General features: G+C 40.9%; 1 protein-coding gene and 1 long non-coding RNA gene across 7 annotated transcripts; one reads left to right on the forward strand and one right to left on the reverse strand.

Moving 5' to 3' along the window:
• Positions 1 to 9,048: 9,048 nt before the first annotated feature.
• LOC136005700 (uncharacterized) lies at positions 9,049 to 135,310 on the reverse strand. 2 transcript variants are annotated; one of them, XR_010608842.1, is made up of 4 exons: positions 135,135 to 135,310; positions 125,482 to 125,542; positions 11,899 to 11,969; positions 9,049 to 9,782 (listed from the first exon to the last, which is right to left on the reverse strand). It is a non-coding gene; the product is annotated as an uncharacterized LOC136005700 (long non-coding RNA). The 2 variants fall into 2 exon arrangements; XR_010608843.1 differs by lacking the exons at positions 9,049 to 9,782; positions 11,899 to 11,969 and adding an exon at positions 102,439 to 105,768.
• Positions 135,283 to 215,432, forward strand: PIK3C3 (phosphatidylinositol 3-kinase catalytic subunit type 3). 5 transcript variants are annotated; one of them, XM_065663412.1, is made up of 25 exons: positions 135,283 to 135,428; positions 137,275 to 137,463; positions 137,909 to 138,052; positions 139,954 to 140,083; positions 145,866 to 145,952; positions 147,238 to 147,333; positions 153,648 to 153,719; positions 154,781 to 154,885; positions 155,363 to 155,455; positions 156,098 to 156,283; positions 157,412 to 157,566; positions 158,791 to 158,878; positions 159,931 to 159,998; positions 163,014 to 163,119; positions 163,960 to 164,076; positions 165,709 to 165,840; positions 167,053 to 167,181; positions 167,531 to 167,600; positions 168,301 to 168,365; positions 170,075 to 170,159; positions 171,074 to 171,148; positions 181,804 to 181,972; positions 187,566 to 187,656; positions 210,245 to 210,370; positions 210,758 to 214,658. In XM_065663412.1, exons 1-25 carry the CDS (start codon positions 135,295 to 135,297, stop codon positions 211,202 to 211,204), a joined length of 3,159 nt encoding a protein of 1,052 aa, XP_065519484.1. In that variant the 5' UTR covers positions 135,283 to 135,294; the 3' UTR covers positions 211,205 to 214,658. The 5 variants fall into 5 exon arrangements, with proteins under 5 accessions (XP_065519484.1, XP_065519486.1, XP_065519488.1 ...); XM_065663413.1 differs by lacking the exon at positions 210,758 to 214,658 and adding an exon at positions 214,678 to 215,432 and having other exon boundaries at positions 135,287 to 135,428; XM_065663414.1 differs by lacking the exons at positions 210,245 to 210,370; positions 210,758 to 214,658 and adding an exon at positions 198,418 to 198,560 and having other exon boundaries at positions 135,286 to 135,428.
• Positions 215,433 to 288,358: the final 72,926 nt, after the last annotated feature.

A 288,358-nucleotide genomic window follows, 5' to 3' on the forward strand; every position in this document is an offset into this window, starting at 1 on the left:
GCCAGTCTGCAGACTGTTTTGTAGGAATATATAGCAGGTTTCTATTATGAGGTATTTACTTCTCAATTTTGAGCTTGCTTTGAAGGTATGTTTGAATTGCATACTACTTTGCTAGAGAGGGATATTTCACTGAAACTAGTGGAGTTAGGCTTGCTAGAAAACAGACTGAGCTTGATAATTTTCTCCTATCATGGTGGTACTATTCATTTGGAATTTTGCAGATGGGGAAATTGAGTCATTGCTATGCAGAGTGGGGCTTTTTCAAACTCTTTTTCTTCACCCTTTCAACATCCCTTATTTTATATCAAAATAGGAAATTGCACGTTTAGAGCACTCTGTCTTGTCTTTGACAAGTAATAGTCTTTCTAGCAAGCCCTACTGAATCTGAGTCAAGACCAGTAAACACATCACTTCCTAAAGACAGAAGCACCCTGGCTCCTACAACAGTAGATTCAAATCAGATTTAAAACTTTGATGCTATGTCAGGGGATACTAGATGTTTCCCAAGTGCAAATAAAAGGTATTAAGTGTTCCTTTCTATTAGAAACATAGCTCCTCATGAAAATGGGCTTTGCTAGATGACTCCAACATTTATTTAGTTATCTTTACGTGCTGCCTATTGGGGTATATTCTTTGCTTCTTTACAGAAGCTCGATTCCTTCTAAAATCAGTTGCCAAATGCTGAAAATACCTCCACAACAGAAACAGTGCAGCTGCTCTGAATGCAACCTTGCTGCCTCAGGGCAAGGTTGTCATCTCCCATTTGTCGGACCTGCTCAGGTAGGTCTGTCGTGCTGACCAGAGGGTAAAACACAGCTCTGCATCAGTAAGAGTGTCTGGCAATGTCCTCTGTAACCAGTCCTGAGTGCACAGAGATTGCCAGTGTGCTGCTGCTCCGCTTTCAACTCAAGCTCAGCCAGAAATCTTCACTGGTTCGGATTTGCAAAGATCTCCCAGATTTTTCCAGGCGCACTCACAGAAAATTGTCTTTTCAGTTTTCCTGGGTTGTTGCAATGTCAGCTTGAGCCCAGTTCCATCCAGCTGCATCAGTCAAGCTGAGCTCCACAACATGACATAACCTGACACAGCTGACACAGCCAGGTGTTACAAACCAGTGGACACCATGGTTCACAAACTATTCAAATTACTTTCGGATACATATCCTACCTTTCTGCTCAAATCCTTCCCAGCTGTCTCTTTTTTCAGCTCCATATGAATCAGGGTTGGAGGAAAGAGAAAAGCAGCAGGGGGAGATATGGGAGGAAAGAAGGAGGCGGGAGAGAAAACATCCTGCCTGGCAAAAATAATAACAAAAAATAAACCGACTTCTTGCAAACCATATTGCCTGCAAAATTAACTGTTTGAAGGAGGCTCATCACAGCCTTCGAGCTTCTTTCAAGCTTACTAGGGGAGACTTGAAAATATCTCAGCTGTAAATGCACATCTATTAGATTAAACAGTCATGGTCTGGAGTACTGGATGCTTAAATAACTGTAATAATGAAAAAAATCTCTCATGTTTATAAAGTGCTATGCAATTAAAGGCTTGGAACAACTTGGAAATAACCAAGCCTAGCAGAACCAGGCAGCCAGGCTGGACATCTACCCATGCTTGGGCACATGATGTGGCTGCAGTGAGTTGTGTCCCACTGAAGCCGGTGAGATGATCAGTAGGAACTATTGCTTGTCAGCACTGGTGTGGGGTTGATGCTGGCTCATAGTGAGACAGGCCTGGCAACCTTCATTTGCAGCAGAGAAAATGTAGGTTGCATGGGTGAAGTGACTTGCTGAAGGTCACACAACAAGTCTGTGACAGAGTCAGAAACTTAGGCTTGAATTTCCTTATCCATCTAGCTATCAATAACCTTGCAGGAAGGGAGAGGTTCAAATGGAGAAAGAATAGCTAGATACCCAACTTCCAGCGAAGGTCAGTGAGCACTGAATGCCTCATGTCTCCCATTACTGCAGGAAATCTCCCCCTCAGAATATAAGTGCTAAAAAATGCCACCTCCCTTCTGAATATAAATCTCTATATGCTTTTAATTATAATGGTTGGAAACAGGAGAAATAGGTTGGAAGTCACTGGATTTACACCTCCTTAGCAAAGAACAGAATTCACCCTACAACCTTCATGTCTTTACTTTCATGTTTTGGCAAAAGTAAATAAAAATACAGTGGGACCAGCACCACAGGACATTAAGCAGCATTTTTGACTGGTCTTTAATGCAGCATGTATAAGAAAGCCCACAGTCCTCCCTCAAGGTTTGTGCTCCTTTTATCTGCTACAGAGGGTCTCTGTGGGATGCATCTCTCTGTTCTGATTTATTTGTAAGCAGAAAGGAAGAAAGAAAGAGGGAGACGTGGAGAGAGAAAGAAAGAGGAAAGGGGAGAAATAATGAAAGAAAAGGAAGAAAAGGCAGAAAAGAAAAAAAACCCCACCAAGTTTCTGAAATGTCAGATGCTCTGATATTTGTGTGTGTATCTCTTAAAGAAACACAAAGAAGAAAAGCAAGCAAACAAAAAAACCCCAACAACAACATTGTTCCTGGAGCAGCTGAACTAGCCGAGTACAGCGAGCAGTATACAGGTGTCTTGTGCTGCTTTTATTCGTTGTATAATAGGTGCCTACTGGAACGGGAGAAAGGGCATGAGAAGCTGTCCTTGTCTTTGCAGAGCATGAATAGCATTTATCTCAGTGCAGTGGGCATCGCCAAGTTGGGTTTTTGTCAACCTGTCAATTCTTTTTTTTTTCCTTTTTAAAAAAAAAAAAAAAAACCCAGAAAGCAGAGTTCAGTAAATAAAGATAAATGATTGTGCTCCTTGTCTGCAGACCCTGGAGCTAAACTGAACAGGCCTCTTATGGTTTGGACCTGCTTCATTGACTGTTCAGACAGCCCAGTAATACGACAGATGTACCCAGCCGTTCCCTCTTCCCCGCTGTCCATTAGATTATGTTCATTTTGTCTGAGATGCCATTATAAGTCTCAAGGTCAAATAAGTCACAGAGAAGAAAGAGGAGGACTAATTTTTTTCTCTGCCACCCTCCCTGCATAAGGGCTCATTCGCATCTTGCAAAGCACATCGTCTGTTAAGGAACACATACGGCTCAGCACAATTTATTGAAATAAAATGCAGGTGTAACATTCACCCGGAGGCCATTCTGGCACAACAGCAGAGGAGACTTCTCGACAATGATTTGGGCTGCTTTCCTAAATTTCTAATGAATTATTTGCAAGTAAAATTCATTAAGGAGGAGCTTTCAAGAAAAAATAATTAAAAAAAAAAAACAAACAAATGTACAAGAAAGGAGATTGCAAGGTCTAAAGGTTGCTTATCGAGGAACATTGAGCAAGTTAGCAGGTACTGAGTAGAGTAGTTGAAGTATGGAGCAGAAAAGGAGGAAGGAACAGCAGCTCTGGGTTAAGGGTAATAACTATGCTTCAACAAAAACCTTACTAAAAATGTGGGGATGCATTTTATTCTTGGTTACAGCAGGGTGTGTGTAGTCCCGTTGGATTCTTGGGTAGTGGCTAGAGATGGGCATCATGCCCAAGAACAGAGTTTCCACTCCCGAGCCTGTAAGGACAGAACTAAACAATTAGAAAGCAAGGAGTGAATTTTTCTTCTTTATGTAAATCTTCCTGTTCTTTAAAGAAAATTAAAGAATGGCTACTAATGAACAACAGTTAGTACTGATCATGTAATTAGCATGATTGTTGTTTTCACAGAGCTTGATTCTGAACCTGCGGGAAGATGTCCATTAATTTCTGTGAGTTTTGGGCTATACTTCTGCATAGAGATTGAGTAATTATGAAATTTTGGGTTAGGAAAGAGTTTGGGGTTTTCTTAAAAGAAATTACATTTGCCTTTTTTAGTCACTTTCACTATCAGTAAGTTGTTATATATTGGGAAAAAAAAAACAACCAAAAACTGACTGCTTAAGGCAAAATATCCAATAATCTGATACCTCACCCCCACTAAAAAAAACCTCCAAACCAAATCAAATAAAACCCAAAACAAAATAAAACAAACAAAAAACACCCCCCCCAAAAAAAAAAACAACCCCAAAATAAAACCAAACAAAAAACAAAACAGCAAGTATTTAAAGTTCTGCAGAATTTCAAGAGTTTCAGAATTTCTTTGACTTAATCACTAACTCTGTGAGGAAGAAAAACATTATTATTTAGATTTTGCTGATCAGAGTTCAGGCACAGAGGGTTTAAGGGATGCAGCAAACCTGAAGCTGGTTGATTATAGCAGAACCTGGAACTGATTCTGCTTCTCCTGTGTCTCAAATTTGAATCCTGAATGTTGGACAGTCCTGCCTCTGCAGCCTGAGGGTGGACAAGCTGCATTCAAGACAGCCACAGGTAACTTTATTTCAACAAATGAAAATAATAGACATGTTTTAAAAGGATGCTCACAGATTAATATGTAAGGGCACATTCCAACACCCAACTCATGTTCGTGGAAGTCCAACTTGACAAGAAATCCTATGTTCAACTCAAAACACCTGACTCTCCAAAGCCATCCCTTTAGAAAACTGGAATAAGAAACAGGCTAAAATAAAGGAGAGCAATATAAATGAGTGCATTTAGATCAAATTTAAGTAACTTTTGAAGTCTACTATGGCTTAATTTTACTTAAAAGGGGGGGAAAAAAAAAGTAAAACAATCAGACACTGAACTGGTAGTGTTCCCAGAGAGAGAATTCATGCTCGCAGCATATGAAGCTGTTCATTCCTGACTGTGCTTTCCACAGCATTGGGGTAGAGCTGTGCTGGCACACAGGGAGGTTCAGCCTGCCTTGCTCCTGCTTCGAGTCTGCCCAATGTAAACCAGCTTTTGCCAAAGCCCCATAACGCACTCCTCTGTAGTCTGAGCTAATAAGTCTTCCTCTGTTAGGACTGTACAGGCAAAGAAGCCTGAGGGAAGCACAAGAAAATGCTGAGCCACTGAGACACTCCTTGAGGTCAACCTCACGCTGCACAACTGCAAACAGTAAAAGTAGCTGCTCTGTTCTTGCATAGGTTACCACATTCACAACCCCCTGTGCTCTGGTCAGATTTACTCTTCCCTATTTTAGCTCCCCATGGTAAGACTTAACATTCATTTCTTTGCAAGGCTATTTTGGTCTTTGCAGTTACATGCTACAATGATGAGTGCAGATTATTCCTTAGGGGTGTGAGGAAGGACCGCTTTATAGACACTTTCCTCACCCTCTGCATGCAAGATTAAACACAAGTCGATATGAAGTATGCAGGGTTAGAAAGAATAGAGCCATAAGATTTTTAAAAATATGAATCCACTCGAGTGAAACATAGACTAAAGTCTTGCAAATGCATTTTTGAGTGTGCTGCATTACTTCCCCATCGAGAGTTCTCCACATGATCCCTTGAGATATGCAGTCCTCTGAAGCCTGTAAAATTATTCTAATCAGCATTTGCTTAGCACTTCAGAAGTTCTGGCAAACACAAGCTAATTAATTCTCACAGTCCCCCCAGAGAAGGAAGATCTCATTTTGTTGATGGTAGCACAGAGGCAAGGATAGTTTAAGTAACATGCCTAGGGCTGTATTTTGGGTTAGTGTCTGGCATAAAACTAAAAGTTTGAGACTAGCTACCAAATCAGGCCACCGCATCGGATGCAGCCCAAGGTATCTGACAGAGTCAAGTAACTTTCCGCTACCTCGTGGTTAGATTTAAGCGCTAAATACGTCTGACAGCACTTCTGCCTGTAGGTATTTGAAGGAAGATGTTTCTTCGTTGACTGCACAGTGAAGTTGTGCACAAATATGAGGATCTTAAAATGTAGAGGCATGTTAGCTGAGAGAACTGTATCTGTTACCTTTACTTTTGTGGGGAATTATGTGATACAGCATTTGGGAGGAAAAAAGTGGAAGGGAAGGTTGTGCATCAGACTTTCTTAACGGCTCTACATTTTATAGTCTACCTTAAGAATAAATTATGTGGTCTTCATGTTTCTCCTCTTTGTATGTGACATAAGCTACTGGGCCATGCAGCAAAACTTAGGGAAGAGAAAAAATAATCAACATTCAAGTTCTGATGGGATGGGTCTTTCAGTCCCCTGATCTAGCAGAAGATGTTTCTGCTCATGGCAGGAGACTTGGACTAGACAGCCTTTAAATTGTCTTTCTAATACAAAGCATCCTGTGAGTCCATGAAGTGAAGAGCTGTACAGAGGATTGGTGCTGTGAGAATGTGTGATGGGTCATGTTGCGTAATGTGTATGACTATCTATCTATATAATCATATTATACCTGGGTCAGGATCATAAATTCCTAATCTTCAGAAATACAGAAATATTAGGAAAGCAAACACAAAGTAAAACTTCCATCATGATGATAACAAGTAAGGGCTATTTATGAACTGTTTGGCTATTATAAATTTGTTCTGAAAAGACTGGAATAGACTGTTTAAATTTTGTCAAGGAAATGGATTTCCTGACCTCCTCCAACCCTTAGCCGTTTTTCAAATAACTTTCACAAGTTTGACTAAACAGGCATTGAGGGATGCCCTTTGTGAGTTGATAGTTGAGCAAAGATTATCCCCAGTGTAATATGTGTTAATAATATCTGCTTCTGATGGTTCAATGTGATAAGGACAGAAGTGACTTCCTAAAGGAATCTCTCTAAGAACTGCAAAAAAGAGGCAATGAGAGGGTTAAGTAGGCACCAAAATTTCAGGGTAGGTAAAAATATATTCTTTCTGTGAAAAAGTATAATAAAATAAAAGTAAAATAAAATAAGAAAAAAGAAAGAAAAGGAGAGGAGAGGGGAGGGAAGGGGAGGGGAGGAAAGGGGAGAGGAGAGGAGAGGAGAGGAGAGGAGAGGAGAGGAGAGGAGAGGAGAGGAGAGGAGAGGAGAGGAGAGGAGAGGAGAGGAGAGGAGAGGAGAGGAGAGGAGAGGAGAGGAGAGGAGAGGAGAGGAGAGGAGAGGAGAGGAGAGGAGGGGCGGAAACAAGGGCAAGGAAAGAGCAAGGAAAGGGCAAGGAAAGGAAAGGAAAGGGAAGTGAAAGGAAAGGAAAGGAAAGGAAAGGAAAGGAAAGGAAAGGAAAGGAAAGGAAAGGAAAGGAAAGGAAAGGAAAGGAAAGGAAAGGAAAGGAAAGGAAAGGAAAGGAAAGGAAAGGAAAGGAAAGGAAAGGAAAGGAAAGGAAAGGAAAGGAGAGGAGAGGAAAGGAAAGGAAAGGAAAGGAAAGGAAAGGAAAGGAAAGGAAAGGAAAGGAAAGGAAAGGAAAGGAAAGGAAAGGAAAGGAAAGGAAAGGAAAGGAAAGGAAAGGAAAGGAAAGGAAAGGAAAGGAAAGGAAAGGAAAGGAAAAAATATAATTAAATAACATAAAATTAAATTAAATTGGATTACTCCCTTTTCAATTTGAGCTTGAAGTTAGAATTCTGAAAGGCATAATATAATAATCTAAGTTAAAAATCTAAGTATTTCTAAGTATTGTTTCAAAGTTTTCCTTCAGTGTAAAGCTTTCTCTTTTGAAAATCTTTATCCAAAAAAAGGTAAACAATGTACTTTTTAGGCAATAATTTTTCAAAGAAGCAAATAAATAAAATCAGGCCCTTTCTATTAATAGGTATGCATGAAAAACCTTTAAGGGGACAGGTTCAAAGCTATTCCTCATGTCTTTATGTCTTGAAACTTATGTCTTTAAACCTCCGTTGGTAGGGCTTGTTGTGATATCACTGAAATGAAAGACTGGTTTCAATCTGCAGAAAATCTTATGTGCATCGACTCACTTGCTTAGTACTTTTATGTACTTAGAAAAGCCCTGCAATCAAGCTGGATTGGAAAGAGAAGGAATATGAAAGGAAATGGAAGTGCATAAAAGGAAAATTATTTTTCTACGGCAGGTTATATTAAAGATTGGATCAGAAAAGCATCTAGATTTTCTACAGCTTAGTGCCATTTCCTTTGGATAGCACTTTGGTGTTTTCCTCTTTATTTGTGTTTTTTCTTCTTCTTTTTTTTTTTTTTTCCTCCTGAATACACTGGGGAAATGGCAAAGTTGCATCTTTACTCATTTCTTCTACATTATAACAGCAGTCAGATATTGCTGAAAAATACTGTCATGTGGCTGTTGCTGTATTATTGCATTTTTGGAGCCAAGAATTATTGTAATGCATCTTCAATATCTTCAATATACTGGAGAATATGAGAGGAACTAGAAATGGAAACCTTTATTAGTTTGTATTGCCCAATACCTACCAGTACAGTCATCTCCATCTATTTGAATATTCAGTTTAAAATTACATATGAATACAATCCTCGCATCTAACAGAGATAAAGAATTTTTCTCTCTGATATTGTCTCTTTCTCAAGTTTTTATTCTCATCCCTACATATGACTCTAAAGAATTCCTCTGCCTCACCTTTGTGATTCTTGCAGCTAATTACCACAACTGGCTTATGATGAAGTTGTTTTCTGTAGGGATGATATTTTTCTGTAGGTGGCTGCAAGGATAAAAGTCCGTCCAAATCAGGCAAATGAACAAAACTTTTTTCCTACAACAGAGATGAACAGCATTCTATGGAAACAAAACTTCAGCAGATTCATGTTAGGAACTGAAATATTATCTATGACTCAAACTTCTGAGCAAAAATTAACATCAATGAATGCTCAGTGTATAATAACTACACTGTGTTTTCTTCATTATACTAGCAGTTTATGAATCCAAAGAGCTCCACTTGGATCATGTAATTTTTTTTCCTAAGACGACTCGAAGAAGAAAAATGTCAAGTAATTATATACTTGTTACTCTCAAGAATGTTCATTCCAACCTCAAGATGAAGACTAATACAAGAATTTGGGAAATAGTCTGTAATTTCTGTTCACTTATTTGATGTAGTTTGCCTTTATTGCTGTGGGGTTTTAATTGATAATTCAATAGAATATCTATATCCTGTCTGTGGCTGCTACACTAATTCTATTAATTCCTGGAGTGGCTACATGACATTCTGTTAGAATCATTATTTTCTTTTTCACAGAATATAGTAACAGACAGCAAGTCACTCGGCATACGGTAGATTGTTCCATTTATTGAAAATCAAGATACTGTATTTGCTCTATTACAATAATGAAGCTGATGATTTCCAATCTGTTTAATAAACTGTTTCTGCATTTTAATATTTATATTAAATCAACCAGCTGGTGAGATCACATAATTGTTTTTACTCAGAAATATATACCGATTATTAACAATAAACATGCTATTTGATTTTTGCTTCAGACAGTATCACAGGAATTCTTATGCCCATCCCCTGCAAAGCAGACACTTGGAGTTCAGCCTTAAATTTTTAATTTCAAAAAGTTCCAGATACAAACAACCCTGGGGAAACAGAGGCATACCATAATCATAGAACAGATGTCAGAATGGACCTCACTCCTCTCTAACCTCCAATACCAGTATGCATTTCCCTTTAAACATTTAAGTGATTGCTCTCAATTATGCAGCAGTAAGAATAGCTTAATAAAAGATGGTAAGATGTCGTCTGGTCCTTTCGCCTGTGTCACTGTTGTCCATTATAATGCTTAATGAATGTAGGCTGTAAGTAACTTGCAACCAGCTCTTTGTGATAAAATGTGTTAAAACTTTTGGCTCTTCACTTCTTCACATTGTTGGGGATCTAATCCTTTCATTGCTGACCTTCACCTTGACTCCATTCCGATTCAACTTGATGTATTCTTGTGAGCCATGAGTTTAGGTATGGGCACGCTCCCATGGTGAAGCCTGGAACCTGGGACTCCAGATGTATGCTGCCACTAAAAACAAATGCCGAGGGATCAAAACTTTGCTGATAGATCTCTATAATTTGGTGGATCTGTGGTGACTCCCACCACTGCAGGATGGATGAGCTGGGTGTGGAAGGAGGAGACATGATTTGTTTAAAGCAAGCTTCTAAATAAAAGAGCTTCTAGGAGAGCAAAGGTGAGTTTTCAATAAGCTGTTGGGGGATTGGAGGCAGCAGGAAAATCTTATTTTATAAATCCATAGAGATAAATGGCAGAACAGGCTTTTGGCCCTATTTCTGTGCCCTTTTCAGAGGAGTCTATGGACATGCATAGGGCTGGAACCAACAAAGCACTAAAGAAACTTACTAGGGTTATAGAAATTACTCAAAAGACCTTCAGGATTTATTAAAGAGTTATTTCTTCTCCACAGGTTTTCTTTGAACCATCTCATAGAAGTATATTTCATTGTATGTTTGATTTTACAAGGTGGTTTAAAAAATTATATGAGAAAGTTTGTAATTTTCTATGAAGCCCTATAGGATTTTTCCATAAGGGAAATATCTCTGTGTATCTAATACATGCAGGATATTACACTGCACAAGAATTGCTGATGAAAAATTTAACTCTTGGTACTTCTTTAAGTGCTAATGAAGGAAACACTGCTCAGGAATATATGCAAGGTATCCAGTAAAGCACTATCCTGGAAAACACTGTGACTTGGAGAGAGAAACAAAACAAAACAGAGAAGCAGCCTGTGAATATTTATGAGTTGATCTTATGACTTATCTCTGTATTGACATTTTCAAGTTAAAAAACATTTGACTAAAGGAAAATGGCTAGTTCTCAGCAGCAACAGCAGCAGCGTTCTGCAGATTTCCTAGCCTAGAGGCAGCATGCAGAAAGAAGTAAGAGCAAATGATGTATACTTTGATGTAAGGTGTAACCTGGGGGAACTGCCAGCCAAAATGAGGGGGGAAGGAGGGAAGGATATGAAAAATTAAAATGAAACAGGAGAGTAGGTCGCTGCCTGTAGAATGAAGTTTAATCTCTCAGTACCATTAGAGATAAGAATGGAAGGATAATGGAGAGAGGGCACCAGCAAAACAAATGACTCTTTGTTCTGTTGGTTTAAAATTGTTTATTTTAGGGAGTTTCGAGTAATTAAAGGAAATTGCAGTCTCTAACTATAAGAGAGATCGTTAAAGAAAGTTTGGAAGGGAAAAAAGATAAAGTTCATTGTCCCGATTAGATGAGAAGTGTTTTCCTGGTGGAAGCCACCCAAGAAAACCTGAAGGGAAAACCGAGGGAGCAGGCATAATCACAGTTACAGCCCAAAGAATCAGACTGAAGATCAGTCTGGGAAAAAAATACACATTGATTTATAGCTTAGCAGACAAAAGCAAATGATAGGTTGTGTAAATCACATCAGACAGAAACTTACCATCATTGTTATGCAAAACTAGGAAACTACACTGCCAGGAAGTTAGGCTGCTAGTGTCAGCTAATCACATGAAAACTAACCAACACGCTGAAGTACTTAAATAGCTCCATTGTCTCCAAAAAGGCCTCACAGGTTTAAAGTTAAGCACATGCTTAAGTATTTGCAAGATGATAGCTCCAGTAAAATATAAAAGCGATGTTCTGTTTTCCTAACTAGGCAAATTAACAGTCTCCATTTTGTGTGATATAGTTATCATCAGGGATTTGGGTTTTGTTTGTTTGCTTGTTTTCCTCCCACTGAAATAGTATATTATCATAAAAATGAATAAGCTTGGAAAATCAGAGGATGGATACTAACAATTTCTTAAACTTGCCACTCATTTAGCACTGGTTCCTGTTATGGTACACCCAACAGCCCATTTTAGAGGCTTGGAATCAGTTTCTTCTGCATGCAGGAAGCATATAAACTGCATGTGAGTAATGCAGTGTGTCAAATCCAAGAGAAAAGAAGTCTGCTAGAGCCCCTAATAACCTGTGCTTTAGCACAGCTGGAGAACCACATTTCAACCTCTTGCTGTAGCCTGAAATGCTGCTTTACAAAGACATTGTGTTTGTTCCCACTTGCATGTGTCCTGGGGAGAGAGGAAGCTGGTCTGGTTTGGCTTTTGAAGTCAATGGGAGCTACCAGATATAGTAATATGCTCACCCAGAGGTTTCTTGTATGATTTCTGTTGAGGTTTTTTTAATGCTTCAGGATGGACTAGCAGCCAGGAACATCTGTAATGATGAGAGGAGGAGTTAAGACATGGTTATGTGGGTTTCAATATATCTTGCTATGAATTCTTGCAAGCTGTGAAGAGTAAAGGTTTTCACTCAGTCTAGTAACTTCAGATTAGATATAAGGAAGTTCTTTACTCTGAGGGTGGTGAGGCACTGGAATGGGTTGCTCAAAGAAGTGGTAAATGATCCACCCCTGGCAGTGTTCAAGGCCAGGTTGGACAGAGCCTTGGGCAACATCATCTTAGTGTGAAGCATCCCTGCCCTGCAGGGCTGTTGGAACTAGGTCATCTTAAGGTCCTTTCCAACCCTAAATATTCTGTGATTCTATGATTCTATATAACACACTCTGAGGATACTTCAGAATAAAAATAAAGAACCAGCATTTTCACTTGCTACTGTTAGTCCAATAAATCAGGCCTACACTCAGCTCTAGCTTTTGCACATAACAATAAAAGCATGTTATGAAGAAAGGAACATCACTAGCTAAGAGAAATGCTTTAATTATCTTATATTCAGTGTTACAGTGGCCTTGGAGCATCAGAGAATTTGGGAAGGTTGCTGCCCTAGAGGGAGGGTATTAGTGACACACTGGGTAACAGTAACTGGATGAAAGGGCAGAAAATATTTCTCCATCTGTCTATTTGCTGCTGACCCCATTCAGATCTGATTTATTGTATACAATTAGTTTGCATTTGGTCTCTCTCCAAGCTGCGAGGCCAGGCAACAATATTCCTTGCTGCTGCACATACTGGAAAAGAGCCCTTGCTTTCGAAGACCACACAGCTCTCCCAGTGTGGTTAGTATTATTAAGGTTGTAAAGATCAAGGTAAAGGAGGTGGCAGTCTCTTTCCTGTGTTGTCTGTAAAATTTCACTGTGCAAAGTTTTAATTGCCTTTCAGAGCCGACTCTTCAAGCAGCATTACTCTCAGCTTGTACATTTAACAAAGGAATTAACCCTTGCATTGCAATCTCAGCTGTAGTAAGGGGTGCTCAGTCTGAGCTGCCAAAGAAAGTGATGGTGCTTCCTACTGCTCTGGATTTGTCCCGATGTATGAATATCAAAATTACTCTGTGCCTATCCAACAAAGTCCTTTGTAAACTTACTCTCCCAGATGTCCTTGTAGTGCCCTGTGATTATCAGCAATGAAAATGAGATAGTGTATGATTTATGCCACAGCAGCATTTCTTGGAACATGGGCAGCAAGATCAAGGAACTCTACTGTTATTGCTATTAACATCACTTGTGTTGCCGTAGCATATGTGGGCCATGGTCAAGCACCACAATCTTACTGTGTAGTTGCAAACCCAGAACAAAAAAAAGTGACTGCTGCCACAGACAATTTACAACCTAACTCTTAGGTTTATCTAAATCTTTAGACTTACCTGACTGTAAGAGGAGAGACAACAGATGGAGGCTGGAAACAGATGGAGAAGCACAAAGTAACACTGAGACAATCATGATAATTGTAATAGGCAACATGCACAGCACACTAGGTACCTTGCCATTGCCATTACCCTGCTTTATCGCCAGGGAAACAGAGGCATGGGAAAACAGACTGTGCAGAACTGCAAAGGGCAGGTTCACAATGCTTCATTTTACATTCCTAGTCTTGTCTGTAGATATCTAATAATGTAAGAGATACGCGGGCTAAAATAAAATATAAAATCGGTAGAAAGAGACAGGCAATACCAAAGACACATAGATTTTTAACCCATCCTAGGGGTAGGACAAAAGTGCATTCCAGAGGTGCCTGTCTAGTCTGCAGGTGTCACTGAGTAGTCAAAGTAGGCAAGGATCCAGTTCTTTGTGTCTAGATGTCTATTTTAAGGGCTAAATTGTAGCAAAACAAAGCCAGTCAAGTGAGAAAATTAAGACCATCAGCCACTAGTATCTGGTCCTCTTTATAACACTATGAACAAGCACCTGAAAATCTACTGAAGCAATTTGGAGTAAACCCTTCATAACAGGGAGAATAAAGCTAACGAAAGAAATGTCACTTCTTCGGATATTCCATGGGCAAATCAGATTGCTTGGAATTGAGGTACACTCGCACACACACATACATATCTTTCCAATTAAGAAGGAAAAATATAGAATCTGCTGGGTTGAACAGGAGCACTGGTGAATTATCTAGTCCATCCTTTTGCCTGAGGCAAGACTGATTTAATTATCTCTAACACTTCTCTGATGGATGAGTGTCAAACCTTCCCTTGACTATCTCCAATGAAGGTGATCTGACTGCTTCCCTTGGGTGACTTGCTTCATTGCCTTAAATATACTAATAGTTACGAAGTTTTCCATAACAGTCAACCTAAATATTCAGTGCTTCATCCAGAACCTATCACTCCTTTTTTTTTTTTTTTTTTTTTTTTTGTTCTCACCGACTAATGAGGATAATTGGTTCCTCTCCTTTTTCAGGGACATGCCTTTATGTGTTTATGGACATTCATCATGACTCCCTTTAGTCTTTTTCTCTCCAGACAGGACGTGCCTGGTTCTCTGAAACTTCCGTAGAAGAAGCCCGAGGCAGAAAGATGAATGTGTTGCGAAAGGCAGAAATATGGGCATTTTTTAAGGTAACAGGGAAGACTGGGCATTTTGCATTGCCAGGGATTCAAGAAATCACTTTCATATACCTGAGGGGTGGGAAGCTAAACCAGGATATCAAACTGGTAAAATTAAAATGAGCTATGAATGCAAAGTATCATTCATCAGTTTGGGATACCACTTAAAGGGACCTTCCAGAATATAGCCCAAACAGGAGTTCTGCCATCACCCACACCCATATGTATAAAGACTAGGCTTTGTCGCTCAACCTTATAAGCAGTGAGCTGAAGAGCAAAAGTGAATTCCCAAGTGTGGGTTCCCAATGCAAATAAAGTTTGCATAGCTAAGACTGGTTCCTTTGTGACCCTTCCACCTGCTAGAATTTACACTGGTCTCTCCTCATCTCCGATTCAATTTTGAAAAGCAGACAATGGGTTCTTCACACAGCGGCATTTAAAAGGTTAAAGGGGGAGAGGAACACTAATAAAGCCTTCTTTGTATTTTATTCTGTCATGTGGGTTAGCTGTCCCCCAGCCTATTCAGTCTGAAATGGCATCAGCGCTCCATAGAGACCAATTCATCCTCTTGTTCCTGAAGTGCAAACAATTCATAGAATAAAACAGCACCAGAAAGCAAGAGGAAAAATCTCTGTGGGGCTGCCAAGAGTCTAGCTTCATGCAGTGAAATCGCCAGACTTCAAAACAGGAAGGAAGGGTGGTTAACTCAGGCCTTGATTGATGGTTAAGGCACTGGATGTGGAATTCTCTCAGTGGTATTTAGGGGGTCTCTAGTTCTACAGCACTGAGCGTGTCACAGTCTTTACTATGTTTATTTTCTCAGCATCATTATTCTTGCTTTATGGAGGGTGAATTTAGGCAAAGTGAGAGTGTGACCCAAATTTTCAGTTTTCACAAAGATTTGGGTAATCAGTGGTACTTGGGCTGCCAAATACTTAAGAAGCCATGCTAACCAAAAAAGCTCTGGGAAATCTTTCACTATAACTTGAATTATTTGTACTATCTGCAATTCTCCTTTTGTCAAGCTACCTTGACATCATCACCAGCTGAAAGAAAACATTCTTACACCTCAGACATTCCCACAAAAAACTCTACAGTTTAACTGAAACTAACAGCAAAGATTGGGATGGAAGTGAAACACTGTGAAAGGTGAAACGTATCAGCTGATGTGTGGCCGCATGCCCCTTCTGGCAATGGCTTCACCAGGGGTGGATGGCCACCTCTGACAAAGCTGAGCTCTAAAACTCTCCTGTTTAGCCTGGTAAAACCCCTTCCTCAGGTCAGTATCTCTTCCTAAATCTGATAATCTGAGTTTCTACTGACACAGGGCTAATTCAGACATATATCACATGCTGGCTAAGCATTTGTGTGAATACATTTTCAGTTGCCATAAATAGTATATCACAGGATTGACAATTAAAGCAAGGTGCTCCTAATCCCTTATTGGTATCCCAGTCTCTGTACCTACCTTGCTACGAAATCTGCGATTGATGTCTCCGCATACTTACGCTTCTACGAAATAAAACTGCTGTTTTGAAGGAGAGGTTGGGACAAGCTAACAAAATGAATCCTCTACCTTATCAGAAAGCTATAAATGCCTTATGGGAAGTCTTGAGAGACTTCCCACTGGCTGGATATCACAGCTTCATACTGAAGAAGCAGCACTTGACTGTTGACATTTGTTATTAATGCTGAAGAGCAAAATGCCTGTGGTATTTTTATTTGGTATTTGTGTATCCCTAATGTCTCGTCTGCTGCATCCTGGGCTCTATCATGCTCCTACTGACGTCAGTGAGGGTCTTACCAATAGACAGGAGGCTCCCCATTGGCTATTACTGCAAACTCTGTATGAATCTACTCTTATTTCTCGGGGCTTATCTGATTATGATTGGGAAAATAATTTTCTTGAGTTGACACTTGTGATGACCTGTCTTTATTGCGAATGAATCATGAACAAAGTGTTGTTCCAGGTTTTGTCCTGCCTTATAATGAAGGACATTCAGAAGTGCTAATACCTTATTTTCTAACTCTTTTCTTAATATATATTAGAGTGCATGTAAATTTTTTTGATGGTGCAGTATTACACAGACTCTAATGTCTCTCCTAGCTAGGTCTTCTACCGAGGTGTCTTCCTACGCTTCCCCTGAAGAGGAAGGGAGGATGTTTCATTAAAGGAAGTCATACAGAATTTTTATTAAAAACGCTTTCCACTGCTGTGATATTTGCAATCTTGAGCAAGAACTTCAGCTAAAACATGAGACCTGAATGAGCCAATGCCAAGAGAAAAAATAATGACTTGAAAATAAGAGAGAAATTTTGAGACTCCAAAAACTTGTAAAATGTGTTTTTCTTTATGAAAAATTGAGCTAAATGATTGGAAAAGATGATAGACAAACAGCTCTGCAGGCAGATGTTCCCCTGCTCATCCCCAAGAATGAGTAGAAGGGGAAGCAACTGTCTATTTTTTGTAGAATCATAGAGTTGTAGAATCAGCCATAGACTCGTTTGTGTTGGAAGGGACCTTAAAACTCATCCAGTTCCAGCTCTGTGCCATGGGCAGGGACACTTTCCACTGGAGCAGGTTGCTCCAAGCGGCGTGCAACCTGGCCTTGAACACTGCCAGGGATGGGGTAGACACAGCTTCTCTGGGCAACCTGTGCCAATGCCTCATCAACCCTTTTTCATAAGGCTACTTGACCTGAGGGCTTTCATCTTGTTGAGAAATATCGGTGTCTGACAAGTGGCTTACCTTCAGATGTGAGCTCAAGTTTTGACTTCTTCCAGAGATTGTCCTCTAGCATTTCAATTAGGACCAAATGGTAGAAGCTTAGACAAAGCAGAGACCACAAAAGCCACCGAGTGCTTGTTAGGAGTTTCAATGAAATCTCATATTCAATTGTGTTAGCCCTCTTGAGATCTTCCTCACAATGGCATAAACAGCAGTCAGATTTTACAAGACGCTCAGTGGTTTTTCATTGAAGGATTTATTCAGTTATGAATAAGCATTCCCTTTCAGAGGGGAGGAAGTGGTAGTTTAGACTTATAGTCGGATCATAGAAATAAAAGCTGAAGGAAAATATGTATTATCCTGTTAAGCTCAACTCCCTTCTGAGTCATGAACCCCCCCATTTGCATTTTCTCTGGTGCTTTGCTCATCCTAGAGCTGAATCGCCAATACTTTGAGGGAGGAGGGATGAGTGTTGTTTTTCCACTGCTAACTTAATTCCATCAGTCTAATATCATTGGCATGGTTTCTGTCTCACTTGGTATTTACATCATCCTGGATTTCAGAGTAAGTTAAAATGTATCCAGCTCAGCAACTTTCCCATTTTGGGAAGAAGGTCAAATACTCCCTGTTCTTAACTTTAAATATATCAAATACATTTCCTTTCATGTGCATGAGTCCAGCTGGGATCCAAAGTCATGGCCAAGAACAGATAGGTACTCTGGTTGGTTGGTTGGGTTTTTCCTAGTTTGTAAATTAGCAAGATTTTTACATGATATACCACAATACTGGCTTAATTTCTAACAATTAAGAATGGAGATTGTGCTTTATAAATAACGTTAAAAGGAAAGTCTGGTCCCTTCCAACCCAAACCATTTTATGATTCTGTAAGTCTGTTTAAACAGGGGACAGAACTGTTGAGACAATCATTTTCCTTTTGAAACCCAACATGGCAGGATGCTCTTACAAGAACACTGCAAAATGCAAAGAAGATAAATAAAGTGGAGAACAATGCTTTTGTTCTTCTCTAGAGTGTTTCTAAAATTTCACTGGAAGACTGGAAAAAGGGAAATATAACCCCCATTTTCAAGAAAGGGAAAATGGATGACCCAGAAAAATACAGACCAGTCAGTCTCACCTCTGTGCCTGGTAAAATCTTGGAGCACATTCTCCTGGAAGGCATGCTAAGGCACATGAAAAACAACAAGGTGTTTGGGGACAGCCAGCATGGCTTCACTAAGGGGAAGTCCTGCCTGACCAATCTGGTGGCCTTCTATGATGGGGCTACGGAAATGATGGACAGGGTTAGAGCAGCTGACGTCATCTACCTGGACTTGGGCAAAGCTTATAAGGATCCTTAGGAGGGATTCTTCATTAGGGACTGTAGTGATAGGACAGGGGGTAATGGGTTAAAACTTAAATAGGGGAATTTTAGACTGGATATAAGGAAGAAGTTCTTTACTGTGAGGATGGTGAGGCACTGGAATAGGTTGCCCAGGGAAGTTGTGAATGCTCCATCCCTGGCAGTGTTCAAGGCCAGGTTGGATGAAGCCTTGGGTGGGATGGTTTAGTGTGAGGTGTCCCTGTCCATGGCAGGGGGGCTGGACCTAGATGATCTTGAGGTCCTTTCCAACCCTAACTATTCTATGATACAGAATACAATAACAAAGTGAGGAAAGAAATTATCTAACTATGAAAACATGGGTCTCAACCCCAAATTATGCAAGTTCAGTTCTCAGATTAGTTCAGATTCTTCCTGTGATCTTGTTTCTTTTCTTGCTCATCACTTCATACAATGAGGATTATAGCTCCTCTGATACAATGTGAATTTGGACTGTAATAAAGTAATATCTAAAATGGCAACGATATATACCACATTGAGCATTTCTTCTTGAACTTATCACACCTGAATTACTCTGGCATCTCCTTGTACTTCCATTAAACATGGTATTTCATTTGATCAGTGAACAAACCAGCCTTCATTTTACCCTCATATTTTCCACAGATTTTCTCAAACTCTATTAAAATCCAGCCATTTAATGTTTGGGGATATTTTGCATGAGATCAGAACAGTGTCATTCATTCTCAGGCCAGCTCAAAGGTCTTCCATACCTGCAACCCCCTTAGTTTATGACTGTATATTAATGGAATACATTGAGTACTTTCAAAAATGCATTTGGAGTGTCTCAGATTCATGTACCCACAGATGAGGAGGACTTCTGAACTTTCCTTTTTCCTTCTAGAAATATGGAAATAAACCAAGTGCCAAAGATCCCAGCTCAATCTGATCTTAATTGCCAACATTAATGCAACACCTGAGCACCTTCACCTTGTAGAGAAGTTTATTTCTGATGCCAGCCCAACACCAGGATGCAGGTCTACCCTAACAGTCTGTTCGGATGTTCAGCTTCTCTGTCATTCTTGCAGCTACTGGGAAGCTCTTTGATCTCTACGGCAATTCTGAATTTGTCATTTTCCTACTTGCTCAGATGCTTTCCCATAATCTCTCTTCCAGATGCGTCAATCAACGAGACAGCCAACATGAAGTTTTTTACCCTCCAACCTATTTTAGTCTCTCTCTCATGCTTACTTATACTTGTATATACAAATTAATTTAACATATCTAGGGGATTTCTTCTCATAGATACAACAACATATTTTTCTTTTTTTTTCACTATCCAGCTTGCCCTTGTTTTTCCCCTTTGATATGTAATAATGAGGTGGCACAGGGGAAATGTCTTTAATCAACTGAAGAAACTTATAGCACTATCAGGATTGCATGTTCCTCGAAACACTTTATCACTGTCTTTTTCCAGCGTTCATAATTCTGATGTATCTGCTGTACCAGTGTCATATCATTCTATTACATTAAACAATCTAACATAACAACTGAACATCATGAAATGATGAAATGCTGGCCTGCTTCAGGAAATATAAAAGGATAATACACTTGTTTCCATCTGCTAAAGCTGCTATTAGTTCATTCTGTGGTTTTACATGGTTAGAGGGAGAGCTAGAAAGGCAGGTAGACTGACCAAACACGAGCACACCATACTGAGGCTAAGGCATCTCAGGTTTCTCAGCTTAGGTTGCCCACTTGCAAGCATAAATAGAAGCAGAAAGTTCTCTTGTCTTTTTTTAATTACAAAAAAAGATTGGAGATCAGAAAAACTCAGTTTAGGTCTGTGTTTCTTGGTTGGTTTGTATATTGGTTTTTATATTTGCATATTCATATGTTTTATATTCATTCTAGCAATAGTTGCTCCTTAAAGTCTTCAAGCCTAACTTTCACTCAGACCAAATGCTTTTATTCACATTGCTTCCCACCTTACTTTAGATATGTTCCCAATGAAAACGCTTTTACTGCAGTCAAAAGTCTGATGATAACTCGTCTAGCCACCTTGAGTTAGTTTTGATTTAGCTGCTCATGTAGCTCTGCATGTCAGAGCTGAGATGCACTAATGTCACAGTATTTATTTCCCTCCTTTTCCCTTCTCCAGCAAGGTTTACAGCCCGCACCAAACTTTAAACTGACATGGCTACATGGCTATGTTATCTAATGGCCACTTTCAAGCTAGCCCAAAGTCACACAGCTACCAACCATGTCTGTGTGCAGCAGAGACTCGTAAAAATGGCTTATGTGTAATTTAACATTCAGCAGCCTCAACACTGTGTATGGGCAGATTCTAAATATGGGTTTATATACAGTCATTCATATGCATAGTTGGCAGCGGTGAAGATTTTAGCAATACCATCAGGCAAGGAAAACAACTGGTTGTTGAGTCAAAAATCTTGTTTGGTCATGCTTATTCATACACTCACACACCTTCCTGCTATGCTCTAGCCACCTTAATCCAACAGGCTTTTCCTCTTGTATGTTCCATAGTTATTTTCCTGTTATCCTGTATTTCCTCACTGCGACTTGGTACCTGGTACTGAGACTGGGGGGGGGGGGGGGGCATTTCCTAAGGCATTTCCTAAGTCCTTCAAATAGAGAATGAGATAAATTTGGTTTAGTTAATTAAAGAATTATCATGTATGAAATTAATAATCAGTTATGGGTTAACAACACTAACTGAAATCATAATTTTTGTCTTTTATCTCTGGGTTGATAGATACAAATATTTGCAGTAATTGATGCTTGGTTGTCAATTGTTTTCTTTATCATGAACTCCATTATGGGGTAAATAAGGTCAAGCAGACCAAGTGTCATATACCCAAAATGTGAGTGACTAATGAAAGAACAGAATTATTGGTTCACATTGGGCAGAAGTAACTTTTGTGTTAAAACCTTGGCATCCCTGTTCCTCGAAAAGCTAGTTGCACTGAGTGTCATCCAAGATTGTCCAATCTGCCCCTGAGAACATGCCAGATGCCAGTCACTCAGGGGACTAAATCTTTCCAAAAGAATATTTAATGATTTTATGTATTTAGTAATATATATATAAAAATATATAGCCCGTATAACAGATTTTCTGCATTAACAGCAGCAACTGATTTCTAGCAATCTGCTCTCTAGGCCTTCTTTCATGTATATGTACATACAATACCAATTACAGTCCGTAACACTTGAAATAGAACCAGTAAATGGATACGAAATTCATCAATGAAATGACACAGATTTTTCTAGTGATTCTTGACCTTATATTTTTCTCTCCTCCTTCTGTTTCTATTGTGTTCATTCATCATTTTATAGATCCATTCAAATCATAAACTCTTGAGAGTAAGATCTGTGCCCTTAATTTGTTTCTTAAGAACCTTGCATACTATTATATGCATAATAAAGAACAGCACTTTTCCCCAAACCTGTGTAATCCTCAATACAACCAAAATTAAGGTCATTCACTTGGCTGAAACTGTGTCATTGAAGCACAGTGGCCAAGCTAAGAAGACTAAACTGACAAGCAGACTCGAAGACTCCATGTTAGGGTGAATGATACAGAACAAAAGCTCTGTAAGCGATGCAGTATTTTAATCACTTGTGCTTAGACACTAAACAAGTCGGTAATATAATTCAACAGTAAATGTCTCAGACCTATAAAAATATCAAAGAGCTTAAGCCCCACTGATTTCAGGGGCTGTAAGAATACAAAATACCTTGTGTCTGGAGATGTACACCTGAAGGCCGAAAGCTTAGGACTCTAAATATGTTAAACTAATGGGCATTTGGTATAACAATCTGGTACACTTCAGTGGAAAAATCCCAAGTTGATTGTGATTTAATATCTTTGTGAGTGAGAACATAACTAACATTGTTCATTTTGACCAGTGATGGATCAAAGAGGAAAGAAAAGGTACCCATGCAAAGCTTTAGTACTTTCGTACACATAACTCCCCTGTCTGCACACCTGGTACAATTCCCCCAGCTTGCCACCCAAGGACCGTTTAGACTGAATTTTTCCTAAGCAAGACCGGTGGCAAAGGATGGAAAGATGAGACTCGAGAAAGCACATGGATGAGGACAACCTTCCCCATGCCTTTTTAAGACACCCGTCCCCCAGGGTTTCTTAACTTCATGATAAGGAATACATCTCCTCCCACTTTGAGAAATCCTTCTCAGTAGTCTGGTTAGCCATATTTAAATCAGCTTTCACTTGTGAAACTGATAATAGGTTTCCACCCTGCCACAAAATCTCTTCCCTTGTAGCTGTGATAAAGTGAGGTGACTGTGAGATATGAATATCAGATAACTCCTGAAAGATTTTATATGAAAAATCTTGAAGTCAAGGTCGTACACCCAGGTCAGAGCAATTCCAGGCACAGCTATAGGTTGGGCAGAGAAGAGACTCAGAGCAGCCCTGCGGAGAAGGACTTGGGGGTGCTGGTCAATAAGAAAATGAACATGAGTCGGCTTCAGTGTGCGCTTGCAGCCCAGAAAGCCAACCGTATCCTGGGCTACATCAAAAGGAGCGTGACCAGCAGCTCAAAGGAGGTGATCCTGCCCCTCTACTCTGCTCTTGTGAGACCTCACCTGGAGTATTGTGTGCAGTTCTGGTGTCCTCAACATAAAAAGGACATGGGGCTGTTGGAACAAGTCCAGAGGAGGGCCACGAGGATGATCAGGGCACTGGAGCACCTCCTGTATGAAGGTAGGCTGAGAAAGTTCAGGCTGCTTAGCACGGGGAAGAGAAGGCTGCATGGAGACCTTCTAGCAGCCTTCCAGTATCTGAAGGGGGCCTATAAGGATGTTGGAGAAAGACTCTTCATTAGGGAGGGACTTTACTGGTAGGACAAGGGGTGATGGGTTAAAACTTAAACAGGGGAAGTTTAGATTGCATATAAGGAAGAAGTTCTTTACTGTGAGGGTGGTGAGGCACTGGCATGGGTTCCCCAAGGAAGTGATAAATGCTCCATCCCTGGCGGTATCCAAAGCCAGCTTGGACAGAGGTGACATGGTTTAGTGTGAGGTGTCCCTGCCCATGGCAGGGGGTTGGACCTAGATGATCTTAAGGTCCTTTCCAACCCTAACTATTCTATGATTCTATGAAGCACTACAGCAGGAGACTTCTCCTCTATGGCCTGCTCACACCTTCCTTAAGTAACTGGGACCTGGGGCAGAGATAAAACAGTTGGGACAGAACAGCAAAGCAAGTGGCTGAAGTTTGTTTCCCAACACCCCCAAGTTTTTAGAAGCTACTAATTAATTTCTTTCAGCATTTGTCAGGCTTAGACAGAATTGGCAACCTGCAGTGAAATGGTATCCTGTATCTTGTTAAACCATTCTTGCCATATATATCTTGTCACACCACTGATTCTCCACATGGTATAAAGTAGTAAACAAATAGACAAATATTAAAAAAATAAATAAATAAAGTGTGAGCTGAAAGTAGATTCCATTACGGCAATTTTACTTGCTTTATGGTATTAAAATTCAATGACAGCTACTGAGATTCTTTAGGCCAACACCCTTGTCTTTTCCATCCCATGAAAGAAAGAACAGTAAAGACAAACAGACAGTTGAACCAATAGGAGACAGTAAAGATATTGTGTGCATCTCTATGTATGAGGCAGCACAAATGCAATAATAAACACACCCAAAAGCTTCAGGGTGAATATTGAAAAAAAAACTAACCTTGTCCACAACAAAAACAGAAAAGTTATTCATCAGCTTTTCAGAATGGTCACAATGGCAATTAAAAGTTCTCATTCACACAGATATCTGTCTGGGATGACTTTGTGGTCAGTGGTTTTTTGCTATTAGCTGGTGTCCAATGTGATGAACTACCTACGAGCATTTTGTTCAGCATCTAAGCTAAGAGAACATGGATATGACTTCGTAATGAACAGTATAGGGTGGTGGGCTTCCCCCCCTCCTCTTTTTGTGACTCCTTATCAGGATGACCTTGTTGGGCAAATTTTACAACTTCACCATGGAGGGTTGCAAGACATCAGGGCTTCTAATTCCAAGTGCAGTGTTTCCTCACCCCACCAAACTTAGCTGGCAGTTCCAAGAAATAAATGACTTTTGCTGGGCTCTTAAATAATATGATTTGCATGCTTGAAATGAGATCACCAAAGTAATTGTAGAATATTGCTTGCCATTACAGTCATTAAAAACAGGCAGATGTAGGATCATTCTCATGGAAAACTTTCCTGCTGGGTTTTCATGGAGATAAGTGCACAAAATCCACTTCTGAAAAGATGTTGAATAGAATGAATTTGCCATTCACTGACTGTCTGATGATGATTTGCTTGTTAATTGGGAGTTTAGGCTTTAGAGAAACCTTAACAAATGTGATTGCTAAATTCTGGAAGTTGCCTCCCTCTTCACAAGCCATGTTTACAGCTATAAATTCTTCTTTCATTGTGTAGCATTTCAGTAGAGATTTGTCTGTGGGGAAATACAGTGTTACTCATTTTTATAGGGGGATGTTCAAAGGTATTTTCAACCTCATTGCATGGCAAGAACGTGTTAATTCATAAAGGTGTTTAGCTCTATGTTTAATTTTAAGCACGTGCTTAAATCGCAGTGATTTCAGCAAGTGATTAAATGTAAGCAGTGTTTTCCCATCCACAATGTCCTAAAAAGCTACAAAACAAGTAGCTAATTATTTACGTTGGTGGGGGAGACTCAGACAAATAAGAATGCACCTAAATAACTAAGCTCAGCCATAGAGTATTTAACCAAATGCCTGCTCAGTGTTTTACCTGGGAACCAATTATTTGCCTGGCATAATCTCTGCCACAGTCATTACTGCTACAGCGGTGTGATACTGTCCTGTATGACAATATGTCAGAAATATTGTACACCAGTGGTCACTGGAGCACACATGTAGTAGTAAAACCACCCAGAATATCTCCTTAAAACACCCGGGGGGGGGGGGGGGGGGAGAAAAAGAAATGTGTATTGTTATGGGCAAAATTGCAATCAGAGTGAATTGTGTTAGAGGTTCATCCCTGGTGCCATGCAGGTCAGGGTGTGAATCTCAGTGTTGCCTCTGAGGCATCCTTGGTGCCTTCACCTCAGAGTCCCTCTTCCAGGCACAGGGGTGGGAAACAGCAAAATCAATGGCTTGGAGCCAAAAAATAACTGTTTAAAGCTGGAAAACCTGATATTTACTGGAGAGCACCTCTGAAAAGAGCATTTCCAAAGCAGAAGGAGAAGGAGCCATGCAGTGGCTGTGAAACTGTTTTGTGAAACTCTTAAAACTGTGGCACCTCATGTCATCTGCCTTCCCACTGCATTCAGGTAGCGCGGCCGGATCCTGACTGTGAGCTCAACAACAGGCTCATGAGTGCTTGCAGCTCCCTCCCATGGCCTCAGAAACTCTTTCAGCTCCAGAAAAGGGATGTAAGGCTTGGGAAATATGCTCATAAGGGACCACATGTGCCAACACATCAGAGATGAAAGAATCAGTCAGAAGGTTAACAGAGGCAAAACTGACGGACTTCTTGTAAGACTGATCTTTGCATCCATCTCCCTTTGGGAGGGGGAAACTAATTTCTGAGCTGCAGCACCATGTTCCATGGCACAGTCTTCACTGCAGAGTCCCTCTTCACCACTGTCTGCAGGACAAGCCAAGCCCCTGGATTTTCTCCATGGATTCCAGGCACAATGAATAGTTTTGCCTCACAGCCACTGACTGCTCCCCCCTGTTTTGGAGATGGAGAAACTGAGTCTCAGGGAGCTGAAACAGCTCACCCAAGGTCAGTAGAAAAGACAGAAGCAGAACCCAGGAGTGCTACTTGGCCTCTTCCCTCTGCTGTAACCACTAAATCCCCCAATCAATAATGAATCTGTTATGGCAGACTCATATTATATCTAATGTCAGGTGGAGAAAAAAAAGAAGAAGAAGGGAAGAGAAGAAGTTGTAATAAAAACACATAGGATAGAGATACACATTTCTCTTTAGAGCAATAAATCTTTCCAAAAGGAAGTTGGTTAAAATTCTTTACATTAAAAAAATGAGGTCCACTGGGACTCCAAATTTCAGTTCGATTTTTAGCTGAGGCATTTTTTTTCTTTATCAAACACTTGGTGCTGTAATGTGATAAGGGCCCCATGCAGACCATAAAACTAATTTATCATCTGTAAGGTGTACAAAGAAAATGGTAACTGCCTGCTTGTCTGCTTGACATATGAGGTCATTTTTGCCGCTAGCTTTCTAATACTGAGCAATTTTATCAGCTATTTATATACATTAATTGTAGGCACCCATATGTTCACCGTTGTATTTAATAATGCATTGCATTGAATATGCATTCCTTAAGTTTTAGCATGCCGTGTGCATCTTTTATTTAACTGTTTGGTTTGCCTATTAAAGCCCATTATTCAGCTCTGCTATGTAGCCCTCCCTCTCTCAAGCGGATTTATGTTTCTTTAAATCTTGCTCACCATGTTGAAAAGCAGTGGCGTGAGCAAGGCCACCTCTCTCGTCCCCAAGGAATCACAGCAAAACAAGCAAAATAAGGTCCATGGTCCAGTTAATAATACTAAACAAAAAGGATCATTCAATGAGTCTCTTTCCTCAAGGGACAGCAATGCATTCATGCTCTACGGTGTGCACACAGACATTGCTCTCTATCAATACAGGAAGGGAATTAAAGGAGGGGCCTGATTCTGATGCCAGCTCAACCAGCACCAGAGTTTCTGTTGGAGACGAGAGCAGGATCTTGGCAGAGCACGTAAAACACTGTAGATTAACATCTGAAGTTTCCTCCTCTGAAAGGTGGCTGTGGGACAAGAAAGCCTTTAGCCTCTGCCATGAAAAGCTGCTCGAACCTACAGCCATTTCACATACCTGTACACACTGACCCTGCACTGCCTTACTTTCCAGTGCTTCACTGATGAAAAATGCACCCATAAGTGGAATTCCAGGAAAAAAATAGCATATGTAGACAGCAGCTCTGAGAGGCCTTGCTCCTTCTCAAAGTCCCTGGTGCAGCTGCTTGCTTTCCTCTTTCAAATTCCTATACAGTCCTGGTGTCTGACCTACAGCAGCACCAATTACGGCCCTTTGCCAACTCAATAGGGGTGGATGGAGCACCCAGAAGGGAAGATTTGTCCATTCTCTCTCATCAAGTCTGGGAAAATGGGAGCTGCTCTCACATGTCTGAGAAAAACTACATTCTCTTGAGAAAGCCCTCAGTAAAATCAGTTGCCTCTCTGTAAGAATTACAAACCTGCCTCACAAATTCAAAGTCATCCACCAGCTCAAGATACCCTTCTGAGTTATCAAAAGGGTGCTCTGAACATCACACCCTAAATTGGGTAACATATATCTGCCTTTTCAGGACAGGATGAGAAGTCCTCAACCATGTATTCTATGCACTGTGCTGACCCCAGATAAAAGGGAGCTGTAGCTAACCTCGGGGATGTACTCCAATGCTTTCTGGAGATCTGAATTTTAATCTCTTGCTCATGTTTCCAAGGAGCAAAGGAAGACTATATATCGACAAACAGGCAACACAGATTTCCTACAGCAGTCAAAAACATGTTGAGAAGCATACTTGGGGCAGGGGGAAGTTTTCTTTCTTTGATTTCTTTTTTGTTGCTTTCGTCAAAGACCCCTTAAAGCTGAAAATCCAAAGTTGCTCTTTAAAAACTTCGCAAGTTACATCTCAATAGAAAGCAAATTTCCCAAAGGCTAAAATTCCAGGTTGCGCTTTTGAAAAGAAGATTTCTCTAGCAATTGCGGCTGTCTTTGTAAGAGGCTTTTATTGTCTTACACCTGGTAATGGAAAGCCTAAGTGGAGTTTGTGGCCAACAGGTTTGAAACAACAGTGATGCTTTTTGACAGCTGAATACATCGGTGATCCTTTCCAGAGAGCACGGTAAGAGCTTGCGAGTGCCTCAGTGCTCCATGAGCCTTCAGCCTCGTATGTCAAACTAAAACAAACTTCTGGCTTAGGTCTGCATTATATGATGAAGAGAAACATTCTCCTCCAGGCATTCTGTTTAGTGTATTAAACAGCTTTTCATCTAAATATTTTTTGTTTCATTTAGTGTCCATGAAAGGTGCTGACAGACAGCCTCTGCTTCCCTACAGAATAGCTGCCCAGCAATGTCTGGAGAAGCTTCCAGCTTGTACTGGCTCATCCACACGTCTCAGCATGACACATAGGTATCTCCTCTACAGATGAAAATATATTTTGGACGCTATACAAGCACAACATTCAACCTCAGGTAATTGTACTGAGCCATTATGTGGCATATTTCATACCAAGAACTCAAAGCATGTTAAGAATAAGCATTGTAATTCACTTACAGAAGAAAGTGAGGGATGAGAAGGGAAATACTTTGCTCAGTGCAATCACAGCTGTCCAGCAACATCTTGCTCCGGCTTTGCTCTGGACCAGATAAAGAATTTTAAGCCTTCGTGAATTTTAACCCTGCATCAACTTTACACTGGCCCCAGCAAGGATTTAGCTTGATTTTTCCTTCCCTTTATTTTTATTAAATACAGCCTTCACCCACATTTGTGAAGTGGGGTGTGTGATTCATGACTTACTCTATATTTCCTACCACATAGCTCATAAGATCTCACTAACTTAGAGCTCTCCTCGCTCCTCACCTCTCCTGGCTCACCCATGCCTATGAAGGTGCAAGTTGAGCACGCAGCCCTCTTCACTTCTCTGTTCCCACACCCACAGTCAGCAGGGCTGGAGTTAAGGAGTAAGGCAGTTCTGACTCTCCTGCATGGGCGTAAAGCCTGAATTGAAATCTTTGCTATAACCTCGCTATGTCCCAGAAAGCAGTCTACAAGATGCGCATAATAAATAACCGTTAAAAGGATTCTGCAGTGGTTTTAGGTAGCGAGTAATGAGAAGTAAGCATTGGGTGTTTATAAGTATGATGAATCTTTAACAATGGCTAGGTTAAAAATTGTTAGGAGAAATAAGGAGAAAAGAGGAAAAAAAGGCCTGTTTGTCTCTCACAAGCTGACAACACCAATAACAGCAACCAGTCTGAATGGAAATGTTCAGGAGATGTTGCGTTTCAGTGCAATCCCCTAAAAGAAAGAAGTACCCTTAGAGTTTATTCTTGCAGTTCAATTACAGGAGACCTAGCAATTTTCTGGTCCCAATAAGGCATATTCTAAATGCAAAAGCAATCATTTTTATTCATTTTATTCTTTTTATCCTCCTTCTCCTGACTCCTGTCATATATCATTTTCTAGATGATGTGTATGTATAACCAACAGCAGCTATCTAATTGTATCGATGCTTTGACCCCTGTCCCTGAATGGTCAATTAAAGCCCCCAAAGGGACAGGGCACAAGATTAAAGGGAAGGGCAAGGCCTAAAAAGCTCCTCTCTCCACTCTAAGGCAGAAGGGCAGCTTCTTTATCGTTAGATCTAGTTGTTGCTCCAGCCCTATTACCTCTCCCCACCCTCAGCAGTAAGGTCTTCTGTAGAAGTATTGATCATGCCTCAAATCCTGCTTCACCTACAGAACTGAGCTAGTGAGAAAACTGTGATGAATGCCCAGTGTTTTAAATCAAACTTATAGAATCTGTCTGCACCCTTCAGTTTGATCCTGCCTTTGCTGTGACACTACGGCCAGGGATATTGCTGGGGATTTAACGCTTTGGCCATACTAGACGTCTTCTGTTACGAAAGGTGAGGATTTGATTGGTGTCAATCATTTCCCAACCTGTCACACAGAGTTTTCAGCCAGCATCACATTTTAAGGACTGTCTTAATGAACTGGCTCTGCTCCTTTTGTCACCTGTCACTTCCAGCTCACTGCCAGCTCACTGCCACTCAGGTCCCCTTCTTCCATGGGTTTTCTTACCTTCTCCTGACCCTGTTTCAATCCCAGTATATGCTACATCCTTCCCCACTTCCCAATCGCCTCCTCAGACATCTTGATTCTTAACTGTCCAACCCCATGTTGGTAAATGAGGAGGTCACCCCCACACCTTGGAACACCACATGTCCTCCACCAAGGGCTTTCCTCTTGTTCTCCAGCATTTTGGCAGAAGTGTCCCAGTTTATGGGTCTTTTCATTTTAGGTTAAAGCTAGCATGGAGAAGGAAGCACATCCAGGAAGCTTTCCATTATCTTAATTCAGCATTAGCTATCATGTTGGGTGATGAGTGACTGATGAGAAGCCAATTTCCAAAGATGAAAGCTACCAAGCAAATGATCTCAACATCTACACTAGCAAGCCCATCTCTGAAAACAACTGTATTCCATAAACAGCTGCACATCAAAAGCAACCAAAATACAGCTACAAGAGTGAGCTGAATCCACGTCAAAGGACATATGAGATTAGCATAAATTAGGGCAAATCTCCAGACCTTCTTTCAGTAGCTAAAGGGAGCTGCTATAGGTATTTAAGTATATAAGCAAGCTATATGATATGGTAGCAACAGCTTATGCATGTATATAGAGAAGATACAAACAATGCAGGAAAATGAAATTGAAACTAGAAATAAGAAATCCAAATCAGAGCTGCTCTTAGGCACAGTCCAAATCCAATTTGAACATCAGCTTTTGTGCCACTTGCTCATGTTCTGCTGAGCACTGCTGTTTTATCCTAGCACGTGTTTAACTTTGGACTTGACACTTCTGTCAGGGACATTGGTGGCTATTGGTAGGTGAGGCTGAATTGTGACTCTTGTGGTATGTGAGGAGACACAGGTTGCCTACAGAGCTGTAGGAATAAGCACCAGCAAGATTAAGCTGAGGGGTGGCATTTGTCTTCTTCTTCCTCTACTTCATGCTTGACTTTTAGGAGTATTAAAAGGGATTCCCATCTGGTGCAAATGGAACCAATGGATTTGCGTGAGTGGAGGATTTGGGAAGCCGAGCTATGACTTCCTTTCTGTGGATAGGAATCAAGGTCAATTCCACAGGATAAAATGACAAGAAATGGCTGAGAAATCACCTCCACCACTTTATGCCCTTCCTTGTGTCAAGGCAATGCATGAAGTATATATCAGTATTACACCTGCTATGTCATCTGGCTAGCGGGTGCAGAAGCAGCATCACTGATCAGTCGCTGGAGCATTTGTGTTCCAGTGTTTCATTTTCAGCATTGCAGGTAAAAAATGAAATGTATCAATGTGCGTAAACTCCCATTAATGGGATGTACTTCTCCAATTTACAGCCAGGCCTTGGAAGTGTAAATATTTTCCTACTCCACATTTAGAGTTTTCTATGATTTGCTCAACTGTATAAATTGCTGGCTTCTCCATGCAAAAAGTTGCACAAGCTAGTTTTAAAGTCAGCTTTTTATGACAATGTGCTGTTTAGAACAGGGATTTGGGAGGCAGGACTCCTGGAGCCCAAACTCATCCTCATTCACAGCAATTTTACAGTTGCAAAACTCCATCCGTTCCAGGTAAATCAGTCTCTGTTTCCAAGGTAAGAGAAAGCAAGTCCTGCTGATCCCAGGTGCATGATGGTGGATAGCACATTTTACTTGTCTATGCCTCAGTTTCCTCAGCTGTAAAAAAGGGATTAGGAGGTGAGGCTCTCCTGGATGTGACAAGATGATTTCTATGAGCATTCCTCAGCACTCATAGAGAAAATACTTTCCAGCACAAAAGAACTTTTTTAGACGCAGACAGGTAATGAGTTGTTCTTGTGCCACATTTAATCTTTTCCTGCTGGTATGCAGGGCTTGACTGGAGGAAAAATAAATGAAGAAAAGAAGAAAACAAAAGAGGAGTTGTTAATTACCTTTTATCTCCCTTCCCCATGCTGGTGCTTCAGTGTCAGTAGCCACTGGCTTAACTTAGGGAGTTACAGACCAACCTGTGTATTTCAGGAGACCAGACATCACCCACATCCCAAAGCAGGATTTTTTTTTGTGGCTGGGCTTTGGGTAAGCAAACATCAGACATTGTCTGCTGCCTGTAGGGTAAAAGTCTGCTGCTTCCGAAATCAGTGGCCAAGCTCCCTTTATCTCCGACAGTACCCAGAAAACACAGAAAGAAAAATAAAATAAAGCATTTCTATATCACATGTGAGAGTCAGCATAGAGGCTGACAGAGCTTTTTAACGTCTCCAAAGCCCTATAAAAATACCATTTACAGACATAATGTGGCCACTGCACAGATTGCGGGGTGCACAGGACTGTGTCGCATGATGGAGATGCACCCACTGAGAAACAGTGCAGGAATGTGGGGTGGGTCCATCCCCTGATGGGCTACAGCAGGAAAAAGCATGAGATTTCTCAATTTTAGGGAAACAGACTGATAAGAGCGCACAAGTGCGCACATAACAGCCTGTACACACAGATGTGAAAACAGAGGATGTTGCTCTCCCTTCCTCACAGTGGCAGCTATAGCACTGTGTGGCCAGGAGGGAAGGTAAAGAAAAGATGTGTTTATTCTTCTTAATGCATCCCCATTAGGTGAGAATATAACCAAATCCCTCATCTCATCAGGCTGAAACCACCCTGTCTGCCTCTTGGAAGTACTTGGGAGAGGACGTGCAGCCACAAGGGAGTCAGCAACAGAAGAGCATTGCCCTCCTCTGAAAAATGAGAGGCACATGCCCAGCGCAGTGGCCTGTCTGGGAGACTGCAAGGAGACAGAGGACTTAAGTCAGAAGAGGTGGTAGATAAATAAGGTACTCCCGTTGGAATCCATTACTGGCTGATTAGAGGAGCAATTCGAGTTATCAATATCCAGATAAAGCACAGGCTGTGAGGGGGAACTCAACCATGAAGGTGGCCTCCTGCTGCCTTGCCTCCGGAGCTGGGAGGACGCAGCTCCAACGGCCTTCCCTGGAAGCACCCTTTGCTCAGCTCCAACCCACACAGGGATGAAGGTTTCTGTGCATACTGGATCTTTGATGGAGAGGGGCAGGGATCAGTTGAGGGAGGGGAGCATGTTATGCTAACAAAGGAGCAGTGCGGGGCAGGACAAGAACATAGCTTCCCCAGTGTCCCACCATCAGCTGGGTGAGTCTGAAGGAGCACAGTGTGAAAGACCAGAGCCTGATGAGCTCTCACAAAAGCCAAGAGCTGCATTAATTAAAAGAATACGACTTTCAAAGGGGAAAAACCCACCCTGCTTGGTCCAGGCACTGACCTGTCTGCAGCGGTTGATTTAAGGACACACAGAACAAAATCGAATCAGGATTACTTTACATCAGGTAGCTCTAACCGGCAGTGCAGCAGCCATCCACCAGCACACCACTGCCTAGCAGTGCTTGCTCAATTTGCTCTTTTCCACAAGCTTTGGAAAGTTAGGATTTAGCAGTAACAGCACCAAATGCATGGAAAGCTCAAAAGATGGGAGGGGGGGATGGAGATTGAGGTCATCAGTGGAGGTTTGCTCAGTCTGGGGGGGCCAGCTGGTCCTTCCATAGGCACTGCTGCCCTACAACAGGCATGGGGGACAACCTGATGTCCCTGACCCCTGATGGTGGGGAGTCTGCAACAATACCCAAAGGTGTGGTGGGTTCAAGAAGCCTGTGAGACACCTCTGCAATGGCTGGTTTTGGCCACAGCTAGTGATGGACAACCCAGAGCTGGTTGGCAGTGGCATCTCTGCTTTGAGCTTGCCTGGGGAGAATGCCCACCTCACCAGGGATGACTGAGATTTGCCAGTACCATCCGTATTCCTGCCTATGGATTTTGCTTTAGTTTGGCTCTCTCAGGACCTTTGTGCCTGCTGGAAGCAGTTTCTCTCAGCTCCCCTTCCCCACTCTTTGCACTGCGTGTTCAACTCTCCATGCCTGGCTGCTTGCATCCCTGACTGGCTTCTGTCTCACTTCACTCTCCAGCTAAGAAAGGCAGAGAGAGCTGCTTTCATCCACCTGATTCTGCCTCTTTTGCCCCTCTCCAGCTCCCAGCCTCCAGCCTTATGTCCTGCATGGAGTGGAGCAGTCAGACTCTGCCTCCCCATACCAGCCCATCTCCAGCATCACAGGGAGCCTTCCTCCCCTCCTCACGCCCTGTCCCTGTGGCACGAGATGAATCGTCTGCTGATAAGCCCCGTAAGTCCCGTCCTCCAGCAGCAGCTACTAAGATGCTTCCTGCCTGTATCCCAGGCTGAGAGCCCCAACAGCAAGAGCAGCAGCATTTTGGAGAGTCTAACAATATACAAAGAGCAGAGACTGTGTGCAACAAAGACTGCAGCATGGGGAAGTAAAGTTCAATACATCTTTATTTTGGGGCTCTACTGCTCAGCCTTCCCACCAGTCCTTCCTCACTAAAGCCTTTTCCACACCCTTTGTGCTCTCTGTTTATGTTCACCTGCTACCCAATTAACTCCCCGTTTAGCTGTGCACCTGCAGTGGCTTTATCCTCAGACCATTGCACTGGAGCCATTAACCCTTTAGGTTGCACTCAGCTCTGAAAAATATCCATCTGAACGGTGGGAGCATTCATCTGTGAATAGGAAATATGCTACAGTAGTTCATGGCTGGTAAATATGTGACGGGGGAAAGAGAGATTATGCTTTATTATCAATTGACTTGTGTTGCCAATGGGCTTTCTGTCATAATTGACTAATGCCACCTAGAGTGATATGTACTTCTGCTGATAGCTGCATTACAACTTAACACTCTAGCACAGTGTATGTTTTCATTCAATCCCTATAGGAGAAACTCATATATGGCAGCTGGCAATACCCCGAGGGGGTGTATCAGCTGTCTTGGGACCGAGTGGAAGGCACTCAGCTACAAACAACAGGAGACGAGAGAAGAATTGGGAAAGTCAAGGCAGAATTAGTCAGAGGAGCTTTGGCATGTTGCAGCATCTCTTGCCTGATGCACAGAACTTTTCAGAAGCAGCCAAAGAGCTGGAGCTGCCCTGAAGCTGCAGAGATGTTGTTGGGGTTTGGTGGCTGGATTTGGGGTTTTTTGGAGGAGGAGGAGGAGGTAAGGCCAATGAAACTGTGACAATCTGTTAGCTGAGAAAATGCTGCAGAGGGTGCTGCATAGGATGGGAGATAAAGGGCTAGTGTTGGCAATGCAGCAGCAGCAGGTCTACAGAAAGGGGGAGAAACTTCAGTGTGGCCAGGGCAGGGCTGGTAGGAGAAGAAGCTGGGGATGACACCAGCTCAGAAGAAAAATTGCTGGTTGCAACCCGATTGTCGGAGAAGGGAAAATTGACCTTCCTGATCTCCCATAGCAGAGGAAAAGAAAATACCCCATACCGATGACACTTTTGTGTACCTCCTTTTCCCTCAAGAGAACCTCCTAAGTGTTGTCTTGTCTTCCTCCTTAAGGCTGTGGAAATAGAGACCTCGCCACCTCGGTCTGCTGCAATGCCCTTCATGCAGTGGTGATTAAAACAAGAGAGTAGGACTGTGCCCTGTTTCTGCCACAAGACTTTTGTATATCTCTGGGCAATGCACTGACCCATGCCTCAGTTTCCCTCTATGCAAGGTGAAGATCATTCTTACCATTAAAAATCTGCAGAGCTGAAATTTCTGCAGAAATTACTATTATTTAGGACTGGGAAGGCAGTCTGGGCAGAAGGGGAAACGTGAATTTAAAGTGCTTTAAAATGGCCTGTTGGAAAGCAGTGAGATTTCTGTATCAGTCTTGAGGCTTCTCTTCACCAGCGCTGCCTGGCCAGAAGTGAGGTGAAGCATGGGGACAGCATCTTTGTGGAATCCCAACCTTTAGGACACTTGACTCCACTGTTGTGACACTGGCCTTCCTCAGGCTAATGCACATGGCAGGGCATCATGCAGGCTTGGTCCTCCCCATCTTACCCATGTATTTCTCTCGCCCACCCCACCCATGCCTTCATGGGGGCACAAACCCATGCTCAAACATGCACAGGCTCAAGGAGCTGAGCCTGCCCCCCATCCCTGCTGCAAACCCCTCCAGGAAAACTTCTCAGCACCTTGCCCCCCTGCCCACATCCACTCACAAACACACACACACATGCTCTTATCTCTCCCATTTCACGTGCGGTGCCAATGCCAGCTTAAAATATCAAGCAGGCCAGCTCCGCAGCAGATGGAGGACTGATACAAAACCATTCCGGTCAAAACATTCACCCCCCACACACACTTCTCCCCTTTCCTCTCCCATTCCTCCCCAGTAAGTGAGCAACAAAGAGGGGGAGAAGGAGGGGAGAAATGGCCCATTTTCCAGCTTGTGAGATGATTAGCACTGAAAAAGGATTTGTTGCACCAAAACATGCCTGGAGGATGTGCAAGCACCAGCTGCCATCTAGTGGAATGCTGGTCTGATTTGTCACTAGCAGACACTGCCTCATTTACCTCCGCAGCAGGAGGCTAGGGAAGTGTATTCTCCTAAATGTGTTAGCTTAGCAGTGTTATACACTAGAAACAAATTAATATATAATTCTTCTGTGTCTTAAGGTCATTACTGCCGAGGCATAAATTAATAGAGCTATTCCAGTTAATTCATTTTGGCGTTTGCTTCTGCACGTCTGAGCACATATGTGATTGGGGCCTTCGTCTCGTTTCCGCTGGTGGAAATGATGAAGTCCTGAAAGAAGCTTTGCCATATTAATGTCATTTTTAACCTAAAAGTCAGGGAGACGTGGGCTTTGCTGCTTTTTCCCATCCGCACTCCTGCAAGGCAGGCTGCAAGCGTGGAGTTACTTTCCAAACAAATCCAAGATGAAACCAAAGGACACAGTACTTTTCCTCACAGATGTGTGTGTCCTATGTATAAACAGGGCATTAGAGCACTCTTCTGAGAATAGCAAAGAAGGCAGTAATGCACATTATCTGATCACAGATGCATTAAGCTGTCCTACAGAAATACAGATGTTTTCCTTTCAGCTCAGAGAGAGAACAGACTTAATCAGTGGAGAACGAGAAAGCAGCTTTAGCATCCTTTTCCACTTCTTTCATTTCCCTGCTTTTCTTCTCAGGGACACATCCTGCAGGGTACTATGTACACAAGGCTACTTCCTTGGCTGTGGCTGCATCCTCTGCTCTCAGCAAGAAAAGATGGGGCTCAGGTCCTTGTAGGGCTGCGCCATCACCCAGGGACCTCTCTTCTTCCTAACCCATGCCAGGATTATTTCAAAGGAACATGTTTTGTTCCAATATGGGATTTTCAATGAAAATATGGGGAGAAAGGTGCTTTTTATTTATTTATTTATTTTTATTATTTCTCTTATTTTTTTGTTAAGGGTAGAATTTCTCACCAGACTCATAGGAAGGAAAATGGGTCTGGCACTAGCTGTACCCAGCAGTACAGCCAGAGCACTCTCGTGTGAATGGGACACACAGCATCAAGATTCTATATTTCTCAGACAGAGAAGAAACTCAAACCCATCTTCCAAAAGACACAAGACCAGAAAACTCTTTTTTTATCTTTCTTTCTTTTTGTTTTAATTTAAAAACAAAGTGGGAGACAAAAAAATCTGTGTAGTAAAAACATCACTGAGCTCTGTGCTTGAAAGATGCCTTCAGTAACCAGAGTGTTTCCTGGATCAAGCGAAGGGACACAAATCCTGTAGAAAAGATGTAAGTTTGTTTTTTGTTATGGTTTATTGAATCAAAAAGGCTCTCAATAATGCATTTCTGTGTTTCCTTTCCTGTGCTTTGGAGAAAGGGGAGGATTGCCATACCAAAGGTGCAAGAGGTGGTTTGCAGCAACATACATGGTGCATAACCAGTATGAACTTTACTGCTATTTCAACTACAAGCTTCACACAGATTTGAGTTTTTGGGGCAGGGACAAACCATACAAGGAGATGGAAATAAGCGTCCCAGGTGCAGCAGATACTGGTGCAAAGATCAAGGGTAGGAGATTGTCCCTTTCCTCCTCCTGTCCACCTAATAATGTAAACCAGACTAGGTCCATGGACTTAGGTTGGGACCCCAAAGCAATGCCCAGACCAGCCAGCCACCATGTCTTCCATCACTGCTCTTCCCTTCCTCGCAGAGACCACCCGCTGCCCTCCCTTCACACAGATCTGAATTACCAAAAAAGGCTTCTTTCACCCCAGAACAACCCTCTCAATGAGGAGACACAGCCAGGAGCCTCAGCTGGTACAGAGCAGGGCATTACCATCCCAGTCCATGGGTTTATACTGATTTACATCTCGTGCGGTTCTGCCCCAGTGCTTCTGGAGGTGTTTTGGGGTGAATTCTCAACCTCAGCCAGTTCTTCCAAGCTAATTTCTGAAAGCAGCAATAAGGAAACTGATCTCATAATACCCTTATGAGGAGATCTGTGCTGTTTTCTGCAGCATTGCAGTCAAGTGCTGAATTTTGTACAGTGAAGCTAGAATGGGTCTGCTGAATTCAAGGAAGAAAAGTTTTGTTTGCTACAATGCTTATGTATATGTGTGCTTGTGTGTGTGTGCATCTATATACATACAGGCGCATACATATATGTGAATGTGTGTGCTTTATCTCCCGTTTGCTTGAGCCTGTGGGGGTACTTTTGCAGGGCTTTTTTCTACTCTCACGCACTGAACAGTAGTAAATTTCTTGGGCAACCTGAGATCAAACTGCTGCTTGTTAAGGAAAAGCAGAACACAAGTTAGATTCATGGCATCGCTTTTGCATCTGGGTCCCAATCCACGCAGAGGAAGAAAAACCCTCCAATGTGGGGATGGCTTGGGATGGGCGAGCAACAGGACTGCAGGGCTTTGCAAATCCTGGGAAGGAGCTCCAGCCACGCAACAAAAGCCATCAAAATCAAAGCTTAAAGTTCCTTTCTTCGGCTGATATCTCTTAATCTTGTGCTCTCCATGGGGCAGCTACTATTTGGGATTAAGGTTGGAACCTGAAGGATAGAAGGAGTGAAATTAATACCTTAAAATAAAGGACTTGGAGACAAAAAGAGACAGGGAAGAGAATAAAGGACAGTGCTACATGTCACAGTGGCACGCTGTCATTCAAAGGGCCAAATGTCTTCATTTCTTCTTTCTCATGTGAGAAGAAGACAGGAACCCAATCCTGCATCACTCCTTTCTTTAATAAAAAATATGTTTTGTCCCAGTGGAAAGATGTGTTTCTTCCTGTCAATAAGTGTCAGCAGCTAATCTGAACCTTTCAATAAAACAATGCCATTAAATAATTTAACCTGGGAAGAAACACTGATGTCTGTGAAATAATTTATGGATTTCAGATGTGTCAAACTTTAAAGTACTGAAGGGATGAAAAGTGAGAAATGGACCAATGTGAGATTCCCCAGCAGAAAGACAAAGGATTTTGTGAGATTTACCCACTAAAAAGAAAAAACAGTGAAGATGAAGAGTAATCTTGAACATATCTCAAGTATGAACTATATAGCACATCAAATGTGCTATATAAAACTTTATAAAAGTAACATGTATAAAGACACAAGATAGGCTTTCTACAGCAATGTCTAGGATGGCTAAACAAAGCATTATGATAACTTAAGGCAAAGAGATGGAAGTCTGTTACTTGCCTAATGCCTGCATACAAATGCTAGTTTTGTTACTAGACATTAAATAAACATGTCAAATAGAAAGCAGAGAGACTTCATCAGAACAGTGAGTTTCGATAGCAAGTTAAAGGTGACATTGCAAGAGAAAGTGACAGATGATAAAAAAAAAACCAGCTATCAAGCATACTTTTTAAAAAGAGAAAGCAGAAAGAATCTGCTTAAATAGAGCTGGGATTGTATAGTCTGTTAGCCCTATTAAGTAAACATGCTATTTAAACCCCTTTGGAAATTAGGAAATTGAAGGAAAAACAACAGACTGGATATATATAAGCATGTGGATCTGATACTCTTAGGCATTTCCTTTTTCTCTCCCTCCCCCCCTCCTTTGCTATTTATTTTATTTTATTTTCATTTTCATTTGGCAACTTCTGCATTCAAAGCCCAGAGCTTGGAATTTCATACCTATTTAACACCTGGTTAAGCAACACTTAACCATTGGCACCAGCTGACTGCATCCCCATTAAGCAGAATTACTCTCATCATAGACATTGGAAATGGAAAAGACCTACCCGGTCATGTAGACCGTTATACCACAACCAATGCAGGATTGTTCCATTTAGTAGGAAAAGAAGAAGGATGGCCTTGTCAGGGGATGATGACTCAGAAGAGCTTGGTTCTCTTCCCAGCTCCATGTTAGACTTCCTGAGCGACCTCCAGAAAGCCACTTAACCTTGTTGCGCCTCAATTCCCTATCTCAGCAGCTGCTTCCTTTCTTCTACCTCTTGTCCATTACCTTTATAAGTTCTTCAAGGCAACATCTATTTGTACTTATGTGTGTTTGCAGTTGGTATTAGAAAGACTCCCTGATTTCAGATGAAGATGCAAAATACAGCTGGTGCATCTGTAATAGCCTGTGTTCCCTTAAAGGCTTTACATCTGAGTAATAATATGGGTTTTATTCCTTTCCTGAACAAAGGGAATAACAAGAAAGCAGGGAGAAGGAGACAGATCAAAGATGACCTTTAATTTAAATTATGAGCTAATTCTTTCTTAAAACTGATTTAACAACAGAAATTAAGAGCTTTAAATCCTAACTTATTTCTCTACACAAGAGCCCTTTTCTCTTAAGGTCTCCCTGCTTTTATGCTGAACCTGCCTTTTTTGGGCCAGCAGAAGGTACAATCTAAGATTGGAAAATGCATCTGTCACAGAGGAATATAAACTGTCAGCTAAAGAAATCTCCGCAGAAGTCAGACAGTCAGAAGACTTACTAAAGTCCCTGAGTTTATATTAAATAATTCATATGCTAACACTTTCCACTGGTAGCAGTCACAGGGAAATCCCAAGCTGAATTTAACAAACAAAAAATCTTTCCACTCATTCCTCCTCCCTTCAAATGGCCCATAGCCAGACACACTTGCCTGTGATCCTGGTGCTGAGATGCCAGAGTGCTGAGTAGGGTCTGTGACCCGACCAGCATCACCTGCTGGTGCCATGGAGGAGCTGGTGCTGGTGACCAAGTGTGATGCCTCCGCATCGCTCTGTCCCAGGGCAATGGCAAGTTAATGGAAATATCTGGCCAACAGAAATATTTGCTCCACTGAAGTCACCTACTATTTCACATAGATGTGCAAATCCACAACAGTTCTGTCCCAGCCTCTGCGGTAAGTGGCTGCAGGGTCATTAGCTGGGTTGTTGTTAGCTGGGATCCAGTAGTGTCTGCATCTGAAGATTGTCTTTAAATCACTGTTGCGGGCCATGCTACCAGGTGATATCACATCAGAAAGGCTCCTAGGTCCTTTTTCTTGACATGTGAGTAAGCTTAGACTTCTAAGAAAATCGGCAAAGGCACTGCTGGCTTTGTCTTTTGTAAGGAGATTTTTATATTTATTTTATACTGAGGCACCCAGTAGTTTTAGGAACTAATGCTCTTTTGGGGCTGTTTCCTACATGACAGGATTGTTCTGCATGCTGCCTGACCATTGTATGACTAGACATGTCTGTAGGTGGAAAGAAAAAAGCTATTCTAAGAATAAACCCCACTCCTTTGGTGTTTTTCCTCTTCTGCATAGCTAACCAAGTCTGATCCATCAGTTATTGTTTGGTAGAGGGCAAGAGGCTAATGGTAGAGGAAGAGGGAACTTTTTAAAATGTTAATTAAATTTAAAAGGATATTGTTGTTAACACTGCAAGGGCATAAAGGATTAGTACTCTACATCTTGGAAATGTTAAAATACAGATGAAAATTTATGGGAATATATATGTGTATATAAATAAGGATAAATCTAACAGCTGCTCATTAACTTCTGTGCCTTTATATCAAGCCCAGAAAGAGATCATAAACTAATATTGGATCTTCTAGTAAAGTGTAGGATTAACCTACCAAATTCTTTGCCTGCTAACTTAACATGTCAAGCTGAGGAGACTAGAAGCATAATAGTGCCCTTCACAATGCAGTGTCCTTTATTGACATTTTTCTTTATTTTCACCCTTCTTTTGACTAGGTTAAAGCCTTACAGCCTTTTTCCCCATCCCACATAAAATGATATCAGGCCCACTGCACGCAATGATATATGCTTCTGCCTTCAGTCAAGAGAAAGTACATCACTATTTTATTGCATGCAGGTCTCAAGAGCTCATGAACTCAACAAACACCCCTATAAATTACTGGAAAGCCACACCAAAGTGTAACAACAATAAACTAGAAATGGCCTAAGTGGCCAGACCTTCAAATACCACTCTGTAGGAGATTCCCATGCTGCTTCCTTACTCCTTGCAGCTATTACTACCAGCTATACAACCAGATGTGTTAGGCCACATGCAACAAACAACTCATGCCTTCCCTGTCAAGAAACAGTTTAAAAATGTGAACTTAAACAATAATAGAATCTGAAAAACAAACAAACAAAACCAACAACAAAAAAACTTTCTGTAATGTAACTTTTCTCTAATTGCAGATGTTTTAGTAAATACGCTAAATGTTTTGATTTGCAAACTAGCATCCTGTACAGGAGTTAGGTGATGTGATGGTAGAGACAAGGTTCAGAGCCTATAAGGTAAAGTTTACCTTGCTAATGACTTCACGCCGAAGGTGAACATGCAGTTCATTACTGGTGTCCATCCCCTTCTGGATTTCTTTGGCAAGACTGTCAGCGTAGATGTTAATTTAATGCTGATCCTGCTGTTCAAAGCATTTCTAATGTGAGTACATGTCGGATATCCAGTAGAAATTCATCTGAGTGCATTAACTCACATCTTCTACCAAGCAGTCATTATCTGGTGTTGATTTCCAGTCACTCCAGACTGGAAGCAGATTTAAACAAACTATCTCAACCAGAAAACTATTTGTTGAGGTGTATGCTAGCGACCAGATTGCCAAAGCTGCACTTTTGGGGGTTTCCAATGTGCTCACTTCACCCACTAAACTGAAGGTAAGAGCCTTCTCTGCTTCCTACCTGACATGGTTTTAAACAACAAGAAAATTATCACTGGTTATCTGGAAACCATGCTTTTTAAATTGCTTCTCACACCTGCCTTCTTCTGAAAGCTCTGATACCTGTTGCTTAGAAATACTCAGTTTCTAAAGGTAATTGCTGCTGATGTTTGTATCTGCAGAGTCTCTAGGAAGGAATTTATAGCTTGTTTGGTTCGGACTTCTACGTCTTCCCATATTAGATTATTACACAGTCTTTCCACTGAGAAGTTATTTTGATGTTTATCCTCTTTCTCTTAATTTCAACCCATTATCTTAGCTATTTCCCCCTTGGGTAATTCTGTTCCTCCCTGGGTGTTTTCACTGTTCAGACGTCTGCAACAGGCTCTCTTCCCCCTCAAATGCTGCTCAGCCCTGCTGTGCATATTGACGGCTGTTCTTGTAAAACTTTTCTTGTAAATCAACCCCTCCAGCTCTCTAATCATTTTTGTTGCACTTCTCTGAACTCCCTCCAGTTTGTCTTCATCTTGCTGGTAATAACTTTGCCTATGTGTCATTTGGCATTTTCTCCTTATCACATTCCAGCAGAGCATCAAACCTTTTGCCCTGTTGCTGCGTGCTGTTGTCAGGTAGACTGGACTTGAGTGATTGACGTAATCCTTTAATTTGCCGGAGGGGCAGTTTTAGATTTTTTGTAAACGAGTAAATTGGTGATTTGAGCCAAATATGATGCTGAGGAGGGGGGTTATTCACTCATATTGTCTAAACAAAACTGGAGCTGATTTTGTGGATTTAAATCCAGGGAGCTCCTGGGTATTTTTTCCTGCTGTTTCTGATGTTGAAATAAAACATCAGTGCTAATTTGATGTCTTTCCAAGCAGAATTCAAAATTCAGAGGAACAAATCCTCCTTGTTGCCAGGCCTGGGCAGCTTCATGTTTGTCAGTGGCGGCAGAAGGAGGGAGAGCCAGAGTTTCAGGTGAGAAGAAACAACCCCCGAACAATCACAACTCTCCAGTCCTGCCCCAGCCATTCCCCAAAAGAACAGCCCAAGAGGGAATGGTCCTTCCTGGCAGACAAACCCTTGTTCATTCTCTGCCTTAGACTAACAGGCCCCTGTTGGCTTCCACCTGTTCTCATCCCAGTTTTACATTCTGCCATCTTTATGCTCTGTTGTTTTTTTTTCAATGTTGCCTTGTTTAATTCACAGAAAACAATCCCACTCCTGAGTAGATCCTGTCCCAAGGGTCAGGGAGCAAGAGAAGTTTACTGCCTACCCAGCAAACCTCCTGTTGTATCATCAAGCATGTTTTAATGTGCAGCAGAGTTGATTCAGTTCCACTGTCATTTCTCAGCAACGTGCCTGTCTGAAGATGTCCTATAGCTTGGATATCCCTTCCATGTTGAGAGCTTGCAGGCTCCCTTCTAAGGTTTTAAAAGGCTGAATTCTCCAAGAGAAAGGTCCCTATGACAAAAGATTGCCTACCTTTCTCATGATTACATTCCCAAAGGTGAATGCAAATGTGTCAGCAGAAGGAAATATTTCTCCTGCTTTCTTCAATAATTTATTGGCGTTCACAGCTTTCCCCTTCATGATGACTGCTCCTGCAGCTCTAAGAATATCAGCTCCGCTGAGAGATTGAAATTCACTTGTCACTGCTCTCCCAGGCAGTTATGAACGGTGTGGTGCAGGCAGGCTCCTGATTAACAAAATTAGAGAGAGGACAGGGAGGGAGCAAGCATGCAGCCAACAGAGCTCGGAAAACTTTAAAGGCCAACCTAAATTCAGATGTGCAATTTTACAGCTAAACAATTTTATTAGAAAAATAAGAAAATAAAGAAATAAAAATCGGGCTGAACCTGCTGTTAGATCCAACTGCCTCCCAGCACTGAGATGTAGGAGGTACGGACTCATCATCTTCATGAAGCCCTGTGTGGGATGAATTGCTCATTTCAGGGAGAGCAGCATCTGTCTCAACCCATTCATCTCCCGGCCTTTGAATGAAGAAGTACCCCAATAGGGCTCAGCTTGTCAGAGTTAGTGAATCCCGATGGGTCGCACTCAGTTTTGTGACCCAGATCCCAAATTAGCAATCATGGAGGAGAGAGTGAGCCACTTACTGAAATGCATAATTCATTACTGGAAGATTCTTGGCTAGATTCTCAAAAATGGTTGTAAAAGTGGCTGATTACAGTAAATAAACAGGATTAACTCAAATTACCTTTTTCCTTTTTCAACATCAAGTCACAACATAAACCTTGAGCTCAGAAGCCTTGTACTTATGCCAGCACTGTACCTGGGTTAACATGTCCTGCCTTTCACAATAAGAGCTCATTGCCATTAGCTAAGTATCTCACAGCTGGGCAGGCAGAAGCAAGAGCAGAAGAGCCCAGGTCAGCCTATGCCCATCTGCATTGACCAGCCAAAGCTGCAATCCAGCCACAGCAGCACTAATGAAAGGGTCGTAGCTAGCACTCACTGCAAATGAATGTTGCTGTGGCACATCAGAAATGAAATCAATGAGCTCTAAGTTAACATTACAGCAGGTCAATTGCATTTATCAGTTTGGCTCATGTATTTTTGTCTAAACATGTTTTCCCAAGAAAAAGATGGAGTTTTTAGTTAAAAATGCATTTGCAGATTTTTTTGTTGCACTGAAAGAGTGTGTTTTGAGTCTAATTTTAGAGGAGAATAGAGGTTGCTTGCTTGTTCTGTGTTGTAGTTTTGTTTTGTTCTGTCTTGTTTTATGAATAGTTTCTTAAAAAGGCCTGCATTCAGTTTAAACAGATGAAACCAGGAATTGATTTATACATATTTATATCACTGTAAACAGAGTTCTCCAAAAAGTCAATCACAAATAGTTTTGTAAAACCTTTATTTTGATGAAAACCAAACTAAAGCAACTTTGTTAAAACATTTTCTTTCCTAAAAGGAAACATTTCCCTGTTACCATGACCTGACCATCCTTAACACCCTATCAGTCTCCTCTATGCTTCCCACACTCCTCACCACCCCCTTTCATTCCAGGCTCCACCTGTCAAAGTGCCGAATAATTTAAATTAGCATTACATGAGAACCAGATGTCCCCTTCTATTAAACACATTGCAAGTCTGCCACAGTTGTTTTTCTGCTCTGAACTGCAGCTAGCCCATCTCCAATCCTGAAAAAAAAAAGGATGCTTTTTCTAGAAAAACATACTTTAAAATTAATGCAAAACAAAAGTTTTGGTCAATAAAAACATTTAATGACAATAAATAAAAATATTTCAGTTTGGTTTTAAAACATTTGTGCATTTTAAAAGCTGCCCCTTAACAGTGAGCGTCCTTGTGAAAAGTTACTTTGAAAGAATAAAAAAATGCCTCCTGTTCTGAAAATTTGAGACTAAACTGCCTGCATATTATTGAAAAATTGTATTTCACTTTTAACTGCTACATCAACATGTCGAACTGACCTCAAGTTTTCTGATGAAAAACAGCATTTTGATCTAATCATCAGCTCTACAAACCACATCTAGGACTGAAATATCTTCCATACAGTGTTCTGACCCAGGATACTATGGGGGTAGGAGAGATGCTATGCATAGCTCATTCTTAATGGTATGATGAACTCTGAACAGGGACAGATTGTCCTTGCTTGTGGTACAGTACCGCCTCAACAACTTTGCCATGGTCAGTTACCTGGTGATATAGAGCACTTCATAAGTAATGAAACCTTGATGACCAGCCAGATACCCATTTTCACTGAATCACAGAATCATAGAATGGTTTGTGTTGGAAGGGACCTTAAAGCCCATCCACTTCCAACCCCTGCCACAGGCAGGGACACCTTCCACTAGAGCAGCTTGCTCCAAGCCCCTGTGCCTTGAACACTGCCAGGGATGGGGCAGCCACAGCTTCTCCGGGCACCCTGTGCCAGCGCCTCAGCACCCTCACAGGGAAGAGCTTCTGCCTAAGAGCTCATCTCAGTCTCCCCTCTGGCAGGTTAAAGCCATTCCCCTTGGCCTGTCCCTACAGGCCCTTGTCCCAAGCCCCTCTCCAGGCTTCCTGCAGCCCCTTTAGCCACTGGAGCTGCTCTAAGGTCTCCTCTTCAGGAGCCTTCTCTTCTCCAGGCTGACCCAGCCCAGCTCTCTCAGCCTGGTTCCAGAGCAGAGCTGCTCCACCCCCCACAGCATCTCCATGGCCTCCTCTGGACTAACTCCAGCAGCTCCACATCCCTCTTGGGCTGGGAGCCCCAGAGCTGGACCAGGACTGTGGGAAGGGTGGGGTCTCATGAGAACAGAGTAGAGGGGGAGAATCGCCTCTCTCAGGTATTTTCTGTATCCCGGAGTGGCCAGCCACGGATGGGAGCTGTCACAACCCCTTCTGCAGAGCCATTAACAGTGGAGACCTGAGAAAAGGCCCAGGCTGTGCCCCTGGAAGGGCTGAACTGCTTTGGAGAAGTGCGTATGGTCCAGAGGACTCGACCTTGCGGGGAGGAGAAGCAATCCTTCTGACAGGGAACAGATTTTCAAAGACATTTCTTGCCACATCCTGACCCAGACAGAGACCAGCAGCTCTTACTCATCACTGCTTAGTCCTGGGATATAAACTTTCATCCTCCAAGGCTTTATCTAGCCTCTAATTAAAGAAGTTGGAGAAGAAACTTCCCTGTAGGCCAGTTATTCCATATCTGCCTTCTGCAAGGTTTCTTGCACCTGCCTCTGAAGCAGCTACCAGCGGTCACTCCAGGGGAAACACCAGGCAGTGGCTCATAACCCTTTCCTGGTTGAATATGAAGCTCTGGAACCTACAATCCCTACACATCTCCTGTAGTTGAAGCCCCATCAATTCGTATTACTACATCCACTTCACACCTCCTGCAGAGGTAACAAATCATTACCTGCTTTTATTCTTCTGGTTTGCTTTGTGGCTTCTTTCTTTCTTTTTTTTTCTTTTTTTCCCCCTTTCATAGGAAAAACCTGGCACATTAAGTTGGACACAGACAAGTAAACCAGTTTGTAATGATATGTCGGACTTCCCGTAGCAAGAGTAGGTAATTTGGCTCCATTCTGAATTTAGATTTTTAATTTTCCTCTGTCACAGAAAGGATTTTTCAGCAGAGACTTTGGATGCACAATAGCTGCAGGCGTTTAATCTGCAGAGGTGCTCCTGAGGATACACACTGTAGCATCTACTGTCTTTGGTTTGCATCCAGAGAGAGAAGGCGGAGGTGATGTTGGAAGGGATCCAAAGACAGAAAGAAAAGAATGTGGTTTTGCTAATTTCACACATTTGTATAGCTGGAGCCTGTGTCTTGCAGGCAGCAGGATGCCATTAATGTCCTCATGGCCTAGGGAGGTCCCTTGATATTTAACCTCAGCTATCCCTTTTATTCCATAAACACAGGACTTCAATTTCCAAAAGGTCTGGTTATAAATGAATTCTTCAAAGAGCTACAGGGTAAGGAAACGTTTCAATAAATATGTAACATCCACCTTCTTCGTCTGTTTTATTATTTAGATACAGAGAAACATCTTATAGTGTTTGAGCCTTCTATTTCCCTTGGTTTAAAATGAGAATGAATTGCTTATCTCCCACTTTTCCTACTTAGGAACCTGCAAGTGAAGTGCTACTTCCTAAAAGCAAAGCAAACATTTCCATGAACAGACCCAAGATGAGACAGAAATTGGTTTAGCCTCACTTCTAGGCTGAATGGTTCAAGGCCACTTTAGGGGACACAAACTCACAGGACCAACGCTGTAAACTCAGGAGTCCCCTAAGCTCTACATTGATTGCATAGAGCCTTTGTACAAGTCTTGTAGTGTTGACACGTCAAAATCAGAAGAGGTGTGTGGACAGCAGCCTGACAAAGGGGACGCTATTCTCAACTCATTTTTGGCGATGGGAATTTGAAGTCCAGCCAAGTCTTGTGAAGATTATCCAACTCAGGATAGTAGATCACAGAACAGTTTGGGCTGCAAGGGACCTTAAAGCTTACTCAGTTCCAACCCCCTGCCACGGGCAGGGACACCTTCCACTAGAGCAGGTTGCTCCAAGCCCCTCCAACGTGTACTTGAACACTGCCAGGGGATGAGGCAGCCACAGCTTCTCTGGGCAACATGTACCCTCTTGGCCCTCAGATAGCCTTTACATTAGATATTATTCCTCTTACAGCAGAGTCAGTTGAATAGGTTAGCATTGCAATACAAACCAGGCTTGTGAGGGATTTAGCTGAGATGCTGGGGCGTGAGCAAGTGTTTGTCTAGACCACCTCTGTCAAAGCTGGAAATAACAAGCAGATTAAGCAGCTTGCCCAAGGCCATGGAGGAAAGCTGTGTCAACACTGAACCAAAACCACATTGCAGCCCAGAGATTCAACCACAAGGCTCAACCTGCAGAGGCACCCGGAGCTCCACAGAGCCTTCACTGTTCCCACTATTACAAACCACACAGAAACACCGAGGCAAAAGAAGGGAAGTTATTTACGCAGGGTCTCACAGAGAAAAGGACCCTGACTCCAGAGCTCCTGCTCCAAAATATTTGATTGTGCCCCTTTAAGCCTTGTAATGGGCCTGTCTTTCTTTCTGCCTTTTGCTACTGCTTACAAAAAAAAGTGTGCTCACTTTTCTCTTGAAACTTATTTCTGTTCAATAGCAGTGGTCTCAAAATTACTGTTAATTTCCTGCAAGAAATTTGCTCTTTGAAACATACTGTATGGTACTTTCCATTTTAGTCTCTTTTCTTCCTTCCCCCCTTGCTCCCCCACCCTTCTATCTGGGACTGGCACTGAGTCTGTTGAGAACACGTAAGTGTAGTTGCTTTTGAATGCTGCTAGGTAAATGCTGAAAATGACAGCTTAAATGGAATCATTAAAGCAGATGTAAGTATTATCTGAATGCTTCTGAAGTCTCCTATGCATGGCAATAGCGTCTTTATTTTCTCTCCTGATGCATGCACCTTTTCAAAGCGAGCTGACAACCTATTATTTCTTACTTTCTTCCCATTTAGAAGCCTGAACTTAGGGACTATGTTCGTATCTTAAAGCTATAACCTGTTTACCAGGAAATGTCTGAAAATCTGACCAAAATAGAGGCATGGTGTAACAGTGACTATGATCTGTAACTACTCATTTTATGTGACTGAGCAAAAGGAAGTGCATGGCAAAATGTTAACCACTCGCTTAAAGGGAATAAGGCAGTGTGCTCCTGATTATAATCAGACAAAGCATGCAGATTTGGAGGCTGCCATGGACTCCCCCAGTTTTAACATTTGATTCCTAGTCTAAGGTGGGATTCATCTCGTTTTGCTATGCACTGTGAAATAGGTCAACTAATTACAGCTAACTTAGCTCTTCGTATAAGCAAGGAGAGAGAGTCATTTCTACAAGATGGTTTAAACAAGATCACCTTCCTCAGGGTGGGATAAGCCACTGGAAGGTTCCTCTGTCCTTTAAGAAAGGGAGAAGGAACCCACAGAAAGCTCAGATGATCATCCTAGACTAGATGCCAATCCTTCAAATGGTTAAGGCTAGGTGACATGAATCACACAATGCTGATATTTTAGTTGCTACAAGCCCAGGAGCTGGCACCATTGCCAGCTCAGCTAATCTAGTCTGAGCATTGAACTAACCACTGGCACTGCAACCCTGCTAAAGAATGACCACCCGGGGTGTACTGCAGCAGTCAGCTGCTCTGCACTGGAACAGCACCAAGTCACAGGCTCAGAAAGCTCAGGCAAGATGATAGATAGGCTACTTTGGCTTCAGACATAGTGCCATCTCTTCCTCCCTCGAGTCTGAGCTCATGCCTGTACATTGGCCAGATGGGAGCTCCTCTGATGAGCTTTTAGCCCATCCGTTTGCTCATGCTTGAGAAGCCCAACAGCAAGCTGGAAACACAGGCTATCTCCTTTTCCAAGTGGTCCAGGTCACCCCAGGGAGACATAGTCTCTTGTCTGCATCTGGATGAGGTAAATGCCATTTTATGGTATTTAATCTAAACAGTGACACTGAACACCAATCTGGAAAACCTATCACAGTGCCAGTAAGGCATCAAGACTCAGCCCTCTCACACAGGCAATAGTCTTAATTCAGGGTACATGTTGTAAGGATATGTGGAGTAAAGCATGTCTGGTTTTTGCAGGAATCTGATTGATGCCATTCAGTATTACAGACTAGGACAACAAACAGGAGTAACAAATTAAACACCCAGATTCACAAACTCAAAGGAACAGCAAATAACATCAACACCTATGACCCAGGCTCTCAGATCACTGAATGATGGCCATTGAAGGGACTACTCAAAGCTTGAGGACAGTCAGTCAGAACTTTGTAACTAGTAAGAAGACATGGGTCTCATGGGACAGAACAAACTTACTGTAGGATCCTTGAGGGGACTCGTGGGACATTATAACACCTTCCATGTAGTGTTTGAAGGTGCCCCCACAGCTGTCTGTGTCACTTGTGGGTTGGCACTGAATCTTTAGCTCTGGGATCTCTAGTCCTTTTTCCCATTAGCTTCTGAGAAGCCCTGAGCAAGTTCTTTGTTGTGATCAGACACAGATACTTTATGGTTGCTGTTCTTTCTTGGGACTTACTAGATTCACACTCCTCTCCTTAGCCTTCCAGAAAGCCCTTGCATACCTTTGTTACTGCACAAATTGGGTAAAATATGTCCCCAGGTGTTCTGCTAATGGGTGCCAAGCTATAAAACTATACTGTTAACTGAGCTAATATTTTTGGCACTCGTACAGCCTGAAACCTGAGGTTACAGCAATGTTTACAAGTTTCATTTACATCATGCTTGGAAAGGATTTTGTTTGCTTGCAAAACAAAAAAAGAGGAGTTTCAAAAGAAAGCTGAACTTCTGCCAATTATGGATTATGTGGAGACACATGCAGGCACATGTTTGACATCTTATATACGCTGCATAAGCACTCGATCTGCACCTAAGGAACTGGCCAGACTGAGAGGCTACATCTATATTTACTGAAGCCAGCTGGTCCTAGAAGCAGACCTGCCTTGGTCCTGGCCCTGCACATTTATATTGTCCTTGTAGAGTCATGTATAAATATATATAGATATCTGATTCATAACCTATCTTGCGCCTCACTGGAGGCATTGGTTTAGGACCTGGGTGGCCTTGATTTTATTATTAGTGCTTCCACCGGCCTGCTGCTCAGCAGTAGGTAAATGAGGTCATTGCTTTGTGACTCTGTTCCCTTTTGCAAAATGTAGATAAAAACTCTTTTAATCCTGCTGATGAAAGGTGGTATGATGAATAGCATTCTTACCAGTCTTGCCTTCTTTATAGTAGGGGTCTTTGTGAATCCATTCTATTAACAGCTCTAAGGACCATAGAAATCCCTATATAAATTAAACACAAAACCTTGGCAGTGCCATGAAACTGCAATTAGGAAATGAAAAAGCTATAGTTTTCAGAGTAACAATAGATTTGCCCACATTGCATATCGTGCGTAGATTTAAGTATGCATTTAATAGTATGACTGGTAATAAAAATATTATATAGATACAATATGTTTGAATTATTATTGCTATGCTGGAAGAACCTCACTGTTTCTGTAACCTGGCTCTTGTGTGTTTAAATTTGTAACTTCACTGATACACTCCCAGACTTGTTTGCATTCAATTTCTTTGAGCTTTCTAAATTAGATATGTACGTGATGCTCTGTGTTAAAACTAAATCGATTCTTAATAGTCATATGGTGTTAATATTCAGCCAATTAGGCTCAAATTAACACACACATTTATTTAAGCAAGGCCCTGATCTCGTAAAGGACTTAAACGTGTATCTTGAACTCTGGCTTAGCAAAGTTCCCAAGTACATTAGCAATATAAACCCCTTCAGACATATTTCATATACTTAATTCAATTTCTGAAGCAAACTTGAAGTGTCACCACAGAGAAGCTATATGAATAAATGCCATCTCAGCGGGGGTAAAGAAATAAAGAGGGAAAGAAAGATTTCACAAACTCCAGACCACCAGATGCACACATCTATGAAATAGGTGTCTACCCTAGGGTTTCTTCTCAGAAATCTAGTAGGTAGAGGCACACCAAGAGTGATTCAGGTCATCAGGAAGTGGATGTTTACCAGCTGATCAGAGAAACATCTCTGGTTTTCACTGCTTGAATCTCCACTGACTTCAGTGGGAACTCAGACATGAAATTCACTTTGATATTGCTACCTGCAGACAGAGGTAGACTCATTTAGGTATCCAGACTGGGAGCTGAGCCATGCCTGTCCTGAAGAAGGATTTAACGGAAATTCCCTTCAAGGAACCTGAGACATTTCCACACATGCAAATCTTAAGTATTCAGTTGGAAGCAGGTGAAGAGGCTATGCTTATTCTTGAAACTACACATGTGCTTATATGTGCTATTAAATTTGGGCTCAGTGGTTTTCATTATATTGTGACTAACATTTTTTGATTATAAGTATTTATACATCTTTCTCCTACCCATTTTCCAAAGTATTGTCTCCTTCTTTGGCTAGATACTGCCAAAACTTTCACTATTGAGATATACACTATTAATTTTCTTCTTTACATTTTTGCATGCACAGATTTAGATATACAATCAAGTTACGTTGGCTTTGCAAATTGCTACCCATCTGCCAGCATGGCTGTTCACAAACTAACAGCTTCCTATCCACACACATGCTCTTAGCATTCTCCAGTCATGAGCTTATGTGAGACGGCTTAAACTGCACAACACTGCCTTAAGAGGGGTACTGGAATGCAATACATCTTTAATTCCCTCAAATACAATCAGTTTTCTAAGCCTAGATGATAGCCATGAAAGTTTTGCATGGAGTGCCTCTGTGAGTGCACAAGCAGCAGTACATGGAGACACAAACCTGGGAGGTGAAGAAAAATTAAGTGGAGGGGCAGATGTGCCCATGGTCGCAGAGGCAGAGCTTGTCTTCATAGTGACTATGTGCACAGCAATACACAGTTGCAGACAGCTACAAGCAGGGCAGCAAGATATCCTGCAACCTGTGGTTTTTGTCTTTTCTGGCTATGGAAGTCTTCAGGGAAGTAATAAGGCCATATACTGTCCTAACTGCTTGTGGTCAAGAATTCATGCCCTCAAAAAGAAGCAGTGCATAGCCCTGTTTTATGATCAATAGGATGAATGGTGTAATTCATCCAAATTCATTCCCAAAGTAATTCTGCTGCAGCCTGTGGAGAACTATTATGGATGCATTTAGCCCATAATCTTCCTCCATCAAGGTATGACTATGCCCTCCAGTGGGCAATAAAGTGCTTTGGGGCATCTAATTGAAAGTGTGACAGTTTTACACTGTTGGGAAGCAGCAGTTGTGGGTGGCACGTTCTCTGCTAGTATCTGAGGGTAAATACAGCAGGATATGTGGCAGTCTACAACTAGGAGCTACATTATGCATGTGCTGGGAACAGCAAGCCAGTGCCACAATGCAATTATAGCTTTAAACCGTGCCCAGTGTGTCTGTTAGGCAGCAGCAGACAGACAGCTCCAAATCATTATTTTTTTTCTGCTTACTTAGCTTCTGGTGATTAGGTTCCTGTTTTGCAATTGTGGTGACTAAACCAATTAAGGTGCAATTTAAAGAAGGAACTCATAAATACTGTACAAAGGTATTGACATATCTAAACTTTATATAAAAAAAAAAGGGGGGGGTGGGGGTGTTGAAAGAGAGGAGGCTAGGTTTCCAAACTGAGCAATCCATCTTCGAAGACTCTGCTACATGCAGTAACTTCTGCAGTATGAATAAATATGCATAATCAAAAAGGGAGCACAGCTCGCTTCTCTCTATTGCTCATTTGATATACCTCTTCATGTCATATCCACTTTCACATAAACAACACAATAATAAAACATCTGCATTGCTAAATAACACTACTGTGTTCTAATTCCTCTGGAATGACATGAATAAGAACATCCTACTCCTGTTTATTAGAATTTATTGATGACATGAGTGTGTAAAGCAGCAGAAGGCATAATTAATTCTGGTACAACCCCCTAGTTGCATGTCCAAACTTGACAAGGTTCACTCTTGACTTGCATTACTTACCCTTGTTGCATGGTAATATCGGGGACTTTGACAAAATACAGATGTCCTGCTAAAGGGTTGGCAGGAAGGCAGCTTGCTCCTTGGTTCCAGCTTTTGCAGATGTGAAGGCTGGGTTATGGCTCAGCGAGGAAGGATGGGGGAAAATTGGATCACTTGGTAAAAAAGAAAATAAGCAGCCCTTGCTGGAGACAGCAAACAGCATGCTAATGAAGCTTACAGATGATGTTCAGCTGGGACGAGTAGTGAGTCCCGTCAGGGTAGAGCAATAATATCATCAGATTTAGAGAAATTAGAAATAAGAGAAGAAAATAACAAAATTAGATCAATCTTTGGGAAGACAATTTGAAACTCAAAGGCAGCTGGAAGAAAAAGCTGAAAGCAAGCTGTAATGTTGAGAAAAGTCTAGAGGGGATAATGGATGAGGAAATAAACATTGTTTGCAATGTGATGTGTCTATGAAAACAGTGGCTTATGTAGAAGTCTAGCCATCAGTTCAGTTCACCTTACCTACCCCTCTCCCAAGCCACAGAATACGTGAATGTCTTACAGCTCCAAAGTACATAGTTTGGGATTTGAAGTACCAAAAACACCAGCCTACTTATGCATATCTTTAGGTGCTGAACCTGTGGTTTTGGATCATCAGGACTCCTTTCCTGGTCTTCAAGGCACTGCAGGCCACCAGAACTCAAAGGATACAGACCTCAGGACCCCGACCAAACATGCTGCTCTCCAAGAGCCCACACTCTCTCTAATTTTATACACCACACTTTCCACTGTGCCCATGGGGACAGAGTTGAGAGGTGTACGCCTGATGGATGGAAGGATGAACAAAGCACAACTGCATGTGTACCGCCCAGAGTGATGGCTACAGTGCTCACTAAGGAGGAGAAGGACAGATTTCAGTTAGAATCACAGAATCATAGAATAGTTAGGGTTGGAAAGGACCTTAAGACCATCTAGTTCCAACCCCCCTACCATGGGCACGGACACCTCACACTAAACCATGTCACCCAAGGCTCGGTCCAACCTGGCCTTGAACACAACCAGGGATGGAGCATTCACAACTTCCCCGGGCAACCCATTCCAGTGCCTCACCACCCTAACAGGAAAGAACTTCTTCCTTGTATCCAATCTAAACTTCCCCTGTTTAAATTTGAACCCATTACCCCTTGTCCTATCACTAGAGTCCCTAATGAATAGCCCATCCCCAGCATCCCTATAGCCCCCCTTCAGATACTGGAAGGCTGCTATTAGGTTTCCACACAGCCTTCTCTTCTCCAGGCTCAATGGACACAACTTTCTCAGTCTGTCTTCATACAAGAGGTGCTCCAGTCCCCTGATCATCCTCGTGGCCCTCCTCTGGACTTGTTCCAACAATTCCATGTCCTTTTTATGTTGAGGACACCAAAACTGCACACAATACTCCAGGTGAGGTCTCACAAGAGCAGAGTAGAGGGGCAGGATCACCTCCTTTGACGTGCAGGTCACGCTCCTTTTGATGCAGCCCAGGATACGGTTGGCTTTCTGGGCTGCGAGCACACACTGAAGCCAGCTCACATCAAGTTTCTTACCAACCAACACCCCTAAGCCCTTCTCCGCAGGGCTGCTCTGACATTATTTCTTTACCTGATGGGTTTGGACCCACGATTCTGACAAAGCTAGTCTGGAAGGGAAAATTTACAATTCTCTTACATCGTTTTTTGTATTGAATCCACCAAACTCTGAACACTGATATATTACAAAGAACCTGACCCACAGCCAACTCATGCAGCTTCCTTTCACCCTGCCTCCACCTTATTCTCTAAAACTTTCCTTCTCCATTCCTGACTTGGAAAAACCAACCCAAGACTGCTCCTATAGCCCAATAACCACAGCAATTTCCTCCTTGAGAAACCTGGAAACTTCTTCCAAGTGTAATGAATTATAGAATTATATAATCATAGAACCGCTATGATTGGAAAGAACCTTAAAGCTAATCCAGTTTCAAACCCTTGCCATGGGCAGGGACACCTTTCACTAGAGCAGGTTGCTCCAAGCCCCGTCCAACCTGGCCCTGAACACTGTCAGGGATGAGGCAGCCACAGCTTCTCTGGGTACCCTGTGCCAGCACCTCAGCACCCTCACAGGGAAGAATATCTTCCTTGTATCTAACCTGAACTTCCTCTGTTTAAGTCTGAACCCATCATCCCTTGCCCCATCACTGCAGTTACCTGATGAAGAGTCCCCACTGTCGTTCTTGTAGGCCCCCTTCAAATACCAGAAGGCTACTACGAGATCTCCACACACTCCTAAGCTATTGAACAATTGAAGTCACTCCTTGTTGTTGTGTTCTACTGGCAAAGACTGGCTTGCATTGGCTGTCTATGCCCAGGTCTGGGTGTGTTTATTTCCCTTCTCTTGCATCAGCGTTTCCTTGACAGTGCTTTTCCCTTTGCTTTGTACACGAAGTTGAGACTCCAGAGTACTGTGGACTCAGTATCTTTTTCAGATGCTGCAAAGCTGAATATTGTGGTACTGAACCATTTTATGGTGCAAGTTGTAAAATCTTATGTTACTGGTCCTAAGAGCTCCTGGCTTAAGCCTTTGTCATAACCTAAATAGCAACAGCTGCACAATCACAAAGTATTTATCTATACTTTCTGTATGCATATATACAAGCTGGGGGGACAGCCGTAGCTAAGACTGTAGAGACTCTTGGGCACGACCTACCAAAGGATTTTGGAAAACTAGAGGGAATTCAGACAAAAGAAGAGAGGAGGAGTTAAATTATGAGTGAAAACAAAGCAGATCTTAAAGCATATACCTTCTCTACACTGTATTTTAAGAATAAGGAAAAATCCCCTGTGTACACCCCAGGAAATTTGTCCAAACAGGTGTGGGGTTTTTTTTTATTTTGCTTTGCTTTTTTTAATTATTTTTTTTAATAAATCTGTGTATCTTCTTTTCCCCTGCTTCTGCAAAGAAGTGCGGAGAACAACTTTGAGCACCTTTGGTCATAAATGCATTTATTTCAAAGGCTTGTGTGCTGATTAATACTTGCAAGCCCACAAGCCACTTTATTCATATGGGATTCATATGAGAGATTTCATAAATTTAACAATTTCTCAGATTCTTCCTGTCTCTTATGAAACATTATTTTAATATTTTTGTTTCCAGGAAGTCATCTGCTAAAACTGCAGCACCTATCTTCCTGCCCTGGGAAAAAGGTTCGCAAGAGTTTGAAGCAAAATTAGAAATGTGAGGATATATTCCTTATCAGAGAGAGAGACTGGGCAGTGGGGTAGCCCTATGTGTTTGGGAGTGTTTTGATTGTATAGAGCTTAATGATAGAGCTGATAGGCTTGGGTGTTTATGGGTAAGAATCAGGGCAAAGGAGAACAAGGCAAGTGCCATGGTGGGAGTCTTGTTACAGACCACCCAGTCAGGGTGAAGAGGCAAATGAAGTATTCCTTAATGTTCAGCTGGGACAAGTCTTACCATCTTTAGCCATTGCTCTCAAGGGGGATTTCAATTTACCATGTCTGCTGGAAATACAACACACTAAAGAGGAAACAGTCTGGGAGGCTCCTGTACTTTGTGGAAGAGAACTTCCTGACTCAGAAAATTACCCAGATAGGGAAGACACCTGCTGGATGCATTGTTTGTGAACAGAGAAGCCACATTCAACCATGTATCATCAGTCCTGGCTAACTGGGGAGGTTCCAGTTGACTGGGGGATAGCAAATGTGATGCCTATTTACATGAAGGGCTGGAAGGAAGATCCAGGGAACTACAGGCCTGTCAGTGTGACCTCAGTGCCAGGGAAGGTTATGGAGCAGATCATTTTGAGTGCCATCACACAGCATGACACATTGTCTACCCAGACTTCAGTTAAGCCTGTGACGCCATTTCCCACAGCATTCTCCTGGAGAAACTGGCTGCTTGTGGCTTGGATGTGTATAAACCTGGACCAAGCCCAGAGAGAGTGGTGGTGAATGGAATTAAATCCAGTTGGCAGCTGGTCACAAGTGCTGTTCCCAAGGCCTCAGTGCTGAGGCCAGTTCTGTTTAAGATCTGGATGCAGGGATCGAGTGCACCCTCAGTAACTTTGCATACAGCAGCGAATTGGGCAGTGGGAGCGTTGATCTGCTTGAGGACAGGAAGGCTCTGCAGAGGGATCTCGACAGGCTGGGTCAATGTGGTATGGCCAGAGGCATGAGTGGCCAAGACTGAATGACTGATGGCCAAGCATGCCACCAGCATCCTGGCCTATATCAGCAGCAGTGTGACAGCAGGGCCAGGGCAGAGATTATCTGTCTGCACTGGGCACTGGTGAGGCTGCACCTTGAATCCTGTGTTCAGTGCTGGGCCCCTCACTACAAGAAAGACATTGAGGTGCTGCAGCAGGGGCAGAGAAGGGCAGTGGAGCTGGTGCAGGGCCTGGAGCACAAGAGTGATGGGGAATGGCTGAGGGACCTGGAGTGTTTAGTCTGGAGAAGAGAAGGCTCAGGGGGGACCACTCTCTACAACTGCCTGACAGGAGGTTGTAGTGAGGTGCAGTCAGTCTGTTCTCCCAAGTAACAAGCGATAGGACAAGAGGAAACAGCCTCAAGCTGTGCCAGCTGAGGTTTAGATTGAAGATTAGGAAAAAATTCTTTACCAAAAGGGTGATCCAGCATTGGAACAGGATGCCCAGGGCAGTGGTGGAGTTGTCATACCTTAAGGTATTTAAAACACGTGTAAATGTGGCACTTGTGGACAGGGTTTAGTGGTAGCCTTGGCAGAGCTGCTTTAACAGTTGGACTCAGTGACATTGAAGGTCTTTTCCAACCGAAACAATGCTATGATTCTATGTTTAATCCCCTCTATGTGTTTGGAAAAGTTTAATGCTTCCTGGTATTTGTTTACTTCTGAAATGGTGATACTAAGGCTTGCAGACTCGGAAATCCAGAATAATAGTTTCTGTTTTGATTAAGTATTTGAAGATCTTTGCCTAGAAACATCAGCAGATACTTAGCAGTGTTGCTATTTGTCAAAGAAACTCACCTTGCAAGTAATATCAAATTTGGAAAAAGACAAGATAATAATTGGTACACAAGGTCACTTTAGGATACATATGCTATGGTCACAGAAGCATCATGCAGTAGAGAGTGTATTTTCTTCTTGTGTGCATTCAAACTAAAGCCAAAATTGCATCTGAGTACTTGCTTTAACTCTTCTCATGATCAGTGCACTGATTAAGGATCTGCCTAGAAATAGTTATCAGTTTATAAATAAGTACAAACGTCTTTATGTTTACATGTGCCACAAAATGCCAGACAGTCTTTATTATTTCATTAGCATTTGCTTCAATGCAGATAGAATTATAGACTAGAAAAGCCTAATGGAGAGAAAACTGGTTGGACGTATAGCAGCATTTGTCTTTGCTTGGAAAGTCTTACATGGGGATAGCACGACAGGACAGGGCAGGACATTTAGTCTCACAGTTTCAGTGCAGCCCCTGGTGCTGTCATTAGCAAACTCTTTTACTGGCAAATTTCACTGGTAAGAGCCTTAATTTTCCCAAATTAATTGTGTAGTACCCATTGTTAGAGTAAAACCTCTTGTGTGCTCTACCACTGCAATGTTCATAAAGTCTTTGGGGATCCTCCCAGTTAACTGGAAACATAGATGCAAGGTGCCTTAATACATCCTGGAGCATCTCAAATCTACCAGAAAGTGTACTAGAGTCCACACTGTCTGGACTGCTTAAAGTTCATGAGGATTTTGGCATTTTGAGGCTTTCCAATCCCTCCTAAGTGGAGACAGTTTCTGAAGGCGAGGATGAAGCAGTGGACTTACATCCTTCTACAACTGTGACTCCTCAAGCTCTACTTTGTTCTTCTCTATATTTTGTTTTCAGCTCTAATTTATAACTGTGCATTAGCCCCAGCATGAGACTTTCATAGTCTTGTTCAGGATCTGGAACATTTGATCACCCTTGTCTTTTGGCAGTAAAGAGATATCATGTTGCAGAAAATCAACCAACCAACTAACTGTATCATATACTAACAGCAGGCAAACATGCAGTGGCACAGACAATAGCCTGTTTCTGTTTGAACTGTACTTGTGGACATTACGTCCAGTTTTCCAACATGGGCTTTTAGCAGCTGATGTTTGAGCATGAAAGTCAGTCTCAGAGCCCTCTTTCTAGTCTGCCATGTGAAATTGCTAGGTGGCAAGGAGAAACACTCTCCTACTCATAACCAGAGTTGCTTCTGCTTCTGTTTTGGGGGGTTTGTTACATTGAACAAATAGCTGTTGGAAGTTGTGAGTTCAGTTCCCAGTCCCTGTATAGATTTCTGCAAGAAAAGTGAGGCCTGATCCAGGAAAAGAATTGAACAAATTACGGATTGAACAAATTACCAGGCAGCTCCTGCAGAATTCAGGTTCCTGTCTCTGACACTGATGTAAAAGCATTTTTCTTACAGCTCAGATGTCTGAAAACATGCAAGCAGCTTTATTTCAAAACATTCAAACTTAGACAGGGGAGGCTGCGATGAGCTCTTAGGCAGAAGCTCTTCCCTGTGAGGGTGCAGAGGTGCTGGCACAGGGTGCCTAGAGAAGCTGTGGCTGCCCCATCCCTGGCAGTGTTCAGGGCCAGGTTGGACAAAGGGGCTTGGAGCAAGCTGCTCCAGTGGAAGGTGTCCTTGCCCATGGTAGGGGGTTGGAACTGGACAAACTTTAAGGCCCCTTCCAATGCAAACCATTCTGTGATTCCATGATTCTAATTTCTCCAGTGAAGTACCAAGGAAACTGGGAAGATGACACTTGAGACTCAATATCCAAGAGCAACAGCCTAAGACTTTGCATTTTCTAACCTGTATTATTTGCATTGTACCTATGCAGTAGTTCAGCCTCAACTGCAAAGTCCAGCTTCAAAATGAAGAAAGAGATGGACATAGATGATGGTAACTACCTGGTTTATGTTGGTGCAGTGGCCAGCCTTTTAGAAGTGCTTTGATCAGAAGACATATAATTTAAGTCTCCCCCATAACTCCATGGTTGTCTAATGGCTTCTTTAAACTTTTCTCTGCTTATCAAGTCATCTGCTGTAAAACCATTTCATTGTAAGTGCAGCTGAGATTTACCTAATTAAGATTCTTGATGGCTTTTCTGGATTTTTCTGGGTCAATTGCTGAGGTGAGTAGCTCCAGAGAGGACGCCTTCAACACCTGAGCAGGGGGGAGATCAGCGTCCCGGAACCTCAACTCAGAGCGGCGAGAGCCACCGAGGTAGCCTCAAGGCCTCGATAGCACTTACCCGGGGGCCGACAGCTCCGCTGAGGCGAGCGGGGACTCACAGGGGGCGGAGCCAGGAGGGGCGGCACCAGCCCTGAGGGCTTAAAAACCTGCCTCAGGGAGAGCGAGCGACCAGGGCGGACAAACGGGGCGGGCCGAGGCAGTTTCTGCGTGCAGGGAGGCGGGATGGTGGGCCCCCGCGTAATGACCAGGGCCCGGTCTGGGAGCTCTGCTCTGGCTGCCCCGGCGGTGCCAGCGTAGGCACCCAGACAGAGCCGATGAGAGGGGAGGCTGCAGTGCAGAGCTCGGAGTGTACAGAGTGCCTGCACAGGGAAAGGTGCACGATGGGCAGGGCTGCGCTAGGTGCTCCCTGGTGGAGGTCCTCCTGCAGCAGGGGCTGAGCTGCGGAATGCTATTAGCGGGCTTCAAGATGTCAGGGAAGCTGAGAGGAAGCAGGGCTGCTTGCTCCAGGCCCAAACTGTGCAGGGGCCTCAAGCGTCCATTGTAGCTCATGGAGGAAAGAAGGAGGCCGTTAACGCGGGAAGCTGGGAAACAGAAGCAAACAAAACAAACAAAAAAAGAACCCCCAAAAACCAAACCAAACCAACAAAAAAAAAAAAAAAAGCAACAAAAAAACCCGTCACCAAACCGCAAACAAGCAAACAACAAAAAAAGGAGGAAGAGGACAATTAAAAGCAAGGGGCTACCTCCTAAATCTGTTGTCCCCACCCAGAACTGCTTTGCTGTCCTACAGGGGGCTAACGAGGAAACACACTCGCACCATGAACAACCGGAGGGGACTCTACTTTGAAAGGAACAGAGGCACTCATCTGTCAGCCTGACCCAGTCTCCAAGGAAGTGTGTTGCTTATGTGGGGCACGGGCCAGGGATGCTGCAGAGAGGCTGCCTGCTCTAGTAAGTCCCACTCTTACCCACTTCTAGTGATCCATGTGGGTGCTAGGGATATAGATAGTAGTAGCCCAGAGAACATAAAGAAGTACTACAGAGCCCTGGGAGAAGTGGTTAGGGGCTTTGTAGCTGAGGCAGTCTTTTTGTCAATTCTCCAGGGTACAGGGGAGGACCCTAAAAGGCTAGGAGGATTGGCCAGGTTAGTAAATGGTTAGAAGGGTGGTGCCATAGTCAGGGGTTTGGATATATAGAACACGGGACCCAAGTTAGTAGGCCAGGTCCACTGGGGGCTGGGGGAGCTGGTCTGACAAAGAAGGGGAAGAGTGGTTTTGGTAGGACGCTTGCCAGACTGTTCAAGAAAGCTTTAAACTAGATGTGTTGGGGGAGGAGGGCATCATTCCATGCCAAAACACTTAAGTCAATTGCCAACACCTCTGATAAATGCTCAAAGCAATGTAGAGACGTTCCAGCCTCTCCAGCCAATGAGCCGGCTTCATTTGGAGCTTGGCTCAGATGTCTCTATAAAACGCCTGTCGCATGGGGAACAAACAAGAGGAAGGAAAGATGTGTGCACATCTACGGGGGTATGATATAATAGGTATCACAGAAACATGGTGGGATGGCTCCTGTGACTGAAGTGTTAAAATGGAAGGTTACAGGCTCTTTAGAAAAGACAGACCTGGCAGACCGGGAGGGAGAGTTGCTATTTATGTTAGGGATGGGCTAGAGAGTATGGAACTCTGTCTGGGGACAGGTGAGCAGTCAACAGAGAGTTTGTGGGTCAGTGTTAAAGGCAGAACAGCTATGGGAGACATTACTGTGGGGATCTGTTACAGACCACCTGACTGAGAGGAATCTGTGGATGAAGCACTTTACAGACAGATAGGAACAGCTTCATGCTCGCAGGCCCTTGTTCTCAAGGGAGATTTCAACCACCCTGATATCTGTTGGAGTGACAGTACAGCCCAGCACAAGCAATCCAGGAGGTTCCTTGATCGTGTGGAAAACAACTTCCTTCTGTAAGTAATAGAGGAGCTGACAAGGAGAGGTGCCATGCTTGACCTTGTGCTCACCAACAGGGAAGGGCTGGTTGGAAATGTGACACTTCAGGGCAGCCTTAGTCGCAGAGATCATGAGATGGTTGAGTTCGAAATCCTCAGGCCAGTGAGAAGAGCATGCAGAAAGTTCACTCACTGCTTTGGACTTCAAGAGAGCAGACTTTGGCCTCTTCAGGAGCTTGCTTAGTAAGGTTCCATGGGATATAGCCCTGGCGGGCAGGGAGGCACAAAACGGTTGATATTCAAGGATCACCTACTACAAGCTCAGGAGTGTTGCATCGCAGCTAGAAGGAAGTGCAGCAGGAGGGCCAGGAGACCTCCTTGGACTGGTAAGGAGCTGCTGAGGAAACTTTGAGGGAAAAAGGAGGCTTATAAAAGGTGGAAGCAAGGACAGGTGGCCTGGGAAGAATACAGGGATGTTGTTTGGGAAGCTAGGAACCACATTAGGAAAGCTAAGGCCCAGTTAGAATTAAACTTGGTTAGGTATGTTAAGGATAACAGGAAGAGATTCTATAGGTACGTAGCGAATAAAAGACAGACTAGAGACAATTTAGGTCCTGTCCAGAAGTTATCAGGAGAATGTCTGCCCTGGGTTTGGAGAAGGCTGAGGTTCTCAATGACTTCTTTGCCTCAGTCTTCACTGGCAAAGGCTCTGACCACACCACCCAAGTCTTGGAAGGCAGATGCAGGGACTGTGAGAATGAAGACCTTGGGCCCACTGTAAGAGAGAATCTGGTTCAAGACCATCTTAAAAATCTGAACGTGCACAAGTCCGTGGGACCTGATGAAATCCATCTGCGGGTCCTGAAGGAGCTGGCAAATTAAGTTGCTAAGCCACTGGCCATCATATTTGAAAAATCATGGCAGTCAGGTGATGTTCCCTATGACTGGAAAAAGGGAAATATAACCCCCATTTTCCAGAAGGAGAAAATGGATGAACCAGGGGATTACAGACCAGTCAGTCTCACCTCTGTGCCTGGCAATATCTTGGAGCACACTCTCCTGGAAGGCATGCTAAGGCACATGAATAACAACAAGGTGCTTGGTGACAGCCAGCATGGCTTCACTAAGGGGGGAAATCCTGCCTGACCAATTGGTGGCCTTTTATGATGGGGCTACAGAACTGATGGACAGGAGTAGAGCATTTGATGTCATCTACCTGGACTTGTGTAAAGCATTCAACACTGTCCCGCATGACATCCTTGTCTCTAAATTGGAGAGATATCAATTTGATAGGTGGACCACTCAGTGGATAAAGAACTGGCTGGGTGGCCGCAAGCAAAGAGTCGTGGTCAATGGCTCAATATCTGGCTGGAGACCAGTAACAAGAGAGGTACGTCAGGGGTCGGTGTTGGGACCGGTCATGTTTAACAAGTCCGGTGACATGGACAATGGGATTGAATGCACCCTCAGCAAGTTAGAATCATAGAATCATAGAATAGTTAGGGTTGGAAAGGACATCAAGATCATCTAGTTCCAATGCCCCTGCCATAGGCAGGGACACCTCACACTAAACCATCCCACACAAGGCTTCATCCAACCTGGCCTTGAACACTGACAGGGATGGAGCACTCACAACCCCCCTGGGCAACCCATTCCAGTGCCTCACCACCCTAACAGGAAAGAATTTCCTCCTTATATCCAGTCTAAACTTACCCTGTTTAAGTTTTAACCCGTTACCCCTTGTCTTGTCACTACAGTCCCTGACGAAGAGACCCTCCCCAGCATCCCTATAGGCCCCCTTCAGATACTGGAAAGCTGCTATGAGGTCTCCATGCAGCCTTCTCTTCTCCAGGCTCAACGGACACAGCTTTCTCAGCCTGTCTTCATACGAGAGGTGCTCCAGTCCCCTGATCATCCTCGTGGCCCTCCTCTGCACTTGTTCCAACAATTCCATGTCCTTTTTATGTTGAGGACACCAGAACTGCACACAATACTCCAGGTGAGGTCTCACAAGAGCAGAGTAGAGGGGCAGGATCACGTTTTTCGACCTGCTGGTCAAGCTCGTTTTGATGCAGCCCAGGATACGGTTGGCTTTCTGGGCTGTGAGCGCACACTGCCGGCTCATGTTCATTTTCTCATCGACCAGCACCCCCAAGTCCTTCTCTGCAGGGCCGCTCTGCATCTCTTCTTTGCCCAGTCTGTAGCTGTGCCTGGGATTGCTCCAACCCAGGTATAGGACCTTGCACTTGTCATGGTTGAACTTCATAAGGTTGGCATCAGCCCACCTTACAAGCGTGTCAAGGTCCCTCTGGATGCCATCCCTTCCCTCCAGCGTATCAACCGGACCACACAGCATGGTGTCATCGGCAAACTTGCTGAGGGCGCACTCAATCCCACTGTCCATGTCAGCGATGAAGATGTTAAACAAGACTGGTCCCAACACCGATCCCTGAGGGACACCACTCGTTACAGGTCTCCAGCCGGACATCGAGCCATTGACCACAACACTTTGTGTGCGGCCATCCAACCAGTTCTTTATCCACTGAGTGGTCCATCTATCAAATTGATATCTCTCCAATTTAGAGACAAGGATATCGTGTGGGACAGTGTCAAATGCTTTGCACAAGTCCAGGTAGATGACGTCAACTGCTTTACCCTTATCCATCAATTCTGTAGCCCCATCATAAAAGGCCACCAATTGGTCAGGCAGGATTTCCCCTTAGTGAAGCCATGCTGGCTGTCACCAAGCACCTTGTTGTTATTCATGTGCCTTAGCATGCCTTCCAGGAGAGTGTGCTCTAAGATTTTGCCAGGCACAGAGGTGAGACTGACTGGTCTGTAATCCCCTGGTTCATCCATTTTCTCCTTCTGGAAAATGAGGGTTATATTTCCCTTTTTCCAGTCATAGGGAACATCACCTGACTGCCATGATTTTTCGAATACGATGGCCAGTGGCTTAGCAACTTAATTTGCCAGCTCCTTCAGGACCCGCAGATGGATTTCACCAGGTCCCACGGACTTGTGCATGTTCAGATTTTTAAGATGGTCTTGAACCAGATTCTCTCTTACAGTGGGCCCAAGGTCTTCATTCTCACAGTCCCTGCATCTGCCTTCTAAGACCCGGGTGGTGCAGTCAGAGCCTTTGCCAGTGAAGACTGAGGCAAAGAAGTCATTGACAACCTCAGCCTTCTCCAAATCCAGAGTAGCTAAGTCTCCCGAGAGCTTCTGGAGAGGGCCCACATTGTTCCTAATCTGTCTTTTATTTGCAATGGAATTATAGAATTCCCTCCTGTTATCTTTCACTTCCCTAGCCAAGTTTAATTTTAACTGGGCCTTAGCTTTCCTAATGTGGTTCCTAGCTTCCCAAACAACATCCTTGTGTTCTTCCCAGGCCACCTGTCTTTGCTTCCACCTTTTATAAGCCTCTTTTTTCCCTCGCAGTTTTCTCAGCAACTCCTTATCCATCCAAGGAGGTCTCCTGGCCCTCCTGCTGCACTTCCTTCTAGTTGGGATGCAGCACTCCTGAGCTTGTAGCAGGTGATCCTTGAATATCAACCAAGAGTCTTGGGTCCCCCTGCCCTCCAGGGCTATATCCCATGGAATCTTACTAAGCAGGCTCCTGAAGAGGCCAAAGTCTGCTCTTTTGAAGTCCAGGGCAGTGAGCTTGCTATACGCTCTTGTCACTGTCCTGGGGATTTCAAATTCCACCATCTCGTGATCACTGCATCCAAGGCTGCTCTGGAGTACCACATTCTCAAGAAGCCCTTCCCTGTTGGTGAGCACAAGGTCAAGCATGGCACCTCTCCTTGTCGGCTCCTTTGTTACTTACAGAAGGAAGTTGTTTTCCACACAATCAAGAAACCTCCTGGATTGCTTGTGCCGGGCAGTGCCATCGTTCCAACAGATGTAAGGGTGGTTGAAATCCCCCATGAGAACAAGGGCCTGCGAGCGTGAGGTTTTTCTATCTGTCTGTAGAGTGCTTCATCCACAGGTTCTCCTTGATCAGGCAGCCTGTAACAGATCCCCGCAATAATGTCTCCCACGGCTTGCCGATAACACCAAGCTGTGTGGTTTGGTTGATACCCTGGAGGGAAGGAATGCTATCCAGAGGGACCTCGACCCACTTGTGAAGTGGGCTGATGTCAACCTCATGAAGTTTACCCATGACAAGTGCAAGGTCCTATACCTGGGTCGGAGCAATCCCAGGCACAGCTACATGTTGGGCAGAGAAGAGATTCAGAGCAGCCCTGCAGAGAAGGACTTGGGGGTGTTGGTTGATGAGAAAATTAACATGAGCCAGCAGTGTGCACTCGCAGCCCAGAAAGCCAACTGTATCCTGGGCTGCATCAAAAGGAGCGTGACCAGTAGGTCGAAGAAGCATGACCAGCAGGTCTAGGAAGGTGATCCTGCCCCTCTACTCTGCTCTTGTGAGACCTCACCTGGATTATTGTGTGCAGTTCTGGTGTCCTCAACATAAAAAGGACATGGAATTGTTGGAACAAGTGCAGAGGAGGGCCACGAGGATGATCAGGGGACTGGAGCACTTCTCGTATGAAGAGAGGCTGAGAAAGTTGTGTCCGTTGAGCCTGGAGAAGAGAAGGCTGCATGGAGACCTCATAGCAGCCTTCCAGTATCTGAAGGGGGGCTATAGGGATGCTGGGGATGGACTGTTCATTAGGGACTCTAGTGATAGGACGAGGGGTGATGGGTTCAAACTTCAACAGGGGAAGTTTAGATTGGATATAAGGAGGAAATTCTTTCCTGTTAGGGAGGTGAGGCACTGGAATGGGTTGCCCAGGGAAGCTGTGAATGCTCCATCCGTGGTGGTGTTCAAGGCTAGGTTGAATGGAGCCTTGGGTGAGATGGTTTAGTGTGAGGTGTCCCTGCTCATGGCAGGGAGTTGAAACTAGATGATAAGGTCCTTTCCAACCCTAACTGTTCTATGATTTTATGATTCTATGATTTGACCAGATAAAGATCTCTTGGCACCTGTCACTACATCAGAAATTCTTCTGCTTCCATGGTCCCATTGTTACCTTATTCATTTAAAATATGAGGTTTCATGGGAACGGACTGTTTTTATTTTGTGTTTGTTTTAGTGTCTATGAAATCTCATCTTTTGAGTCTCTGGCTCTAGTCTTTGGTGATACTAAAGACTGATGAGAAATAGAAAGGCAAATGTCTTTTTAAAACTAATTTTCCTGCTCCTCCCTATACTAAAATCCATAGATCTCACTTTGCATAGCATTTTCATAAACAGAGAAAACTCCCTATAGCAATGAAATAAAATTATGATAGAGTAGTGCCCCACAGAACACCCATCATACTTTCAAAATAGACCATTCACTTACTGTAAAGGTTATTTCAAGCCAAGAATCCTTTTATTTGAATGTATTTCCATTTTAATCAATATCCTTTAGAGATGGCCTCTTTCTTAGTCACATAAGGTGAATTGATATAATTTTAACTACACGTATTTCTTTTCTAAATGTTCTTATATGGCAAGGACGTATATGAAATTGGATTTTCACCCCTGGTAGATAGGAGTCAACAGCACCTTCTTTATGTTAGTGCCACAAGAAGATGAGTGCCAGGGGCAAGACTATCAGAAGAGGAGATGTTTCTACAGCACCTGAGCACTGTGGTGACAATCCCTCATTTATAATCCCAAGAGATCTCGTAGCAGCCCTGGGAAACCTTACTTTCCTTCTATAAGCCTGAGCCACATTCCACCAAAACCAACTGAAAGACTTCCATTAACTCCAACAGATTTTCCAATCACGGCTTTATCCAAGCTGAGTGCTTTCTTTTAATGTGTGAATAGGATATAATTACCTTTCATTACATCAAATGTAGCAGAAGATGGGCAAGTAGTTTTTTCTGCTTGGGCTTGTGCATTTTTGTAACATTTGCAAAATGCTGACTTATGCACACAGTTACTCTTGAAACACAATTACTCATATATAAATCTGCATTTGTGTTTAAATGTCACTGGTAACAAGAACGCTTCTGGTAACAAATTCGTTTATCAAATATACATCAGAAAATGGCACATTAAATAACAAAATGTTCAATAAAAGATATGCTCAGCATTTTTACGGACAGCCTGGGCCTCGTCCAAGAAACCCTGATGTAAAAAGAAACACTATCATTAATGTCTAAGGATCCGGATTAAACCCGTAATGGGGAAGTCTCAGATTTTTGCTTTCTTTACATTTTTAAAGTGCACTTTTTTACTCCAGGACCAGATCTATGCCTGTATATACTGAGCTCATAGACTGAAGTCAAGGGAAGGAGTCCTGTGGGTTTCAGGAGAGTCTGAAGAGTCTTCCTTCAAAAAGTGATAATACTGCTTATTCTTTTTCTTATTTTTTTTAAATCTGAGAGACATCTGAAATTCATTATTGTGCTTAAATTTCAGGGGGATTAATAATTTGATAACAAGTCATGCTTTAGGATGACAAGGACAATGAAAGTTAGGAAACAACTCTTGTGCCAAAATGACTGAGTCTTACCCCAGGAAAAAAAAAAAAAAAAGTGGGATGATGACATGGCAAAGGTAAACAGAGAAAAACTTCATTTTTCTTTCTAACACTAGAATTGAGAAGTAGCAAGTAAGGCTACCAGATGGCAGGCACAAAGTAAATAATAGCAGGGGAGGTTAAGCCAGCCTCGGAGTTGCCTATGTCTCTTCCCTGACTGCAAAGCAAACCAAAGGTCTGAGTGTGGTTGTATAAACAAAGGAGGCTCATGACGTTTGGGATGCACTAAGGTATCTGGTATCCATATGGAACCATCCATTCATGCATACATACATACGTACATACAAGTCCTGTAGGAGAGCAGTATCTCTCTGGATGGGCGCTGGAGGGTGGGGGAATATTGATTTCCAGTGGTGCTGGTGTTGGGCCCAAAGCACTATACTTTGAAATTAAACATGTTGTGCTGTAGTTTCTCAAGATTCTGGGTCTGGTGGAAAAAAATCGCTGTGTGAATTCCCGCGATGGACACTTTCCTGTTTCTGGGGGGCAAATCACTGCCCTTCAGGTGCATTGGGGTATCCATGAAACCACTCTATAGTATGGGTAACAAAAAATAAGAAACAAGTGGGTGCAGAGAATTTGGCAGCATGCAAAATCATCATGAAGAGAAGTGATTTTTACCTCTGTTTACAGCATTGGTGAGATTGATATCAGTACACATTTGAAAAGATACTGAGGAATTGTCAAGGATGCAGTGAAGAGCCACAAAAAAAATATTAGAGAGTTTAGAGAAATGCCTTGTAAGAGATTTAAGCAGCTCATTCTGCCTAGCATATCAAAGATGTATTTTAGTATAACCTGAAAGTCAAAACTGAATGATGCAAAATGGTAAAGTCAAAAAGCAATGGCTTTGTTAAGAGGCCTAACCCTCTGTCTTGATGTGACAATGCATTTTAACACAATTACAATGATTTATGTGAAGGCTGAGACAAAGTTACATGGCCCCTTCCTAAATTTGAAGAAATGTTTATAAATACATTTATATATGTGATGCTTAAGGAATAATAAATATTTAGTTCTAGGTTTAGAAGAATTGCTATTATGTTATTAAGTGTTCTATTGAATGAGAGGTTGGGGTTATTACAGAAATTCACAGGCAATTTCTGTTTCCTCACAGAAAGATGAAAAGAAAAAAAAAATCTCATTTTTGTTAAGGAATGTTATTAAATTATTTTTCCTAGTATCTCATGGACATAAAATGTATAGAATCTGGTTTCCAAGGCCACAGGAACTGAATTTTCTGTCTTGCATCTCTCCTCATGAAATTCACAAGAAAAAACAATTGTAAAATTTCTTGAAAAGCTCTATCAATGTTTCTAAAAGGGATTCAAGACATTCAAATGCTTTCCTATAAGCGTAAGGAAAACACGGATAATTGCTGTTCTCCATTACCCTCTGAGCCTTGTTTATCCAAAACAGTAATATGGCATCTCACTGCATCCCCACCATCATATGTTCATTAGCCATCAACCAACTGCATCTCCACAGGTGGGAACCAGCAGAAAAAGCAATTCCCTGGTACAAATGGCTCCCTCAAAATGTGCCTCCATCTCTCCTTGCTGTAAGAAAACCCTAATGGCAGAGGGAGCATCAAGTCACTTTATCTTCATGTATTATTTCCCATTAGCATTGCAGGTTTTTACTTTCTTGTAGACAGAAAGAAATGAAGTCCACTGGCACACTTAAGTGGCCGGAAGGAAGCCAAGTCAGATACACAAGCTGCATAGCCATGCTAGGACACAGTCTTTCACAAGCCATGAGCTTATACCAGATGACAGAGCCCAGTGCCATGTGAACCACCATCTCCCCAGCTTAGTGGATGTGTGAAATGAGTTTGTGTCTGCTTGCACCTGGATACATAAATATATTTGCTTATTTTGAAATGTGTTGTATTTAAATGAAAGTTTCAAATAGCAGACACATGATGCAATTGCTATATAAATAGGAAGGTGGTTTATATACAAATATAGCAGTGTTATTAGAGGTGATCATTAGTTACTAATATAGGAAGTTATGTGAACATTAGCATATTGTTATTCATAGCAGAATTCATTACACATTTGGTATGTAAGTCATAGCTTCCTTAATAAACTTAGGAGAATAAAGAGTCTCTGTTCTGTAGATTGCTATAGATAGACAATAACATTAGTGATTATTAAGGTCTGAAATTTTCTAACAATTATCCATATTTAGAAAGACTATTTGAAAATAAAAAAAAAGGACATGAGAGTATTTTGACCTAATTCAAATAGAATTTCCACTCATATTAATAACTGATGAAATTAAATAGACGGAAAAGAAAATGGAAAGAATAGAAAAAAGTGTTAAAACTCTAAAGATATGCTGAATGTGTCCTCCCAAAGAGCAAAAGCAATTAATTCCCTATTACATGTGCCTTAAAGGATTATATATTCATAAACTGACAACTCGCAAAGAACTATTCCATCAAGATGCCAAACCAACCAACTATGACAGAAGCTCATATTTAAATCCACCCTTATCCAAAAAGAGGTATGCCACTCCACCAATGCAATTGTACAAGGGGAGACTACAAACCTTTCTGGATCCAGCCAGCAACAAACTCTGCTCTAATCTTTTCCATGTAATGACATCTTTTATCTCAATAGTTTCTGATCTCACCTTTTCTCTGATTTTCCCAAAATTTTAAAGAAAGCAAGGACAAGAAGCAGGCTTGTCAAAGCCCCAGGAAAGATGTACTTCCTTGTGTGAGGTTGCTTTCAGGACAAGATCAAGGCCAGTTTTGCCCTGGAGTCACAGCTCCATGTGATTCATGTCATCATGCTTAAACTAGGGTTAAACTCACTGGCTTAGACGCTTCCAGGGGTACAACTGTGGCAGCACTCAATGAAATATGGATCACTAAAGCCATATGAGATGCCGAATTAAGCCCAGGTCAAACTGTGCACTCTTCAGGTGTGAGTAAGCTTCTTTAGAAGTAACTTGGAGATACATATGTACACATGACGTGTGCAACCATAGTCATATCCCAAGCCACTGACTTCATGGATATTAGGAAACTTACCAAACACTGTTGCAAAGTTTATTTGAAACTTTTTTATTTTTCTTTTCCTTCCCTGATGATGCAATAAATGCAATATTGTACTTTAATTTATTTTCAGTGTTTCCGAATAGATCCTAAATTATTTAAAGTATGGCAGCTAAAAAGAAAACAAGCTTGTTTGGGTTAATGCTGACAAATAATAGAATTTAATTGTGATTTAAGATTCCTAATGTTCATTGATTTCTCCATTCAGAACAATCCTTGAATAACCTCTTTTAAATTACAGGGTTTAAGTACTTCCATTCCTTTTTCCAGGACTGTGCTTAGGTCACTTACCTCCATTAATTTCTAATGGGTTAGGTTTTTCTTTACCTAATCTTATAAGACTCTTGATCACCTATAAATTACTGTGGTTACACCTAATACCTTGAACTTTGCTGATCTGGGGAGCAACATACACTGATGGCAGATAGGAACATCTGTAGGTATCCACACAATGTCAAGCTTCCTGAAACATATTGGCAGAGAGGATGGCCAATGTTTGTGCAGGAAAATGAACTCAGAACGAGGTAAAACATGAAGTGGAAGGTTGATGGCTATTTCTGAGTAGCTCTCTATCTTCTAAAATAATTGGATCTGTTTGGGTTTATTTCCTTTCAAAGCAAGGTTCATTAAGCAATAAAAGAAGCATGTGGGCATAGAGAGAAATCCTTGCAAAGTGAAAACAATGCTAATTGCCTGTTATCTGTTGTACTTGGTTTTTTATTGCTTTTTTTTCCAATTAAAAATTAATAATTTTTGAAATTCCAGTCATTCTGCATTCATTCATTCTAGCTTTCTCATGAGCTATCGAAAGACCCCATCAACCTAATACAGGGACAGTCATATCTGAATTGGCTTCAGAGAAACAGGTTTGGGTCCTGCCATCTTTTGTTTCTTTAAACTCTCTGCTTTACAAATCCTGAGGACAAGATTACTTGGAGCTGCACAGCTCTTTCCTACTGCATTGCTAAAATGAAATGTTTCAATATTCTTGAAATGAAACATTCTGACATTATCAAAATGCAAGGAGAAGATTGAAATGATTCATTTGGATTTACTCCCATAAAAATGTCACTGAAATCAGCACATTTTCACAACATGTTTTGATTTGGGCAAAGCTGCATTTTTTTTCCCCCACCCCTGGAAAATGATTTCATTAAAAACAAATGACCAGCCCTAATTACAACTCACCAAGCCGCTGTTCCAAAAGTCAAAGCCATTAAAACTGCATTTGTTCTGTATGCACTGGGAGACAAGATTTTCCCCTACAGGTTGCTATGAAAAACATCTTTCTCCCTTGCAGAAGAGCTGGTATTTGATGTCCCTGGGACAGCAAGCTAAATTCACGTCATGCCTTTAAGTAGTGCACACAATTTGTAACAGAAAAAAGATTCAAGAATTTAACAAACAGGACAGAAGCAAAAGGTGAGGGGCATATCCCAGCCCTTTGAAGAAAATCGTCATTGACTTCTGAGTTTAGTTCTGGAAATGGAAAGCAGGAGTTATAAAGCCATGTCTGCATGGCACTGGAGTCTGAGTAAAGATCTGAGACAGGACCAATTGAGCTATCTTCTGAACCAGAGTCAATACAGCCATGCTGGAGCAGTCCTCTGTCCAAACCTATTAGGCTGTTGAAAAGCCCTATTGTGTGACTTCTTTGTCAATGCTATTAAATTAAATGTGCCTATCCCACAGTGTTACACCGAGGCCAGCTGGCATGTAACGGGTCACATCAGTATTGAAACCTCCAACCCTCCGTGTGGCCGCATCCTGACTGCCTCTTTTGAATGACCCCAAAAAGTGTACGAACACAGTTTGTGGGAGTGCATGCTTGCCTGAGATGAAAATGCACTGTCAGTTTATTGGTGTAGACAGTAAAGCTCCAGCACCCAACACTGCTTAATTAAGTAATACAAATATGGCCAATTAATCTGCCTGTGTGACTGATTGAAGTGCTCATATCTCTTAATGAGTGAATGTGTCATGGGTCGTGGGACACGTGGCCTCATCGCGGTGCCCATGGCACAGAAGAGACCTGCCCAGGGCTGATCTGAGCCCTGGTCTTGTTATGGGGCTTCAGCACGAGACCTTGTTCAGAGCTGTCCTGGTTTAAGCCCAGTCAGCAGCTAAGCACTATACAGACACTTACTTCCTCGCTCCCCCTGTAGCCACACAGTGGGATGGGGAGGAGAATAGGAAAAATGTTAAAACCTGGGGTTTGAGATAAGAACAGTTTAACAACTGAAATAGTGTATAATATCATACTAATGCTACTACTACTAATAACAATGACAAAAGAAATGGCAAAAAAGAAAAAAGAGATTAAAAAAAAAACCAAAACCCAACAACAACAAAAACCAAAACCAAACAAATGGTGATGCACAACACAATCGCTCACCACCCGCTGATTGATGCCCACCCCAACCCGAGCAGCAATGGGACTCTTGGAGGTGACTTCCCCCAGTTTCTATACTGGCCATGACATGCTGTGGTGTGGAATATCCCTTTGACTAGTTTGGGTCAGGTGTCCTGTCTCTGCTTGCTCCCTGCTTCTTGTGCTCCTCCTCACTGGCAGAGCATGAGACTGAAAAGTCCTCGATCAGGGTAACTGCTACTGAGCAACAACTAAAACATCGGTGTGTTATCAGCATTGTTCTCAGACTGAAGCCAAAGCACAGCACTGCACCAGCTGCTAGGGGGAAAATTAACTCTATCCCAGCCAAAACCAGGACAAGAGCATGGTCAGCTCCGTTGTCCCACTGCAGCTGCAAGGGCTGATGCTGACATACATCCCTCTCTCAGGCTGGTATGGGATGGTTTGGCACTGCTTTTAAATGAGCTTTTCACCATAGTCACAAGTCTGTTATTTTGTGTTTGACCCTTCAGAGAACATCCTTTTGCTGGCAAGCTTAGGTTGTGGCCTTGGTTGACAAACACCATCAAGATAAACCCAAGTCTGGAACGGAGCCCTCAAGGAAAACAGTACCCACTTTATAGTCCCTCCTCAGCATGTGTTTCTGTCAGTACAAATCTTGCCTCTCAAAACCAAAGTAAAACCTCCCAGTTTGGGACCGTCTCTGTCTGTGAGTCAGAGATGAGCAGGAGAACCACGGCTGGGGAGGAGGTTTAGACTTTAACTGGTCTCTGTTTGGCTTATGCCTCTCTTCCCCATATCCTTCCCAATGTGGCAGGTGCAGTACGAGGCGTGCAGACACCAGTCACCTCCTTGATCTCCAGGGACACACACTTGTAAATCAGTAATATTGTGTCACAGAGCAAAGCTGTGAATAAGGCCCTAATTGTAGCATTTCTGGGGAAGAATAAGTGTGTAGCTGGGATGTCAAATAAGGAGGGGGTGATGAGCATCAGGAAGTTCCTGTGGAGAGGTGGGGAGAGAAGCAGGGCTGGGTGGGTGAAAGGGAAAGAGCTGGGAAAGCACCTGATAAAAGGAACATTTTTATGGCATTAAGGAAAATTCTGTAAGAGATTAAAACATGCAAAAGATTAAAGAGCTCCAGACACTCAGCAATGCTCCAGCTCAGTGTCTGGAGTCTTTGACAGAAGATGTGATTCATCAGCCCCCATACACACCTTTTTTTATGTTAAATGTGCGTGCTCATTTAAAAAAATGTGAGATTTCCAGGCAAAGCCAGAACACAGCACAGTCACTCAGCCCAGAACAGCCTGGCGTGGGTATGCAGCCACTGTGCCAGGCAGCAAAAGAGGGAGATCTTCCCTCTCCTTCCCCTCCTCTCCACTGTTTCACTTGGGAAAGCTTTGGGTTCACTCTGCTGCGGATTGGGTGACTCATCTCTTGCACACATATGTGAAAAAAATTATGCATATATATATATATATATATACTGCTGGAACAGCTGAGCTCTGAGGAGACAAAGGTTTGATGAACAGACCTGAGTGTATGGGCTTCCATGAGGCCTTTGAATACCTATGCAGAGAGTGCTGAAACAGTTGTCTGCTGCTCTCCGAAGTTTGGTTCTACAGAGAAAAGATTTCAAAGCTCATACCCATGGGGGAAGAAAAAGTCACACAAAAACCTGCTATGAAAGATGAGTGGGATCTGATGTAGTAACACCTGCCTGAATCTTCAGCAGTGTCATACATCAGCTTCAGTAAGTGGGAAATGGTCACATCCATGATAACAGATAGTTCCAAAACCTAAGGACATCAGATATGTAGCCTGTATTAAAGTATTTCTGTTCAATGATGCAGTAGTCAAACACCAATACTGATGTGATCCTTGAACTCCAGTCAGAGCACCAGCCCACCACTGAAAGTGCCACGACCCCTTAGAGAAAGGCAGCTTCTCGTAATTGTAGTCCAAAACACATGACCAGTTATCATTAAATAAAATAAATAAAATATGCAAACAAGCCTTCTTTTAGTTAAATGGTCAAATAAATGTAGTTCAATACTCAGCTGCTTTTCTACTGCCTTATTCATGCTTCTATACATAACTTAATAAAAAAAAAATCCATCAAAAATAATTGAAGCTGCTCTGGACTTTCTAGCTTCTTGAAACTCGTACAGCAAAATTTAGGGATCTTTGATTTGGAATTTATGTCTGACTTGCTGCTGAGCACTATCACCTCTGCTGGTGAGAACAGCCTGAATTACCACTTTGGCTATGAACTGGACTAGATGACCTCATAGGTCTTTTCCAGCTGTGCTTTCTGAAAGTCTGTTAAAGGCTGCTGTCAATACCCCACCTCTGGGTACACTGCCAAGAGGGAAGGAGGCATTTGGGTTTGCAGTCAAGGCACAAAAACTGGGATATGTAAGATTAAATGTGTATCCTCATCCTATCCCAGCTGATACGGGTATGGATACTGATCAGAAAAAGTGTTATTCTTTAAAATGCTCATGTTAATTTGGTCACTTAGACCTATTCTCCAAAGAATATGAAATATTGAGGAAACAGAGAGATTCACATCACCTGACTGATCACCAGATCATTATTTGGGACACAAATTATTTCATTAAGAAAAAAAGATAAATTAGAAAATATAATTAGTTTGAGCATCTGTATCACAAACTCACAATATATTCACTGTGTCCAAGTTGTGCTGAGTGTGGGTGGCATTTTGAAAGCTATGGATGCAAGCCAGTCCTCACTAATTGCCTCCTCCTAGCATGGGGCACAAAGTCAATACTGACTTCTTATAAATCTTAGACAATTAAATTCCCAAAATACTTACAGTGGGTCCAATACAAGCAGCTACATACTTGCTGCAACAAATACACTTCATGTTACTGGGCCTGACTTTCTCTCTCATACATTTATGGATAAATTTGAAGACAAGAAAGTTGTGAATGTCCCATCCCTGGCACTGTTCAAGGCCAGGTTGGATGGGGCCTTGAGCACCCTGGTCTAGTGGAAGGTGTCCCTGCCTGTGGCAGGTGGCTGGAACTAGATGATCTTTAGGTCCTTTCCAACCCAAACCATTCTCTGATTCTATGATTCTGTGATTACTGACCAGGGCAGCCAGGACATCCAGGTCCCAGAGTGGGCCATTCTATAGACAAAGCCAACCCCAGGTAGACACCAAAGCAGGACACTACTTTTTGCTGCAGAAGCCAAAGGCAATTCTGTTTGAATGATGGGATTGTGTAGGTCCTGAAGTTCAGCAGGCTGGGACACCCAAGTATCTCAGAATGGGACCTGTGGATGGGTGAAAAATAGAAATCTGGGAAAAAAGGACTCCTGCTTTTGGGTGTCAAATACAGACAGGTTTAAGCAGAAGAGTTCAACTGCCTTTAGATCACAGCAGGGGTTTGCTGGGATGTCCACTTTCCCTAGCCAGGGAGTTGGAGGAGTGCTCTCATTTAGACATTTTGGGTACAACTCAGTTAGATTCATAGAACTGCATACCACTCACAGACATCTAAATTCAGGTGCAGACACAGACACCTAAATTCTCATTCAGGCTGTATCCCATCCTTAGGGACCTCAAAGGGAACCTGGTGGTGGAGAAAGGACGGAGTTCTGGATTTGGCCCTCATGGTACTAAAGTTTCCCACAAATTGCACTTCATCTTCTACTTAGAATCTGATCATACATTACATTTGGAAATCGGGCAGGTGTTCCTTCACACCTTGTTTACACCTGATGATTTACCTTTGGAGACTTAACAGCACGGCAGTGGCAAATATGCGCCTATATTTCTGAGGACTGTCACAGTCAGTGCTCAACAAGAGTTAAATATTGCCATGTATTATTTTTAGCCTCAAGAAATGTACAGGAAAGATAACAAAATATAGGACAATGTGTTGCAAAAATAAACACTTAAAAAGGACCTAAATGAAACTGAAAAACAACCCCATGCATATCATTACCATTTCAAACAAGGAAAGCCTGACCCATTGGATACTCCTGAGAATGCTCCCCCACGGATAGGTATTCATATATATCATCATTTGTAAGATCCAGAACAACACTGGGGTCATTTTGTTTAAAATATACTGTGAACTCAGCAGGATACATCTGCTTTATATTAGTCTTGTGGAAATACTGTAAAGGGCTTTTGGGGGCTTTGGGTTTATTTTTTTTGTTTTTACTTAGTGGATAATTGAGATGAAACTAAACTTCTGTGAAAAATAAAACAACACATGGTAGAAATATCTTACAATCCTAAGATATCAAAAAGGAAACAGAAGTCTGAAAATTAAATATGTGCTTTTGAGGAACTCTTTATTAAAGTGTGTAATGATATTTCAATATTCCCTTTAGCATTATATTACAGCACTGGGTTTTTGTTTCAATTCTAGCGAGATGAAAAATTGTATTTTAATATTTAATACAACTGTAGCTCGGACTTCAGATCAACTGATCGCTTTTTGGGATTGAGTCAACTCTGTTCACCTTGTACTGTCATTAAGGCACGTGCAAAGCCAGCAGCTGGTTTAAACTGATCAGATTTGGTATCATTTTAGCTTCAATTTGTCATTCTCCTTGCACAGATGCAAATGACAGAGGAAGGGAGAATCAGGCCCTCTGTGCTGACAAAGGGCTCTTATCTTCTCAATGTTTTGCTAGCTGATCATACTGTTTCCTTGTCCTTTCATTTAAGGGTCATCAAGATAAAAGTGTTTATTTGAATTCTTTGTTCTCTTTCTTGCTCCCAAGCCCCATTATGCATAACGCTCCTGCTAAGGATGCACTGTGGTCTTCTAACTATGTCTCTGGGTGTCTTCATGGTCTGCTCTGCTTTTATGGTTTTGCTTAATTGTTTAAAGAAATCACGATAGGTCTTAATATAGAAAACACAATGAAGATGAGGGAGATGTTATACACCATTCTCTCACAAATTCCCCTTCAAACCAATGTAATTTTGGGGGATGCCACCCTCTTGTATTCACCGTTCTTGGGTCCTCAGCCCCAGCTCTGCTTTGAGACAGAGCCAAGCAGAAGGATTCCCCTGAATAGGGTCTAAACATCGGTTCTCATACAATGGGAGATCAGGAGCTGCTACAGTCTGTTTGTTTACTTTCTTTCTCAACTTAAATAAAACAAGGGGGGGGGGGGGGGGGGGATGTTCTAAAGAGATAGTTCCTGCTTATGGGAGAAATTCACAGGGAATAAAAATAAAAATCTATTTACCTTCAACCACTTGCAATGAATTATGAATACAGAGGTGTCACCAATTTGCATAGAGCATGTACATGCAGCTGATTCTTGCTTAATCCTTCTGCTTGAGCTTTTTATTATTTCTTATTATTATAAATGCAAGTACAGAAGGCAATTTCAGCACCTGAAATATTTAGAGAGGAGACTGATAATATTATTATGGAGAAAACTGGTTTTTATCAATTGATTTGGCAAATTCAGGCTTAGACAGTATCCAGTTCCATGATCTCCCATCTTGATAACTGTGACATCCTGCTCACCTTACTTTGATTCATATTTCCATGCTATCAAATATTCAGAGCACAAACAGCAAAGCACAAAAATGATTGTCCATTAGTTTACTGGTGACATTTCAGTTTCTGGTCTGGCCTCTTTTATTTTGTCTACTACATCTTTTCTAAGGGCACAGTTTCAGCTTCTTAAACCTGCTTCAGTTTACAGCGAGGACAGCTTTGATGCTGAGGAAAAGCTGGGTTTGATGGCATGAAAGGCAAAGTATCATTCTTCTTCTGAGGTTAGAGATTATTTTCAAGGGTTTTTCAAGTTAAGGATGTAGGCAAAAAAAGTATTACTGCGTCCCAAGGGCTTGTCTGTAGAGCAATGGTAAGGTCGTACCTTTGCACAGTTTGAGAGGTGGCTGCAAAGTGCAGTGTGTAGAGACCTCTCTGATTACCCCAGGTTCACTGGATCCACAGCCTGAACCTTGGCTGCATGTTGTTGCCTTTGAATGCAGTGAATATTACACACCCTGTAACACAAAGGTACAGAAAAGAGCAAAGAAAATAATAATAAAGAAGGGGTTAAGAACAAATGAGGAAAAAAATGGGAGCAGATGGGGAGAGGTCTGAGAGGAAGGGGGGCTGCATCTGGGGGAAGGTAAAGGCAGAATCAGTGGGACCCATCACGTGGCTGTAACTGTGGAGTTGAATGAGGCCAAAAGGAGGGATGAGGGTGTGAAAAAAGAGCATCTCGCAAAACCCTGCAAGATGGCAATCTATAAGCAGGAATTAGGTGCAAGGAGCCATGGAAAGGTATCCATTGATCTACAATGATAGTCATCCACATCAGTAGAGTGGAAGCAGAGGAGGGGGAAGTAGGTGAAGAGAGCAATATGGATCAAGAAAATTGAGACCAGAAAAATCATTTTTTGGTTTAGCTCAGGACAGGAGGTCACTAATGGCCTTACCCAGGTGGCTTTCAGCAGAACGGAGGAGTTGAGAGCAAGCAGAGAGCAGAGCAAACTGGAAAGCAGGAGTAGCAGAGTTTAAAGTGAAATGAGGCACGCTCTGGCATTTTGGAGACCAGGGAGGGAATGGAGGGAGGCTGTGGAGTTTGAGAGGCAACTGCAATGCGTAGGGCATTAGGGGACTTCTCTGTCACAGTGCTACCTCAGGGCATCACTTGGTCAGAAGACCCCTCTGTTCCTTTGTTTCTTTTCTCATCCACAAGCATCCCCACCCCCCCAGGAAAGAAAGAGAAAAAAAGACCCAAACAAACAAAAAAAGGAGAAATTATGATTATCAAAGCAGGAAAACAGTCAATGGCATCAAGCAGAGCAAAGCGCTGTCACAGCCCACAGTTCTGTCCCATAACAAGTAAATGGCCAGATGTCAAAAGGGTTAGGGCATTCCCTGCCTACACACATGGGCTCCCAAAGGGGAAAAACGTTTTGTCCTCATTTACAGTATGGTAGGTGAGAGGGATGGCAGAGGGGGAGAAGGGAAGGAGGTGGAAGATAACTGAGGAGTAAATTGATTTACATTTAAATGTTATGTTTTTATTACTTTTTTTTTTCCTTTCACTCAGTGTGAAATCTCATCTTTTAAACTAGACAAACCAGAGTAAACTATTTTTTTTTTCTTATAGCGTGAAAAAAAAAAAAAAAATGATTGACACACTAAGGTAATACTTTTTAAATTCCTCCAATTAAACAAAGCGAATTTAATTTTAAGTTTAATTAAAAGGAAATTTAATTAGAAAGAAGATTAAATTTTAATTAAATTTCTCCAAAATCCTTATCCTTGCCTTTACTGCTAATATTTCTTTCGGAACCAAATCCCTTTTTAATATTCTTAAATTCTGTTCTAGTAAACTTCCCCTTTATATTAAAATTATATCTGCCTGGATGTACTCACTACCAGCAAAAAAAAATCATTACCCCTTTTAAAACACTTGAAGAGTACACCTGAGACACAGAATAACTCAAGAGCGACCAGTGGAACGTTCGGATATGCTCTGAGTGCGACATTGCTAAATTAACCCGCCTGCTGCTGAATGCTCCACAGGCAGGCAGGAGAGCATCTTTGTGTTGCAAGACATTCCTTCCCTGCACGCAGCTATCTGCTGCATCCATGATGCTTGTATGGGCTGTACTGCTCAGCATCCCCAATGCTCAGCTTGTGCATCTGTTTTTATTTTCTTCTGCACAGGGTTTTGGGGTGGCTTTTGGTTGTTTGGGGTTTTGTTTTATTTATTTTTATCTGCTCTAGATTTGTGGAGAGGTTTGTGATGACCCCAAGATAGACTTGGTCAAATCTGTCTTTTGCTTACTCTGTATTCTTCCGACGTTTAACTCCATATGTCCACAAAACTGATAACTAGAAGTCTCTTCCTATAGGGTATTATAATGCTTGTGTAAGGCTTTGTAAAGCTCTGCTTGGTGGGTCCTGCAGCAGGAGACAGTTGGAGCATGTAGGCACCCACTCTGTCACTGGAATCTCGTAGGGTGCATCTCCTGTGTACAAAGCAATGCCATGTCAGTGACAAGGAGCTGACACCCACACAGCAAACACAGTATCAGAGGCAACCATAGCAGGACAGTGCTTGTGCTAACGAACCACACGCTTGCCCTTTCAATTCTGTTATTTTTCCAGCAAAGGCAATCACGTCTCATAGCAATGACCAGGTGAAAACAGAGTTTGCAGTGCTGGGAAGTGGACAAGCAGGACGGAACTTTGTGGGACTTTTCCAGGGTTCAGAGCATCCCTGGCAGATGAGATACCTCATCTCCTGACACTGAAGTGAAGCATGCTGTCACACCCTCTGTCCACCACCATGACCCTGCAGCCCACCGTGGTCTGGTGAGTCTAGCACAGAGTCACAGGGCAGCAAAGATGTGCTGCAGCCTGCAGTTTGAGCTGGGGCCTTGCACCAGGGATGGGAGGAGGATGCCAGCCAGCACTGGCCTTTGGCTGTGGTCAGGGTCTCTCTTGCCATACTTGTAATAAGCTACTATATGACCTGTCACCCCACATTCAGAACAACCCATGTTTATGTTAAAGAGTTGTCATGGTGACCACTAGTCTTGCCAATGGATACTGGCTTGTAAAGCATCATTATTTATGTAGCTACTCGTATACGTAAAGCCTCATCTGCCAAAATCATATATTGCTGGACCTGACAGCCATCTATCTGCTCTTTAGAAGTATCCAGGACCAGACACTTGAGAATCTCTATAACATGCCATTTGCAAAAACCTGGCCACAGATGATGTTTTGTATACCAACCTGTCAACTAGAAAAGTCATGCACCCACCCTGAGATAAACTTGCAAAAATTTGTGCCTGTGAAACTCAATTTTTCGTAGTTTTTTTTTTGCAGACACCAAGCTCCACAGCGTGCCGAATGGTGCTGAAGAGTATTCACTCCACTTCTAAAGGACCAGTCACAGGAAACACTTCGCAGGATTCATAAAGCTCCATTTACTTTGCAAGTGAATCCAAATAAGACTCAACTTCCCTGCTGGAATTAGAGCAGAGTCCTCAGCAGATGCCATGTGTGCAAGGTCAGTCTCAACAGCCTCACCACTAACAGACCTATCATAGTACTTACATACTCTGCATCTTGAGAAATCCTTTGACAACTACCTGCTTACTTTGGTGACTCGTCTCCTATTTGCTGACATTTCTGAGGTCACTCAGGCTGCTCCCAAACTGCAGTCTTGGGGTATTTTGTGGATTTTTTGTTTGTTTATTTGTTTGGGTGGTTTTTAAGTAATCTTTCTATGTTCCCTCACCCTAAAGTCGTCTATTTTGTCCCTGTCCGTACCACACTCACCTGCTGATCTTCGTGCTCTCCATGCCTCTCTCCCACCACTGCAAAAGTCAGCAAGAGCTGACCTTTCTCCTCACCAGCTGTCAGACCTGGCTGGGATTCCTGAACAATGGAATACTGCCTTGTGGGGCTGACCTTTTTTCTTCCCCCCCCATCTCTTTTAAAAATAAACACGGACAAAGTGATGAAATTCCTATTCTAGGAGTCTGTGCTGCAGCCAGTGATCGGAAAACACGCAGAGCAAGGATTGATTAAAATACAGCAAGCTAATGGTATTATGCATCTTATTTCTTTCACAGATGTAGTCCTAAAAGTATTCTAGAAGAGGCCTGAGGACATGGTGATAATCTTTTATTTATAGGGATTAAGTTGTTAACACGATGGAGATTTATATTCTTGCTATTGTACACCACTGCTCATTTCCAAAATCTCTCTTTTGGGTGGTAGGTAGTTTTATTACTAGCTTCCCTTATAATAGGATCAGCACAGATGAAGTCTAACAGGTAACACTAAATTTTCAATTGAAACGGAAATAAGGGATAGGAAATAATAATATCCCTTAAAAATATAGATACATATGAGAAACTGAGGCACAGAGAAATAAGCTATGGGTACCAACTACCTGGAAGTCCTCTTTGCAGTGCTCTAATTTGAAGAATTCCACAAATTTCACCCAGAAAATCTGTTGCAAAACAAAGACTTTAATCCTGGTTTCCAGAACTGCTACTTCAAGGAAAAAAGAAAACACAAAAACCCAAAACAACTCATTATTTTATATAGAAAACAAAATTAAGAGAGAACACAAGACATAACATTCGGATTGCTGGTGGAAATGCTTCGCTAAATGTGACATCATGGAGATGATGAAATATACCACCACCTGGATACCTTGAGGAAAATCTTGACACTATGTAGGTATGTCATTTAAATGGTGAACAATTTGGATTCATCTTTTGTATGAGGACTCAGTCTATTCAGATGACTCTTGTGAGAGAAAAATTGCCCTGGCAGGGCAGTTATAAACCATCCACTTCTGTCAGCATTATGTGCTGTTTCAATGTGCAGAAGACATGTGCTATACGTACCTACACCAAGGAATCTGGCGTTGTCATGTCCATTCAAAAACACAGCAGAGAGAGATAGTGGATGCTTATGTTCCTCATTGTGTTAGAAGATGATCCTTCTGAGGATAAGGTCTGGGCCACATTCTTAACCAACGGGTGTTGTGACACTGAGCTGGAAACTCTTCAGCACGTTGTGTTATGGTAAGCTGCGTGTCTTGTAATGTCATTCTATTCAAGAAGGTAAGACTCTAAAATAATAATCACAACAATGCAAATGAAATGGAAAGAAAAAAAGCCCAAGAGCTTTGAATCCATTTCTGTGGATTTACACCTATCCAGGTGATATGCCCTACCTGTAGACCTAAATTTGCAGAAGAGAGGGGATACAGGCAGTGCTGCCAATGGTTGATGTGATTCCATATGCCGTCTGGCAAGAACCAAGGAAGCATCAGAAGAGGGTTCAAGAAATTTCTCCCACAAGGTAACTTTATTCCTTTCCCACAGCAGGTTGAGGTCTTCTCAAGCCTGGAAGTATAAGGATTTATCTCCTTTCTCTTTCTCATGTTGAAAGAAAATGGGTCTTTACCACTAAGTGTATTCTGCAGACTATCAGGAGATTAAGGAGCTTTCATCATGTAGACACAAAAATAGAGAGAGTTTTATGGGGTGTGTTTCATTCCCGTTGGGTGCCCACCAGCCATGACTACTGCCCTTTGGGCCACACAATCAACCTCCTCACTCATGAAGATAAATGTCATATCAGCCCTGCAGTAAGCCATCATCTATTCCTGAGAAACAAAGAAAGTATATAGCATGACCTTCCTTGAAATATTGGATCTATTTACACGAGTTTGCGTGGACCACATTACTTATGAGTCACCAAGGGGAAACTGAGCTCCTTGTAGATAAAGCGATCAGTGCAAACCACTGTAAATAAATCTGAAATTTCTATGAAGGTCGCACTATGTCTGATTTATACTTCAGCACCCTATGAAATAATGTTGACCAGGTAAGTGGTTTTCAATTATTTTTTTTCTTTTATACTCACATAAGGAAGGAAAAAAAACAAAACAACCCAACAACTTTTTTTGTAGTTTAAGGGACTACTCTATTTTAAAGTGCATCTGGTTAGAGATGACACATGCCCAGGAAGTAAATTATTACTGCCTGGCAAAGGGCTAAATGTTCCTAGAGCTGACTCTGCCACCCTAACTAACCAGGATGACTTGTATGGTCATAGATGGCAGAATCAAGCCCAGCAACAGCAATTGATGACCCTTAAAAAGTTTGAAGCTCTGTTTTGCTGATTAATCTGTACCTTTGTTTTCATTAATAGCCCCAGTATAGGTCAAGCCTCAGTGAAACCTTGGTATCATGAAGTAGGAGGTGACATGAGCATAGGCATTTGGTCTTGGAAGATAAGTAATGCTTCACTGACCAAGTTACAGGAGTAGAAGTCAGGAATCTTGTTTCTGTCATTAATTTGCTTTGTAGCCTATTTCACTTCACCTACCTGCTTTCATCTGATCCATCTGTTAAAGCAAATGAGCCCCTGATATTGGAGGAGACTTCTCCATTCAATTATGAGTAATCACCATTAGAACTCCATTTTACGTTCAGAGAAGTCTTTTGGTTGAATGCCTATCTAGTTGCTTCAGTTTGCAAAATCAGACCAGAAATCTATGAGCAGATTCTCTAAGAAATATTGACAGGACTTCTACTTGCTGTCCAAAATGTCATTGGAGGGTAAAAATGGTATCCAGTAAGTGAACTTGATGACCTCATATGTCATTCAGAGCCCAAAACCTGATGTTTTTGTGTCCTAAATGGACAAAATAAAACTAGTTTTGGAGATCCTAAGAAGCTGAGTGCAGGAAAAACAATCTTTTGAGAATTACAGCCAGAATGCTTAAGCTTGCCTGAACTGTCATTCTTTCTCACAGAAGAGAGTTCTACTTAACATCATAGCAAGTCGAGATTCAGGAAGACTGAGAGGGTCTTCAGAGACATGAAGCAGCCTAGGTGATGACAGCACATGAAATTCAGACCTGGCAAAGAGAATGATGTTCACTGGCACAAGAGAACAGTTTGAGCTACTTCATGAGTCTTCCCCCATCTCATCTGTCAAATTACCTGTAAACGAGGCCATCCCTGAGTAAGCAGCAAGTAAGTAAGGCTGCAGATTACTGGTGGTCCAGAAAATGACCAAAATCGTGGCATTTTATTCCTCTATCTCTGAAAACCTGGTCTAGTTGCTGCAAAAGCAAGAGTTGTATGGGTCAGCAGTTAACACTCAAAGGAGCCAGTCCCTCTCAGCAGAGCTAATTATCAAAGTTTTGTACTACATCTGCTATAAATGTCCTCCACCATCACCTAAACCAGCAGATGCTCAGCTATTCCTCTTGTCCCTGCCCATGCACTGGGCTAGTCCTGGTTCCCATCTGTGCTGCCTGTAGCAGTGAAACTCAGATCATTTTCCACCACAACACTCAGGAAATAGGTGTGGCTACCTACAGGGCTGTATTTACAACATGCAAGTATGCATAATTAAATAGATAAGAAAAAGCAGACTTGTTTTAATGTTTAAGGCAATCCTGTGCCATCACTTGAAGCATTAAAGTTGATTCTGCTCACATTATGTTCATAAAGGTGAAAATAAAGTGATGGGATGGGTTAGTTACTGTTGACTTTCCGCTGCCCTGCTGTTCCGTTGCTGCTGTCATTTACCTGGGCATTCACAATGGGTGTAAACAATTTGATTAGATGCATTTTGCACCTCCTTTTCACTGTGTGGGGCAACAATTAATTATCCCAGCTGATTTGTACAGCTAAAAGTATACGCCTAAGAAAGGCTGACCCTAGTTAATCTTGGGCTTGGTGGCAGCCACTCTGCCTGTTATAAAGCATCTTGTTCATAAAAAAGCTTAACAGCTTCATGAAAACTAACTAATTTTTGTCAAAAGGAGATTAAGGTTCTTTCCATTTCTCTTTTTGCTTCTGTTTTCAAACAAAAAGTGGCCCAGGGTTTCTTTGGATGCTGCAGGAAAACATGCCTTTAAAATTGCCTGGAAAATGAGCACAGCACTCAGTCTTCAGCCCAGTTTTACAATTTCTTAATAAAATGGGGTGAGTTAGAAGCTGATCTGAGGCACAGACTCGCGGGGAGTCTCACCAGAATAATTATTTTCTTTAAACCAGTTTGAGGTTTAAAAACCAGATTGGTTAATTTAAGCCAGGCTGGGACCAGCTTTTGTGAGCCTCAGCAGTTCTGCCACACCTCAGGACCTTTTATCAAATCCATGCCTCGGCAAATTTAAATGCTAGTTTAACTGCAGTTGTTAGTTAAATGACAGTTAATTACATTCTTGTAGCTCAGATTAATCGCTGTAGCATATGAGTACCTTACACATTGGACAGGATGTATTTGAAATGGCTCTGGAAAAGCTGAGTCAGAGCAGCAGGTTTTCTCTTCAATGTGAAGCCGCCTTTCTGTCCTGACAAAGGGCAAATCTGGGCACCCATCGGCTCTCCTGTGCCATCCTCAATCATGGATGTAGCTTAGCTCGGCTGCTCATTGCCTTCCATAAGGAAGGACCACAAACTGCCTCATGACACACAGGAGTAGAGGCCAAAACGTCACTAAAAACAGCATCACATTAAACAGGCACGGGTTTTTTACACCACAGGTGGGTGGTTTTACCACTATTACTAACATTGTCAGGATTGTCCCAGTTCTTCCCACATGTACCAGACAGGAAGAAACCCCACATTGCCCTAGACCCTGTGTAAACTCCAGTCCACATCTCAGAAAACTGCAACTTCAGAAAGCTTACAGTTGAATTACGTCAAGTGATTGCTATTTAATTTAAAATTACTGCAACAGCTTTAGAGTAATGGCACTGGAAAACCATCTATGCAAAGCGTTAATTCATATTTTAATATATTTCATCTGGCAGTTTGTTTTGCTGCCTCCTCTTCACCTGGATTTATCACTTAGTCTGGCGACCCTCAGAGACCATTTGAGACATGGAGCAGTTTTGGCAAGGGCTAAATCCTAGCAGAAGACTCTCTGAAACTCACTGTGAAGCTCTCTGTTCTGTTGCTCCACAGACCCTGCTTCACCATCTGCCTTGTGGATTGCATTTTTGTTGTGGCGTTCCACAAGTTTTAAAAATACGGTTATTACGACCCATAAACCAGCTTTCACAGAGATTATTAATTAAGTCCAAAATATTGTACCGATGTGCTCGGTGAAATATGGCTCAAATGTCACAGCACTGTTGCCATTATAACCCATCTGCATAATATTACATTGGAGCACTTGAAAGCCACAAGTTTTTTGCTTATTAGAGGTGGGGGAAGGTTAGCTTTGGGTTTTTTTTCTCTTGTAGCAGTCCAAGAAGTAAAACCTAGAGCCTTAAAGTCAGGTGGATGAGACAAATTGAAACGGATCTTATTGCTCCCAAACACTCTCCTGGAAACAATGGCATCCTGACATTTTATCAGTCACTCATGCGGTCATTCTCAGCAGTATCAGCCAGAGCTTGAAGGATAGAGCCGTAAAGAAAGGATTGTCAGCCATAAACATTCCTCAAAACCATGAAAGCCACAAATGAAAGCTTAAGTAATGGAGGACAGAATACCCTTGATATTTCAACAATTACCTGCAACAACAGGCTTTGTTCAGAGCCCTGGCCATTTTTTCAAAAGCCTTTAGTTGTCATGGCCAGAATAGAATGGGGCGGGGGGGGAAGGGGGGGGGGGAAGGGGAGATGGAAAAGGGGGGTAAAAAAAGAGAAAGAGAAAAAGGGAAGGATCAGAACCTCTGATGTGCAAAGATAAACTTGAGTGGTTGCATATATGAGGAAGTTTATGGAAATTTTTCTTTTTTTAAATCAAGATTTATTGCTGGATATTAGAATTATTAGGCTTGTAGTGAGATACCTTTTTTCTCCTTTTTTTCTCCAAGAGATCATTAGAAAGACATTCATGCTGCTGAGCTGTTACCTCTGTGGCCATTTCTGATGTCAAATTATGGAGGAAAAAAATGATACTTCCAAGCACATGGCAATTGAGGGAGCTTCAGTAACAGACTGAAGCTAGCAAGTGGGAAAGAAAAAGTGAATTCAACTTCATTACGCTTGGGAAAAATATCATATTTTTGTCAAGAGAAAAAAAAAATCTAGTTTTAAATACTCTTTGTGCCATTATTTTAGCAATTTAAAGCTTATAGAAACTAAGTTAAATGTAGTGCTTGGTATCCAATTCCATCCAAACTCTGGAGGCAGCAAACATGAAAGGTTAAATGCTCTAGAAATTGCATTTGTACTGTTTCTCAACTTAGGAGATTAATAGTTACTCACAGTAATGGATAAATATTAGCAAAGGACCATTAGCAGAGAAAAGCACATCAGTGAACCAGAGCTCCCCAGCTTATCAGATCAATTTTAAACAGGTTTATCTTGGACTTTTCTAGCACCTTAATGAGGAACAAATTGGTTTTTTACCCCTTTTTGTTTCCTGAGCCTTTGTTGACTTTTAGATGTTACCTACATAAAACCATTAATAAAAATGGGTCAGTGGCATAAGAGTGTTAATTCCCTCTCCCCTGCAGGTTCCTGAATACAGTAATTTTATAAAAGTTCCCTTTTATTACTCTGCTCGTGGTCACCTAAATTTTAAGAACAAATGAGTTACTGTTGTTTAGTGATTCCCACTAAGGGAGAAGAGACCAAGTAATGGATGGAAACAAAGCCAGAAGCAGGAGGCCAGCTTTTTTTCTTCCTTTTATATATATGTGTAGACAACAGAGTGAACAGCTAAATTAGAGATTGTACGCTGCCATGAGTGAGCCTGTGGCTACAGAGAAAAGAATCACACCCTGTATGTGCAGGCAAATATTGAACTCAAGTGGTTGAATAGGAAAGCTCCATTTTACCTTTTAAACTCCCAGGAGATTAATAATAATAAAAAAAAAAAAAATAAAAGAGAGGGAGAATGATATTTGAAATACAGTCCTTGTTAATGCAACAGAACATGCTCATTGTACTTTAGGAATGGTAGAGAAGAGACCAAAGCAAGCGCACCCTTTCTTAGCTGAATGAGTAGAAATCTGAGTCCATTTGAAATGTCCCAAAAGATGCCCCTGTCTCTCACTGCTACCTCAAAAAACTACAGGTCCCCATCAATACTGGACCATTTGTGTCACTGATGTGGATCTTGTAAACACCCAAAATCGTCCCAGATGATTCAAAGCACACAGGGAAAAGAAACCGGAATGAGCTTGGGAAGCTAAATCTTCCAAGACATATAGAGACACCTACCTCTGGGCCAGGCATCTCATTAACTATTGACTTCTGTAGGCTTCAAATGACACTTGGCACCTACATGGAGCTCACTATAAGACCCGTTTCCCTGGGGTATCTGTGCCTGGAGTTCATAACATTGCTCTGCAACCCTGGGGCTGGGTTTGGCTCCTGACCAGCTGTGTAAATCATGACAATCCAGTACCCACCTTTGTTTTCATATGGCATTGTATGAGTTTGGTATGTTTGAAATGCTGCCTGTAAGACTAAATTGCTCTATGCCAGTGTTAACAGAGCCTTGCTCGGTCTTCTTTGGACACTACCAAATGCTGAGGTAACAAAGTAATTCTTCTGCTTTTGAATGTTGAGATCCAAGTGGTCATTTTACTGTTTATGTACTATGTTCATTATAGCTGATGGAAACTGTTTATGCCCTGAGGTGTCTGTGACAGGGAAAACAGTAATGGAACATGCCGCCACCTCCATCAACACTTGTCTGTCTGTTAAATTAAAACATTACCCAATCCCCTTCCACGCATAGACCTCAGAGACCTGGGACATCTGCTCATTCTCCTCCCTTGATCCACCAGCCACATAAACCTGGTAGGTTCCTACAAACCTTCATATGAAGCAGAACTTTTTACCAGAAATTCCTAACAGGTTTTGAAATCAGTAGCTGGTTTTAAACATGATTTGGATGCACAAGGTCCAACAGGATAATATAGGAATCTCTTTTTATATCAATTGCAGTTGCTGAGTCAATGCAGCTGCCCCTATACTTTTTTCTTATAATTGGAATTGTCTGAGTTCTGCAAATAATGATGCTGGCAAGTTTAGAAAACTTCTTTTGGATTCATATATTCATCACATTTTCATGACAAAACAAGTGCTTTTTGTGCAAATACTTCATGCTTTTACAGAAGGAAGAACACAGAATCACGAGGTTAAATGTTGCAGTGTAGGTCTGAGCAAGTTGAAATACAGCATAACATTTCTACTTCTTCCAATGAAATATGCATTTCATCATCTGTGAAGACTTGTTTCTTGCTAGTCTCTGTCAGCAGGAGCCATCAACATAATAGTGTTTTGCTGACCTGTGAAAGAGCTTCTGGTAACCACTGCTCAAGGCTCCATTAAGACAGAATCATTTAAGCTGATTTCATAACAATGTGAAACTTTTGTAAAATGAGGTTAGGAGGTTGATGCATTTTATATAACCAAATGCAACCATTTTGGGCCTGAACTTGTGAGCTGCTGAATAGTCTCTACTTCCATTAACATTATAGTTATGCTCAGCATTTTATGAGAACATAACACTGAAATCTAAAAACTTAAGATAGAGTTTTAGTTGGAGTAATAACAGTGAAAGTGCACAGAAATTTGAAGACATTTCCAAAACAGAAGAAACAAAACTCATGGCATGTTGGTGAGGTGCTGGCACAGGGTGCCCAGAGAAGCTGTGGCTGCCCCATCCCTAGCAGTGTTCAAGGCCAGGTTGAACACAGGGTCTTGGAGCAACCTGCTCTAGTGGAAGCTGCCCATGGCAGGGGCTTGCAAGTATTTAAAGTCCCTTTCAATCCAGACAATCTGTGATTCTGTGTTTACTTGTTACTGATGACAGTTTTACTTAAATCTTTCTTTGTCTTGCCTTGCCTTGCCTTGTCTTTCTTCCTCCTCTTTAGTCTGAAACAGCGATTAGAGAACCTCGTAAAGTTAATCTGATTCATAACACATTTTTGACACTGTTCCTCAACAATCACCAAATACATTATGTGCTAATAATTAGTTGGACAGCTGCAGTTTTTATTGAGTACAACGTAACAGAGCCAGCCCATTAAACGTGAGAGCCAGTATCCAAATTAGGTGCATCAGATCAGAAGACTAGCCTGGAAAGAATCCAGTCCAGTTCCCCATTTTCTCAGGAAAGCTTATGATTTAGTCCCACATAAAAATGTACTGAACATTGTTTAAAGCCTTGTTGAGTCTAGTTGACCCCAACAGGAGGCAAGTTCCAAAGCCATATTCCTCTAATAGATACAATTTTTATCACTTTTCCAGGCTAAATATAGTAATTTCTAGTTTATCCCCATAAAAAAGTTCTTGGTAATACCAGTAATGCCAATGACATCTGAACCCACAGAGGTTTAGACATCTTCTAGATATTCTGAATCTTCTGTTCCTGCTGACTGCAGCAGACCTGGATGGACTCTAAAGGCCAGATCAGAGCTAGGATGACTTCAAAGTTAAATTCCAGTGGTGTAAGTAGAAACATCACTGCTAAGAAGCAGGTTTGTGGGAAGTTACAGTTTCCCAAACAACTTCTTCCTTCTTGAAACTCCTAGGACTTGAATACACAAATCCTTCCTTTTTCTCAGGCTATTTATCATTTTTAGAGGCTATAAATTATACACACCAAGCACCAATTTTATACACCAACAACCACAATGCAGTTGCAGAACAGAACACTCTGAAGGGTACATTCCCTTTTCAAAAAGGAAAAGAAAGAATAATAATGGAATGCCTAGGCCTGCAGTAACATTTTCCATTCAAAGATCTCAAACTGGTTATAAAGGGCCCATTAACCTCATTAAACACCTGGGAGACAGGAATCTAGCCATTGCTTTCATTGCTTTCCATGCAAGGGGGAGGGGGGAGAGTATTCTGAGTTTGTGTACCTAAGGGGAAATTTTGCAATTGTTTTCCACGCTTGCTGTGACTGGTTCAACTCCAACAGTTTTAAGCAAATTCGAGAGCAATGTATTGATTGTTCCAAGCCAATATAGATTACATGATACATAACATGCTGACAGCAATACTGCATAGATCAGGCTCCTAACACTGACCATCTGACTTGTTAGTATTGCCATTAAGTTAATTCATAGGTTGGAGAGGCTGCCCCACAGAAATTAGAAGTGTAGGTCACCAGCTTCCCTAAAGCCAAGGATTCACTTGTGGAGTTCAGGGTCTTCCACCGGCTGGAAAAGAGTATACTTGTCTCTTGGGAGAGCTTCACACCAATTAGAAGTGTGAAGTCACCCTCAACTCCCTGCTAAAGGGGACATTCTGAGTAAAGAGGCGCAACTCGCAAACCCAAGGCCAGCAGTATGAAACTTTGTAGGCACACCCTGCACCTCTGCCTTCCTTCGGGCTAGCTCCTGATGATTGCCACATAGCTGACTTCTGGATCACAGATGAGAGGTTGGTCCCTCTAGTTACTGAGAAGTTACTATGACCTTGGTTACATGTCAGATTTGGGCTTTCATGCTTGGAGTCTATCAGGAAATGCCTACAGCTGAGCCTAGCAGCCTGACTTTTCATTATATGCAGTGGTGATTCAGTCAGCAGCATATGGAGTGCTATTGAACCCACCCTGGCATTTGCCTAGCAGTAGCTCATCACCAACAGTATCAGTTAGTTAAAAGAATATCTCTTAAGACTATTGACTGTACTGTGCTGATTACAGCAGACCTACAGCACATATGGAAACATTTACATCTAAGGGTCTGAAGCTGGAGCTGAATTGGATTGCACTGCTGCTATCAGGCTTCTACTTTTACAGATACTGAGATACTGAAGTTAGCTGTCTTAGCCTTTCCCTGTGTGTTTATAGGCTGCATGACATGTTGTCTCCTGCTTTTCCTTTATTAGCTGTATTCACTACAAATCTTCCTGGACAAACAGGCCTAGACTGGCTCAGCTGCTCACTCAAGACCACCAGCACAAAAACAGAATCCAAACTTCTGCATCTGTCCCCAGATCACTAGGGAACTACAGATCAGTCATTCTCACCTCTGTGTTTTGCAAGATCATGGAGCAGATCCTCCTGGAAACTACAGTAAGGCACATGGAAGATAAGGAAGTGACTGATGACAGCCAACATGGCTTCACTAAGGGCAAATTGTGTTGACAGAATTACAGCATTGGTGGATAAAAAAAGAGCAACTGATGTCACCTACCTGGAACTGTGCAAGGCATTTGACACTGTCTCACAAGACATCCCTCTCTCTAAACCAGAGAGGCACGGATTTGACATATGGACCACCAGTGGGTGGAGAATTGACTGGATGGTTGCATTCAAAGAGTTGTGATTAATGGCTTAATCTCTAAGCACAGACCAGTGACAAGTAATGTTCCTCAGGGGCTGGAGTGGGGACCAACACTGTTCAATTACTTTGTCAAGACTAAGTGAGATCGAGTGTGCCCTCAGCAAGTTTGCAATGACACCAAGCTGTGTGGTGTGGTCAATGTGCTGGAGAGAATGGATGCGATCCAGAGGGACCTCGGCAGGCTGAAGAGGTTGGGACCATGTGAACCTCATGAATTTCAACCAAGCCAAGTGCAAGATGCTGCACCTGGATCAGGGCAATCCCAAGCACAAACACAGGCTGGGTGGAGCATGGATGGGGCAGCCCTGAGGAGAAGGCCTTGGGGGTGCTGGTCATTGAGAAGCTCTCCATGACCAGGCGTCAGTGTGTGCTTGAGCTCAGACCCCCTGCTGTGTGCTGGGCTGCACCCCCACAGTGTGAGCAGCAGCTCAGGGAGGGGATTCTCCCCCTCTCCTGCACTCTGCGGAGGCCCCCCCCCAGTCCTGTGTCCAACTCAGGAAGACAAGAAATCTGGAAAGGGGTTTTTGACAAGAGGGAGAGCGGGGTTTAGAACTGGATGATCTTTAAGGTCCCTTCCAACCCAAAGCATTCTGTCATTCCATGATTCTATTATTTATTCATCTACCTTTTCAACTAGATGAGATTCTCCTACCCTTTGTCCAGGATAATGATACAGTTTTGAAGTTCCTGAGGTTTCTTCTGGCCTTTCAGAAGTCAGAATGAAATGGAAAACAAAATGAACCAGGAGAAGGAAAATCCATTTGCTTCGCACTTACTGCAGAAATGTTCACAGATGACGTATGTGTCATCTGCTGATTCTCCCCAGGGAAGGCTACCTCTTCTTTTAGCACTGTGATTTTAGACAAAAAATGAACCTGCAGCCTACACTCTCTGCTTTTCTCCCTCCCTCCTCCCCAGTGCGTGTAAAACCATGAAGTGTGTGGTCTTTCCTCTCTGTACATACGCTTAGCTGGGATATGATTTCCAGTCTGAGCTGTGCTTTGCTTGATCTGGAACTCACTTTGCCAAGAGGATGCAAACAAGAACATATAAGTGCTGACAGTTCTCCAATGCCATTTCCACAAATCCTCCTCCAGGGACAGATAAATAATGAAACAACTCAATGGGAAATAGCACTAAGGCATCTCAGCCCACGGAACCACAGGATATGCACACAAGGGTGAATGCAGAAATGCTGAGAACATTCAGTAACACAGGTAGAACTTTGGGAATCCTCATGCTTGCCTATGCTAACTGAAGCATAAACCTGGAATAAACGGAGCAACAATGATGCAAACTGTCATAACAGATTGAGAATCAGACTCAGAACTCCTACCATCTACCTCCATGATAGGAAAAATCTTCATCATCTCTGTATCAAGGCAGATTTATCAATACTTCTCTTTTGAATGCCAACTCTGCCGTTTTTATGGTGCCAAAAGACAAAATATGCATCTTACATATTCTACACCTCACCCCCATTCTGCTATTTTAGTTGTGCCAGACTTGACCCAAATGATTCCCGTCTCGACTGTTTTTTACTACCTTGCCAACATTCATAGGCAGTCTTTATGTCCAAGACTGTCAGCGAACTGAGTCTGATCAGGCAGATTTTTACTCGTGAAACTGTGCTGCTGAACTGGAATGGTAGAGTGAGCTCTCTGCTAAGTGCATTAAGTAAAACAGCATAACAGCATGCAGCATTTTAGACTCGTAGCCTACCGTTTTCCCTCCTGCCCAGAATTTATCAGGGAGATCTATTAACATCCTGCAAGCACAGGATTTTTCCATTCAGTTACCATTTCCTCTCCTATTCATTACTAACATGTTATTAACTATTTCAACTACTGCTGAGTGCTGGGCCAATGTTTTCAGAGAAGTATCTACAATGATTTGAAGGCTGCCTTCCTGATTGTGAAGAATTTCCTTAACAATCTTTATACATACTATAAAAACACTGTTTTTTCCCTTATTTAGTATGTAGCTTGGATCCCTCTAATTGTAAGGGGACCATATATATCACCATAGACCCAGATATGATCTCTGGGACTTCTCAGGCACATTCGAGTCTCCAAAATTGATGATTTAATGCTTGTTATTGACAGGATTGACTTCAGTTTTCTTTAAGCAAGAGGCAAATGGAGGACCCACAGTCTTGTGCTGCAGTCATCAAGCTGTGTGTCACCCTCCTCTCCCCATTCAAGACCTATCTATCTGTTGACTCCCCTCTTCTCAGCCAGGGAGATGGCTCTGATTTGAGACAGTGTCACTGGTGGCCCCATTTTCTACCACTGACTTTAGCTGTAACACATTTCTTTTAGTTATCCAGTTTGTGGTGTGAGAATGGCTATGGAGCAAGCTGTAGGATTCTTTCTAATGATACCTGTTGTTTTCTGGGATGTTTTCTGATTCTTACGCAAAGCTGCAGTGTTCTACTCAGATCTACCTTTAACAACAAGAGGCAGGAGAGGGTCTTAAACTTCTTAAAACCACCTCTTAAAACCAACTTAAAAGGGAAATGCTTTTCATATAACAGCTCTTCAGTTCTCATATGGCACTTGCTCATTGTACTTTGATCCTATTGACGCCGAATGCTCTCTTGCTATACCTCAGTGTGATATAATGGAAGGAACACCATGTGGTAGTCTGCAGAAAAGTCGATTAAACTAGCAGACATAAAACTGCAAACAGCTTTAACACGTCACTAATGGACTGGGACCGCTTGGCTTTTATGATAGCTCAGAAAACCTTACACACCTGAGGTGCTGTAAAAATGAGTAACAGTTAAAACCAGGAAGAAATGTAAAGGACAAGGTGCAAAGCTAGATGGCTTTTGGCATTAGCTGTTCAACAATGTCAGACTGTGGTCTGTTTACAGGTACAAACAAAATGAGCTCTCCTTCTCATGGGAGAGCTGCCTTTATCCCAGGTGTACCCTGGAAACTTGGTGATCAAAAATTTTATTGTTAACAGAGTCCCTTTCCATCTGTTAAAAAGAAGGAATGGTCAACTGGGACATGTAAATTGTAGGTCCAGTGTTTGGTCAACTAATGATGTGATTTGGCACTTTCCTCCGAGTTAGCAGAAATACTGGTCATTAAATATCTCCCCACATTGTGTTTAGCTCTGGTTAATGCTGTCTGCCCTTTGTTTTCACACCCTCAAGGCTCTTTTGCCTTATCACCATGCTGCCACATGTGAGTTCTGCATTGGTACTGTTCTCCCTTTTAGAGTCCAGGACTCAGAAGGACAAAAGTTCTGTAAAATCTTTTTCTCCCATCCTCATCTGGCAGACACCTGGACTAATTTGTCCAAGACAAGCTTAACAAAGCAGTATCAGAGAAATGACAAATTTCTGTAAATAATGCTGACTACTGCAAATGATATGCCTGAAAAATCACTTGATCATTAAACAATAGGAGATGCCTTCTGTAAAATAAATAAGCCGTGAAAGGAGAAGGCAAATCTGCAATTTAAGATTAATATTGTCTGAACAGTTTAGGAAGATGTTGGCCAAATGTGGAAATACTCTGTCACACACCTTTGAAAGATACTGTCCCCAAAGCAGAGCTTAAGTCAAGTCTGACACCTGACTCATTCTAACCAGGGAGACGGAGAAATCTCCAATGCTGGCTCAACAAGGCAGGAGACAGCAGGGTTTTTTATGGCAAAATCTTTTGACCATCATAAATTTTCATGCTCTGTAGCTGGATACCACGGTGAATGGCGATAGATTAGATCCATTTGTCATTATTAATATTCCTGCACATAGCTGTACAGAAAAAAAGTTAACTTGCAGATAGTATAGCTCAATTAAGTGGAAAACACACATTCTAAAGAAAACCCAACCCTAAATGAGTAGCTTTGACTAAAACTGAATCAGGTCAGATATTAACCGGCTGGGCACAAGAATATATATACTATTATATTTTGTCTTGCTGTGGCAATTAATATACATAATGTTTCATGCCAGGTTAGCTTTGCCTGTATTGTCCTCAGATTAAAGGAAAATGGAAATAGCATCTCTGTCAGAGTGGTTGCACAGTGTTCTCATCCCCTGAAGGAAACCCAAGCTCTGCTGACTAAGAAGACTTCAGGTTTTGTTCAGGAGTTATTGAATATCGACCCGTCATTCAGTCAGGGTTGCAGACTGACTGTCCTGAACTGAAAGGGTTGGAATCAGATCACATCCAGGGGGAACAGCTCCCCCAGCAAAACTTCCTTCCCTTCTAAATCAAGCCTACAAATAGCAACTCACGTTTGTCAGACATTCATCAAATGTGACACGCTTCATGGAGCCAGGCCACAAAAACACAGGAACCTGTCATAATAACCTCATGCAAGACAGTAGACAATCCTGATACTGTATGACATGCTGGGTAGCAGTTTCGTGCTTCCCAAACAGGTGAATGTAAAACTCGATCTCGTAGAAAGAGAAATTGTCACTCATAAATGGAAAAAAAAGGACGACTATCTGATCCAATTAAAATGTACATTGATTACTGTCAGGCTGTGGAAACGCTGACATGCAGGGATTGGTCCTGCTTGGGGATGCTGCATAAAGTAGCGAGACCCAAAACTGGAGGTTATTGGTCTTACCAAACCCACAAGGAGTAGCTGCTAAACCCAAGCAAAAAAGTTCTCCAAAACTAAATATCTCAGCCTATCACTCAAAAGCACTGCTGTTTGGATAGTGATATTCACTATTTTTGGTTAGTTTTCAGCACAGAATGCTGCGATTTAAACACTTTGGTACAGTATCAGCCACAGTCACTGAACCTCAAGTAGTAAAGAACAGTTTGCAAGACCTGGGGCTATGCAACCACCAACTCAATAAAAACACAGAAGACAAGATATCGTGAGCAAGGGTAGTCAGTGTGCATCCAAGCCCAGCTTCCACAATACAGCAGGTAACACAAGGGGAAGGTTTTGAGATGTAGCCGAAATCAACAGCGGAAGAAAAGTAAAATAAGACAGAAGTTTTCAAACAACAAGATGCTTTTAATAAAACTGTCTCCTTTTCAAAACTAGGAAAGGGCTTTGGAGAAAACTATTTTGCCTCATAATGATTTGTCTCTCCTCAAATTTTTCCCTTTTTCAAGTGGACATTTCATCCCTCCACCCATTTTTTTATATCCTTCTTTCCTTTCATCTGCCCCATGCCCCATTTTTCAATGGGGAAAAGGAGAAATAAAATGAGGAAAATGAAATTACAGCTGAACATTTTTAATAAACTTCCATGACAGAAATTTCAAGTAAACAAAAAATAATCTGATTTGGGGGGGGGGGCAGAAATTTAAATGAAAATATATTTTTTTTCTTCAATAGATTTATTGGAAAACTCCAATGTCCAATAACACATTCATTTATTTTCTTGTCCTCAAAGAAAAGAAAGATGGATAGTTGTTGGCTGGGTTTTAAAACTTGTTTTCCTATATGCCCATGTGCCAACCTGATTATGGGTTGGGAGGAAAAGACAAATAAGAATCTAAGTATAGATAAATCCATAGTATACATACTGCTGAGGTGAAAATAGAAGAGGTGAGGGCTCCCAATGAGTGGTTCAGGTTCTGGTTATATGCGTATTTTTCAATTTCAAAGTATAAAATGATACCTACAGGTACCTGAGTGGTCTCACTGGGTACTGCTCAGACTGTATCCCCTGGGTAAAATTATATTGATTTTCCTTGTATCAGTTCATTCACCTTCAAAAAAACCAAAACTGATATCTGTTGTGCATCACTTGGAAAAATCCACTCATTCCATTGACGAAATTATAGACACTAAATATTAAAATACATTGACCTATTTATCTAATGTATTGATACATTTTAGATCAGTAGATGAAGTGATGGTATATGCCAGGAAAAATATTCCAATTGACTGGCCAGAAAGATCATAAAAGTTTTCCCCTGGAAGAAATCATGACTGCTTGACTTTGTCTTGTGTCCTTCAGCAAAACAGATAATTGGTATAGTGGGTAATAGCTTATAGTTGTTTTTTCAGATAAAACTATAGATGCCAGTTGTTTGCTGATAGAAATTTTTGCCCTTTTGTTGGTCAAGTTCTAAATTACTGTAACAGACATTTCATTGACAGCCTGTGACAGGACTGCATGCTCAGAGATGTGTCACAGCACCCATCCAGTTTATGTACACCAAAACCATCTGTGAGCTACAACTTACAAACCTCACACAACAGCAAGTCACCTTGGAAAAAAGCTCTGCATAGAACCTCACAGAAGGCACATCCTTCTTAACACAAGACATAAGAGATCGCTTATAGCGTGACAAAAAATGAGCAAAAAACCCCATGGATTATTGACAATTTGCAGCTGGAATGAGGTTCCTTATGATTAATGCTCTGTGAGGAGGATGCTGTAAACAAAACATTATTTTGTATTGCAAATAAATGGGTCTGCTAAGTACTCTGTAAATCCCCCCAGGTACCAATGGTCCATAGCTCTGACAAAAATGCATTGGCAGAGCACTTAGTGTCAAGAAATCCCATCTCTTGGTGCCAAAGGGTTAAGAGTCTCTCCAAATCAGAGGATAAACTCACTAAAATGGGCCATTACTGGAGGAAGAAGAAGCCCCAAGACTCCTTCCCCATTTCTTTGCCAGGTTAGCAGGAGGAACCAAAGAGCATAATACAGGTTTGAGTGCACATAAAACAATAGCAAGCTCCATAAGGAGTGAGGAATCCAGAGTAAATAGAATACTGAAAGTCAGCAGAGGCAAAAGTTAACTTAATATAAAATACTTGACCCTCAGGTAAGGCATTAAGATGCTGTTTTGGCAGCTAGAATTGATAGCAGACTTGCTGAAAGGGTATTGGCTTCAGAAAGAAGACAAATACAATCCTAATCCCTTTTTCCTGCCACACGCTGGAGATGAGTGAAACCCAAGGGGGAAATTCTTATTACAGCAAATAGGTGCAAGTCCGGAGGAAAAATCAAGTCAACTTGACAATTTACGAATTTCCTTTCAACCATGAAAGGTGGATGGAAACAGAAGGTTATTTTTAATCTAAACTACAGTATTCTGTATCTGTTAATATCACTGCCAAAGAGTAAGGGACACAGGAAAAGAGCTCATAATGAACCCAAGCTTCACCTCACTGGAACGGAGCCAGGACAAAATAACTTTTATGAGACAAGCAATATTAGATAATCTAACACAAGGAAGAGACATTTTTCCTTCTTCCCATTTGGGCAGTGAGACCTGGCACTTTATCTACAGCTTTCCGGGTGAAGATGCAAACCAAGGTAATACCTGCTTATCCCTAACTTTGCTGGGGTAAGGAATATACAGCACAATGTTCCTCAGAAAAGGAAAAAAAAAAAGTTACTCCTTTGCTGTTTGCTTCTTCCTGATTTATTCCCCTGCAGACAAAAGAGGATTAGGTATAATCAAAGTTTGCCATCAGCATACCTGTACTGTTCCACAAATGGAAGACCTTGAGCTTTGCAGAAAATACCCATCCTGTTAGGAGGGCATCTGCTCAACTCTTATGGACCTTTAACACATGTTTTGAAATGCTCAGGCATACTGGGACCTAGCAGTATTAAATCTTGCTTTTGTAGGTGGAAAAAAATTGCAATCCATGCTATGTTACAGTGAATCAACCATACAGATCAAATTATATCCTACCCACGACATACAGCCAGATACTCTCTGATCCTGCATCCTGGGTTTAAGTGCTTCTACCTCCACTCTGAAATCCAGCAAACTACACTTCCACTGTTCATTTTGGGGGTGGAATATACACCCTTCCCTGTAAATGTACTCTGGTTTTGGTTTACAGCAACACAATCATGACAGTCAAGATGTTGCCTGGGGTCAAAATAGCTAGTTAAGGGATGAAACACAAACTGCTGATATCACATCTTTCCTTGATGTTCCCCAAAAGTGGTTTCTTGACTTTCCCCACCCCCGGCTTGTAAAGCCAGGTGTCTCTTCCTGTTGAGTGTAGAAATCAAAGCAGACCACTCAGTTCAAGGAGCCGCATCAGCTGCACACATGGCTGCCATGAAAGCACGCTCTGCAGTAAGAAAAGATCTGATGCTGAGGAGCAGACAAATGCTGAAGGAAAAGAAACTGCACCTCAGGGACTGGGAGAAGGAGTTCTGCCTTTCCTTTGTAGATCATAGAGGAGATGAAGTGAGGTGGCATGTGAGACGATAGAACTGGCTCAGAAATCTGCTGTGTTGCTTCTCTCAGAGGTTGCCCAGGTGGAGAAACACAGCCATTCCTAGGGGCAGTCTGTGAACTTAAGGCTGAAGTTGTAGAGATTTTTGCAGATAACTGCCTGGAGAAAAGAACATCAATTAAAATTCTGGAATGGAAAACATCACGGAGGCTCATAAATAGACAACGTTTAAATGTCTCTGTCAGCAGATACACTGGATTATCATTTGCTGCCTCAGACAGCTAAAGGATGACCAGCCAATAAGTGCAACAAAAATATCATGCCAACCACAACAAAATGCTGCTGGAAATTTCCACACCAAGAGAGGAGTCCATCTAGTGGTATTTGTTACGATTTTCCTCAATATGACTTTGAGTTGACTTATAGCTGAATATGATATAGATGTACCTTAGTACCATGATGAGTCTAGTGTTATATAGATAAAGTTAATCACATAATTGCTACCATGAGTTGCATTCTATTGCTATTAATGCAAAGATTTTTTTTGCAAGATTGGGACCTAAAGTTCAACCTCATGCAAACTTTCCCAAATCCCAAATTATTCTTTTAGAAATACTTCCCTTTGACAGCACGTAATTAGAGAATGGCTTAGTGGAGAGATCTATATGACTATCTACACAAGTATATAAATATACATATAAGTAAGCATATAAATATCTACAGATTAATATATAAATATCTTTACATAAAGAGATGTGAATAAGCATTAAAATATGTCTTAGTTCCAGCAATATCAACAAAATTACAACTAGAATGCACAACAAATTTCAGTTGGTTTGGTTTTCAAGATTTGTCAGCACAGATTCATCCTCTCTAATCTTATATATTTAGTTAATGGCTGTACATTAGGACTTGGTCACCCTTGAATTTCTCTACAATTGAGAAAGAGAAGAAGATATACTCTGAGAAGGTTACTGATCTTCTGGGGGTTGAATCACATATGGGTTCAACCCTGTTTTATCCCCTGCCTAAGCAACAGGACTCCTTATCACAGAATGGTTTGTGTTGGAAGGGACCTTAAAGCTCGTCCAGTTGCAACTCTGTGCCATGGGCAGGGACACCTTCCACTAGAGCAGGTTGCTCCAAGCCCCTGTGCCCAGCCTGGCCTTGAACACTGCCAGGATGGGGCAGCCACAGCTTCTAGCATGCAGGCTAAAAAAGCCAGAAGCCAAATTTGGTCCCCAGGTCAAATTCCTTCATCAGCCAAAAAAAAACAGTGCTTCTCCTTATCTGGTGCAGATCAGTAGAAAGGTGTTTGGAGACAGTGAATTTAGCCTGATTTGCACAGTGGTTGACCTCATCTTGGTACAGGCATCTGAGTCTGGTCACATCAATTCTAGAGGTGTCAGCCTGAAACAACTAGTCTCAGATGTTAATGTTATAACACCTGAAGTTACATGAGATCCTTGTCTCCCTCTTCTTTTTATCATATGCATGTTTCTACTCATCTGGGCGAGCCTCAGATTTCCTTTCAAAATCATCTCTTAAAATTCAAGCACAGCCAGGATGACACACAGCAGGTTTTTATCAGGTGCTAACAACACTGTACCTACAACTCAGGACGGAAAATGATTTAAGTGGGAGCTAGACACCTAGGCTCAAGAGGGCAAATAATCTGCAGGTTCAGTCTTGCTTTTGGTAAAGCAAAAGTCGTTTTGGAGTGGATATGAAATGTAGGACTGTCTTGCAACAGTGATAAATATAAGGAAAGGGGTTATGAGACAAGAGTGAAGATAACAGTGCAGCTACTAAACACCTGAGCTAAGACTGTACAAGCTGGAATTTACCTCATCCAACTTCATGCACTTAAAAGATCCTCACCAAGTCCATGTTAGTCACCTAGGTTCCTTTACAGTTGATGGAGAGAGACAGCATGACCAGAGGGTCCATCTACCTGATATCCACTATTGGCAGGCTGAAACGTCCATGGCACATGACAGCATCTGCCATCAACTTTAGTCAAAAACTTCATAACTAATTACTAGATGCCTTCTTTTTAGTCAGCCTGAGTGAGATGAGACTTACTCCATAATAGATATTTCCTGTGGAAGGATATTTGCTTAATTTAATTGTTGAGTTGGGAATTGACCACTGTCCTTCAAAAATTCTTCTATGATACAGGCTCAAGGAGTATAAAGCCTGGAAAAAGAGTATTAGCTCACCTAGTCTAACCACTTGGATGCCATCAGCTATATACCACCACATAATTACAGCTGTATTAAACCCAGGCACTTGGTTTTGCTTAAACATACTCTGTATTTGGCTACATTTACTTTTCAGTCTTGAACTGAAGACATCAAAAGAAAAAAGAATGACCCTTATCTCAGTAGTATGCGCTGAGAGTTAATTCCCTTCTCCACTCTAAACATGAACCTTTCTCCCTATTTGAATTTGCCTGGTGCCTGGCCACTGGCTCTTGTTAAGACTTTATCTTCAGGATTCAAGATCCTTTTACAACCCAGCATATTTCCCTTAGGAGGCAACTTGCACATGGTCACAAAGGAAATATATAACAGAGCAAGGAACCAAACCTTACATTCTGAAGTCTCAGGATATTGCCCAGATCATCAGCCCATCCACACTGTTGACAGCACTTTGGAGAACAGGGATGGATAACGGTTATTAATGCAGCATGCACAAAAGGTTTTACAGGTGAGACTGTGAGAAAGGACAGTGTTACCTCTGCTTCTTTCAGTCATGCATAGACCACTATGTGGCAGCTGGGGCACAACAGAAGAGACTTGGTTATACAGGACAGAAATTGATCAGCAGCTAAGCAATGTATGGCTCTGGCCTCTTGCGAGGCAGACTTTCCCACAAATCTATTTCAACCTGTTGCTAATGTAAAAGCAAATCTGTCTTGACTGTCCTCAGACTTTCATGGACTAGATGATGCCATCTGCAACACTCTATCACCCCAGCATCCCTCCTCATCCTCCAGTTTCTGCTCCTGGCACCCAGAGGTTATCGTGGGAAAGACCCATGAAGGGGTATGCAACTTCCATAAAAAGTGGCAGGTTTCTTATATGAGAAACACCTTTCCCCTTCCCGGAACTTCACCTTGCCACTGTAAACTGAAGCTCTGCTTTCTCTCTGCTGCAGCCCCACATAAAAAGAAAATTGTTTCTCATAAATTACTTTGGAAATGCACATTGCATGTTAATTGTAAAATAAACAGTTTAAATTCATTTCATTGAGCACAACATCAGAAAGAAAATGAGCCAACTGCAGTAGATTATTTTTGTTGGATAGGTTTCAATCATCTTTACTGATGCCCTTCATTCTTCTCCTGATTACCATCACCAAAAGCCCCCCTAGCAAATTTCATCTGAGTATCTAAAAATAGAGATATTTATAACTTGGCTGTTTTTGTCTCACATCTCTCCTCCCCCTTTCCTCCTTGCATTTCTGATCAGACTTATTTCAGACCATGGTGAAATATGTAACACACCCGTACAAGAACTATGTATGAAGGGAAATCTGGGGGCTTCACCTCCTTCTTTTCTATCTGTACCATAATTGGCCAAAGGAGTAGCCCCAGTCCAGACCCAGTTGCTCTGCCAGGGATTGTCACCCCATGAGACTTGCTCTCTCAGCCGCTTATGTGAACGCTGCATATTATCATTCAGATTCATAGACTCATAGAATCACAGAGTGGTTTGTGTTGGAAGGGACCTTAAAGTTCACCCAGTTCCAACCCCTGCCATGGGCATGGAAACCTCCCACTAGAGCAGGCTGTTCTAAGCCCTGTCCAACCTGGCCTTGAACACTGCCAGGGATGGGGCAGCCACCGTTTCTCTGGGCACCCTGTGCCAGCGCCTCAGCACCCTCACAGGGAAGAGCTTCTGCCTTAGATCTAATCTAAATCTCCCCTGATTTAGCCAGGTTAGCAAAGAGTTCCTAATTTAACTGTTTAACTGAGTCCATTTCCACTAAAAAGAGAGTGAAGCAGACAATAGTCCATCAGGCAGGCCAGCAAGAAGAGAAGTGAATAGATGGGGTAGAACAGGAAGTAGCAACTTCTTCAGCTAGTCATACTGTAAGCACAGAGGTGTGTAACCATGGCCTTAGTGCAAGTCCTCATTTGGAATAAAAGCAGCATAGCTCTATTGACTTCACACTGATAAGATGGATGCAAAACCAGCAAGTTTCACAAGTCACAGAGATGGCTGAATGTCACCCTTCCGAATTTCTCTTTGATCTTTTGGTTGACATCCCCAAAATTAAGCAATTCATACTGAGACCAGGAGTCTAGATGCTGAGCCTACACAATTGCTTTCTAGGTTTTATGTCGCACCTTAAGACACAAGGTAAGTTGAAACTTAGCCCAGGCTTGTTTAAAATTCAGCTCAGATTGATAAAACTACAAACCCCAGTGAACTCTATGAACTTGGCTCAATTTTAGGGTTTGAACATTCCAGGCCCAAACACATTTAAGATACTTCTTTTCAAAAGCAGCCTGGGCAACAACTGAAAGCCTTGGGAAAAGTTCCTCTGCATAGGAAAATAGCTAATGCATCAAGTTATGGTTTCTTAATGGCATTCAATTAACACATCACCGTTGTTAGTTGATTAAAAATTAACTGTGAATACACATTAAACATTTAGTACTTACAAATGTTCCTTGATTTATTAAAATTGTCAGGAGTTAAGGAGTCTTGGGATAAGCAAGGAATATTTTCTTTGCCTATTTTGGTAACTCCGTAATGAAGCAAGCAGTTTTTAATAGAGAACTCAGACTTGCTGAAAACTTTTCTGTAAAGCACACTATAAATCATGCTTCATATATTAAACACTCACTTTCTCAGTTCATGTTTTTCATCAAAGTGAGTATCAGCTAGCAGCAGTTGCGCTAGGAGAAACCCCCTTTTTCAGGAGTGAAAAGGAGGGAGTGTTGTTCAGAAGGTTCCTTCAGGGCTGCAGCTGGGTTTCCACTCGTATCTCTGTTGGCTAACAGGGAATCTTCTCCACACTGGATTTTTGGGTTGAAATATGCCAAGAAATGACACCACGGGCCTTTTGCTGCACGGTATCCCGGTGCCATGGGGACAAACAGGAGGAAAGCCATGCTCAGAAGCACAGCCACATGGTGGAAAGGGCTGTGCATCCTCCACAATGACAGCTTCCAAGAGACTGGCAATCCCAGCAAAACTCTGATGTTACTTAAAGGAGCACCTTTCGCAGACCTGTTATTGCAGCCAGCCTGTATTCACTACCATTTAACACCAGCATAGTTCTTCCTCTTACATGTGATCTTCCTAAATTTGGACCTGTCAGTACTGATGCTGTACACAGGGCTGACTCTGGCTGCACACGCTGTTACTGCAATCACATGTTCAAACAGACATTTAAGCCTCTGAAGAAATATTTGTGTTCTCAGATGTGGCTAATGTGTTTATTGAACCAGGTCCAGGCAATGACAGGCATGAGGACACTGCGGAAATAGAAACAGCCCAACCAAGAAGTAGCAATAGCAGTGCAAAGCACTCAACATTTCAGGAGTGCCGTCCTCCTACCTGAGCACTGACATTTCAGATCTGCCTGCTTTAGCCCACGATCATGCCTCTCTGATCAAGTGTGTGACATACGGATGCAGACCACAAAAACAAGACCCCTACAACGTGAGCATTTGGTCACCCTGCTAGCGAGATGCTGACAAAAGTCTTTTAAACACAGAAGTTGGTTTCCAGCACTATAATTTTCTGCTTTTGCCCTCCCACATTACCTTCAGTAGAAGACAAATGCAAATGAGAAAAAAATATTTAAAAAGGGAAAAAAAAAAAGCTTTTGGAGCACTTTGTATCACATCCCCCTCTGATTTGCTCCTAGGGAATGCAGCAGTGTTTTTCCCTAGTTCTGCACCTAATGAAACTCTTGTCATGATGCAAGGATTAATCTGATTGTTTATTATTTGTATTAGGATGATACCATCTGCCCTTCCCTCCCCTCTCCTCTCTTCTTCCCTGCATGATTTGGGATCTGTTGTGTTGAGCAAGACGGGTACTGTGTTAAGAAAGGGTTGTTATCCCTCTATCAAGGAAGGGAAGTGAGGTGGGGAGAATTTCATGATTTAGATGGAGTTTGCTGAAGCGTAGTCAAAAGCATGCTATCTATTTCTGTGGTCTCCAGATCATGCTCTAAGCAGAAGCCTGCTCTGCATAAGACATCGCTAAGAGACAGAGATTTAAATTGGCTCCAAAATAGCTGAGTGTCTGCACTGCAGCATCGGCACCTGAAGAGATGGTACTTCTGTCTGCAGGAGCAGACTGGCCATCCCAGCTTGGTGCTCGTAAAGTGAGGTCCTGCAGCCTCCTCATTCAGAGCTGGCTCGGTGTATACAGTTCCAGGGTGTATTGACCAAATATGATCACAAATACTAAGGATAACCTTCCCCAATTCGCACAGGAAGCAGTAAAATGAGAAAATAATGCTTCCATTCTTAAACTCGACTTTAGCACTGTCCAGTCTCAAAGTATATCTGCCATGCTGATAAAACAGGGTTCAGGATGAATCTGAAACTAAGACATAACTTTCAGTTTTATCTCTTCTCAAGTCTTCTGCCATATTTAGTGTGTCCTTCATCAGGTCTAAAAATTCAATTTATCCAGTGAGTAAGTGAATAACAATTCCTCAGAAAAAGTACTGCTTTATGATATCAGCAGTGTAGCTCCTAAATGTTCTGCCACAAATGCTTTTTAGTGCTTATTTTTAAAACTAAGAACTTCCTATCTAGTTCTCAGAAAAGTTTTTAAAGACATCCAGATACTGAAAGATGCCAAGTTAAGAAAAGATGCTTATCTTCCGCTGAAGTTAATGGGAATTAAATACATAAAAATCTTTGTAAATCTTCCTTTGCATCAGCTATCTTTAAGCATCCTTGAGAACCTGAGTCTTGTGTGCACTTAAAAATGAGGTTCCCTTGTGCATGTCTGACACTGAACTGTCAAAGTATTTTGCTAGCACCACTTACAGCCAGCAACGCCCCAGGATGAAGCCAGCACTAATAAATAACCCCTTCTGCCAAGGTGGGGATGCTGACTCTCACATGGCTACAAGTCTATGAGCTGATGACCAGATTCCCAGAGTCTCTCCAGATATACCTTACTCTGTTTTCTAGACTGGTCTCATCTCACCACCTTCCCACATGAAACACATCTTTGCTGTTACCAGCATTTGCTGCTTAATTCTGAGCCTGACGCTCTTCAAAGAAAATGAAAGGAAAGGGTTTACTCACCTCAATGCTCTTCATCTAATGGGTATGGCAGAGCTTATATGCCTCGGATACAGACAGAGCAACAAAAAAATGTCACAGAAAGCAAGTATTTGCTAGGGTGTGAGATAAAAGCTCATCTCCACACACACAGGGGAGCACAGAGCATAACGGGGAGTGGGGGACCCAAAAAACCTCAGGGATGAAGCGGGCTGCTCTGGGTGAGCATCACCCCACCATGGTGAGTCACAGGAGCACCTGAGGGACACAAAGGGGGTCACTGACCAGAGACACATTAGAGGTGCACAGAAAGAATGCTTTGGGATTGAATGGGAATTACTGCAGGATGTTTAGGGAAGGGAAGACGAAAGATGGGAAAAGGAGGGATCAAAGTGGTTTGGGAAAGCCTGACATGGGAAAATTGAAAGAAAAATGGATAAAACAGCCAGCTATGTGTAAATGAGCTGTCCATTTACAACGGATCCATTCTATGTGTGTGTGATGGTACATGCAAGGTGTCTGTACCCCTGTACCCCCCTGAAGTCAGGCCTCAACACTGCCTATGCTGAGATGCCAGCAACAGGGTGGAGACTGGGATCCTCAGGCAGCTACTGGGCAGACTGGGTGTCTGAGCCCAGCTACTGGGGATCCGTATTTTATGCCTATGTGTATATTTTACTCTGATAAACTTTCACCTTGATCAGCCACAGGGGAACATGGAATCACAGAATCCCAGACTGGTTTGGGTTGGAGGGGACCTTGAAGCTCACCCAGTTCCAGCCTCCTGCCATGGGCAGGGACATCTTCCACTAGAGCAGGTTGCTCCAAGCCCCCTGTGTCCAACCTGGCCTTGAGCACTGCCAGGGATGGGGCAGCCACAGCTTCTCTGGACACCCTGTGCCAGCACCTCAGCACCCTCACAGGGAAGAGCTTCTGCCTAAGAGCTCATCTCAGTCTCCTGTCAGGTTAAAGCCATTCCCCTTGTCCTGTCCCTACATCCCTTGCCCAAAGCCCCTCTCCAGGTTTCCTGCAGCCTCTTTAGGCACTGGAGCTGCTCTAAGGTCTCCCCTTCAGGAGCCTTCTCTTCTCCAGGCTGCCCCAGCCTAGCTCTTCTCCAGGCTGCCCCAGCCCAGCTCTCTCAGCCTGGCTCCAGAGCAGAGCTGCTCCAGCCCTCACAGCATCTCCATGGCCTCCTCTGGACTTGCTCCAGCAGCTCCCTGTCCTTGTGTTCAGGGCCCTGTGATGAGGCTGGTGGTGGTGGTGGTGGTGTTTGTGTGGGTGCTCTGTGTATCTGTGATCTGTATGAACCTGAATGCATCTATATATAAATATGTATGCTGTATATGTGTGTTTGTGTGTGTGCCTACTGGGAATACATGCTCAGTCTTTCTACCGGTCGGAGCTGGGATGCGGATCTGCGGCAGCCTCGTCTATTGTCAGGCTGCTGAATTCAGCCTTTCCCTAATGATATTCTCAAGCCACTAAAAAATGCAGGAGTGTCATATGCTAGCCTGCAACAGATTCAGTGATCTCAGCATTCAGAGTCAGACGCTGGAGGTTTGGAGAGGATACTACAGGATAGTAACACTCTGATAAGCTTCACCAGCCAGATCAGAGGAACTTTGGACAGTGCTAGGCAGATGGACAGGGGAGCCTTTCTCTTCAGTTGAATGAACCCAAGCACAATTGCAGGGAACAGTTTATGGTGAAAAAAGAAAGATAATAAGAATCCAATGTGGAGGAAATTTTCAGATAACAATTGTCTTCACTCGTTCTCCGCAGGCTAATATTGCTTGGGGCTTTCATTTTCTTATACTCTTTACATCCAACCTGACTGTGATCTCTCTTGATGAAGGCACTGAGACAAATAGCAGCTGGGTGCCTAAATATTCCTGAATATCCCTGTAGACATACCTCTAAAGACCCCGAGTTCTCAAAACTCAAAATGGGGTTAGATTCTCCAGCACCAGAACAATAGCTTTTCTAGCCCTTTTCCCCAGACAGTCTCAAAGTCTGGAGTTTGAGCCTACAATGAGAAGTTTAGAGCAATTGAAGTCTCTTATTTCACATTCATCTGAATGAGTACAGCCTGAAACCTGGAATATCTCACTTTTTGGTTAAATAGATAAACCTGTTTTATCTTTGAAAGGAGTATTGACTGAAGTAAGGCCTTCTGCTGATTTTGAAGACATCAGGGATGGTTCAAGCTATCAGATCTGGGGGCTTAACCTTGCCTAATTCCTGGATCTCAATGGGATTTAGGCAGGAGTTAACCAATGCACTTTTCAAATTTAGAGGTGCCCAGGGTATCTTTTCAAGACAAAAGCATGAGCACCCATGGAGTTTACAATTCCCATAGATTAAACAGTTGAAAGGAGGTGTGGTTTGGATGATGACTGGAGACCACATTTGCACCAAAGTCCTTCTTCAGGAGTGCTCCTGAGGTGTATTTGTGAGCAACAGAGCAATGAGCTTTACAGGCAGTTGTTTTGCAGCTAGAAAAGGTTTCATCTCGCCTAGTTTTTCCCATGTCATTGGGTAGCACTGAACCCAGAGTTAACTGGAGTCACCCGGGCTCCCTCCAGTGACTCCTTCTTCTGAAAGCAATGCATCATTAATTACCTTCTTCATAGTTCTGCCTCTCTCTTTCCCCTGTAAGAAGGAACCTGGATGTTTAGCTTCGAACAAGAACAGGGAAGGCAGAAAAGCTGAATCTTGCCTGATTCTTAACAAAGTCCTGTCCTAACCGGCACTGAGTTTAAACCAGAGAAAACTTTGGGAACTGACCACTCATTTCAAAATCTTACTGTATAATCAGAAGATGTTCACTAGTAGAATACCGCTTGTTAATTATGAAGCATTAAGCATGAGAGGCCAGATTTTGACATCTTGACAACGACTGCAATCTTGTATACAAATAGTGGTCCTGCAATAAATGGGGCCATTTGTGCAATGGGATCTACCCAAGGCTATGTATGGCTCAGCGTGAACCCAGATTTGACACCTAATATTTATAACAGGGGACCAGATGACTCAGGGCTTTGTAACAGAAACACAGAGCTTTCCTCCCAGCCTCTGGCTACCTGCTTTAATCTCACTGCTGTCAACCGTGACAAGAAGTCAGCACCACATGACAGCTGTTCAGAGACATCCTAATGAGGGGGTGATGTTGGAGGTCCTGGTGGACATCACCTGGGGAAGCAGCGCAGTGCTGGGGTCCTCCGTGCTGGCAGCTGTCGGGTCAGGATCGGAGCGTGTCTGGTGGCACAAAGGAACTGGCACTGCTGCGGCTCCTGCTTGAGGAGGGATGCACGTACTGGGGCACAGTGAGGACCGGGCTCCCCATTAGCATGCACAACCCAGTAGCCCTCCTTACCACCACCACCCCCCATGATAACGTTGGCTCACCAGTGAGGCCTAAACTGTGTATTCTTTAGGGAGAGCAGAAACCCGGAGACCATAATTAAAATATGTTAATCTACACTGGGCACTTACCCATGGATAAACACTTCCATTTGGCACCGTTTCCTGAAACCTTCTTCTGAGATTTTCGCCTGATCTCAGAACCCACACTCTTTTCCCTTCTGACCTTTTTTTGAGGTGTTAGTTTAAAGCCAGGAAGAAATTTAGATAAATAAATAAATAAAAAAAAAAAAAAAAAAAGGAATTGGGGGAAGAGAAAGCAAAAACCTAAATTGGATGCTTGTTTTCTCCATAAGCTTTTTAATTCAAGTTCGCTTTTACTGGGGGTGGGGGAATGCTGTAGCTAAGCTATGTGTTCATTACAGCCAGGGGGAAAAAATGAGGTTGGCTCCCAGTTTTGCTTATGTTGTTAAAAGAGCCTCTGAAGCTGCAGTTCTGGAACAGGTCTCCTCTTTCTTTGAAAGCATGCTGTTTGATAGACTGTCATTTGTCCCCTCCTTTCAGAAGAGCCAGCTGGCAGCTAAGTGCTAAAGCCAGTGACTTGCATGTGTTTTTCTGACATTTAACAAATGGGAACAGCTTGCAAATCTGCATTAACTCACTCTGTCTCACAAATAATCATCGGCTACGCGGTGTAGACATTCGGAACATTAGCGCAAACACAAAAGGGAGCGGGAGTCTGTGGGAAAAACAAGTTGGCAAATAAAAGATGTTTCACTAAGGGACAGATACAGCTTTTTGGTTCAGATGGAGGGTTTGGATACAGAGCCTGACGATGGGGGGTGGCAGGTGGAGGTATGAGGAGCGGGTGGCAAAAGGAACTAATTCTCTCCCTCGAGTTGCAGGGGAAGCTATCAGATTTGCACCTGAAATGAGAGCTCTTTTCACCTACCATTCACTGGTGTTTATCCGTGGAGCATTTTCATTCTGCAGACACCACCTGAGATGGTCTGAGGAAAACACAGAAAGCGCACCCAGAGCCAAGCTGTTTCCCCATCAGTGCTTCCGTGTGGGAGCTTATGGATGTCCCCGAGTTCTTCTCTTTGTAAATTAACATAAGAATCTGTTACCAGTATAATGGGATGGTTCAGGTAATGAAAGGAGCACGGATAAACCCAACACATGATCAGTTCTGAGGCTAAAATACAGCAAGCAAAACATTTACTTTCTAGGCTTAAGCTCAGAGATTTGGACTTTTCACTTGGAAAAGAAACGATACTTAATTCCTGTAGCCTTTCTGAAAATTAAAGCCACAGCTTTTAGGGAGTGAAATAAAAATCCAGCTATTATTTCACATTAAACAGTCTTTCTCCCCTCCCCAGCCTTGCTTCTGGGGACTGGGAAAGGCACATCCCCAGGCAACAATCTGGGCTTTTTCCCCTGCTCTTAAAACCCTCCTTCATATTCATGTAGGTCATGAGAGGGTGTGAAGCATATGTAAATTATGGGAAAGCCTTGTACAAGGCATTAACAGTTTGGGGTGGTCATCTTCCTTTTTAATAGCACCAGGACTCCACCATTTGGATAAGAACATGTCTCTTGCTGAGGCCAAGGGCTAAGTCCTGTGCTGGGGATCATCACAGACTCATGGCACTTGCAGGTGCATCTCTTGAGGCTGTGAATAGGGAGATGCAGTAACACGCTCTGTCCCCCTCCTGGGACAGAAGAAAACCACCACAACACTGACACCATTGAGCTGATGCTGAGGCAGGACATGTGATGTCCAGACAGTACCTGATGGATTTCAGTGCCATTAAAAATCATTCTGCCAACTAGACAGGTATGTTACTTTGCATTACTGTGAGCTGAGAAAGAAACATGCCTTGGCTGCCTTCATATAGCACACTAATGTTTCAGGAAACATCACTCAGTGTGAATGCATTCATATTTCTGAGATAATTGAACCAAAATGATATACACTATATGCTTTATCACTTTGCTCCTGAAAAAGATTTATCCTGCCCTAATAAAGTTGCAGTTTGAAATACTGACTCTAAGCAAGGTTTTAACTCGTCTCACTGATGTCAGAAAAGCCCAGGATCAAACCTTGTGCAAGCTTTTCCACTTGGTAGGATTAAGCAGCCCCTAAAAGACCCCATGAGGGCACAGGACTTCAGGAACGTGCGTGGTCTGTAGGCAAAGCCTTATTGTGCTCATGAAATCATAGACAGTGGGCTCTTCTTCCTTTAGAAGCAAAAGCAGTCCCAGACTTTCCTGTGTGTACCTGTGCAGTTAAGTACTTCTTGATGTGTAAGACCTGTCTCACAATGAGCAGGAGAGCCAGACCAGCTGTCTGGTTGTATTTCCCTTCACTTGAAGATCTGCAGGCATGCTTTTTACACTGGGGGTTTAAATTCCAGAACTCTAGGCAAACAAGAGTTAATTTTTGTACTCAACTCTCTTCCCCTTGCCCTTTCCCAAAAAAAATATTTAGCCTACTAGTAAAAGTCATCTGGTCATTCAAATCAGCTACAGGAAGTTCAAGACCCTGGATGATAAATTAAATGCACCATCTCTAATTACTCTCATCTGTTTTCCTGCAAGGACTGGGCAATTTCAGTGAAGCCTTAAGTAGGGAACTCGAGTCACACTTCCTCATCGCATGTAGCGTGTTTGCCTCTCTGAAATGCAAGAGCTGCCATTTTTCCTATAGCACTACATCCCTCTACCTCTTTCTCTCCCTCTTTCCCTCCCTCTCTCCCTTCCTCTCTCACACAGCACTTGGCACGTTCCTCCGTGACAAAAATGCCCATCTGTAAAAAGTAAACAGAACAATAACACCTTGTAGGCATGATGTAAGTGTTGCTCGGGTTTTATTTTTGTGTGGATATTTATATATTTAATTATATACAGCCCTGGCAGCTTTGTAATTGCTTAAGAAGTATTCTAACAAAAGCCTAACTGCTGAAGTGGGCAGAATTGCATATTCCTTCATTTTTCTTGCTCTCCTTTAGCATATTCTGTGCAGTGCAAGCAATGAGTGTATGATTTACTATTTTCCTGGAACAATCTGCAAAACCTTACCTTTGATTCCCCTCCACACCTCTGACTGTTCATACGCATAATTATACATTTTGTATCTGGCATGGTCCCAAGGGAAGATAAGATTCATTCCTTGTATAACTACCTTAAGTTTCACCATCCTGAAGGAGTCTGGGCCCTCCAAGCAAAGCTCTGCAGTGGTTACAAGACATATATGAAACAACCCAAAAGGTATTCCCTTCCAGACTGATCACACAGACAGAGCTACAGACAGAGAGGAACAGACATGATTTGCTCTGAGAAGAAATGGAGAATCCTTTCGTGGCTGAGCTAGGAGCAATGCAGTTCTGGAAATAAAAATTGGAATCTCAGGGACTTGGAGGCAAGTTGAAACTAACTAAATAGCAGTTTTGGAAGAAAGCAAAGTTCTAAAGCATGTTTACATCATGTCCTAGGCCTTGGTGTTCTAGGACTCATCTGGCTGACAGACACAACTAGTGTGTGATTTCTGAAGATGCTGTAGTGCATCTTTATAAAACACCACAGAACAAAATAAAACCTGCCTTAGAAGTTTACTTTTAAACAGCCTTGATTCTAGAAAACAAGTAACTCCTGGGCAGCAGCTGGTCAAACTCATGAACTACAGCATAAAACTCACATTCAAAGGTTTTGCACATGGACTTGTTATCAAAGCCAAGTCCTTTGGTGCAAAGCCATTATGCAAGAGCAAATCTCAGTGGTGAGATCAATGCTACAGCTGTTCCTGAAACCTAGGTGTTCCTGCTCGCAGGAAACTGCCATGAAACTAATGAATGGACTTTGTCCTTAGGGAGAACTTGTCCTGTGCTCAAGGAGCTTTAGATCAGGCCCAAGCATGTTGGTTTTCTGCAGTGGCTGGCCAGGGGCAAGCAAAGAGTATGAAGAAGCAGACAGAGACCCACCTTTACCTAAGCCTTGGTAACAAAGTCATTCCCTACTAACCCTATGGATGATCTAACACTTTATAATGTTTCCAGCTACATCTTTCCAACCTTAATGTCATCCACAGTTGTTTGTACACAGTTGATAAAGCAGGATTGTTTGGGGGTTTTCTTTTGTGTTGGTTTCTTTAAGTTTTTTTTCTTTTTCTGTTGGATAATCAGTGATACCAAGCAGATATTTGGAAGTTTGAGAGCTTAGTAGCGCAGAACACCTCACAGACAAATTATCTGCAATACTTTGAGAAAAGACCTAGTGGCTGGGTGGTTTTGAAAGAATAAAAACCAGACTAACCTTTTCACGTACATTAAGCAACACTATTGATCTGCAGACCTCAGGGGTCAGTTTATAGCAGAAGAGGTCAGGAAGAAATGCTCCCAGTTGTACAGCAGGGTGTTCAACAGGAGGGATTACAGGGTGATATTTGTTATTCACAGTTTCCTGGAAAATTTCACTGACCTCTCCAGTGCTCCTCCTTGCTGTAAACATTTGTGGGGGGAATGAACCCAAACCAACGCATCAGATTAAACCACTGAGCCTGGGATGGAATGGGAGAGGTTACCCAGCACAGAGTGAACAACATTTATGAGTCCTAATGCTATAAAGCTGGGCTGAAAGTCCTAAATCTGCAGCCAAGGTACATTTTCATGTTTCAGTGTATCCACTGCAGTGTTGGTCCTACAGATGGAAATTTCTCCCCTAGTCACTTTTGGAAATAGATTGTCCTTTCCAGAAGATAGAGATGGGAAAAAAAAAAAAAAGGAGCAGCTGCTACTGAACTGTCTTTTCTCTAGATCCTACTCCCTATCTCTCCCAGTCTTTCCCTCAGAAAATGTAAAAATCACAGAAAGTCAGAAAGTAACACACAGGCATTTATGGCTGTGCAGGCATGTGTTTGCATGCATGTGAAAGAGAGATGGGCAGAGGATTTCTGCCCCAGAAGTGTGATTAAATCCTAAGCAGGTTGATAAAGGATCTACTGTAGTAGGATGTATTAAAAAAGAGAGTTATTGTATCTTCCAAACTGATCAAGGTGATAAAGTAACTGATCACACAGAGGAGCTGCTAGAACTGCATCCAGTTCTACTCTATGAGTAAACAGAGTCCTGTGGCTCATTTGAGAGGCTATAAATTTAAGGTTAGTATTTCAGGTCTATATCTAAAGAGTGACAGAACCTCGTATCTCCTGATTCATCCAGAAAGAATGCATCATCTTTTGGTACCAATCTAATCAGGAACACTTTTGCCATGTCCATTTTTCTTTTTAAGTCAAAAAAGGCACAGAAGAGATTTAGTATTTTTTTTTTCCCCTCTCTCTTTTTTTTTTCACCTCCTGGACATGGGAAAAATAAAACCAACCTCGACTTCTCCAAGCCTCAGACATAGGCACACTGACTATACATCTCACAGCAGAGAAGCTCGTTTCAACCCTGTGCTTTAAGTACCATCTAGTGGTTAGCAATATATTTGCATTTGTGGTGGTGGAGGATCTTCGGATTCAGATTTGTGTCTCCTAGAGACAAACTGGTCGCATCATTTTCCAAAACTAACTAAAAAGTAACACTCTTTTGTTAATTATTGACCTTTTTTAAAGAAGAAAATAAAATCTTCATGTCTTTTTGCCTACCTTGTCCCAGTTCCATTTGGGAGCACTGCAGTTTTAGCAAGTTCAGAGAAAAAAGGGCTCAAGAAAAATGTAGCTGTGCCTTTATTTCTTTTGCAGATGGAAAATAAATGACAATGCATGATCCTTCAGTTCTTTCTATTAGAAATAAAAAATACTCTTTCATTAAGAACTCTACCCATATGTCTCTGAATATGCATTTGAGAATTGGCCTTCAATTTGTGCCATTTATTACTTTTGAAAGCATTGCTCCATCTATCTGTCTGTCTTAAATTAATATCTCTCTTTGTGTGTTCCCCTTTCCATATTGTCTGCCATCTGTTATATGATCACTGAGAGATAATGCCTCGTTCGCTTGTTTGATTAGTTATCTTGCTTTCTGTTTCAGTGGACATTGGTTAAACGTACCCATGGTGTTACTCTCCTGATAACAGCAAAGTCACACCACAAATAGGTAGAGGTGATGTCCTCCTTTCCACCAAATCTATGTGATTCTTCTCTAGTGTAAAACTTCAAATGCTAGTTATTTAAGTCATAGCCAGACACTTTTGTTTGGGGGATTTTAGGATGTTTATCATCCTAAAAGAGGCATTTACAATAGATTAAATACAAATACAGATAGAGGGGAGATTCAGATTAGATATTAGGAAAAATATCTTCCCTGTGAGGGTGCTGAGGCGCTGGCACAGGGTGCCCAAAGAAGCTGTGGCTGCCCCATCCCTGGCAGTGTTCAAGCACAGGTTGGACACAGGGGCTTGGAGCAACCTGCTCTACTGGAAGGTGTCCCTGTCCGTGGCATGGGGTTAGAACTGGATTAGCTTTAAGCTCCCTTCAACCCAAACCAGCCTGGGATTCTATGTTTCTATGATCAAATGAAAATGTTGCTTAAAATACCTGTTTTCTGCCCTGACTGCAAAAGGAGCTCATCGATGCAGGTCAGACAAGGCTGGACCACAATAAAGGTCCTTGCCATCATCCTCCAGTGTTAGTCAAGCTCCTTCAGGCATAAAAAAGCCTTCAGGAGACCTGCCCTATCCCTGACAAGCAGCCCAGAGCAGAGGTTACTAACAGCAGGTTAAAGGGCCTGAAATCAGAGACAGTGATTTGAGTCCTTGCATGCCTACCTTCTCCTTACGTGCAGGGGAGACCTGCCAGTGCAGCCTGTGGAGACAGGGGATGCTGCTGCTCACCCAACAGCAGGTACCACCAGCAGGACAGCTCCAATAGCTCTCTAGGAGCCACTGGCAGTGCTGACAAGCTCCTTACTGTCTGTAAGGACAGCCTGAACACCAACCTGGGCATAAACATCCCTAGGTGTCTAAATTCAAGTGTTTTCCTTATGGACACTATCCCACTCAGTACTTTGTCCAGCTAAAATTTGGCAAGAGAGATTCCACCACGGAAGGTTACTAATTTCACCTTGTAAGTCTAACTGGCAAGTGATGTGAGAAAAATAAAGACAATAGAACATTCATCATTCTCACACTGCCTTCAGCATGGGTTATTACCCTCTCAGAGTTTGTCCCCACAAACATTCAATTTGGTGTTTGTCACAAGTGATAGAGCAGGATCCTATAAAGACGGTCCTGCTGCTGCTGGGAAATGTTTCTGTCCCTGGTTCCTGGTCCCAGATGCTTATTTCCTCTCCCCCATACTGGAGGTTTCCAGCCAGAGCTGCATGTAGACATAGTTTAACTCTGAAGGTATCAGGAACATGGGCATGGGAGGAATTCTTATATAACAGTTTAAAGAAGCCTGTTAAGTTCCTAACTGAGAAAAGCAACAATCATTAACCTACTTCCCATTTGACAAACTTTAGGGATTACCTCTTTTCCTGTTAGAATACTGCTCATGCTGCTTATCTCATATATCATAAATTGCTGCCTAATGTTGAGCTGTGAAGTTTCATCGCAGAAATTCTTCGGGAGACATTTTGACTTGAGCACAAGATTTATTGCTGGGCAGCTAGTGGATCTGATGTCTGTGATGACAGATATTCTCTTGTCAAATTAATATAACGACACTAAAAAGAACAGGGTCAACCTTAATGTCCCCGCTGCCGCCTTCTGTGAGTCATGGATGTACCCACATGCAGATTCCTGAGGAACCCCCATCAGCAGCAGCAGCAGCATCACGTAAGGTTATTGAGCACAAAAATCGTATATGTTTGTTTTATCAGGCAAACGCATTTTGCCCACAGGGGTGGGGTGCAGGAGGGTGTGATGGAGTCCTGGACTGAAGCTAAACTAATAGTGAGATCCTGCTCTTACTCTGCAAGATATTGCACATTCGCGTGCTAAAGCACATTTCTGTTACGTTACCCAGAGCGAATAGTTTATTACGTATCATTACCTCTGAACAACAGATAATCAATTTGGATGTGTCCTTATTTACCTGGACAAACACTGGAAGGCTTTGCAATTTAATGGCCTAACTGTTTGTTAGAACAAATAGACCTATTCAATTCTGAGATCACAGTCAATCTGACGGTTTATAGCTGGTTGGTTTCTGCTCTCGAACTGTGAAACCCTGATTTGTTTTCAAGGTGTAAAATTAGCAGTAACATTTTCACATGCTAACGGATAAGTCCTTTACTGAAACATAAGACTGCACTTGCTCATTGCAGACTGAAAATAGCCTCGCCCAAAAACCCAGCACAAAGCCTGTGCCCTGGCTAAATTTCACACAAGCCCTGACATGATGCCAGATGTGAACTGGCCCAGACAAAGGCTTCTGCACAAGAGTAAATTTCAACTATTAATTTACAGGTTGAAGCATGAGTTTTCTGCTCGTTATTAAATTACACCATTTGTACGCAGCTCTGAGGTGCAGTAATGGAGTACGCAAACCTAACGTGGGCACTGAAAACAGTAATTCTTCAATTCATCTCTGAAATTATTAGCCTTGGTAAATCAAACACTGAAAAGGGGTTTTAAATCATGTCCCCTTGGTTTAGCAATATATCCCACATTGTAATCACACCAGTGTAAATAAGCAAAAGGTTAAAAAGTGAAGGAATGTCTCTGTTTTCAGATTTTGAAAGCCAAAGGAGTCACAACAACAGATAAGGAAAGAAAAATCAATATGGGGAGAAAATGCATTTTACCATATTAATGTGTTGGATATTTTTTTTTCTATTTATTTGGGTAAGCCAGACTAAATCCCCCGAATCAGAGAGCCAAGGTAAATTCTGAAAATATCAAGCTAGACTTCAGTCAGAGAGATGAAGATGGAGAAAGGCAAAGTCTGGCAAATGAAACAGGCTGCAGAAGTATCAGTTTCAATGAAAAGCATCAGGACTGTAAATCTGCTTTTTAGCCAGTGTGGAATGAGTTGCTGTTTCCAGTACAAACATCACCTTATCCAGCAATATCCCTGCATTAATCTGCTTGAGGGACTTACTGGAGTTTGGACTTCTAAAGAAGACACTTATTAGGATGCACTGAAGTATGTATGTGGAGTGTATGTGATAAGGAGATACTCCAGAATATATAGTGATGTTCAAAGAGGATGCTTCAAAGTGGCATGCAGATACTTCCATTGCTCTCTGTCTGGAAGACAGCTGCACACAGCTACACAATTCATCTGCACTCACCTGCATTTTTAATTGTTTTTCTTTAACTTCAATACCTTTTCCTCCTTCTGGTGATTTGTCCCTATAAGGAAAGATAATTATACAGGAACAACATTACTTCCCTGCCTTGCCCCCATTCCTTTTGGTTTAAAAGCCCAGACTCTTTTAATCTCTTCATATAAAACAGATTCTATACTCTCCTATGCATTTTAATAGTCCTTTTCTGCACACACTCTGGATTTGTCTTCTTGTGGCCATTAGTGCCTCCAAGTCCCTGTTAGTATTTTTTTGTACCCGCCTTTCTTTCAGTTGCATCACTTTAATGGTTCACAGACATCACACAACTTCTAGAAAGCCCAGGTCTTCCCCCTTTCTCAGTAATAACTGATGCTCTCCCTATCTCAGTCAGAAATGGCTGGGTTAAAATTCCTCCAAAACTTATGAATGGTATTACAGAAGTGGTTCAAAAGGGAAATTATCAGCAACCTGAAGGAAAGATTCATATCTGACACAATGCATTTACATTTTGGTTATCTTACCTTTGTCTGTGCTGAGACTGATTACTTTTTATTTAATAAATATATCCACATAAATCATAGAGATTGAATATAACAATTTGCTGAATTGTGTGTTACTTAATCACCAATCTACAGAGAGCAGAGGCCTTATTAGGAAGGTCGCAAGCACCTCAAGGAGGTTGTATGTCGGCAGTGAAACTGCAGAAGACACACAGAACACAACTGCCCCAGTAGCTCTAACTCAGACAGAGCCATCCATGAACTTTGTATGCTTCGCTGCCTTATTTAATTCCCAGTGATACTGTTAGCACCTCTATTGAAAGGCTCCATCGTCTAATAATACAGCTAGTGCAGGGTGCCACTTAGATCTCCCCATCACAGAGCTTCAAAGGACTCTGAATCAGTGGCATTTTGCTTACTCTTCTAAAACCTTAGATTTTTTTGTTTTCAGTTCTTGACATAAGTGATCATACTTGTCAATCTTTTCTTGCATTTTCAATTGAAGGTTTTCATCAAATGGAGGAAAAAAAAAAAATCCACAGTGAATCCTTCTCCTTATTATTACAATTATCACTAATATTACCATTGCCATTACCTGGAACAGATGTAAGATCCTTAGCTCTTTCTACTAAAGCTTCTTGCCCTGGCATATCTGTGAGTGCCATAGGAAAGTCTTTTATTGGAGGTCCTGAATAAACTTCCAGAAACATTTTTCAACTAGGGTGCTATAAAGATTTATATAGTTATTGCCAGGGATTCATCTTTAAATTAACTGTGCCATTATAGTACTAAAATTCTGCCTTTTCATTAGTGACATAGCTTAATTGCTTCACAATCAGGGTGAAAAAAAATTAGAAATAGGAAGAAGAAAGGGAAAAAGAACAGTAGCAAATACCTGCCTGACTTAACCACATTAAGCAGCATGGTGCAGAATATAACTTAACAGTCCAGTGAACTGTCAGTGGCAGAAGTAATTGGAAATTGGTGGGATAGTTCTTCATGTGATGGGGATGGGAGTTTTTCATGCCTATTTTTAATGGGCAAATAGCTCTTAGGGCAGCTTCATATTCTGTCATTAACTTGTAAAGATCCTTTATAATGTAGAAAAGTTAAGATAGCAAAAAAAAAAAAAAATCCAATTACATGTTTAATGACTTGGCATTTGTGGTAATGCTATCTAGCACTAATTCACCTGTTAGAAAACAGTCTATCTTTTAGCCCCTGGGGTTAATAGAGTGCAAAAGCCTAGCCTTATCAGAGGGTGGGAGAAAAGTGAGCAATTTTTTCCTACAAATAAGAAAGAAAAGCAAGAATGACAAAATTGATTATGAGTTTTCAACTTGCTTTTTGAACTTAAACTATTTATTAAGTACCTTTTTAAAGAAAATAAACTTCTAACTGCTGGTGTCTATCTGGCCTTCAGTATTTTGCAGGGAGGGATGGGAGACTCCAGTACCTTTGTACCCAACATGAGCACCCACTGGAATGAGGCATACACACATATCATGTCATGGGGCTGCAGCAGTGATACTACATTGCCTGCTCTTGAGATCAAGGCCTGCTTCCTTTCTATATGGAAATGGGATCCATAATAAAAAATGTGGTTTGATCAGTCAATAGGTAGATGGATGGATTTATCCTGTCCTCAGCTGCATACTCATAACTACACTAAAATCAATAGCAGATGCTTAAATGGAACTAAGAGCAGAATTTGTTCCACAACAGCAAGGAAATCCAGTTTATGCAAACATCCATATTCATTTATATGTCTGTCTTTATCAGTCGCTCCTGTATTTGCATCTCACCCTGGATAAAAGGTTAGTGAAGGCATTTGTAATGAACCCTTTCATTTTAAAACATTTAAATAGACTGTGGTATAAATTACATATTCTAACTGACTGCTCTGGTGTGAATTTCTAAGTCCACTGAAAGGAAGAGAGGCAGCATTTACCACATTAATGCAGCATCTTCCTTTGCTTAATATCAGATTTGTCTGTGTCAAGGCTAAACCAGGACTAGCTGGAGAAATACTAAATGATGTTAGAATTCATGCAGTCCTGTCTAGCCCATGTAGAACATGGAGATACTGGTAATATTAAAAAACAAAACAAAACAAGCAATCATCCTCGGTCCAGCTTCTAAAACTAGGAGTTTCACATTAAAGGTAAGTGCTGTCTAATGACTGGAAAACAAGCTCAGAAATCAAGGTTCATCTCCCCTGTTCCTAACTCAGTTCATGGTTCATCTGTCAGGAGCTAATGAAGGCTGAATACTGAGCATCTAGAATACTGAAATCCAGTGATTTCATCTGGAATTCTTGAGTATTATTCTGTTTTCTCAGCAGTCATCCCATACAACTTGTTCCTGAGCCCTTTAAGGTCAGCTAGACTTTGCCATTAACTTCAAGGTGGAGAAGTAAACACCTAGCTTTGCATTCCCTGTACCTGAGCAGCTCCCATCTGCAGTGTAGAAGCAACAAAACTCAGCACACCCTGAACAATTTGGATGTGTCTGGTGCTTAGAGAACAAACACTTGCAGTGTGCCCTTTAGTAGTCTGGTGGTTACAGAGAAAATGCATAAATCTCAGCTTAAGGGTGGGATTCACCTCATTTGATATTAGCTTACAAAACCAGTGTTTAATACACATAGGTCATCTAGGTTTCCTTTACTATTCTTTGAGAAAAACAGGACTGCAACAGTGATGCATCCTGACCTCACAATGTTCTTGAAGTTAAATGAGATTCTACAACTCTTAAATGTTACTGTCTCCTTCTCTTGACTCTAAAGCAAGGTGAGGCTGGCCTAGAGAAGGCAGAATTATTATCTCAGCATAACAAAATAATTTTAAAGAAACTAACAATCTTCTGTTTATGGCCTGAAGACTTACTTGGATGCAGATGCTATGAAAATGGATTCTTCTATAAGCGGAGGGATGGATGGATGGATAGATGGATGGATAGACAGATGGAATAAATTCTGTCTTTACATGCATGGTCAAAACTTCAGTTTGTGGGTCATTTGTTTGATTTTTAAAGTTGCTACTATTATAGCTTCTCATTTGGAGCAACCTAAAAGAGATGTTCAGCTACTTTGGGGAAATGCAGGATGCAGTATGACCTACTCTTATGAAAGAGTCAAACTTGTTTTCCTAAGTTAGTTGAAAGCAATGTGTCCTCATTCCCATGGCAAGGAACATTTCCTTTAGTGCAGCTGACAAGTTTTTCAAGGTGTTTCTGCACATCCTGTAGGGAAAGCAAATTGTCATCAAAATTGAAAATTCAGAATATGGGTTTGGTTTGGGTTTTTTTTTTTTTTCTTCCCCTGAAGGTCCTTAGGGCTCTTGAAATGCTAAGCAGAAAACAGAGCTCAATGCATATGGAGGAGATTTTCATATTTTAAAAGTCAGACAGAGTGTCAGCCGGCAGACACAGCAACTCCAAGAATCTTCAAAAAGGCAGAAGCAGGAAAAGTTTACTGCTTGCTTGGCGGACACGTTATTTTAGCCTGTGCTCTGCAGATTGAGAGGTAGATTGCCTAGGGTCAGAGGGTGACCCTGCCCTGCAGCGTGAGTGTTATTCCTCCCTTTTTTTTTTTTCTTCGGTATTTAAGTGCAAATTTACATTTGGCTGCAACCTGCCTCCTTAATGATGGATCAGCCTTTTGTGCAGGTATAAGCTCTGATTGATGGGGCACGGGGATAGAAGAGGAGAATGGAGAAAACAAGTTTATAAATTTGACATAAGATCTGAATCGCAGCAGGAACTCTGCCAGTCTCCTTAGGCATAAAATTGGACTGGCTCGAGATATGTACTGCATGTGTGATGTTTCAGCAGTTACTGCTTTCATTATATCTTTACTTACTCAGTTAACAGACTACTGAACTTGCAAAATCTGGCAAGACTGGGTTTTTTTTTTCTTTTAAAACAAATTTTATGATGGAGGAAGACAGAGGAGGAACTGGAAAAAAACCTGAAAATTACGTACCAGATCTTCATCTGCTGTTACCCAGTATAATTTAATTGATTTCACTGGAGTCACACTGATTTTTTCTAGCTGGTGACCTGACTCAGTATTTCTGTTTTGCTTTAGCTCTCCCCCCACCCCACTCTGAACACGCTGTGTTGACATTTCATGTTTCCTATTATTATTATTATTCCTTCCTTTGTTTTGGGAATTATATGGCTTATTGACTAAACAGCATTAGAAAACTGAAGTTAATGGGCCAAACTCTTCCCTAGTGCAAATTTATTGAGTTCAAGTTATATAGAGATGAATGAATTCAGGGACTCCTCCAAAGAGGGTTATTCCAGAGGCTGATTCCATAACAAAATGGAAGTCCACAGCTTTGCCGTCATTTCAATGGAAATTGTTGCGAGAAGCCCAGTGCTTTCATCTTCAGCTGATGTGATGAAACCTGAGGGTACTCAGCATAAAAAGGTAAAATCGTACCTCTCTTTACTGGATTAGAACAAACACTTTAATATTTTCAAGAATGCATTTAATACTAAACATGTTCATGTCTGACTATTTCATGAAGCATTCTGGGTTGCATAGCCAACCAGAATGGGCATCTTCTCCACCATACCACTATCAATGGCAACTGACAGATGGGTTTATTGGCTGGTACATCTGTCTCCTGGACCAAAGTGGGACTGTGAGGATCTGGCTCTTTAAAACAGCAGAAATAAAGCAACAATCTCTATCAGGGTCCGAGAAAACAGACTTTTATGGATGGGATGAAAAAAAAGAAAGGGTTTCCTAACACGGAGTGTTTTAGGGACAACCTTCTCATGTTCTTATGTGAAGTGGAACTTCTTGGGACAGATTGGAACACTTGCTGCTGGTAATAGTAAAAGACAGGACTGAACTGTAAAGAGATGCCTGCAGGTCCTGGGTTTGTTTGAGCACAAGGAATGATGCTGTTGGTTTTGGACAGAAGGACAGGGAAACCAGGACTTGGAAAGTCTGTTCAGCAGTAGTGGCACCTAATGAGAAAAGGCCTGGCACACACTAGACAGTATACTGTGTGTTAGGAGCTAGGTCCTATAATAACAAAGACAGTAGGAATGCAGAAGGCAGATGACGTTTTTCTCAAAGAACTCTAAATCTAACAGTAATTAGTTACGAAAAAAATACAAAATCAGCTGGGAAGTGAACCTTGTCAGACAGAACATTCCATAAACCCAAGTTACTGCTGCTCTGAGTTTTCAAACTGAGCTTTATTCATGACTTCTGTGTTATCTGGGTTAGAATCCACAGGGCCACTACTTGTAAGAGCTCAGCTCTTTACAGTGGTATGTGCTGCTGGCTGGTTAGACTTTGGACATTTGCTCCCTGCTCTATACAGTATACAGTTAAATGTTCTCTGAGCACATTATAGGGACAGCTCAGCTTTTCTCACAGAATTGTGAGAGGGAAAGAAGGGAAGGGAAGGGAAGGGAAGGGAAGGGAAGGGAAGGGAAGGGAAGGGAAGGGAAGGGAAGGGAAGGGAAGGGAAGGGAAGGGAAGGGAAGGGAAGGGAAGGGAAGGGAAGGGAAGGGAAGGGAAGGGAAGGGAAGGGAAGGGAAGGGAAGGGAAGGGAAGGGAAGGGAAGGGAAGGGAAGGGAAGGGAAGGGAAGGGAAGGGAAGGGAAGGGAAGGGAAGGGAAGGGAAGGGAAGGGAAGGAGTTCTTTTCTTCTTTTCTTAAACCCAATTCTTACCCATTTTTAAAGGAAATATGGCAAGTACTGTGTTAACCACCTTTCCATTGTGGTTCTGAAAACCTGCCCATCATTGTGGCATCCGAACAGCAGACATTCTCTAAAAGTCATTACCATCTGACAGATGTACTAAGGGCTATGTATAGTTCTTACCTGTCTCAGTCTGGTTTCTGGTGGACAGATGTCCACATTCGGAAACAAAGCAAGTCTGACCACACAGATACTTTCAGCCACTTTGTTCAGTGGTATTGTCCCTCAATGAGAAAAGGCCTGGTACACACTATACAGAAAATAGTGGTGTGTTTAGGAGCTAAGTCCTGTAATAGCAAAGCACAGTAGAAATGCAGAAGGGCAGGTGACTTTCAGCAACTTCCCTTAACGTCTACCAAGAATGTGGGACCTGGCTGAACATGTGAACTGATCAGGCCTCTTGCTTATTGTGGTAGTCTCACTAGCAGATAATAGATGGTATATGAGGCAGCAATGCTGTTCTCTGGAAGATGGTATATATTTCTCAGAAGGATTGAGAGGTTACATATTTCTCTGTGACTATTGAATCACTATCGAATATGAACTGCAAGTGATACTTTTGCTTCAGAACAAGAAAAATAGTTCCATTCCCTCCAAAGAGAATCATGTCAGCAGCAAAGCTCTCTATTGCTCCCGCTGTTTTCTCAATGCTTCACCTCATCAGGCTTCTGGGACCTGACAAACTATCAGACTGAAAAGCAGAAATGGGATGGGGGCAATTTTAATGCATGAGCAAAGCAGTGAAGAGTGTCAATCTCACAGTTGCTATAGGTTCTCAATGACAAGAATGGGGCTTAATATCAGTAAGTAACTAAATCTAGCTGTAGCTAGCCAGTTACTTACAGTCTTCAAGAGGAAAAAACAGATTTCTCTTTGTGTTCCCATCTTTAGAAAGTTTGTAAAGACTGACACATGTTGAGTTAAATTGGTGTTTGAAGATCAAGCACTCAGGAAAATGTTAGGGCACTACAGGAACATGTGGTTGGGCTGTGTTGTGGTCAGAGATCAGGGCAGACTGAGAGGCAGTCAGGACAGCTCCATGGGGATGGGACATTAGCCCAAGAGTGGGAGTTGACTCAGTAGAGCCCGCGGCTGGGCCAGGCAGGGCTGTGGTGGAGCAGGAGACTGATACCTGTGGCGTTGTTGGGATGCAGAACTCTCTGAAATGGGGTCCTGGGCCATAAGCAGGTAAAACCTGGTGAGAATGAAGGCCTTTTAGTCCCTCAGGTCCTTCTCTGTTTCACCCAAGTCTAGAAGGGACAGATGCCCTCTTCCTGTTGGCACAATAAAGGTCAGAGTTTGCTTCACAGGGTACTTGGAGCATCAGCAATCTTGACACTCTGGTTCAAGGTCAGGTTGGAAGGTGCTTGGAGCAACCTGGTCTAGTGGAAGGTGTCCATGCCCACAGCTGGGGTTGGAACTGGATGAGCTTTAAGGTTCCTTCGAACCCATCTATGATTTATCATCTTGTTCTTGCTACCACATATATGTAGTTGCCTGTACAGTGTGTGCTGCTTTACTCCTGGAATTCCTTACGGTATATACTCACTAGTTTCCTTAAAGGGGAAACCCAAGTAGACTTGCCAGAAAAGTTTGCTTATGGGTGTGCTGCAGATTGGCAATAGATGTGTCTTATTTAGCACCTAGCACTCGGAATAATCCTTCCCTACTTCAGCAGGCCAGAAACAGCCACCATAACATGCCTTCATGCCATGCCCTAGATGTCACACTATAAAAACCTGCAGGCTGCCAAACAACACTTAGGTATAAGGCACTTCGAGCTGGAAAACACACACAGAAATAAGAGTGTCTTGTGGCCATAACAGTGAAACTTAGATATGAGCCAAGTATTATTTGCAGCAGCAGAGAGTTAAATGGGATAATGCCCTCATCCAGTTCTGCATCTGCTCTGTACTGAGTAGCCCTGCTCAGCTTTCTATGTATGGCAAATTGCACAGACACTGCACCCACTTGGACACCCATCACCTCCAGCAGAATCTGTGCCAGCGGCACAGGCAGTGATTCCCAGACATCTACAGTATGTTCATCACTGCATTTTCAAAGTACTTTAGGATCCTTCAAGGTGAAAAGTATTGTCTGCCTCCAGGGCAGGATTTGAGAACTTATAAATGTAAGGTTATTCATATGGGAAAGTAGTATAAAGCACCATTTTTGATTGAAATCACATCTTTCTACAATTTTATTGTCAAAAATGTCTTAAAAATTTTTCTCCTCTTTTGCCTCACTGTGTCCTAATGTACTTTTTAGTCAGACACACTGGAATCTGAGAAAGTTGGGAAACATATCACCTCAAAACTCTTTTAATGCCAGCTTCAGAGGTTTTGTTATTTTTTTTTTCCTGTAGCTTTTCTTCTGATAAACAGAACTTGAATAATGACTTAAAAATTAATAGCTAAATCAATGGTGAGGCACTAGTAATTCCAGTAATTAAAAAATAATCCAATTTTTCCTGAGACATAATAATACCAAAACAGGTACACACATATGAAAGTACTATTTTTTGCATACACAGTGATATACATTGCTTAGCTCTAAAATGGTGAGATTTGTCTCATAAATTTTTACACTTTTATGTCTTACCTTTTTTCCACAGCCAAGATCAGCAACACATTTGTTTATCTTTGTTATGGAAAGCAGAGATTTTCTGTAAAAAACTGAATTGGAACCAAACTACCGAATAAACAGAAGCCATCAAAAATTACGAGGCAGGCAATAAATGAACGCCAGAGCCGTAGGAATCGTAAATGTGATCAAAAAGTGACATATGAAGATACAAAAACTGGATAAAAGATAACGTCTAAAAAGAATAAATTTTGAACATCATCTATGCAAAGGATCTTGTTCATTTGATAATGTTTAAATTATGTTTTGCACTCATGACACATGCCAGCCTGGCACAGCTGGAGAGCAAAGGCTTTATTTTAGTGATGAATGGTTTTGGGTGATCGTTTTCCACAATTTCCTAGTTGTTTTGGAGAAAAATGAAGAAAAGACCTCCAGGTCATCTGAGGAGGTTGAAATACTGAGGAGTATTTCATAGATACTGGAAATACTGTCACACCTAAGGAGGAGAAATACAGTGTTGAGATGGAATAGTCCTTTTCTTACAAAAGCATTCCTCCCCATAGACACAGTAACAGTGGGATAGTAATGAAGTGTGCAATTTTGTCACTTAAAGGTACCTGCAATCCTTATTAATGCTCGAAACACTAAGACGCTTTAAAATCGTAAGTTAATTACATTTATGTTGTGCATTGCCTGTTCTAGGTATCGAGTCACCCTGTTCTTATGTTTCACAGCTGTTTTCTATTAGGTGCTGTCGTCTCGCCCTCCGGCCCTCACTGCCTCAGGTGGGACAGCTCTCCATCTTGCCATGCCTCTCAAAGGAGCAGCCATGTTGCGTACCGTACAGCCGGGGGCAGCCATGGCGGTGCGAAAGAGCGACGTGGGCGCAGCCATCTTGAGATCTCCCTCTCAGCTGACCTGCTCCAGCGGCCATTTTGGTAAAGGATATTTCCAGCATCCCGGCTCCTTCCTCCCTTAAGCAAAATGGCGGCGGAGGCGCATGCTCAGAGGGAGGCGGTGCTCTCCCTGCGGGTTATTGTGGTGGGGGCAGGGAGCGGCGGCAGCCATGGGGGAAGCCGAGAAGTTTTACTATGTGTACAGCTGTGACCTGGACATCAACGTGCAGCTCAAGATGTGAGTGAGGGCGGACGGGGCTTGCAGCCACCTCTAGCTGCGCCGCGGGCGGCAGCGGATGTGTGGGAAGCGGCCCTGGCGCTGCCGGGCTGCGGGAGGCTGGGCACGTTCCTCGGAGCTCCGCTGGGTCCTGAAGCCTGGCCGCGCCGTCTCCCGTCACCGGCGCCCAGAGCGGTGCGGCGGAGCGCTGCTGTGGAGACGGGGCGGGAGGGGTATCAGAAGGGCCAGGGCTGTAAGCTCCGCTCTGGCCGCCTTACACTGGTCTTTGCCTTAGGTTCGGCAGTGCTTTAAGGCAAGGGTTGCCTGTCAGCTGGGCACTGTCTCTGGTACCCTCACCAGCTGCCGCGGCGGCTCACCGGTCAGCGTTAGAGCGAGGGGGTACATTGGAGACACCCTTTCCTGCTTGTTTGCCTCACCCGTCAGCGTTAGGGCAAAAGGATGCGCTGGTGACGGTTTCCTGCTTGTTCACATGCTCCTTTGAAAGCAGGTTGCTCTTGGTTTTGCCTTTGTAGGCAAATCTAGTGTGTTTCTCACCACGTAGGTGCAAGCACTCTGTTGAAGCTATGATCACATGTTTCATAGAATAACAGGCTGGTTTGAGTTGGAAGGGACTCAAAGCTCATCCAGTTCCAACACCTTCCACTAGACCGGGTTGCTCAATGCCCTCTCCTTTCACTGGTTCCTTTTTTTAGGTTAAGTTAGGGCTTTTTTTGCATCACAGCAATTGGGTGTTTACATTTGTGTAGGAGGGACATGGCTGGCTCTAAATGTACTATACCCAATGTAGTTACATTAAGGTATATTGCACTTTTGAAAGCTAGCTTGGGAAAACTTACTCGGGGCTTGTTTAACTTCTGAATGGGAGATGATACCTGAATTCAGATGCATGTGTTCTCTTTACTTATTCATTCTGCCAAACAAAAGTATAGCTAGGACTTTGTGCATCAGAGTGAATGTCATCTTGGAATGTGCTCTGCTGGATTCTTGCAAGAAACTTGTTCATCTACTCTGAATGCTTTTGTGGTACTAATAGATTTTTGTTTGCTGCTGGGAGATTGATGTTATCTATTGATAATAACTGATATATAATTGATGTTATTACATGTTTTCCCATCACCACCACATTTCTCTTTTGTTTTCACATGGGTATCCACAGTCAGATATTACATATGCGTGATTGTTCTCATCATGGTATAGCTGAGACATGATAAATGCCATCAGTGTACTTTAACACTCATTCTGCATTGTTGCAGGGCTTTAATCAGGTTTGATTTGGACTGTCTGCTGAGCTTTAATTCGTTATTAAATTGAGAGATGACTGGCATCCAAAGCCATACATTTGCATTTCATAGTGCTTAAAAAAAAAAGAAAAAGGCTTAATTATGAGGTTTTTAGGGCAGTTATTTTGTGTGTTTATTTATTTGTTTTTCCCTCAGTAGTATTTGGAACACATGTAATCTGATGGTTGTTTTGATTTTAATAATAGCGTCATATGCCATCTTGTTATTGCCTTACTTAAGGTCCTTCATTTGGTGCTTCCTGAGCATCTACAGGTTGTACTAGATAAGTTTATGTCCATTGAAAAGACAAACAAGTAATTCTTCCATTTCCTGCTCTTCATCTTCCTGCTGCCCTGCTAAATCACTATAACAATACATTCTGTATCATCATTTCACATCCTGAGGTCCTCTCTGACATTTGGATTTTACTACAGGCTAGTAATGAACAGTGAGGGTAGCCTCGGTGCTGAGTATTCTAAACTTAAGCAAAGGAAATAGAACAAGCTTTTTACTGTATATAAAATAAATCATTGTTTCTTTCTTTTTCCTTCCTACCCCCACCCCAGAGGAAGTCTGGAAGGGAAAAGAGAACAGAAGAGTTACAAAGCTCTCTTAGAAGATCCAATGCTGAAGTTCTCGGGACTGTATCAAGAAACTTGCTCTGACTTGTATGTAACTTGTCAGGTGTTTGCAGAAGGGAAGCCTCTTGCTCTTCCAGTTAGAACTTCCTACAAGGCTTTTAGCACTAGGTGGAAGTAAGTGACTGCCTTTCATTTCATATTCCTCTCAGTTACTGTGGCATCAAGTTATATAAATAGATACGTATGGTTTTTGTTTCTGTTAGAAAGATTAGTTTTCTGTTGTGTTCTGCAGACAGCTTAAGTTTCTTCAAGTCTCTGTATGGTTATTAAGTGTTACCGTGATAACCGTTTTCGGTAACGGGCAAGTGATAGCACTGTAACTTGTGTGTTTGGGCATGGCTTACTTCTTAAGTAACTTCTGAGGCCTGGACTGGCATACTGGACAGACTGATCTTTGGTCTTAGTCATCAAGCCAGAGTATTTTTTGGGGGGGCTCTAGTCTTTTAAATATTCTCTGCCCTTAGAAATTCATATTCTGTGGAGAATCTGGGTTGTATAAACTAACAGATTAACCTGAATTCTAAAGCTTTAAGATTAATCACAGATTGTTTCTCTGCAGCTGGAATGAATGGCTGAAACTGCCGGTGAAGTACCCGGACTTGCCTCGCAATGCACAGGTGGCTCTGACTATCTGGGATGTGTATGGACCTGGTAAAGCAGTTCCTGTGGGAGGAACAACGGTGTCTCTCTTTGGGAAATATGGGTATACCGTCTTTTCTTTGGTACAGATTTAAAGCTCACATGCAGTGAGGTCGCAGCAGTTACAAGAGGTTTTTTGTGTTTTTTTTTTTTTTTAAGCCAGGTTAAGTTTCTCCTCTGAAGAATCAGATACATAAATGATATACTCTGTTTCTTCATGAGTGTAACTTCATACATGCTACAGTGTTGTGAAAAATAGTCTTCTCTTGCATAACACCAAAATTTAAGGGTTTTTTTAAAGACGTGTAAGCTTGAATTTTAAGTAACAAATGCTGAAGTCACTTCTGTAATATAAGAGTGCCAGTACTGATTACTTAACATAGTTGCCTTGCAATTGGGCTGTTAATGCAGCTAGGAATCTAGTTATAAATTTATTTTAAAATTTATTGTTTATTTATAAATCTATTTATAATTTTTATTCATAAGGAATAAAGTGTAACTCAGTAAATATGGAGTTTTCAAAATTAATAATCCATTATTAATGGATTTAGTGAGAGTAGGGAGCAGCTGCCCAAATAGAATAAAAGATTTGTGGTTTAGAGTGAATCTTAAGTTTTGCATGATTCATCATCATGATGCTCTTGTGAAGTGTACAAACAATGCTGAATATATGAACACTTCACAAGTGTGCACATTTAGAGGCAATGTTTCATACTCCTTCTCCATACTCATCTGCTTGTATATCATATGTTCAGTTCTGTATAATTGACTTTAACCAAGTTGCTGACTGCTGAGGGTCATTGAATGTGTAGCAAATAGGTGTGATGAAGAAGTAGTAAAGACTAGTGAGGCGGAAGAAAAGACTAACACCACTTTTCTGGTGCGCACGTAGCATTGGAGAATGGGGAGAAACATTTTTTTTTTTTGTCTTGTCAGTGGATAAGAAGCAATAAGGGTAAACTGAAGTGGAGGAAAAGTTTAGATTAGCATTAGGAAAGCTGTTCTAGTGATATTCAAATGCAGAAAGTGACTCAAGAGAGAGATTTTGTGTGTGTGCTTTGACAAAAAGATTAGCATTGTCTTTGGGCAGAAAATTAAACTTGATTGATTGTACTGTCACCCAAAGACTGCTGATAGTTTCTTAAGCATTAGAACATAGTTCCTGGAAAAAGATAAAAATTATGAATGAAATTTACCTTTACTCCCAGCATGTGGAGCCTGGGGATAGTAGATGGACAAGAAGCACCGAATAATTTTGGAATTTTATATTTGCTTGTGAATGGAAATCTTTGTAGTAGTATTCCATAAAGCAATATGTAAAGTCAAGGTCAGATGGTCTTTCTGGTTGATATTTCTCATTTTTAATGGTTCATTTTTTAAAGTTGTATTTACCTGAAATTGTTAGGTACACAGCTTCCAGTTGTTCTTACCTGAAGTTGTTAGAGTGAAGTGATTTCTTTTTTAATTTTTGAATTTTGTTTTTATTTGGCAGCTCAGAAGTCTTTTATATCAGTCAACCTTCAAGTGAAACTTAGGTGGCTTTTTAGTTTAATTTTTTTTTGCAGACTGGCAGACCCAAAGTCAGTATTATAATTTGCAAGTCAAGAGAAATACTTTCTGCTTCATTACAAATAATAAAACTATGAAGGTCAAGCTCTGTCCTCAGTTTGCATTTATACCACTCCACTGGCTTCTGGAATTACCCATTTTTCTTCCGCTTGCCAAATAACTTAGTTCAGACTTACTAATTTTCTTTTAAACTTTGTGCTAATAAAACTGAAGGCCATAGAGGGCAGAAGGAGCGAGGCACTTTAGCAGTGCATTTAAATTATGCATGCCAGTGCGTGTTTCTAGGCTTGGCAAAGGAAGTTACTTCATTTTCTTGCAGCTGCTGCTGTACTTTGATTCCTGACAGGTGTGTTATTTTGAATGTACTGAAGAGATTCTGCTTTTTTGTCTCTGCAGTATGTTTCGTCAGGGAATGCATGATTTGAAAGTCTGGCCCAATGTAGAAGCTGATGGCTCAGAGCCCACCAAAACTCCTGGGAGAACCAGCAGCACAGTCTCTGAAGATCAGATGAGCCGCTTGGCTAAGGTAATGGTATAGCAAGTAGACTTTAAGGTGTGTGTGAAAAGCTTGCACTTTCACTAGAGTGGAATGTATACAGGCTTCTCATGTTGTTTTCTCATGTGAAAGCTGTCTTCCTTTGATTAGGTACTTCACAGGTTTTATAAAAGTCTGTAAGCTAGATCATGCTCATTGGCTTCTGCAATATTTTTTTTAAAGGGGACATACCTTTTCATATGAGTAGCGTTCTGTTGTAACAACTTCACATCCTAATTCTTTGTAAAGAATGAAACTGTAATCATGTGTTGAAGATGCTGGAAGCCAAAATTCCATCAGGTTCAGTAAGAGCAATGCATAACAATAACTTGTGAGGACTAGTGTTTTTCAGTAGCCCTTATTTAGATTTAAGGCTCTCTGGTGTAGTGTTCAGATGTGTATGACATTAGAAAGATACCTCTGCATTAGAAAGATACCTCTGCATTAGAAAGAATTTGAGTAAAATTGTAGAAATTAACCAAAGTTTAATTTATTTAAGTTTATGAATATATGTGTGTATTAGGATTTTCTTTTCCCAGTTTGATGGCAAGACTGTATTTTTGCCCGCAGAACTACTTCTGCAGTTGATCAGTGGATATGAGTTCTTGAACTGTTTTAACTCACTGATTTATCTCATTCTTCAAGTAAGCTTACTCCAAGCTTGCAAAATCACTCCATAATAATTGTTAACCCACTTAGTGTACTTTCTACTTGATCTTGGCCTCCTAGTTTCCATCTTTGTGCAACTCCTAGTGAAAAATACGTCCAGTGACTTAAATATGGCCACTTTCTCATGTAGAGATTTATCACAGTAATAAATTAACTTTCATTTAAGTTCTAGTTCACCTTGAATTTATAATGGAAAGCTTATTTAAAGCTTTCTGCTAGTCGTGGTGCCCCATTTCTTTATAGAAACAGAAAAAGTCACTCTAGCCTAAGGAAACACTGTAGACAGGTACTAAATACCAAGGCTTGTTTATAGGTCGTCACATGGTTACATGATGTAGGCAGTGGATTTCCAAAAAGGTTTCTTAGAGAGTAGGCCTTCCATTTCATGTTTGTTCTGTTAAGCAAACATGACCATACCGTACCAGTGTTGCCTTTCTCCTTTTCCCTTCATTCCCTTATGCTTCCTAGCTCAAGTAATACAAATAAAGCAGAGTATTTCAGTCATCAGATACCTTGGTCTGTTCTAGCCTCTTCTTTTGTCATATGGGAAGTGAAGGCTCAAAGCCTCTGAGGAAAAGGAGGGAATTCTTTCACATCCCAAATGAGAATTCTAGCTAATGGCTCATAACATCACTGCTCGCATTCATCTCCTCTGGAAGCTGTTTTGGGGAGATTCTGATTTCTGAAAGATGAGGTTATTTTCAGTCTTACTTTGTTGTATTTCTATATAAAACCATTTTGCCGTCAGATGGTAGCAGGGTGAATAAGGTTTGTGGGCAGTGTGTTTGTGAGAGCTTTCATTTGCACAGCTGTTCACTCAGCAGATGAGGTTCTTGTGATGTATCATTCTTAAGTAGCCTTTGTTTAAGCACAGTCAGCTTCAGTTTTTCTAGGGCTTACTTACCAATTGCTGAATGCCTTCTGATGTTACTGTATGTGATAGTATATTTAAATACAGGTAAAAGGAGTAGGTCCAATTAAAACAAGATGAGTTTGAGTGGGCTTTGTTATTCTTGGGATTTTTGGGTTTGGTTTTTTTTTCCTGTTTATTGGACAGACATCATTTGGAAGTGTCATGCAGTAGATTGATGTCTGATACCAGAGGCCAAATTAAATTCTTATGGATAATAAGTAACTTCTGACAAGAGTTTGCTGAGGGACCTTTTCTCCATCTGAAAGTTCACTTTCTATTCTCTTGGCATACTTCTGAATTTTTGTGTGTGTGGTATTTATTAGTATAAGGAATTTGTATAAAATCAGTGACTGGCTGCAGGAGGAGTTTCATCCTTTTACCTGAATAATTGATGCTAAGTCACATTTCATGTTGAGGTGCCATATGGTTCTCTTACAAAACATGGGATGGTTGCTTATAAAATTGCTGCTGAAAAAGCCATGGCTTTGTATACTGGAGGTCATTTTTCCTGTACTAAGAAATATTAATGGAAAGAGTGGGGAATACATTAGCATGCTCAAATATTAATAACATTAAGATGTTTCTCCCATGAGTGATGTGGCAATTTATTCTACTTAAATAAAAAATACTCTTTAAGTTCTTTTTGATCCATTTGCTTCTTCACACCTTCTGCTGACTGGATGAAATTAGGTAATAACAATGAGACAGTGAGATAGTATCTAAAGGGATGCCTTTTACTTAGTAGCAAATGATGAATGCTTCTTCCCCTGAAGGGAGTGTACTAGTGTCTTTCTTATTTTGAGCTTAAATATAATTAAAGAGAATGCTTTTTTTATGTATATACATTCATGCACATATGCCTTCACATCTTCTGGGTCTTGTATGTAGGCCTTACAAGTTGCAGTATTATGATACTTTTCCTCTCTGTAAGGGAGATTTGCAGGTTTAAGAGGTTCATATTTTCCTCTAAAACATACAAAATTACTTTCATCTTTGTTCTCTAGTGCAGCAAGCAGGAAAATGAACGAACAGTTGTGACTATTTTTCCCAAGGCTTTGATAACTGCTATCCTAAATTTGTGTATCAATGCTGGATGTGAATACGTAGTATCACGAAAATTTTGGTCCACTGGTTGTTTAAGGTGATGGAAATAAAGAGGGCTGTCTTCAGTAGGAAAAAGTATTTTCATTAACTAAAAAGAGTGTAGGGAGTAATTTAGAAATGGCTAAAATGACATGTAAAGGTAAGGAATTCCTTCATTACTGAGAATAAGAAGATCTTTTCTGTGAACTAGGTAGGATGTTTGTGAATGCGTTGCGTACAACTGGTCTGCATGCTGCTGTTTCTCTACCATGGAAATGCATTTTAGTCACATATGAGGCAAAGGCCAAGTCTTGCTTTTAGTTCAGTCGTGGCACATTCTGTCTGAAATACTGCCGATAGAACTTGTTGAACTGGCTGAAGAATATAATATAAGAGAGAAAAAAAAATTCGTATTGTATTATGTTCCTGTTTACAATACTGCTGATAAGTTGAAACAAGCTAAAGACTGAGTTTGTGTGCTTTGGTTGCATCCAGCATCCTGAAATGTTATTAAGGATTATACTTTGTCACCTCTGCTCTTCCTTTTCCTTTTGTCCTGTTTAGTTTATGAAATTTATAGTAGCTCAGATTAGCTGTCCCTGAGTTTACTGGAGACAAAAGAAATGAGAAAAGCTCCTGCTGTATACTGAACAGTGTTAATTAATTCTTAGAAGCTTCAGTGGTCTTCCGAAGTTTGCATCAAAATCTTAACTTCTGCCAAACTATACTATGATCTACAGTTTAAAGAAATGCTATGTGAATCAGCTGCTTTAAGCAAACATCCTCATAATCCTCATGGGATTATGTTTTGTGTTTTATGGAATGAGGTCAGAAAAAAGGGTATCACATGCTCATGCCTAATTTACTGTTTAGTGCTTCTTGAAATGGCCAGTTTCTAGCAAATCTTTAGTTTAAAAACAACAAACCAGGATTTTCCTCTGAGCTGACTTTGGTTTGGTTTTCCTTCCCAGCAGCTTTGACTGCTTTATGAATTGTGACTGCTTTTGATTAGTACTTTACTTTTACGTGAGGATTAATAGTCAGTGGAAAATTTTAAACCTCATCTCTGGTAGAAAAGATTAATTAGGTAACATATTCGTGGAATGGGCAAGTACTGGCATTCATTATCTTGCTTGTTTTCATGAGTAATCAACCTTAAAATTTAATTCAGATCTTGAGTGGGTACAGAGGCCGTAGTGTGGGCTGTAATTTATTCCACCTCCTTCTGACCTAAACTGGTTGCAAGGAAACTAATTGGGAGTTTTGTTTCCTGTGTGAAGGTAGGAACCAGTATCCAAAGTGTTGTTAGACCATAAATCCACATTAAACTCTGGAGAGGTGAATGAAAGAGAAGAACCCACAATCGCAGTGAACTTGTCTTAAACACCAAGAAGTCACCATGGAAAGTGAACTAGCAAGATGGCCTTGATATGTTGAATATGGAGGGGCAAGTGATCAAGGATAAATGCTTATCAGTTCAACTGATACAAGAACACCTGCAGACAGACTGCAGAACACTGAAATTTCATTTCATTAGTGGTTTTAATTGCTATTTACAGTCTTTTAAAGACTAGGCAATTTTTTGTCTGTTGTGCCAGCATTTCTTCTAAGGATCGCAAAAAAACTGTCTTGATTCTGGAGTGTTTCTGAAGCTTGGGTTGTCAGTTTATCAGGATCTGTACCTGAACATGAAGTTGATGCTCTTTGCAGAGTACATCATGATGGGGCTAGCATTTGGCCTAGGTCATCCTTGGTGTGTAGTAATACTTGTGCCTATACTGCTAAGACATCAGTTTACTGGGGATTTGATTGATAATAATTCGTGAAAACTCCTAACCTTTTTTCTTTATTCACAGTGATGGTTTTATCTGTAGTTCTGAGCTGCTAAAAGTGTAGTGCAGGTTTCTGACAAACAGTGCAACCTAGACAACTCCCAGCATATGGCAAGTCTTAAATCTTCTCTATTTTGTAGTAACCTCATCTGCAGTTCTGAATGGAAGAAGTAGGCTGCTGTTGTGCTCTCTTGCATACAATATCTTCTGTTCATGTGCTTTCCTAGGTCTCTTTGTATATTGCCTGTCCCCTTACTGGGCAGCTGGGACATGGCCGTCAGTGTGCCTGTTCAAATTTAAATGCTTATGGGTGGGCAATTTGACCACTGATGAAGCTTACTTGTAACCCTTCCCTTAATAGGAATAGTTTTGAGGGACTTTTCACTGGACAGTTTTATAGATGGGTTTTGATTTCTTTGAAACATGGAAAAACTTTGTTTTCTAGTCCATTTGCATCTCTTCTTGCATACTGCAGGAATTACTCATGCTTTGAGGAACCCCTGTGATTTCTTAGGAACTGAAAAGATGATTGTTGTTTGTGTTTGTGTGGACTTCTGCTGAGTTTATGAAAAACTGTTGTGTGTCAATGCATCTGAAACAGCAGGCAATATGGCTGCTATCTTTACTTCCTTTTTCTGTTATCTCTCTTCCTCATAACTCTTCTACTGCTAGGTAGTCCTTTAAACAGTGCAACTTCCTTGCTGTTTCTACAGCAATGTGTAGATGTAGGAGTAAATCTTGAACTACTTTTCAGATGACTAAAATGAAACGGGGAACAGGTTCTCTATGACTTGCTTTAAGTCATCGGCTGACCTTTTGTGATGTGTAACTCCCAGTCTGAAAACTTGTTTAGAGGTAAGGCTAACAGGGGCAGAATGACACAATTTGGCTGTTTTTTTAAATATCTTTTTATTGTTTGGCTTTGTAAATTTTACTATGTCAAATGTGGTAACACAAAAAATGAAATATGTTACTTTGCTTAAAAAACAGATTCCTGTTTCAGTGTGTTCAGAATGCAAAGGTGGTGTGTTAGGAGTGTGGTTTGGTCATTGCTGTGATTGGTGTTTTAGATAGTAGAATTATTTTCATGGCATGGCTTAGCCATTTGTAACTATCTACTGTGTGTCCTCTGTACAAGCATTTTTTCCAATTCCTTTATTTTTTACCCTTCCTTTATTTTCCCCCTTGATTTCATGTTAGTGTCCCTGTTAAATTATAGTTTTTATGCCCTGTTTTTTTCCTTGTTGTGAACCATTTAATTGTGTTTTTCATGCAGCTAACCAAATCTCATCGGCAAGGTCACATGGTCAAAGTGGACTGGTTGGACAGACTGACCTTTAGAGAAATAGAAATGATCAATGAGGTAGGTACATGAAATTTTTCTGATCTTGCTGATAATGGAACCTTGCTTAGGAGACTGAACTCTAAGTGTTTTTCCTACTTTTCTTCAGCCGTCTATACGATAAAGGAAAATAATTCTTTTAAGCTTCTAAAGTTGATCTTACTTGGGCAGTAATGAGAATTGTAGAATCATATAATGGTTCGTGTTGGAAGGCATCTGCAAATCTCATCTAGTTCAAACCCGCAGCAGTAAGCAGGGCATCTTCAACTAGATCAGGTTGCTCAGAGCCACAGTTTGGTTGTTTTTCGGTGTTTTTTGGTGTTTTGGTTTTTTTTTTTAATATTCATTCAAGACCTGAATGAGGTGTTAACCCTCATTAGGCAAAATCATCCCCTAAACATTTAACAAATTATACTCATCTTGCACAACAGAACTCTGTTTTCTGCTTTGCACTCTTGATATTTTAGTTGCCTCATTTATAATTAGACCTCTGGGAATCAGATTATTTTTGAACTTAAATCTCAGCCTGGTTTTTTTTTTGGTTTTTTTTTTTTTTTTACCTCTTCCCTTTTTCTTTCATTTTTTCTCCCCTTCTGTTCAGAAAACTAAAAATTACTGATTCCTAGTGCTGTATCTGAAATGCAGAACCACTTTGTGCTAGAGAGTCAGTCCATTATTAATGCATAAAACAAACTTGATTTGCTCAATTGTTTTAATTGTTAATCGTACATTCCTGGTGGTGGTTATGTATAATTTCTTTCTTGTTTTGCACCTAGATTTTAAAATTCTGAGTCCTTTTACTAGGCAAAGGGTTTCAAAAATGCATACATGGGCAAATATTCCTCTGAAAGTGAATGAGTTGCAAATCTAATCTTCTAATCCAAGTTTAATTTGTCTCTTTCATGGTGTTATCTAAAAAAGTTCTGGTATTTTGTCTTCTGGTTTTTGACCCTTATACACATAACTGTGTGTAATGATTTTTTAAATCACACACAAAACCCCCAGCTGTCGTCTAGTTATTCTTCACTGCCTTTTTTCAGACCTTCAGTCTACAGCCACAAGTTGCTTATGAAAACAACGTGGTTTTATCTGTTACGTATGGACAGTTATCATGAAGTAGAAATATAAGGAAGTAAGAATGTCAGGAAGAAGGTGATATGGTCTGAAGCAGTACCAATTATTCAACAACTGATAATGTAATTAATCAGTGATAGCACAAAGGAAGTAGAGTAATTGCTGTGCTGAGAACACTGAAGATCGGTGCACTTTAATACATGATACACACCCGTGTTGGTTCTCTTCTCAGAGGGAAAAGCGAAGTTCTAATTTTATGTACCTGATGATTGAATTCCGTTGCGTCAAGTGTGATGATAAAGAATATGGAATAGTTTACTACGAAAAGGTATGTGCCTTGCAGGCTTTATGGTCGTCTTTAAAAAGCAGCATATGCACCTAAAATGGATGGGTTTTTCTGCTGAGGTGAAATACTCTTCTGCAGGATGGAGGCAGACAGCTGTCACTGGCAACTGTTTGTGTGCATACAAATCAAATAGTATAGATGTAACAAGATTGCAGAAGTGAATCATTCATGTAATACAGTTCAAGATCACAGAATTTAATATGTGTGAGTGATTAGAAACTTTTTGATTTATGGCTCCTTCGGTCACCCAGCAGTACTTTTGGAGTAGCTGTATGTAAAAGTATGTCTCATATACGGAAGAAATGAGCCTGTATTGGTTGGTAACTTTATAAAAGATAAGTTATTAAAACTTTGCACAGGAGCTGTGCTCATGAACATTTGCTCTAAAATGAACAGGTTTAAAAGTTTCGCCTTTCATGCTGAAAATGTAAAGTAAAAGACTCAATTGTAATGTCTTGCATTTTCCTCTTAACAAAACAAATCTCCAAAGCAGTGCCTTCATTGGTTTTTATGAGTTCAGCTTTAATGGAATGAAGGATTAACACTGAGATTAACAGACATGAGTGTGGCATTACTGGTACTTTTATGGACCTGTGTATTGTGGAAAGATCCACAGAAATAGAAGAAGCAGGAAATCTGTAGTCTGGTTTAAAAAAAAAAAAAAGTTGTCAGTGATTGTCTTAAAATATTCAGCATGTATTGATTCATAAGAATTCAGAAAGTGCTACTTTATGGGAAAGAGAAGGTAGAAAAAGAGACTGGAGACCTGTTGAGGTCAGCAGCACTAACTTTAAGAGTCATCCATTTTGAGAATGTTAAAAAATCTCAGTACACATGATATTAATGCAACAGAAGATGGATTACAGTTATTACTATGTATGTGACAACACTGATCTGGACAAAAGAACTCTGATTTAACTGAAGATTCTTGATGAAGGTACTGAAAATACAAATGCAAATTTGTAATAAATGCAACAAGCAGGATTCTGCAAAAAGTAGGATTCTGCAAAAAGTAGGATTCCACAAAAAGTTTGAGAAGGCACAGAGCAGAATCTGCCTCAGCTATTTGATCTGTTGCATGTTAAAGCTTGTGTATGTTTGAAAAAAGAACTGTTTAAATGCTGTTAATCTAGCTTTTTGAATTAATGTGTCACTGAACAACAGTAATCTTAGAATTTATTTTAGCAGAGATGCCACAATAATAGAAACTGTTGAGGTTGTTTTTCAAATTGCTGTTAAGTCATAATGAAAATGAGTGGCTAAGATATTTCCAGGCCCTTGTAAGAGCTGTGTCTTGCAGACATGATATAAAAATAATGCAGTGGACATCCACACTCCATCCATGTGTCCCCTATAGTGGTAGCTGCATTTGTAATGCTACTGGAGGAAGTATTAGTTCCACGTGGCACTTGGTGTCTCCTTTCACAATGTGAGGCAAATGTATCCGGTGTGTTTTGAGGGGAGTAGTATCATGTAAGTGTGCTTTTGATTTGGGGTTTTTTCATTCATTGGGGTGGGGGGTATTGGTCATTGGTGTTTTTTTGGTTTTTTTTTTTTGAGGGGGGAGGGGTTGGTTTGGATCTCTTTTTAAAGTTTGATGTGGGATTTTTTGTTGGTTTTTTCCTTGATACTGGTAAATTTGGTGAAAATGTGTCTTAGGAAGATGTCTAGGTTAACCAGAGCCTTTTTTAATGTGGACTGTAGTTGACAATGACACCTCTCCCCACCTTTCCAAGTTTCTTTGGTTTTTAGGATAGTTTCATAGTGCTTCTAGACGCTTACCCCAGAACCATGTATTGTGGAGGACATTGCTATTACAGAGCTTGTGTTAAAAATCATAATGAAGCTTACAATGTGTCAGGTTCCTCCATGAAACAAAATAAAGTTGTTTACTTCTGTGGAAATCAGGGAAATAATGTGCCTGAAGAGTATAACAGAATATGGTCAAAATATCAAACCACTTTACTTGACCACTAGCTTTTTACATTGGAAGGTGCTGAACTTCTGACAGGTGCAGACTCGTAAGCGTGGCTAGTGAGGGGCTTTATGTTGTATTGGCTCTTTTATAGTTGAATGGGGCAATCCTGAAAATGATTTCTCTCTCTTGCCTTCAGAAACATACCATTATAGATGAATTATTCCTGATTTACACATGCAACTTCTTTTGTCATCATTATGGTTTTACAGATGTGCAAGGTGTAGGAAAGAAGATTCAGACTTCAAGCATGCATCTTTCTTTCAAGAGATACTTCTGAAGCATATTAAAAGTGTATGGAAGAAAATAACTGTGAACTGGCTGCTGTTGTGGAAATAAAGTAATTGAATGTGCAATAGCAGATCTTATAGCTATAACTTAACTGCACTTTGAGGGATTTGTTGTTATGGAGTAGCTTTTCAGCAAGTTCTTGACCCTTTTCTGGCAGCAGTAGGAAACGGTACATAAATTAGTGCCTATCTTCTCAGTTTTGTCATGCTTCAATTACATATCTGGCATCACCAATCCAGTATATTGAGCCTAATGAAAGTAGGTTCTGTTGTCACCTGCCTGTGACCGATAGTTGAAGTGGAGATTACTTGTCACAGTTTTGTTGATAAATTTGTTTTCAAGTGTTTATGAAGAACTAGCCTGTTAAACAGTGGCTGATAGAATTTGAGATTCTTTGGCTCCACATTCAATTACAATGAAGTGAAGTGGCAGTGGCTCTTTCCATGTTCTCTGTTAACTTAATTTTAATACAGCATTCAAGACGTGAAGGATAGCAGTCCACTAGTATCAAGAACATTGCTTGCAATGCTCCACTTAGAAAAAAACCAGTGTGATTTTCCAAGCGCAAATAACACCCACATTTATCAATAATGCAATTATGTGCAGGTTTCAAGGGAAACCTTTGTTTGAATAAATATATTGATTGTACTGCAAGCTTATTTAAAAACTTGGTAGTCTAATTATTCGAGTCTTTTTTCATGGCTTAAAAGAAAATATAATGTCTACAGCATTGGGTGTTCATTTACTTTTTGTGGGGAAGGAATTGGATGCCATTTGCATTACTTGAAACAGTATTTTGACTAAAGAATAAGATAAATAGAACCTCCTTGTTAATTGATATTCTGAAACTGATTTTCAGGAAAGTGCAGAACCATCTCACTGGTTCAGAAAATTTTTCTGCATTTCTTAAATGGACAATGTAAGTCACACACACTGGTCTTAATGTGGTAAAATACCTCTAGAGCTCTGTGACATAGTGCTTTAAAGCCAGTTAATGCTGTTTAGTATGGATGTTGCTGTTCTTCCCCAGTGACAAAATCACATCTCAAATTATTGCTGTGTTAGCAAGTAATGCAGCCAAGAGGAGCAGATTTACAGAGTGAAGAGGTTCCTGAAGGCCCAGCATCTGCGCTGTGTTCTTAAGCTTGGGACTAAGAACAGATTTAAGAACACTAATTTGTGACTAGTCAAGTCACACCCAGCCACACCTACAGGTTGGGCAGAGAAGAGATTCAGAGCAGCCCTGAGGAGAAGGACTTGGGGGTGTTGTCAGTGAGAAACTGAACATGAGCTGGCAGTGTGTGCTCACAGCCCAGAAAGCCAACCGTATCCTGGGCTGCATCAAAAGGAGCGTGACCAGCAGGTCGAAGGAGGTGATCCTGCCCCTCTACTCTGCTCTTGTGAGACCTCACCTGCAGTATTGTATACAGTTCTGGTGTCCTCAACATAAAAAGGACATAGAACTGTCTGAACAAGTCCAGAGGAGGGCTATGAGGATGATCAGGGGACTGGAGCACCTCCTGTATGGAAGGTAGGCTGAGAAAGTTGTGTCTGTTGAGCCTGGAGAAGGGAGGCTGCATGGAGACCTTATAGTAGCCTTCCAGTATCTGAAGGGAGCCTGTAAGGATGCTGGGGAGGGACTCTTCATTAGGGACTGTAGAGACAGGACAAGGGGGTAATGGGTTAAAACTTAAACAGGGGAAGTTTAGATTGGATATAAGGAGGAAGTTCTTTACTGTGAGGGTGGTGAGGCACTGGAATGGGTTGCCCAAGGAAGTTGTGAATTCCCCATCCCTGGCAGTGTTCAAGGCCAGGCTGGACAGACCCTTGGGTGAGATGGTTTAGTGTGAAGTGTCCCTGCCCATGGCAGGGGGGTTGGAGCTAGATGATCTTGAGGTCCTTTCTGATCCTAACTGTTCTATGATTTTAAGCCCCGTTTGCTGAATGACTGAGCAGTTGGAGGTTATTATGTGACTAAAACTTCCATGATGTGAACTAAAGCTCATTGCATGGTGGTGATCAGGACAGACGCTTCAAGAGCACACAGCTGATCAAATTCAAATGCTGATCTAGAGTTGACTCTCAGGCATTGGTATGAGTTAGTAAGTTTGCATGGTCATGGTCACAGTGATCCGTGTCATGATCTCCCAAGTATGACAGAGAATTAGAGCTGCATATTAATCTAATTGGAAGGGAAGGTAACTGATATCCTTCACAGGCAGTCTAATGGCGTTGTGCCTTCTTGAGGATTTCATTAAATAGTCCATTCTGAAAATGTTAAGTCCTGCAGTGACTTGTCCCATGAGTGCTTGCTCCAGCCCCTGCAGCATCTCTGTGGCCTCCTCTGGACTTGCTCCAGCAGATCCACCTCCCTCTTGTGCTGTTGCCCCAGAGCTGGACCAGGACTGCAGGGGGAGGTCTCACCAGAGCACAGTAGGGGGGGAGAATCCCCTACCTCAACTGCAGCTCAGGCTGTGAGGATGCAGCCCAGCACACAAAAGGGTTCTGGGCTTAAGCGTCTCATCACCCAGCACCCACAAGTCCTTCTTCTCAGGGCTGCTCTCAGTCTGTTTTCCCACAGCCTGTTTTTATGCTTTGGATTGCCCTGACCAGATGCATCATCTTGCACTTGGCCTGGTTGAATGTCAAAAGGTTTGCACATTCTATTTAATTACATCGAAGCTAAGTTTGTTATTTAGGCAATGTAGTTTTAAAATGGAGAAACTGTAAGCTAATGACCTCTTTGTCCTCTTCAGTGTTTGTATGGGTGCCTGTTTTAAAGACTGATAGGAAAAGCAATCCTGCTCATGTTCTGGCAGCCACAGCCAGGTTTTATGCATATTTCCCTTAAATAGGAGGGTTGTGAGTGTAGTTACCATCATTATTTGACTGTAAAATTTTTACTTCAGGAGGGCATAGCACACTAATAAATGTAATAGGAGTGTCTTCCTGAATATGCATTTTAATAATAAGAGATCTTTTACTGTAGGCAGCAACACAAAATTTATGTAGAAAAAGAAAATTCTCCTTGAAGGTTAATGGCAATTTTAACTCCTGTGTCCCATTGGTGATGAATGATTCTTTTCTTTCCTTTAATACAGGCCGCTTACTTCTTTAAAAGTTACTTCTGGAAAGTATAAAAGCAAAGCCATCCCAGGAGGCATATGTGACTGGAAAAGCAGTAGGGAGAAAAAAAGGAGTATGGGGGTAGAAGCAAACCTGAGTAAATTATCTCAAACTTACATTTTTGAAGCAAATGTTGGTATGTCACAAAAGCTTTATTCTGAAGTGGAATTTTGTCCAAAATAAGTGAGAACAGACTAAGTACAAATACAGCATAGCACATACTGCGCTGGTGTTGTCTTGTTGTTTTTCTTTTATACTGTTTTTAAATGAAATATTCTTCCGTAGATGGTGTCAGTTAATGCTGAATTACGCTTCTAAGGTAAAAAAAAAAAAGAAACAAAACCAAACTGCTGCGTGTGACTGGAAGACGGAAACAGAGTTGCTTTTGTCATGTGTCAGGCTTTGTATTTTTTCCTTCTGCCTGATTCAAACAGGAAACATACAGCTTCTCCCTTTCTCTGTGCAGCAGCAGGTTAGATTCTCCTGAGGAAAACTCATGGGCTTCTGTCGTAGTGCTGCAGAGCAGCAGAGCTTGACTTTCTAGAAGAGACTATCATGCTCTCTGTGGAGCCCGTGTTGGAGAGACACACATTTGCATGATAATTGCATGACAATTTCTCCACTCACCTATATGTCAGCATGGTGGCAAGTTGCCAAGCTGTGTCTCCTTGGATGAACTTTCATCTGTCTTGCCACGTTATTTACCATCTGACAAAAACTAACAAGAAAAAGAATAAATTTCTTATTTTCTGTTCTCCCCTCTGTAACTGTCAAAAGTCAGCAAGGTGCAGTTGCACCATTCTTTTTCACTGTCATATATTTTACAATGCAGTAATATGTCACGTTCAGGGTTTTTTCCTAAAACTTGAGATGTTTAATATGCCTTTAACTGTTTGTTATTCAGGACGGTGATGAGATGTCTCCGATTTTAACAAATTCTGAGATTGTTAAGATACCAGATCCCCAGATGTCAATGGTAAGTATACTCCATGTAATACAATCTGTATTGTAATATTTTGCTGGTTTCAAAAACTTGCCTGTATTGCTGCCTTTAAGTATTTTAAAATTCCAGTGGAAAGATGTATTTGACCAGTTAAGAAATATCAGTGAGTTTGACTTTTTTTTTTCTGCTGCTGCTAGATTAAAATGCAAGAATTGATTAAATGCTTATATTCATCTTCTCCTTCCCATACCTAATGTGCTTGCTTCTGAGGAAAGCAGAGAAGGGGGATTGGTGGCAAAAGAGGTCAGAGGGTGTGAGTATAGGGAGCTGAAGAAAAGAAACTTAGAGGATGGTGTAGTAAATCTTGGTCACTTTGTTAAAATATTTTCTCCCTATACTCTCTTGTATGTTGTCTTTCGTGTAGACAGTGCCTAAGTACAGTTCTAGAAAAGATTTCCATTATTGTGGATGCCAATTCAGTGGGACTGGTATTGGCAGCTTTGGGAACCTTAATGTAAGTGGGCTTCTACTGGCAACACTGTTTGAGCACTGTGTAATCTAACACTGCAAGAGCAAGTCTGACAATGCTGAAAACTGCCTTGGCTGCTGAAGTCTGGTTGGCACTGTGGCTCCTCTTGTGGCTCCTACTGTTGCTAACATGGTATTAACAGTGGGAAAACTTTTTGAGGCGTTTTTCTTGCATACAAAGCTTTATACTGCAAACATTCTAAAAAATATAAGTGGCTAGCAGGTTTGAGTGCTTTTGAAATCACAGATGTGTTGACTGAAACCCTTAAATTTTGCAGCAGTTCTCCAAAAGACAAGGTTTGTAAATTGTGTGAAGTAAAAAAACAACCAACCCAAACCAAAACAAAACCCTCAAAATCCCCAACTACCCTGCACATGTTATTGAAGGAGTTTCTTCTAAAACAGCAACGAAACAAAAAATCCAGAAGACTCTGTAGTTTTAGGTGTGAATTTTAATTGCTATGCATTATTCAAGATACTGGTGATTCTTTGCTAGCTGGTTTTATTTCAGTACTGATTTTCCTCTGGAGTTTAAGTGGTTATAAATACTGATCTTCTGCATTTAGGAGAACTTAGTAGAAAGCAAACATCACAAGCTTGCTCGAAGTTTAAGAAGTGGACCTTCTGATCATGATCTGAAGCCTAATGCAGCTACACGAGATCAGCTCAATGTAAGTCAGTCATGTGATGGCTAAATTGAGTTTCATTAGGTAGGTTGGTATTAATTTATGATGGCAATTTAAGGAAAATACAGTCTGTTTTAGTTGATAGAAGGTTATTAATGAAGAAATGTTAAGTGCATCTTAAAAGGAATTAGATGGATCCATCTCAGAAAGGAGCAGAAAGTACATGCTCATTTTTTTGTAAAACAGTTTAGGGGGCATAAGAATGCTTATTGTGCATATATCATGTAAATGTTAATTGTCTTAAAGTACCCGTATTTGCCTACACTGCCAGTTCAATCAACTACACAACTGAGGAGTATCACCATGATAGCATGCAGACATTGTGTTGTTGGAAAGCTTTTTTTTTTCCCAGATTATTTTTGTGTGTTTTCAGTGTTGTGCTTTGTCACTGTGTAATCTTTTAACTTGTTAATTATATCTGTTCATGTTTTTAAACTGACTTTCTGACTATGTACCTAATAGATCATAGTGAGTTATCCACCAACAAAGCAGCTAACGTATGAGGAACAGGATCTAGTTTGGAAATTCAGATATTACCTTACTAATCAGGAAAAGGTAAGTTGAATGATTTAAGAGAACTTATTAATGCAAGAGGGGCTTCATCTGTCACTCACTACAATGACCTGTCTTTGCAGAGATACAGATCTTCAGTGTCTTAGAAGCTAATCAAGATTATTTTAACTTCTTTTGCAGCGTTACCAATTTAAAAATTAGTGCATTTTCCCTGATACATAATGTAAACTGGCTATTACTACACGGGTCTTTATACAAAACACTGTAAGCTCAAAATACCAGTGTTGCCAATTTTGTCTTCAGCAAAGAAAAAAACTTAGAGGAGCTTCTTCATCCCTTTTGGACAAGGATTAGTGTGACCAGAATAAGTAGCAGCACACCAAATACCAAAGTAAATTGAATAACTGATAATCTCCCAGCAGTGGGCATTTTTGATGTAGTGGTAATTGTGGTAGGGTAGTAACCATTGACTTTACATTTTAGTTAGAAGGTAGCTCAGCTGCAGTGTTTTGGGGCATATTAAAATGATCCAATATTGTCACTTTCATTGGTAAGGTTCCCCAGGCCTGTGCTTTTATGTAAGTACAGTCTGAATCTAGTTCTTAATGTGAAACATTAATTTCTGAAATTGACTGCTTAGCCTGGCTTTTTCACTGATGAATTCTCCAATCTTTTCCTGTTTAGGCTTTGACAAAGTTCTTAAAATGTGTCAATTGGGACCTACCACAAGAAGCAAAGCAAGCACTGGAGCTGCTGGGTAAATGGAAGCCCATGGATGTGGAAGACTCTCTAGAACTTCTGTCATCTCACTTCTCCAATCCAACAGTTCGGCGCTATGCTGTCGCCAGGCTTCAACAAGCTGATGATGAGGTACTCATTGGTCTGTTGGTACATGTGAAAGTCAGCGGGTCTCAGGATTTTTAGTCTCACTGAGTACTTGAAATATTTGCTACTTTTTAAGGCATTGAAGTGAATGATAGTGATTAAAAAAAAAAAATAAAAATCACTGTGATGCTATTTACTGTAAGCTTTTTATGGAGCAAAGTCTTCACATTATTAAGTGTCACTCACTGATAATTGTCTTAGTGTGAACAGCCAGTGATAGCTGGATTTGTCAGACAAGGTGAAACAGCCATATGTTCTCCCCAGAAACAAGTGATAAATTTCGGATATTAACGTGCATAGAAGTGCTTTGAACTCAAATAGTTTACTAAAAGATTTCCAACAAATCCACCTGGTAAATTGAAGCAGTATATCATCATACTCTTTTAGCTGAAGGAAGTGAGTGGAAAAGCATCTGTAGAAATAAGGTGTTTCTAATTGTATACTGATTAAAATATGATGAGCTGTGATTTTTAAGTGGAGCCCACTTAATAGATGCTAATCTGTTGAATTTTAATTACCTATATAGTTTATTTTCTTTTGACAGTAGGAAAAAAATACTCTGAATATATTACTGTAACCGTCGAATGCTTGGCAATCAACAGGGTTTAAAATAGGGAGCATAGGAATATAGAATTTTTGCAAGCCTCCTTCGATAGCCAAGGTCATATTGCTTTGACTATAAAAATGTACCTTTTATGAAACTTTTGACGGCAACTTGCCAGCAAGTTTAATAGTAGAAGGAACAAATTTATTTCATTTATTTAAAGGTTTAATTTTGGCTGCTGGAAGCAAGTAGGGCAGCTTAACTAAAGAGAACATTATAGGTCATAATTGCACCTAAATATTTACTTAATAGCATGTACTACATAACACAAAATATTTTTGTGTAACACAAAAATAGTAGTGTGATAGTTCAGTATCTTTTGCAAGCCAAACACCATCCTATCCTAGTTTTTCTATTGTATATTACTTGCTAGGAAGACCCTAATTTCCATTTCTTTATAGGTCACTAAATCCTGACTTAAGTTTTTCTGTAAATTTTGAAAACATAAGGAGTTCTGCTCTGCTTTAACTGACCCCCTCAAATAATTCTCTTTTTTTTATCTCCGTGAGGATTTGCTGATGTACCTGCTGCAGTTAGTACAGGCACTGAAATATGAGAACTTTGATGACATAAAGAATGGACTGGAACCTAGCAAAAGGGACAGTCAAGGTTCAGTGTCAGAAAGCATGACAACGTCTGGAAGTAATGGTGCAGAAATAGACAGGTAAGAAACTTAGAATTCCAGCAGAATAGCAGAAACATGTTACATTGTAAGCACTCAAGATCTTTCTTCTTTTTAGAGATTATTGTATATTCAGCATCCTATTTTGTAGTCTGAAGTGGTGACAAAAAAATTAACCCTTCAGATTTCACAGAATGTATTTCCCGGCTGCATATAGTTTACAGAGCAAGCATTCGTAATCTTGAAGTTGTGGTACTTGACCTTCCTGCATGAAGGAGACAACTTATGGAGACCAGGAAAAACACTGGCATTGCTTCCTTCTGTCCTTGAAAAACCTAGGATGTATGAAATTCAATGAAATTGTGTGAGGCTCTACTTCCTACTTTCATTAAAGAATATGGATCTAAAAATCTCATCAGTCTAATATGGAAAGGCTTTTTTTCCTGCTCCTGCAAAAGGTGTAGGGAGAGTCATATGACCCTGAAGGAGTTTGGGAGCACAGTCTTTATTCTTGCAGGAACCCAAAAGAAAGGCTGAAATATCTAATTAATATAGTATTAAGGGGCAAACAAACTCGGTTAACCAAAGTCTCCTGTGAATATTTAATAAAAATTACCAGGATTTGTGTTTTTAAGCCTTAGTGTGCAATCATTTGTACCACTAGAGTATACTTTTTGTATTACAAGTGTACTGCTTTTCTTTGATCTTACTGCTAAGCTGTAGAGTGGGTGTCCTGGGATATATGGTATATCTTGAGGCTGCAATCACAGTTAGACATTAGTAGAGCTGTTTGATTACTTCCTTTCAGGTAGATTTACTGTCTGATAATTTTGCCTTGCAAGCACTGGGTTTGTCTACTCTATTATCTGTAATTGCATTCAAGAGATGAGTGCTTGCAGGTGTTGTGTATTAGCAATTTCATCTGAACAACATTTAAGAAAAGTTTATCCTGAAAATGCCGATTTGCTGAATTCCAGTCTATGTCTGCTTATCTTTTATGGAAGATGAAACAAAATGCAAAGTTTGTTGTAAGGTGAATGTCCTTCACAGCCACAAGCTTCGTAGCTATTCAGGCACAGATTTTTTTTTTTTTGTTTTCAGGAATTGCAGCTGTCAAAGTTGCTATTCATGCAGTTTGTTCTGAAAGGGTTGAGATAATACTTTCAAATATACTTCCAGTTTCCTGAATGTAGTATGCTCTGGAAGTGAAATGCATTCCAAGCAAGAACTTCGAGTCATGCCAATTGCATGTTTTGCTTTATGTAGTTCCCAGATAATGAGTCCTGTTCCACCTGTGTCCTCACCACCTCTTACTTCTAAGACAAAGGAGCTTGCAGACAATGAAAACCTTGATGTAAGTCAAGTGCTTTACCTAGTATTTTTGATACTTACTTAGTGACCTGGTACTAGATTTTGGTAGTGAATGTTTAGATCTTTCTATGGCTGAGTACTTAAAAGTGCTCATAGAACACAAATGTAAATTAAATGCTAAGAAAATGCTACAAGCCATCTATTTATGTGCATGGTCACACTATCCAAAACTGGGGGCCTGGGGATTGAATTCTTCACAAAATTACTCAGTACTCTCCTTTAAAGGAGAAAATTACTGGAAAGTTTATCACATGCTGATTAGACACTAACAATTGCATGTGTTTGTGGTGCTTTAAAGCAGCTTTTTTAATGGAAAACAGGTATCCAGAAGTTTTCATTTCTGCAGTTTGTTCTTTCTGTAGGCATATTCTTTCACATGGGTATCATCTTTATTGAAATTCAGTGAGGTACTATGTTGATTTACATCTGCCAAGGATTATACTAAATTTATACCACAAGTAGAAGAGTAATAAGAATGCAACTGGAGGGTCTCAGTACTGCATAGAAGATAAACCTCAAATTGAGCATATCATTAATGACACAAAGATTTCTTGTTAGTTGGGATATTAAACATTGAAAAACAGCTGAATGCTATATATCCTCTACAGAGCTTTTTCTTCACATTAAAATGCAGAACATCTTGAAGGGTTGTCTGGATGCAAAATGGGGTAGTAAATCCGTTTCAGGATTGAATCTTACAGCAAGGGATAATTGCATAGGAGGAAAGTGTAATATATAGAGAAATGTAACATTAAAAGTTTGTTGTTGGAGAACATCATATACCTTTAACATGATAGTACCTATATTACTGTAATGGCAGACCTTTTTTTACTTACAGTGTTGTTGCTGGATTTGGAGTAACACTAAAACTAATAATGATTTAGATACTAGGTTGGTTTGGATTCAGATTTTAGAAGGGAATGCATCTCTCATAATTCACTGCATTTATTTTGTTTTTTTTCCTTAACTCTGTCACTCTCTGAAGTACTTGGCTTTCTTTGTAACTTAATTTTGCTTCTCTTAAATCTCTTCCAGCAAGACCTTTGCACTTTCTTGATATCACGGGCATGCAAAAATTCCACGTTGGCAAACTACTTGTACTGGTATGTTGGAAAGTAGCCATACTGTATCAATGTCTAACTGAAATCAAAGCTGTGATGCGCAGCAAAACATGACCTGTCTTGAGAACTTGAGAATCTTAATTTCTCTCAGGATGAAGTAGTAAATTTAAACCAATATGCATTTGAAGCGAATAGTTAGTAAAAGGAGGGTGCTGTTCTTTAAAATGCACAAAGAAGCTTTACTCTCAGACAAAGGAAGGTGTTTTGTAGTGCATTAAGTACAGTGTTATATAAAAAAAAAAACATAACACAATTGTAGTTTATAAGGTGTCGTCGAAATTGTTTATGATTGCGGGGGGAGATAAAGCTCATTATCTGCTCTGCTTTTCTGTTTGGTTTGTGTTTATAATTCTTGACAGTGTTGGCTAGAATACTGAAGTTATGCACTTTAGAGTATACGCTGTTAAGAGTGTATTTTATGAAGATTCATAAAGCACTAATTTTTTCTGCTAATTATTTTTCTAGATTGCATTTGTGATTATATTATGAGCACAAACAATATGTCATTGCAGATGTGTGCTTTCTTAAGGGAAACTTTAGATGTGCGTAGTTCATCTAGATAGTGGACAGGTAAGATTACATAGCTAAGGATCTTGACTCACTTCAGTGGTTTAAGAGTTGAAGCAGGTGCCTAAATTAGTCATCGGCCTGCTTCCTGAGTAAGCATTTGCACATAGGGATTCTCTTTTGAAGAAATATGAGATGAAGAGTGGTGTACTCTGAAAGTGTGTTTTTATGTGTATGTATTAACGTACAGACACATGCATATATACACAACACAAACAGCTATTTACTTGTATATACAGATGTATTTTAGCATAGAGAACTTAAGTTTAGCCATCTAAAAGACACCAAAGTCAAACGATTCTCACTTGTATCCTTTGTAGTTGGATCTAATAATTAAAAATGGTAATACACGTGATCATATGTTAGTGTGCTACACTATATGTTACATATGTTAGCTACACATAAGTTGTGAATTGGGAATGGAGTATGGTATGTGATGCAAACGTACCAAACTATTTTTGTAAAATTCTTAGAAGAATCCTAGCCTATCCTGAGAGTGATTCGTTTTATGAATGTCTTAAGTTTTATTGTTACTTTTCTAGTAGCTTACATTTAAGTTATTTAAGTGCATAACTTTACTACAGTTCCTGAGTGTACTGCAGTGGCCAAATACAGTATTTGGCTTCAGAAAAAAGTCCTATTAAGTTGAAATGGTTAGAATAATTGCAGAATCAGTTGATGTGGGTAGACGCCAAATGCTTGATCTAATCAAATATTCATCATTAAGATATCATTAAGATAAGTGTTAGCTCTTTTCTACCTCATTGATAGAAACTGTGCACTTACATTTCAGCAATGTCTCAGACATTCAGTCTACAGAAAGTTCAGACATCCAGAATTCTGAAGTTTCTGTCTTACGACCTAAAAAAATAAGCAAACAAAAAAATACACACACAAAAAAAACCCCAAACCAAACACGGCCCCAAATCAAAAATTGCAGTCAATTTTTTTTTTTGTTTTCTTTCCAGACATCTCAATTTCTCAGTGACAAAATACAAATGTCACAGCCACTGTTTGAGCTGTCGTAGCCATAAATCCTCTTGGCTGCTGATCAATTGCTTGTTCCAACTTATCCAGACGTGGCACACACCTGAAATAATTAGTGGAAAAAGTACAATAGCCCTTGTAAATCAAACTTCCTGCTCAGTCCCTTTTCATTGCAGTGTTGTCCTATCCTTATACTTTAACAGTGGTTACAGAAGTCAGTGCTACTGCATTTTTCTGCCTCCAGATATATGAGGCACCTATCCAAGTTTGAAGCATTACACTTACTCCTTGTTTCAAGATAGCTTTGAGAAACTGCCTAGGGCTTTTTAACAAATGAAGATGAAAGTGACATGTTTCAGGAAAAACAGGAAGTAATGAATTACATTTTGGTGCACAGACTTTATAAATATGGGCTTATTTTTATACACATTACTGCAATCTAATTCTCTCAGTGGGGAAATGGTGTATACCAATATATTAGTGAAGAAGTAAACTTTAGTTGCAGATTTTGTTGAGATAAAACTAATGGAATTACATATTCCTTGTTTTAATTTATTTAATGTATTTTGTAGTTATAAGTAAGATTAGTCAAATCTAATCAAGTGTGAATGGCAGGTCTCTAATCTTGTCCAGTAATTATTCATTTGCAAAGAAATTCTGCACAGGTGCATAAGGAAAGGGTAATTCTGGCTGTCAGCATAAAGTCCAAGTGTGTTTCAACATGTAGAATCACTTTTAAATCCAAATGCAGTGTTTGAAAATTGACTGACTTGCTAATTTCTTCCTTTTTTTTAATAGTGAAATTATATGTTTTTACTGGGTAGTACTAGGAGTTAGGCTTAACAACAGAAAGACCTTCCATGCATAGCTACTTTTTGCTTTTCAGTGCTGCAATGAGAAATAATAACAAAAGGATTCCAAAAAACTGCCTAACATGTAAAATTTTCAGTATAACTGTCCCAAATTGTACCATTTAAATCTTGTACCTGGATCATTATTTTAGAAATCTTATTTTGCAATGTAGACTTTCAGAGCTGCTTCAGGACCAATACTGTCACTTCCACCGTTGCTAATGGTAAAATAGGGAACAGACAGAGTGAGATTCTTCTTGGTTTTGCAGCCACATTATGTCAAGGGTAGTAGCACAGTGCAGTGCCTGTTCCTCCAACCAACTGCTTGGTTAAAATGTTCATATGATTTGGACTTTTGACTTGTGTTTGAGTGATGCTACCTTACTGTAAGTGAAAGTTCTCAGAAACCTTGATAAGCTCTCCTGAGCCAAGTGGGAATTTGTGACTATGCAGTTACCGAGTCCATCTGTCGGTTGAGGTATCATTCAAAGATCAACTTTATTTTTAGTTCCAGGCCTATGAAAAAGGACTGCTGTATTTTACTCAAATTGCACCAGAATACAACATAACTTGAGTTGTTTTTATGTTGCAGGTATGTAATAGTGGAGTGTGAAGACCAAGACACTCAGCAGAGGGACCCAAAGACGCATGAAATGTACTTAAATGTGATGAGAAGATTTAGTCAGGCTTTGCTGAAGGTAATGGCTTTGTATAAGGAAATACACAGCAGTTTGGGATAATCATTCTTTAAAAAAACATAGGTGTCTAGGAGCATGGCAGGATTTTAAATCAGAGGTGTTGAAATTTTGAAAGTGCTTCCACTTCTGCTTGAATTTTGAGTTTGTGGTGTTTTTTGTGAATCAAACTACTGAAAAAAGAAACTTAACATGCACTGAGAACTTTCATCTGTTTTATTGCTTGCTCCTGTTAGTAGATCCTCTGCATTGTGTAATTAGCCTATTTACTATTTCTTTATTGGAAGCACTTGTCCTTACAGTGAAAATTGAGACAAATTGAGACCTTACTTTATAATTCACAGTGTTGTTCTGTGTATCGGCAGCAGAGGATGCTGGAGCAGCAGGGAATATAAAACAAAACAAAACCAAGAACTTTTGGTGAATTGCAAGCTATAATTTATAGCAGATGTGCAGTCTTTCCTGATTTTCGTGTATCTCACACTTCATGTGAATTCTGATTTTAGGAACATTACTCAAATCTTTCTCTTATACCGCAGTAAGAATATTCCGTGTGCTTATCCTTCCCAACTTATTTTGGCTATGTGAATAAGGTTTGTAATGCATGACTGTTCACCACTGAAATTGTTGATGCAAATTCAAGTGTCCTTGTAGGTCAGATAACTGATTGCTAGCTACAGTGATTCTGATCGTGCTTTACAGAAAATCCCTTTTGAATTGACAGGAAATTGATCATTATTCATTTACCTCTTAAAAGCCCAAAGGTCTAAGGATAAAGAAATAACTTCTAGATAAAATAATGACAGAACAAAGACCTAATTTTATTTCTTTTAATTCACTTAGGGTGATAAGTCTGTCAGAGTTATGCGTTCGCTGTTGGCAGCCCAGCAGACATTTGTGGATCGGCTGGTTCATGTAATGAAAGCAGTGCAGCGTGAAAGTGGAAATCGTAAGAAAAAGGTAACTATAGGAGTGGAAAACTTATCTCTTTCTAGAATTTGACAATAGGGATGTTAGCTTTTCACTAAAAATTCTTAGCACCAAGATTTGTAAGAGATGTCTATCTATCTTGTAATAATTTCAGCTAACTTTAAACAGACTTTGTAACGGTTTAAATAGGTTAAAGTTCTAAAGTGTTCTGAAAGTTTGTAGATGTGAAACAGAAGAGGCCCTTGGGAAAGTCTTGGATAATTTGGCAAAAGGAAGATAGGACAAAAAATTGAATTGTTGATGATAATAACAGTGAACAAGTTGTAGGAGACATGGGGAGGTAGCAGAGGTTAATGTGGTGTGAATATTATGCCAGGACAGATAATGAAATTTGTCTAGCAGCAAGATTTCATTTGTTCCAAGAGCAACAAAACTACTTTTGTTATTAGGAATATGATTAGCAGAACTTTGTCTTCTATTGCATCTTGATGAAAAGGATTTCTAGTGCATTTTAAGTGAATTTGACAGATGGATATAGGGAAGAAGCAGGAACACCAGGGGGATTTCTAGCCACATATTTTCTTCTGACACACATCAATATTTTTAAGCACGGATTTTTTTTCAGTGTAATGAATTTTGTCACATTCTTTCTTTAAACCTGTGGAGTATATTTGTGCAGGAAAATGAAACACCTAAGCATTGCATCTTTTTGATGAAATTTTGTGGATGCTGTATGTATAAGTAATAAAGGTCTAATCACTAAAAGAGGAGGAGGAATTTTCAGTTTATAAGAAAATTTCCTGCTTGTGCAATACATTGGCAGCATCATCTGTTCTTTTATAATTGCTAGGATGTTTCTGTAAAACGAAGAAACACGTGGTAAGCTTTTTTTTTTGGGGGGGTGGTGGTGGTTGTGATTTTTGTTCTGGTTTGGGTTTTTTTTCGGGGTGTTTTTTTTTTTTTTGGTTTTCTTTTTTTGTTTTGTGAATCTAGATAGCAGCAATTGATCACTAGAACTGTTCCTAACAGTAAAAGACTACCTTGCTGTCCGGTTATGCCTGTTACATTCAGTAGGGGAAAAGACTAGAAACTTAAATGAATTTGGCCTTTATTGTGTGGGACATCAAGGGTAAAGTACTTAAAAATTGTTGTGTTTCTGGTAACTACAGATACAGGAATATAAAGCAAGCCCTGAAATCACATCCGTGCAAGCTGTTAGCTGTTTGGTTTGGTGGTGGTAAGGTATCACCAACAAACATGAGTTCAGGGATTTAAAGGATCAGACCTGAATCAAATTTCTGAAAAAGAACTCATATTTGATGCTGGTATGGAAACCAAATCATCCTGTTACTTATGCAGGGAGTTTAAAAATAAGTTTTTGTAAGACTATTATATCTGGCACTTGTAAAATTGTTTGAATGTACTCAAAGTAGCTGGAATATCTGCTTCCTTATTCAGATTACTGCACATAGAGAATTTTTATTTCACTGGATTTTAAGAGTGAAACTTTGATTGGATAAGTTGAATAATAATAATAGTGCATCCTTTGTTAGAAGAATTTTTAACTGTTCATATGTACCTGGTAGGTGATTTTGTTTTGGCTTGGATTTTTTTTGTTTGTTAAAAAACACCATTGGTGTTTTCATTCTTTTATACTCTTAGAATGAGAGGCTTCAGGCACTGTTAGCAGATAACGAAAAGATGAATTTAGCAGATATGGAACTTATTCCACTCCCTCTGGAACCTCAGGTGAAAATTAAAGGAATAATCCCTGAAAAAGCTACACTCTTCAAGGTAAATGAGAACTCCTGAATATCTGAAATACAAACAAATCTTCAGAATGCTAAGCTTAGAAACATCAGTTGAAAGATTTAAAGAGGCTCACATAGTCAGGGCAGAATGTAACTGTAATGTGCTCTTGAAGTGGTTAAACAGCTTTTTATTTTCTCTGTGAAACTCTTTTTTCTAATTAATGTGCAAACTTTAGAGGTGCTTTTATAGGACTGATAACATTTATGAAGTCCCTCACCTTAAGGAGTTCAGAGCTTTATATGGGAACAGAAACAGGAATATCACTTATGATCAAAATCCTGTCCAACCTGCGCTTGAATATGTCTTCTGTCACAATGTAGAAAATTGTAGAATTATTTAAAGAATTCTTTTTTCTTTTTTTATGCAACTTAATTTTGAAACAGTTGTTTTACATAAAAGTCTAACATAACTGCTCAAATTGAGCCTTCTATCCTAGATTATTTTTTTGCTTTGGTTTTGTGGGAAGTGACTTGGTCAGTTTGAATACATGAAATCATTCATGTAGGTAATTGATCCCTTTGAACCCATTTTATGCAGAGAAATTGCAAACAATTAAATCTGCTTTCTCAACAATATAAAAAGGCATTTTTGCTTTTACTAAATAGATTAAGGAAGAAATTAATTGTTTAAGATGTCTTGCTCCTAGCATTTCGTTGATTTAGTTTATCCTATAATTGTGTCTCTTTTTGATCTGGTCAGTTTAAATTTGTTTTGTTGTGACCTTTTGCGTAATGTTCTGACTGGAATTACATGCATACAAATAAAACTTGAGTACTTGTGTCCATTTTTGCTGCACAGGGGGAGGTGTGTCCTACACACTCCTTGCTGAAAAAGAAGGAAAGCCTTAAAGTGTTTTTTAAAAAAACATACCTAGATCCCACTTGTTCTGACTGGAAATGGTTTGTTCTAATTGTTGCTTCCTAGACAGTGAGTAACTGATTTTAGAAGCTTTAGAACTGCTTCTTTTGTACCAAACTGAAGACCGTGGAAAGAGTTCTGTTGCTTGCTACCACACTGTTGCTGTTCAAGTTAGACTGTTATAAACCTTTTGGTAACTGAACTTGATACTTGCTTAATTCACTTCTGATCTATAATGCGGTAAACAAAGATTTGTATTTCAGAACTCCATTGTAGCAACACATTAGTAGGAACATTGCTGTGAACTAGCTTAGTAGCACAAGTTTCCTTTTCCAGAGTGCCTTAATGCCTGCTCAGTTGTTCTTCAAGACAGAAGATGGAGGCAAATACCCTGTAATTTTTAAGCATGGTGATGATTTACGTCAAGATCAACTTATTCTTCAAATTATTTCACTCATGGATAAGGTGAGAATTACTAATCCGTCTCCTTGTGCTGCTTTGTTCTTGATTTCATTTGTCAAGAGCAAGACTGTTAAAAACTGCTACTGCAGCTTACATTGCTAATACATTCCAGAATTCTTAGATCTTGGGTGGCTTTTTATTTTCTTTATAGATGCAGTGATCCTGTGTAGTTAAAAAACAAACAAACAAAAAACCCCCACAAATAAAACCACCAAACATGTCAAGCAGTCTTTTTACTAATTTCAGTGGAGAACAGTGGAGATCAATGCAGATCGCATTCTTTTAGAAATTGAAGTTGCCTTTTTGTTGCATTCATCATTTGCTTGTGTGTGTTGGGGCTTTTTTTTTCTAGCTGTTAAGAAAAGAGAATCTGGATTTGAAGCTGACACCCTATAAAGTGCTGGCAACTAGTACGAAACACGGTATGGATACTTTTATTTCCTATTTCCTAGTATGGGAAGGAATCTTATCCCTCTGTTCATAGGCTGTATTGTGACACACGGTTTTCCTACGAGATGTTTTGCTTAGTACAGTGTTCTGAAAAGGAGGTAAAATGTGTAAGAAAATCTTCTGTTAATGTAAGTCATGAAAGTAAACATCCTGACTGATCACAGTATTCCACAGGTAACTCAATCTATCTTCCTAAAGGAAGCCGGGTCTGGATTTTGGAGTATGTGACAATCAGTAGCCATAATTTTGCTGCTAGCTTGCTGTGTGTCTGGGACAAATAACTTTTAACACTCCTATTTGTAGGTCTTTGCATGAAATGGAGGAGAAAACCAAGACAAAACAAAATCAAACATGGCTATGCTTTTATATACATTCTGGATACATATTTAGAAAGTTACTGATTCACTTTATCATCTCAAAAACTTGGAACAACAGATGTTTTACAAGCAATTTAGTGTTTAAAAAAAAGAACTTCAAACAACAAACCAACAAAAGTTATTTTAAAAATGACTGAAGGCAGAAGATTGACATGCGACAAAACATGTGTTTTGCCAATAAGAAGCAGTTGAATGAAAGTTTGTATTAGTGTTGTGTTTTAATAAACATGTTATAGAGTAGCCTGAAAGTTCTGTGGGTTGGAAAGTTTATTTTCCTGGTTGCTTTCTGTCACAGGCTTCATGCAGTTTATTCAGTCAGTACCAGTTGCAGAAGTTCTTGCTACTGAGGAAAGTATACAGGTATGTGATGGGGGAATTTTTTTAAGTCACCTTCTGATCAAACAGTGTAAATTGCAGGCATAGGTGATTGTGGTGTGAGTACTATGCCAGGATAGAAAATGAAATTTGGCTAGCAGCAAGATTTCATTTGTTTCAAGAACAACAAAACTACTTTTGCTATTACGTTTATGATTAGCAGACAGCAGTTATTGTGCAGAATCAGTAATCTAAATAGACAAGACACCAAAAAAATGTGGTCTAAGATTACTTCACAGATCAATGGCAAAATACATTATACATCCCAGATTTCCTGTGCCAAAGCATGGTAAAATAGCTGGTCACTGGAGGCCAAGGAAGTAAAATCTAAATGGACATGTTTAGGTGTTAAGAAAGTTTGGTGGGTTTTTTTTTTTTTTTTTTTAATGTTCATTTTGGCTGTCACACCTATTTTATTAAAGATGAGCACTGTATATAAATATAGAATGATAGATTAGTTAGGGTTGGAAACGACCTTAAGATCATCTAGTTCCAACCACCCTGCCATGGGCAGAGACACCTCACACTAAACCATACCACCCAGGGCCTTATCCAGCCTGGCCTTGAACACTGCCAGGGATGGAGCATTCGCAACCTCCCTGGGAAACCCATTCCAGTGCCTCACCACCCTAACAGGAAAGAACTTCCTCCTTATATCCAATCTAAACTTCCCCTGTTTAGGTTTTAACCCGTTACCCCTTGTCCTGTCTCTACAGTCCCTAATGAAAAGTCCCTCCCCAGCATCCCTATAGGCCCCCTTCAGATACTGGAAGGCTGCTATGAGGTCTCTATGCAGCCTTCTCTTCTCCAGGTTGAACAGCCCCTACTTTCTCAGCCTATCTTCATATGGGAGGTGCTCCAGTCCCCTGATCATCCTTGTGGCCCTCCTCTGGACTTGTTCCAGCAGTTCCATGTCCTTTTTATGTTGAGGACACCAGAACTGTAAGCAATGCTCCAGGTGAGGTCTCACAAGAGCAGAGTAGAGGGGCAGGATCACCTCTTTCGACCTGCTGGTCACGCTTCTCTTGATGCAGCCCAGGATACGGTTGGCTTTCTGGGCTGCGAGCGCACACTGCTGGCTCATGTTCATTTTCTCATCAACCAACAAAAAACGTTTCAGTTCTGAGAAGTTTTAAAGCCAGTAATCCAATACTGTCAGGTTTCTTCTGAGTATTGAAGAAGGACTGTTTTGGCAGTGCCTGCATTTCACGGGAAATGAGATGTTTCCATTTGATGATTTAGATTTTCCTTTTAACCTCAGTAAAAGTTGATTGTCTTGAGGAACACGGAGACCTACGGTGATGATAAATTTTGTGAGAGTGTATGTCCCACATGTAGTTACTAATCGGGACTGTTAGTCCTGGCCTAGATGTTTCCTGTGGAAGTAACTCGTAGTTATTAATTAGTAACTTTTCAGTGCATTGTTCATTTACTGAAGCTGTTACTAAATAAAACTGCATTTTCTTTTGAACTTCAGATCTGTTTCTGTTGAGTATAAGAATGTGATGATTAAGCAAATAAATAAAGCAGTATAAAATTCATCTACTAGTTTTTGGGGGAGTGGTTTTAATTTAAGCAATCTTAATAAGGGACACTTGTGGTCTTGATTTAGCGCTGTTTTTTCCCCCACCTTTTTAACAGTCCTGTTTCAAATCATGTAGAATAACTAAATTTGTTGATAACTTCCCCTCCAGAACTTCTTCAGAAAACATGCACCTAGTGATACTGGTCCTCATGGAATAAGTGCAGAGGTGATGGACACATATGTGAAGAGCTGTGGTAAGTTATAGTCTTAGAGTTGGTAACTCCTTATCTGAAGTATAAAGGACAGGTAGTAGGACATTCTAGTTTAGCTGACTCAGGTGAGGGACTGTACACATACTTGCTGCCAGAATCCCTGTGAAGAGAATAGTTTTGAGCCCGGCATGTCATGTACAATTCCTCTCCTCAGCCCTCTTTGTTCTCCTTAGAGGAAACGAGAAGTTAAATACTCTTTGCTTTCTTGCAATAATCTTACTTCTGCCCCCTCTGCATCGTGAGTTGGGGCCTTTACAATTCAGCTAGATAAAAAACATTTATAACAATGAATCGTCTGTATTTGAGGCAGAAAAATTCAATTTATTTTTAAAACATCAGGGTTTTGTGGGTGATGAGGATACATTCAAATTCCTGTTCTATTTGGATTACAAGAAGTGGTAGTGTAGTCCTTGTTCAGTAAACTGATGGCAATATTAAAATACCACTGACTTACTGGTTAGCTTGTAAATAATGCTGATATGTATGCATTCAGATTCATATCAATGTCAAATGCTTATTTACAGCTGCCTTAAAATATCTTCAAAAGGTGTACATTCATTTTGCACAAAATACTTAATCTTCATTTGAAGTATCTTAATCCCAATATTGAATGAATTCAGGATTTTAGCGTTAGGCGAATAATTGTGTAGCAAGAAATCAGAATCTAGGCAGTGCTGAATAAACTTAGCATTTTAATTTATTACTTCAAATGTGTTCATGGTGCTGATAATCTTGATCATTCTTCACCAGCACCATACCTGCAGCCACTCTCTATGGTATATTTATTACTAGTGAACAAGAACTAAGATAATGTCATATGTTGTTGTTAATTGCATGGAACTTGTTGCTGTCCTTGAAAGGTACTTATATTGATGTTTACAATTTACTTGTTACAGCTGGTTATTGTGTAATTACTTACATCCTTGGAGTTGGAGATAGACATCTGGATAATCTTTTGCTAACAAAAACAGGTAATTCTTTTAGCAGTATAATGTTGTAACAGCAGTTGTTTAATTTCTAGTGTTGTTACTGTTTCGCTCCATTTTTCTTGGGTATAACCCACTGAGTATTGTAGATTAGAATTTATTTTAAATGTAAAGTGATCATGTCTCATCTAAGGTGAATCAAGTGAATCAAAGTTTAGGTTTAAACTACTAGTAGTGTGAAGTGGCAGTTGAAGAACAATAAAGCAAGCAATTAATTGCTCTCCAAACACATTAGTAGGCAAGATATGATACAATGTGTATCTGATACATAGTTTTGATGTCAGTTTAAGAGCCATTTCTGCATCTGTAGGTAGTGGAAATCTAACTTCACCTCAACACAGACATGTTTATAAGCACTGGGGGTTTTGTACCCTTTACAGTTGACTTATTTTACAGTCCTGTGTTCTGCTATCACATTTTTTACACTGAAAGGTGGACCTGTAAGATGTTTTTTGTTAAACACCAGAGTGAGTGGTGCTACCTTTTTTTGAAAGTAGTGTGGCTGTAGAGCAAGTTCAAATCGGACTGCCTTTGCCTGAGACCAAGAAACATTTCACTGTTACCTTAAAGATGGCCAAAAGCTCATGTACTTCCAACCCTCTGTCGCAGACAGGGCCAACTTCCACTAGACCAGGTTGCTTCAAGCCTTGTCCAGCCTTGCCTTGAACACTGCCCACAGATGGGGCAACCACATTGTAGATATCAGGTATTAAGAATATAGGTATTGGGAATTAGAAATCAAGTGTAATCTTGATGAATTAACTGAGATGTCCATGTGAATTCTTGGCTCGGATTTGACTTTCTTAAAAAGTCAAATTTCTTTAAAAGAGATTGGTTATGTGGGCTTTCCAGATCTGTATGTTTTTCTGAGAAACTTACATCATATGTCCCAGAAGTAAGAATGCTACATGAGACCTCTCAGAGCAGGATTCACTGCAGCATTTTCTATGCCCTATGAATCTTGATTCTTGATCAAGAAACTGTACAACAAAAAAAAACCATGTGTTTCGTCGTCAGCCTAACTGAGCTGTTGGACAATTCAGCTTCAATTATGTATGTTTTTGAAGCCTTCTCTAAAAGCAAAGAAGGAAAAAGATTCTTTAGTGTCCTGCTCTTTGCAAATTCACAGCTGGAGGAGAAAAATTTGTAGAAGTTACTGTTTAATCAATTACATCCTTTAATTTGCAGCAGAACCTGTATCTTGAAAATTCAAAGTAGCAGATAGGCATTTTGATTCTCCCTAAATTGTTTTAGCTTTTTTTAATGTTATCTTTCATTGCCATCTGTATGGATTAATAACATGCTAGGTAGACTGAATAATTCTAGTGATTCCAAATAAATAGAAGATTTCTTTAGTAGAGGAAATGAAGGACTTGAAAAGCTACTTCAATTGTTACAATCAGTGCCTTGGGATGGAGGGAAATTCAAGTGCTTTTGTGAAGAAACTCGTGCAGCTACATACAGACTAATTTTCAATGCAGTTTTAACAAAAAAAAACAAAAAAAAAAAAACCACCAAAAAACAACAAACCACCCCACCCCCCCCCCAATTTCTTGTAAGGGAAAAGTTTTTGGAGTTGGTTTTTTTGGTTGGTTGGTTGGGTTGGGTTTTTGTTTTGCTTGCTTGCTTGCTTTTGAACTGCAGCTTCCCATAGGACTTCTAATGCCTTGAATGCCTTCATTACATAGTGACAGAGTTATGAGTTGTGGTTAAGGGTTTATAATAAAGTGAAATGTTTGTTGAATGAAAAACATGTAAATAAAAAATGTTATTTGGGGAAAAGAGACACATCCGAGTGGAAGGCTTGCTAGTTTACAGATAAGGCTGAAACATGCTACTTTGCATCAGCATACAGAGTATAATAGAGCAGAAAATGAACCATTTTGAAAACTAAAAGGTTTTGCTCTAAACACAAGAGAGCAACTGAAGCAAAGTGTTTTTTTTCCTTATCTTCTTGGAAATGCACAAATGGGCATTTTAAAATCTACATTGAGAGATCTCTGTCATATGTCTAAGGTGATGGACATAAATCTTTCCATAGCAGGCACTGCTTGCACGCTCAGTAGTAGTATTTTAGCGTTTTGTGCATCTTACCTATGTTAAAAAGTATCAGAACGATGGCTGTTTGGCTTAGCAGAATTTAATCAGTACAGCAGAGGGCAGTGCATACTCACGGTACATCCTGACTCTGAAGTTGTTTTTCTGTTTCCTGTGCTCTTGTCACATGCTGAGAGAGGTTTTCTGGGCTATCTAGAGAAAGTGTTTTGTTCCAAACACAGCAGAGGCTTGCTACAAAGCCTCTTGCTTGTTTCTTGTTATTGACAATCCCTTAGACTTAAATTGGAAAAAGCTGACTTCATTCTTCTCTTAAAGAATGGAAGCTTTAAGTTTCTTCAAAAACATACAATCGCATATGCATCCTGTCTGATGTTATTTAACAAATTGAAGCTTTCTGACAGGCTAAAGAATGCTGAATACCAGCTGTGCTTTCACATTATTGAATGTCAGTAGCAACATACTTTTTGACTCTACATTTTAGCTTGGTGGATGTAGTCACACCTGTGTTAGATTCCTTCCAATGGAATGGATGCATCATCTTATAACATACAGATGTATGTGTTTTGTAATTGATATGGTGTATTTAGATGTTAAGTAATTGATACTGAATTTCATAAAAACAAATAATTTCTCACTCAATGTTGGAAATGTATCTTTTGGATTGTGGAATTAGTATGTCTGTTATTTGGGTGAAATAATTTCTGCTGTCTTTATGACTGTTTTATGCCTATAGTTCTAAAAACAGGGTGACTTCTTAAAGTAGTCTTAAACTAGGTATCTAGATTTTCAGATTTCTAAACGCTGTTCTGTTATTCTTCAAGGGCAGCTGTAGAAGTTTATTTGGAAGGAGGTATAGGGAAACCAGTCAAAACATCCTCATCTATCAGTAATGTTAAAAATTACAAGAATACTTACATCTGTTTCAAAAATGTGCCTTTGCTTGTAACCTGAAAGTCACATTATGTAGTCAGTATAGCATTAAAGGAATATTTATTCAACTGTCTGCTTCTGGAGATGAAATGTGATATCAGTTGCTGTGTGTTTTAATTTCTTGTTTCCAAATCTGTAACGGCAGATATTACTGTGACTTGTAAATAACAAGACATTGTTTTGCAGCTGAATACCCAGCTTTAAGTAACATCAGTGCCTCCTTGTAGGATTACAGACTGATTAATATATTAATGCCAGCATCTGAGTTGCCAGGTAATTTGCCCTTTCTTGCCTTGGAAGGAAGAGCTGGATGGTTGTGAAGCTGGATTGTGAGATGTAGCATGTTCAGATAACTTTCATGTAACATTTGTCATGCTAGTATGTTTCAATTCTGTCATGCCTTCCCTTAAAAACAATTTTTTCTGCATTTGCTCCACTCTCGTTTTGATTGTAGAGTTGGGATCTAGCTACTAATGTAATACCCAGAAATGGGTGTCTTCATATTTGCTAAGCTTTTTAAAATCTTATGACAGTGAGTACAGTTATCATTAAAGCTTTGTCTTTCAGCTATGACAGACAAGTCTCATGTCCCATCTGAGATCTCTTAACAACTTCAACTTTCTTTGTAGGTTTCACAAAGGTCTTGTCATATTTGCAAGCTATACGTAGATACTGTAGGCTATCCTAGACATTCAAATGGTCTTATGGAGTAGCACTGCATGTGTGTATTTGACCAACTAACTCTCACCCTAGTGACTGGACAGCTCAATCTTTCAATACCCTGTAAGATCTACATGTAAATTTTAAGTTCCTGTTACAGGTTCTCTAAATACAGGCACTTTCATTAGTGTACAAACCTGAACTGTACAACTGAAATTGCTCTGTAGCAGTAGAACAAATTGCTACACGGATAAAATAGATTATTAATATCTGAGGGCAGGTCAAAGACTGGGGGCTCAGAACTTTGAAAAACACATTTTCTTTTAGCATGTGTAGATAGGTAAAGAACCAGACTGTCTTCTCATTTAGTGTTTAGAGGTAGAGCTGTGATCTGTCTTCAATATGAAGTGCAGTAATTGATGTCTGATTTATTCTTCAGTCTCAGTTAGAAAATGTTGCTGGGTAAGACAGCAAAGGTCTGAACAGTTCCATATGCAAGATGACACCGTGTGTTTTTAATTTCAGTGCTTATCAGTTAAAATCATCTATGCCAAATCAGGTTTGGAGATGACAAAAAAGGAAAAGCTAGGATTCAAACCTTCCTCTCTTTTAATGTTTAGACAATAAAAGTGTTTATCAGTCTACTTAATGTTACAAACTAGTATGGGAAATGCAGTGGTGTTTTAGAATTTCTTCTTAAATGTTACTGGTCTTGATCCTTTTTTTATGAAAAAATAATGAAACTAACACATAGTGTTATCCTATAAATTTTTCTCTGTGACTCCAATTCCTGCGATGCTTCCCAAAAAAGAATATAAACTCTCAGCTGTTAATCTGCTAAAGCATTTTCTTTTGTAGGTATCTTGAATAGTATTTCTGATTCAACAATACATATCTGACATCTTTTTTTTCTTATAATATGCCTGCATGGAGTATGTTTCGATAATGGACAGCTGGGGGCAGAGTCAGGGGGCAGAAATTACAGCGCTTAACACAAAGGCTTGGCCCTTATCCAGTATACGGATGACCACGATGAACTTCAGTTGCTGTGTACTGAGTTAAAACCAGTATCCTGAATAAACTCTTAACAAGTCATGCTACTTTCTTCCATTTTTATGTAGTCTTGGAAAAGCTATAATGTATACATGATGAAGATGATGACAGTAAATGCCTTGATAGCAAAGAAAAAGTTCTGACAGCGACATCAGGATTTTCTAGAAAGGCCAGGAAAACTTCCCCATCCATCCATCCATCCATCCATATATATGCATCAGAGGAATTTTTATGCTATTGCTTCAAATTTAAAATAGGAGTTCAGTTAGGATAGTCATAAAATTGTACTTTTTCTATATAAGCCAAGTTAGAACAATAGTGGGAGTTGTGGTTTACAGAAACTATATTGAATTAAGAGTTTGTATTTTGGTTGTTTGAGTTTTTTCTTCCTAAAAGTAGGAACACATAAGTTATAAATAATTTATAAGGCTTTCCTACCTGTTAAAAGCTAATTGCCACCAGACTTATTTTATTTTAGTAACGACGTCTAATTCACTTTGCCTCCTGCGTTTTATTTAAGCATTTCAGAATTCTGTGCAGTTTTTCAGGAGTTTTCCTGACTCCTCTGGTGAAATAGAACAATTTCTGTGCTGCTATATGGGAACTTTCTCCCCTGCATCTAGACATTAGCAGTAAAAGTGATGGACAAATCAGCCTCTCCAGCTGCAGTCAGATGTTATTGGCTATTGCAGGCACCAAATACCAATTTCTAGTCTCCACAAGTCCATACTTCACTTAATCAAAGATTGCTTCACTCTGAAGGCTGAAAGGAGTTCAGATGGACTTTCAAATCCCCCATGCCCTTACTGCTAGTCAGGGAAACTTTCCATGTTTGATTCCATTTCCTGGAACTCTCCAAGGGCCTGTTCTCTTTATTCCGCACATTAGAAAACCAGGTAGGTGTTCAGTAGAAGAATGGAGTCAGCCTCATAAAATTAAATAAAAAAAAAAAAAAGCTTATCAGCATACAACAGTAGCAGCTTTTAGGTTTTGGACAAAATAATTCTGTGAACAGGCTACATTATTGCATATTCCTAGAAACATCTCATCCTCTTCCTGTCAGTAAGTGCTTTGTGCCTTGCCTTTTCTACAGTAAAATAGCTTAAATAGGGATCGGTGAGTGATTATTAGGGCCCTAGTTTTTAAGGCGAGACACACTATTTGAAGTCTTTCCAGCAGAGATTTGTGCTGTTTTCAGAAAGGAGAAAAATGTAATGTTTCAGGCTTTAGGGGCGAGTCACTTTCAATGTCGGAAATGTTTGACCAAACCTATGCATCTTAAACTTTATGTAGTTGCCTACATATAGCCTTTTAGCCTTGAAACAGGGCAGGAATTTCATGCATACTTGTCTGTGATCTTGATGTTTTCTGAATTGTTAGGTTTTGTTTTCTCAGATGCCTAAAGTCTGCTATTGTTATAAAGAACTCAGATTTCTAAATAGGTGTCCAAAGGTTTCAGTGTCTAAATATTATAAATACAAGTCCTTTACAGGACTTAGCCCTACAAGAATGTAGGATGTTCGGAGAATGAAATATGTTTCAGGTGGTGTCTTAACTAACTTTCAGTTTAAAACATGACCGAAATAAAAAAAAAATGTCACCCATATGATTTAATATTCATTCAAGAACAGTAATAAACCAAAATTAGATGTCCAGTTTTGTCTTTAATTTATAAGCATGTCTAATAATTAAAAGCCCTTTAAATGAAGATGTAATAAATCTGAAGAAGATATATTAGAAGCTGAGGTGAAAACATGATGGTCTAAGAGATTGAAGTGTATGTATTACGGCACTGACGCTGTATATTAAAGAAAGGAAATGTAATGGTTTTATAAACCATGGAAGTTCAAAGCCTTTAGAAAAAGTAGTGTTACACAGTTCACTTAACAGCTGCCCAAATAAGATGTTGATTCTTGGGTAGGCTGTTTTTCAGCTGTGTTTACTAGACAAGGTTATTTGTTAAGTATTATGATACCTGAGACTGATAAATTTCAGATGAGTAGTGTTTTTTGGAGCTGTGCTCTTGAAGAAAAAAGCATGTTTAAGTTGATGAAAAGATAGTAAGTTGTTATTGGTAGTTTTTGCCTCTGTCTTTATAGGTGCCTGTCGGGAGTGGAGACTCTGTTAGGAGACCGTATGCTATTCACAGTGAGAGTTAATTCATACAGAATAAAAGTTCTTATTAAATATATTTTCTGCGCTCTTAAAATTGCATCTTTAGTACAGTAATTTCTAGCTCAAAGTGGTATTTTTTGTTTGAAGTTCATATAACCTACAGTAGTTGCTTTATGTAGAGCTGGAGTGTTCAGGTTCCTATTTTTAGTCTTGCTCTTTCTGGTTCCTATTTTTAATCATACTATTTCTGCTACTGCTAAGGATTTTCTTGCACTATACCTTGCCAAATAGATGCCAGAAACTATCTCCAGCCTTGTTCTTGTAATAGAACGTACACTGAGTGATAGTCTAATCATTGCATTCATTAATACTGTGGAAGTGGGATGTTCAGTATTAAACCTTGACAGATTTTACTTGTGATGATCACTTGAGGTACTTGCAACCTTTTAAGTATTAAAAGATTTCAAATAATCAAATTTGTTAGCTTGATAACTTTATTATTTATTGACATAAATCATAGAATCACAGAGTAGCTAGGCTTAAAAGGGACCTTAAAGTTCATCTAGTCCACCCCCCTGCCGCGGGCAAGATCACCTTCCACTAGAGCAGGTTAACTTGTATTAAATATACAGCCGATTTAATTTGTCCAGAGCAGGCTCACTCTTTTGTTTGTTTCAACTGTATGTAAGTCCTCAAGGAGAACATAACTCCGGTGTCTCTGTAGAAAGCTCTGAAACTTACATACTCCTCAAATTGGCTGGTCAGTCTTTACTACTGTAGCGGCTTCAGGCAAGCACTAAGGGGGAGCCTTCTGTCTGTGTTCTGTAATACTATATACTGGTTTAATTGATCATGGAAGAGCTGCACAACTGAAAATTAGTTCAGTCTGTGCTTAGTACATGAATTTGAAAAATATTAAAATATTTAAATGAAAGCTTTTGACATAGATTTTGAGTCAGCCTAAAAGTTTGTTGAATTTTGAAGTACATCTAGGAAAAAAGATAATATTAATGCTGGATGGCCTCATCTTAGAGTCTTTTGTACTTCATTCCTAAAAATGTGTAAGTATTTAATTAATTTATAGGAACATAGTCAGCTATTAGAATGTTTTTGAATGTTTTAGATGCATCTTTGTTAGCATTTTAAATTACTAATTATCACCTCTTATTCCCTATCTCTAGAGCAAACTAAAAAAAAAAAAAAAAAAGGATTTAATTGCTGCCACACGAATTACTGTTTTATTCAAAATGTTGTCTCTTGACTCTTCAAGGTGACAGGTTTGAATAAATGAAAACAGACCCCCCAGACTTTTTAATTAAACATTCTCTGTAACTTAATGGAGGGAGGGGGTGTATATATCAAAGTGCCTACTTCAGAAAGTTAGTGTACTGAGTTAGAACTGAGCTCTAAAAGTAACTCCTGTAACAGCTTGAAAATGCTATTAAGGGAGTGGGGGTTTTGTAGCACAATTAGGTATGCAGAATGTAATGCTTGTAGCATTTATCAGCTAGCAGATACTTTGCCTGCTTCTTAAGTGTCCTTGTGATCTCCCTTAGAAAATTGACTGTGATGGAAATTGTTTCTTAGGTTAAAAAGTGCTTATGACATATCCCAAGCATACTTCTCTAATAGAAATTTAGATATAAAATTACTACTCAGTAAAGTGGTCGAAGCTACTGACCCCTTTTTTCAAGCATGCTGTGCACCTAGGCTTATGAAAATATTTAAATTAATACAGATTCTGCAGGTTAAAATTCCCCTTGGCAAGCAGATCTCTGTCCATGATGCTGTTCAGTTCCATAATTCTGAAGCAAGACTCTGTGTGTGTTCTGTGCTATCTGCGACTGTCTAGATAACAGTCATGCTAACCATTTTCTACCTTCTTGTTTGAAAGATCCTCCATCTTATATCTATACTTCACTTTTCTCTATGAATTAGTCATGTAAAACTTAAATTTATTAACGTCACTTGGTAGCTTTGCTAACTTAACTTGCCTAACAGTTCAAACACGTATCATCTTTTTGTACTTCTTAGTTTAATTCTTGGTTACTGATTACTGCAGAGTTCAGGAAGATGGTTTCTCACTGTCCTAAGGAAATTACCTAACAGATTTCACCTATATGTAGCATTGTTTTGTTTTTTTATATAAATGTTTCTTGGCATATCTGCATTGTTACCATGTTTTTTGTAATGCAGCTCTGGTATGGGCCAAGTCATTGTTGAAATTATGTACTTCAAATTGGAAATTTGTTTGCAGAACACTTTCAGGTTTTTTTTTCCTTTATATGGTCAATATTTTCCACTTATGAAATGAGTCAAGAATGTTCCTAGAAACTAAGTTCCTAAGAATTATGTGTTCTACTATTTTTGATTTCTCTTGACAAAATTTTTATTTGCATGTTTATATAATATTTAATCTTCAGTTTATTTTATCTATTTTATTTTAGTAGGTGTTTTGAAGTTGCAGGTGTTTCAGTTGTTTGAGACCTATTGTGTCCCACGTATGGTTCAGAACTATTAAAAGGGAATACAGTGAATACTCCCCAATAAAGGTCTGAGCGATACTATAAACAGCACGGCTGCATGCAAGCTCTTGATAGGAAGAGAAGTTGCATTGTGCATTTGAAGCAAGAGGTATATGTATATAAGGTTTTGTCAAGTTAATGCTGCAAAAACACTTTAAATGTAGTCAGTTGATCTGAGAATACAGAATCAGAATGGTTTGTGTTGGAAGGGACCTTAAATCTCATCCAGTTCTAACCCCCTGCTATGGGCTGGGAAACTTTCCACTAGATGAAGTTGCTCCAAGCCCCATCAGATGTGGCCTTGAGCACTGCCAGGGATGGGGCAGCCACAGCTTCTCTGGGCAACCTGTGCCAGTGCCTCACCACCTTCATAAGTAAAGAATTCCTTCATAATGTCTAACCTAAATCTCTCCTCTGTGAGTTTAAAGCCATTCCCCCTTGTCCTATCACTACATGCCCTTGTAACAAGTGCCTCTGCAGCTTTCTTGTAGGCCGCTTTTAAGGCTCCTCTAAACTAAGGTCTTCCTGGTTATATGGTGAGCAGATCTGGCTGCCTTACTTAGTTACAGCATCTCTCTACAGGGGAAATACGTAGTGATCAAGTGATGGAACTTCTGCATTTTAGTACTGCAAAGTATAATGCAGACTTCACCACATTTAAAATACAATTTCATATTTGGAATTGTAGCGATGTTTCTTAAACATATTTGAAAAGTGTTGATAAATTTTAACCTTAAACAAATAAAAGAATTTCAAAACAGCTTTGAAATCTTCTTTGGTCTTTAGGGCCTCAAGAAGTCATTCTTAGGATCATGAATCTTATTTTCCCTTTGGAAGATTTAACATGTAACTAAACATATTTTATGCCACAGCAACCAAATTGGACACTAGAAGTAGTGCATTGTGTGTATTAATATTTTAATTTGCTAACAAATTCTAAGGAAGGCACAAAGAATTAGAATCTAACTGTGCATTTAATATCTAATGTCCAGTTTCAACATTGATTCGGTCTTTGTGAATATTCTTCATATGCTTTAAAAAAAGAAAGGCAGAAAAAACTCATCTTATTTACGAATACTCTTAATGAATTTGAAATCAGCTTTACTTTTTTAAACCCATAGTGTCAGACTGGCAGCTGAAGATATAAAAAATATGAGGCTTACGGAAAACAGTGAATTGTATTTTTTTTCGAGAGCTGCTTAGTATCTTCTAGAGATTACACTTAAAGATTTTCTTTTTTCCAAGTTTTGCGTTAAGGTTTGATACTGTGTAAACTGCTTGTCTTTCGTTCTTCTACAGGTAAACTGTTTCACATTGACTTTGGTTATATTTTGGGACGGGACCCCAAGCCTCTACCTCCCCCAATGAAGCTGAACAAGGAGATGGTGGAAGGTATGGGAGGCACACAGAGTGAACAGTACCAGGAGTTCCGTAAGCAGTGCTACACAGCCTTTCTCCATCTCCGCAGGTAACAATACTGGTTTTATGCTAAAACTGATTAGAGCCGCTGTAAAGCAGGAGAGAAGTAAATGAATCAGGGGAAATATTCCAGTTGAAAATCCAAAACTTGTTTGAAGTTTGAATGTAGACACAGGAATTTGTACGAAACATTGGAGTGAAAACATCACACCATTGGTGTAATGTGGAGCTTGAATGTAATTGTCGTTCATGTTAAGGCCCCCAGTTTTGCTTGTTTAATAACCTGAATAGCGTTTTTCATAATTCCTGTGGGATGTTGAATTGTGTCTTCCTTTTTTGGATAAGTTTTTGCCCTTAAGCAACTTTTTCTGTGGATATTGATGATCAGTTAACTGTCCTTTAAGTCGTTACTTGTTAGCTGCTTTATCCTTCTCCAGTTTAGATTAGTGATGACCAAATTCTTTGGCTGGAAGATGGCAAACACATAAGCTTAGTTGAGTTCAGGTCCTGCAGGGCAAAATTTAGCTACCAGTAGTGACAATGGTGTATGTTAGCAGTTTCTGTATATACCCAGAACTGTGGTGACAGCTAAAACTTCTTTAGACCCTATTTATTTACAGACCAACAGATCTCTCCTTTAAATTTGGAATCAGCTTCATTCTTTTGCAGTAACTGTATTTCTTACCATCTACTCTCTGTACCAAGGAGCTCAGCTTTGTTCTGTTTGAACAGAGCACAGGTGAGCACTCTTGGACTGCCTGTTGAGTTCATTTAGTGCATCTTGAATGGAGAATAAAGAATTTCACATTAATACCAACATCACATAATGTAAACCTCCAAATATGTGGAAAAAGATTAGTACTATGAAAAGTATATGAACTACATGTGGTATGAAAAGTATGCAGTCAATAACAGGAAATAAAAATGCCTCATGTAGTTACTAACTTGCTAAAAGGAGAAAGAGTAAAGAGTTCATTTATAAACTGATTATTAATGGGTTAGAAGCAATTCAGCAACATGAAAACAGCAGCATATTATCAGCAAACAATATTCATGACTTCAGAGAACAGTCAGAAAGGCTAATATAATTCCATGTTCTAAATTTTGCTTAAAACTGTTTCATAATACTATATTTCTTATTTGTGAAATACTTGAGTTGTTTTTATTGTTTAAACTGTGTTGTTTCAATGGAATTATCTGTTGTGTCAGTGAAGGATTATCCATTGCATGAATTTATGTCATGATTTGCTACAAAGATGATTGTTAAGTGTGGAGTATAGCAGTAATTTGAATATAAAACTAAACAGTAAATCAAGATGGTTTCATTTTTAATGCCTGGGATTGTAGTTGTAATTATAGTCTCTCAAATATTTGTTCATTTTAATAGGAAAATATTTTTGAATGATTTCAGATAAATATCTTTAAGGCTTTCAGTAAAGATAGCGTAAGATAATGTTAGTAATATGGTAACTATTACTTCAAGCAGTTTGAACTTAGAATGATTAAGATTACTTGCTTGTTTGAAAAAGAATAATTGAAGGTGGAATGGCTTAGTTCTAACAGTTCTGCATGTTGACACAAACCCGTTCACGGGTACTGCTTAGCCAGAAGAAGTGTGAAATCATAACCTTTGATTGCTAAGACAAAATGCAAACTCTGTTTGTCATCTCTGTCAATTTGTGTTCTATTCTTTCATCTTTATTTCCCTGGGGTATAGACACTTCTCTGCATCTTTGAAGTGCTGTATTTCAGTGTTTCAGGATTCCTGGTGGAATGGGGTTTGCATAGTGAAAACAAATAAAAAACAATATAAAACTTAAAACTGGAAAAATAGTTCATTGTTTTAGGTTGGAAGCAGTTTGGCATACGATCATTGGTGCACAGTTTTTGTTAGTTTTGTTTTAGGGTGGTTTTGGGGAGGTGTTTGAGATGCTTTCAATTTTTTCTGAGCAACGACAGTCGTGTGTGTTTGTCAGCAGTGTTGTAATGAAGAAACAGCCTCTGCATTCTGAACGTGTTGCAGGGCAAATTGTGCCTGGCAGCAGATCTTGCATTCTCACTTAGGCTGTAGCAGCCTTTTTCACCTTCATTGCACCCATTGAACCTATTTAAAGGTGTTTGAATCCTGTTATGTGTATTTCCCTTCCTTCCAGAGTTCCCATTTTACACATCCTCAGCAGGATCCAGCAAAGAATTATCTGAGAGTTTTTTGCAGGGTGAGGTTCTGCAGATCAATGCAACCTATTGTATTGATACTTTCTAAATAAGCATTTCTGGTATGTTGGTCATGTGAGAAGCTTGTTGTTCAGTTTGAGTTAGTGGGCTTAGGTGAGGACAAAGGAGTAGGAAGTAACTAGGAACATAAGGTGTAGTTTGGGCTGACATTTGCACTGTGAATGGGGATATCCAGCTGGCTGGACCAGACTGTTTTTCTCCAGTCTGTTTCTCACTGGTATAGTGTGCAGAGGAAACCATGTAGATCTGAATGAATAACACTATAGGCAAGAAGCAGAAAGCTGTGATGGCTCTTGGGGAATGCTGATTCTATGGAAAGGTTGTAGCTAGGCTGTGCAGAGTCCATGTAGCCTCCTAAAAGCAGGGGTAAGTGGTGAAGAGGGAAAAACAAAGGTGAAACTCAGTGAGATCAGGTCAGTTTTGCTTGGGCCTGGATTGTTAGGAAGTAATTTTGGAAGAATAAATGCCATAGTTTGTTATAGCTAACTGGGACATGTTAATGATGGGAAGTATATGGAGTCTTGAGAAGAAATTAGTTGGGGGGGGAGGGGGTCCCAGTTTTACTGCAGAAAAGGTGATTGCATTTTAAATATAGGAATTTGAGTTACACCAGGTAAACAAGGCTTTGGTTTGGGGCTGCAGATAACTATACTTTCCTGTCCTGTCTCTGTAGGAGAAGTTTGAGACTGTGAGTTTGGTAGAGTATTGAAATGTCAATAGTCCAAATATTCAGTTGGTCTAGGACATCTATATGCAAAGGGGCTGGTAAATGTGGAAAAAAAGTAATCAAAGGGTAGCTTAGGATCGAGCATATATTTGATGAGATATTAAGCACTTAAAAGTTGTTGTTCCCAGGAAAAATGGCAGGAAGAATTTTAACTTTTGTCTGTTGTGGGTTTCTTTCTTGGTATGTATATATTCTACTGAAGAGTATTGAAGTTAGTTTGTTGGATGTCCTAGTTTTTACAGAACTTCCTTGGGTTTAGCACTTCCTGTTCTAACTCTGTTTCATCAGTCTCCAGTGTAACTGAGTGCTCATTTATTTTGTAAATTTATTTGTACTAAACTTTGAAGAAAACAAAGAATGCATTTATATGAGAAGAACTTAGGGTCAGGTTTATGTGTTTTAATTGAAGCTCCCTAAACCTGGAGAGACTGAGCTCCTAGTTCAGTGTGGCTGTGAATGGAGTTCAGCCATTCCAGAGGCCTTTGTAGCGTAGATGTCAAAGATGAGTGATACGACTTGCCTGATAAAGGTGTTTGCCTTTTACAGATCAGATTCCTTACTTGGGTGTTTCAGGAAGCTATCTGCTAGTCTTAGGATGCATTTGGGTTGCCAGTTGTGACCATCTTGGCATATTTGTGGAGGTTGTTGCCTTATGCATAAGGATGACAGACAGCTGTCTAAGGAAGCTTTTACCTCTTTAAAATACCTCTTTTTTTTTTTTTTTTTTTCCTGAATGTTCTAGATATCTGTGAAACATGCAAGGATCCCAGAGGCAGCTAACAAATTTACTGAATCAGCCCTTTTTTATCCTTAAACCTTCATCTAGCTCATAACCGAGTTAAAGAAATACTGAGGTGAGGGGCATAGGGAGAGACTTGCAGATAGTATGCTGAGCAGCTCTTCCCTAATTTTTGTCTCTTCCCACTCTCCCCCACAATGACTTTTCTTAAATTCTGTTTTTTTAATGAGATAATCTTATGCTTCCAATGCTTTTACTTTAAATGCCAAGAACCAAAAGTCTTCACTGTGTGGAACAGAGCCAGCTTTTAAGTGTCATCTAGCAATGATGCCTAGACCTTTGAAGTCTCTGTGACAAACTTCCACTGCTAAATAACCCCAGTAAACTGTAAGCTCCTATCCTCTGTGTGGTTCAGGAGCCAAAGGGACTCTGGACTCCTGGATCAGTTCGGAGGGAGAACTACAATGGAAGCTCCCCATGACCTAGAAAGAGATTTGAGAGATTTAAGCATGTTTATAGTGAGATTTGCTTCTTTCATGCAAGTAGAAAAAAAACTGCATTGAAACCGGTGGTGTCTGTTCCTGGCACCAAAGCAACTTCACAGACAGATTTCTTAGCCAGATGTGAAAGAGAATGGTAGTGTAACTTTTCTTTCTTTCTTTCATTTAACTTGTGGTAAAAGTAGTTTTCATCATTCCAGCTCTTTACCCCTGGGAAAGTGAAGCAGAACAGCTGAAACAAATGTGAAATAGAAGGGCAGTACATGCCCTTCTGTTGGGCAGAAGATTTCTGCCCAAACAGTTTATTTTAAAGGGTTGTGTTATAAAGAGTTAGTGTTAGGTAGTGCTAGTTCCAGATAATAACGAAGTGTTAAATATTTTTAATGTAATTACTGTTTTTTAGAGATTTTTGTTGTTGAGCAGTATTTACTTTGTAAAATACAGCTATGAAGTGGTCCTTTTGTGTAGTTAAAATACTTCATACTCCTTACAATTGTCAGCTTATATATATTCAGCAGCTTGCTAATAAACAAATTTTGTTGCTAAGAATGCATTTTCTGTCATCTATGAAGCGAAGCTCCTAGTGCTCTTAGCAAAGCATTATATGAGATTTTGAAGTCAGTTACGTACTTTGTCTCTAAACGGAAACTAGATTTCTTTACGGAGGAAGGGAAGGTTCAGTTTATGTTGAACATCTTGAAAAGTATCCTTTCAAAAAGCAACTTGCAGCTAATTTCCTATAAGGGCAAAATGGTGTTCTTTAAGAGATTCACACTTACTTACAACACCATGTTAAAACTGAAGACTCTACTCTGACTTGTCTATTTTAATGTTATAAATTATGTAAGTGCAGCATGCCTACCAGTGTTATTACAGCCTCACTGAGCAGCTGCAGACTTGCATCTGGTTAAATAACTTGTGTTTAACTTGTTGCAGCAAAACCCTCTTGTAGCAACTTGGAAAATAATTTCTCATAATTGTAAGGACTTCAGTTGTTGAATGCTTTATGTATTTATGTAATTTCTATAATACCACTGTACCACCGGTACCCTTTTTAATAAAAAATAATCTTTTGAATCGACATTCTAGCATAGTTAGTATACTAGATATAGAAAATAGCATTAAATCTCTACAATATATGCAAGCACAGTTTTCATATTTGGTATGTCTCTGAATAAATGTTTTGACAATTTTTAGAAAAATGTAACAAAACCAAGCAGTCTGTTCAGTTTTGGCAGCTTGAGACAGTTTGAGGGTTAAACTTTCACTGCTAATATCAGTTATCTGATGTTTTTAACATAAATATGTTTAACTAAAGTGTTATGAATGCATCTCTGATGCATTACTGATCCACAAAGATGATGATGTGTTCTTAAATTGTTTGTGAAATGTCTTTTGTACCATTCAGAAACTGTTTTACCTAATTTGCTTTTCTGTTTAGGTATTCCAACTTGATATTGAACTTATTTTCCCTCATGGTGGATGCCAACATTCCAGATATTGCTCTTGAACCTGACAAGACTGTAAAAAAGGTAACTGGAAAGCTTTCCTTGTCCTTCAGTAATGCAAGTCATCATGTCATTAAATTTTTCAGTTGCTTCTGGAGACTTATTTGTAACTGACCTGAAAGTACTTACTCCTGGTAAGTTTTGAGCAATTTCTAGAGTCATTGAAGTTAGAGATGGAAGAAGATATCTTTTGAGATTACTTAGCACATGTGCCCATAAGTACAGATTTGCTCTTTATTGCCCATGCAGTAATGCACAGTCTGCTCTAGCACTCTGTTCCGAGGTACTTAGGCATTCTGCTAACAACAGCGATCCCACCTTATGAAACTTGTGATAAGTGAGCCTATAGATTGACTATATCATGAAAGGTTGTTCCAGCTAGTCTAGATAAGTCCAAGATGTTTTTTTATAAAACCAGTCTACATGTAGACATAGAACCAGGATGGTGAAGATTTAAAACCAGTAAACTGATGTATCTTCATCACCAGGAAGTTTTTGTTGATTGTGAGAACAATACATGCCCCATAATTCTGACTTTGTCCCTTCGCATCAGCCTGAATCATTCTTTTTCATTTGATGTTTCAACAAAAGTTGACATTAAAATTACTGGATAAATGTTCATCTAGATTTCATTACACTTATATTTTAGGCAAACATTGGCTTTTTTATAACCTGATTTTCAGTGAAGGCCTTTCTGTTTTATGTCCACAAAAGACATTGTGGAGCCTGTGTATCCAATGAAAATCAGTTCAGTATGCTTTTTATTTGAACAGTGAATTTTCTCTAAAATAGGCTGTTCTCCAGTGTTTTAAATAAGCCATGAAAGCAGAGATTCAGAATTTTTAATATTTCATGTTCTATTAGAACATATATTTTCTTGCAGAAAAACTAATTGCTACACCAACCAAATTTTTCCTTTTGCCTGCAAGAATTCAAGCATTTCTATTCAGTTTCTTGGTTTCAAATTCCTGCAGAGAGTTCACGTAGCTATTCAATTTAATTTCTAGTAAGGCTGAGCTAGCCAGAAGTGCTATGTTTTGTGGTAAAGATAACAGCCCTCCCTCCACTTGACTGTTTTCCTGAGAAACTGACAATTTTAGCTTACTCACATAGAAGATGAGAGATAGAGGCTTAAAGTTAGAAAACTGAAATGGTTCAATACCTACCAAATGTTGGGAGTAACTACATTTTTGTGGCAACACCTTCTTTTGAAGGAAGAGATACCATATTTGCAACACATGTCTGTGAATTTCGTCTTTATAAAAATAGACGTTTGGTTCTGGCTGTGTACTGGAAAAATGAAGAGAAGTAATTTTTTTTACTTCCATGATATAGTAGGGAGGGTAAAACCTTTTAGATTGCGAAGTCTGCAGATAGACGTGGTATAAATTCTGGGAGAACTTGAAAAATGTATCTACAGGTAATGCAGGGGCTAATTTTGGAATGTTTGTCATGGAGTGAAATAACCATCAGTTTGATCTCTTCATGATCTCATTGACTTCCAGAACTGCTGGTTCTTTGATGTTTGCAGCAATAAGTTTGAGACTTGCTACGTGTTTTAAATCTTGCTCATCTCTGTCTGGAGTTCACTGTTGCTTGACATGATAGTGCTCATTCCTGCCTTGTGAGCTCTGACATTTTTTTATCAAATGGAGTCTCCTATTTTTCACTGTTGATCAGGGAATCATAAAAAGGTTTGAGTTGGAAGGGACCTTAAAGCTTATCTAGTTCCAAACCCCTGCCATGGGGGGGTTTCCCTGCATTAATGTGCAATATTCTTGTTTCTTATCTTTGCATTATATTTTATGGTGGTAAACTCTGTAGAAGTGCAGTCCAATTTTATATTTCTTTCTGTAATAAATGATAAAAGGATGTCAGATTTTGTAAAATTTTTCTGGAAGATTGCTTTAGTGTAGCAACATTTGAATATTTCATTCAACATTTGTAAAACACTCTTACTCCATATAAATTTGCCGTGTAATTTTCTTGAAATAACAAATAGAGATACAGAGTTGCAAGTCAACAGGTTGTTTCTACAACTGGTATGTTGTAACTCAATTAATGTACAGTATTAAAAATCATGATACATAAAGCATGATTGTATTATATCTGGTTGCAGATCATGGAAGGAAACAAAATCTAAAAGGAAGTTCTGAGAGCTGTGAATTAGACAAGTGTTGTTGCTTCTAAATTCCCTTACAAAGTATAAATAATTGTGCCTTTTTTGCATTAAAAGAACATGAGCTTAGTTAATGACAGATCACTGTTAGATCAAATACAGCAATTAGTTACTGGGATGCTGAGCTCTGACAGCGGTGCAGCTTGGTGAACTGTGACTTCTAACCTCATGCTAGGTTCAAGTCTGTCTATTCACAGAGGCTTCAAAATGTGAAAAGAGCTCATACTGAACCAATAAGGCAAGTGTTTTTTGATAAGGAATGCAAATAACTTTCTCATTTTCAAATTTAAGAGGATAAGATTTGCTTTTCCAAAAAGTCCAAGTTTATTTACTGAGTCTTGTACCTTTACAAAACAAAATCCAACAGTAAAGTATTATCAGAAGGAGAACCAAATTGTTTAGCTTACTCATAAACATTTTCTTTGTAATTCATAGACTTTTCAGCCTTCCCCAAGTATTGTTACTTTTCATATATACGCTCATGCTTTCTGACTGCTCAGCTGTTTTTCACTCCTTTTAACTGTTGAGGTTTGACCATTTGGTTCAAAAATGATGCTTTGAATACTGGAATTTTGTGCAAAAATAATATACCTTAATGAGATACCTAAAGTGTAGGTGAACAGATGACCCTTCCATAAAGCAGGTGTTGACATTATGATCTGCTGAATGCATACACCTATGTTCAAAGCTTCTATGATAGTAATTGTTTTCTTTAGTTCTCATTTTTTTATTTTTTCGCTTTAAAACAGGTTAGCAAGTTATAGAATCAGAGAAACCCAGACTGGTTTGTTTTGGAGAGAACCTTAAAGTGCATCCAGTTCCAACCCCCTGCCATGGGCAGGGACACCTTTCACCAGAGCAGGTTGCTCAAAGCCCCATCCAGCCTGGCCTTGAACACTGCCAGGGATGGGGCAGCCGCAGCTTCTCTGGGCAACCTGTTCCAGTGCCTCACCACTCTCAGTGAAGATTGCTTTCCTAATGTCTAATCCAAATCTCCCTTCTGTTAGTTTAAAGCCATTCCCCCTTCTCCTGTCACTACATGCCCTTGTGAAAATATCTCTTTCCAGATTTCTTGTCAGCCCCTTTACATACTTGAAGGCTGCTGTGAGGTCTCCACACAGCTTCTCATCTCCAGGCTGAACCTCAGCCCAGGACACCATTGGCTTTTTGGGCAAGTGTGCTCCTGGGTCTGGTTGAGCCTTTCATCAACCAGCACTCCCTGGTCCTTCTGCTGAAGGCTCTTCTCCATTCAGGACCTTACACTTGGCATTGTTGAACTTCATGAGGTTCACGCTGGCCCACCTCTCAAGAGTGTCAGGGTCCCTCTGGATGGCATCAATCCCTCCAGCATATCCACCAAGCCACACAGCTTGGCAAACTTGCTGACGATGCACTGGATCCCACTGTCCATGTCACCAACAAAAATGTTGGTCATTGTTGTTTGTTTTTTTTTTAAATGATGTTTTAGAAAATATATTCTGGTTATTAAATACCTTCTAGCCTGTCTCAGTTCAGTTATGATCTTTGCTTGTACTAATTCAAAATGGAAACAAGATCTTGTATCTCTTGGGCTGAGTGACAAGTTTGTTCAGTCATTTAACAAGATAATGCTGTACCTTGTTGTAGGAAAATTGAATAAATGCTTTCAGCATCTCAATTGATTTTATTTTTTTTTCCTTAAAGCTTTAAACAAAAAATCCATATATATTTCAACAGACTCAAATTAGCTAAAGATCCATTTTGGACTGACCTGCAAAATTAAATTACCTTTGATGTGTGAGTCAAGTCAATAGCCATTTCAACTGCGATATCACTTTCACGGAAGACAAAGGTGGGGATTTACAAATGTTTCTGTATTGAAGAAGATATCCTGCTTAATAGGGTAGGTGGAAGTTCATAGCCAGCACCTTTCTTACTGATGCTGTAGTAAATCTTATTCTCTGCTTTGTAGAGCCCTCCTTGTTGCTTTAGGCAGCTGGTGAGGCAATGAGGTCTCTCAAGCAGCTGAAGTCAAGTCACTGAGGTAACTGGATAGTTACTTTTACCTAAATCTAATGATTAATTATAGTACTAGTTCATTATTAAGCTACAAGGAAAATTATATTGTGGGAAAAAAAAATCATGTTCTTAAACAAAAGAATGCTTACTGATGGGAGTATTATGCTTCAATTATTTTGGCGATTTCTCACAGAGACCTTTTGATACTGGAATTTTTGGTAGGTGCAGCCTACATTTTAGAGATTGTTTCTAAAGAAAGGTTTTTCTTTAATGGTCACAACTTTATTCCTCAAAGTGAAAGAAAGCATTGTGATGCTAGGTGGTAGTTCAAGTTCCAGACTAATCTTTAGCTTCAAGAAGTGACATAATGTGTCATCTTCACTTTGATAGTCAGGGAGGTGCTTTATGTTGCAGGAAATACCTGCCTCCTGGTGAAAGATACATTAAGATATAAAAAACAGACTAGCAAGTAAAATCACCTTTAGAAAGATTTTTGGTGTTCCCCTTTTCTAGACTTTGGAAAAATAATTTATTGAGTTTTTAGATCTAGAATAAAGGTCTGTTTATTGTAATCATATACATACTCTAAATAAAAACCCAAATGTGTACTGTATGATAATGATGCCTAGAACTGAAACAGAATATATGAAACAGGTTAAAGAATACTGCTGTCATTTTGTATGGCTTGATTTCTTATGCTGGCTTCTGTCCCTTCCTGTGATATATATGTGTATTGTAACAGGATCCTCGCTAGTTAGACTAGTTAGAAAAGATGGTTCGAAGTCAGCAATCCTTGAAGTTTCTCATCTTCAGACAAATAAGGAAACAAACTAAGATCATGAAAGAAACTATTACGTGGAACATGTCCTCTTTGTGAGGCACTGGATTATTTGAATTGTGGTTGGGGGTTTGGTTTGGTTTGGTTTTCCCTAGAATTTCAGACTGATAGGTTGTATGAAACTTCTTAGAAAAATGTTGATTGCAGGAAGCACTCTTAAGGAAGTTTATTCCTAACCCGAGGGACAAAAGGGGAGGCAGAATCTTTATAGGTGGAGACTGTTTTGACAAAGTATCATCTTCCTTCCAGTAAGAACGTGACATCCCGCAGACCCGTCAGAATGTACTTACATAATGAAACTTAAAATCTAACTGAAAGAATATTGTCCAGTTGTCATTTCTGTCCAATAGGTGTGAAATATCTTGGGAGAAATACATACTGAGTGAAGACAAAATTGGAACAGCATCTTGTACATGTGCAACTTTCCCATAAAATAAGTAAAGGTTATACCTGTTTGACATGGGGTGTGTCACAGAGGGGTATTAAGCAGAGCTGGATGCTCTGTTCCTGTCATCTGTGAACATACTTTCACATTCTTGTTCAGAAGAGAGCAAGCTCTGCATAAATGGATTTTGCTTCTCAGAGGAAGATGACAATGTGCATATTTTCTCCCTGGTACCATGGAAAGAACCAGAAACTCCCAATGACTTCAACAGGAGATGTGGATTTTAGAGCATACCAGAATTGGACACTACCTTCTCACTCACTCTGCTTTCAGAAATTAATCATCGCTGACCTTAACAATGCATTTTCACACCTAAAATCGAACTGAGATTTGAGTGAGTCTTAAGCAGAAAGCTTAAAGTTTCATAAGTATTAGAGTGTATAGAAAAATGTGTTTTCAGCCAGCTATCCACTTTCGCTGCGTGTACCCAATTGTCTCATACCTTTCGTGCATGAAAAGCTTGTTTTAACGACTCACTTCCTCACTCCAGTTTCCCCTCACTGTTTCCCCATAGGGAAAACCAAACAAAATAAACCAGCCAACCAAACCATAAACCAGTAATTACCAACTACTTAGTGTGTCCATCCTCAAAACCCTAGGAGCCCTCTTCAATTTCGTGGTGTGTTATTTTGTAGTAAAATGTTTGTCTTTTTTTTTTTTTTTGACCAAGAAAAAAGTAGCGGCAGAACTTAGTTGTCTTTTTGATCTTTTAATCTCCTTTGTCCTCTCCATACTATTTATAAAGAAAACTGTCAGTCTAGTGTGCTTCACCTCATGGTTGGTGGCACGATCTCCTACTGCCACAGTCTGATTTAGGCTATTCTGAAAACCCACTTTGGCTCAAAAATGTCACAAAATGAAATTAAATTGAAAAGTAGGAGAAAAGTCTCCCCAGTTTGCCTCTCCCTTTCTGTGGCCTCTGAGGTAATTGCCTTTAAATTTTCCATTCTTTGCTTATGCTTTTCCATTTCTCAGTTTTCAGGAAAAAGCCTGGTCTGAAATCTCTTTATGTTGACTTGTCAGTGCGTAACTGATAATACAGTGAAGATTTATCCCCCCCCCCCCCCCCCAATGCCTAACTGATAATACAATGAAGATTTATCTACCCCCCACCCCGCAATGCCTTTTTTTCTGCCAGTGCTACTTGCTTTTTCATTTCCAGTACAGCTGCAGCGCTAGCTGCTGATTGTTGGGCTTTTTTTTTTTTCTTTTAAATTAGACAGTGCGATAAATTTCAATGTAATGACTAAAATCTGGAGTCAATTATATATCCAGTTTTGCGTAAGGAAGAGGTAGACCATCACTTTTCGTATGTAGCTAATGCATTCAGCACTGTCATCTCCTAAGAAAAAAAGCTTTTGATTTTTCCACAAGAAAGCCAGATGGTTTCTGTCTGTCCTTCATAGCAAATTTGACCTTTAAATGAGAAAACGTCAGGGACCAGTGATTCATTGGCGCACAAAAGACTCAGCAGGCATTAAAGGACAGTGTCCTAATTGACTGAGCAGTGTTTCAGATGCCCATTGACTAAAGAAGGTGCTGTGCAAAGATGCTCCAACTGTTTCAGTCACAGGCAAGGTTATTGTGAACATAGCACAGATACCTGGCTTCCAGCAAGCTGCTGTTTGTGAAAGTTATCCCATTCAGCTTTGACATTAAGTGCCTTTGGGTGGACACAGAAAATGCTAACATCAAACTAGTCAGGAGAGTGGAGAATTTTCTTCTTATGGAGTGTAACACTGAGAGCAGTCTCTGTTTCTCTGTCTATGCAAATATTGACTAGGTCTCATACCCTTGATAAATAAATGAGTAGTATAGTTGTTTGGAAATCAGCAAGAAGAGAGGGCAGACATGTTTTGTTCCTTTTACATTAAATGTATTAAAATTACTTTTGTTCTACAGGTATAAAAACTGAAGCAGAGATACAATTTGAGTTGAGGTACATAAATCTGAGCTAGGCTGTGTTTATGACTTGCTAGTTTTGCCAGTTTCTTCCCCTGGGTTGTAGTAAAACTCCCAGTGTTCTTTCCCCTCCTGTGGCCTGCCCAGGAATCAGTCAATGGATAATTGAGAGTTAAATTCACAAGTTATTGAAATGGAAAGGACTGGTAATTTGGTGCTTGACATGCCCTTTTAGGCAGTGTATATCTGTCCCTCTTCACCTGACTAAAAATACAAGTATTTGTTAAAATGGAGCTAGAAAACATTTCTGAGATTAATGCCAAGAGGAAATTTATAGGTTAAAAAAACTCAGTTTTGCTCAGTTTTAGCCTGTTTGTTTCAGTATTTATACTTGCTCCTCTGGGAAGGTTTATTCTTTGTAAAAGTGTCCTATTGACATGGAGCTTATTTTGCACAGGCAGACATTCATCTTTCTGTCCATTTGGGTAATGTGCTGCAGCTGCACACCCAGCTTTTCTCTGTCTAGGCTGCTGATTCTGAATGTATGTTAATTCATCGTTTCAAAGTAAAAAGATGAAATAAACATAGCAACATGAACCAAGTGTGAGAACATGCGTGTACTCCTGTTGCTTTATATCATGCTGACTGTTCATAACGTTTTGACCAGTATGATGAAATTCTGAGGTAGAACAGTATCATCTTTGTGTAGTACAGCAGCTGAAACCCTGATTTTCATGGAAGCTCACTTCACTAACATCTTTATTAGCTTCTATTTAAAAAAAAAAAAAAAAAAGAGAAGCCTACACAGGCCTGTCTGGAAACTGCATTTTGTTCAAATCAAAGCCTTGAAAACAAAAGCTATTGTTGGAATAGTCTTGCAAATGAAATTGTTCATGCAAATAGAACATCTGAATAGTTTATACTGCGAGTTGCTTTCCCTGTTGCTTGCAGTCCAAACAAGAAAGTGTTTTGCCGAAAAAGATAAAATGTGGTAAGGGTTAAGCCAAGCATTTAATGCCAGTTTCTGGTACATGCATGGTGGGTACTGACGCTGTGTAACAACTATAAGGCAAACCTGTAATAGTAAAAACAGTAAAAATCCCACTAAATTTTGTCATTTTCTTTTTTTTTTTTTTTCCCATCAATTGATTTTTATCTGAGGTTTTAGCAGTAGTTAGGGTGCTTACATCCAAGGCGTATTATGACCCAATGAAAAAGGACACTGAAGTTTCTCTTAAATTTAAGCAGCTGACTTTGCAGTCCCATGTAAGAGTGATAAAATTGTGTAGCTAGGAGTCATAGAAAACACAGGCAGTGCTGCTTAATGTTGCTGGAAAAAGAAGTACTAAAGCAGCCACCAGTATTCAGAATGGCTGACTTGCACTTTGTCTGAAAACGAAACAGGATTGAGAAAAGGTTCTCCTATGTACATGTGATGTTACCTCAGAATGCATTACTACCTTCTTCAGTAACTGTGAAAAGCATAGCTACAAATGTTTATGAATTGGGGAATTGGTTACTGTCCTGAAGTTTATAAAAGCTTTCTGAGAATTTCTAAGAAGTTTGCCTTAACCTTGAGTCTTAACTACCTAATCCACTATAGGCAATGTTTCAGCAGCGAGAAGATGCTTGCCAGTGAAAAAGAAAAGTTCCTTCATTTAATACAGCTGTACAGTAGGTCAAACTTGAGGACAAAAAGAAAACAAAACCATACAAACCTGCTCATTGGTGAGATGGAGGGGGCAGTCTTGTCATTAAGAATCAAAAAGCATAAATGAAAATCTTGGAACTTTGCAGTGAAGTGCACTTACCTGCACCAGCACTATTGCCAGCTGGGTTTGTGTCTGATCTCTCAGTCCTAAGCCTTCCATGCTACCAAAAATACAAAATACCGAAAAAGAGAAGGGTAAAGTTGGAATTTCATTCAACTGAGTAAAGACACAGGCCTGCCAGTATCTCAGACCTTTAACTGCAATATTTAATATGATGATTAGGGTTTTAGTTCTCCTTGAAGACATTTTAAACAAAAATGTAGTGTAAGTCACCAGCAGTTAACACTGGCTGTTATTCTGGTAGATATTACACTCTTTCCCTCTCCGTTAACTAACACCTTCCCTTTTCTTAGTGAAATGTCACATCAAATGTAAATATACATAAAGTTTACAGGTTTGAAATTTCATATCTTTAAAATGGGGGGTTTGGTTTGTTGGGGTTTTGGGGGATTTCTTTGATGGGAAATGTGTTTTCCATGAAATAGTTTAGTTTCTACTGCAGTCTTATCTCATGATGTTCTACATCCCCATAACTTTCTTCACCTACCCCAGAATTCAAGATACGGCATTTCTAGTTAGCGTTTGCTCTGATGATGCTGTGTCATCACAGGATCCTGCGTTTCTTTACAATAGATGGATGATATGACCACTTGGCTTTGGGTTGAGGTATTTTGTTTCACTCTGGCAGGTAGAGGAGGGGAGGACATTAATTCTGATTTTTATTAGGGTCTCACGTGGTGTTTGTGGTTTGGGTTTGGGAGTTTGGGGGAAGGGTTCAGCAGAAGTATAGTCAAAACTGAAATTTGTTTTTGTTATTTCACCCCCTTGCCCCTGTCACTACGATTAAAAACCTTAGTGACATTCTGCACTAATTTCAGGTATAAATTCTGGTCCCAAGCTTGTGCACCAGTTATCATATGAGTCCTAACTGTGACCAACGCAATTTCATACGCAAGGGTCCTGAAGGTTCGATGCCATGTCTTCTCTGGCTCTGGTGCTTTCTTTATTCTTGAATAATATATCTAAGCAGGTTGTTCCTTTATCTTCACTGTTGTAAAGGTGGTCAGTAATATCTGGTACGGTCCGCTCCACTTTTCCTCTAGAGGATCTCCTGAAAAATTCTTAACATAAACTCAGTCTCCAGATCTGAAAGGGTGAATCAGATAATCCAAACCTCTTGCTCTTGTCCCTACTATTCTCTTACCTTCTCCAACTGCTTTCCCAGATTGATCAGAAACTGTTGGAGATAGCCTTCCCCCACTTCCTGAAGACTTATTCCTTTAAACTGGGACTGATATGGTCTTCCACACAAAATCTCAAATGGGCTAACCTCTTGTTTCGACCAAGGTTTAGTTCGAATTCTTCATAGAGCCAGTGGTAACGCTTGGTACCAATATAAATTTGTTTCCTGACATATTTTGCTAATCTGTTGTTTAATCAGATGGTTCATCTTTTCTACTTGCCCACTGGCCTGAGGCCTGTATGGAACATGTAGTTGCCAATCAATTTCTAATTTTTGCTAATTTCTTGTAACAATTTTGCACTAAAATGTGAACCTCGGGCTGAAGAAATTGCCTCTGGTACTCCAAACTGAGGTATTATCTCGTTAAATAATGTTTTAATCACTTGTCTTGTATTATTTATCCTACAGGGGAATGCTTCTGGCCAGCCTGAAAAAGTATCTGTTAACACCAACAAATATGGATAACCTTCTTTTCTCAGTATTTCAGAAAAATCTGTTTGCCACTGCTGTCCCAGATAACTTCCTCTCACAATTGTCCCAATTTGGTTTCTATTTTCAGTTTTAGGATTATTCTTAAGACATAGCTGACATTGTTTTGTCACTAATTGAACTATAGTATATAGATTTCTTCCTACAATTTGTTTTAAGTATTTATGCAAAGTTGCTACCACAATGAGTTTTATTATGTTCCTCTTGAACTAACTTCCAGAGTTGGTTATAGGGGATTACAATTCGCCCATCAGGTATCTGAACCCCACCCTCTTTATTTTCCTGTCCTTTTAGACCTTGAATCAATTTTCTCTCCTCTTTTGAATACCTAGGTTTAGATTTCTCAATTGTTAGTTTGACATCAGGGATTAAGGACATGGTTTTAGATTGTTCAGCTGCTCATTCGGCTTCAAAATCTGCCAAATTATTTCCAGTTTCCTAATCAGAGTCACCTTGATGTCCTTTACAGTACATAATAGCTACTTCTTCAGGTAGCTGAACAGCTTCCAGTAATTGTAGAATTTCTGTAGCATGTTTAGTCTGTTTCCCTTGTGTGTTCAAAAGTCCTCGTTCTTTCCAGATAGCCCCATGTGCATGTACCACACCAAATGTGTATTTGGAATCAGTCCAAATATTTATCCTTTTATCTTTAGCCAATTCCAGGGCTCTCGTTAATGCTATTATTTCTGCCTTCTGGGCAGAGGTGTTCCCAGGTAAAGGTTTAGCCTCTATTACCTGTGAAGTGGTGGTAACAGCATATCCTGCCTTTTGTTCACCGTTTTTCGTGAAGCTGCTACCATCAGTAAACCGAGAATCAGCATCTTCTAGAGGTTTTTCTTTCAAGTCTGGTCAGCTCGAATATACGGTCTCTGCAGTGGCCAAGCAGTCATGCGTTAGTGGTTCTGTCAATCATTCCTGCAAAAAAGATGCTGGATTCACAATGTTAGAGACCACAATTTCTGTATCATCTTGTTCCACAACCGTGGCCTAGTACTTAAAAAAAACGTGAAGGAGATAACCAGTGGGCTCCTTTCTGTTCCAGGAAGGTGATACCACATGGGACACTAGCACAGTAATCTTTTGTCCCAAGGTGAATTTGCAAGCCTCTTCAATATTCATGACAACCACTGCCACAGCTCTTAGGCATCTGGGCCATCCTTTGCTCGCTTCATCCAGCTGTTTTGAAAAATATGCCAGTGCCGTTCTGTATGGTCCTAATTTTTGAGCAAGGACCCCAAAGATATTCCTTGTTCCTTGTAGGAATATAGCCAAAAGGATTTAGTCACATCCAGAAGTCACAGAGTTGCAGCTCTCATTAGCTGTTTTAAATTTCTAAAAGCCCCATCTGCTGTACCAGTCCATTTTAAAGAGGGAGGGTTTCCTTTCAACAGGTCATATAGTGGTCTTACCAGAACACCGTAATCATGGATCCAAAGTCTGCACCATCCAGTCGTTCCCAGGAATGTCTGGAGCTCCTTGATGGTCAGCGGTCATGGAGTCTGACAAATGGCTTCTTTTCTAGCAACTCCAAGTTCTCTCTGTCCTCCTGCTATTTCATATCCTAGGTAGGAAAATCAGGTTTGGATTAGTTGGGCCTTTTGTTTGGATACCCGATAACCGTTCAGTCCCAGGAAATTTAAGAATTCCACTGTCCACTGTATACATTCTTCCTTTGTTTCTGTAGCAATTAATAAGTCATCCACATACTGTAACAGAGTCCCTGTCTGAGTAGGTGGCTTCCATGATTCTAGTTCTCGTGCTAGCTGATTTCCAAAAATTGCCGGACTGTTTTAAACCCTTTAGGTAATACTGTCCAAGTTAATTGAGTTTCACTTCCTGTGTCAGGATTTTCCCATTCGAAAGCATGTAACATTGGCTATCTTTGGCCAGTGGTAAGCCAAAGAAAGCATCCTTTAAATCCAGAACGGCAAACCATTTCTGATTATTATTCAATTTAGTCAATAAGTCATACGAATTAGCTACTACTGGACAAATATCCTCTGCAATTTTGTTGATAGCCCTGAGATCTTGAACCAATCTGCAACTTTTCCCATTATATTTCTTTACTGTCCAGATAGGAGTATTATATTCCAATTCACATTTAATTAATAATCTATATTTTAAAATTTATAAGTGATTATTTGATTCCCTTTGATCTTCTAATTTTAAAGGGATATTGTTTTATTCTATTTGAGCAAGCCCCCCCCCCCCCTTTTTTATTTCCACTTTAAGAGGCAAAGCATTTATCGCCTTGCCTGGAACTTCAGATGCCCATACTCCCAGATATAGCTAATTAAGGTTTTCAGGTTTTCTTCTATTTGAGGGAGGTCCTTCTGTTTGCTTTTCTACTGAATTATAGATAAACTCAAAACTGCAATTAATTGATTGTTTTTAACTCTAAATTCCATTTTGCTTTCTTTAAATGTTGCTTCTCACCCTAATAAAGATTTTAGAGAATTTGGCATGCAAAAAAATTTATGCATTCCTATTTGTTTTAGAATCATAGAATCATAGAATAGTTAGGGTTGGAGAGGACCTCGGGATCATCTAGTTCCAACCCCCCTGCCATGGGCTGGGCCACCTCACACTAAACCATCCCACACAAGGCTTCATCCAACCTGGCCTTGAACACTGCCAGGGATGGAGCACTCACAACCCCCCTGGGCAACTGATTCCAGTGCCTCACCACCCTAACAGGAAAGAATTTCCTCCTTATATCCAATCTAAACTTCCCCTGTTTAAGTTTTAACCCGTTACCCCTTGTCCTGTCACTACAGTCCCTGACGAAGAGTCCTTCCCCAGCATCCCTATAGGCCCCCTTCAGGTACTGGAAGGCTGCTATTAGGTCCCCATGCAGCCTTCTCTTCTCCAGGCTCAACAGCCCCAACTTCCTCAGCCTGTCTTCATACAAGAGATGCTCCAGTCCCCTGATCATCCTCGTGGCCCTCCTCTGGACTTGTTCCAGCAGTTCCATGTCCTTTTTATGTTGAGGACACCAGAACTGCACACAGTGCTCCAGGTGAGGTCTCACAAGAGCAGAGTAGAGGGGCAGGATCACCTCTTTCGACCTGCTGGTCACGCTCCTTTTGATGCAGCCCAGGATACAGTTGGCTTTCTGGGCTGCGAGCGCACACTGAAGCCGGCTCATGTTCATTTTCTCATCGACCAGCACCCCCAAGTCTTTCTCTGCAGGGCCGCTCTGAATCTCTTCTTAGCTGTGCCTGGGATTGCTCCAACCGAGGTGTAGGACCTTGCACTTGTCATGGTTGAACTTCATAAGGTTGGCATCAGCCAACCAATTTTCCCAATTTGTACTTTAAAGGTTTCAGAAAGAATGCGTCCCATTTTTTATTATTTTTTTTTTCTCTTAGTGCCCAGTGGCTCCCACATCTGTAACGAATTCTTTTCTCTCTGATTTAACACCAAGTTGCTCCTGGTCCACAAAAAATCCACTTTATTTCCTCTAGTCCCTAGTTTTAATTTAATCAGTGGATCTGCAAGGGTAGATTCCCCAGGTCCCTGTCAGTCTAGTTGCAATTCAGTCACTGGAGCCACCTCATGGCACTGCCCCCCGTCCCCCAGGGCAGTCTCACCTCCAAGGTCCAAACTCCCCATAGCATGCACACCGATCTGCTTTCACAGAAGAGCCCACTCCCCCACCTCCGCCAGACATCCCTCCTCCCAGGCTGAAACACAGGAGCTGCTCGAGCTCCCCTCCTTTCCCCCTTGGTTTTCCCTTTTTTTTTCCTGACCCTTTTTTTTTTTTTCTGACCCTGCTCTGCAGGGTCTGCAGATGCCTGCCTCTGCAACAGCACTTCTGGTTTAACCCTTTCTTAACTCTGAATGTGAGTCTGCAGCTTTTTGCCAGTAACAGCAATCTCCTCCTCTTTATCAGTATCAGATAGGACAGATGCAGAGGGTGCTGCTCTCAGAGGTACCTGTGATACAGAATTTTCCAACCTATCTTCCTGATTACTGTTTTTTAACTTTAACATCTTTCCCCAATATCACAGGCTGAAAAACATCTCTCCATCTTAACTTTCAGTTTTTCCCTGTCCTTTTCCAAAGCCAAAATAAAGGGATCTGGCGGAGCTATATTAATTTTGCATTCAGTCTGTCACTCCGGGTGGTTTCTTAAAGTGAAAAACATATCTGTATACTTTACTTCATCCCATTTTCCTTGCCACCTCAAAACAACATTAATTCTAACAATGTATTATAGTTCAGAGTTCCATTTTTAGGCCATTTTTCCTGATCTTCCAAAATATACAAAGGCCACCATCGATTACAATATTTTACCAATGTTTTCTTATTTACCGAGCCCCCAGGAGACCCTCCAAGTTCCTTCCAGTGTGCCAAAATGCACCCTAAAAGACTCTTTTTCAAGATCTCTTCACTCTGCTGATTTTTCATTATTAATCTCACATTCACACACACACACGGGATCCCACAGACACACTCCACACAGTTACAACACTTGAGACAGAGACTAAAATTCAGTCAAACAAACAACAGTTAATAACACAGTTGTAACATCCTGTCACCAATACCAAAATCACAAGACCAAAATCTTTACTGTAACAAGCCACAAAATAAGACGAATACCAGCAGAATCAAAAGCAATACTTCCTAACCCCTGTGGCTCAGACCATATTGTAACATTAATAAGGAGGTTTCCTTGAACCCTTTATATTTGACCAGCCTGTCAGTATCCCAAGAAGGACGAGACCCTTATGTCCAACCAGCCTGTCTGCGTCCCACTGTGGGAACCGTACTGGACAGCCCACTGTATCGGAGGGTGATTCAACTAACCTATTCAGGGACCCACGCTGACAGCATCACAAATCAAATCCCTTATGGGCTGTTAATAGCACACTGGACCCAAAACCATTTCCACAAGACACCCCCTGCATCTTGTATGACCCAAACTACAAGATGCCCCCTGCTTAGTTATAACAGTCTGTCACTGATACCAAAATCACAAGACAAAAATCCTTAATATAACAAGCCACAAAATAAATACCAACAAGATCCAAAACCATTTCCACAAGACACCCTCTGCATCTTGTAGGACCCAAACCCCAAGATGCCCCCTGCTTCTTGTGGGTGTATACCAGTAAAATCCAAAACCTTTTCTACAAGACACCCCCTGCATCTTGTAGGACCCAAACCACAAGGTGCCACCAACTTCGTGTGGGTGTATACCAGATGCCGGGTATACGCCTATACCTACGAGATTTCCTGTCTCAATTTACGAAGGCTTCCAAACCTTGTGTACACTTACCAAACCAACCCAATTACCAATTTAGTCGTTATGCAAGATGCACCCTGCACCTTACAGACCATACAAAAGAAAAGAATACCTTTTATGAAGATGGCCCTTGTTTGCTCCCGCAGCGATCCGAATGAGTCGAGGGGTCCCTCCGGGAAAAATTCCCGAGGGCCCTAGGGAGCCCTGTCCTCAGCGGGTCGTGCAGCCAAGCAGAGAGGGTCCCATCTGGGTCGCCAGATTGATTCGGAGAAAACTCCAGGAACAAACTTGCCAACAAAGTTTTCAAGCTGACAAGCAGGTATTCTTTATTGCGGCGCCGGGAGACACGGGGGATAGCTCCTCCTAACGTGTCTCCCTTATTGCTACACAAGTCCTTATATAGCCACCAGGCATACATACATATTGATGAGGCTACATATGGATTACATGATTTTCCAGAAAGTTCCCCGCATGCGTACAGAACTGTGGTGGTGGTCTCTGAGGGTCGTTTACTTCTTCCAACAATTGTCATTGCTTCTGGCAGCCTTTGAAGCATGCGCAGTAGATGCTCATACCAGCTTAATTGGTTCGTTAGCACCAGAGACATAAAAATCCTCCTGTCCTCCTACTTATCAGTTGGTTTAACTGAAGCCCATTCTGGACACCTGCCATTCCCAGATACTCCTTATCCCTGTGTCCTGTTCTTCTAGACTGTTTTTCTTAAAACTATGTCAACTATAACGATTTATCTTGTACAAGAATTCTCAGTATTTTCTCCAGCTGCACTCTATTTTTTTTTTCCCATGTATCATGCACCTCAGTATTTTTCCATTGCTACTGTTACAAAGCCATCAAACTTAACATTACTTAAAACAAATTCTAAAGGTTTATATATTCCATTTTGTGATTTTGTGCCCTCTTTGTCTCACTGCAGATACTGAGAAATTCATTGCAAGGGGCAGCAATAATGGAATGTAACTGACTGTATAATAAAATTTCTAGTCATATAACTGCACAATCCTGTTCTTTTATTCTTTATTAGTAAACTACCTGCTGTGCAGGGAAATAGGAAATGGACAATTTGAAACCTTAAAATTGAATCTCAGTAGCTGTAGGGACTTTCTAGTTCTTTATCCATCCTTTTCATCCTTACATATTCAAATTCTGCTGTCGAGACATGGTGTTTAAAATCGGTGTGTGTATGTTGTATGGGGTTTAAACTTCCCTTTAAGGAAACAAAGCAAAGCTTTAACCAGATTCATCAATTATGTTTCTTTTCTCTTTGACAAATACTAATGAGTAAACTAAAACAATTCACTTTATTTAAATGTCAGAGTGAGAACTGTAGCAGGATTTTTTTTGATGTCTTCATAGTAGCCATTCATAAGTGTGTAGCATGAGATAATTTTGTAATTCACTGGAGTTTTACCACCAAAAAATAACTTTTGGGGTTTTTGTTGTTGTTTTTTTTACAATGCAAATGTCTCATCCTACTTTAACCTCCTCTGTGAGAAACTGTTGGCTTTTGAAATACATAGTTTTCTTTGGAACTCAGAGACTGCAAATCATAATTACTGCTGGTGTTGTTAGAAGAACTGTAATTCAATGTATATGAATCTTGCTGCTGCTGTTGCAGCTTGGGAGGTAATTTGTCATCTTGCCATGTTTCTTCTGGGCTAGATTGCAGCAGTCAGTTTTAATTGCAGTGCTAAAAAACTTTCATGCAGAGATCTAGTACTTGACAGCATTTGATCCTGCTTTAATTGCGAACTGATTTTAAGACCTAACTGTGGTTAAATTTCTTTCCACATGTATCACTGTGCCAGTGTGTTCCTGGGGAAGGTGGGAAATGGGTTTAAGTTGTCATTAATTTCATAGAATGAAGCTGCATCTTAGTATGACTGAGTGCAAAACTTTCTGTGAAGTTCTTCTATGAACCTATTGTAAAATCACTGAAGTTCTTGATTGCTAGAGCTGTGTAGAAGACCTTTGCAGTGTTTTGGCTTTCAAAACTGCTGTTAGGAATTTTGCTGAATTCTTGTTACAACACTATTTCTGTGAGCGTGGGCTGATGCCAACCTTATGAAGTTCAACCATGACAAGTGCAAGGTCCTACACCTGGGTTGCAGCAATCCCAGGCACAGCTACAGACTGGGCAAAGAAGAGATTCAGAGCGGCCCTGCGGAGAAGGACTTGGGGGTGCTGGTCGATGAGAAAATGAACATGAGCCGGCTTCAGTGTGCGCTCGCAGCCCAGAAAGCCAACCATATCCTGGGCTGCATCAAAAGGAGCGTGACCAGCAGGTCGAAGGAGGTGATCCTGCCCCTCTACTCTGCTCTTGTGAGACCTCACCTGGAGTATTGTGTGCAGTTCTGGTGTCCTCAACACAAAAAGGACATGGAACTGCTGGAACAAGTCCAGAGGAGGGCCACGAGGATGATCAGGGGACTGGAGCACCTCTTGTATGAAGACAGGCTGAGGAAGTTGGGGCTGTTCAGCCTGGAGAAGAGAAGGCTGCGTGGGGACCTAATAGCAGCCTTCCAGTACCTGAAGGGGGCCTATAGAGATGCTGGGGAGGGACTCTTCATCAGGGACTGTAGTGACAGGACAAGGGGTAACGGGTTAAAACTTAAACAGGGGAAGTTTAGATTGGATATAAGGAGGAAATTCTTTCCTGTTAGGGTGGTGAGGCACTGGAATGGGTTGCTCAGGGAGGTTGTGAGTGCTCCATCCCTGGCGGTGTTCAAGGCCAGGTTGGATGAAGCCTTGTGTGGGATGGTTTAGTGAGAGGTGTCCCTGTCCATGGCAGGGGGGTTGGAACTAGATGATCTTGAGGTCCTTTCCAACCCTAACCATTCTATGATTCTATGATTCTATATCTGATATAAGTCTGTGCTATAATTTGGGAAGGTATTTAAGCTTGTGTATAATTGCAAGCCTGTGGATAATCAGTTGGATTCTACTGTTTGCTTCTGTGGCTGTCAACCTTCTAATATGTCTGTGGGAGATGATAAGCTTCCTTCTCATCATGTTACTCATGAAGATTAAAGTTCTGTAATATTAGCCTGAAATATATTCTAAATCTCTTGCTGGTACTTGCTTCCTTGAGAGTTTGAACTTTTATTTGCTAAAGCTATACTTTCATATCTATAAAACTTTTTTTCTGAGGCAAAGGTGAGGAAAAACTCTGTTTATGCTTGCTTTAGAAATACCAGCAACTGTTATAATTTGAGTGAAGTAGCATTATTTTTACATACTTGGCAGGCAAACTTGTGGCTTTTAGTGTAGTACTAAAGGGCAGTATTCTGGAGTACATTGCATTTGAAAAGAATTGAGAGTAATACTAAACCGAAATATCAAGAGTATTTTGCTGTAATAAAGAGTGTGATTGCATGTGTGGTATCCTGGATGCAAAGAAAGAATACAAAATGGGAGGAGAAGGTAGTATCATCTCACAGATAGGACATTCTTAAGAACATTGTTGAAATAATTTGGCTCACATTTTTGTCAGTGCTTAAAAAAAGTGAATATATAGAAAATATTCAGGAAAAACTTGATTCAGTCTCCTTATTCACATCCAGGAGAAAGTTAAGATGCAGCTGAAATTGTTCGATATTTGCCTGTATGAGAGAGATTGCTGATGGACAGTTCTTCAATGTAAAAATCTTTAATGAGCTCAATGGTTTGAGATGGAAACTGGACAAATTCAGATAGGAAATAAGTCACAATTGTTAAATAAGGCAATTAATCATTGAAACGATTTACCTCACATATGCAACATTGTCTCAGTATAAAGACTGCGCAAAAGAGATTCTCTCAGACAAACGACGAGTTACATACTTGATGTTTGATACCATTTTACCTGGCTCATTATGCAGGAGACTGAAGCAGATAAATAAGATGGTCTCCACAAGAGCTCTCGTCATTTGAAATTTATGAGAATGAAGCATGTGATTAGATGGCAGCAAATAATTTTGTGCAAGTAATGCGAATTTGCTGGGCAATTTTCATGTTGAGATGAGCACTACTTTGTAAGGTGACTAGTAGTTTTGAATTGTGGGGATAGAAATTATTAGAGAATGCTAGGATCTAGGCTTATTGAAAGAGCTTTAAGCAAGATTTGAAGGGGGAAAGGGATAAAGCCAGTCTCACCAAAGATAAGCCTGGGACCAGCATGCCAGCGTTTGAGGGACGGTGTGCTAGTGAGGTCCTTCTGTCTGCCATCTCATTGGAGAGAGTAGATGGAGATGATTCAGTGCAAAGACATGAGGGTTATTTGATGTGTTAGAAGTACCTGAGAATGGTCATGCAGGAATTAGGGCTTCAATCCCTCAAAAAGGTGGCAGGATCAATAGCCCAGCTGAAGTACATTTACACCAGTGCACACAGCATGGGCAACAAACAGGAGGAGATAGAAGCCACTGTGCATCAGGGTAACTGTGACATAGCTGCTCTCCTGGAAACATGGTGCAATGACTCACACAACTGGAGTGCTGCAATGGTAGCTGTAAACTCTTCAGAAGAGTTAGGCAAGGAAGGAAAGGCAATGGGGTAGCCCTATGTGGTAGGGAGGGTTTAGACTGTGCAGAGCTTAATGGTGGTGACGATAGGGTTGAATATTTACAGGTGCGAATCAGGGAGAAAGCAAACAGGGCAGATGCCATGATGGGAGTTGGTTATAGAATACCCAGCCAGGGTGAAGAGGTAGGCAAAATACTCTTTAATGTTCAGCTGGGGCAAGTCTCACTATCTCTGTTCTTATGGGGGATTTCAACTTACCAGATGTCTGCTGAAAATACAACACAGCATCGTGGAAACAGTCTGGGAGGTTCCCGGAGTGTGTGGAAGAGAATTTACTGACACAGAGAATGAGCCAGCTAGGGAAGGCACCTGCTGGACCTGTTGCTAGTGAACAGAGAAGGACTTGTGGATGATGTGGTGGTTGGAGGCTGTCTTGTGCACTTCTCAGAGAAGTAAGGTTGAGGGGTCAGCAGAATTGCCACCTTGGATTCTGGAGGGCAGGCTTTGGCCTGTTTAGGAGCCTGGTTGGCAGAGTCCCTTGGGAGGCAGTCCTGAAGGGCAAAGGAGTCCAGGTAGGCTAGGCATTCTTACAGAAGGAATTCTTCAAGGCACAGGAGCAGCTGTCCCATGTGCCAGAAGATGAGCTGGTGAGGAACAGACCAGCGTGGCTGAACAGAGAGCTTTGGATGGAACTCGGGGGAAAAAAAATGAGAGTTTATGACATGTGGAATAAGGCAACTCAGGAGGACTGCAAAGCTGTCTTGAGGTTATGCAGGGACAAATCAGGAGGGCAAGGCCCAACTAGAACTTAATGTGGGTACTGCTGTAAAAGTCAATAAAATAACTTTCTCTAAATACATTAAAAACTAAAGGAGGGCTAAGGAGAATCTCTGTCCTTCACTGGATGAGGGGGGAAACATAGTGATAAAGGATGAGGAAGAGGCTGAGGTCCTTAGTGCCTTCTTTGATTTAGTCTTTAATAGTAGGACCAGTTGTTCTCTGGGTACCCAGCCCCCTAAGCTGGAAGACAGGGACCGGGAACAAGATGAAGCCCCCATAATCCAGGGTAAAATGGTCAGCAACCTGCTACAACACATAGACACACAGGTCCCTGGGGCAGGATAGGATCCACCCAAGGGTATTGATGGAGCTGGCAGAAGCACTTACCAAGCCACTTTCAGTCATGAGCAGTGAACAATCCTGTCTCACTGGTGAAGTCCCAGTTGACTGGTGGATAGCAAATGTGATGCTAAGGGGACGGGGTGTGTTTAGCTTTGAGAAAAGGAGGCTGAGGGCAGACCCTGTCTCAGTCCACAACTACCTGAAAGGAGTTGAAGTTGGGGGTTGATCCCTTCTCCAAGAGAGTAGCAACCGATAGAACGAGAGGAAATGGCCTCAGGAGCAGTCCTGAACAATTGATGTGGAATTACTTGGTTGGAACTCCTAGAAAGTCATGCACTGCACCATGGTAAACACTCATGGGTCAAGGCCTTGCCAAGGCTGAAATGGGAAGGTATAGCTGTTGCTGCATTCTTAATTACAGTACATTCAGCTTTCAATTCACACACAAAATGCAGGCACTAAGGAAAATGTGTTAGTGATACAATAGTTAAAATATGTTGTTGTTAGAAGGAGAAACAACAGTGTCTCCAGCTGGTCATGGATGATGGATATGAACAAAGTTAATGAAATCCTCACCTGCCACATAAAGGTCAGTTTTGACAGGGTCAATTTGGTCACCCCATCCCCTGATTCTGTATTCTTTATTGCCTTACAGTTTATGAAAGGCGGCAGTATTGTCTGAAAATAAGTTTAGAATGAGGAAATGTTACAAACTTTAAAAAATGATTAGGATCGTCCAGACTCTTCCAACTTTGTATTTAACATGCAAAGTTGTATGCTTTTTCTGAGGTGGCATTTTATTCTTGTTTAGTGAATGTTGAATTAATATTCATATCTCTATCCCCATTCCAGGTGCAGGACAAGTTTCGTTTGGACCTGTCTGATGAAGAAGCTGTCCATTATATGCAGAGTCTGATTGATGAAAGTGTCCATGCCCTCTTTGCAGCAGTGGTGGAGCAGATACATAAGTTCGCACAGGTGAGATGCCTTCTCAGTTGCTGGTCTCTGTGAAAGATGAGTGAGATGAGAGGGTTGTGAGTGGTTAGTTCAAGACTTAACTTCATTGTTTATTATTTGTTTTAGTTAGGTTTTCAGAAAGAAGTGTGTTCTTGCTGCCAGGACCGTAGAGCAAGCTCTTAGTAGTCCTAGCAACATTTTTAATGCAAACATGCTGAGTAGAATGTAACTGATTATATTACCAAAGTAAGAACCACAAATTGGAAAGATGGAGTTCTGAGGGAACAATCCAGAACTTCCTTAGCTTTCATTCCAAAGTAAATGATTGAAGATAAACTTCCTTTCTTTCCTACCTCTGCTAGACTTCTGTAACTGTGCATTCCAGCTAGTTTTTTTGATCATTAACAGGCACAGCAGATTGCTCAGAAGGGGCCAGGAACTCTTCACATAACAGCATCTGTATCTCCTCCAACATTGCACTGTACCACAGAGCATGATCCCCACCGGCTATGTGAACATTTATCCCTTGTGTCAGAGGCCTCAACACAGATGGAGATCCTGAGGGATAATGCAGTTTTTCAGATCTGGGGCTGTAGGAGGTGGCTGAGACCTCTCACTGGGACAGTGAGAATTGGGCTGCTTGCTTGTAGGAAGTGTGCAGTGCTGGAGCGTGACCAGCAGGTTGAGGGAGGGGATTCTCCTCCTCTTCCCAGCTCTGGTGAGGCCCCATCTGCAGTTCTGCATCCATCTCTGGGGCCCCATCGTAAGAAGGACATGGACCTATTGGAGCAAGTCCAGAGGAGGCCACAAAGATGCTGCGAGGGCTGGAGCACCTCTGCTACGGAGACAGGCTGAGAGAGCTGGGCTGGTTCAGCCTGGAGAAGAGAAAGCTCCGGGGAAACCTTAGAGCAGCTTCCAGTACCTAAAGGGGTGTTGGAACTAGATGATCTTTAAGGTCCCTTCCAACCCAAAGCATTCTGTGATTCTATGGTGAAAACCAGGAAACTTCATCTAAACATAAAAAAATTGTTATTTTTAATGTGGGGGTAATCAGACACTGGGAGAGGTTTCCCAGAGAGGTGGTAGAGTCCCCTTCTGTGAAGGTACTTGAAATCCAATAGCACAATATCTTGAGCAACTATTTGTGTTTGATCCTGTTTGAGCAGGGAGTTTGGACTAATGGTATCCAGAGTTCCCATCTCACGCATTATCTGATCCTTGCTAATGGTCTGGGGTGGTAATAAATTACTGTCTCCACTATTTTTATTATTTCAATTTATTCTTGCTCTAGTATAGAGTATGAAATGTTTAACCACATGTATATGTGCTGTGTGACTGTAAGCCACAGTAAGACAATAAGATGTTTACCTCTCATGTTGAATACAACTCTGTTTACAAAAGCATTGCTTCTTTGAATTGGCTATGATTTTTACCTAAAGGCATCTGACATACTTAGTTTGTGTTTATCATGGATTTAAGATATGACACTGTTTGCCTAAAGTATTAGACTCACGACAAGAAATGGAATTGAGAGAAAAAATGAAACCGGTCTGAAAAGCCAGTCATTATGCCAGGGTTTTTTCATTGATTTTTTTCTTAAACAAAACCTGATCAAATTCTGATATAAACTGAGGAGAACTGTTTTTATGACTATCCATTTTGCTAAAGGTCTTCCAAGTAATCTGTTGTTTCCTGCAAACTTAATTTTTATTTTGAAGAATTGCACAGTCATGCAGGGTAAGAAGCAAAAATGTAATTTCCATCTGCATAGATATTTAATAAAGGTGATCTTTCACGTGAAGTGGAAAAAATGAGTGTAATTATATGAAAATGTTGCAAAATTTGTTGTCATTCATTATGGATTACTTTGAGCATAGGGTGGAGGACAGTAATTTAATAAGATAAAGTGAAAAATTCCTAGCATATACCTTGGGGTTCAAGAAAAAAATAATTGCAAAGATTCAAGATTAAAATTTTAAATGCTTCCAATATGTGTGTAGACCTTTATTTTAATCACGTACTGACAGTCACTTTTTATAAAGGCATGTGTTTTTCTTCATGTGTTTTAGGTGACTGCCAGCCTCTACCTGTTATTTGTTACTGTATTTGTGAAACTGTATTACAGAGTTTACAGGTTTGATTTAGGTGACCTTTTTCCATTCAGCCTTGTTCTTGCTTGACCTTTCTTCAGCACTTACAACTGCTTTTAAAATCATAGGATATAATCTTTCAGAATACTTAAAAGGGCGCAAGAATTTGAACCCCAGGCTTGTAGCTCCCAGCACTGGTGTTGTAAGCAACACGCTGATACATACAGCATGCAGCAGACACCAACTGCATCTTCCATTCATATTTTGGGGAGTTAAAAACCAAGCCCACAGTGTGTTTGGCAATTTGGGTACCAAATAAGCTGATGTGACAGCCACTGGTGCAGGCCTGATCCAGTTGTCTCATTATGGGGTTTTTACCTCCCCAGCTGGCTGATGCTGGGTTCCATCTTGGATACTTCAGGGGTGTTTCTCCTGAGGCCCTCACGCACTCGTCTCATGCAGTGTTGCAGAGTTTGCTGCCTCATGCTTTTAGCTTTACTTTGTACTTTTGGGGTTAGGTACCTAAAATAAAAACCATAGTTGCTTTTTAAGTGCATAAGGCATCTCTTGGCTCCATGTGATGTTAAATTGGAGTTCAGATTATTGCCTTCATTCATGTTCAAATGATTACACTTGCACACTTCCCTGTTTGTGTCTGTGAGGATGATACGAATAGTCACAAATTAATCAGCAGTTCACGAGTCTTAAGAATCTGAGCTCTATTTATGTATTTTTTAAAAACTTACAACTAATCCATCGCAATTAAATGTAATTAATGCCTGTTCTCTTTATATTGCAAGTGAGATAGGGTGCTTTATAGTGATACTTAGTACTTCATTAATCAAAATCATTATCTTTTTGTCTGAGGCAGTAAGAATATGCTGGAGTCTTCACAGTCTGTAGATTGTTGAACAATTGAACAATTAATGCGTCACTGAGTTTCTTGTAAAGGGGTCATCCTGCACAATGGCCACCTGAAGAGGCCAGTGGCCTTGCTCTTATAGTAATGTAAGCTGCCTTAAAAAACCCAACCAAGCTATACATAAATATTACAACACATGCTTAAACAGCAGATTTCAGCCTCATGCCATGCAATTTTTTATTTGAAATGCCCTTCAACCGTTTTTGTTTGTTTGTTTTTCAGTAGGTATTTGTCCTCTTACTGCCTCTCAAAATAGGCCAATAATGAATCTGTCTACTGAAGTAGTTAAGAGCTTTTAATAAGGCTGATTATTATATTAACTGTGTGTATCAGTATTCTATATGTTACTCTGTAGTAAGTAAAGCTCTTAGATAAAGCAATTTAGGTATTTTGGTATCAGCTTGGTGGTGTTCTTTTGTAACACTAGTAAACTGAGTTCAGTTCAAAACTGTCATGAAGCCCTTAGTGTAGTTTCTGATGTATCTCTAACCCGTTATACTGTCAGATATTTTACAGAGATTTTTATGTTGTACTTGTCTCCTTAATGGTTATCAAAAAAATGTTGTCTCAAAAGTAAATAAATTTAACATTTAGAATAAGCTAATAGTGTTGTACAATAGTGCTCAAGAGGAGAAAAAGTGCATAGTAATTTTAGTTGATACTAATGAAGACTGGATAGCCATTTCTCCCTGGAGAGTCATTTTCATCTTAGCAGCATTATATATTTCTGCAGATGAAGGAAACAATGTTCAGTTGAAGTGACTAATTTCACATTTTATTTTACTTCTAAAGTTAGAAGTCAACGCAGTTGCATTCAGGGCTCATGTTAAGCAGTGTTTAAAAAAGGAAGACTAGGGGATAAGGGTTGTCCCACCTAAAATGTAGCTGTGCAGTCTGGGGTTGTGCTAATGCTTGGCTGCTCTCTGCTTAGGAGCAAACTCAATTTAAGCTGTAAATGTTCCATGGTTTCATAGTATCTCCAAGCTGTGGTCCCAGTGCTGCTGCATCCCAGAATGCAGCTGTGGTTCATTTCCCTCAGGACCAGGCCTTCTGTTTCCTCCTAATGGATGCCAAAATAAAAATGGAAACATCTACCAGCAGGATTGTGTAGAGTGAATGAACACATTTGTCAAGGGGCAGATAGAGCTCATTCCCATGTTGTTTATTTGCCTAAAGGATTGTGAAAATTGCCTGCCTTTAGGAGTTTCACCATGTTTTTAAACATGTTCAATTTACGTGCAACTTAAGAGTACACCACTTTGAGAGCAAACCAAGTTAAATAAATGCTGTGCTGTGTGTTTTTTGTTTTCTTTTAGTATTGGAGAAAATAAGCCTTTTGCCTACCTGTGGTGGAAAAAAGCAAATGCTCAAGAAAGAGACTTTCTCAAGCCCTTGTGGACTTCACCAGTTTTGGAAGGCAAAAGCTGCAGGTTTGGTAGCATGAGAATAGAGAGTTCAGGAGGTAGAGAAGCTTTCTGAGTCTCTGTTCATTGAAGGTTCAACACCAGCCATTATTAAAAGGAAAATGGGGTTTTATACTGTCCTTAGGGCTAAGATGCTGCGGCATTTTTTTTCCACTGAAAACACTTGAGCCTCAAAGGCTGAGCCAAAGGTAACTGGAATAGGCTGTGGTAAATTGTTGCACCTGCTAATATACTTTCTTATTTAAAAATAAAATCACTGCTGCACAGAATATAAGTATGTACAAAGTTACCACAGTGAGGCTACAGTTCCTCCATGCAGAAAAGCCACAAAGCTACGGCAATCCCCTCTCTTCCCTTCCCACCAACTTTGTTCCTTGCGTAAGTTCTAAATGTAATTCATATGCTCCTTTATTTTCCACCCTGGGCAATGTTACCGTTTAGAAAGGACAAGCATTTCTTCCCTGCTTACAAAAATGTTTTTAAGTGCTGATAAGTTAGCCAGCTGTAGGCAGCCAATTAAATCATCACTAACAGGCTCAGCAAAGAGAATGCACAGTGAGCGGTTCATTATTTCACACTTTTAACTCTAAATGTTTTCTGTACAGTGATTATATATTCTTCACTCTAATAAACCCTTTGTTGGTGCAGTTTTGATGTGTTCTGGTTTGTCTTTTTAATCTTGTGTGCTGAGACACGGTATACTAAAGGATTATGTTTATGACTCTTGGCTTTTTGCAAGGATTTTCACTTCTCAGTTCGCTTGATGAAGGAATAAGGCCCCTGATAAAATGACTTCTGTGCCACATGTTGAGTTCATAATGAATCTGGTTTGAATGCTCAGCAATATAATTAGCTCTTCATGAATGTGTGGATGTCTTCAAAGGGTGCTATTATACTCCTGTATTTTTTTTTTTAATAATAACTTAAGTCAGGAAGAAGTTCCTCCCAATTAAAAAGATAAGGAGGACAGATTTGAATCTGAATCTGACTAATATTAGTGAGTCAGTCTTGCTTTCTGCTTTTCTTCACTAGCAAACACCAGAAGAGCTTTGATGGAGAAAACCCCACCGGGGCTGTGATGGGCCCCTAGTTATGTATTACCCAAATTTGCTACTTAAGAACAACATTCGTTCAGCCCCTCTTTTCCCCTGTGTGTGCGACTTAGAGGAGCTGTTACTACCCTGGTTACTTAGTGCTTGTGTTAGCTGGCAAAACAATGCCACAGCAGAGCCACAGTAGAACCTCCTATCTTAGGTGACTCTTCTTTGGGAAGTGGTAAATATCATTTTCTTGTGGCGTTTTTTAGTCCTGTTTCATCTGACAGAAATACATATTTCTCTGCTGCCTCCATTTCCAAAGAACTCATTCTGCATGCTGTATTTTGTAATATCTTCCAAATGTATTTCTGAGAGCACGGACTTTTCAGACATTAAGAGAAAACTCTGCATAGAAATGCATGGTTTTGTTTTGAAGGGGCATCCTACATGCTCCCACAACTTTGATTTGTATGATGTGGCCACAGTTTTATCTGAGTTCTTGACTCCTGACCCCCAGCCCTTTCAACTATACTGTAGGATTTTTCTTCTGTTTCTTTTGAGGAAAACTTCCTCTTCCCCCAGTTAGCCCAGCACTAATTATGAAGGATACAGGCATGAGCCGCTCTGTACCAGCTGACCAGACCATGACTCCTCCTTAAAACCCAAAAGACATCATCAACTTCATCCTATAGCACATTCTGCTTTGCAGAAGGGTTTATAAAGTGTTCAATAACTGTTATAAACACATGAGAAATTAATACATGGTCGTTCACTATGTCTTGTGGTTTAAAATCGGTAACCTGGACTATGCAACAACGTATTGAAACTATAAGTCAGTTATAAATGTTAGCATGTGAACCCAAATGGTATCTGAATATGATAGGTAAGCCTTAGGAAGACCCTGGCTTCACTGTAAATCACTGACTATAAATGGAGAACATGAGGCACAGCGATGGAAAAGCTTGCTTGGATCAGTGGAACTTCATCCAAACAGTGTGCTCATATGTGTTTCTGCTTACTGAGTGTATCCTGTGTCTATTTTCAGTGTATTTCCCAAAGTAGAACATGTACCAGCTGAGCACTGACAAACTAACTGGGTATGTCCCTGATCCAACCAGTGATGTTTCTGGGGCTGCTCTGCATATTCTGTTCCCAGCTTTTATGAACCCTTACAGCTGAAGAACAGGACAGCACTGGGACTGCTACAACATACTAGATGTAAGTAAATGTATTTGTTTAAGTCTTGTCATCTAAATACCAAATGTTGAAAATTGTTACTAAAAGTCCACACATCAACAGATGTTTTTAATCCTTATATACAAAGTAAGTTGCAGCTTTGTTTTGTAAAATGTGATGGCTCTTAGAACTTCGTGCAGCATCATGTATTCAAAGTAAAACAAAACAACTGGGGGGGAATAAGTCATTTTGTTGTAAATTAAAGGGTGGGTTTTTTTTGTTTCAATATGTTAGTCTAAAGCTACGACCTGCTGAAGTAAGACTGTTTAATAGATTATCTATTGTGGCTTGATATCTTTGTGTAATCCACTACTGTGAGTATATTGGTCTCTGATCTGAATCCCTTGAATAGCTACTACTACCAGTTTTGTCTTGAGGAGTACAAGTCTTAAAGGTGAAATCCTGTTATGTTTTACAAAGGTAGGTCCCCAGTCAGACCAGGGAAATGTAGGGCATATAAACACACACAGATTCTACATAAGTGATGCCTTGAGCTCCATCATGTGTATCAGAGCATGATGCAGTTGTTAGTAGGAAAGCAGGCTGTACCAGTTGTGTCACAGAGTAATTTGTCAGAGGCCATCCTGTTAAGTCTCTCCAAGAAACATTACAGAAAAGAAAAAGCACAAAAAACAGAACAGTCAAAAAAATAATTTTGCCATGGGATTATTTCACCCAGCAGTTGTATTTTGTATAACTGCAGTTGAAAAGTGCTGTGAAACAGTCTGTGGGTGTTTTATTTGCTTTTCAGCAGCCATCTTGTTTTCACACTGATTTTATTGTCTCCTGAAATCTCTGGTGGTCTTTCTGTTGGGATTGAGGGTGAGGGAAGCAAAAGACATTGTTCATTCTTCCTAGTTTTTCCTCCCCTACCTGTACAGTGTCATTGGTTGTTTTCAACTGCCAGTGCATCAGGAGCAGAAAGTGGTGCAGACTTTCTTTTTGGGGGATGATTCAGTAACTGCCAAAGTAGAACTTGGGGGGGTGGGGGTGGTGTTATGGTTAGGGCATGAGAAAGAGAAGCATGGCCTCTTTGCTTTCATATGAAAGGTATATATCCTCTTAACAAGAAATGTCCTGTTCTTACAGACAGTTTTGTTCTTCTTGTGTGCAATCTAAAGTAAAAAGCACTTCTGCAAGGCTTTGGAAGAATAATGGGTTTGGAAAAGGGAAGGAGGAACAGAGAATGGGCATCTTAACACCTCTTCGCAGAGGAGGTAGCAGCAAAGAGAGGCAGTATCGCTAAGTGGCCTTTTGTAGTCAGCAGAGGTGTTAGTCACAAGACCTGGTATCATCACTGGATGGTAAAATACAGTGGTTATTATGAGATATCTGAAGCGTGTACATCTAAGGAGTCTTAAGGGAGTCATTGAAAACAGATTGCAGGTGGTTAAGGTAGGGTTTTGTAACCTTTTCTGCTGATGGGATGATTCCTTGTCATAGTGAAGGTACTTTGAGTGCAATATTGGTGTTCTGTCCTTCCAAGCATTGTGATTTAGATCAGACTCTGCCAGGGGGAAAGAAGTTTCACTTTGGAGTGTGAAATACCAGACTCTGGTTCCTTCTGGAGTATTGAGCAGTGAAGTGGTTCATCTGCATGAGTTCAAACATGAAACAGCAAGAACACTGCTTGGAGAGGAATTCATAGCTTATCTACACACAGGCATTAATCAGGATGGTCCTTTCCAAAGTGGGTTAAGCTATACCACTGGGGGGGGTACTAAAAAATCAAAGCCTGTGTAAAATTTAACAGCTGCCTTGAGTTCCTTCCCCCAAGAAAAACGTGTTTATCCTAAATATTTCCCTAACCCTTTAATCATGGGTCAGAAGGTGGCAGATTTACAGAAGGGAAGATGTTCAATTCATAAACAACAATGCACAGAAAGTGATGTGAGAGGAGGACTGAACCTCTGTGAGGACTCCGGGGAGCTTTGGTATCAGTTGTTCCATGGTAGAGCCATCATTCAGCTTGCTCCAGCCTGCAGTGCTCACAGTGACAGGAAGATAATGGCTCTTTCCTCATCTTGCTAGTTGCTAAGGCATTAATTGGAACATGCAATGGGTACATCATACAGATACGTATTCCACAGTGTCACACTGCTTCGTCTCTCCTTGATCTATAAAATAAGAAGATGTTTTGCACAATTCTTTTTTCAGTCTTCTTTCACTGGGAATCATATTGTGAAGTTAATCATAATGAAAGGCTTTTCTCTCCCATATCTGTTTAATATAACATCTCTTGCTGATTAGAGACTGAAGAACCCACATTGTGAAAGAATAATTGATTTATGATTTTTTTTAAATAGGTTTCTTTTTTAGCGCAGTCATATATAAAGAGTTTTCTAGCTAAGAAGATGGGAAGTAATTAGGCAAAAATCTCTTCCTTTAACAAACCTTTCACAAACTACTTCCCTTTGAACTTTAGATAGAATAACAAGCTTTGTGCCTGCATGCAAGTACAAAGCAGTGGCTATTCATCTTGCCTATCTGCCACTGTGGTGCCCTGTGACAGGGGCACTGTGTTCCCAGAACAGGAACAGAGCTTTTTTTAGTCTTGTGGTAAATACTGGATTGTTTTTTGTCCCCTGTATCTGTGATGTCAACCGTACTCAGGGTGTCTGTTACCTTTCTAATGCTGTACCATTGTCAGCTGACATACGAGGGAGAGATTCCTGATGAAAGCACATCTGGTCTGCATGGCTGTGTCTGTTCACTTAATCCTTCTATTTCAGCTTCAGCTTGGGGTTTTGTTCCCTGTTGCTGCCACTTCTGGGAGCCCTTCTTGTGTAGGTAACTGTTTTAGTCCTGATGCTGAGGTCTGATCATGCAGTGACTGATCTGGCTGGTAAGTTTTGTGACCCGGCAGAGGTGAAGGTGACATGGCTGATGCTGTAATGATTGATTCATTCACCAACCTCAGGGGTGAGGACAGGAGCATGCATGGCCATGAAGCTCTTTCTTCAAGGGAGTGATTCAGCTGAGGTCTCTGACCACCATCTGCCAGGGCAGCACTACACTGGAATCTATTTTTTTTCCAAGGGAAAGCACAGCAACAGACCTTGGGATAATGGATGAAGTCTTCTTAAAAGTGGAGTGCATGGCAGAGAGCTGGCTACTGTGAGAGCTGTATTTGGTGACATCCTGAATGGGGGTAAAAACAAGTGTTGTATAGTTCATATGTGGTTTATGTGTTTAGTCCACACAATTTACTAAAGCCTCTAGGTGGTATCTTCTCCGTACTGGCCCATATTGCATTTATCTTTTCGACATTGCAAACCACATGCCAGTACCAAGGTAGTGAGTAGCATCTACTCTGCAAATGAGATGACAGGTCTTAGCTCCTATGCTGATAGACGCTGTATTTGAAATGGGGGCTGAGAGGCTCTGTGTTACACTCCTGGCTGTGATTTTCATTGTCCATTAGCCTGGAAGATTTTTCACTCTTTGAACTTCCATTTCCCTTCCAGCTCTGTAAGCTCAGTGGTGCAGGACTCATTTTTAACTTGTCTCACACAAGTTGTACCATCGCTTGGGGCTTTAATTTCAGATGGATCTCGGAAATGCCATTATAATCTGCCAAATGGCAATGCGTTTTGATTGCATTTTGCATTCAGCCTAGGTTTGTTGGCTTGTATTTGCTGCATACCTTAGAGTTGAAATCTGCCTGAAGAAATGTACTTGCTGGAGCTCCTGTTCCTGTCAAACACATTTCTGGCGGTTCTCTCCTGCTGTCTTAGAAAGCTGTAGGAAAAACACCAGGAATGAAAATGTTTCTTTGCTCTCAATAACTAATGCTAAGGTTTGGTACATAAAAAAATAAAGTTTAACTGAAATACAGCAAAAAAAGATTATCAGTTTTCCATCTTAAGCAAGCAATAGCCACAAGATGCATTCTCAGGCCTTTTTTATCAGGGTCCATGTTTTCTCCATTTGTGTTATCCAGTTTAATGGATACCTGATCCTGATTTAATGTGCTGCAACACATTGCAGACAAATTGTTTTATTCAATGAAGAGAGAGAGCCAGAGGATCTCTAAAAGCTGTTTTTTCTACTTTAACGCCACATGGATTGTAAATGGGTGTGTTCAAGAACAACTGAGAATTATGAGTCCGAAGGATTATTTTCTCATTTACAGTTCGAGCTATGTAATAAGAAGACCAGTTCATTTAAATCAGAGTAAATCAGGACACCCACAGTTCAATCTTACATCTCCATTATGTATGTATACAAAAGGCTTACTTAGTGTATGTTTTTCCACTATTTCATTATTCTGCTGCCCATGTTAATATCCCTGGCCATGTACCTACTAATGATCCTCAATAGCAGCCTTAGTGTTGAGCCTTTTGTTCAGTCATAAAGATTTTACTGAATTTTTTGCATTTTGAGTTCTACCGCATTACCTGCTGTTTGCCATTTTCCAGCTATGGTGTTGTGCAAAGACAAGCACAGGGTTGGCCTCTGTCCTAACTTTTGTGACTGCAGAGTGTTGACACTGGACTAAAATATCTCTGAAGTTGTGCTCACTGCTCAGAAACTTGACTACAGTTTACACAATGGACTGTACTGTAGTACGTAAACATGAAAAAGGAATGTGGGACCATTGTAGTTGGAGCCATACAGACACAGATTGGTGCAATTAATACTACCAGATTGAAGCTGCCAACTGTACCCATGTTTAAATCCTGTAGGTTAAAAATCTACAGGATCCTGGTCAATTGCTACCCTTGGATAGCTACTGAATAATCTCTTCCTTCCTCTTTGCCAGGCAAGTAGGTAAGGATCATCGACCTGAGCTTTATATTATAATATTTGGATCACAAATTAGGGTTTCAAAAGGAAGTTTGAATAAGGTAGTTCCCAGATCCAGCCACTATCCCTCCTGGACTCTAGCTGTTGCTCTAGAAAAGCATGGGTTACCCATATTCTCCATGGTTTATTTGCCAGCCTGCTATGGATGTTGGCTACCCCAGGCCATTTCAAATAGCATTATGTGCTTAGCTGTAGCCAAATTGAGCAACCTGTTGTAGTGGAAGGTGCCCCTGCCTGTGGCAGGGTGTTGGAACTAGATGATTTTTAAGGTTCCTTGCCACCCAAAGCATTCTATGATTCTATGACATTGAAGCAAGGCTTATGTGCCTAATTTAGGATGATCTCACTCTGAAATTAGTAGATTTCACTGACTGTACTGAGTAGATTTTCATGGACCATGATGGGAACTTAAATATAGGTTGAAATGCGCTCATGGCAGTTCTGTTTTCCAGTACAGGCAGTTCCTTTCAAGGACCAAGTAGAGGGCATCCCTAACTGAATCTCACAGTTCAGGTCATACTAAAGGAGTCTGAAGTCCTACTAGTTGTCAGAGGGGAGGTTCGAGGTACTGGGCCACATCGTTATGAGGAGGTCAGAGTCATTGGTTTGCAGACATTGCTGCTCTCAGAGCAGTGGAACTCACTATGAGAGGTGGATTAAACGTGCATCCTAATGACACTTAGGCTTTAATTTGTAGGACTCTGTGGTCACACACTTGATTTCTGAGGTGAGTCATAGGTACAGGAGTGTTCACAGAGTGGGTTAATCCCATCACATTTTCACCCAGTTGGTTACCTTGAAAATATCATTGATTCCATTGAGCCCACTTCTGCAGGTGTTCTAGAGCTTCACATACAGTAAAGTATTGGGAGTACAGCCCTGTCACTGGACGCTGAGGTACCTCTCCCACATTCAAACACCAGTAAACTAGAACAAGTGGTCTCCTCCCAGAACCATAAGGGATGGTGGTGTCCCAAGAAGATGGACTGCTTTTACCTAGATTTATTAGTGGATGATGTTGCAGCAGGCAGTACCGTCTTTTAGAAATACCATCTTCTCAGAAGCTGGAACACAGTCAAATGTATTTCACATCAACCAAGCTTAAATCATGGAGCAGATAATTACATTGCCCTAGGAAATCAACTGGCTGTTCTGTTATGCCCAGCTTTGGGCTGTAAATCTTCACGTAGCATCCAATTGCCATAGTAGCTAGGCTTCAGATGTGCTTGCTCTTATCTTTGTTCTTTACCTTATTTCAGGTATTTTGTGAAGCTTAAAATGGCAAACATGTTCTGGTCCAGGTGAAGCATAAATTATTAACTTTTGTAAAGCAGAGATTTGCATGAATTACCTGAAGTTAAACATGTATTTGTACTGATACTGCAGTTTTCAAATGCTTGGTGAGGGTTTTATTCCCCTCCTATTTTGTGTAATTCCATAAAATTCAGCATGTCTGTCTCTAATTTGAATGGGAAGGAGGCTACTTTTATTTTCTTTTACTTGATTTTGATATCATTACAGTGAATTTCTGCTGGCAGAATAAAAGACAGACTTCATCCCAGTGCTCCATAGATACCATGCCAGCCCTTTGCCATTTCATATCTATGAACAGTTTATCCAGTCACTTATAAATCCTGTCTATCTGGCAGCAGGGATCCAAGTGGTTCTTATTTCATCTGTTGCATCCATCTGTGTTGTTTTCTTTTGACCTTTTACAATTGTAAGCTCTTTTGAGCAAGGTCCATATCATTATGTTTGCATAGTGATTCTCACCGTAGGTCTAGATTCTCTGAGCATTTCTGTAATACTAATAAGTATGGAAGAAACCAGCAGCCCGAGCCCAAATGAAATGCCACATAGAATGACAGAATGGTTTGGGTTGAAGGGACCTTAAATCTCATCTAGTTCCAAACCCTGCCATGGGCAGGGACACCTTCCACTAGAGCAGGTTGCTCCAAGCTCCATCCAGCCTGACCTTGAACACTGCCAGGGATGGGGCATTCATGACTTCTCTGGGCACCCTCTGCCAGTGCCTCACCACTCTCACAGTAAAGAACTTCCTTATATCTAACCTGAAGTTCCCCTGTAAATAGCATAGCTGGGTCTCGAGTTAACTGTTAAATGAGAATGGACACTACATAGCTGCATAGAAGACTGGAGAAGTGCTCTGAAGAAAACGTATACCTTCTGCTAGAAATAATTCAACTTACACACTTTCACTTTGATCAACCTGAAAATATCAGAAAAAGATGAGGGGCTCTTTTTCTAAACCAAAGTGAAAAGAACTGTTAAAACAAACTGTATAAATACCCCAGGACATCTTCAACTAGATCATGTTGCTCAAAGTCCTGCCCACCCTGACCTTGAATGTTGCCAGGGATAGGGGATCTACCACCTCCCCGGGCAACCTGTGGCCGTGTTTCACCATTCCCATCATAAAGAATCCTTATATCCAGCCTGAATCTACCCTCTTTCAGTTTAGAACCATCACCTCTTGTGCTATCACAACAGGTCCTGTTAAAAAGTTTGTTAGCATCTTTTTCATAAGCTCCCTTTGGGTACTAAAAGACCACAGTAAGGTCTCCCCAGAGCCTTCTCTCCTCATGGCTGAACAACCCTAACTCTCTTAAGTTGTGCCTTTGGTCCCCAGTGTATTTTGAGTGCTTCTCATCCTTTTAAAATGAACACTTCATGTCCTACTTCATTCGTAGCATGGCACACCTCTTCTGCCTTTCAACAGCCACTCATTTCTAATCATATCCCATGGGGTTTTGTATCCATTAATCTGCATGTCAGAAGTTAAACAAGACTGTCTTGGAAATGCGAAAAGAAAGAAAAGTGTGAAGATTTACAACACAGCAGTCCTCCGCTCCAGGCATCTGGTCATAGGAGCGAATCCGGCTTTGAAAAGCAAGTTACATAGTAGTACGTAGAGTAGGTAGCAAAGACCTACTGTTGTTTGTACAGACTGGCTGTTTGGCTTTCACAAGCCAGAATTCTTCAGCCCTTGAGCTGCTTACTTTATATATGTCTGAAATAGTACCCACAGTCTTGATAGAGGGGTCTGAATTCTTCTGTCAGTGCATAGACTTATCATGTAAAAGACGTTCCCATATGCTATGCTGTAACCACCTCAGAAAGAAAATCACTTGTAGGATCAGTCATTGCGTCAATATTCCATCCTTAGCCATACATTTCTACCATTTTTATCCCTCTTTTCCTCTCTTCTTCTTTCTGTTTAGCCACAGGATTATTTAGGAATAATTATTCAATTATTTAGGAAAATAATTGAAATGAGCAAAAATGCTAATGCTAAATAAATTCCTTTTTCAGTTTTTGTTTAAGAAAGCAAAGCAAAAACTGAAGAAAGAATAGGGGGAAGCATTTGAAAGTGATTCTAATAATAATAATCATACCATTAGGAGAAACTGGCATTATACAACCCCATCTGTTAAAAGGCTTATTCAGGGAAGAGATCTCAGAGTTCTAATAAATCATTTTAGGAAAATATCTTTTCATGCTCAGTAGCAGTCAAAGAGAAATTGAACATTAGGGATTTGTTAGAGAATGTGCAGAAAACATCCTCATGCCACTGTATGTGTGCATGTGCATCTATACTCTGAATGCAAGCAAAGCTATGGTTGTCCCATCCCTAAATGGATACGTTGGATCTAGAACATAGGACGATGAGCGAAAGGGTAAGCAAGGGAAGGAAATGACTTGCAGCACAGGTTCAAGAGCGGGACAACGAAGCTTCAGTCTAGAAAAGAGATGGCTGAAGAAGCAAGTCCAGCAGAGGACCACAAAGAAGATTAAGGGTCTGGTCCATCTTTCCTGTGAGTTGAGGCTGGGAGAGCTAGGACTGTTCAGCCTGGAGAAAAGAAAGCTCCAGGGGATCCTATCAATGTGTATAAATACCTGGGAATGAAGAGCATGGTGTCAGACTTTTCTGGGTAGTGTTCAGTGAGAGGACAAGAGGCAATGGTCACAAATTACAACACAGGGAATTCAATCTGAAGACAAGAAAGCTTTATTTTTACTGTGAGATTAGTCAGATTTGGGGACAGGTTGTTCAGAGAAGCTCTGACATCTCAATCAATGGAGATGCACAAAACCCAACTGCTCTGGGTGACCCTGCTTGATCAGGGCTAGGCGGTCTCAAGAGGCCCCTTCTATCCTAAGCCATTCTGTGAAAATCCAGAGTAATATGGGGAAAAGTGAACAAGAAATGGTTGTTTTTTTCTCTTTCTTAATGAGCAGATGGTATCAAAAGAAAGTCAGCAAGGCTGATAACAAATAAAAGGAAATGTTTTTACACAATGCATAATTGAACTATGAAGCTCCTTATCATAGTGTTTTGTGGATGCTAAATAGCAATTATAAAAATGGATGGAAGAAACATTCATCAAGGTCACTTAAACACAGTATTACCCACAGTTCTTGAATTTCCAGAACCTACGAGTCACTGGAACTGAGAGAATACAACAAAGAAATATGAATATATTCTTATCCTTCTCACCACTCTTCTTTGGATTTTTGTAACTGGTCACAGTGGAAAACATAACACAACACAGCTGACCTTGCATACGGTCATATGTTTCGAAGTATACAGCATGTTCATTTTGTGATCCGTTTTCATTGCAAACAGCCTGTAAAAAGCGTAAGAGAGAAATGGGTGTCTGTCTCAGAAGAAGAGAACATACCTTGAACAGAGAAAGAAATTATATACATAAAGAGCAGACTTGTTGAGTAAGAAAGTTCCGTTCTCATGTCTGCTTCTTATGAATGCTCTATCTTAAGGCTTTCTTTAAAGAAATGTTATTTAAAATATAATAGAGGAAATAGCATATTGAAAACTATTCAAGCACAAATGAAAATTCTATATGCTTTTCAGTGGCTTGGTGTATTCTGAAGTATATAAGTATAAATAAAATTACTTTAACAACTTAAGAGTCAAATGGGAGTTGAGGAAATCATTTCCTATTGCAAAGCACAAGAGTATAGCTGTGTAGCAGGAGACTGAAAAGTTTCCTGATTTAAATCGATCAGTTTCAGGGAAATGTGGAACATGTGCTGAAAGAATGTTTCATCTTAATTCTTGGAAAAAATAGTGAAGAACTTGATTTGCGCAAGCCAGAAAACTGACAATCTCTGTAATGGATTAAAATTGAGGAGACTGAGCCCTGGGGGTATTGATTTTTGTTTTATGACAAAGAAAGCAGCTACAGTTGTGTCTTGCAGTGCAGGGAAGGAGAAATCCGGGTAAGGGAGTTTTCTTATTTCTGTTTTGACTGAAGACCTGTATATTCAAACTGAGAAGAAAGAACAAGTGGAAGTGACGGGATTTTGTGCAAAAAATCTGTATGAGATTGAAAATGTTGAGCAATTAGACAGCATGATTAATTGAAGTCTGGGCAAGAAAGTTCTCTCTTGAAGGTGAGAGCAGCTGAAGCTGCCACTGAACTGATGTCAGCGGGACACTGATTAAATATATTTTGTTTTTAAAGTGCTGCTGTACCCTGTGGAACGGTGATTAGGAACCCAGTTCAATTATATGTTGGTATTGGTTTAAACTGCTTTTTTCCTGCTATTGCCTGCACTGCAAGCCTTTGGAATGAGATGGTGAAAAGGAGGAACTCCAGGTTGCTAACCTTGAAAGGCTGTTCTGTTTGGGTAGAAAGAGCCCCATGGAATATCGCATCTGTTTCTTCATCTAAGTTCATTTAGGATAGCCCAGTGCTTATTTTTTTTTAGCTATTTTAATTCCCTCCCCCCCCCCCCCACCCTATTTGCCTTGGGGCCTTGGGTGAATAGTGACCATACTGAGCCTTATGTGTGCTGTGCCTTCAAGCCATCCTGAGCTTCATCTGGAGAGCTGAACGCAGCTGTGAATGTTCTGAGACCCTTTGTCTAGTTTGATTGCTTTCATAATAATTCTGTTATGTGTGATGATAATTAAAGAACATTTAAAGCATCACACAGAAGGGAAACATGATGCAGTGCTGAAAGCAGGATAAAATCTGGTTTTATTTAAATATTGAGATCTCAGGGAGAGAAAGAGGAGGAACCTGAGTGCTTAAAATTGATCCTAAGAAGAATTTGAGTGTCTGTGGTGCTGAAACCACTCACTGAGTCAGGCAGGACTTTGACAAACATCTTGGTTGCTCCCTTTGACCTTAAAGTTCGTGCTTCAGGATGAGCACAATATTATGCCTGGTTTAAACAATACCAAAATGTAAGTCAGGTCTCAGAGCAGGCAGCCTGCTCAGTTTACAACAGGATGAATCTGACAGATTTGTTCCAAGGAGGTACAAAAAAGTTCCCTTCAGGAAGCTCGGACATCACGCAGAGTCACAGCTGCCACATCACACCCATTGTCTGCTACTGATGAGACTTTTCCAGAAGAGGGGCTAAATTCTGTGCCCTTTCTGGACTTCAGGCTGCAAACCAGGCGTTGACGTCCTTTCCCTCGTGTCCATAGGCTGTTCTGTGGTTTCCCTCAGAGAACTCTGTACTGCGTGACTAAGTGAAAGCCCACTGTTGCTCCATGGATAAGAGCAAGGTGATGGCCAGAACCCCTCTGTGTGGTGTGATCGACCAAGCTGTTGGACTTCTCCATAATTAGAGCTCACAAAATCATCTAGTACTGATGACTGATTGATATTAATTACCTTTAGGATATAATCTCTTCTGTCTCTGACTAGTCAAATACTCTCCTGAAAAGTCTAATGACAGAAAGAGGAAAAATGCCCTCTTGGAAAGTGCTTCCATATCCATTATTCTTAGCCCATTGGCTGCTAATTATTCACTGTGTGAGCTCACATTATCTTGCGTTGCAGAAAAGACACTATGAGAGATGTTATAGATAGCATTTATGAAGACAAAGAGCTTCAAAAAAGCAATTTGTGTCCGTAGCAGTCAGGCCAAGCCTACACTCCAGTGAGTCAGTCACCTCTCATTCAGTTTGGACAGACTTTTCTAAACCTCAGCATGTAGTGATTTTGTTCTCTTTAATTATTCTTCCGTGGAAAGTTTTGCTATGCAAGTAAACCCTGGCCAGGATGACAAATGGAACTAAGGGTGTTGGGGTTTTCTCCTTTTCCCAAAAGAAGCCAAAACTATAGATGTATTTGTATGTTTAATTCACATTTGTTTTCAAAGCAACCTTTTCAACTGGTGGAGCTCTTCTGTTCAGCAGATTAATATGTGTAAGTAATATTTGCTACAGGAAACAAATCCAGAGGGATGCAGTGGTACATGTGAGGCTGCTCTGAGAAGAGGAATTTTTCCCTGAAGACAACAGAGCTCATTGTGGGATTCTACGATAACCAATGTGGGGTGGTCTCAGTATGTAAAAGAGACCCCTAATAAAAAGGAAATTACTCTCTGCTGATCACACAGGCATAAAAAATGATGCACCACTTCCAGGGGAAATGATTTACTGTCTCAGCCCAGGAGCCAAAGAAAAATATAAAAACAATATTTAATATTGTTTCTTACTAAAGGATGAGGAGTAGACACTTGTGCTGTGGCTCAAAATACCTATCTCAGATCTTACTCATACTGACCTTCCATGTGAAATGTTCTGCAGCAGCAAAACCAGTTTTGTATGACCTTTTCTTTCCATTGACCTGTGGCTCGTTCTTGCCTCTCTGTGATACTGTAATGAGTTTTTTGTATATGAATTTGAGGCAATAAACCAGCCACAATAGAAGAAAATGGCAACAAAAAGAACTAATCAACAGCAGTTAACCTGAAGTCTTATTTTAGCATCATAGTCATCATCATCTTTTTCTCCGAAGAATAAGAGAAAATATGCATACGACGCTTCACATGACCAAGTTTGGCTACAGCTAAATGGGGTCACTATTTGGAAATGAGGTTGCCATCTGCATAATGACGATTCTTGGTGCATCATCATATATCTTGGTCCTGAGATATATAATTCGTGGTGATTGCTGTCTTATCATAGACTGGGTAGATGAATAGACTGGGGCAAACATGTTTAATGCGACACAGTGATCACCCGTCACTCCTTTGGTTTCTTTAAGTGTTATATTTGCTTTCTTCTAAAGTGCAAATCCAAAGGGGGCATCTGTTGGACATCCCAAATAACACAATGGAACAGTTTGTTCCTTGACCAGTGGAAGTATTGAAGAACTGACTGGTCTGTTATGGAGGAGCTGCTCAGCTGAATTTTCTTGGGCTCGCTAAAGTGACGGTGTTTGTTGGTTTGGGTTTCTTGCTTTTTCTAAAGCTTGACAATTCATAAACATTTCTAGTTCAACTTCTCTGTTTAATGATTCTTGCTGTCACACTACAGCTGTTCTAATCAGCAGAGAAATTAACAAGGTCTTCCTTCTTGATTAAAGATTAATTTTCATGCGACATGCATTCATGTAGTGTTATTGAGACCTCCCTGGTCCACCAGATATAATTGAAACTTCTGACTACTGAAGCTATTGGTCAGTGTCCTGGGATCAGCAGTTACAAGAAAAGACAAATGGATGAGAAATAATAACATAAAGCTTCCAGCTTCAGCAAATGATCACTAAAATTGTTGTTCTTAGCTTTGATGTTTATCAAATAGAATTACACTAGTTAATTTGGTCACTAAAAAATCCCAAAATAGGGCCCATTAGGTGCTTGAATTTTATAAACATTTAATTTATGAACCCAGCATGGTGACTTTCTAATTTCTGATCCAGGGGGAAAGCCTTCATCTTTCCTCGGAAGCATTAACCCTCACTTCTCACCTGTGCTGGGTAGACTATTTTGTGACAGATTTTATTATGGTTAATGTTAAAGTAACCACACTGTCTGCAGTTTCACCTTCTGCAGATGCCCTTTCCACTGTCCTTCAATGTCATTTTGAAGAGCACGGGGCACATTTGGCCAGCAGTTCCACTGATACAAATGTGAAATACCTGTGATAGAGTCTGGACACATCTCCTGAACATTCTTGTCTGCAATTTGCCGCAAGCAACTTGAGCAGTCGAGTGTAATGAAAGTTTTACAGTCCTGCTACAGTCCTGCTACACAGCTTGAGGAGCCCCTCACTTTATGGCCAACCCAAAGAGGATAGAAAGCTACTTTGCTGGGATTATACAGAGTTCAATCAAGGTGCAAGAGCTATAACAGCTCTGTCCAGCTTCGCAGTTCGAGGCCCAAGCATTCCAATAAATTGCTATTTCCAAAGCCTTGATGGTTTGCGATTTCACATCTCTTGCAGAGGACCCATTTTTTCTGAGCTTCAACATCTGGAGAGAGGCCGAGTGTCTGCAGTTAAGACAAGGAGGCAGACAATGATCCCTTTGGCTGAGGCAGGGATACAGTTAAGGGCACAATACTCTCCTTCTCTCTGAGAAGTGATGGAAAAGCTCCATAATGGAGCAGACGCTCCCTGAACTGTACAGATGTCACATTAATGCCACACCCAGGTGTACAGTGGAAGCTAACTGAGGCAATCAAGCAGGAGATGGTTGCGTCGCAAAAGATGTCAGTCCAGCACGCAGAACCCAGGTGTTCTGTGGGAGCTAATTACATCAGGGAATGAAGGCAAGACGAGGCTTTGACAGGGGAGGCAGGAGGCTGGGGAGGGGGGAAAGGCAAAAGAAAGGGATAATTGAATAAAGGAGTTTGGTACGATAGGAGGGGGGATATTGCTGAATAAAGCACACAGCATGTGTCTCAGTGCAGGCTGTGGGGCAGCCAGTAGGGTTTGATGAAAACCACGTGGTGATGAGCAGGGGAGGCTGCTCCTTCCTGAGGCTCCCCAGTGCTATCACTGCTGATACAGAACGTGCTCGGTTTGCAAGCAGCTTCCTTCAGGGCTGGGCCATGCACAGGGGATGAAGAGGAAAGCCCAAGGACATGCGCTCTACAGTCCCACCACCCCCAGCTGTAATCTGTCTTGATGTAATGGTTTAAAACCAGCTGTGAGCTAAGTACCACACAACCGCAGGTGGAGGTAATACCAGTTTAATAACTAAGTACAGTACAATACCAATACTACTAATAATAATGATAAGAGAAATAGCAAGGGGAAAAAAAACTGAAAGTGGAAAGGAAAGGAAAACAATAAACACAACTAAGGCACAACACAATTGCTCACCCCCTGCTGATTGATGCCCACCCCGACCCGAGCAGTGATTTGGCCTTCTGGGTAACTCCCCCCAGTTTCTACATTGGGCATGACGTGCTGTGGTCTGGAATACCCCTTTGGCTAGTTTGGGTCAGTCCTGTCCCTGCTTCCTCACAGCTTCTTGGCAGAGCAAGAGACTGAAAAGTCCTTGATCAGGGTAAGTGCTACTGAGCAACAACTAAAACATCGGTGTGTTACTAGCACTGTTCCCAGACTAAAGCCAAAACACAGCACTGCACCAACTGCTAGGGAGAAAATTAACTCTATCCCAGCTGAAGCCAGGACACTTGAGAAGAGCAGCAGCAAAAAAGTCTTGCTTTTCCAACAGAGGCAGGTATCTGAAACATTCCTTACATCCCCATTTTGAGGTTACTTTCCTACCTGTACCAGCCAGTCCGAAGGCTGCTCAGAGGTGCTGCTGGAGTACAGACCTGTTGTCCATGGAGGACACAGAGAGCTGGCCACACCAAGGCCTGGGCTTGTTCCACGTCCAGTACCAGCTTTAAAGGAGTGGTCTGCCGCTCTCTTTCTCCCTTGATTACAAAGTAGGGAACAAAATCCCTAATATAGGTAAGGTATCTCAATTTTAGACTTGCCAACTTAAGGCAAGATACATCCTGACCCAGGGGTAGTATCTGTTTCTAATCAAATAAGTTGAGCAACATGCAAGCTTTGCTGCACCAGGCTACCATTGCCGTAGGACATTGTAGCATCCACCTGGAGAATTTATTTGCAGTCCTTGGGGCTACCCATTATAATTTTCATCTGTTTTCAGGCTAAGTGTTCACTTTGTGCATGTTAAAGCTGTTTTACTGCTTGTTCTTACTGATGTAACAATGATGTGAAAATGGTTATCAGTTCTGGGTTGCCCATGGAATTTGTCTTGTTTTGCCACCATCTGTCTGTATTACTGGCTTTCAAAACCATAGGCTGTGAGATAAAGACTGATAGTTTATCCAGCCACCTCTCTGGTGTTCAGGCAACCTGAAACACATTCAAAACAACATATGTGTTGAATCCTAGTCATATCTTAGTCTGAAGAGTAAGCCCAAAAGTAATCAAGTCATAACTATTCTGTGGTGTCCTAGAAAAAGCTAATGAAGTGGTTTAGATCTCTGTGTCGTAGCTCTTGGAAGGCTTCCTATCTTCTTCAAAGAGGGTTCCAAAAACATACATCCAAAAGGATTGGAGTGGTTTGTATCTGTGAACAATGGTTTGTTGTAAAAAAGAGGGTATGATGGCACCTTCTGTTTGAATTAGAAATTTAAATGATCTCTGACACCTGCATATCAAGAAATACATTTGGCGTCTCATTCACTATATGCACGTTAAGGTGCTGTAATGATTGCAGACCTGTGAAGTGCTCTCAGCTCCATATTTTTACCTGGGAAAGGTGAGTTTTGTGCTGTTTTATACATGGGTGGTCTTTAGAGGGCAGGATTTCTAACCTGCTTACTACTTCGTTGTCTGGGGAGTCACAAAATCATTTCTGCTGTTTCCACTGTGTAATAGATTGATCATTAATCTTATTCACAGTAATTTTCATGACAGTGTCCTGAGTCTTTAGGTGACAGCTTGGACTTCCATTTCTCCTGTATAATTTCCTCTTACCCTCATTTAGATTCTGTAAAATCAAAATTAGATTAGAGACTCTGGTTCTAAAAGATCATTTTATGTACGTTAACTCGGGGATAAAAAAAACCCACCACACAACACTTTGGCATTGAACAAGGTCCAAACTGCCGTGCAATCACACTGAACTGAATCTGTCCTAAAGTTTGTTCTCCCATGCAGATTGGGCACAGCAAACCATCTGACTGAATGGCTCTGCTGGGAGCAGTTATATGCCACGTCTTTTCTGGAGCACACGAAGCTCCCTGCCGCCCCTTCAGCTGTCTTGATACAGTTGTGAATGGGGCTGCAGTTTAAACCGGGGTGCTGAAATAATCTGGGTTAAAAAACCCAGCACAGAATTGTTCTCTGATTTATTTTACCATTTTTGTACATTTTTGCCTTGCCTAGCATCACCGTAGAACTTGTGTACTGGTACAAAGTGGAAGGGAAAGGAGGGTGCAGAGAAGGGGAAAGGGAAATGAAAAGGAGGGAAAGGAATAGGGTAAAGAAAAAGGAAAGGTAAACAGAGAAGGGAAACGAAAGGGAAAAAAAAGGGAAAGGGTAAAGAAAAAGGAAAGGTAAACGGAGAAGGGAAATGAAAGGGAAACAAAAGGGAAATGAAAAGGAGGGAAATGGAAAGGGTAAAGAAAAAGGAAAGGTAAACTGAGAAGGGAAATGAAAGGGAAACAAAAGGGAAATGAAAAGGGAAATGGAGAAGGGAAACAGAAAGGGAGACAGGAAATGGAAAAGGAAAGGGAAAGGGAAAGGGAGAAGAGAAATGGAAAAGGAAAAGGAAAGGGAATGGGAGAAGGGAAAGGGAAACATAAGGGAAAAGGGAAGAGAAAGGGGAAGGGAAGGGAAGGGAAAGGGAGGGAAGGGAAGGTAAAAGGAAAGGGAAAAGGAAAAGGGAAAAGAAAAGGAAAGCTTCAAAGGGAAAATCACTCCAGAAAGAAACCAAAAGAGAGTTTGTAATTTCATCCTTGCCTGCTGTGCTCTTTGCTTTCTTGATATATAAGGGTTTGAGCTGGGCACAGCAGTAATAGACACTTCCATTTGAAAGGGAAAAAAGATGGACTGTGACCCCATGTTAGGAGGGGAGGACAATCACAGGAATGCTGCATAGTGCATGCATTTTCCTGGCACATATGATGGATTCCTTTTTAATACCCCCAGTAGTGTGTAAGTTGAACTACTGCCTGCTATTTATTTTACGTTAATCTATGTCATTTCTCCGCTTTTTGTTGGTTTTTTTTTTTTAATGTTCCTTTCTACTGTTCCTCAAATTATGCATTTCTAGCCAGGCTCCTAAAAAATTAGGGGGTTTTCTCAAGAAGGGATGACTGGGTTTGTGAGGATGGGTAATTTCAGTAAATTATCCATGCAGTTTGTAACTGTCAGAGTACAAAATACAAAATACTTAAAAAAAAGAAAACAAATGTTTGCATTTACATTCCATACTGGGAACTCACATTTTAAACTAAAACTGAACCCTTTATCTGAACTGTCAGTGTTATAGATGGTGCCTTTATATATATAAAGATTTACATAGTTTTTATCAAAGTGATGCACTTAGCTGATTTAACATTCCAGCCTTTTATTTAGGAAGGAGGAAAAGATAATATTTTAAAAGAATATGAAAAATGGATTGCCTTTATTCTGGCCAGTTCATCAATCTGTCTGGCATTAGTTCACTTCAGACACAGGAGCCTTTTTGGTGGTTGTTCAGGATATACTTTCTGTGGGAGGGATTCTGAGTCTGGTTTTGAAACTCCATCTATAAAGTGGGTCCACTTTATAGATGGAGTTTCCATCTGGAGTTTCCCACTGGTACCCACACTCTTTTGGTACCAGAAGTCCTGCACATGGCTCTGAATTAAGATCATTTCGAGATTTACCAGTTGGAGCAATGTGGTTGGGATTGGTTTGGTTTGGCTTTTTTCAAGCTTAGGATTGCATCTTCAGATCTTGAGATCAGCTATAGCCTACCAGTCACTGTGTGTTTTGTGACCATGCTTCAGAGATGGTGCAAATCTAGTGTGGTTCTCCCAGAATGTGAATTCATTTTATCCCAACCCAGCCTGTCAGAACTGCCTTTCCTAGCTGCAGCCCTGGGTAAGTTGTGTGTCTACCCAGTTCAGGGAGCAAGCCAACAAAACCCTGATCCATTGCTTTTATAGTATTGGATTCTTAATGTCTGAATGCACTGAACTGATTTACTCAGCGAGCTCGGGAACATGAGGGCTGGTACAAATGGGACGCAAGGTGTCTGCTTGTGGCAATCCCAATTTAGCTTATCCTGCCATGGAGCAGCACCTTTAAACTATCTTGCTGTTGACACAGAAGATGTTAGCACTGAAAGTGCCCATTTCAGTCCCTGGTGTCTTGCATCTGGTGGTTTGTGTAACAATCTTAACCAGGGAAATGGTATTTAGGGGTATTCAATCCAGTGTACTAAAGCATAATAGAACTGGATAGCAGGAAGTTTAGGTGAAATAAATTCAAATGGAAAAGAATTAATTCTGTCAAGGTGTTTAAACACTTTGTAAGCTTGCTAAAGAAGGTGATAAATTCACAGTGGAACATTTACGACGCGACTGGATGTCTTACTTAACGATAAGCTGCAGTTCAGCCACCAGCAAGTTATTGGGCTTGATAGTGTTCAGTTAGGAAGAAAGAAAGAATAATTCCCTCTGCCATGGTGGGTGAAATCCTATGGCCTGTGTTAAACAGATGGTCATGCTTGCAGAGGGCTCTGATCAATTCTCTTTTTGAGATGTACACATCTCTGCTGGTAGGTGGTTTAAGGTTGCCATTTTCTATGTGTTCCACTGAATACGCGAAGGGAAGTCCCAGACCCTATGTGAAACTGGTTGTATTAATCTCTCAAAAAGTATCTGGCTTTTGAAGTCATATGCCTCAGTACAAACAGTAACTGCAGTGCCATCTAAGCACTGCCAGGTTGCTAGATCTATAGAATTTGTGTTACAATATCAAGGGGTTAAATCCGATTTCTGAGAATGAAGTGGAATTTGGACACAGGTTCTTTCAAACCTAGGTTTTTGCCCCCATCACCTGAATGAGCTCTACAGCCTCAGCATTCCCATCTAGGAGCACCCGATGGCTGAAAAAAGATGAGTCCAACTCCTTTAAGTGGAGCAGAGAAAAACCCATAGTGGGTAAGATGTGTCTGAAAGCAGTGAGCATGTATGATCATGGAAAATCCAACTCCGGAATACTCTCTAGAGAGCAGACACTGACTTTTTATTACTTTTTTTTTTTTTTTCCACCCCAAAAAGGTGACAGTTTTTACGCATTTGGCTGATGGTCTGTATTACATTACTCAGCAATGGGAGTTCAAATTCCACCTAGCTGCTTAGTGGCATTTATCCAAAGCACCAGGCTCTCCACAAGCATCTAGTTAACATCCATCATTTCTGGTGATGGTCCAAATCTTCCCTACAGGGAAGAAACAAACCCATCAATCAATCAATCAATCAATCAATCAAAGAAACAAGCAAACCCCACAAACCACCCATGATCTCAATTATACAATTAACCTCTCCCCTATCTTCAGTCTCCATTGAAGTCTATGCTTTTCCTGAAGCCTCCCCAGAAGTTCAATACGATGTTAGAATCAGGGTTGAGAAATCTGTCTGCCAAGCGGGTCTGCTACGACTGTCCCCAGGTTTCACTGGTCCACTGGAAGAAATACTGATTTAGTGAGTACCTTCCTTTTTCTCTCTCAAGACCGTAGTGACAACTTCCTGTGTGCATTAGTAATACTAGAGAGTCTTCTAGATAGTGTACTGATCACAGAAATGGGGACAATAAAAATGGGCTCCCATGATCCCTCTTTATATAAGTCCTGACAGCTGGATTCAACTTGTTCATGTAAGAACCTTTGATTCATTTTTTAAAGAAGAAAACACCTCTCTCAGTTGCAGAGAAGAGTTCCCACTCTCCATGTGAGAGGAAGCCAAAGGCTGCAAATTGCAACACATGGATTTTGTTTTCCTTTTGAATATTGCGATGCTTAAACTAGATCTCACAATTCCTGTGGTGGGGAAGGGCAGACCCATATTGTTATCCTGCTTCTCTCAAATGCCTATACCTCCTGTTATTTACTGCTGCTCTTTATAAAAGTGAGTTTAACTACTTGTCATGATTATGTGAATCCAATGCAATGGCAATTACAACGTGTGATGGCAGCTCTGGGCACAGGGCTGCAGTTCTAATGTGGAAAAAATCCCACACTGTTGTCTCTTCCTAAACAGTAAGCATCTCATCCATTTTTCTTGTTCCCTCTCTTCAATATTCTTACTGAAATTAATCATTTGATGACAGCAAACGCTTGCTACTGGCCTCCTGTGACTTAGCTATTTATCATGGATTTTATTTAATACAATAGAACAAAATCTTCTTGCATTCAAATCTGTTCTGATGTTTGTTTAGGAAGTTCATGAGTTGCTGTCTCCCTGCCTGCACCCACTCAAGCCACACAGAGCTTAAGAACTGCTGGTTGTCTTTTCACAGCCAGAGTGGCCATCTGCAGAGCTGTGGCCACTGGCATTAAACAAAGATTGTCCTGCTCCTTAAACCCAGATTGCTTCTCATCTCCTGGTAAAGGAGAATCTCTGACAGCTTTGCATCAAGCCTGTAAGACTCACCAAGGCCATAGCAATTTTCTCATGCAATGCACATTTTGGTCTGGGAATAGTTCTCTCTTCTGTGTGTTTGTTAGGCTGTGATCTCTCTGAATCAAAAAACCTGACACAGACCTAAAACAAGTCCGGACTGTAAATATGCACTGAAAGACAGGGCTGGTTTTCAGGAAAATGGGCAGGGAACCAAAGTGTGTGTTAACAGCCTTAAAAGTTAGGAATTTAGTCAAAGTTGGGCATTCACTGGAGAAACAGCCACGTAGTCTTGAAACAGATGTAAGACAGGAGCATAAGGAGCTTACATAGAATCATAGAATAGTTAGGGTTGGAAAGGACCTCAAGATCATCTAGTTCCAACCCCCCTGCCAGGGACAGGGACACCTCACACTAAACCATCCCACACAAGGCTACATCCAACCTGGCCTTGAACACTGCCAGGGATGGAGCACTCACAACCTCCCTGGGCAACCCATTCCAGTGTCTCACCACCCTAACAGGAAAGAATTTCCTCCTTATATCCAATCTAAACTTCCCCTGTTTAAGTTTTAACCCATTACCCCTTGTCCTGTCACTACAGTCCCTGACGAAGAGTCCTTCCCCAGCATCTCTATAGGCCCCCTTCAGATACTGGAAGGCTGCTATGAGGTCTCCATGCAGCCTTCTCTTCTCCAGGCTGAACAGCCCCAACTTCCTCAGCCTGTCTTCATACCAGAGGTGCTCCAGTCCCCTGATCATCCTCGTGGCCCTCCTCTGGACTTGTTCCAGCAGTTCCATGTCCTTTTTGTGCTGAGGACACCAGAACTGCACACAATACTCCAGGTGAGGTCTCACAAGAGCAGAGTAGAGGGGCAGGATCACCTCCTTCGACCTGCTGGTCACGCTCCTTTTGATGCAGCCCAGGATACGGTTGGCTTTCTGGGCTGCGAGCACACACTGAAGGTGGCTCATGTTCATTTTCTCATTGACCGACACCCCCAAGTCCTTCTTTGAAGGGCCGCTCTGAATCTCTTCTTTGCCCAGTCTGTAGCCGTGCCTGGGTTTGCTCCGACCCAGGTGTAGGACCTTGCACTTGTCATGGTTGAACTTCATAAGGTTGGCATCAGCCCACCTCACAAGCGTGTCAAGGTCCCTCTGGATGGCATCCCTTCCCTCCAGCATATCAACCGGACCACACAGCTTGGAGTCATCGGCAAACTTGCTGAGGGCGCACTCAATCCCACTGTCCATGTCAGCGATGAAGATGTTAAACGAGACCGGTCCCAACACCGATCCCTGAGGGACACCACTCGTTACCGGTCTCCAGCCGGACATCGAGCCATTGACCACAACTCTTTGTGTGCGGCCATCCAGCCAGTTCCTTATCCACTGAGTGGTCCATCCATCAAATTGATATCTCTCCAATTTAGAGACAAGGATGTCGCGTGGGACAGTGTCAAACGTTTTGCACAAGTCCAGGTAGATGGCGTCAACTGCTTTACCCTTATCCATCAATTCTGTAGCCCCATCATAGAAGGTCACCAAATTGGTCAGGCAGGATTCCCCCTTAGTGAAGCCATGCTGGCTGTCACCAAGCACCTTGTTTTTCATGTGCCTTAGCATGCTGTCCAGGAGAATGTGCTCCAAGATTTTACCAGGCACAGAGGTGAGACTGACTGGTCTGTAATTCCCTGGGTCTTCCATTTTCCCCTTCTTGAAAATGGGGGTTATATTTCCCTTTTTCCAGTCATCGGGAACCTCCTGGATTGCTTGTGCCGTGCAGTGCCATTGTTCCAACAGATGTCAGGGTGGTTGAAATCCCCCATGAGAACAAGGGCCTGCAAGCGTGAGGCTTTTCCTATCTGTCTGTAGAGTGCTTCATCTGCAGGTTCTCCTTTATCAGGCGGCCTGTAACAGATCCCCACAGTAATGTCTCCCACGGCTGTTTTCCCTTTAACCCTGACCCACAAACTCTCTGTAAACTGCTCACCTGTCCCCAGACAGAGTTCCATACTCTCCAGCCTATCCCTAACATAAAGGGCAACTCCCCCTCCCCGCCTGCCAGGCCTGTCCTTTCTAAAGGGCCTGTAACCTTCCATTCCAACACTCCAGTCATAGGAGCCATCCCACCATGTTTCTGTGATGCCTATTATATCATACTCCCGTAGATGTGCACACATCTCTAATTGCTCTTGTTTGTTCCCCATGCTACGGGCGTTTGTATAGAGGCATCTGAGACGAGATGCAATTGAAGCCAGCTCGCTGGCTGGATCAGCTGGAATATATCTACATTGTTCTGAGAATTTATTATAAGTGTTGGCAACTGACTGGGTGTGTTGGGATGGAATGATGCCCCCCTCCCCCAACACATCTAGTTTAAAGCCTCCTTGACCAGTCTGGCAAGCCTCCTACCAAAACTGTTCTTCCCCTTCTTTACCAGAGCAGCTCCACCAGCCCCCAGTAGATCTGGCCTACTAACTTCAGTCTTATGTTCAAGACACCCAAACCCCTGACAACGACACCACCCTTTTAACCATCTATTGACCTGGCCAATCCTCCTAGCTTTTTCTTGGTCCTCCCCTGTGTCCTGGAGAATTGACGAAAAGACTATCTGAGCAGCGGAGCCCCTAACCACCTCTCCCAGGGCTCTGTAGCTCTTCTTTATGGTCCCCAGTCTACTACTATCTATATCCCTAGCACCCATATGGATCACCAGGAGTGGGTAATAGTCCGTGGAACTTACTAGAGCAGGTAGCCTCTCTGTAACATCCCTGATCCATGCCCCTGGTAGGCAGCACACCTCCCTCGAGACAGGGTCAGACCAACAGACGAGTGCTTCTGTCCCTTTCAAAGTAGAGTCCCCTGTTACTACGACCCGCCACTTTTTCTTTGTAGCGCCAGTAGAGATCTTGGCTTGGACTAGGTACATACCAACGCTAGGTGAGACGAACTACAACCTGCCCAAGGTCATACAAAAAATGCATGTCTTGGAGAAACTTGAAGGTTCTTGACAGTGCCTGACCAGGAAGGTCATTGTTTCCTTCCTCATCACACTGACATCACTGTGATCTTAAACTGCTCTGGTGATTGAACTACTAAACAGTAAATGGAGACTGACCAGAGATTTGCCTCAAAGTTATGCTATAGCTCCAAAGCAAATCACTGCAGCCGCCGTCAAATAAAACTTGGCAGTCTTATTTTCTTTTCTGACAGGAATAGAGAAAAAAGGCCCAAGTTGCTACTAGGGACAGGCCCAGAACAAAACACCAAATGAGTGCTCTGTAATGGGGGATTGTTAGTGATCCCATTTCAAGACCATAATCTATCTGCTCAGCCCAGTGACAACATGATGCAAAAAAGTTCATGTGTTTCTTCTCTTCAACAACTGGCTTCTTAATCCTATTGCTTAACAACTGGATAGTATCTGAGCATTAATCCTGTGGTATTCCAACACAGATTATTTTTCTTAATTTTATATTTTTATCTTTACTATTTTGTTATTAGTGTAAAGATAAATTAATTTACCTTTTCTTCTAGAAGTGTTTTAATAGCAAATATCTATTAGAACACATGATGTGGATCATTAGTTGAACCAGTAACTGGGAAAAATAACATTTTTATAATACTTGTAAATGGTTTTACCAAAGCATTTACATAATTTCACTTAAAATAGGGTAAATCTCCTCAGTCAGACAATGGAATGAGGGTTTGGTACTGTTTAATTTTTTGTCAAAGTTTTGACCCTGGTTAGAGAGAGAAGACTACCTGGCCATAGGACCGGAGTTCTGAAGTGATGAAAGGTGAAAAGAATGGCATGTTTTTTTTAAGGTAACAGAGATTATATTTGAAGGATTAAGCTTCTCAGCTTTGATTCAAATTGACCGTGTCTTTTGGGGTAGATAGTTTAAGCTATCTACCCCAAAGTTACACAGCTGAAGTTAGACTGTAGTCATTCTCTTGTAGTCAGTGGAGATCGGTGACTTCAGAGGAAGAATGGGGTCACTAATGCTGCTTTGGAGCTCCCAGTCTTTTTTCATTTAACATTTTAGGAAGTTGACCTAGGGAGGAATTAAAAAATCCCCAAAATTTTGTAACATAAATAGAGCCTACGCTGACAGAAATCTAAAACTGTTTGTGTTTTGAAATCAAAAGCTGTTAGAACTACTCATTAATTTCATAGAATCATTGAATAGAATCATAGAATAGTTAGCGTGGGAAAGGACCTTAAGATCTTCTAGTTCCAACCACCCTGCCATGGGCAGGGACATCTCACACCAAACCGTCTCACCCAAGGCTCTGTCCAGCCTGACCTTGAACACTGCCAGGGACAGAGCATTCACAACTTCCTTGGGCAACCACTTCCAGTGGCTCACCACCCTTACAGTAAAGAAATTCTTCCTCATATCCAATCTAACCTTCCCCTGTTTAAGTCTGAACCCGTTAAAACTTGTCCTATCACTACAGTCCCTAATGAAGAGTCTCTCCCCAGCATGCCTATAGGCCCCCTTCAGATACTGGAAGGCTGCTATTAGGTCTCCACGCAGCCTTCTCTTCTCCAGGCTGAACAGCCCCAGCGTTCTCAGCCTGTCTTCATATGGGAGGTGCTCCAGTCCCCTGATCATCCTCGTGGCCCTCCTCTGGACTTGTTCCAGCAGTTCCATTTCCTTTTTATGTTGAGGACACCAGAACTGCACACAATACTCCAAGTGAGGTCTCACAAGAGCAGAGTAGAGGGGCAGGATCACCTTCCTTGACCTGCTGGTCACACTCCTTTTGATGCAGCCCAGGATATGGTTAGCTTTCTGGGCTGCAAGCACACACTGCTGGCTCATGTTCATTTTCTCATCACCAACACCCCCAAGTCATTCTCTGAAGGGCTGCACTGAATCTCTTCTCTGCCCAACTTGTAGCTGTGCCTGGGATTGCTCCAACCCAGGTGTAGGAGGACCTTGCACTTGGCATGGTTACACTTTATAAGGTTGGCATCAGCTCACCTCACAAGAGTGTCAAGGTCCCTCTGGATGGCATTCCTTCCCTCCAGCATATCAGCCGAACTACATAGTTTGGTGTCATCGGCAAACTTGCTGAGGGTGCACACAATCCCACTGTCCATGTCACCAACAAAGATACTGAACAAGATTGGTTCCAACACCGATCCCTGAGGGACACCACTCGTTACCGGTCTCCAGCTGGACATCGAGCCATTGACCACAACTCTTTGCATGTGGCCATCCAGCCAGTTCTTTATCCACCGAGTGGTCCACCTATCAAATTGTGGTCTCTCCAATTTAGAGACAAGGATGTCACACAGGACAGTGCTGAATGCTTTACACAAGTCCAGGTAGATGACATCAGCTGCTCTACCCCTGTCTACCAGTTCTGTAGCCCCATCATAGAAGGCCACCAAATTGGTCAGGCAGGATTTCCCCTTAGTGAAGCCATGCTGGCTGTCACCAAGCACCTTGTTGTTTTTCATGTGCCTTAGCATGCTGTCCAGGAGAATGTGCTCCAAGATTTTGCCAGGCACAGAGGTGAAACTGACTGGTCTGTAATTCCCCAGGTCTTCCGTTTTCCCCTCCTTGAAAATAGGGATTGTATTTCCCTTTTTCCAGTTGTTGGGATCTTCACCTGAATGCCATGATTTATCAAGTATGATGGACAGTGGCTCAGCAACATTATTTGCCAGCTCCTTCAGGACACACGGATGGATTTAATCAGGTCCAATGGACTTGTGTATGTTCAAGTTCTTAAGATGGTCTCAAACCAGATCCTCTCCCACAGTGGGCCCAAGGTCTTCATTCTCACAGTTTCTGTGTCTGCCTTCCAAGACTTGGGTGGTGTGGTCAGAGCATTTGCCAGTGAAGACTGACGCAAAGAAGTCATTGAGAACCTCTGTTTTCTCCAAATCCAGGGTAGCCAGTTCTTCGGATAGCTTCCAGAGAGGGCCCACGTTGTCCCTAGTCTGTTATTTATTTGCAATGTAGTTACAGAATTCCCTCCTGTTATCTTTCACATTCCTAGCCAAGTTTAATTCTAACTGGGCCTTAGCTTTCCTAATGTGGTTCCTAGCTTCCCAAACAACATCCCTGTATTCTTCCCAGGCCACCTGTCCTTGCTTCCACCTTTTATAAGCCTCTTTTTTTCCCCTCTAAGTTTCCTCAGCAACTCCTTATCCATCCAAGGAGGTCTCCTGTCCCTCCTGCTGTGCTTCCTTCTAGTTGGGACGCAACACTCCTGAGCTTGTAGTAGGTGACCCCTGGATATCAACCAGGAGTCTTGGGTACCCTGCCCTCTAGGTCTATATCCCATGGAATCTTACTAAGCAGGCTCCTGAAGAAGCCAAAATCTGCTGTCTTGAAGTCCAGAGCAGTGAGCTTGCTGCACACTCTTATCACTGTCCTGATGATCTCAAATTCGACCATCTCATGATCACTGCAACCAAGGCTGCCCTGGAGCGTCACATTTCCAACCAGCCCTTCCCTGTTAGCGAGCACGAGGTCAGGCATGGCACCTCTCCTTGTCAGCTCCTCTATTACTTGCACAAGCAAGGTGTCTTCCACACAATCGAGGAACCTCCTGAATTGCTTGTGCCTGGTCATACCGTTGCTCCAATAGATATCAGGGTGATTGAAGTCTCCCATGGGAACAAGGGCCTGCAAGCGTGAGGCTTTTCCTATCTGTCTTAGAGTGCTTCATCTGCAGGTTCTCCTTGGTCAGGCTGTTTTTAACAGATACCCACAGTAATGTCTCCCATCGCTGTTCCCCCTTTAACGCCGATCCACAAACTCTCTGTTGACTGATCACCTGTCCACAGACAGAGTTCCATACTCTCCAGTCTATCCCAAATAGCACAAATAGCAACTCCCCATCCCCCACTGCTGGGCCTGTCCTTTCTAAAGAGCCTGTAACCTTCCATTCCAACACTCCAGTCATAGGACCATGTTTCTGTGATGCCTATTATATCATACTCCCATAGACGTGCACACAACTATAATTCCTCTTGTTTGTTCCCCATGCTGTGGGCATTTGTATAGAGGGAGCTCCAAATGAAGCTACCTCATTGGCTGGAGAGGCTGGAATATCTCTACATTGCTCCAAGCATTTATTATAGGTGCTGGCAACTGACTGGGTGTGTTGGGATGGAATGATGCCCCCCTCCCCCAACACATCTAGTTTAAAGCCTCCTTGACCAGTCTGGCAAGCCTCCTCCCAAAACTGCTCTTCCCCTTCAGCTTCACCAGCCCCCAGCAGACCTGGCCTACTAAATTGAGTCCCATGTTCTAGGAACCCAAAACCTTAACTATGGCACCACCCTCCTAACCATTTATCAACCTGCCCAATCCTCCTAGCCTTTTAGGGTCCTCCCCTGTGTCCTGGAGAATTGACTAAAAGACTATCTGAGCTCCAGAGCCCCTAACCACCTTCCCTAGAGTTCTGTAGTCCTTTTTTGTGTTCTCCAGGGTACTATTATCTATACCACTAGACCCCACATGGGCCACTAGAAGTGGGTAACAGTCCGTGGGACTTACTAGAGCAGGCAGCCTCTCTGCAACATCCCTGATCCATGCTCCTGGCAGGCAACACACTTCCTTTGAGGCTGGGTCAGGCTGACAGATGAGTGCTCTTCTCCAGTCAAAGTAGAGTCCCCTACTACCATGACCCGCCGCTTTTTCCTAGCGGCACCAGTAGTGATCTTCTTTACCAGTGCATCAGCTGGTTTTTCATGGTGTGTTTCCTCACCAGCCCCCTGCAGGACAGCAAAGCAGTTCTGGGTGGGGACAACAGATTTAGGAGGAAGCCCCTTGCTTTTAATTGTCCTCTTCCTCCTTTTTTTTTGTTGTTCTTTGCTGTTACTGTTTTCCAGCTTCCTGGGTTAAGGGCCTCCTTCTTTCCTCCATGAGCTACAATGGACGCTTGAGGCCCCTGAAGAGTTTGGTCCTGGAGCAAGCAGCCCTGCTTCCTCTCAGCTACCCTGACATCTTGCAGCCCATTGACAGCGTCCCGCAGCTCAGCCCCTGCTGCAGGAGGGCCTCCACCAGGGAGCACCGAGCGCAGCCCTGCCCATTGTGCACCCTCCCCTCACAAGCCCAGTGCAGGCACTCTCTACACTCCGAGCTCTGCGCTGCAGCCTCCCCTCTCATCTGCTCTCTGTGGGTACCTACGCTGGCACCGCCGGGGCAGCCAGAGCAGAGCTCCCAGACCGGACCCTGGTCATAACGCGAGTGCTCACCATCCCGCTCACCACCCCGCTCACCATCCCGCACCAACTGCCTCGACCCGCTGTGCTCAGTCACGCTCCCTGGGGCAGGTTTTTACCCCCTCAGGGCTGGTGCCGCTGCTCCTGGCTCCGCCCCCTGTGAGTCCCTGCTCGCGTCCGCGGAGCTGCCGGCTCCTGGGCAGGCCCTGTCGAGGACTTGAGGCTCCCTCTGTGGCTGTGGCCGCTCTGAGTTGAGGCTCCTGGACGCTGATCTCCTGCCTGCTCAGGTGCTGAAGGCGTCCTCTCTCGAGGTGCTCACCTCAGCAATTGAAATTTTATCTGAGGGGAAAAAAAAAAAAAAAAGAAAAAGTAGGAATTGCTAAAAACCGCTGAGAGAACAGCCGTGAAAAGAAAGCTGAGCTGGAACTAATGTATCGGTCTCATTGGTATATATTTATTTACTAAATTTTCAAGGTATCACACCTGTTTTATTGGCTTGAGCATTGGCACCATAACTAAATGAAAGCTCTTTTTTTATTATTTTCTGGAACATTCTCTCTGCTGCAGCCAGTGTGGCAGACAGAAATGGATAGATTCTTCCATGTTTTCTTCCATGGCACAAAATCTTAAAAATTAACAGTTATCGACTGGAGTCTTGGACCATATTGGATATTCTAATTATCCGAGTTCAGGTACTTCAAAGAGCAAACAAAAATAAAATTACAGTATTTTGCATATGAGAGTTGTGGTCAATGGCGCAGAATCTAGCTGGAGGTCTGTGACTAGTGGAGTTCCTCAGGGGTCGGTGCTGGGACCGGTGCTGTTTAATATTTTCATCAATGACCTGGATGAGGGAACTGAGTGCACCCTCAGCAAGTTTGCTGATGACACAAAACTGGGAGGAGTGGCTGACACACCAGAGGACTGTGCTGCCATTCAGCGAGACCTGGACAGGCTGGAGAGTTGGGCGGGGAGAAACTTGATGAAATTTAACAAGGGCAAGTGTAGAGTCTTGCATCTGGGGAAGAACAACCCCATGTACCAGTACAGGTTGGGGGTTGACCTGCTGGAAAGTAGTGAAGGGGAAAGGGACCTGGGGGTCCTGGTGGATAGGAGGATGACCATGAGCCAGCAATGTGCTCTTGTGGCCAAGAAGGCAAATGGCATCTTAGGGTGCATTAGAAAGGGAGTGGTTAGTAGGTCAAGAGAGGTTCTCCTCCCCCTCTACTCAGCCTTGGTGAGGCCGCATCTGGAATATTGCGTCCAGTTCTGGGCCCCTCTGTTCAAGAAGGACAGGGAATTGCTTGAAGGAGTCCAGCGCAGAGCCACAGAGATGATTAAGGGAGTGGAACATCTCCCTTATGAGGAGAGGCTGAGGGAGCTGGGTCTCTTTAGCTTGCAAAAGAGGAGACTGAGGGGTGACCTCATCAATGTTTACAAATATGTGAAGGGTAGGTGTCAGGATGATGGAGCTAGGCTTTTTTCAGTGATATCCAGTGATAGGACAAGGGGCAATGGGTGTAAACTGGAGCATAGGAAGTTCCACGTTAACATCAGGAAGAACTTCTTTACTGTAAGAGTGACAGAGCACTGGAACAGGCTGCCCAGGGGGGTTGTGGAGTCTCCTACACTGGAGATATTCAAGGCCCGCCTGGACAAGTTCCTGTGTGATGTCCTGTAGGTTACCCTGCTCTTGCAGGGGGGTTGGACTAGATGATCTTTTTAGGTCCCTTCCAACCCTTGGGATTCTGGGATTCTGGGATTCTGTGAGACGTGGTTCTTGTGTTCTTTTGTACTGCCAGTGGCTGAAACTGGACTCCTTATTCTTTCTTCATGCAAGGAAGAGCCATGCTCACAGGTATTTGAAATGCCAGTATGAGATCAGTATTTTTGATAACCTCAATAATTGCCTAAAATAAACATAAAACATTCAGCAATTTAGTGAGTGGATTTTTCTGTGTTAGACAAGGACTGTTATCCCAAAGTGACAGTTACATATGCCTAAATCATCAGTTATGGTTCGAGTCCTTAAGGAGATTCTATGTTATGCTGCAAACCCAGAATGCAGTAATTAAGAACAACCACAGCAAAGTATTAATAGTGGTGAGAGTTGAGGAGGGACTGTGAAAATCACAATATAGGAGCTGTATTTTTTAGTCTAAAGCAAGACTCCATTATTGTCTGATTCCTTCTGGGAAAGACTTCCAAGAGACTAGCAGGGCCACATGTGTGGATATTTACTTCTTTTACCTGCTGGGCCAACACCATGTTGGTGTAACACCAGTGGGGTCTTCCTGGAAGGAAACCATCTCTGCTAAATTCAACAAAGTAATTTAACCTGCTATCAACCTCATAATTTCATTTCACTATGTATTGTAATTAATGCAGTGACTTGATCATTCTGAGTCTATTGATTTAGTGATCTAATTTTAATTGTGACCTCAATTTGGCCATCTCATCGTTCAGTCTTTAATTGTCCTAGTAAAAATGTAGTATATAGCTCAGTAATAGGTGCTTTTAAGTGAACATTTGCTTGCTCATCCTTTTAAACAAATCCATTTAAAGTACACAGAACTGTTTAATTCTGTCTGCCTGCAATGTGGATCACACATTCTGAAGATACAATTAACCTCAAGTGAGAAAATTGCAAGTCACTGAGTTGAGGCATTGAAAAGCAAAACCGAGGTCTTTTCACCTTATTGTGTAAGAATTATAAAGCCTTCAGTTTCTTGCTGGAAAAAGAATTCCAGAGCAGAGATGAAAAGATAGGGTGAAATTAACAGAAATGCTGAAGTTTGCGGATTTCTTTTCCTCTGTTTTCCATTTGGATATCACTCAGGGAATACAGTACCACCAAGGGCCCATCTGGTGGCACTGTTAGCTGAAGTCTTGTATTTCACAGGCTGAAGAACAAATCTTATACAAGAAAAAGAGAAAGAAAATGACAATTCTCGCTAATGGAGCTATTTATGTTGTAGTGGTCAAGCGACATGGTCAAGCCTCATTTTATGTCCCTGTACCATCACATTCTCTTCAGTCCCATTCTCAGGATTCTTGCAGGTGGAAGTATCTCATTTTTTTATTGTTTTCTTTTTGCTTGTTTTTTTTTTATTATTTTTTTTTTTCAGTTACAGCAAATACCAGAGGACAGAAAAATGTCCTTAGTTAAGTAAATGTCCAAATGTGCCATCAAGATATGTGTGTGTCTACTTTTCTTCATGAAGTGTCAGAAATTTGGTAACCCTGAGCTTGATAAACTTCTTAATCCTATGCAGAAATTTGTGAATTTGAAATGCATGTGTGCTAAACACATAGATGGAAATCTTTTATGTATAAGTTCCTACTTTATACCTTAAGAAGCATTCAATATGCTCCTATTTGGAATTTCTTGTAAAGATGCCTTTGCTCTTTCACATTTTATGCATTACTGAAGAGTTGATATATCCCCTTTTCTTGGACTAAATACTTCAAAGTTTTTGAGATTATTGGATTTTTAATAGCATGCCTTGAGGTCACTGATGGAGAGATTCAGGTGCCTAAACGTAGATATCCAGGAACATTTTAGATGTCATAAGGTGTCCAAGACACATCTTCTGTGCTGCAAATAAGGTACAAGAAATCTGGGACACCCATGTCCCATTAGAAAGTGGGAAACCAGATGGGATTACCTGTCCTTGAGTGTTACAAGACCTCTGTAGACTTAGGATGCTTCAGTCCTCTAGGGTATGAATGCAAAGGCTGCTCACATCAGTGTCTACATAAGGCATTGGGGTAGAAGCTCCTGCCACCTTTCCTTCATTTGTTTCCTCTTGTCAGCTATTTGGTGCTACCTTTGGCATTCTTAGGACCTTTGCAGGAGCTTGCTTACCTCACCAAAATGGCAGAAGGTGCCCCAGAGGAGGGAAGAGTAGGCAGTTTTCTGATATTTTATTTAATTAAGTTGGTACAGCACAGGTCCAGAATCAACTCAGGGGAGGCTGGGACCTCATGGCTGTGAAAGAGCGACAAGGAAGGAGGATGGAGACCTCCTCTTCTGGCAGCAAAAGTCCATTACAGCATTTTTCTGCATTTGAATCAGCACCTCTTGTGTCTCCCCAGGAAGGGCTTTGGCACTCTCTCTACCAGGCCAGCTGGCTGTTTTCAGGCCCCAAGCTGCCAGCTTTCCCCCAGATTTGATGTGGGAGTATATTTGGCATCTCCCTCAGCATGGCTTATGCCCCCTGCCAAGCTGCTCACCTGTAGTGCTGCATGAGTCATGCTGCTTTAGGATATGGGATTTAGCTGCTACTATGAGAGAAATATCCCACTTCTAAAAATGCAAGTAGGTACCTTGAGGCATTTGTGAATGTGACAGCAAAGTGAGCACCTAACTGCAGGTGAACACTTGGGAAAGTCTTGCTACAGTCTCCGACATCTTGTTCAGAAAGAGATGTGATAGCTCAGCCCAGGACCACCTACTCACTTGCTCCTCTTAGGTAACTTAGATACTTGCCCCCTAAAATATTCCTAATTGAGTTAGTAGGGATAGATTTCATTTGTGGCTGCTGTGAAAGTGTCATTGAGTTTAGGTCCTCTTCTTAATCAAGCCATTAACTTTTAAAAAAGCAGTAAAGAGGAGTACAGTGTAACAGCAATAACAATAATTAGGGTTGGAAATGGGTCTTTGTTGCTGTCTGGGAATTTTTAGTGGAAATCTGAGTTTTGACATGCGCTGTTGTCATGCTACACTGATATTCAGACTGATGGTTGCTCAATGAATCTCTCTTGTTTCTAGTTTAATGTGAGACAAATCTACGCAAGATGAGAATATCTACGTGTTCGAAATGCAGACTTTCAGCCTGATACTGTAAGGAAGTTTGTAATTGAAAATTAATTCATACTGGAAAGTGTAGTCAATAGGCAATTACTGAGATACAGCTTGTGTTTATTGCTTGAGGAATTTTACACAAGATTTATAACAACTAAAAGCAATTACTTTTACATGTAAAGAACAGTCTAAAAAGATGAAACTTAATTACTGTAGAAGCCTTCAAACATTCTTTATCTCATGTAAATAATCACCAACCAGACAGTAATTAAAAAAAAATTAGGTGTGAAAGTCAGCATGTTAACCACGTCAAAAAAGATTACAGAAAAATCCCCACATTGTCCACAACTTCTGTTCTGTTAGTTTCACAGAAATGTGGCACTACTGTTTTACTCCAGGTGTAAGACTTGGAAATCACATTTGATGTTTCTGAAATCGAGTTTCTAATTTTTAAGAATTATTCAGGTGCACCACTGCCTCTTCCCTCTTCTGTGTTTACCCTTTGGACTGCACTGATAATCTCAGAAACATGGGAGTTGCACTCTCTGTGTGGACACTTCTGAAAGAGTTCCCATTGTCACAAGTGACAGGGATTAATACTGGATCCAGTGCTGATATATTCATAAATGATCTGGATGATGGGATTGAAGGTGCCCTGATCAAGTGTGCCGACAATACCAAACTGGGCGGGGAAGGGGACACTTTGGAAGGGAGAGCCACTCTGCAGGATGGATGACCTGGATAGGTTGAACTGGGCTAACGAGAACCTTATGAAGTTCAACAAGGACAAATGTAAGGTCTTGCACCTGGGAAAATCCAATCCAGACTGCAGCACAGGCTAGGATCTGCCCAGCTGGAAAGGCAGTCTGTGGAGAGGGATCTGGGAGTCTAGGGGACACAAGCTCAATAGGAGTGAACTCTGTGCAGCTGAGGCAAAGAAGGCCAACAGGATGCTGGGGAACATCAACAAGGGCATCACCAGCAGAGATAAAGATGTCATCGTCCCACACTGTTTAGCACTTGTCAGGCCACACATGGAATACTGTGTTCAGTTTGGGTCCCCACTGTACAAAAAAGATGTGGACAGACTGGAGATGGTCTAGAGAAGAGCCACAAAGATGATGTAAGGATTGGGCAGCATGTGAGGAAAGGCTGAGAGAGATGGGTTTGTTTAGCCTTGAGAAGAGAAGGCTCAGGGGAGACCCTGTCACCATGTTCCAGTATTCAAAAGACAGCTACAAAGAAAATGGAGACTCCCTTGTTACAAGGAGTCACATGGAAAAGACAGGAGGCAATAGGCACAAGTTACTGTTGGGGAGATTCCGGTTGGACACTGAAGGAAAATTTTTCACAGTGAGAACAATCAGCCACTGGAATAATTTTCCCAGGGAAGTGGTGGATTTCTCAACATTGGATACCTTCAAGATTCAGCTGGATAGGGTACTGGGCTGTCTCATCTAAGCTTCACTTTTGCCATGGAAGGTTGGACAAAGTGATCCTTGAGGTCCTTTGCAACATGGGATTCTGTGATTCTGTGATTCATTCCCATTTGTGGGAATGGAAAAAAATGAGTGTTGATTCAGGCCAGAATCTATGGTCTGCTCAGAGTTCTGCCCGGTAAGAAATTCCTAATGGCATCAAAATGGTATTTTCATACTGAAGGCCACTCTTTAGCCACTTTCATCTGACTATCAGGAATGTTCATGTTCATGGATAATAATTCCTTGGGACAAGTGATGGTGGGGACAAGATGCCTGTGATACAGTGGAGATTATGTGGTGCCTTGGGAGCCAAGATACTGAACACATGGCATTATGAAATGGCTCAAATACTGAACCAGATCTTAGCTTGGTAACCAATGGGCCCTGGGCATTAGTACTGTGTGTTTCTTTTTCTCTCTGTGATAGCTGATATTTTAGCCTCTCAAGGACTGAAATGCATAACTGTAACTGAGACAGTTATATATTAGATCAGGATAACATATGAAAGACACATTCCTGTAGAATAAAAAATATCAGCTAGGATAAAGTAATGGCTCCTTTTTTTCCCCCTTTAAAAATCTGTGAAATTCAGCCTGTGTACTTTGTTTTGGTGAGTTACTATTTCTGTAATATTCTGCTTTTTGTTCCCAATCAGAATGGAATATCCAAAATTGTGAAAATTGTAAGAATTTCTTACCATGCAGAACTTTTATATATGCCTTGTTTTCTTTTTTTTTGTTTGTTTGTTTGTTTGTTCCCTTTTGTTTAAAGAAGACCAATATGTGAATAAGTATTTGATGCCTCATGCTTAAGATAATGAAGATCTCCAGTCTGAAACCAGTGAATATGTTGTAGTGATTTGCAGGGGAGTTTTGACTCTGTGCACAGGTGCTGGGGAGAGAAATGATGAGAATTGCAGTACATTTTCACCCTGGAGTGAAAGGAAGCTGCAAATTGGTTATAGAGAGAGCAGTAAGTGTGTGTGAGTGGAAATTTTCCTCTGATCTTCCCTCTTCAAATTACTTCTGAGATTAAAATGGTAATTAGAAAAAGAAAAAAAAATCCACAAGATTTATTGGTCAGTGAGTGTAGAGTTAGTGCTGTTTTTTTGGAGCTGCAGCAATCTTTTGGTTTATTTTAGATGCTGGGAAGGCATCTTTAGCAACTGCACTGAAACAGAAAGTAGCGCTGAAGTGACCCAGGAGAGGGAAAATGTGCTCAGGGAGAGTGCAAGCTCCTGTGATTGCCTTCACAGCAGCCTGTCACTGGTCTCAGTGGGATGAGTTTTCTTCTGTGGGACCCAGATGGCATCCCAGAGGCTTCACTGAAGAACAAGGGAGGTGTTCTCCCTGTCCCTTCCATTCTTGGGCTTCCCGAGTAAGGGTAGTAGTAGCAGTATTTATCATCAGAAAGGGAGATGGACAAACCCGTGCCTGTTGTAGTTCCTTCCTGAGCTCAAAGCTGAAAGCGAAAAGTAGCCATGTGCGATTACAGGATACAGGTTAACAGAGGAAGATTTTTCCATTTATCTGATCGGCTGTAATCGGGGCCAACCACAGCTAAGGGACAGCAGCAGGGCCAGACCCCCTTTGAAAGCATAAAGCTGTCCTGTCATGATCAGTGTGCTCTTTTTTCACGTGCATGGGGGGAATCAGGCCTTGATGGCAGAGCAGATTTGTTCCTTTGTGAGCAGCTTTGGCATGAAAAGCAAAACGTATGCGTGGGCTATTATGCACAGAGCTCCTGGGTGACTTCTCAGCAGTTGATTACATTTTAATTATTTTTGTAACGTGAGAGTGAGCCTACTCTCCTGAGAAGAAAGAACCGTTTCTATTAATCTAACAGGTTATAGCAGAGGATCTGCAATTAGCTGTGTGCTTTTTATTATGCTATAATTATTAATAATGACAGGCCTCCAGGAGCCCCATTTTCCATAGGAAATCCCATTCCATTGAACAGTCAAGTGGTTTGTTTTGGTCTAGGTTTGACAGATATGGTGTGAGCCGCGTTGCACTGAGCAGAGCCCGGGCTTGTAGCTGGTGTGTCCCATGTTGATATGGTAGCATCAACAACTCCAGTTGTGGGCACCACACAAACAGGTTCAAAGAAAGCACCTTGCAAAACACAATCCACAAACTGACAGAGGTGCTACTTTCATTTCTCTTGTCATTATTAGCAGCACAAATGGACTCTCCAGCAGTAAAGCTACCTTTACCACCATTCAGCTGAAGAGAGATGGAGAGCATGGAAATGTGTGTGTGTGTGTGTATCATAAATACTGGTCCTGTTATTTTCTAGTCATCTGCAAATGGCCAGTCATGGAGTCAAGAATGTGATATGTACTCCTGCATATACCACAACACTGCTTTTCAAACTACGACTTCCTCAAAGTTTACTCAACCTTACGTTTTCCAGGTCTATGGCCATAGAATCATAGATCCTAGAATAGTTTGGTTTGGAAGGGACCTTCAAAGGTCATGAGCAGGGACATGAAGTAGATCAGGTTGCTCATAACCACATCAAGCCTTGCCTTGCAACCTGAATCTCCCCTCTTTCAGGTTAAAACCATTGCCCCTCATGTCTCATAACAAACTCAGGGAGAAATATTTTAAAAATATTTCCTTTTCACACAGAAAAAACTCATTGTTACCACTGTTTTACAGGCTGTGACTCTCCTTCCCAGAATGACTGAGTCTAAGAAGTAATTTTGCCTGCCATGACTGTGGCTTGGTGTTGAAATCTAATTTATGGGAAAGAAAAGCATATATGACCTGATAACAACCATGCAGAAAAGACTGTGAGCTAAACCCTTAGTTCTAACTTACCTAAATTTTTCAGATCTTGATACTGCAGCTTGGTTACTTATCTAAGAGTGTTTTTGGTGGTTGTTTCTGGATGTAGTAACTTCTGATCAAATCAGAGAATTTAAGAACTATAATTTTATTAAAGAATCCTGCTTCTATTTGATAGCTTCTGCTAGGAAAAGAGCTTTACAGGATTAGTGTCCCTCTGAGCAATTAACTGTTAGGGTCCCCTAATGTCTGAAGTCATACACAAAACAAATAGAGTAGTAGATGTTGCTTCTCTGGGATCATAACAATCATTTATTGCTTTTAATAACTCTGAGTTAGCTCAGATCTGTCAGGATGTCCTTTTGTACTAGTGTCAATGGGAGTAATTCTAACAGTCAGTGGAGCTGATAAGGTGAAATCAGAATTATGACCAGTGTACATTTTATTTCCTTGCATGATGAAGGAAAAAGAGAGCCTAGAAAAACACTTGGGAACTTAAAACCCTGTGGTTTTCTAGCTTTTTCATAAAAACAAGTTATTTTAAAGTTTCAAGTTCATAAAGCTCTCCCTTTTCCACTATAAAGCAGTTTTACGGTGAACTTGCAGTTGTCAAAGTATCACAGGAAGGAAAGCCACTCATGTTGTCTTCTTTCATGGTTTTTCTTTGATATTTATCACTTGTAACATAGGTCAGGGTGCAGCTGTGGTCAGGAGGGTGGGAAGGATCTAGCATGGCTGTTTCCTTCTTGCACAAGGTAGGCTTGGTGTCCCTGAGAGGATGGACTATCATGTGTCACTTTGTCATACATTGCTGCATTTGGTCAGGAGGGATGTGTTCTGGAATGAGAGGGGCAGTCACTCCAAGTCTAAATAGGAAGAAGCATAGTGTTCAAGGCCATGTTGGACAGGGCAAACTAGTCTAGTGGAGGCAAACTGGTCTAGCTGAAAGTGTCCTTATCTGTGGCAGGGCATTGGAACTGGATCAGCTTTAAGGTCTCTCCAACCCAAACCATTCTGTGATTCTATGATCCTATAGTCCGAATGATGGAGGGGTCATGAATAAATATTTTGGAAGCTAATTAACTCCATGTTTTCAAGCAGGCAGGGGCCTCAAGCTCTGTGGGCTTTTTGCTCTAGGCAGTTGTACCACTGTCTTTATCCAGGTTTACTTTATCAAGACACACAATCACTTCACCTGTTTGGGCAGGAAAAGTCATTGGAGTTGTTTTAGCTTGATTGTATTTGCCTCTTGGAGCCACTTGATGGCAGTCATTAGCGTTACAAAATTGCGTGTACGCCCATATGTGCTTGCGTGTGTTTATAATATACATAGTAGAAATTGTTCCTTAGGATCAACAACAATAAATTCTCTGCTTGATTTTGCTTACTGTGGAAACTGTCTTTTATGCACAATGATTTTCCATGGTTTTTTTTTCCTAGATTTCTGTAAACTTTACAAAGCATTTGCCAGCTTCTCAAAGCTCTTCACCAAAACCCAATTCCTCATCAGCTGTCACACACTCTGGATAAAGCCAGGCTGTTCTTGAAGAAGTAAAGTTTGAAAACATGTTTTCATAGCATCATGATAGATGATATTCATGATACACTCTTTGAAATTTGTAAGTTTCACTTTTATGTCACTTGGATAACACTTGAATGTAATGTACATCCTTCCATTAAAAATGTATTCTCCCGGAAACTGCATGTGCAGAAACAGACAACCATTATGCACAGGCTTCTAAGGATAATCAATAAGGGACAGAAAAAACAGGTTATCAGGGAGAGGGGATTTCTCACTGAATAATCATTCCATTCTGGGCTCTGAGTCCTGAATCTCAAGAGAAAGCTGCTTCACAGTTCATTCCTTCAAAAAAACCCACCCAAAATCCTTCATAAAATGAGTCTGTAAATTGGAATTCAGAACTGCACTGGACACTAGGAATCCTGGACTCAGGAGAGGTGCTGGCTTAAGGTGTGTTTCAGTTTCTTCCTCCATACCCTTGCCACCTCCCTGGCTCTGCTTCTCCCCATAGCCAATGATCATCTCATCACCTTTTTCCCTGCAAAGACGTACTTTAGCTTTACAAATACCAGCAACATTTTCTCTGGAAAGATTTAACTAATTACCATATCAAGTTCAGCTCAGAACAGTTGTTCTCAACCTGAATTTAACACTGACAGTTGCTGCTTCTTTTTCAGACCAAAAGAAAAGCTTGCATATCGGAAAGCTTGACTGTTTCTCCATCTATAGCAGATATTACTTTTCCCTAAGCCTCACTAGCCCTTAGGAACACACAAGAGCTCTGGAAGTGTTCATCTGAACTCCTTACTTCATGCCCTGAGGATTATAGCAAGCATTTTAAATGCAATTATTTGATACCACGATTTCAAATGAATAAATTACCTTTCCCTATTCGAGTCCAAGCCATATCTTGATGAAGGGAACAAAGACCTTTGTTCCAAGGTGGCTATTGGTCCATCAGGAGCACTGAACCTGGGTGCTGTGAGGTTGAACAGTTAAATAGTGCCTGGGAGGCAGCAGGCAGTAGATGTGACCTGTTCCCATCTGAGGACTAGACTGGCATTTTGTATTTGCACAAAGAGTGAGTTCAGTGTCCACACTGCAAATGCTGATGCTCCACCATAGATTTCCCATGTATTATTTTCAGAAGGAAATTTTTAGGGTTTTTAATTAAAAAAAAATGATGGTAAAGAGAAGTCTGCAGAGGGTCAGGTGAAGGAACCCAAGAAGCCCCCACAATCAGTAAAAGTGGAGGACACTGATTTGGTTACTCCTGCGACCATCAGAAGAGGAGGATTAGCCCATTTTCCCTCCTGTGAACCCCACGGAAGTGAAAAAACTGAATAAATTCTCCCCAAAAACCTTTCAAGCCAAAAGGTACAGAACCTGGGCTTGTCTTGTATTGCCTACACAGGTAAAGAACTTATTGTAGAGTGTGAGGAGAACACTGATTAAAAATCGTGGTGACCTGTTTCAGTGGGATTATAGGCATGATTCACTAATGAGATGTTTAAGGGAAGGACCAGAGGTAGAGAAACAGGAGTTCAAAGAAGACTGGGAAGACCAAAGTATGGGAAAATTAAAGTAAAAGGTGTTAAAGGGGGCCATTCAAGTGTAGAGAGGTGACTGACCAGTGCCCTTGCCCTGTGCTTGTCATCTGTCCTTATCAAATGCTATTTCTAACTGTGTTTTCTATAGGCACACTGCCAGTGGATGTCTGTGTGACACTAGCCGACTTCAGGCTGGACTAGCCAGCAGCAGGACAAGAGGTCTGAGTACAGACCCTGGTGCTGGAACACAAGTCTCAGGGGCCCAAGGGTCCAGTTGTCAGCAGTTGGCTGGGGTTGGGGTTCCCAGCAGCCCAGCTCTCTGGGGCTGGGGTGGCAGAAATTCCCCCGTGCCCCATAGCCCTCTCAGTCAGCAGCCCCTCAGTGAGTTAATTTCTCAGTACTAGTTCCCTCTTTGCATTTATAAGGAAGCAAAATTACAGATGAGAGACTTTTCTGGGAAAGACATGGCTTTCAGGCTGAATGGCTTTATGAACTATGGATGGACTCACCAAAAACATGCCACAATGTCCCACCCATCCTGGAGAAGAATTTGCTTCACATTTGGAGTTTACTGAAAGGTTTATGTGCGAATGTATGTTGTGATTTCCAACATATTCAATGGTGTTTAAAATATAAATGTTCCAATAGCAAGATGCTGCTCAGTGAATTTTATGCTGAGGGTTTCTGTTAAGTCCCTATAAACAAAAGTATCTGCAATTGCTGTAGCTGTCTTTCATGTCATCACTTTAAACACAAGTGAAATTTAAAGTGCTGTGGAACTGAAGAATTGAAAAAATCCACATGGGTTCCTTTGGTTTTGTAGGCAGGGTCTGGTCAAATCTCCAAGAAAATTCAGCTCAAGGTGATTTAAAGCTGGACAAGACCATCCATGATCGTTACACAGAGGAGTTTTTTGACACTGGATTGCCATGAATAGCAGACACATAGATTTGGAGAAGCCTTATATCCATGGGAACTAAGTTCTTCCAGTGCTTGGAATTTTTCTTCTAGCCCTATCGGGGTGACTGATGTGGTGTCTGAACTGTGTCGCAAGCCACCAGTGGAGTTCCTTCCTAGCACAGCCTACAGTGGTTGCTGATTGCATCCTTTCTGTAAATCTTAGGGTACCAGGTAGTATCCTGGTCACATAAATTGCATTTGGAGTACAGATTTGAACTTCTTAGCATGACCTGACCTGACAGTATCCATCAAGATGTACCAGAAAAACTGGATTTCCCCAAATAAGTGTTCCAGAGTTTGGATAAAATGATTCCATAGTGAATTTTTTTTTATTTTTTTTTTTGGTCTGAAATTCAGGAATGTCTAAGGGGTTCCTAGATCAATTGGTTTTCTTGGCTCTTTATTAATATCTCTAACAAACTATAACTCGTGACTCTACAGCAAGGGTGAGGGTTTACACAATACCTTAATTATAGTCCCTTTTGGAGCTCTTTGGGAAATTAATTATTTCAGAACATTTTGACCATTATTAGCAAAGTGAACTAGACCTGAAGCCAGCTTTTGCCAAAACAAGCAATTTCAATGCTTTTTGAAATTCTGATTGTGCATTCAGAGTTCTTCAGAAAGAGCTGTCTAAATGAACACCTGGGTACCAATTTGTAGATACACAGCTATAATTATCTTTAAATGGGAACCCAAGCCATGATGTTGATGTCTCCATTTAGGCACAAACCCAAATATTGAAGAAAGATTGAACACAAACCGGCTATTACAAACATCAGCAATCGGCACCTCTGAAAATCCGTCACTTCTCTCTACACTGCCATGCTTTTCTTTCCCCTTGCCTACTTGTTTTTCAGAGAAAAATTAAATTGCACTTATTAGGGCACCATTGCATATGTATTTTGTGAAAGCCTTTGTGAAAGCCTACAGATGTAAAATATAGGAGCAGTTGGAGGGGCACAAAATTTAAAGCAAATGTGCAATAGAAAGATAATCAACTGACCGACCTCCTTCATGTACCTCACTTGCATGTATGCACATAATGGACTTGAGTGCACATAATGCACAGCTGGGTTTTATAATAAAATCGTAGAAACTTTACTCCAGATATTAGATATAATGGCAGGAGAGGTGGGTATGTCAGGAGCCTGTAATGCTATGGAGCTTGCCAGCTCAATTTCTGAGCTGGCAATAGGGAGTAGGTCATATCCCCAGGTGGGAAGAGCAAAAAGGAAAAAAGGGAAGGAAGGAGTTTTTACCAGCTTTATCAAAGGAAGTTTTTTTGCTGTAATTCCGATGCTTGGTTCAGCTCTAAAAGCTTGAAGCAGAGGCACCAACCAGTGAGCACAAAAATCTGGACACCATGAGTACCCATAAACCTGTATCTCTCTGTAACACAGCACTGCTATTGCTAGGGACAGGCTATGGGCTGTGTTTGAACAGTCCCAGGAGGGAGGCTTGCCTAGCCTGCCCTCTGAGCTTTTCTTGACCTGCCTGCAGCTCTGTTTTACTTGGTTTAGGTGTTTTAACTGGTGCTCATGTCTAATGTTTTATATATCTTTGTGGGGTGTCACCAAGATTTTTAGAGGTGGAGACACAGGCTGTGGCATTGGATGGGCTGGCACTGGAGAGCCCCTGTCTATAAACAGCTCGCAAATGGTTAAACTAGTGAAGATCTGCAGATGGATGAAGATGGTTTTAAGGGCAACAAAGGCAACAGAGAACGCATATTTAACACATGGAAAAGGTATAATATATATATCATATATATATCATGAATATTGTAAATTCGGATGTAATGTGGAGCTGTAAAACAGTCAAGATAGTTGTAAAAGTCTGCTGGGAAGCATAAAATGACCCCAAGTGGAGCCTAGTGTGAGGAAGAAAAAAACATGCACATAAACATTATACTCCTCCCAGAAAAGGATTCCAGACCCTGATGACTCACCATAACACCCCCCCTACCACCAAGAGAAATCATCAGCCTTGGGATCAGAAGCAGCAGGAGAAAGGTGAATGTAACAGCAAGAAAATGGGGAAAAAAAAAAATAAAAACAACAAAGAAGTGTATGCATAATGATTTTTATTTTATTAGTAGTATTTTCATTATTACTATCACTATCAAGACTATTATTTAAAATACTTTTTCTGTATAGAATGTTATTTCTCTTTCTGTAGTAGTTAGATCTGGACTAAGCGTGATTCTCAGGTTAGACCCTTAAGATTTCAGTTACACTTATGAACTCTTTTCTTTATATAAAAAGGTGAGTTTCTTGTCTGCACAGAAGCATGACAAGGAAGTGTTATGCCCTGAACAGCCCTTCTTCTCCTCCCTATCTCTGCCAAATTTCTGCTGTCATAGGGAATACTGGAAAAAAGGTATTTGGTGTTTTAGGGTGATTGACAATGTTTGGAAGTGCAACTTCATGACTACATCTTGCTGAGAAAATCCAAGCATCATCTTGTTACTGCTGAATGCAGCCTTGGTTGGGTTTGTGTTTCGTGTCTGTTTTGTCTTGTTTCTATTTGTCCTGTACTTTGTCTTGCCATCTTTGACTGTCTACATTTTTTTCCAGCAGACAATTCAATGACAGGGATTGAGAATCATTGGACACAGACACACATCATCTCTTTTTAGCAAAATTGCAGACAAATAATTTACAGCTTAGAATTTGAGACTTTTCAATTCTCAAAGTACAGATTTTGTTCCTTGATCACATTACAAGTCTTCACAGCTATGTATCATCTTTATTTCCCTTTTAGTACACTCAGAGCAGATAAAATTGAAGGTGACTTGTAGCCATGTTGTTTGTGTTAAGCAAAAAATTCAGTAGTTTGTAAAAATTTTTACTTTCCCTTTTATTATGTTTAGTTTAAGATAATTTGTGATAAAGTTAATTCTATTTATCCCAAATGGTAAAAATAGGGTCATAGCTGTTGAAAAAACCCCAAACCCCACGGATGTAACCTGATGGCTAATCTGATTAGGTCATCCAAGATTTATCTAAAATCTCTGTGCCTCCAGAACATGCAGTGATTTCACCATTACTCAGAGTCTGGATTAATTTCATCCATTTCTTTTCTTCTGGGAATTTAGCAGTGTCCTTTGTAACAAGGCTATTTTCATTTCAGTGTTGTTGCTATATACATATTTGCCTTTGATAACACAGTCTTGCTTCCTGCATGGTCTGCACCCATTTGAAGGAGACATTCTGATTTAATTAGAGGCTATCACTGTGCATACCCTGGGTGGTTATGTCCAAAACCACAGAGCTCTGAGCTTCCTGAGCTTCTCCCAAACCAAAACAGATTGTTTTCCAAGTTCAGAGGTTGGGGTGGAGTTCCTAGTTTTACAGCCTATTTTGCAGTTATCTGTTTGTCAGGAACTAGTTGACGTCCCACTGTGAGTAGGGGTAAGGAGAGACAATTCTCACTGCGAAGATATGGAAAGCTTTTGGGAGCCATGCAAAATGTGGCATTTCCCTCTTGGGATAAAAATAAATAAATAAATAAAGGGAAAAATCAATATATAGAAATTAATGTGCCTTTGTGAGGATTCAAAACAGATGGGGAAAAGGTCAAGGATTTTTTGTTGCTAAGTGCGTTTCTATGACAACTGCAATGTGTATGTTATGAGTGAGCAATCATTTGTTCCAGCTGCTGGATCATTAAAGGGGCAGCATTTCCCACAGCACTGGGGATATTATTCATGCCTTATTTACTTTTTCTCTACCCCTCTTTAAACCAAGGTTCAACAGGTAGGACTCACTGGGTACATGAAACTTTCAGTCAATCTCAGTGTGCCACACCATAGCTCTGGATAAACCTGGATTGCATAGTGCCTCCCTTAGAGTATGCTGCTGGAATTTAGTAAGGAAATTAGGGAGATTAATTGAGATCCAATCATGCAATTAAATCTGTACACTCATGATGAGGCATTCTATGGTTCTATTATGCTGGGCTGTGTTGGATTTGTTTCTGTGGAATTTGTGGCATGACGTGAGAAGCGCATGTGGCTTATCTCATAGTATATACAAAATGTGTAAGTAGTAATGTATAAAAATACACAAATAATGCTATGTACCAAGACTTATAAAATGTTTGGAAATTGCTTTAGAAAGCCCTGATTAACTAGACTGATGATAGAAAACTACTCCTTTCTTCATACGTTGAAATAAAATGGCTTCATCATGGCCCTGTTGTCCATTGCTTCAGCAGCATGGCAGCCTAGTCCAAGAAGCACAGATTTTATTGTTCGAGAAGACAAATTTGTGAAACCTTTCCATTCACTTAATTTTATTTTTCCCCTAATGTTTTCATTAGCATGAAAAAGCAAACAGACAAACAGCACTTGAACAGGGTTGATCCAAGGTCAGTATTCATCTCCAGTGACACTGAAAAACACGTTGGGTAATATTCCTGTTCTGTGAATTGTTTATCTGGAAAAGGTTCAGCGTCTCTGAGCCTATCAGTTACTTCTGGTGGCACATGTATGCCTCTATTGTCTTTGCACTGGAGTGCAGTACTCCAGCTGATAGCTAGAAATTGCCTCTCTAACCTTCAATACAACATTTTGTTGACTTCTAGCTGCATTCTTCAGCAGGGTGGGGTTTTTTTCTTTACTTTTTTCTTCTTTTTTTTTCATATATCAGTGCAATAGAAAACATCAACTTCAACTTCTTGGTTAAAAGACAAGTGGAAAACAAGCTGTCCTAAAGAAATTTCTGTATCCACTGGAACTGACAGTTTCTCTAAACTGAAATCTTCTTTTTGATCTTGTCTAGAAATTGATATATCTTCCACTTTTTATAAGATTTTCTTCAGAAAACTCACTATGCAAACCCATTGCTCCTATGAAACATAAGGATGATAACGTCAGGGAAAAGCTTTATGCAAGAAGCATTGAGAATCTCTGAACTTGCATGTTGGTAGACATGATAGTACAGTTGTCATCAAAAAACTCATAGCAGAAGAGAGAGAAAATGTTTTATTGCCATGACTTGCTTTGGCCAGGCAGCAGAATTAGTGTCTTTAGTTGGGAAGTAGAAGTTGCATTAAAACCAGGCCTTCAATATCAATACTGGTATATTCTCAACACATAAAGAACATGGAGCTGTTGAAACAAATCCAGACGAGGGCCACGAGGATGATCAGGGGCTGGAGCACCTCCTGTACAAAGACAGGCTGAGAAGGTTGAGGCTGTTCAGCCTGGAGAAGAGAAGGCTGCGTGGAGACCTCATAGCAGCTTCCAGTATCTGAAGGGGGCCTACAAGGGTGCTGAGTAGGGATTCTTACTCAGGGACTGTAGCGATAGGACAAGGGGTGATGGGTTTAAACTTAAACAGCAGAAGTTTAGGTTAGAAAGAAGGAAGAAGTTCTTTACTATGAGGGTGGTGAGGCACTGGAATGGGCTGCCCAAGGAAGTGGTAAATGCTTCATCCCTGTCAGTGTTCAAGGCCAGGTTGGACAGCTCCATGAGTGACATGGTTTAGTGTGAGGCATCCCTGCCCATGGCAGAGGGGTTGGAACTAGATGATCTTAAGGTCCTTTCCAACCTTAACCATTCTATGATTCTAATATCAGACAACAACGTCATAACATAGGCTTGGCTAACAACTCTTTTGTCTTCTCACAAAGAGTCTTTCCTCTACTGCACAGATTTTTTTTTCCTTGCACTTTGTTGCAGCTGGCGGAGAAGAACAAAGCGAAGCGGCTGCTTTGTGCTTTGGATCCCGTCCATCTTGCCTTGCTTCACCATATGGAGGGATAATGGACTCTGCTATTCAGCTCTTGCTTTGTTTGGGGAATATAGAGAGGATGGTATTTATTAAATTCAGTCGAGAGTGGCAGGAACAAGGCTAAGCATCCTGGAAACTGAGCATCTCTCAGTGATTTAGCATCTGTGTGGCTGACTGTCTTTCTGGAAGACTGGGCTCAGCTGCCCTCTGCATCACAGCTCTTTATCCCTCAGTTTAGGATTTTCACAACCAACCATAATGTAAATTTCTCCATGCCACTTTGTGTAACTTTGCTTGGTGAAAGAAGAGTTTATTCTCCACTTTCACAGTGAAAGCCTGGTGAAATAGCTAATTACATTAGTGGTTTCAGAGTGGTGTCTGTGCTTGTTGATGCAAAGACCTGATGCACATCTGCTCCAAACCACTTGCAGACAGGGCAGTTTAATAGCACAACGTTGCACTGAAATGTCACAAGGGTCATTCCTGTACTGGGTCACCTGCATTTGGAAAATGGGAAATAGGGGTCTGGGAAAAGCAATTGGGTGGGGGACGCGTCTGCTGAGAGCGCAGCAAAGGGGCGACTGGAACAAGTTGTACAAAGGCACAAAGATGAGATGAAAGCTGATGCACTGCTATCTAAGTGCATCTGAGATTAGCTACCTGAGATGAATGGCAGAGGAAAGATGTCTGGAGGAAATGCGACAAAAACATCAGCTTTGGGGAAATAAAACCAAAACCCAGACTTGGTAGAGTCCCCCAGATGACGCTGATTTCCAGAGCCCTGAAGGTGAAGTCATGTTCTTGAGTCCTGTCATCTGCTGTCAGCAAAAAATGGCTTGTTTTCATGTGGGTATATCCAAAAGGACAAGGTGACAGTTTATTACTTTTGCCAATTATTTCTCTATTTGAAGTTTCTCATATGGTCCAGTCCAGTGAAAGCAGGCAGTCATCCCCCATTTTGGAGTTACTGAATCTGATGTTTGGCTTCCTTTAAAAATCTTGGAGGCACTTTCTTCTGTTTCTCTTACAAACACCAATCACACAAAACCTTGATTAGAGTATGTAAATATTCTACCCTCACTGTAAATTCCTCACAAGTAGTGACCTCTTTCATCATTTTGTACATTAGGGTGGAGAAGAGCTAGGCAAAAAAAATCACATTTATATTGTTCCCAGTGTGGCCTGGGACACATTTCAGCTCGCTGGATGTGAATTGCTTGAGCCACACACTCAAGACAGCTCCTCTACCTGCAGTCCTGTAGCACAGTTCCCAAGATACTAATATTTAAGCTGTACAGACATATACGACAGGACAATGGGAATAACTTTTTCTAAAACCTATCCTTAATGGTAAAAAGGCTTAGAAAAAGTTTTATTTCCATTCTCTCACTGAATATCTTACTACAACCAGTTTGGAAAATGCAGCTCTTTGTCAACCAAGAACAGCTGATACTCACATACAGTCTCTTAGCACCATCACATATCTGTGGCTGAGCAGCTCCTGTTGTAAGTCTGACCTGACCAAACATGAGCTGTAAAACTATTTCCTGACCTGCTGTTTACACTTCCACAGACTTTTACAGGCCTGGTTTTACCAAGGGATAGAAAAGAGTCTCTCTAGTCTTGTGCTGTTCTTACTGTCGCCTTGCTTCCCCCAGCCAGTCAGGGCTTTGGTCTCTCTTCTTACCATGCACCACTGGTTCTCAGAGTCTTTTGTGTGAATACATGCATATGCTGCAGCACATTGCAGATGAAATGTTGCTTGCAGATTAACACATTTGTGAGTCCTTTAAGGAGAAAGTTTTCTTAGTGAAACTTATCTTCACCTAAAAGGTTATTAGCTATGAAGAGAACAGAAAAATGGAACAGTAGTTAGAGCAATAATCAACATGTCTGAGGATGGAGCTAAATACTGTGTGCACAAATGTGAATATTAACGAGCATCTGCAAGGAAACATCAGTTATTTTGCAAGGCATATACTGTAAAATGAAAATTCAGTTATGAAAGAAAAGACATGACAAAAAAAACTCAAACCTCAAGAAATATTAATCAAGCCATAGAAATATTCTAAAGAATTTATTAATTTATTTATTTAGTCTTTCTTTTTCCCCACTGCAAAATCTCAGGGGCTCAGATAGACAGAAAAATCTGTGAAGAATCAAAGTCAAAAGAGCCGAGCCTACCAGTCCGTGAAGGAGACACTCTTGCTTCTCCCCTGCAAGTGCCCTAGATGGCTCCATTAGTTTCCAAAACAGTTACAAAAATTAATTAGGACAGAGGAGCTACAAGAGCAATCTGTAGTATCAGCTAATTAACCCTCAAATGAGAGCGAACTGGATCACAGTTAGGGCTTTTGAGAGTGGCAGTGCCATAAGGTGATGGCTGAGCTCCTGTGGATGCCAGCAGGAACACAGCTCTTTAACAGGTTAACACCAAGGGGATCTACCACTCCATTAGACTTGAAGCTGTATCTGCAACACTGAAAGACAGTTCTGTCACTGCAAAAAGTGCCCAGGAGTGGGTCCAAGTGTACTGGGCACACCCAGTGTTAGTCATCTCTTTCAGAAGGCAGCAGAGCACCTCGCCTAAGGACAGCACCAACAGGCTGGGGAACAGCAAGCTGTCAGCTCGACTAGAAGGTAACTTAAAGCACCATCTTCTAAATGTCATAAACACCAATCATGTTATTTGCCCTTGATCAGGTTCTTGTTCTTTTTATTTTTTTTAAAGAGAAATATCAGAGCTGGAAGGATTTACAGTATTTATTTTGTTAATTGCTTAAAATTTTTAGTCATAACCAGGTGCACCTGATTTACTGCATGTCATAGTTGTGAAATACTTTTCTTAAATTCAATAACTGCAAAATAGCTCTCTGATGATAGGGTGTTTTCACTGCAATCAGTAATAAAATTCTCCTTAATTTAGGGGAATTGATAAGCAAACGCTCTGTGTGTTTCCAACACTTTCCTTGAAGAATTTTTTTAATTTAGTACCAAAACTTCTCCTTTTTTAATATTAATACTGCTGTAGGAAGCCCAAGTAAAGTTTCTCTCTTCTAGGACTTCTAGCAGAGAATTTAAGTAGCCAAATGCTCAAAACAGTGGGTAGGAAAGAACCCAGCCATGGAGGAGGATATCTCACTCTTCAACATTAAAACCAGAAGTTGTTTACTTTTGATGAGCTAGTTATTTTTCCATTATTCCAAAGATTTCTTTTTTTCCCAAGACATTACGAAGGTTAATTGTGCATTTCTGAGCTAGAAGGTACTAGAGAAGTACAGGCTGTCATTGATACTTGTTAACCATTTAGCTTGAACGTTTCCATTATTGAGACATACTAATTACCCACAGCAGTACTGTACTCATAGTCCTTACCTACCTCTGGTGATGTCAGTATGAATTTCCGCTCTCCAGGAGAGTTTTCACTCTGTGTATGATTTCCTTTGTCTCACAATTACGGATTTGTTTTACATTAAGTTCAATGCATCTGCAGGTCACTAAGGAAAAGCTCCAGTGCAGTGACGGAACACACAGGTATTTTCCTCACAAGAATCTTAACTCTGAGTCAAAAATAAAATAAGCTAATGCCATATTGGGCCTCTGGTTTATTTTGCAGGCTAAAACTCCAAGGTGTATATATATAGAGAGAAACAGTTTGTGCTGGTAGTACTGCTAATTTCAGTAAAGGGCCTTCAATGTCCTTTGTGAGTATTTGCAGAGAAAGAGTGAATGCATTTGCTACAAATTCAATGACAAAAAGGAAGAGGGGTTTGACACACAGGGTCTAAGTGCTACTTATACTGAAGGAGTTAAGAGTTAAGGTGCTCTGGGGTAAGAAAGTGTCTGTGAAGATATGAGAAAGTAAATAATGAATAATAAAACACTGGGATTGAATTGGAGTACAGCTCAGCTGACCTGGAAGAAAGATAGCATAGGCAAACACTAAACCTCTTAAGAAAGGAATCTAAAAAAGCACAGCCGCAACCTTTGCTGCCACAGTTAAAATCCCACAGATTTTAACTGGTATGTGTTAAGACAGTTTCTCTTTTAGAGTAATGAAAGAATGGCAAAAATACCCATTCATGTCATGACAATATTGGAAATCCCAGGTACCAATGGATAAAATTAATGTGAGGAATATAAAGATTGATCTTAACAAGTCCCAGCAATTAAACAGATTTTGTCAAGGAAATGTGACAGGTTTGATAATTGTTATTTTTCTGCATTCTGTATCAGTATGCTGGAATGGATTTGAAAATTGCTAAGATTACATGCCTATGTTAAGAGTCACCATGCAAATTGATATGAACAGGAGTAATGATTTTCAGTGCTTAAAACGTCAACATAATATGGTCTTTTCACTGACAAAGTAAAATACATTTTGGAGGCACAAGTGATATTAAGCCACACAGCTCACCATCTGACTGTCAGCAGAGCAGGCTCTCCATTAACTGCTGTTTAAATATCTTCAACGTGTTTAAAGAGGTAACTGATGAATCATCCCGCATCCTTTAACTTTCTGTGTAGAACAGAAGCTAATGATTTCTCAAGTGTCAGTGGCTGAAGTCTTACAATGGGATGCATGCTATGTAATTTTTTGCAGGCTTGAAAAATTCAGGGGAAATTACTATCACCAGAGATTTATTGTTGGAATCACTAAAAGGTGGTTGCCTAGTGAGCAGGAGGAAGTGGTCTTCTACCACTATGAGGAGTTTTGGCAAGAAGGACGTGAAGTGAAGCTAAGAGAGGGGTAACTTCACTGGAAAACCTCCTTGGAGTAGAAGCAGTAGTTGGGTATCTTCAAATGTGAAGGAAACTCTAGGAGACTGGGAAAGAAGGTTAAGGGCTTTTAATAGGTCAAATAGCAAATAGTTTATTGGGGGTTTTGAGCAAAATATATGCTGTTGACTTGGTAGGCACTTTGATCCCTTGAAAAGTCTCTACCATACCTCATTGCATCTTTATATATATAACTACATGTATATATTGTATATATATATATACATGTAACACATTGTATATATAACTCTGTATATATAACTACGTGTGTCTCCCACGTGCTACACTCAGTTTTTGAGCATTCGTAAATTTGTCATCTATGGAAGCATCCTCAGCCTGCAACTGCAGCTAAAAGCAGCTCTAAATTAAATCAAGTATCCTAAATGAGCAGAGATTTCACTACATAGAATCATAGAATACTTAGGGTTGGAAAGGACCTCAAGATCATCTAGGTCCAACCCCCCTGCCATGGGCAGGGACACCTCACACTAAACCATCCCACACAAGGCCTTGTCCAGCCTGGCCTTGAACACTGCCAGGGATGGAGCATTCACAACCTCCCTGGACAACCCATTCCAGTGCCTTACCACCCTAACAGGAAAGAATTTCCTCCTTATATCCAATCTAAACTTCCCCTGTTTAGGTTTTAACCCATTACCCCTTGTCCTGTCACTACAGTCCCTGATGAAGAGTCCCTCCCCAGCATCCCTATAGGCCCCCTTCAGATACTGGAAGGCTGCTATTAGGTCCCCACGCAGCCTTCTCTTCTCCAGGCTCAACAGCCCCAACTTCCTCAGCCTGTCTTCATACGGGAGGTGCTCCAGTCCCCTGATCATCCTCGTGGCCCTCCTCTGGACTTGTTCCAGCAGTTCCATGTCCTTTTTATGTTGAGGACACCAGAACTGCACACAATGCTCCAAGTGATGTCTCATGACAGGAGAGTAGAGGGGCAGGATCACCTCATTTGACCTGCTGGTCACGCTCCTTTTGATGCAGCCCAGGATACGGTTGGCTTTCTGGGCTGCAAGCGCACACTGAAGGTGGCTCATGTTAAGCTTCTCATTGACCGACACCCCCAAGTCCTTCTTTGAAGGGCTGCTCTGAATCACTTATTTGCCCAGCCTGTAGCTGTGCCTGGGATTGCTCCAACCCAGGTGCAGTGAAAGAGAACAAAAGAGTTACCTGTGAGTATCTCCCTCTCTCACAAGTCACTGCATGCTTTCCATCTCTCCTCTCACCCTCTCATAATGCTCCAGGGTGAAATCTTATCCTTTCTGAAGAAAACGAGATGTTTCACTTTGATTCCACTCCACCAGAATTTAACATTTTTGCTTTGTATTGCCTTTTGTTGGGTTGGTTTCATTCCTTGCAGTCCTATCACAGCAAAAACAGTACATTAAACTCAGTCAACTTAATAAAAAAAAGACAGTTCAGGGATTGTAGTTCCACATTATTGTTTTCATGCAAGGAAGTCCCAGCTGAGATTAATGCTCATTAGCAGAGTATGAAGCTAAGGGGTAAATTAGATGGCCATGGTTTCGGGGGGCGAGTGTTCAGAAACCGACTCTTCTTTATGAGAGCTCTTTGCAGGTGGGTCTTCAAGGCAGGATCTGTTAAGGTGAAGGAACAGGACTATTTCTTAGCATCGTCTAAATCCCATTTGGTACAAACTGGCTTTTCACTATATTCAGTGAAAATATGTGTTTTAAATAAACTTGTTTTTTTTCTCTATTTATATTACCTTTGAAGAATATTATGAGGAAGTCTAAGAATTTAATTGGACTTCTGTTATTTTCTGCATGAACTTGTACCATTTCACTTATAGCTAGAAAAAAAAGAGGATCATAAAATTATGAATCAGAACAATATTTCTGTTCCTACTGTCCAAATGAATGTCTTTAAGCTGGTGGTTTAGTAACCTTTATACAAAGTGAGCCATTATATTGATGTCTCTAAGGTTACTTGCGAGAGTAAAACCCTCTTATAGCAGATTGAATCTCTGAACTGTAATCTATGTAAATAGCTTGTTGCCTGCACTCACAGTTTTATCTTGGATATCAGTGCTGGGCTATTTTTAAATGCCCCAAGTCCATGGGTAATGCAGTGACTTGAGAATTCTGGTTTTCTTTGAAAAGCAAGTACAAAAATCAGACATTCAGAAAACAAAAGCCTGACCCTTACCTAGGACCTCAAAGAAACACAGCGCCAGATGCAGGTTTAACTCAAACCAAGTCATTGGTGAGTTAGGAAGGCTGTTGCATGCCTTTAAATCCCACTGGACCACAAATGAAAAGGATTAAGCTTGGGGTTTATGCTTTAGGCTTTTTCAGATCCTGTAACTGGTCACATTGTTCTTTTTCTTATGAACTTGCAATCTCTTTTTGTTCCTTTGTTTCCTGATATTGTAGTTTGGAATATTATAACACTTTTAGAGTTTATTCAGCCGAAAAAACAGAGAGCACAGCTTTGCTTTTTCTTTTTTTTTTTTCAGTATAGGGTATCATTACTGTGTGTTAGGAAGTGTGGAGGCAAATTGATGTGCCCAGCTATTTCATTTCAGCTGTGTGCTTAAGAGCTGTGTACTAAGAGCAAAAATGCTACTCCTGTTATTGCTTGCTTTAGGAGGAAACACAGTCAGCTTCCATTAGCCTATTAAAGTGTCTGATAGCTAATTCTGATGTCTGCAAAACTCTTCAAAGGACAACTAGCAGTTAACTGATGTGCTAATACAAGTAAACAGATAACACCTTCTGTGATTTTAGATACAACTGGAAAGCATGATTAACCAATTGTGTCCTCTTTAACTGTCTGGTGCCCCAACCCTGACTTGGAGAAATAGCTTAGGACCCGATTATGCACTGAAAGGAATTCAGTAACTGAGGCATTACTAACAAAATGCGATGCTAGGTAAGTGTGAAAATAGCTTGCCATCTTACTGCTCTTCCCTGATTTTAAGAATTGCTATTTAGAAGCGTTTTCCTATAAGCCCACAATTTGAATACGCATTTTACTTCTCCTTCCATCCCTCAATTCTGTTATTTATTTGTTCTATTACGACAATGCAAAGGCAAGGCGATCTTTCTATAGACACACACAAAAATACAAAGCAGTTTGAAATATGGATGTACTTTATTCTTTTGCATGTGGTAGAAACAGACCTTTGAATAAACTGGCACACAGAGATATCTGCCCTTTTGAATGAAATGATACCATCAACTTCATGTGGTCAGCTGGCAAAAAGCATATCGGAAAAGAGACAATGAGCAAAAAGATGTGCTAAAAGGGAACGTTACTGATGTGGCAATAAGAAGGGAGATCCAGCTGTTTGGACACATCTGTTGGATAAAAGATGACTGGCTGTTAAAGACTGCTCTTTGACCTGAGAAGAAACAGCAGCCACCATGGAGGAATCAGCTAGGTCAAAAAAACAGAAAAAAACCCAGGGATTTAAAGATTTAAATTTTGTATGTCAAAGCACAAGGAGCAACTGACTATGGACATAGTAGAATTTGTGAGCCTGATTCATCTATAGAATGGGGGAGAAAGGTTTATAACAATGCTTGGTGCTTTTCTCACTTGATGGTGCACAAACATGTAGTCAAGCTGAGACGGCCTCACAAAGATCACTGGGTTGAAATTAGAAAGTCAAACCCTCAGAATCTCTACTTTACTTGGAGGAGGAACTGAAAAATGGCGGTGACACCTGGATTCATGTGGTCTGGGGCATGGTCCTGAATTCAGATGGTCTGAGATACCTAAAATTTACTCATGTTCTGCCTTGGAAAGGGAGCAAGTAGAAGGAGCATCAGGGAAAAGTGAATATGGAATCAGGCTCTTGCTCTGCCTCTGCAAACAATATAGGTAGAGTTAGCTTGAGCCAGCTAGCTCTGAGGTTTTGATCCCATCTCAAGGTATTCGAGCTGTGTGCTCCCGAAAGAGCATATAAACAGACAACGAAATTAAATCACTATTCTTTGTATTTCAGAAGACACCCTGTTGTCTGGGAAACAAAAGGCAGCATTAACTGGGAAACTTTCTTACTTGATTAGCTTTAATGAGCCAACTAGCATTTACATTAGCTCAGGGTTAAAAAAGCCAATTTACATGTAGATGTACATTGAGCTTGTACATCCAGATGGAGCTCCTGTTATGGTCAGTGGAGATTTAGAGCTGTTGTTCACACACAGGTATCCAGAGCTCTCTGAGATGTCTTCAGGTGTTGTCTTTCTGTCTTTGAAGTGCTGTTGAAAAATGATGGTGTTGAAAAATGAGTTCCCATGTGGCAGTTACCACCCTCCATAAATGTTTCATGCCATCAAAGACCTGCATGCAGGCAACTAAAGCCTGACCCCAGTAACTATAGTTTGCTGAATAGATCAAGCTCCACTGACTGTACTAAGCAGATCTCTATCGACCTGTGAGCATCTTCACTTATGTGTCTTAATCTTGAAATAAACCTCATGCAGATTAGAATCAGTCTTTGAAAACAATAGATAGATTGTGAATTCATTAGCATTTCAGTGTTAAAGACAAGGATGTTGAAAAATGGAACGTGCTTTTTATTGTTTCATAAACCAAGCTGTATTTAATTACTCACTTGGATTTCAACTTCTAAGAATCATTGCTAGAGATATCTTGACAATAATTCTCCTCCACAGGGAACTGCTTTTGTCTTCTTAATAAATTTATGGCATAAGGTTACACCCATACTGTTTCAAAAGCAGCCTTAAGGCCTAATTTGCCAGCTGTCCTCAATGTCTGCTGTCACTTGGGCACTAGTGGTTGGCTTTCAGATGACCACCTGGTGCAAGCGGAAGGAAAACTTTAATTTGCCTGCTGAGCTGGACTGCTCTCTAGTGTGCAGTTATGTCCAACATAAATGGAGCCTTAGAAACTAACATCTAGGTTATCAAAAACAGTTAGTTTCCTAAATGCCCACAGTTGAGGGTCTATTCCCATACCAGCTGACTGGCTGATGGAGAGAAAGGATATAATTCTCCATCTCAGGCCCCTTCTAATTTTTTACTTCTTAACTCAGAGCAAACTCATAAGTGAACTGGCAGATAAAAAAAACAGCTCCTACTATGCACATTATCCTTTTGTAGGCTATTCACCAACTCTGTTAGCCACAAATGAGTGGTTTGTGTCTGTAAGAGATGACACAAAGCATAAAGTATTCTCTGTTGAACAACAATTCTGATCAAAATGTTAAAAGCTCATTCACTGCTGTGTGTCAAACCTTGAAAATAATTGGCATTTATGTGAGAGAAGGCCATCCGACAGTGGTTGCCCAGGTGATTTCAGTGTCAAGTATGACCACCTCCATGGAGCTTTAAATACCTTTTCCATAAAGACAGGTGACTATTTGCCTTGTTAGTCCACTGCTCCAAAAAGCTCTTTGTTCTTGTCTACTCGTTGCCAAGGCACTCCCAAAGAAGGAGACATTTCTGCTTTGCAGTGCTGCATGGCTGGCATGTTAACAGCTGTGTCCTCAGGTAAGTATCACAGATATCACAAAGAGAGGAGGAACGCACAGTGCATCCCGAAGTCCTAAATGCTAGGGAGAAGAAAGAACATAAGATTACCTATGTCTATCCCTCTATTCAGGCAGGATTGCTTTCAGTGATACTGTCTCCAACTTAATTGCAGAGGCATGATCTTGAGGTCTCCACCTATTCCCAGGAAGCAACTGTTGCACAGCTGTTAGGACACTGAGTGAAGATAGGACTTCAGTTCAGAATGATGGGAAACAAGAGAGAAAGATAAAAATCCTCCTGTGTTTTACTTTTTTGGGGTACTGAACTATCTTGGGAATATTTATAAGTGGATTAAATATAGCAGAAGTTACAGCTGTCCTTAGTACACCCTACCTGTTACTTGGCGGATTTGTTTAAACATTGCCCACTCCTCTTAAACAATTAATTTACAGATAATTCAGTTCTTTCAGCCTCTCTGAGCTTGGTGCAGATGCATATAAAAATATGACAGATATTAAGATGATGGTAAGAATTTGGGTTGGCCAGGAATGCAGAAAGATCAACTTCAGGCTTCTGTTAGACCACCAGGAGAGGAACGGATGAGTACAGTGCCCTGAGCTCATGACAGGGCCTTTAGGAAAGAAAGCCCCCAAGAGGACAAATATGAAGATTGGTTTTTTAATTATATGTTGGGCAAAAATAGGTATTTTCAGAAGAACTATGTAAGGGTACCTTATTTCAGCACTATATGACATAAGCAAAACCCAAACCTTATCTTCACAAAGAAAATTACTGATGAAGTGATCAACCCCAACTAAGTAATTGACAAGTTTACCAAATGGAAGAAAACCAGCCGGTTGATCCTGATTCCAGTTCCATCCACAAGGAAGAAAAAGTCAAGTTGCAGACTGCTGAATTAGCTGGTGAAGAGCTTGATTTACCTTCATATCCTTTTCAGAATAATTGTTCCTATTGGAATTCTGTCTGACTATGCAAGGTGAGACGGTTCAATTATTTAATCATGCCATCACTCTCAATTTGAAAGGCCAGTGCTAGAGCAAATGTGCTTTCTGTTTAATTTATACCAATACTTAACCTAGTTGTTCCCTGTTTGCAAGTCTTAGTAATGTATCAGAATGTAATAGATATTTCCTACGTTTTTATATCTGTCAAATTTTATGAGTCGCACATTCAGTGGGTGGCTCTGAATATGAAAGCTTTGCTCATCTGTATATGCACAACCACAGATGCAAGGAAACTGGGGGAGGGTGTGATGGGAAAACAGAAATCACTTGAGGTCTGTATTCTTTCATACTTTAAGTTTGCCCTCTTTCACACTGAGAGGCAAAGCTTTGCAATTTCAGTATATATCTGCAAGTAAGTTATAAATGTTTATACCTGATAATTACTTCTGTAATAATTTTTTTCATTGTCTTTGGACTCCTTTTGCAAGTATGTAAACTTTCTGTCAGTATTACAGCAATTGTAAGTCTTTCAAATATGTTTTATTTCAGCCTTTGTTATACATTTTCAGTTTCTGCTATAGTCTTTCAAAGAATTGTTATTTAAAGTTTGTCTCTTCTTGTAGATGGCAAAATGTAAAAAGCAGAAATCAGGACAAATTGTGGCCAGTTTTTTTGCTAGAGAATATCCTTTTCTTAAAGCCTACTTTTTCAAATGTCACCCAGTCAAACTGAACAACCAAGGTAAAATCAGGACGACTTTGAAGAAATATCATATGTGAGATTAAAGAAGAAATTGTAGGGCTACTATATATAGGCATGAAGATCCAAGTATATATATGTGGTAATATGAACTTAAGGGTAATTGTGGGGTTGTGCTTAATTATCCTTGGAACACACACAGATTTGATGCTGGCTGGGGAATTTTTCTCTTTAATAAATTCTGATGGAAACTTATGATATAGAGTATGTTTTACAAAATATAATTCAGCTACACATTTTTAGAAACTTTAAGACCAAAAGGTTCTTGTTTTTAAAAGAAGACAGAAAAGAAATGAATTCTAGTTCCATAAAACCTCACCTATATTTTCTAAAAAAGAACCCATAATAAAGTCCGTCTTCTGAAATGGCTTTGATCAACCATCTTCAAAAGATTATTCATTTGGCTGGGGTAGTAAAGCTTCCTGAACCACTGCTCCCATAAATCATGGTTAAAAAATTAGCAGAATACTTTCTGCGACAAAATCCAGTTGTTCTGAAATCAAAATGTGTCTTTACATTAGGAGAACGGTGTTTCAGGGAGTCAGGTGAAGGGATGAAGCTCTGACAATATTTTGGCATCTTGCTTAAACATTTGGGAGTGAAATGTTTTGAGCATATTTATGAAGAAATTGTTCAAATCTATGCTTCTTCCTCTATGTTATAATTTTGTAACAAAAGTTGAAATTAAACATTTCAAAGCATTTTTAAAAGTATTTTGAAGAGATCTTTCTATTTGTTATAATTTTAAGAAAACAGACTGAAATCCTGAAATCAGTGTGATGCAGTGATGCTTCTGCATAGTATCACTTCCCAGCTGCTTCATGACCATGGTTGATCTCCAAATCCCAAAGTCCTCAACCAACCACGCTCCAAATGGCAGCAATCTTTCTTCCCATGCTCTTCTTTATGTAAATGGAAATGACTGGAGCTGTATGTTTTCAATTCTGTGGCATTAGTTCACCTACAACTATACTTTTTCTGACTTTGTGCCTGTTTTATTCTTTATCTGCTCTCTCTGCTTCTTTGACCAAAATTGACAGAATAACAAAGGAAATAGATTGGGGATTATTAACTAAAGGAAGCTTAGTGAAGTGGTGCTCAAAAGGTCTGTATTCTTGTGCTGTTTATTTCTGGGAAAAAAAGCATAATATAAAAAAGCCCTCAGGTTGTGATTAAAGAAGAATGATCAACTATTATCACTCTAATTTTAATGGTTACTGTGTTTATGTGGGGAAAAACATACACTTTGATTTCTAACTTCTATGAAAATAATATTCAGGCAGTACGTTTTCTCATCCAGTGAGAACAACATACCTGACTGCTATGATGGACCACCAGTCTCACGCAGCCCAGGGGATAACCACTGAGTTGACATGGTGAGAAAGACCCAGCGAAGGCACCTTTAAGTAAAACCAGTGTGTCAACTTGTGTTTGGACCATGACCTTGGATGAATATCACATTATGGAAAAGCCTCTGTGAGTGCTGCGGAATTACACTTTTGCACTGTTAGTTCAAAAGAAGTTTGAAATAACATTTACTGAGGAACGGGGAGCACAGACTGCAGCTGTTTGCCCAATAAAGCAAATTCAATATCTGAATGAAATTGGAACATATAATCAATATTAGTCTAGAGTGAAAAGCAACAATAATCTTATAGCTCATTGGGAAAGGCCTAGCTTTGTTAACCTTCTGGTCATGATGCAAAGCCATCTGTTTTTTTTCCATTCTGCTCTGTTAAAGATTTTGAGGAGGATATAGATTGAGCTTGCTATCCTGAAGTACCGACCTGTTATTGTTTGTCTCTGTACTGATAGTATTATCTCACAGTAATGAAATTATTATATCTACAATAAGAGTAGGACTACAGAGGGACAAGAAATACAGAGCATTGGTTTTACAAACATAAACGAACATGTAAAATAGATCTACATAATTAAGAATATCAGGCTAGTGAAATGACAACGTCAAGACCAAATGTTCAAGGAAGATTTACCATGGATTTTAAGTATATGGCAACATTCAGAGAAAAGAGGGACACATTTCTCCAGCAAAGGACTGGTAATTCTCAGCTGAGATGGGAACGTAAATGCCCCAAGAACACATCAAAGGGACACTGGGGAGTGTAGGACTTTCTGTGGCTAAAAGGCAAAGTTAAGAGATATAGGTAAACTTCGTGTTCCTGACATGTTTCCTTCTCACATCTGTATGTTCAGTGTGATTTCATCTCCTCGGTTTTCTGTGAAATTTGGCACAACATATGGTATTTTTGATAATTTCTTTCTTATTTCTGGTGCTTCCATTTACCTTAAAGTGAGTTGAATTCTTCTGAAGTATTTTGAGACCTAAGAACCAGTTAAATAGTACATTTCATCCTTAAATTCAGAGTCAGATGTGGATTGGAGTTCCTTGTTGGAAGCTCTTCAGCTCCCAAGAGAACACAACAGCTTTAGAAGGGCACAAATGACAGTGGAGAACAATCAGACCATGGTAATTTAAGAAGAACAAGAAGCAAAGCTGCTCACGAGGTGCTTGACTGGAGAGGAGAGACAGGAGGAATGGGGAAACAGAGAGCTGAGGCCATGAAAGACCACTAAGAGTGTGGGAAGAGAAAAAGAAATATCAGGCTGGAAAAAAGAAGGTGAGGAAAAAGGTTATACACAAGTTAATAACGTCTAAAAACAAAATGAGCATAAAATAATCATATGTTAATTTAAAGAGATACATTCCACTTCTTTATTAGTCCTGATAGGAACAAAGATGCCAAAGATGTGCCAAATACTTTCTCTGTTCAAGAAGGAGAAGAAAATGAAGATAAACTGCTGTTTTAATTGAATCTCTTTTCAGTTTCAAGCATGACTGCTGTTAAATTAGCTAAGAAAGTAGAACTTTTTTTTAGATACAGGAGTCAAACTTATTATCTACTGCTCTTGGAACAAAAGGACAAAATATCGCACATGTAACCTTATCTCTGCAAAGCTTACGTTACAAGCTTTTATATGGGTTTTGAGGCATTTCTCATGGTCTGTGACTGACAAGTATATTGCCTATCTATTTATGTCCTTCTGTCACTGACTTTTATGTTTAACCACTGTGGCTTTTCAAAAATGGCAAGGTCTAAATGGCAAGGTGCAAAGTTTTGAGTTTTTCTCCTACTGCATTTTGCATGCTAATAGTGGAACAGGCATGATGCATTCCAGTGTTGAAGAAAGGCTGAATGTGACATGAAAAGCATAAAAAATTACAAAATAATCAAAGTATTTTTTTCTGATTGACAGCTGCAAATAACAGGTAAAAGAGTCATTGGCAATATATCTTTTCCAGTGTCAGGTGAATACAGTGAGTACAAACACACAATAGAGTTATAGACTGATTTTTTTTTTTTTTTTTAACATTTTTTTAAATCAAGGTCATTTCTTTACATGTGAAGATAGAAAATACCTGATTATGAAATATCCTCTAAACCAGAAGGTTTGTAAATGGGTTCAGATAACCCTTCCATTCTCTCAGCACAAAATTCAGATGCAGTAGGCCTTGTAAGGAACATTGAAGCCATCAGTAATCACAAATATCCCCTCTGTGTTTTCTGCCCTGCTTGCATTCGAAACAGTTAAAACCTCTATGAAAGTACTCCATGCTTCCAAATGAAAGTTTCTAAACTGTGTCTTGAAGAGATCCAAATGTGTCATTTAACATAATTCCTCATCTGATGCTGAGTTATCCACAGCAGGTACAGTAACTGCCTTCCAGACACTAAATCCTAATGTAATGTGTAGTGGTGTCATTTGGAAATCTAACTTGGAGCCAACTTTCAATAACCCATTTCTGCTTTCTGATAGGAAGGGGTTTTTTTCTTTTTTTTTTTTTTTTCAAAATGGACCTATTTGTGTAAATAGCAGGCAGGCCTGTGTGGAGTCTGACTGCTTTCTGAGGGAAAGCAGGCTAGTGCTCCTTATGGAGTGAGCTATTGGGTAGATACACATTTGACACTGAGTGCGCTGAGTTATCAGCTTTCTCCAAGGGCAATCATATATCTTGTGTATCCAGAGCCAAATTAAATTTGACATTTCATTTAAAGCCTGAGACATCCTGATGCTAAAGCAGAGTACAAGTGGTAAGAATAGACGGGTGTTCAGTTTGACTGGATGTATGCTCATGTTCCTGCCCTACTTGCCTGGGTTGTAGATGTGGTCTAATTGCCCACCATCACCCTATATTTTAGCCAAATGGAAGTTTCAGGTTTAATTCTTTTCCTACATTAGTTGTTGCCTGGCAATGTTAAAGGGGACTGATCTGAGCTAGCTTCAGATGGCATCATAACCAGCATTATTTATGTAGCAAGTTGTGAAGATTTCATTGGTTATACCCACAACTTCCACATCAAGGCTGCTAGTTTGCAGATAGAAATGCAATCCCTTCACTTCCCAATCTCAGCCTGTTCCAAATCTTCATATCTTATTATGGGTGTTAATTGCAACCAATCTTTTCATCCTTTCAACCACGAATTAAAATACAGACTCTTTTGCTGAGGTGGTGTATGGGTAAAATTCAGTGGGATGGATATGGCAGAAGTAGCAGTAACCACTTCCATCCTTCATCACAACCGTGGAAATATTCAGTGACCAGTTTGTGACATTTATTGAAATAGACTCAAAGCTTCTCAAAGCTTACACAGTTTCACCCTGGAGTCACGGAGTGTAATCTATATCTATGGAACTAGGCTGAAATTCAGTGTTCATGCCACTTTTATTAAGTTACTTTCCAGTGAAAACTGGATCAGCAGTGATGACCCAGTCCTGACAGAAATACCCGCCACAGGAAGAGGATCAGGATGTAATTTCTTAGGTATTTCATAGCAAAATTACTTCTATATTTTTATACCTCCTCGGCCATGCCATCCTGGGTCTGTTGTGATTATCACTGTATGCAGCAGTATTATTATGAAGGACTATTTTTTCTGATTAAGAATATTGTTCGTGGCAGCAAATGCTATTGCTGAGGGTAAGGAGACCCTTTATACATGCTTGCATTGTTCCCTTTATTATATTTTTATTTCACATGTGACAGGCTGGCACATCTCATACATCTTAATTATATGATTATCTTCCAAGATGGAGATATCTTTCTTGGCTCCAGGGTGGGAGAAGTTTCTGGGGGAGGAGGATCTTGTATACAAATATAAACAGAAATAGGGGAAGTCATACTTTATATAAATTGTTTTCACATTTCCTTCCTTATCGATTTTTCAAAAGATAATTATTGTGGGTGTAGTGTGAGCTGCTCTCATTAGGAACCCATTGATTGTTAGCCACTATTATTGTTTCAATGTTGGAACTGGGAGGGAATAGATAAAGGGAAAAATTAGGCTCAATATTTTATTGCTTTAATGTTCGTTAATTGCACACTTTAGGCACTTTCTTTGCCATTTTCTTTTTTTTCCTAATAAAAACCCTGGAAAATTAACTATCTTTTTTTCTTTTTTCTTTTTTTTTCCCAACCAATGACCTCCTCATTTTTATAAGGTTAAAGATAGAATGTATATTCCTTCATAAAAAGCAACCTTGGATATATTGAGAAGACGAAAGCCCATTCAACTCTTTTATTGCAAAATGACTGGTCTTTCAACTGCATCTGCATTAACCTGTGCTGGAAAAAGCATAAGCACTATCTTCCATTTAGCAGCATCACTCACCACTGTGTAGTCTCTTGGAGCGCACCTGTTAGTTCTGAAGTGATCCCTTCACATGGTTTCCTAGACAGTTCAGGGAAAACTGAGAAATGGTGCTGAAATTACAAGTTCTGACTTTCTGGTGTAAATATAATTTCTCTGAAGCCTCTTTTTCAGTCTAAGGAATTTGGTATTCACTCACTCACAAAGCCTTTCTCTCTATTCTGAAGGACTCTCCTGAATTTAGAGGGTTCCTTGGCTGTTCCTTTCCAACTACAAATGACTTGTAGTTGTTAACATACTAGTACTACAACAGACCGTGGAGGTAAAACATCACCCCCATATTCCACATGGGAAGCCAAGAGAAGCTGCTGGACAAGGACACTTAGGCGTTACAAGCTCCATGGCAGAGTTTATAACAGAGTTCATTATTTCCTATTGAGATTATGGGAAATGTTAGGTACCTACAACTGGGCTTCCTAGAATCCAGTGCCATGGCTGAAGGTGTAAATGTCACATCAGCCATCCCAGAAATGTTATCTGTGATCTCCCACTGCTGGGCTTGGCACCTGGATGAGACCAAGACAGCCTATCCTAAAACATCCCAACTCCCCAGTTCCATCCCTGACCGGGAGCTGCTCATGGGATTTTTACACAAGCTATCTCTACATAAATCTGCTTCTTGCTCACTGACACCTGAAAACTTGGATCCTTTGTTACAAACCTGTGCAGAAAGAACAGAGGCTCCCATACACACATCACCTTTTTGCTCTTTCTGGGCTTGCCAAAAGCCTGGCATCCCCTAGATAAAAGGAGATAGGAGTTTGAAGCTCTTCCACAAAAAAGGCACAGAAGCTCATTTCTCTTCCATCTGAGTGTACAGAGCAAAGGCCTGGCTCAGCCCAGGAGGTGTTGCTCCCACAGTCCACAGTAATGATGGGAAATCACTGTGGCTACTCAGCTCAGTGTTTGCTGCATGCTGGAGGCGTGTTCTGAGTCCATCTGCAGGACAAAGCTTTTCAGAAGCTTTAAGCATGAAAAGATGAAGAAATTCTATTTTGAGCCTCCTGCTGAACTTTTTCCTATCTTTATTGGTCACAACAGGGAGAAACGAAATGACCTCAGTGCTTGTATACTCAGGCAATTAAATTCAGTATAAAGTTGAGCTGCAGACACCTACGTGCTTCTGTGGATCAGCTGCTGGTAGGTATTTTTCCAAGGCCACAAAGACAATCTGCAACAGATTAAGAGATTTCATCTGGAATTGCTCAATCAGCCTTTGTCTTTTGCACAACAAAAGCTGCAACTGCCTCTCTGCAGCTGCTTGTTTCACTTGCTGCTTGAAGGATGGCCTGGCTTTCAGGGGCATGTCTACATTGTCATCTGCAGACAGACACATGCTGTGCTCTGAACCAGAGCTTTCTTTCCCTAGGAGTTGTGTGGGGATGTAAATGCAAAGCTGCTGCCATGCTAATGAGTCCAGCTGAGTGACATTGTGTCCTATCGGGGTTTAGGCACATGCATTTCTTCCAGGGAGAGCAGTGATGTAGTGATCAACATCCATCTTAAAATAACATTATTTTTGTTTGGTGCCAGGGAGAAGAAGTATTAGAGAGACAAATAGGATTTTAAAATAACAAACAGCAGGAATATATATTTAGTCTTAGGTTTCCAATTTGATATATCACTCTGAGTCAAGTTAAACAGGCTTTGATACCAGGAATGGGACTTTATAATGTTCTAGCAAAGCACCAATTTTATTACAGAATAGTGCTTATGCCAGTGCTATTGTTCCACTATTTTTGCTAGCACACTCGAGCTAACATTGGAATCTTTAGGTTAATACCATTAGTATGAACCTGAACTCATTTTCAAACCAGACTGAGGAATATTGACTAAATATTTGGAGTGCAGTTGTCATAATCATGATTCTCTATGTTACTGTAGCTACAATTTTAGTGCTTAGTTGGAGAACAAAGTATTTTAAAACAGGCACAGGGTACCTGCAGACCCTGCACTCACTACCACATGGATCCAAAGTGATTTGATGGTCTGGAGGTGAAAGGATTAGAGCTGCTGAGGCTCCTTACTTGGAGTACTACCCCTTAAGTGGCTAATAGAAAAAGCAGTTTTCCATTTTCACTAGGTAATTCATCTGACTGTTGCCTAAACTGCTCCCTAGAGAGAAACAGTTTTTAGAGAAAAACTATTTGTGAAATACACAGCAACACACTGACAGCTTCCAAAAAAAGGACTCAATTAACATGACACTTGTCACACTAATGAGCACCAATTCATATTAAGAATTTGACACTCCCAAATTAGCATATTTGATTGGTCGTTTCTTGTTATTGTTATTTCCCCAAACTAAACTAAGCAAAGTCCACTGACAATGACGGGACATCTGTTTATGAACATCCCTGCGTCACTTCTTGGATGAACATAGGTAAGTGACACATGCAAAGAAAAGCTCAGCTCATTTTAGCAGGATTAAGCCATTAAACAGTCTGTGAACATAAAGGTCTCTGTACCTGCTTTCTCATCTGCACTCCCGCTTAACCGGCTGCAAATATGTGTCGTAAATGCCACATCATATGCCTATGCACTCCTGCCCTGGTTTGGCATAATAAACACCATAAATTGTATTATGCTGTGTATCAGTTGTTCAGTATTCAAAGCCTGCTCCTCCTTAGCCTAAAATTATGATTTATCCCTGCCTTTGATTTTCCCCATTGACTGCTAGATGTTTCTGTAAGGTTACTGTGGAAACAGGAGGAGAATCTAAAGATAGCAGTTTGTCTGTAGCATGTCTGTGCATCCATATGTCACTTCTATATGGCCTAGAGGTGTTGACATGTAAGAACAAACACTGCAATGGGGAGGGTTTGCAAGTTAGGATATTACAGCAATCACTGTTCTGTTGGCATTAAATATGAGGGCTCACAGTTGGCAAGTGTATAGAAGTCTTAAGTGCTGTTTTTCCTGAAGGGTGCTCCATGACTCCTTATTCTGGACTATGAAAAAATATTTATTTCTGCAAATTACTGCAAAATAAGGCAGTGTTTTCTTGATTATTTTCCCCCCACACTCCAGGAGTGGGTCAGAGAGCTTGTTTCCTCTTTTGCTTTTGTATCCTCCATCTGTAAATCTCAAAAAATCTCTGTAGCCGTATCCCCAGTGGGACCTCAATGGGAAAGCCAGTCCCACACAAGACCTTAGCTGGATCTAGCCTTCAGCATCAGTTCCTCATTTCTTATCTGTCGAAGCAAGTAAGGATAGTACTGTAGCCATAGGTCTGTCAAGATGGCTGATTCTCATCATGGGATGTGTACCATGTATTTGTGTTTGTTAAAATATTAGATGCTGAGTATTGGCTACTAAATGTGACTCTGAATGAGGAGCATTGTAGACACCTAATAGTTTTGAATTATTTGCTGGAGAGGGACTTTTTACAAGTGCATGTAGTGACAGGACAAGGGGGAATGGCTTTACAATAACAGAGGGGAGATTGAGATTAGACATTAAGAACTGTGAGGGTCATGAGGCACTGGCACAGGGTGCCCAGAGAAGCTGTGGCTGCCCCATCCCCGGCAGTGTTCAAGGCCGTAAGTTCAGCTCTGTGCTTTGGAGCAAATTTTTAGTACCGTTTGTTCCTTTCAACGGCTGACATTCCATGTATGACTTTTCTGGGAAGGCAACTGCAAATCCTGAAAGTAGGAGCTGGAACTGAGAGCACAACATTCCCGTAAGTCTTAAAACACAGACGTCATTTCCCTGCTGATGGTGTATAATGAAGAGATGTAGCTGCTAATGCCTTCAGAGAGATCATTTTTCTGTACAGAACAAAGAATACACAAACCCTTCAACTTCTCATGGTTAAAAGGAGACTAGGGGTCCCTTCAGCTCTCTGTGGCTCGGTTCTTGTTGGTCTGCTCTGCCACAAGCTGGAACTTTCTCCAGAGCAGATTTGCAGCATTGCCTTCCCTTCTCTGCTTCATCACTGGTCCCTCACTGGTTCTGCCCTGCAGATTTGTGCAGTACATTAAATTTCCCTGTGCATTAGAGAAATAACATTCTCTTTTACATCATCTGGAAATGGCAAGCTTGCCCACTTTTTTGCTCAGTTACCTCATTACTTTAATATCATTGCAGGTCCAGCAGTAATATCACTGCTCACATGTAGGGAGCTCATACCCCAGGAGAAGAGCTGCTGCACTCAGAGATGGTTTATGTAGCAGGTAAGGGCTTACAGAGGTCAGCAGAGACTGACATTTTTTCTTGCAAAGCACTGTAAAAAGGTAAGATCTTGTCCAAAGGAAAAGGAAAATAGAAAATAGCAGGTTGGGAATTTGCTAGAGAGCTCACTTTTGCAGGCAGCCTAAATAACTTGCTGAGGCACACAAAGAGCTGGTGACATACCAATTAGTCCACACGCTAGTTTTACCTTTTAACTATCAGTTAGGAGTTGAAATTAGTCTCATCTCAAAAGATGTATTCTAGTTTCACACATGGGGAAACTGACTCATGGGTTCTCTAGTAGCCCAGCCATCATCCTGAAGTGAAATCTGTAACAGCAATGAAGCAAAAGATCTGCTGGTGCTTGGTTCCTCTTCCATAGTCATCTTGCCTTGTGCAGGTTTTTAAGTGGGAACAGCTGAAACCACGCCTCATTTGCTGTGACAACACTTGTTGAGAGCTGTGTGTTGTAAAAGAAACAATAGATTCAGGAGCTCTGGGTAGAAGCCAGTGATGAGTGATGTTCCTCAGGGGCTGGTGCTGTCCATGGTGACACGGACAGCGGGATCAAGCACCCTCAGCAAGTTTGTAATGACACCAAGCTGTGTGGTGCAGTTGACATACTGGAGGGAAGGAATGGGATCCAGAGGGACCTGAACAGGCTGGAGAAATGGGACCGTGTAAAACTCCTGAAGTTCAACCAGCCCAAGTGCAAGATGCTGCACCTGGGTTAGGATAATCTCAAGCACAAATACAAGCTGGGTAGAGAATGGATTGAGAGCAGCCATGAGGAGAAGGACTTGGGGGTGTTGGGTGATAAAAAGCTTGAGCCCAGACCCCCCATGTGCTGGGTTGCACCCCCAGAGTGTGAGCAGCAAGTTGAGAGAGGGGATTCTCACAAAACAGTAAATTGGTGTAAAGAACAAAGTGTATTGAAACCTCCTTCAGGTTAGGGGTAAAGCCCATCAACAATTGCATAGTAGTCAAGGCAATTATCATTTCCATTTACAGCTTTGGGCACTATGGTAATATAAATGATTTATAACAAAATTCTAATGAAAAGTATAAAATAGTTTTCTTTAGAGGCAGGACCCATAGACAAAAATTTGGATGAACCAAACCATTGGAGCCAGACTGTTCGTCAGTTAAAAAAAAAAAAAAAAA

Source organism: Lathamus discolor, chromosome Z, assembly GCF_037157495.1.
Source record: "Lathamus discolor isolate bLatDis1 chromosome Z, bLatDis1.hap1, whole genome shotgun sequence".
NCBI classification, from domain to species: domain Eukaryota; kingdom Metazoa; phylum Chordata; class Aves; order Psittaciformes; family Psittacidae; genus Lathamus; species Lathamus discolor.

Coding starts and splice junctions, on each gene's coding strand:
- PIK3C3 (XM_065663412.1), top strand. CDS start 135,295: ATGCTCAGAGGGAGGCGGTGCTCTCCCTGCGGGTTATTGTGGTGGGGG. Junction 158,879..159,930: donor CAGACAATGAAAACCTTGAT/GTAAGTCAAGTG, acceptor AATCTCTTCCAG/CAAGACCTTTGCACTTTCTT. Junction 181,973..187,565: donor GCCTTTCTCCATCTCCGCAG/GTAACAATACTG, acceptor TTTTCTGTTTAG/GTATTCCAACTTGATATTGA.